This window comes from Bos javanicus, chromosome 10, assembly GCF_032452875.1.
Source record: "Bos javanicus breed banteng chromosome 10, ARS-OSU_banteng_1.0, whole genome shotgun sequence".
NCBI lineage: Eukaryota > Metazoa > Chordata > Mammalia > Artiodactyla > Bovidae > Bos > Bos javanicus.
In genome coordinates, this window is record NC_083877.1 from 43268432 (window position 1) to 43556789 (window position 288358).

Here is a 288358-nt window from a genome sequence, read left to right on the forward strand (position 1 = left end):
ACTTCCGCTTTAAAATGACGTCTGGCACTACTGTGGTCTTTTCCCGTCCTCCTGCCACTGACCTAATTGTGTCCACAAGGAATCCCCACCCACATCTTAACTAACTCCTCCCCTTCTAAGCCTGCTCTTCCTCTGGCGTGCCTGCCTACTCAAGAAGAGCCAGCCTCCACTCAGTCACCTAAGCTGGATGCCCCACGTCACACCTGCCCCTTCCACCCTCCGTCGTGGACCTGGCCCAACTCTGCAGTAGAGCTCAGCTTGGCCGCCCTCTCCGCCCATCTCCACCTTCTGCTTTCTCCTTCATATGACTACAACCGCCACCTCATTGCTAACCTAGACTGGCCTCACCCACCCTTCTTCCAGGGGCGCAGACAGATCCATCTAGAACCTAAGTCTAGTCCTCCGCATTGTGAAACTTCTGCTCATCTTGCTAGCAAGCTCCTGCAACCCTGTGTTCCGATGCCTCTTCATTTATTTTTTCCTTTGGCTGCCCCACTGGGCAGCATGTGGGATCTTATTTCCCGGTGGTCCAGCCCTCACCCCTTGCACTGGAAGTGCAGAGTCTTAACCACTGGACTGCCAGGGAAGTCCCGCCCCCTCAATTATTGAGCTACCAAGGTTACTGAGGTTTAGAGAGGGGCCTCTAGAGCCTCAGCTCAAATCCTTGCTCTCCCTGAGCCACACTTTCAGGTCTTTGAAAAACCCCTCTGCCCTCTGTGTCTCAGGGACCCCAGCTTTAAAGTTTAGCCGCAAGAGCACTTGCCCACAGGGGTGTGCGAACGAGGTGATATACATGTGGAATGTTCAGGGAAGGGCCACGGTGTACTGAAAAATTCAACAGCCTCTTTCTTATTTCATATTTCCTTCGTGAGGAATGGCCTTTCTCCTGTTCTCTGCTCTGCCAACTGGTCCTTTAACACTCACCTTGGGCATCTCCGTGTCCAGGAACCCTCCACCCCCCCAGACTGGGCGGGGCTAGGCCGTGGGCTCTAGGGCGCCCCCGCCTGCTCATCTCACCAAAACTCACCACTTGGCTGCGTCCTGCTGGAGAATGCCTAGACCTCCCTGAAAGGACTGTGGCTTCTTCCCTTCTAACCCAGGAACTGGTCAGAACCAGGCATAGGGTGGCTGTTGAGCAAGGATTTGGAGGCTGAATGGATTAAAGAGCGAATACAAATCAAAGAACAAAGTGTTCAAGAAGAGCCAGCTCTCTTCCACTCTCCTGACAATTTGCTTTTCAAAGTATCGCACAATAAACAGGTTTATCTTACTACTTTTCTGAGTGGTCCTGTCTGCGTCCAGCCCTTTCCTGGCCAATTCTTGGGCCTGATAGCATCGAGTTTCTGAAAAAGAAAGGGAAAAACAGTGTGTGTGTGTGGGTGTGCAGGAGGGGGCAGGAAGGAGGCCCTCAGCCTGCTCTCAGGAAATGGGTATCTAGGGACACCAGAGGCTTAACAAAGAGGACTTCAGCAGGAGGAGCAAGAACTAAAGTATATTTTTAAGAACAGAAGAGAAAACTGTGCTGTGTTGAGTCCTGCCTGAGGGCATGGCCAGCATGGCAATGGCCCTGACTGTAGTTAGAGCTGTTCTCATTCCTTTCTTTTCAAGCCCTACAAGAGAATTCATTTCTTGGGAAAAGATTAGACAATACAGAAGGGTATAAAGCAAAACAGCCTTACCCACCTACTCCCAGTCCTACTCTCCATAGGTAACCTCTGCTTCTGGGCAGATTTTAAAATATACACAGGGACACAGGCAGTCACATGTCTTTATGGCTGAAATCATGTTCAAAGAAGAAGAATCGCAGGTCTAGATTTGTTCAGAGAGAGACACTGGATGGAAATAGAGCAATAAACACATACCTTTCCCTGCTAATAGTGGAAGAAAGAAACTATTTGAAATAGAACACATACAAGGAACCCTTTTAATCTAAGAGGGCCTGTGGTGTGGGACCCGAGGGGAAAGCAGGCTTTGGAGGTCGAGTCCAGGTTTTGTTCTTCCTACTGGCTTCTCAGCAGGTGCGAAGTAGGTGGAACGCCCCACATTCAGAGTGGTGAGGAGGGCCTGGTATCTCAGGATGCTCAAAAAAGAGGCCGTCTCACCTGGGCCTGAGATCACTTGGTTGAGAAACACGTGGATTGGAGGTCCAAGAGGGGAGGATGGAAGGCTGGCCAGTGCAGGGCCCGCTGGGAGCAGGAATCTCAGTCCCTGCAACCTTCCCCACCCCCTCTCTTTAAAGCCACCATCACGCTTCCAACTTGGCCTAGCCAAACAAAGGCAACGGGAAACACAACAGCTGTTGGCTTGGGCTTTGGAAAGCTGAAGCAACAGCTGTGCGAGGGGGAAGCTGGGAGTGGGAGGGCAGCCCGGCTGAGCCTAAAATTAAAACCCGGCCTGACAGCCTGACAAAGGCCTCCTGTCGGGTACAGCTAGAGGGGCTGACCTGGTGGCTCCTTGCCAGGCTGTTCTGGGGCCACCGTGGGACAGAGCCCAGACTCCCACCCTCTCCTCCCTCTCCGCCTCCCCAGCACCCGCTTTGGAGGACCAGCCTGCCCTCAGTAAACACCCCTGCAATCTGCAACTTTGCTTCCAGGTATGTCTCACTGCCACCCCGTTCTGGGATGTGAAGATGGACTGGCTGTAGTACCTTTATTTACAACATCTTCCAGCAACGAAAGCGAACCAGGTACCGGTACTGGTCTGTGGTCTTCAGTTTTCAGACAGGCGGGGATGAGATGAACCGTCTTTGGCGAGGAAGAGGGTGTGCCACCGCATCCCCCTGTTTAAAAAGGAGCCCTCGTCACCGGCTTGCTCTGTGATGCTGTCAGCACCGGGCATGGTGGGCCCTCTACACAAGCGGGCCTCCTGACCTTCCACACCACCCAGAGCTTTCTTTCCTCGCCCTGGCACTGATACCGTGTTCAGCACCCTTCAACTTGGACTGGTCAGGAGGAAGTTTCTCAGCTTTAAAAGATCATCAAACTCCTAAATGGACACTAAAATGTTTGAGAAGGACATTAAGCACTCATGGGGAGCAGAGAATATACACCAGGAAGAGTAAATTTTTCTAATATTTAATTTTAAAGTTAAAAAAAAAAGTGTTTCTCTTTGGTTTAAATGATTTAAAACAGAGCTTGGCCAGCATCAATGTCTAGAGTCAAAACTTTCTGGTTCAGAAGTGTCACCATTGTTAAGCCTCCTCAGAAGCTCACTGCTGCCCCCACGTGTCTTATCTAAACATCACAACACAATTTTCTACTCTGCAAATAAATCGTGGAAACCCTCCACCAGTCTGTTTTGCTCCCATGAAATAAACAGTACAGAATTAACACTTGTGAGTGAGAGCTGTGCAACCCAGGTGAATTTTCAACAAGTCTTTAGTTTTGGAAGACTTCATTATATAGTGTTTCTCTCTCTCTCTTTCAATTCATTGTGCCTTTGATAAAGTGATAAATTTAATCCTTAGGGGGAATGGTTATGATTCTATGAATGATGTTAGTCCTACTAATGATACCCCTTCCAGAAAAACCACATGACTTATTCATTGATGTGCATTAGATTTATTTTACAGCCTTCAACAGAAATCTTATATTCAGCACGATTGAAGGTTTGCATCAAGTCTCTTATGTGAGATAACTTCTGATACAAGGCTCAAACAAAACACACAACAAAGTGTAACCTCCCTGGGCTTACCTGGTACCTTTATCTTCAGTGGGGAGATTGGATCCCCATTTTGATGTGGACTAGGCTGCTTTTGTGGGTGGGTATTAAGCACCAATTCTTCCTGTTTCTGGCTTATCTATGTTGTTTATCTGAATGGCTTCTTGCTCCATAGAAACTAGGGTCACAAAGAATATCACGTTGTCATGGGTGGAATTTGGAAAATGCCTTCCATCCTGAATAGATTAAGAGGCTGCTCCCTTATGCAGAAAGGTTGCAATAGTCTCCTCCTCAGTGTGCATGGAGGGGATGGCTATTTGCTCCCAATACTCCTTCCAGAGCCTTCCTATACTGCAGTGGTAGCCTTGTTGTCACTTCTCAAAGTCATCTGCTGAAGAAGCCTCCTGTGGTTCCTGAGTGCTTATTTTTGGATTGTATTGATTGTTCACTGTTCAGTCCAGAAATAACTCTGAGGGAAAGCGCTCAGGTTTTACTTCCTTCAAAACAATCAAACAAGTTTGGTCAAATTCAGTGCCCACATAGGACCCACTGGGGCAGATTCTCTTAGACCCAACCCCATGTCTACTCCCAAAGGAAAGTTGTGAGGGGTGTGGTCTGATGGGCAGCCAGGATTACTGAAAAAAAGAGCTCTTGATGGAATGTTCATCATGTTTTGTAATTCTGCCAGTCACTGATCCTGTGAACTAAGGTCAAGATCAGCTTTACCACCCCAGAGGGGAAGGCTGAAACTATGGGATACAAACTGAGATACAAGTTTGGTGTTTCTGAGCCTTTTAAATTACTCTGACCAAGTCTACCCTGTATGGCACATATGGAGATATTGAACTCTAAGAGCCACGGTGCCAAGCAATGTCTGTAAAGGCAGCTGAGAACCAGGCAGCAGGGGCTCCAGCATCTCTACAAGGAAGGAGCTCTGAGGTCATTATCTGACTGAATGTGGGTGCCGGAGGGAATGTCCGGAGGTTGCATGTGCACTTAAGCACACTGTTTCAACTGTGTCTTTATCAGAGGTGGCTCTGGGGGCTGTTGATGGAGCTGCCTACTGAACTGCATTGAAAAGAACCAGTTGGTCAGTCCTCCAATTTTTCAAAGAAAAGGCTCTTTCTACGTATAGAGACCTGGTGTGAAGTGTTTAATCAGTCTAGGTTGAAGTCTTCAACAGAGCAAGCGATCTGTTGATTGTTTGACAATTTTAGACATTTCAGGGTGGGGGGAGGGCAATGCCACCAAGACTTGAGACTTAGCAGCTCAGCCTGGAGGGGTCCATTTCCCTAAGTGCCCTCAGGAGGGAAGCAGAGGAGGATCTGGAGCTCAAACTGACCTTTAGCCTTGTGCCCTTTGACCTCTGTTGTGTCCACCCTCCCTGCCAGCTGGGAGCATGCTGCTTGTATTGCTGTATGTGTGACCATAGAGCAGCAGGGGTGGGTCAGGCTTAGCACAAGATTTTTTAAGCCACAGGATGAATACAGTAGTATCTCCTTGGATTATTGATTTTTATTTAGAGGTTGGGGAAATGTTATAGTTCTATAAGAGAAATAATGATACAGAGTCTGAATTAGTTAGGACTGAATTCAGCTGGAAGTAGCAGAAAAATCCAAAGTGTCAGTTGCTTAGAGAAAATGGATGTTTCTTTTTTTCTTACATTCAGAAGTTTGATACGTAGTCAGCTCAAAGCTGGTAAGACCTTCCGCAGGGCAGGGATGCGGGCTCTCTGTTGCTATTTGGCCTTGAGTAGCTTCCATCCTCAAAGGCATCTCATGGTCCAAATTAGCTGCTGGAGAAGGAGCCTTTGAATTTGTATTCCAGACAGCAGGAAAAGCAAGTCCTTTAGGGACACTTCCAGAAGTCACATCGATCACTCCCTTTATGTCACATAGCCACAACTATCTGCAAGGGAGATTTGGAGAAGTGATCTTTATTGGAGGCAGATGTGTACCGTCTGAAATTTGATAGTCCTTGATTGTATAAGACGGGAAATTGAGATTGGGGGTCATTTTAAGCAGACTCCCCGGTGATGCTGATGCTACTGGTCCACACGGACTGCATTTTGAGTAGCAAGGGACACAGACTGCATGAGCCGGCCCCTGCCGACCCTACCTTGCCTTCTTTCTCTCCCCATCACCCCCGTGCTTCCTTCTGGTTGGCAGTCTGCTCACAAGTCTTGTCATTAAGATCTCAGTTAAAATAGTTTCTCTGTGACCCAATTTCAATTTGATAGCACTTAATCTGAATTTTTATCATGTATTTATCTGTTTGTATGATTGGGATTTTTTTGTCTTCCCCCTCTAGAATGTCAGCATCATGGGAGAAGGGGAGATATTTGTCTTCTCAACACTGAGTCCCAGGCACTTTCAACAGCACTAAGAACATATCTAGAGAAATAGTACAGATGAACCTAGTTCCAGGGCAAGAATAGAGACACAGATGTGGAGAATGGATGCACAGACACAGGTCGGGGAAGGGCAGGGTGGGATGAATTGAGAGACTAGATTTGACATAAATACACTACCATGTATAAAACAGATACCTAATGGGGACCTGCGGTGTAGCACAGGGAGCTCAGCTCAGTGCTCTATAATGACCTAGATATATGGGATTGGGGGTGGGGTGGTAAGAATGAGGTCCAAAAGGGAGGGGATATACATATATACATATGGTTGACCCACTTTGTTGTACAGCAGAAACTAATACAACATTGTAAAGCGATTATACTCCAATTAAAAAAAAAAAGAACATATGCTCAAATGTCTGTGGAATAAATGAAGAATGATGCAGAGTCTCCCTAACTATAATGTTAGTTTTGAGATCATAGGCCTTATCTTATATTTACACTCTCCCCCACAGTACCTAGCAGGGTGTAATATGTACAGTTGGTATTTGATGAACGTTGAGTGGGGTCTCACAAGAGAAGGAATACCTGTCAATTCCTCAGATGGGTCAAAGGTAGAGTAGGGCATGATGACTACACAGAGCCAGGATTTTGGCTCTGGGTGGGGAAGGTGAGAACAAGCAGTGGACCCTGGAATGGCTTTCACAGTAGAGCGCTTCCAGCCCTGGATTCTTCCTTTCTATCATCATGCAGTTCAGAATTTTATACATGTGAATCAGAGGATGCCAGAGGGGGTTACAGAGAATGCATGAGATGAAAAGATTGTAATTGTGTGGTACTGGACTGATTGCAATACATATAGATTCAAGTTTTGCAATTATGTAATTACTCATTCATGTACTTACGAGCACCTGCTTTGTGCCAGGTGTTATGGTAGGTGTTGGGGATACATACAGCCTGTGTGCGTGCCATTTGGTTCCACACTGGACAAAGCAATGTCAAACCCGAGGATTCCTAATTCCTATGGCGCAAGACTATAAGGTTGCATGTTACACACTATAGCCTTTCTGCTTAAAAATTGTTCAGTGGGTCACCTCCCAGTACTACTGGCACTCATGACTGGATTAATGAACAGATGTTTGCTAAGTCATTTGTGATTACTGGGTTGGGTGGGCTCCTTTGTGAGTTCCTACCCTCTTTGATTCTCAGCAGGTTGGAGAGGGAAGAGTACCCCCACCCCCACCTTCTTATGTTCCTTTGTCTCACACACAGTAAGGAGGGGAGGGAATCCCCTGATGACATCAATTTTTAATTCCTTTCAGTAGAAGGACGTAGAAGAGAGTTTCGGCACAGCCTCCTCTGTGTGTATACTTGTTTATATACTAGCATTTATTAGTAATTAAATTTCAATGTTAGTCTGTAAGCCATAATGCTGATAATCATCTTTTTAAATTAATTAATTTGGATATGACTAGGAACCAGACAAAGATACTATCAAATACATTCATTAATAAATAAGATCAATATTGTGCATTTGTGGATTAAAAATTTTACCTTCAAAAGAAGAGTTCTTGTATCTATGACCTCATTTCACACTACATATGATTATTTTAAAACTCCTCTCTAGGGACGGGTTGTTCCACACACACACAGCCCCGGTGAGGATAATGAAGACCTGCCTCAGGCTACCCGACTGGACTCTGCACAAGTCAGCGAGCACTCCCGTCCGGGTCCCCTTGGGTCTCTCCCTGCTTGTTAAAAAACTAAAGGCAAAGATGAAAATATATACTAATATCAAGATGTGCTGAGAGCACACACTTGGGGCATGAACAGGGGAGCTAAGGAAATGAGGCTACTTTCAGGATTGTCTTTGGAGACAAATGGAGACACACACAAACTCAGGCACAGATGATGTCAAACTAATATTAGGCATCCAGAAAGTCCAGCATTGGAAACCTTTAGTCTCTTGGGACTGAAAAGTCAGTTCCTGTTTATTTTTTCTACAGCTGTGACTTATTTCCTGTCTTCGATAATTTCTCTATGCATGTGCCTTCATTTTCAAGAAGATGTTTTTACATATTCTTGCCTGATCAGTTAGCTTTTCCTGTAAGACTTCCTCTGGAGTCAAAGCCCCATGTCTCTGTTTTCCCTATGACTGGAATGTGGACCAGGAAAGCACTCTAACTCTGAACTTGTTTGAGGGGCATTTAAAGAATAACTCAAGTAGAAGGAAAAAAAAATCCTCGATGATGACTCTCTCCTCTCCTTCCAGTGTGTTTTGTCCTGAGATCAGCTGCAGTGTTTCCACTTCTCAAGAATTCAGCTGCATCATAGGGTAAAGATAGCTTCCGAATTTCCTACCTGGATATCTAATGAGACAACAGGACCCTGTAGGTGGTGGTAAATTCCTTCACCCTGACTGCTCACAAAGCAGTAATGACTAGTCTGTGATTAACTATTTTAATTCTTTTCTTTTCAAGGGTTAGTGGGAGGACCAGTAACCCAGCTTACAGCTTGGCCGTCACAGCCCTGCCCCTGGGGATGCTCTGACACAGCTTTAGTGCCCTACTAGGTCCAGGTGCCCTTGGACAATCAGCCTCCCCTTGCCCTACTCTTCTGAGGAAGTGTAGCACATGCTACGTGTTTGCACGCAGTGGGTGCTCAACACACACCGAACGAATGCAGCTTATCACCCATCATTTGGTGTCGCTGAGTCTCATTTCCTCCATGTAAAATGAGAATATCAGCAAATGATTACTTATATATCTTCCAGTCTGAACGTTCTAAGGGTCCCTTTGGACAGCCATATAGAATTATCTCCCATCTCCAAAGCCGTTTCTAAGCAACAGAATAATACTTCCCTGAACTCCTTGTTTGACCTCTTCAGCCGACAGAGATGTTTATCACTGAGCTTGCAGCACTACATTATCTGTAATACATATTTTTTATCTGGTGACACATCTCAGATTGGTATTGAGCTTTTCATCTGTGTAGATTCTGTCCTTGCCTTACATTAGAGTGTAAGCTTCCGAAGCCAGGCATTTTATAAAATGTGCTCTGTAAATGTTTGTCAAATAAATAGGTACCACATCAAGAAATCATCTTAATTTTATCCAGAGGAAATTCTGGGCTTAAGGGAAGCAGAATAATCAAGGGTGAATTCCAAGCTTGTAGTCTGGGAAACATGTGTGATGATGCTGTTCTTCAAGAGAGAGAATCTCACAAGAGGAACAGGTTTGGAGGAGGGTGTGGAGGAGGTAAGTTTAGTGACAAGCTGCCTTCTATACCTCCTTCTTAGAGATTTTCAAAGAACATTATCCAAATCATTATTTGAGATGAGATCTTGGCCAAAAGAATGTATTTTACTGTGTGTAGCCTAGAGTTCCCCAAATAACTGGACATGACTTTGGACACACTGATATAACATAAGAAGAGAAGCAGGGCTAGGAAAGAAGCCTGCAGAACAACTAACTTTTAAGGGAAGTCAGGAGGAATTTGAAAAGGAGCATCCAGAGAAATAGGAGGGGCTTTCCACCCCTGGCTTTTAATCCTGGCTCAGTCCTTTTACACATACAAGGAAAAGCTGAGTCCCATCTCTTGCCAAGGAACAGGAGAGCCCTTAGGCTTTGTCTTGGAAGGTGCAGAGTTCTTTGGGAGAAAGTAGGCACTCAAGTCCTCCCAGTCCAACTCTCATAACTCTATTCAAAGAACTTACCCCCTTTGTTAAAAGGAAGCCTGTACTAACACACTCAAATCCAAACCCATGAGAAGAGCCCAACACCCACTCTTGTAGCTGTAATGAATCATCTTAAATTAGATCTGATATAAGCAAAGACAGGGCTTCCCTGGTAGCTCCGTGGTAAAGACTCTGACTGCCAAGCAGGAGACACAGGTTCAGAAGAAATGGCAACTCCCCGCCCACCCCGCCCCAGTATTCTTGCCTGGAGAATCCCATGGACAGAGGAGCCTGGTGCGCTACATTCCGTGGGGTCACAAGAGTTGGACACAACTTAGTGGCTAAACCACTACCATCACCACAGGTAAAGACAATGCAAAACCTAAACAACATAGAAAAATAAATGATCTCAATTAGTTAGTTACCTGACTCACTTCCTGTCTTTTGGGACTATCCTCAAACTTCCCTTTAATGTTTCATTTTGATCTCAACAGTATGAGTTTTTGGTTTTTTTTTTAATACCCTGCTATCTATATATGGAATTGAGAAAGGGTGGAAAGGACGAGAATGGGAAAACGTAAGGCAGTTCTTTATATAGGGCCCTTGCTAGTGGGATCGTACAATGTAATCACTTTGGAAAATAATTTAGTAGTTCCTTAAAAAATTAAACATAAAATTACTATATGAGCCAGCAAGGAGTATGGGGGTTCTTCTTGGAGTGAATTAAAATATTTTAAAATTAGTGGTGATAAACGTACAACTCTGTAAATATACTAAAAGCACTGAATTGTACACTTTAAAAGGGTGAACTTTATGGTATGTGAATTATATCTCAATTAAGCTGTTATTTTAAAAAAAGAATGGGCGGAGGATCTGAACAGACATTTTTCCAAAGAAGACATGCATATGGCTAACAGATACATAAAAAGGTACTCAACATCACTAATCATCAGAAAAAAGCAAATCAAAACTACAATGAGATATCACCTCATAGCTGTTAGAATGGCTGTTACCAAAAAAACAAGAAATACGAAGTGTTAGTGAAAATGTGGAGAAAACGGAACCCTTATGCCCTGTTGGGAATGTAAATTGGTGTTGAAAATGAAACTACCATACGATCCAACGATTTCATTTATAGGTATTTATCTGAAGAAAATAAAAATATTAACTCAAAAAGATATGTGTCCAGTGTCCATTGTATCTTTACAGTAGTCAAGACATAGAAACAAACTGTGACCATCAATGGATGAATGGATAAAGAAAATGTGATATACATATATGTATATATACACAGTAGAATATTATTTAGTCATTAAAAGAAGGAAGCCTTGACATGTATGTGACAACGTTGATGGACATTGAGAGTATTATGCTAAGTGAAATAAGTCAGAGAAAGACAAAAGACAAAGGTCTCACTGACATGTGGAATCTAAAAATAAACAAAAGCTAAATTCATACATACAGAGAACAGACTGGTTGCTTCTGCCAGAGGTGGGAATGAGGATGGATGAATGGGTGAAGGGGTCAAAAGATACAAAACAATCTTCCAGTTATAAAATAAATAAATCCTGTGGATGTAATATACAGCTTAGTGGCTACAGTTAATCATACTGTATTGTATATTTTAAAATTGTTAAAAGAGTAGATCTTGAAAGGGTTCTCATCACAGGAAAAAAAATTATAACTGTAGCAATGGATGTTAATGAGATTTAATGTGGTGATCATTTCAAAATATATAAAAATACGGAATCATTATATTGTATACCTGAAACTGATTTAATGTTATATGTTAATTATATCTCAATAAAAGAAGAAGATGAGAAAGATGTGGGCTTGATCTCTGGGTTGGGAAGATTCCCTGGAGGAGGGCGTGGCAACCCATTCGTATTCTTGTCTGGAGAATCCCCATGGACAGAGGAGACTGGTGGGTTACAATCCATGGGGTCGCAAAGAGTTGGACATAACTGAGCGACTAAGCACAAGGCACAAAAAAGAAGAAAATTCAAAATGAATAAATACTTTCCTTCCAATAAAAAACATTCTCTAAGTAATGGAAAAATCAGTGATTTGTTGCTTGCTAGTCTTTGTTCCTCGAACGCTTTCTCATCAGTGGTCTACCGCCACAGCTGTATAGGACAGCTGTTTGGGACATTCTTTTCCTCTAGAATAATCTGAGGTGGTAAAATTAATCTATCTCTAAGTGGGATCTTCTTTCCTACTGGAAGCACAAATAAGGTCCAACTATCGGTTTCATACCCATGGCTTTGTCTTGCCATTTCTATGACATCAGAAAGGATGTGTTCACTTATGCAGTTTATCTGTGCATTTCTTAGGTCACTTTTCTACAAGTCAGGCTTTTTAAGGTATAATTTATATTTAGTCAAATTCCACCTTGGAAGGTTTCCAATTCAGTGAATTTTGGGGAACGTGTGCAGTCATGCAGTCACTATCACACTTGAAGTGAAGTGAAGTTCCAACTCTTTGTGACCCCGTGGACTGCAGCCTACCAGGCTCCTCCATCCATGGGATTCTCCAGGCAAGAATACTGGAGTGGGGTGCCATTTCCTTCTCCAATCACACTTGAGAGGTAGGCAATTACCAGCAGCCTAAAATGCTCCCTCGTGTCCCTTTGTCGTCAACCCCTTTCTCCATGTCCAGGCCCTGGCATGCCCCTTCTTACAACTTTATTGATTTCTGTCCTGAGGGCACTCTCAAATCCCTATTTTGTGCTATCATTTTATCTGTAGGTAAGTCTCTCCGCCGGACAGGATCCTGCTTTGTGTCCCTGTAACACCAAATGTGGTGCCTGGCACCTAACCTGTAAGCAGGAAATAGGTGCTTAATGAATAAATGAATCACTTGCTTTTTATATTTTGCCAAATCGTTGCAGAGACTCTGCTCTCTGACTTACAGGATATGTCTTTTGAAAAGGGACTATTAATGAAGTTTTATACCAGGACTTAAAAAAATTTTTTTTTAATTGGAGGTAAATTGCTATACAGTGTTGTTTTGGTTTCTGTTGTAGAAACAGGCAAATCAGCCATAATTTTACTATATATACATATATATGTGTATATATATATATATATCTCCTCCCTCTTGTATATATATATATCTCCTCCCCTCCCCACCATCCCACCTCTTTAGGTCATCACAGAGTGCCAGGCTGTTTTCTCTTAGGGTTTTAATTTATACAGTCTTTAAAAGAAAAAAAGGGCCATAGTGATTTCTAACTCCAGGCATTTCAAACATTTCCATAGACTTGGGGCTTACAACTTTGCTCAATCAGCACATAGGCCTCTGAACTTTCAACCTGAATAAACAGATGGACATTGAATCTGGGACCAAAAATGTCTGCTCTCTCTCCCTCCCCTTCTGCCCCCCATCTCTGATCCCTCCACCTCCACAAGGCATGCCCCAGGGGATCCTCCGGAGCTCCCCAGAATAAGACCTAGGAGATTCCAGACCCACTGATGAATGACTCCAGGTATGGAATCTGATGCTGGCATAACCTTTCTCACCACGCAGGGTGTGACCTACCTGCAGCTGGCTCATCAATCAGGCTTAGATTCCTTTAGTTCTTCCTGATCTGATTCGGCTTCTATCTCGATATGCAGCCCAAAGTTTATATTCCTAGAGCAATTCCAAGAAGCAGTGAAGAAAGCTCCTCCTCCTCTGACCACTTATCTGAAATTGCCCAGCCCTGCAAGGGCTTTTGGGGCTTTCCTCCAGTCTGGCCAGTTGCACTTTCTGTGGGTGAGCAGTCCCTGCTTGTGCCTTCTGCTCAACTGGCAAAGCCCCCAAAGCTCAGACACACTAGAGACCACATTTTCCCTGAGGAGGCTGCACCTTGCCTCCCAGATGTAGTCTTGGTGCTGACATCAAATTGCTTTCAAATGGAAACTCATTCCCTTTTTACCCCTTATCCTCACACTTTGCCAGGAGCTTCCTTGGAACAGCTTTAGGGGAGGACAGTTTCTGCTCCCAAGAGACAGTGCACTATGTAAGCATAAGCACATCCCCACCAAATCTTTCAAAGCCTCAACTTCTGATGCAAGAGGGGTGAGTCGGGGCGGTTTCTGCTACCTGCAGCTAGGTAAACAAAACACCCAGAAGGTGGTGAATTTGGACACATGGAGGAATTGTGTAGTTCATAACACTGCAGACAGATAAAGTAGTAGTCAATGGAAGGGAGCCAAAGGAATTCCTACTATAGTAAGGATGACAGGTGTGTGTGTGTGTGTGTGTGTGAGAGAGAGAGAGAGAGAGAGAGAGAGAGAGAAGGAGAGAGAGAGAGGGAGGAGATGGGGGTTGGGAAGGGAAGATTCCGGAAAAGGGGAACAACAGGGAGAAAGAAAAAAGGGGGGTTAAAGTGGAGGAAAGCGTATATTCTCCGGGAGGGTCTCCTAAAGCTGTGACTCTCAGACTTTTATTACTATCAGAGTAAGAAATGTATTTTACTCCACGCAGGGCGCGCACACACAGAGACGTATAGGATAAAATAGAAATGAATTCGCGCATGGCCTGCTGGAAGAGTAAGGCACTTGTTCCTATCACAAATCACTGCGTGTGGCCGAGGGTGCGCGAAGACAGCCCGGCTCGGCCGCGCCCGGCTCCGCGCTGAGTAGGACGCCCCGCAGCACCCGCCGCAGGGCCCCGGGTAGTCGCCGCCCTCGCGGGGGAGGAGGGAAGCCGGGGCACGGCTCCCGGCTCCCGGTTATCTGCGAGAGCTCCTGTGGTGGCGGATCAGGACGCGACGCGGGATGGAGCCGGACGAGCGGCACTCCGTGGCCGCATGGTGGCACATGGTCGTGCGGAACCTGCGGTGAGTGCGCGTGGCGCCCTGTATGCCCCGCTGCCCGGGATGGGCAGGGAAGGTACCACCCAGCGCGAACCGGGGGGCTGGAGGCCCGGCACTGACTCTCGGTGCTTCGGAGGCCCCCAGGGCTCTTGGACGGCTGTTTCCTCAGCCCCTACCAGGGCCAGTGAGACTCAAGCCTAAGATTTTTCAGGAACGTGTATCCCTTTGGTGCTTCTGAAATAGAGATTCCAGAGAGCTGGTTCAGGTTTCTATAAATCTATTAATTGCCTTGACATTTTACTAACAGCGGGATAATATTAGTGACAATAATAATCTGGGTTGTTGTCTTGGATGGCATTCTGTTGGATCAAGGGCCTATCTGTAGAGATGGGAAGGGTCAGAAAACCACCTCCCTGAGTGTGAACTCTGCCATGGAGTTAAGGAAGACCTCTCCACGATGCTAGAGATGCACAGTACATGGAAACCATAACTTGGCATTGCCCATGCCAAGTTCTTACATCCTTTAAATCTGAAATGTCTAGGTCAGCAGGTTTTAAGTTTTCTTCCTTCCATGAATCCTTGGCTTGAGCAGTAGTCTTAGACTACCTGAATCGACCAGCAAGCAATACACTGTCAGTCTTCTTGCGCTGAATCCAGGTATTGGTTGGAGAACCCAGACCCAAGAGACTGGGTATCTTATTTTGTTTTGTTGGTGTGGGAAGGTATTGGCTGTTTCGTTTACTTTTCTTCTTTGTATTCCTTTGCTTTGTTTTGCCTAACTTTTGTTGACTACAAAATATCCAAGAATCACATCCAGGCATAGGAGACCTCAATTTGGAACATCTGAGTGGCTAAGACAACCCTGATTCCCTGTCTTCTCTTCCTGCTGTGGCTGAGGGCAGGGGGCAGAGTGCAGCTCTCCCTGGCTCCGCAGCGCAGGCTAGAGCCCCCTTTTGTATTGGATCCGAACACCAGGTCCAATATCCTGACTGGCTACACTTTTCAAACTTCACAATCGTGGGCCTTACATGCCTGAAGCAGCTGTTTTGGGAAAGCTGGCATTTACCACCTTTTACTTTTGAGTTCTTTATAGAATGCGTGACTGGTTATTTAACACTTATTTGACAGAGAATCAAAGCTGCGTTGTGTTTTTAGAGAACAGCCCACTTTGTTGATAGAGGAGTGGAGATGGGGAGTTGGGGATCCTGTTACTTCTACACGTGTGCACACTCAGTTGCTCATTCATGTCTGACTCTTTGGACCCTGTGGGCTTTAGTGTGCCAGGCTCCTCTGTCCATGTGATTTTCCAGGCAAGAATATCGGAGCAGTTGCCATTTCCTCCTCTAGGGGATCTTCCCAACCCAGAGATCAAACTCTCCTCTCTTGTTTCTCCTGCATTCTTTATCACTGTGCCACTTGGGAAGTCCCTATTACTTCTAAATACTAATTACTAAAAATAAGTCTTGAGGTGTTTTCTGAAAGAATAAAATACTTGAGCATTTCTTTATCTGAGCAGAAAATTACTGATCTAATTTAGATCAGGCTGAGGCACAGACTGAAATCCAGCATCTTAAGTCCTTTTTGTTTCATGGAGCCTGGTTAGATCAGCAAACATTCCTGGAGGGCTCCTTGTGTGTCTGGGATGGCCTGTAGCCATGGATCTATTGTGATGTGTCATGAGATTCAAGGAGAACATTTAAACATGATATTTACAGTGATTATTTTTTAATGCCTTGGGGATGGATTTATTTATCTTACAAAAGTCTCATCAGATGTAGTCACTTCTTAACATGGATGGGCCCAGCAGAGTAAATCTCTTGCTGCTGGTACTTAGAAAATCCCTATGAGAAGGCTGATAAACTTTTCCATCCTCCCCAGTATATTGGTCATCTACTCCCTACCAGATACTTGCCTAGGGTCTGGGCACACCGCCATAAATAAAACAGGCAAAACCCCTGCTCTTGGGTAACTCACATTCCTACTCAGAAGAGAAGGAAGCCCTTCCCTGTCCCCCAAAGCTACCAATAAGCCTTGACTCCTTCTAGAAATATACTCTTTTCTGTTCTCAACCTGTCATTTTATGGATATTTATGACACTCAGCCCAGGGCTGGCCTGATGGTTCAGTGGTAAAGAATCTGCCTGGAATGCAGGAGGCACAGTTTCGATCCTTGGGTTGGGAAGATCCCCTGAAGAAGGAAATGGCAACCCACTCCAGTATTCTTGCCTGGAAAATCCCATGGACAGAGGAGCCTGGTGGACTACAGTCCATGTGGTCGCAAAAGAGTCAGACATGACTGAATGGCTAAACAACAAACAGCAACAGCCCTGTGCTAGGCAGAGTGGAAAGTAAAAGCAGCATTAGCTGGGACATGGTTCTTATCACTGGGGATACAGGGCTAATAGTGAGAAAAAAATCAGCAAAGAATTAAGGGTCAACCTCTGGGCCTGACTATAATTAGTGGGAGGGGTGAAAAGAGAGGCTAAGTCACCATGGGAAGATCTGTCTAGAGAAGATTTGAAAAACAAGGGACACTTGAGTGGACGTGAAGGAAAGAGGGGGTCTGGTTGGGAGGAAAGGAGGGAGGAGAAAAGAGGTAACTTGGTGTTTGGTGATCAGTATGTGTTGGTGGGATGAATGGGCACAGGATGCCTGTGCAGCATGTCTTAACATTTGGAATTGTTGTCTTGCCAACTGTGGTCAGAGTTGGGCTTCCCAAAGCTGGTACTTCTGAGCATTAAGCAAGAATGATTGGCCCTGTAGCAGCTCAGGTTCCAGCACCAGTCAGAATCATCCAGTTAGGTTCTGTGGCCCCTGTGGGATGCTGTGCAGTTACAGCCACAGCTGATCAAAGGGTAGGCAAAAGAACACCAAAGCATCAAGGTGGCTGTTTGATGTGCTGGCCGTGAGCGAGGATTGGACTGAAATCGCATCCTCTGCTCAAATAAGGTCTATTAGCCGCTGGTGACTTTTGATCCCCTATTGATCTAGGGGAAGTCAAACTGACAGCCCCCTAGTTAAAAGGAGATGCTGTGCATTATTGATGCTCAGAGGGATCTGGTCACTGTGTTCTCTTCCCACAGTGCTTCTCACAGAAGTGCCTTGAGCTATTTGAGAGAAGGGTCCTGTATGAATTATTCTTTAAAAACAGAAGCATATTTCCCTCTATTGCCTCTGCTTTTCAAGCACCCTGCTACCTTCAAAAGGCAACTTAGTGGGAGACTAACACGCAGGGTAGCGGGAGTTCAGAGAGTCAGGAGAAAGAAAACCGGATCCAGCCAACTGGAAGGAAGCCTAAGAATTCAGTTCTGCCTGTCTGTCTGGGCTTGATCTGTGGCTCAAAGTGGCTTCTTTGGGTTTTAGTTTCTTATCTCTAAAATTGGAACAACAGTGTCCTCTCCTTCCAGCCACCTTCACAGAGGCTATTTTAAAGTATGAAACAATCATTTTCATTTCTTTTTTGCTGATTTTATGGGTATGCAGTTGCCCACGGCTGATGTATTTGAAGAGCTGTCCATCACCCTTAGCCTGCTTATCTTTTCTGCTCCCCGCAGAATTGCTGGAAATTCATTAGAGATTCATTATCTTCTGCCTCCATGCCTTTTCCAAATATGTATAAGTGCCCTGATTTTTAAGTGATTACACTAGAGGGAGAGTTTTTTAGAGGTCTTTCTTTGATGCTTTTGGAATCTTCTGAGAATATGGGAACAGGATGGAAGAAGAGAGTGGGAGGAAGGAGGGACCCTGAGAGAGGGAAGGATGCAGAAGAGAAAAGGATCCTGATACAGCTTTTTGTAAGAACTGGACTTGGCTAGAGCCCAGCCTCATTCTTGGGGCTCATTTTTGCTTCAAGGATGACAAGGAGAACTCACCAGGACTGTGACAGCTCACTGGAGATCATCATGGAACTCTGGATTCACGTGGTTCTGCCATTCATTGGCTGTGTGACCTTGGGAAGGGTACTTAACTTTTCATTCTCTTCATTTGCAAAGTACAGGTATTAACCTGTACATGTAACGTCTTCTAAGATGCCTCTAGTCAGCAGAGAAATCAGGACATGGAAACAGTGCACCACACATGGTTTCCAGCCCCCACAACCTCATAATTTGATTACATCGATGGTCTTCCCATTGACCTTTCACAATAGGAAAAGGGATTCATTTAAGGAACGATGTGAACAGAAACTGGGAGTGGGAGGTGATGACACTGACTTCCTGTATCCCTCATTTCTAAAAGGTTCGGGAGACGCTCAGCTCTCATGGGAGTTGTGACCAGAGACAGAGGTGGCCTGAGTGAGCCTTCATGGAAAAATCCTAAGTTATCTGCTGGTGGCTCCCAGTTTGGATGGTTCATGCCACTGGGACAGTAGAATAAACAAGATGTGTGTGGCTCCCCCTGCACCACCCACCCCATGTCCCATCACCTGCCTAGGTCCTGCCCTGCACCCCACCCTGCTCCTCACAATCCCACTCACCTCAAAAGTGGGTTTTTTTTCTTGCATTGGCTCATTTTTTCCTGAGACTCAGCCATAAGGAGGGGGGAATCTGACGATTATTCATTCACTGCTTTAGGCTAATACTAATAATAGATAGCTAGCACATACAGCACTGAATTGTGATTAAAAACTGCAGCAGCTGTTAAACAGTCTGATGACTTTGGGGTCCAGCCTTGGCTTTCTGTGGGGTACACTGAGAAAGCAAGTCTGACTTGGGTGCATCCGTGTCCCCACCTCTCCTATCCCATCATACCGGGGCTTTCTGAGCAGCTGATTGGGGGCTTGATTGTCCTTTCCTCTCCTGGCTCTCCCATAGGGCCTGGTCTGGATCTGCCCTAATTACATACAGTTCTGTAAAGGATTTTGCTTAAATGCCAGCTTGCCTGTAATTCCCAGTGTCAGTCTGTGGAATTTGATTTGGACGTTAGAAGGAAAAACAAACCAAGACAAAATTTAGACTGATTTTGAATACCTTATTTGTTTCACAATATCTTACAGATCTTTCCCACACTCCTGTTCCACACTCGGAAGGAAAATTGCCTCTCTGTGTGACAGCTTTACAAGTAAATCATTAAAAGAACACATTTGCCCTCCTCTGATGCACATGCTGATTTTTGTAAACTTTTGTAAGTATGTACCTTTTGTGAATCTGCCTTTATATTTTTTTCCCAATTAAAGAACTCACTGCCCTTACAGTTATGACATAGTGAGAAAGATATGTCAGCATCTTTGTGGCTAGACTTAAATTGTCTGAAACCTAATTATATTGCCTTTGGGGTCTAAGATGAATCCTGGTGAACTGTTGGGATAGATAGAAAACCATGGCCTTGTGGGTGAGATTTCAATTCTGGAGCTCAGTCTTAAAATTAGCTGTTAATCTGGATACCTTAGTGCTTTCTGTATTCTGTGCCTTTTCACTTCCTCTTTTTGCTTGTATCCCTAGAGAGAGACAGGTTGATGTGATAAATCTATTTTCCTGTGTTTCTACTGAAGGCTGTGTTAGTGTGGCACATGGTTCTTCTGGTCACAGGTAGTGCTGTCCCCTGTGTGTCTCTGTTACATTGATCTTGGACATTTCATGGTTTATGGTTAGTGACTATGCTTTACTTAGTGCAAAAGCAATGCATGACTTCAGTAGCAGAACACTCATTACTGGGACTTCCCTGGTCGACTAGTGGCTAAGACTCCATGTTCCCAATGCAGGGGGCCTGGGTTCGATGCCTTATCAGGGAACCAGATCCCACAGGCCACAACTAAGAGTTCAAATGCTGCAACTATAGATCCCATATTCTGCAAGGAAGACTGAAGATTCTGAGAGCCACATCCAAGACCTGGCGCAGCCAAAGAAAAAACATCCAACCAAATAAAACAAACCTCTCTGCCCCAAAACTCATTACCTTCTTCTATACCCTCTTATTTTTTAGGTGAATGGTCTCCTTTGCTTTTCACTTGAAACAGGGATAAAATGGAATAAACTCTATTAGGGGCTACCACACTGGTGCTATTTTTAAGTCTAGCTTTAGAGTATTTGTGGGGGTCAATTCTTCTGCGGGCTAGTCCTAGTTTATAAAATAAAATACTTTGCTTGGAATTGAGTGTAGTGCTTGTAACTTAGAAACATGTCAAACATGAGGCTAATTACTTTTTTGGATGGTGATTGAAAGACATGGACTTTTGATTCTGGAAGTTGGTAATGAATTCTACTTTCTAGTCAAAGCACCATTTCTTGTGGATTTAAAGAAACCAGAGTTGAAGATTCCTCACACCGTGAACTTCTACATCAAAGTTGAGCCTGGGGTAATTCTGGGAATCTGGTGAGTGTGCTGATTGGACACTGGGGTGCTTAGTGGGCGGGGCTTTCATGTTACAGGACACAGGTGAGCGATGCTGTGCTACTTGCCTGTGGAGAGGTCAGTGTTCCTTGGAGGAAGCTGTTCCACACACCTTCCCTTTGTATTGACATTTGACCTGCTTGAATTTGCTTTTCGAGAATCTTACTTTTCAGGTGCCTAGGGTCGTTCTCTTCCTTGCCTTATTCCTTGTGTGATTATCTGATTAATGCGTGTCTTTTTTATGAGACAATAACTTCATAGGTGGGGACTTTGTTAGTGGGTTTTCATTGCCCAGCATGGTGCTTGGCAAAGGCACTCCATAAATATTTGTCCCACAAGGTCATGAGCGTCCTACTGTCTGTCTTGCTGTGCTAATCTCAACACTTTCTTCTGTTTGGGTCTACCTGCTTGTTCTTGGCTGCCAGTTTTCCATTGCCTTCTATATTTCACCTCCCTGAGTTTGAACATGTGATCATGAAATATTTAGGAACCAATATGGGTTCACATAACTTTTTTCTAATCCGTAGGATGCAGTTCCACTGATAGTGCTGGAATTTGAAAATATTTTTATTCTTTGCTCTTGCCCCATCTGCCCTTGGCTGAGTGAGTCAACTGTCATCATGACCACTTATCTAGCTGGCAACGATGCCTATCTTTTTGGTACGGAGGCTTTGGGGGTTTGATGTCAGAACTTTTGCCTCTAAGTGATTGGAGGATTGAAGATTCGTCATCATGTGGTCAGTTCTCCAAGTCCCTTGGCGATGTGTCATATGGTAGTATTTGTGTTATCAGAGTTCATTCATTAATTTGACAAGGCGGTGGGTGGGGCGGGGAACTAGAGCTCACTCAGGTGTTTAAAATCACAAGGTCACTCAGTTTCTTGTGAATAACTTAATTTCATGTTTAAGTTCTTTTCTCCTACCCAAAGTGGTTTCCCTTTAACTTTTTTCCAGCTTGTTTCTTCAGCCAAACCAATAGCAGGTGGCAAATATCTATTATCTTTTACTGGTTTCCACCCAAAAGATTGCATTTCAGTAAGCCACACCTAAGAACTGCAGTTTTGGAAGCATAATTGGTGTAGGAATCAGAAGAACTAAACTGTAAATGGTTAAAAGGGGTTATCCCTGGGCATGAGGGAGGTGGGCTAGGGCAGTAATAATTTTCATTATAAGATGTTCGTGATATTATATTTTAATTGGTACCATGTGCATATATGCCTGTGTGCGTGCTAAGTTGCTTCAGTCGTGTTTGACTCTTGGTGACCCTATGGACTGTAGCCCGCCAGGCTCCTCTGTCCATGGGATTCTCCAGACAAGAATACTGGAGTGGGTTACCATGCCCCCCCTGCAGGGGATCTTCCTGACCCAGGGACCAAACCTGCATCTCCTATGTCTCCTGCAGTGGCAGGTGGGCTGTTTACCAGTAGGGCCGCCTGGGAAGCCCATGCATATATGACTCAGATACATTTTTGTATATAAATAGATTAAATATTTACATATAAAACTATAACTTATTATATATTCTGATAATTACTATGGGCTTTCCCAGGTGGTTTTGTATATAATATGTTTTATATACATAAAGATGTATCTGATTGACATGAGGTTTTAGACTGTTGGCGAGGATAGAGAATTCTTCTCTGGGTCCATGTTGGCTAAAACCTTGCCTTACTTTTCAGGCACACGGTTCCCAGCTGCCGGGCGGAGGATGCTAAGGGGAAGGGCCGGAGCTGGTATGAAGCAGCCCTCTGTGATGGCAACCCAATTGCTGTTTATCTTCATGGCAGTGCTCAACACAGGTCAGTGCCTTTGCTTGGATTTTTTTTTCCCCTCAGACAGAGCAAAAGAGCATTTCATTCCTGTGGGGGAATGAAAGGCAGAGCTGTTTTTAACTCTGTAAGCATCCTTCCACACATTTGTTTCCATTTGTTGGAATTCGAGGGTGTTCTGGCAATAGGCTTCTCTTAAAAAAAATTATAACACTATATATTCCACATGTAGAATAATGTGGATCCTTAACTGGAAGGGAGACAAACTTCAAAATGTGGACACTGATTTCAAAGAAGGCAGTGTTGCTTTATTCTGTAAGAGTGTTGGAAATGATGAACTGAAGCCATGGATGACTTGATAGGAAATATGCATGAGGTATGGAGAATAAGGAAGAGTTTCCACATCAATGGTCTTCTCACAGAACCACATGGAGATTCCTTCATGTAGCAATGAATTCTAAAAATCAAGTGTATGATCTCCAGGAGAGATCCCCTAGAATTCTGATCCCGCTCTGGGGCCACCTGACTAATTCTAGCCTGGAGTGCTGATGCCTCAGCCCACTCCTGTCATCCCGGGCTTGCTTTGTAACAGAGTGCCTCCTGGAAGCCTGACTCTTCTTTGATGCACTGCCAGCCCCTCTGTGGGCCTGTGTCATTACAGTGGGTGATGAATATTGGCTCTGACTGCCGCTCTCAGTGTGGGGGAGGGGTGACATGCCTCAGAGACCCACAGACCTGGCCCAGTCTCTGGGCGGGGGACACTTCAAACTCAGTGACAAGCTCAGACTCTGCCCCTCAGCTCCCTCGCCTCTGTCTCTTTTACTCACTGTCTTTTGTGTCAGACAATGGCTTTCTCAAGCCTTGCCTTTGCTCAAGGTGCTTTCTTGAGGTTTATGCCTTAGAGTCACCTTTACAGAGATTTCTTGTGAAATCAATGTTTTTCAACATTGTTTAACATTATTCCAATTGTGCAAACTTGGGTACAGTGTTACAATGCACTTTTCTTTAATGTGTCCTGTGGATCACACAATCACGTCTGCCCTCTGAGTGAATCGGCTCTTGCCCCCAGTTTTCCTGGATTTTCTGGCTTGGGGCTAGCTACCTTCCTCTTTCCTGAAGTCTCAGCTTGCTTCCAGCAGTACTGAGCTGGCAGGAGGCCAAATGACAGGTCACAGGGAACCTAGATGAAAACACTGGTTCTAGACTTAGGATCCACAGAAGCCCCAGAGGGTCCGTGAACTCCCAACCTCGAATTGTACATGAAATTTGAAGAGTGGATACATTTTTCAGGGGAGTAGGTCCATAGCTTTAATCACAGCTTCCAAGGGTTTCATGACTCACTAATGTTTTAAGAAATGTGGCTCTAAAAATTCAAATGGTTTTTAAAGACTCCTCTGTCTTCTGAGTCATCTTTCTCTCCCTTTTGTGTGGTTCATAGAGAGCAGACTATGGTTATTTGGAAGAAAGTGTTTCTTGAACCTCCAGGGTTGTGAGTTTCTCTCCTCACTTCATCATGTCCTTCATGGCAGAGCAGACAGGATGTAGCGAGTTCTTACTTTAGTGAACTTGACTGTGTCATCCCTTTTCCTGAAAAGCCACTTTCTGGGACTTATGTTCCTTTGGCTTCTAGAAGTATTCTGAGAAATAGGATTTGCTGTGCAGCAGTGCAAGAAGATGGATCGTCAGCAGTTCATCAGATGCTTATGTTGTGAAGCGCTAGTGGTCTGGGCAGGCGGTGCTCACTGTGGGGAAGGCAGGGAGTGGGGAGCCGTGGGGAGTTCACCCTGATGCAGGCACGGGGGCTCCAACACCAAGAAGTAGTGCCCTCTCCCCTGGTTATTTGTCTTATCTGAAAAAGAAAGCAGTGAGATCAGATGCCAGCAGCATGACAGTGATTTTTGTTGAATGTGTCATCATAATTCCTAATTCCTGTTTTTTCTTTTAAACCTTCTCTACAGGGCAGCTTCTCATAGACTGGAGCTAGTAAAGGTATGTCTGAAGGGGCCTCAAGGTACCAATTTTACATCTTCATTTATTCTCTTCTGGGCTACAGCCCTAAGATCTTCCTTAGCCCACAGCCTGGTTATTTCCTGAGAGCTCCCTGGTGTGGGGGCAAAGGGGTGGGTGGTGGTGTCTGGGACCTAAAGTCCCTTGAATGCACTTCTTTTCCTAAATTGACCTTGGGGGATTGAAACAGATGTGAATATCTCTGAGTCTCAAACACTTTCACAGATTTGTTCCTTTCATCACCAGACGGAGTTGAAGACACATTTCTTTGCTTTTTCTGAGGGTTGGGTTGAGAAAATATATTAAGTGCTAAAGCCACCCCTTCCACCAGGAGCAACCTTTCTGTGGTATGGGGTAAAGACAGAATGTCTGCTCTTACATCATTCAGGCCCTTCTTCAGCCCCACAAAAAGTTCAGCAGAGGGAGGGTGGCCGGCCACAACTTGGGGTCCTCACCAGCCTGCTACAAGCTCTGGTTTGTTGGAGTGGCCCCGGCACTTCCCAGCACAAGGACGATGGCAGGCTCTTCCCCTCATCATGTCTGACTCAGAGCTGGCTGGTGAGCTGTTTAGCCTTCCCACGCTCCTGTGAGGTGGTTAGGAATCCCTTCCTCAGGTGATTTGGCTGCTTGTCTTGTTACTGATCCCAGGACCTGATCTCTCCTCCCACAAGCCAGCTCCCACCCCAGAGTCCTTTCCTGATTTAACAGCATGAATGGGGTCCAGAATCCTGTCAGGCTCAACACTGCAGCACCACCTTCATCCCCCTTCCCCTCTTCAGACAGGGGCACCCTCTCCTGTCCATTCCCCTCTCCATCATCCCCTGTGGTGGGTGGGCTGGATTACCATTTTGCCTGGGGTGATGATGCCTATTAATTTTTAGTTTTGCTTTCTACTCTGAACCCCACTCTTTGTCCTTTCCAAGTGGGAGGGTGTGATGCTGATGACCGTGAGAATATATATATTTTTCCCCTTCTACTCTTGGCAAAGCTCAATTGTATGTCTCCTATGTCATAGGTGTGGATGTGAAGAGTAGCCAGATCCTCCTGCTGGTGGGTGGGATGTGTAGGGATGCTATGATAAGACTTCTTCCTCTGGGCAGATTCTGGATTCCACACACCATAGTCATCATTTTCCAGCCTGACCGAACTTCCTTAGCTCTTCATTGTCTCCTTTGGATAGGCAATTTCTTTTAATAATTAAGTTCTTATTAAATTGTCTTCTTCTCTCTCCCCCTTTCTCATTCAATCATTCATTTATCACTTCAATCATACAGCACATCGTTCCCACCTAGTTTTTAATCTCTATAAAGTTTTTATGTTACTGATTGTTTCTATATATAATTTTATGTCATGCTTTTACTATTTTAAGAATATTCTTCGATGTTTTTCCACAGTCGTCGTAGTTACCAACTTAAAGGGTGCTCATTCTCCATTATTTATAGACAATATTTATTTACTTAAATATTCTACTCCTCTTTGATACAATTTTTTTTTCTAAATTCTTTTAGAATAGTATTGCTACAGAAAACTTTAAGCAGGTAGTTTATGCTTCTTTTGGAATTTTTTTCCTGGAGATAAATTCTTGGGAGTAGGATCTGTTGTTTAAGTTGATTGTCAAGTGAAGCTTATGGAACCACAAGCAACACATGGGTGTTCCAGTTTCCCTGGATGCTGAACTGCCCTGTGTCTTGGATAACTTGTTTGGAAAGAATGTAGTTTAAATGTTAAAAAGTTTCATTTACTTCTTCATTATTAGTTCAGTTGTATTTAAAGTTCAGTGTCTCACATCTGAAGGCTCCCTTGGTGGCTCATACAGTACAGAATCTGCCTGCAGTGTAGGAGACCTGAGGTCGATCCCTGGCTCGGGAAGATCCCCTGGAGAAGAAAATGGTAACCCACTCTAGTATTCTTGCCTGGAGAATTCCATAGACAGAGGAGCCTGGCGGGCTACAGTTCATGGCATCGCAAAGAGTCGGATGAGACTAACACTTTCACTTTTCTCTTTCTTCTCCCACATCTATGCCTGGTAGGGGAAGCACAGTGTTTGAACCCAGGCAGGCCCAAGTGTGATCTTGGTTCTGTTGCTGTGGTTCGAGTTCTGGCCATTTGGATGTGTGTGAACAAGTTACTTAAGTTCTCCAAGGCTCAGTTTATCTGTAAAATGCAGATAATACCTGTCTTGTAAGACTTTGTGAGAACTAAATAAAATTTTAAAAGTGCCTGCATAGTAAAGTTTTGTCCCCCTTTATCTCCCTTCTCATCATCTGTCATTTGTATTTTTTTCATTTAAAATTATGTTTTTATATTCTTTTCTCATTTTTCTATTCAGGACTTGAAAGTGGTTACATGTAATCAAGTGATTTACTTTTGATCAATATTAACTCTTTCTCTGTTCATACTTAATATGAATATCTTCCCATTATTGACTGCTTCTACTACAGCTCTATGTAGCATTCTTACCTTCAGGAAGTTCCTACAAAAGATATTCACTATGTGGCTCAGACAGTAAAGAACCTGCCTGTAATGCAGGAGACCTGGGTTCAATCCTTGGGTCAGAAGATCCCTTTGAGAAGAAAATGGCAACCCACTCCAGTATTCTTGTCTGGAGAATTCCATGGACAGAGGAACTTGGCAGGCTATAGTCCATGGGGTTGCAAAGAGTTGGAGATGACTGAGTGACTTAACACTTTCAAGGTACTTTAAATGTATTAATGTATATTTTTGGCTTTGTTGAGTCTTCCTGGCTGTGTGTGTGGGCTTTCTCTAGTTGCAACAAGCAGGGGTGCTACTCTTCATTGCAGCACACCAGCTTCTCATATTCGTGGCTTCTTTTGTTGCAGAGCGCGAGCTCCTAGTCGCATGGGTTTCAGTGGTTGTGGTGCACAGGCTTAGTTGCTCTGTGGCATGTGAAATCTTCCCGGACCAGGAATTGAACTAGTGTCCCCTGCATTGGCAGGCAGATTCTTAACCACTGGGCCACTGCGGAAGTCCCCAAGGTACTTTAATACATCATCTCACGCAATCTTCCAACCATCCTGAAAGTATTGTTTTTCATTTCTCAGAATAGATTCCATAGATGTTAAGTGGCTTGACCAAGGCTGGTAAGTGACAGAGCTAGGGTGTGACCCAGGCTGTGTGATCCTGCTCTGCTGTTCTTTCCTGTTAAGTCTGATCTTAAGTTTCATGTCAAACACCAGATTTCAGAAATGGATCTTTTCTCTACCTATTAACCATTACCGCCAGGATTATGGAAGTGTTGAGGAGGTGAGACCAGCTTTTTGTTTGCATCTCCTAATTAAAGTGATAACAGCTCCTTTGTCATCCAGGTGCTGAGTAATGGTGGCTTTCATGTCTTGTCTGTTGACTACAGAGGTATGTGTTAAGAACAGTGTACACTGTTTTAAAAAACCTGTTTTTTAAAAAAACTGTTTTTTGGTACAAAAAGTTTTCAGTAAGCAGGGGGCTTTTGATGGCCCTCATTTTGGAGGTAGTGATAGTATGTCTGCCTTTCCTCGCGGGCAGGGTTCGGGGACTCAACGGGTACACCCACGGAGGATGGACTGACTGCTGATGCAGTTTGTGTCTACGAGTGGACCAAGGCGAGAAGTGGTACCACCCCTGTGTGTCTCTGGGGCCACTCTCTGGGGACAGGGTAAGTGGGGTCTGAAGATGGGTCTTTAGGGGGATCCTTGGGGCGTTAGTGTCATGTCATAGGCAGCCGTGAGCAGCAGGAGGACCCCTGAGCTGGGAGACGGTTTCTCTCAGGTTCCACAAGTGGCGAGTGTCCTTACACCTCAGCGTGCTTGTTTGTAATTCAAGGGACCGTGTACTGGCTGTCTATGGCTATCTGGGACACTGAAGCCCATTCCAGAGCTCTCCTTGAGAGTTTTAAATGAAAGGATTCTTGTTTAGGGCCAGTGGAATCCCTTGAAATCCTGTGCAAGATTTTGTGTTTATGCGCATTTGAGAGTCAGGAGCTTTCATCAGATGCTCATATTGGAGGTTGCATTTTATTCTGCTTACTTGACTGTTAAGTCACTGCTTCACATGTGTACTAATTTTCATTTCTTTACAGAGTTGCAACAAATGCTGCAAAAGTTCTAGAAGAGAAGGGTATGATAAAATGCTTACATGGTATAATTTCTTGGCTTGAGATGGGAAAATAAAAACAGTGAAGAGACTATTGTGTACAATCTGAACACAGAGATACCTACAAGCACCCCAACTTTAGGCAGTTCTGGATACTGTAATGAATTTTCTTTTTTTGTGTTTAATACAAAACAGTAGCTGATTTTCAAAGGCATGAAATTAAAAGTAAATACTAAGGAAAGAGTTAAAAATTACCTTAAAAGAGCCATCCTGTGAAGTGATAAATAAGTATTGTTATGGAGTAATCTGCTATAGGAGGGGCAAATTATACTTTATGCAATAGTTGGCAAGACTTGCTTTCTGCAGCCCTCCTTATGTAATATTTATGTCATTGTTTCTCAAAGTGTTCTGAGAACTGCCTTTATCAGAATCTGCTGGGGGTGTTTGTTATAAACACAGGTATCTTGGATCCCGGCTGTCTTCATGAACTAGATACTCTATGAATAGGACCAGGTGATTTGATTCTGATATGCATTGAAAGCTTGTAATCACTTGCATTATATCTTAAACTTTACTGGCAGTACAGGTCAGGGTGAGTTATGTAAACATTTTAAAGCGTGTCACCTGCTATACACAATCTTAATTACTTATGTAAATAAAGCAAACATCATTTCATTGCTCCTTTAAGCTCTTATGACTCCTTTAGTGTTGACAATGCTGAATTACCAGAACTAAATTCCCACATAAATGAATACTTCACTTCCTGGATAATGTAATTATCTTAGAACATTTTAAATCCATTAAGTGCCCAACTTATGAACTTTTGCTACCATGTATTTTAATTTTCTCTATATCAATACTCCATAAAACATCATTATTCTTATGTTATAAAGTCAATATTTAGATTTACCTTCCTTTTTTTTTGCTCTCTATTATTTCTAACATGTCTATGCTTCCATCTGGGATTTTTCTTCTACCTGTCTGTTGGTGAGGAATTCTTTCAATTTTGGTCTGAAATGTTTTTATTTCATCTTCACTTTTAAAGGGTATTTTTACTGGGCATAGAGTTCTAGAGTGGCAGTAAAATAAATATTTAACTATTTTACCATTTGTTATTTTCAATAAGTTATTTTAAAGTCCATATATGGTAACTTCAGTATTTGATCTTTTGTTCTCAGAGTGTTGGCCAAAACAACCTAGTCAGCGTCTGCAGAACACTCTCCCTTCCTATAATTCTTTGCTTTCTTAAATTATCCAAATCATGAAAATCTGCTTGTTTTAAAAGGTAGTGATTTTCTTTACATGCGCACAGAAATGGAAGCTCTAGTGGTGCTGGTTAAAAATGCACATTCTCACATTTCCCACCCTCAAGATCCTGACTTCTCACTGAAGTCTGGTGTGGGCTCATTACTTTGCATTCACAAATGTAACAATTTATTATGATTCACAAATGATTTTGATGCAGGTAGTTCATGTACAAGATAAGGATCCATTATTTAGGAAAGACAGTATTTAAATATGATGGGGGAGTTCTTTCTTATGATTTTTCAAGGATTCCCAGCTGATGCAATTATCCTGGAAGCTCCATTTACCAACATATGGGTTGCAAGTATCAATTATCCCTTGTTAAAGGTGAGTCTCATACATCTTTACAAGATGTCAACGTGCAGGCTGTTTATTAACCATTTTCCCTTTCTTAATTAATCTTATGTATTTCTAAGTTATTCTAACTTGTGATAGGTTAGTAGCCAGTTACTATTAAAGGAGGGCACAATGGCTTTTTTATTTGTAGTTCTTTTATTTCCTTCTAATAGATTGAGTGGCTTGTGTATGTGCTGTGCTAAGGCACTTCAGTTGTGTCCAACTCTTTGAGACACTATGGACTATAGGCCACCAGGCTCCTCTGTCCATGGGTTTCTCCATGCCCTACTCCAGGGGATTTTCCCAACCTTGGAATTGAACCCGCATCTCTTATGTCTCCTGCATGGGCAGGCAGATTCTTTACCACCACCCGGGAAGCCCTTCAGTGGCTTATTAAGAGCCAAAGCTTTTTTTCACCGCCCTCCCTCCCCCAATTAACTAAATTACACCTCTTCTCTTTTATAATTTTTTCATAGATAGACTTGACTTAGGTTCACTTATTTATTGTCCCTTTTCAAAGTGAAAATAAACCTTTCATACGTCATTTTTAGCCCTATGAATGTCAACCACATATCTTTCATTATTTTATGATACGAAAGTCTCTAAAGAATTCAAGAAGCTGCCAAATGGGTTTACATGGCATCCCAGGTGGAGAAGACAATCTTTCCAAGAAGATAAATTACAAAAGATTGACTGACAAGATGTGGTTTTTAATCTGTTGTATCTGTTACTATTAGCTAATTTCATAATTTCATTCCATGTCTCATGCTCAATTGCTTACAGTTATACCTCTATATAAATGTTAGTAAATGAGAGAGGGAGAAAGAGGTGTGATTCTTAGAGGGGACATGTAGCCCAAATTTGCAAATTGTTGATTACTGTTGGAAGGCATCTTAAGGGTACTTAAATCCAACTGTCTACCCTTGGAATTTTTCATACAGTAAATCATCATAGAAGTTTCTGGAATTTGCTTAACTATTTCAGCTTATTACATCCTGGGACAGCTAGTTCACAGAACCACATAATCTTAAAATGCCTGTACACTCTAAGCTCAACTCATTACAGGAATCCCCTCTACAATCCAAAATATTGAATGCTGAGTAATTTAAGATTCAATAAATAAACCATTTTAATTGGCTCCAGACAATTAAATATTAATTTAAAGATAGATAATTGAACATCTGTTACTATTACTCTGAATAATTACTAATAAATTCACTAGCTTGTAGACATGTTACAGTTTAGAAACAAGTTTACCATTTACTTTTTTTTTGAAATTTTGTTAATTCTGAAATTGAACATGAGACAGACATCTATGATTTAATAGTTATAAACCGAACCTCCATGTAACCACCATTCAAATCAAGAAATTAGCAGCACTGGCACTCTGGAAGTCTCCTGTAATGTTACTTCTCAATGCAGTGAGCCTCACTTCAGATGTAATCCTTAGTCTGAAGCTTATGGTAATTATATTCTGCTCTCTTACTGTGTTTTCTATTTGTGTCATCTTGTCTGTGTTCTTTTGCCTCTACTTTCTGGCTTTCTTCTGACTTGGCAGTTGTCTCAAGGAGCAAAGTGGTGTTGAGTGTGAGGCTCACCTCTCTGGGCATCCCTTCTTTCTGGGGTCTGGACCACTCAAGACCTCACTGCCTTGGTAGATCTCTAAAACCTCCACAGAAAGGTTTTAATATATTTTCTTTAAGAACCATCGCTCTGGTGTCAGACTTTCTGGTTTTTTTTCCCCAGGGTGTCACTTAATAGCTATGTAACCTTGGGCTAATTGTTTTTAATGCTTCATTAAATCTATTCAAGATTATTGTGATAAATAAATTCACATATGAAAAGCATGTATAAGAGTGCTGACACTCAGTGGCCATTAGTTATTTTTATTAGCAGTGAAATGATGTTGATAAGGCACTGTTGAATAAGAAAGTTTAGGTGGTATGAGACATGGATACAGTAAAAGGCATAGGTCCTAACCCTTAAGAAGTTTTCTGCAATTGGGGAGATAGGGATATAAAGTAATGACATGGATTTCCATGTATCACTTTGGAATCAATTAGTTGGAATAGGAAGGCAGCATGGCATAGTGGAAAAAGACTCTGGGCTTCATAAAGCTAGACAGGTTTGGGTTTGGGTTCAGATTTTGTCTCTGCCACTAACCAATTATGACTTTGGTAAACTACTTCCCTTTGTTGTATTTTTCCTATTTTTATAATGAGGTTGATACTGCATAGGGATTTTGTGTATTTGTATTTTTGAATTAAGTAAAATAATCATGCAAAATATGGGCACTTAACAAACACCTGTTCCTTTTTCCCACTCAGGTACACAGTAGACTAAGCTTGTGTTGGGGGAGGGCCCAGAACAATAATTTCAGGGACAGGAGAATTCAGCAAAGAGAAGAGTCTTTTGCAAAGGTGTGATCAGTGAAGACTTACAAAGAGATAGGATGTAAGCTCATTTCTTAGTGAGGTGAGGGAGAGGGAGAGCAGTTAGGAAACACAGACAGGAGGGGAGAAGGTGAGCCAAGGCACATGGCCAGAGTGGGGCGATTCTGTCTTATAAGATACTCGAGAGGCACAGAGGACCTCTGTGTAAGAGCTTTTGCACTCATCCTCCTTTTCAATCCTCACAGCACCTGAGTCTGGCACCACTGCCTCCATGGAGAGCTGAGGGAGCTGGAGGCTCAGCGGCTTGCCCCGTTGCCACTCGCCCTGTAAAGAGGAGACAGGATTCAGTCCTACCTTTTCTAACTCCTGGCAGACAACTTTGGGGATGAAAGACTGTGGCCAGATGTGGATGGCCTTGCAGCCAAGATAGGAGCTGTTTGTTTTTCTAAATAGATAAGAGTTCCACTCCCCACAATCTGTAACAGCAGATTTAAAGGATATTTATCTGGTGCAATTCCAGAACCGAGAGGAGGCAGGGAGACCAACTAGGAGCCCCTGGAGGGGAGTTAGACCTGTAAGTCCCGAGGGGCACCCCTGGCTGGAGGGGAGTGGATAGACGGAGGCCCACTTTCTTCTCCCTCCTCTGGAACCTGAGGTGAACTGCCGAAGGACTTCTCTTACCGAGCTCTCATCAGAGGGGTCCTGATTCCAGGGATAGAAGAACCAAAGACAAAGGAAAGAGAAGACAAGAAATCTTGCCCTTAGCACTGATAAGGGCAAAGGAAGGGAGGGAAAGAGAAGCGGTGTTGTTAGGATCTCCAGACCGCACCTGAATGTGGGTCCTGTGCTTCATGACCATGCCAGAAACACAGGCCAGACAAACCCTGGGGAACCACGCAGGCTCCCGCAAGCAGCAGACCCACGTCCAAACTGTGAAGCAGACGTTTGTCTTTACTGGCCTCAACCTGCATATTTTGTACCCATTTCCCTACCAAGTGTGAAAATGTGAAAGTATTAGTTTCTCAGTTGTGTCTGAATCTTTGTGACGCCATGGACTATAGCCCACCAAGCTCCTCTGTCCATGGGATTCTCCAGGCAAGAATACTGGAGTGGGGTTGCCCATTTCCTTCTCCAGGGGATCTTCCCAACCCAAGGATCGAACCTGAGTCTCCTGCTTTGGCAGGCAGATTCTTTACCACTGAGCTACCTGGGAAGCCCCATGCACCGTCTGCTTTATCATGTGTGATTTCTTTTTTCTTCCTTCTTGTATTTTCCAAAGTGTGAAAGTGAAAGTAACATGAATTGTTTTTAAAATCATAAAAGTTACATTTTCCAAAAACGTTTAGTATATTTAGAAAGTCACTACACTCTGTACTACTACAGTTCATAGTGAGAACCTCTAACAAATGACATAGCTTTAGGCCATATTTTAATTTTTTTCCTTTTTGAAAAATAGATTTACCGGAAACTTCCAGGATTTTTAAGGTCAATTATGGATGCCCTGAGGAAAGACAAACTAGTCTTCCCCAGTGATGAAAAGTAAGTTAATCATGTAAAGATGTCCTTTATTAGATTCTGGGGGGTAATTATCATGTGACTTACTGAATAGGTAGAGGAGAATTCTTAGATGGGCAGTAGGATTTAGGGTAAAGTGTCTACAAATTTTTAGTATTTGGTATTATGTTTACGTCTAATTTAATAACTTGACCAATTCAGTACTTTTCTCTGAAGTTATGAAGGGATTTGTAGTTTATGGTGTTTTAGGACCTTTCAAAGGTCCTGTAGGGTTTAACGTAGCATTCCTTGGAGGAATCTGACTTCTAGGCCTTATTCCCCATGTAACCAAAATCCATACACCACCCAGCCGACTACCCAACAGCAAGTCCAGCGACTAGAATGTGGCAAGCTAGCGTCTCCCAGTTGGAGAAGGAGAATCTAGAGTGCTTGCAAACAGGTAGTCGTTATCAGTATGTTTTCCCATTTCAACACACTTGAAGAATCTGACATCCTGAGGAGTAGCAGTGAGTCACTGTGGCAGGGTTGGCTGGTATCAGAATTTGGGAGGGGCCAAGGAAGGGCTTTTGCCATTTTTCATGTCATGGCCTTTTTGAATTACCACATAGGAAGTTGATCAGGAAGCTAGTCGAACCTGTTAACATCTCATGTCCATCCTGTACGTTTATGGGGAAATGTAAATAAATTGCTACAAAGAGTTCTCTTTGGCCTTGTGGTAGTTCTTATTATTTTTTGGTTTTGTTAATTTTTTAAATTTTAATTAAAACATTCAACATGTTGTGAAATAAGGTAGAATAAGAAAAAAGTGAAGTTCTTTTAATTCTGTACAAATTCATTTTTTGTTATTTTCAAAAATCACATAAGAATAAATTAAACAACTAATTAAATTATATGAGTAAATAGAATCTTGGCTGGAAGAAAAATGTCATTATATGAAGCTTATTATATATAAAGTTGTTATTCCTGGGAGGGACAGAAAGTGTGTCTTTTATTTTGGGTGAACCTCATGTTTTACTAAAGCCTGAACTTAGAAGAGGAGAAATCTCAATGTATTTCTTGAACTGAATACTTTTCTTCCATTTGTTCCTAGTGTCAAATTCCTGTCTTCTCCCCTTCTCATCATACATGGTGAGGATGACAAAACGGTACCTTTGGAATTTGGAAAAAAGGTATACTAAGCTCAGTGGCTGATGGAAACACTAATGTCACCATTTTCTCAGCCAGCCAAACTTTGATTAGTGCCGAAAGAAAGGTCTCTGACATTATAAGGGATTCTGTGCACCCTGAGTTGCTGTGCTGCCTGGTGTATACAATAAGTATCAGCGTGATACAATAAGTATCATGCTGTTCAGCTCAAAGGAGTGTTTGTGGGGGATCCTGCTTCCTCATCTGGGGTCTGGATCAACAAATATAGAGAAGATCCCAGAAGGCTCTGGGAACTTCCAGGCAGTCTTTCCGGCAGTGGCTCTAAAAATAGGGATGCTGTTCCTTTTCTTTTAAACAAATAGTGGGGGTCCCCTGCAATCCCTTTTCCCCCTGCAGGGAGGCACTGGGAGGGGTACGATGAGGTCTTGTCACTGTTCTCTGTGCTGTGCAGCTTTCCTTCCTTGGTTGTAGAGGCAGCCACTCAGAGATATGGAGGGTGCCACATCGCCAATTGAATGGAACTCACTCCCTAAGACAGTTGTTTCTGTACCCTTTCAGGAAGATTAGACTAGAAAAACAAAACAACAGCTTCAAGGATCAGCCTTTGAGTCCTTGTCTTTCTGCCCCTTGCAGCTCTATGAAATTGCCCACAATGCCTACAGGAACAAAGAGAGGGTGAAGATGGTGATCTTTCCTCCTGGCTTCCGACACAACTCGCTTTGTAAAAGCCCTGCACTGTTACATACTGTGAGGTAAGAGTTGTTTTGCTAAATGCAGTGAGGGCTGCTCTGGCTTACTTAGACCATGTGGTGGGGAAGGCATGTAAGATCATCAAGGTCTTTTTCCTGCAGAGATTTCCTGAGCCAGCAGTGGGCGTGAAGTCTGAGAACAGCAGAGAGCGAAGACTTGGTCTGGACACCAGCTGTGATGTGAACTTTTTATGTAAAACTGTATTGGGCTGCTTGAGTGAGCTGAACTTACTGACATTTTTACAAGTCACCTGCCATTTTAGTAAGGGAAAGAAAGCATGGATGTTGGGCATTATGGAATGTTCTCGTTTATCTTATCATAGTCTATTTTGGGGAACAACAGAAACATCACCGTGGAGAGTGAGAATTTGGTAAAAATTTGATTCCATCTAAAAATGTACAGTTACCCACATTCTGAGGATATTTGTGGATAAGGTGGTCTTTGATTTGGACCTAGACAGCAGTATAAGAAAGATGCTCCAATAGTTAATTTGTATTTCAGTTTACTTAATTTAAAAGGCATTAAAAAGCTCCAAGCTGTTTTCTAGCCTTCCGAATAGCACTGGGAAAAGTCCTAGTCTGCTTCCCAATCTGCTTCAAAATAGAGAGATATGACACTCATATAGCCTTTGGAAAGTGACACTTTATTAGCCCTAGTAGAGTCATGCACTTTCCCTCTCAATTACCAGAGATACTTTACTAGATTATTATTTAACAAAATGAAACAAAATTAAAGAATGTTATAAAAATGTTCAAGTCCAGTAAAAAGCTATTTTTTCCTCAGGACATTTTACGACTTACTTTCCATTGGCTTTGTTTGCCCCACCGCTGGGGTCACTGGACAAGGAAATCTTTATGTCAGAAGGCTCCATGTTCCAGATGTCCCGGGCATACTCCTTAATCGTTCGGTCACTGGAGAATTTCCCCGAGGCGGCTATATTTTTGAGGACCATGATGTTCCAGGCCTTTGGATTCTGTAAATGACACATGCATCTAAGGCCCAGGGCCTGAGTGCACACCAAGCTGTGTGACAGACGCCAGGCCAGCACATCACACCAAGCTGTGTGACAGATGCCAGGCCAAGTACATCCAAGTATAATTCAGGGGAAATGACAGGAGTAAACTGTAATGAATCACAAGTACATTTGTTTCTCAGTTGGGAGCTGGATAGGCAGCCTGTGCTATTCTCCTATTTAAGAGTGTTGTGCTGTGCTAAGTTGCTTCAGTCGTGTCCAACTCTTTGCAACCCTATGGACCATAGCCTGCCAGGCTCCTTTATCCATGGGGCTCTCCGGGCAAGAATATTGGAGTGGGTTGCCATGCCCTCTAGGGTATTTAAGATCATATTTCTCTAAAATGAAAAAGAAAGTATTTTTCACTCTCAGAGAAGCCTTAATTGGTAATTTCTGCCATAGTTACAATGTTCTGGCATGTAAGCTATATTTCCCATCTTCATTTTGAATGAAGATATCTCAGCTTCCTTTAAACTACATGGGAAAGGAAGGGACTAACTTCCATTGTCTGCTAGATGCCATATAAGAAATTTACCCTGTGGCTCATGGTCAGAGCTCAAGAAACACTACTTTGGAATGTTAGCTGTCACACAGACAAACAATCCCATAGGAGACTTTATTCACTGACTTCTCTCTCCTCATTTTTTTCTGAAGGTAGATTCTCTAATAGGTTTACACTGAATCCCAGATACTCCACTGGGGTTTTAAAACAGGACCAATTAAGGTTTTATCTTAAATAAAAAATATATGACTATATATCTAAATAAAATACATCTCTCATAATTTTATGTAAAAAAATATAAGCTATTTATTTTATAGCCTCGTGATTTTGTAAAGGACTCTAAGAAGGAGTTCAATGGCAATGACTAGAATATTATTTGAAAAAGACAGCAATGCATTAAAAGCATTTAAAACAAAAACTAAAACTGTGAGTCTGAAATTATTCACACTTTGGAAACTTACTAAAATAAGAAGAGAATAAATGCTTCCTTTTTTCATGTTCTTTATTTAAGGGGATAATGACTAGACTTCCCAACCACAAAGGCCATGTTTTCTATACCTCAACAATGCAATTATTGTTAAGAGTAAACGCTGCAATTTGCACTAATGAAGAAGAAAGGTGGAGTGGAATGCTGGGCCTCTAGGTGGGCATCCCTTGGATCAGGGCCATCATTTTAACAGAAGGGACTACTGTGTAAAACCCACATTCACATTTGTGCTTGTGCTCACGTATAGTTTCCTTTCCTGCTCTGTTTCATTTCTACTTCTTTCCCTCAACATTCTTTCTACACATGAGCATGGGTTGAGGGCAAGAGGAATAAGCTGGAGGTGGCCATTCTCCTTCTCTGTCTGCGTTCCCAGAGGCCGTGTGTGGCTGCTTTTGCCAGTGTTCCAGGAGCCAGAAGTGAGCTCCTCCGCTTAACTCCAGCACTGCCTCTGCTTGGGCAGCGTGTAAAATTGGCTTCTATACACTTTAGGGGGACTGGGATATGCTGTAAAGCAGTATGGGCCTTGAATGATCCTATTTTAACACCCCAGTGGGATATCTGGGATGACTGTAGGAACCTCCTTGTCACCTGGCTTTGGAAAAGAAATAGAAATGTCAGTGAAGTAGGTTTCTGTTATAAGTAGTTACTGATATGTCCAAAGGGCAGGAGGTGGAGATTGTATGAATTTCCATGGTTCTGCTATATAATGGCTTTCTAGCTGGGGAGCAGAAGTGGGGACTGTGTGGGCAAGAAGCCAGCGCTGGAGTCTTGGCACAGGGCCAGCTTGCTCCTGTATCTATTCTTCTGTGGTTTCTGCAGTTCACTGAAAGTCTTTCCTATCAGAGATGATCATGGTTCCATATATTTACCAAATGTACCTAGAGGGTTGAGCTACTTGGTAAAGATGCATGATTTTGCATATGGAGGGTTCCTCACATGGTTCTAGCCTTTTTCTCTTTTCTTTCCCTCCCTCCCTCCATCTCTCTCTTCCTTAGTATAGTCTTTCTTGTTTCATTCCTTTTTTTAAAAAAAAATTCAAATATGACCCCCCCACTTTCTGTCCATTTATATTCTGTTCATATAGCACCACTCCATGGATAGTCCAGGAGAGGTACTTATTTTGCAACTTTCAGATACCCTCTAGTATTCTAAGGCTCAGTCTAAGAATCCCTTTAGCAGATTTTTCAAATGCTGATGGTGATTCTACCCACTACTGGGTCAGAATCCCTCAGAGGGCAGTGGGCATCTGTATTTTGAAAAAACTGCCTGGTGACTCTGATGTGCTTCTGCTTAAGAGCCCTGGCACCAAGAAGGCTCCTTGAGGGGCCATGGCTTTGTCCCTGCTGGGTCTCAGTGCTCAGCACGGTGCCTGCCTTGGAGGAGGCACTGGTGTCTCTCTGCTGAATAAATGAGTGGGTAAAGTGAGTATTTAACTTGGCTTTATACTCTTTAGTTTCTAGGACATGCTTGCTACATGGTGGGTGCTCAATAAATACTGAATAATTTGTGACTTCTTATTTGGATATTAAAAAAATTTAACAACTGCTACTGAAATGTCAAATCCCAACCTTTGCCTGAACTTGGGAACAGTCCAGTTTTTATCTGAAAAACCAACATTGCTGCTTCACTTCCCTTTTTTGATTGGTTAGTGGGGCCCTGTTATTTAGAAAAAGAAACTAAAATTTTAATGAACGGTAGTAAACTGGCATCGTTTGTAAGTCTCAGCCATGAACTCACCATGTACAGCTGGCTGACTTTTTCTTGACATTTGACGTAGGCTTCATAGTCTGCAAAAACTTTAAACCTGTTTTTGTGATTAAAAGGAAAAAACAAAGCATCAAAAAGCTTCATTAACAGATGTGTGTTCAGATTCCATTTAAAATTCTCTTTTGCTTAATGATAGGCATGGCTAGCTTACCAGTCTGATATTTCTATTCGTAAGGGTTTCAACCAGCCCTCAACCTTTCTATGGGTCTTTCCACAAGTAAGAATGTTATCACATGGATGCATTTGAAAGCTGGGTACACCAGAGGAAGGAGAAAAGGAATACCAGATTTGTGGATCTTATTCTTAAGTCTTCCTAGCATTGTTAGTGGAGAATACCTACTTTTTCTTTCTAAGCCTAAATTAGCTTATCAGATCGCAAATCTATGCTAATCTACGTGGTTATGTTATAGTTGATTTAAGATGTTCTCAACCTTTTTCCATGGCCCAAGTAGCACCATCTTCTTATGGGAACTCACCTGTCATGATAAAACAGCATGTTGACTAAGTCTTTGAAGAGGTCAGGCTGCTTGGGAGAAAAAAAGCCCTTGTCAATTTGATCAATGGCCAACTTCAGCTCTGGAAGTGCCTCATAATATTCTTTTGCCTCATACCTGTGGGGTAGCGGGTGGGGCAATAATAAGAAAAGATTCTGTTAGTGTTTGTGATTAACAGCACACTAGATGGTACATTAGTTGTGAAAAAGGCATTCAAAAATACTGGCATTTATAGTCATAGAGTTCAACAGGAGTATAAGTATAAATAATATTTAACTAGATCCTGATATTTTTCCCCCCACTAAATTTGATTAGTTCCTTGTAACCAAGACACTAAGGACAATAGATAAGAAAAATCCTAATCACACAGCAATAGTCTAATCTGGTAAATACAGTAAGATTCATTTCAAACAGACTTTATGACTCTAAACAAGCAGGTGCTTTTTGGACCCACAGATCCCCAGATATGTTGCCACTGGGCAAAAGTTTACTTCCAAGGGCTGGGAAGTATATTTGACCTCCTCCAAATTTTGTGATTCCCGTGGTTCCTTTGTGCAGCATTCTTTCTTTACTTCTCATTTGAATCCAGGTTAATAAACTTATCCAGATACTTAGTGGAACAAGTATTCTGGGTGCTTCTATACAACCAGGCCTATTCTCTACTGCCTTTTAGTCCATCTCTTAGAGACCTTAAAGGAACACTAGATGGTTAAATTATAGGCAAAACTTCAACTCCACACTGGTTCAATTTTTTGATCAAAGTAAAAATCACAAATGAGGGCAAAGTGAGTAGCTCACAAGGCCAGCCTTGCCACAGCTGGTAGCAAATAGTAAGGAGCCTGTATACCTGTGCCCAAGCTCCTTTAGCTTTCACATGCTGGGCAAAGACTTAATCTGCAGTCAGGAAGGTCCCCTGACTTATAGGAGATGTTCTGCCGCCATGTCCCATGTGACCCAACTTGATGGGACACCTGGGTGGGGGAGGCAGCCTCCTGGGGGGATACATGCTCAACAAGCAGGACTGCTCTCTCACCCTTTCTTGTCCAAAGCAGCCACGTCCTCTATTCTCATGCCAAAGATGAACAGGTTCTCTTCCCCGGCTTCCTCAGCCATTTCCACGTTGGCCCCATCCATGGTCCCAATGGTCAGGGCCCCATTCAGCATGAACTTCATGTTGCCTGTCCCTGAGGCTTCGGTGCCTGCAGTGGAAATCTGCTCCGACAGATCTGTGGCTGGAATGACTGCAAGCAAGGCGTTAGTAATAGAATGAGTGGTTCTGTCTCTCTGGATCTGCTTATACAGTATCTAAGCATTCATCTAGCTGGTTTGTTTTGATCATTAAAATAGAACATGCACATTAAGATAAATATTCAAATGGTGTAGGATGGATCTCATACTTCCCGTCAACTCTAGCAGCCACTCTTGCCCACTTCTGATGTGTTATCTTGGTGGTTATGGCCACAATGCTAAAAAGGTGTATGGTTATATTGTACTTCCAGTCCATGGGGTCACAGAGTCAGACACGAGTGACTAACACACTTTCACATTGTCTCTCTGCTACAAAAGTTGACACTACTGTGAAATAAAATTCTATTTTATGGCAAGACAAGAAAAATTTAAACAAGAAAAAATTTTTTCTGCCTTTTGGTCTCCTCTCTCCCCTCTACTGTGCATTGTGCATCTTGGATTATGCATGGACCAACCCTCTCCATCAGCAGAAATCTCCCCATAGAATGTAAATTGATACATCCACTATGGAAGACAGTATGGAGATTCCTTAAAAAAACTAGGACTAAAACCACCATATGATCCAGCAACCCCACTCCTAGGCATATACCCTGAGGAAACCAAAACTGAAAAAGATACACATACCCCAATGTTCATTGCAGCACTATTTACAATAGCTAGAACATGGAAGCAACCCAGATGTCCATTGAAAGATGAATAATAAAGTTGTGGTGCATATACACAATGGAGTATAACTCAGCCATAAAAAGGAACACATTTGAGTCAGTTCTAATGAGGTGGATGAACCTAGAACCTATTATACAGAGTGAAGTCGGAAAGAGAAAGATAGATATCACATACTAATGTATATATATAGTATCTAGAAAGATGGTTCTGATGAATTTATTTACAGGGCAGCAATGGAGAAACAGACATAGAGAATAGACTTATGGACATGGGGAGAGGGGAGGAGAGGGTGAGATGTATGGAGAGAGTAACATGGAAACTTACATTACCATATGTAAAATAGATAGCCAATGGGAATTTGCTGTACATCTCAAGGAACTCAAACACGGGCTCTGTGACAATCTAGAAGGGTGGGATGGGGAGGGAGAGGAGAGGGAGGTTCGGGAGGGAGGGGACATGGATGTACCTATGGCTGATTCTTGTTGATATACGGCAGAAAACCACAAAATTCTGTAAGGCAAACGCCCTTCAATTAAAAAATAAATAAATTAAAAAATAAAAAAAAATATCCCCATAAAGAGCAACATGCTCCTAGCACCAACAAGACAGCTCCTTAAAAGATAACATTCCTTCTTGATCTTGTTAGGACCCGATGACCTACTACTTTGTACTTGGCAGATCTGGATTGTGTAAACTGTCAGTTTACACATTTAGTGTAGAGCTCTGTCTCAAAAAAAATTTATAGAACTGCTTTGACTTCTAATGGGTGGAACAGTTCTCAGAGCTTTCTGATCTGCAGTTCCTGGGTTATAATCCTCAATTTGGCTTGAATAAAATTTTCCACTTCTTTCTTGGATTGATTGATTAATTTTTCATCAACCCTACACTTCTCTTCTCCCCCTTCTTCCATTCAGCTTCTGTTAAGGTTTTATTTCTTCTATTTGATAACTTTATGAAATGAATATTGAAACTTCTCTTTCTTGATCCTTAAAATTCAGAATCTCTCCTTTAGCATCTGAGGAAATTGGATTGTGTCCTGTTCTACATCTTACTTCCGCTTTGACTGCAGGGAAATAAACCACAGGCAACTGAGGCATACCTGTGGCTTGATGCACACAGAAATACTGCCTGCGGCATCCTCCCCACCCACCCAATACAAAGCATAGGGCTTTGTGAGCTTAGTTGTGGATTAGATATATCTTCATTTGCATCCATAAGAATCTGGCTCTTTGTTCTTTATGCAGACAGTTCTTAAATTGTAACATCAGAGGACCCAAAAACACCTCAAAAAGAGAAAGGTCCCTTTTGACTTTGGGAAAAGGGTAAACACACAGTTGGCACCTGCATGTGGATGATGCTTCATGATGCAAACAAGTAAAGGTCCCAGTGGAAGAGAAAGGGATGCTGGCTTCTTGCCAGTCGGGCTGTCCCCAGGTGGGGATGCCATGCTTGCTCTGAGTGCCTATCTGAGGCACATCTAAACTTAGGGCTTTGGCAGCCTGACATGTGTCTGCATTGCCTGCTGCCACCTGGACAAATGACAGCCCAAGAAGTTACCAGAACAATACCTGGGGACTGGGGAATTGGTGTTCTACTGCAAAACAGGGTTGGGAACTGAAGATCTCTTTTTTCTTTTGTAGAGCACAGTCTACTTTATCAAAACCTCAGGGCCACCTCCTCCAGCATCCAGCTTTGACCAGCAGGGAATAAAATATGCTTGCAAATGTAACCTCTGATGTGGACTCTGGGAATACTCACCTCAGTGTCAACTGGGCCACCTTAAACATTCTTAGCCTAGGGTCTTATTCTGCCTAAGAATGGCACCTTCTATTCTAAGTCGCTGGCTCCTGAGGCCAGTGGCTCCATTTTCCTGTAGTATGTAATCCATCCCTAGACCGTGGCCTGGCCCCCATGGTTTGTGAGGACCGCACTACCTTTTTCCGCAAGAGACACTCTGTAGTTTTCCAGGAAGATGAGTTTCAACTTGCTTCCAACCACAGGGTCATTGTTCACCACCTCTGCCACTGATGTGATCAGCTTTATGATAAGTTTGGCCATGTAGTATCCAGGGGCAGCCTTGGGGAAGAGTGTGGACATATGAGAAGGCAGGCATGAGGAAGTGGAGAAACAGCAAGAGAGGAGAGCCCCCATGTCCCCAGGGAAGAGAATCAAACTTACTTTGCCACCGATTATAACTGTTCTGGGCACGAATAGCTTCTTTGGGTCTTTCTTAATGCCTGAAAAAGATGGAGATAGGGGATGGAATCGATGACGGTGGACAGCAGGGGTGCTGAGACCTGCACCTCCGGGGGGCTGGCTGGGGGCCGCAAGGGCAACTCACGGTTGTACATGGTGACCACGTGCAGGCAGTTCAGGAGCTGTCGCTTGTACTCGTGGATCCGCTTCACCTGCACGTCGAACATGGAGGACGGGTTGATCTTCACTTTGTACTCCTTCTCCAGGAACTGAGAAAACTTCAGCTTGTTCTCCTGTTGAGATAGAGCATGGGGTCAGAGCCCTTGAGACTCAGAAGGAACCGGTGCAGGGGGTGGTGGTGGTGGTGGTGGTCTGCTTTTAAACACTGGAGCATAAACCCTCCAAGCCAGTGCCCAGGAAAGAATCTGTGTGGGGAAGCCTCACCTGCTTCACGTTGGAGATCTCGCGGAGGAAGATGTCGTCGCCCAGGAAGCTGTTCAGCTTCGTCAGCTGGCTCAAGTCCTTCACGTAGTCCTCCCCAATTTTCTTTCAGTTTAAAGCAAAAGGTGACTTTAATCAGAGAGGGCTGTCAAACCCACACGAGCAGTTTCTGTCCATCTGTGGTGGGTGCTCACATTCCTAAAACACATCTACACCCCACACACGGAGAAAGGCTTCACTCACAGAAGATGCTAGAGATGCTGTGTGGGAAGAACACTGGCTAGTCCCTCACGTGTGGTTTCAGTGCTTTTGTTGTTTAGTCACTCAGTTGCGTCTGCCTCTTTGTGGACCCCATGGATTGTAGTCTGCCAGGCTTCTCTGTCCATGAGATTTCCCAGGCAAGAAAACTGGAGTGGGTTGCTATTCCTCCTTCAGGGGATCTTCCTGACCCAGGGACGGAAACCATGTCTCCTGCATTAGCAGGTGGATTCTCTGCCACTGAGCCACCGGGAAAACCCATTAGTTTCAGTGGTACTAAGTGTTAAAAACAGAAAATCTACAAAAAAGGGTGACAAAAACTCAGGTTCTGCTAGTCATTTATATGATCTTTGTTATCCTCTTATTAAGTAGGGGTACCACCTGTGTGTCATATGAGTACTGTTAACCAGGGCTAGCTACATAATGTGTAGGGCTTCCTTATCTGAAATTAAGAATTTTAAGATGGCTACAGCGGAAAATGAAACCAAGCACAGGGCACGTGGGGCTGCACAAGTTGCTGGCTTGCGCCTGACGCCAGCCCTGCTACAGACTGGATTAGCAAATTGTAACTGTGCTCCCTGCCTCCCACATTCCAGTCATGCCCGGCTTCCCCTCAGCACTTCCCCCTTACCTCTGCTATTAACTCTGCCAGCCCCGGGTTGCAGAGTAAGAGCCAGCGCCTTGGAGTGATCCCATTGGTTTTATTCTGAAACTTGTCTGGTTCTAGCTCACTAAAGTCCTTGAATCTGGAGACAGAAGAGACACATCACTGAACTTGGCTGGAATGGCAGGTTCCTGCATGCAGGATGAGTTACATTTAAGAAGCAGATAAATTACATTTAATCTTAGAAAGATTAAACAAAAGTGTAGGGAGGGGCTGACAGCAGCTATGGCTGTCATTCTAAAAAGAAATCCATTTGCAATTCAAAATAATGACAAGAAAAAAATCTAAATCACCCCCATATGATTTCCTGGCACTGACATATATATCAGACTTTTGAGCAGAATAGTTTTTTTTTGCTCCTAAATCTAGAATTAGGATGGTTAAGAGAGGAAGGTCTTTTCCTTTTAGAGAACAGTTCTTTGTATAGGGAAAAAAAATACTTTTAAATATTTCATGGAGCCTTTCCTCATCTCCAGCGGTAGCCCTGCCTTTACTAGCGCTGTTCTGTTACTGAGCAATGTTAGACCCACTGCGATGGGGACGGAGGCTCACACTTGGGTCTTCACGATGTCCGAGTGGATTTTAGCCACGCCGTTCACAGCGTGGGAGCCCACAATGCAGAGATGGGCCATGTTGATCCTTTTGCCTCCTTCCTCTTCTATCAGAGACATCCTTCTCAGACGGTCGACATCTTTAGGAAACAAGGCAGCAATTTTCTAGGCAAAGGAAGAGAAAGGCCTTACTGATCACTCAGAATTCTGACAACCCTGGCATAATATCATTCACTTCCCAACCAAAACCTTCCATGGAGTAAATATAAAACTTCACTCCCACAGAGAGGCGCTGGGATGTTAGCCCTGGGGAGATGCCATCCCTCCACTTCACAATATTTTCAAAAAGGTGTTGTTAACAGAGCCCCACCCAGACTTGAATGATTTTGACGTATCAATGACCGAAAGATGTTTGGGCCTCAAGTAAGAGGGAAGACTGTAGCTACCCTTAACATCTCTAGACCTCCTTCTCCAAAGGGTTATGAATCTGTCAAAGTGACTTACATCTAAGTGCTTCTGATTTATCTCGTAAATGATTTGCAAATGTCGAGGAAGCAACTTCTCCACCAGCTCTACAGGCCAGCGCTCCAGGGCTTCTGGGAGCACCGTGTGGTTGGTGTAGGCGAAGGTCTTCTGGGTGATCTCCCATGCCTGGGGGACAGGGGATTGGGGTTAAGGGGGTAGGGTTGTGTGTGTCAGCTGCTTCCCTCTGCAGAGAGGCTGCCTGTAGGTGCACCCCAACCCTCAGGCCAAACATTTCCTCGACTCTGGCCTGTCTGCCACAGGACGATTCTATCTGCACATATACTATTAGGAGGTTCCTGAATGGTATAGGTAGTGGGAACATGTTTTCTTGGGGGTGGGAAAAAAAAAAGGCAGCAAAACTGTCCAATAAAACTTAAGACAGCATGCTGATAAATCTTCTCTATTATCCTAACTTGTCTTTTGTTTATTAAATAAACAAAATTTGAGGAATAAAGCTTACGTAATGTTTTGAGAAAGTACAAAGTATGATTAGATTCAATGGGGACACTTTCAATTAGCTCTAATCTGAAGCTAGAGAGTTTAATTTAAATCCTTTTAGACACAGAAATGGGAAACACAATATAAGCCTTGATATAGCTACCAAGCTGTGTCCCATTAGGAAGGTATTTATTTCTTAGTCTTACTCACTCCAAGAACTGAGAAATGTCAGCACCAGTGCAAAGTTCACCTTTCCTTGTTGTAATTTATCAAGAGTGACTTATTTTAAAAAAATGTAAAAATCAGCTTTTGGCAAAATCTCTCAATCACAGATATTCTGGTCACTCAGAAGAAAAAGAAGCCAAACTCTCCAGACCTTGGACCAGGGCAGTTTTTCAATATCCACAAAAATCCTCATCAGCTCAGGGATGGCAAGTGAAGGGTGGGTGTCATTCAGCTGGATGGCAACCTACATGGGAAAGGAGAGCATCGTGAGGGTGGCCAGCGGCCCATCTCTGGCTTCCCTGTCCTTGTCCATAGCTCACACACGCACCAAACAAGCACCTACCTTTCATGGAACGCTTTAAGTACACTGTAGCTATGCAACTTTTTAAAAAATTGAAGTCGATTTAAAATACTGTGTCAGTTTCAAGTGTACAGCATAGTGATTCAGTTATATATATATAAACACACACACACACATTTGTTTTATAGGTTCTTACAAGCTATTAAGTAATTTCCCCATGCTGTACAGTAAATCCTTGCAGCTTATCTATTTTATGTATAGTAGTGTGTATCTGTTAACCCCACAGTCCTGGTTTGTCTCCCCCAACCCACTTTGGTAACCACAAGTTTGTTTTCTACATCTGTGAGTCTGTTCTGTTTTGCATACAGATACTCAGATTTTTTAGCACTGAGACAGCTGATGAGTAAGTGTGATGGAAGTCCTGATCCTCTCAGTGGTTCCCACCTACATTCAGACTAAGTACTTGCCTGATCTGGGAAGGCATCGAACGCAGTTTTGGTGCTATTGCTGGAGTCAAACTTGGAGGCTTTGAAACGTCGGATGACATCTTGCAAGGTAGCAGCTACCACAAAATACTCCTGCTTCAATCTTAGCTCCTTCCCTTCAAAAAACTTCAAGCCAGAGAGATTGAGTGAGAGGGTTCACACTAGGAGTGGCCAAAACATGACTGGCGTCACCTGCCTAGGGGCCTGTAACATCTGTGGGATGTCTGGTGGAAGATGGCAGGTCGAAGGCCAAGCATTAGCCTCCTGGAGCTCCATGAAAATAACAGTAAAGGATTTTAGAAAGGCATACTGATAAAGGATGAAGGGAATGGAGAGAACACAACAGCAACAACTTTTTAGAAGTTGAAAAACAGATGGATAAATGGTTTCCTGCATCCCAGAAGATGTAGGAAAGCTGACTCTTGACCTAGTGGGGAAAAGCCAAAGGAACAGCCCAGTGTATACATCGAAGCTCCCCAAAGGCCCAGAAACTGTCCGCATTGTGTGCCTTTAGACATAGGGATGAAGAGGGGGTAAAAAGTTAGTTGAGAGTCTAAGAAGCAGTTGGCCTCACACCTCATCTCCAGTTCCCTCAAATGAACAGTCTCCTTTGCCAACTCAGGCAGAAGGTGCAGATCTAGTCCCTGGAGGTGGCTAAGCAGGTGCAGGTGGAGGCAGGGGCACCATCCCACACTAAAACGGGGGAAGAGGGTTCAGTGAAAGTGTGTGTACTGAACGCTGATACTTTCAGCCTTCTTCTCCCAACCAAATTTGAGAACACAGGCAGTTAGTGTTAATTCCACTGAGGAAAACAGCTGTAAGCATCTTCTCCAGGGAATCTGGCCTGCCCAGAAGAGAGAAACTGAAGACATGGACATGCAGAGCTCCACCAGGAAGTGGCCCCAACAGGTCACAGGATAGTGAAGCCAAATAGATAAATCCCACCCAGAAGTACAGAGCTCCCCAAAGCTTGTCAGTACCTCTCTCTTTTAGTGGGCACTTAAGGGCCATTAGCCATCTAAGAAAAACTTCTAAAAGATGTTGAAATATAAAAGTTAACTTAGAAGAAACAGAGATTAAAGAACGATTATAAGAATACTATCAATAATATCCTCAGATAGATTAGATATTGTATTCAAGAAATAAGAATAAGATGTTTTAAGAAAATATCTAAAGCAAAAAAAGACTACTCAAAAATTAAAACATGATAGCCAAAGTGAAACAGATTGAGAGAGCTGCGATCGCCCATAAGGTGAGTAAGAAGACAGAGATGATAAATAAAAGACAAGGGGTAAAGAACCAGTTGAGGATGTTTAATAATTCCAGACCATTTCTCAGAGAGCTGTAGTCCTGTGTTCCCATACTGAAAGGGGACCCAGGCATGAGGAGTGAAAACAGACTCACACCAAGCACCTCCCCCTCTAAAAAAACTTTCAGTACATTTTAGTACACTTGGAGATGGGGGTTTAGAGGGGGATAGAAGGAGAGGAAGAGGGAGACTAGAAGCTTTCAAAGGGGAAAAAAGCAGAATACAAACAACAGATCAAGAATTCAAATTGCACTGTGTTTTTCAGCAACACCAAAAACTACATAAAAAAAAAAAAATATTTGCATCCTTGATATCCAGGCAAACTACCAATGTGAGGGCAAAATAAAGACCTCTTTCAACATGAAAGGTCTCAAAAAAATTGGCCTCACATGCACCCTTTCCCAGGAAGCCCTAAGCATGTGTACTATCCAAACAAGGGATCAAACAAGCCAAAAGAAAATGCGGGATCCAAACAAATGACCTCAGAGAGCGTAAGAGCACAGAGGTCCTTAGAACGGTGGGAAAGTCGCTCCAAAGACGCCAGTGGAGCAGCCAACCAGGAGAGATCCAGAATGGACTTCAGAAAGACCGAGTCAACAGAATACCAAAGGTGTTTGAATATACTGAGAGGAAATTTCTACAACTGGGGTAGAGTATAGGATAGATTAGGGCAAAGTACTCGGAAAACCAAGCCAACAAAACAAGCATCAACTCCAGGTAAAACAAAAATTTTGTACAGAAAGGAAAAATAATGACATGATGATATGGATGGGCATAGATCAGCTGTCTTTAGTGTTGACAGGTCATAATAATGTAAAGACTAATTGAAGAGCTAGTGAAAATTACCATGTAATTATGTTGAGAGATTGTGTGCTGTGCTTAGTTGCTCAGTCATGTCCAACTCTTTGTGACCCCAGAGTCCACCAGGCTCCTCTGTTCATGAGAATTCTCCAGGCAAGAATACTGGAGTGGGTTGTCATGCCCTCCTTTAGATTCCTCTGAAATGTACTGAAGTTACATTGTTTCTCCCAAAGAAAAAATAACCTATACCATTAAGTTCCTGATAATGCTGCAGCAAATCCACTTACTCCTCCTTGGAGACAGGTTTAACAGCAAGTGGATATCTAGTCTTAGGACCATTTATGTCCTAGTCCCCAAGATCCTTATTTTGTGGCATCTTTGTGGAGCAGACTACTAATTTGGTTGCTTCTGAGATTATTACTTAAAAAAAAAATCATTATAGCTTCCAGAAAATTATTTTACTCATAGAGAAGTTAGAGCTAAATATATTTAAATCCATTAAGAATTGATAGTAGTCATTTGAGATTCAGTCCCAAGTGTTTTTTTTTTTTAAACTAAGTTGTTTTTGGTATAAATTTAGGAATGATCTGCAGTCCGTGTGCTGCAGTCCATGGGGTTGCAGAGTCAGACATGACAGGGTGACTGAACAACAGCAACAGGAATGATCGCCTTTAAGAAAAAGTTTAACAAGATAAATCAGTGGCATAAGAAACAAGTGTCTGCTCCTGGGTCTGTTCTGAGGTCCATGACCCCCACCGCTCCTGGGGGCAAAGGGGCAGAGGAGACCCATGAGTGAGGGGAAGAGGACAGGCAGGACCCCTCCAGGGACTTCTGATGCTGCGGATGAAACTCCTGTTTGGAAAGGAAGAAGTGCTTTATCTCAGCTGCATCTCATCTTTTATATCCAGGTTTTGCTTTGAAATACATGGACAGAGCCTCCCAAATAGGGATGGGTGAAACACCAGTTCTGATTTCATGAACCGTACAAATTTGTTTTGTATGGAGGGGAACTCAATATGCCAGCAAATTTGGAAAACTCAGCAGTGGCCACAGGACTGGAAAAGGTCAGTTTTCATTCCACTCCCAAAGAAAGGCAATGCCAAAGAATGCTTAAACTACCATACAATTGCACTCATCTCACACGCTAGTAAAGTAATGCTCAAAATTCTTCAAGCCAGGCTTCAGCAATATGTGAACTGTGAACTTCCTGATGTTCAAGCTGGTTTTAGAAAAGGCAGAGGAACCAGAGATCAAATTGCCAACATCCACTGGATCATGGAAAAAGCAAGAGAGTTCCAGAAAAACATCTACTTCTGCTTTATTGACTATGCCAAAGCTTTTGACTGTGTGGATCACAATCAACTGTGGAAAATTCTGAAACAGATGGGAATACCAGACCACCTGATCTGCCTCTTGAGAAATTTGTATGCAGGTCAGGAAGCAACAGTTCGAACTGGACATGGAACAACAGACTGGTTCCAAATAGGAAAAGGAGTTCGTCAAGGCTGTATATTGTCACCCTGTTTATTTAACTTATATGCAGAGTACATCATGAGAAACGATGGACTGCGAGAAACACAAGTTAGAATCAAGATTGCCGGGAGAAATATCAATAACCTCAGATATGCAGATGACACCACCCTTATGGCAGAAAGTGAAGAGGAACTCAAAAGCCTCCTGATGAAAGTGAAAGTGGAGAGTAAAAAAGTTGGCTTAAAGCTCAACATTCAGAAAACGAAGAACATGGCATCTGGTCCCACCACTTCATGGAAAATAGATGGGGAAACAGTGGAAACAGTTCAGACTTTATTTTGAGGGGCTCCAAAATCACTGCAGATGGTGACTGCAGCCATGAAATTAAAAGACGCTTACTCCTTGGAAGGAAAGTTATGACCAACCTAGATAGCATATTCAAAAGCAGAGACATTACTTGGCCAACAAAGGTTCGTCTAGTCAAGGCTATGGTTTTTCCTGTGGTCATGTATGGATGTGAGAATTGGACTGTGAAGAAGGCTGAGCGCCGAAGAATTGATGCTTTTGAACTGTGGTGTTGGAGAAGACTCTTGAGAGTCCCTTGGACTGCAAGGAGATCCAACCAGTCCATTCTGAAGGAGATCAGCCCTGGGATTTCTTTGGAAGGAATGATACTAAAGCTGAAACTCCAGTACTTTGGCCACCTCATGCGAAGAGTTGACTCATTGGAAAAGACTCTGATGCTGGGAGGGATTGGGGGCAGGAGGAGAAGGGGACGACAGAGGATGAGATGGCTGGATGGCATCACCGACTCGATGGACGTGAGTCTGAGTGAACTCTGGGAGTTGGTGATGGACAGGGAGGCCTGGTGTGCTGCGATTCATGGGGTCGCAAAGAGTCGGACACGACTGAGCGACTGATCTAATCTGATTTGATCTGATGGAGGGGAAGGGCAATCTAGACAATGCAGGATGAGATATGGAGATTATTCCTCATTGACGGGAAAAAAAAACAGTATTAAGTATGTGCTTTATGGCTACTGAATAGGCACTTGTGAAATAACCCACTTCTGTTTCCACTGAGAAAGCCAGCTTGACCACTCACATTATCATTGGGATAGAGGACCCGGGAGATGTTCTCGGCCAGATTCCGGTCCAGCACGGCCTGAATGTAGTCTCCAACGTTAACTGAAGGAAATGTTAGAAAAATCAATAAACAGACAGGCCAGCTGCTGTCTTCAGAACCCCCACGATCTCACCTGATGCTTGCTGAATACCCTGCTTGTTGAATACCCCTTTTTGGGGCCAGGGACTGATTTTGTGGAAGACAATTTCTCCATGGACTTAGAGTGAGGGGGATGGCTTGGGATGATTTAAGCACACTACATTTAGTGTGGATTTTATTTCTAATCTAATGCCACTACTAATCTGACAGAAGATACTGGTCCCTGGCCCAAAGGCTGGGGACCTTCTGCCATGTGGGGTTCCTAAAATTCCTAAAAATTCAAAAGGATTTCAGCAAAACTTCAAGCTCTGATTCACAGGAGAGTCTATGAAGGTCAGACTGGAGGACTGCTTTAACCGTGTTCTCCATACCTGCTCCATAAAATGCTTAGACACTAAAGAGTTCATATCAGAAACTCAGCTCACTTTGGTTCTAATTAGTAAAGAAAAAGATTAAAGACACACGGGCCCGCGCTGCACTCACAGTCTCTGAGGTTGAAGTCATTGGGCGCCCGAGCGGACCAGAGGCGCATCGTGTTGACCGTGTTGTTCAGGTACCCAGGCACCGGGGTGTCATACGGGAGGGCCAGGACCACCTGCGGGGCGAAACCAAGGCAGCGGCTCACTGGTGCCCATGGAGGAGGGTGGAGGGTGCACAGAGCTGGGAGACAGCAACGGGAATTTGTTTCCTGGCTCCATCACCAGCTCAGATCGTATGATCCCTAAATCAAGACGAGGCTCCCAGGGCTGGAGTGTCCTCCTCCCACTGGAACAATCTGAATGGCTGGAATGACCCAGACAGATGAACCCCTATATCAGTTTCACGCTGACTTCCCTTTGTGTCTTTTGCCCTGATCTGGATGCAAATCTTTCGCATTTCAGATCAAGCCATTGCTCTAAGAATAACAAAATATGATGTGCAAAGTAGCAAATGTGAATCTGTACCCATTAAGAATAGTAATCAGGATAAGTTTCATGTTGATTATTCGATGATCTGATTTCAAATATGATGAAAAATCAATGGAGTAGGAAATGTACGAAGATAAACATGACATACAATGTTTAAAATGCTATGCTAGATTTTTCACAGTTGCATGAAGAAGAGTTGTTTTAGTGATCTAACAAATCAGCTGATAATTAGCTGAGATGGATCTAAGAGGCGAGCTTTGGAAAATTTAGCTCAATATTTGTGATAGTCATGGAAATAGAGAACAGGAAGATGAACTGCATTTTACATGACTTTAAAATTTTTGTGAGGAAAGACACTTCTATTCCCTGCCTCATCAGAGTCAATCTCCAAGGAAGGGGAATGACAGAATGGTTGAATTGGTGGATGCTAGAGATCATTTAGTGCAACTTATTCATTTCAGATATGAAGGGAATGAGGCTGAGAAGTGACCTACCCAAGGTCACAGACAGTGGTAGTGTTGAAACCTAACCACAGATCTCTTTAATTTGGTCTGCTGAATTATAAACGAATGAAGGACTCTAGTCTATATCAATGACATACATTCAGTCATACTTTCATGAACATCATAATCATAAAGTAACAAATCACACTGACCTGAATATCTTTTACTAGGAAATTAAGGTCTCTGGAGATTCTTAAAGCAAATTGTGATCAATCAGGAAGTCATTTACAGAGTGGGACTGAGCCCGGATTCAAACATGACTCATCTTTCTGACCCTGGCAGCATAACTGAGGTAGCTGGGGAAGCGCATGGCTTGGAAGTCCCTTTAGAGAACTTCAGGGAGAAATCGCCACCTCGGTGCTGACATGAGGCTGTGCCTTCTCTGGGATGCTCTCATGGTGGTGGGAGCATGAGAGCTGGGACTCCCTCAGGAGCCTGCGCACTTGCTCAGAGCTGTGGTGCAGTGTGAGGCTCTTCCTGAGAACTCCTTCTTTCCCTCTCTCTTCACAGGTGTCACACCTGTGCAGTCTGAACGAATTCCCCCTTCCCCCTGTCCCCTTCCCCCTAATTTTTCATAGCATTTCTGCAATAGGTCACTTGCACTTCTAATTCTCCCTGCCATCTGCTTCCCTGAGGACCTGAACTGACACAATAATAACACAGACAGTTCAATTTGCTGGAAGCCCTCAAACAGGCACACACCAGGTCTGACTTCATGCTCTCTGACCTCACTATTACAAATCTGGAGGCTGATCAGGCAATAGCATCAATCCATAAAGTTCTGCACGAGGAGGGTGAGCTCACTCTTTATTACATCTGCCCCATAACCTTGCCTTTGTGGGCACAGAAAAATACATTCTCCCCAACTAGATTTCTAGATATATTATGAAACTGTCTAGAGGTACTTTGTAAATACATCATCAGGTCATCATAAGGTTATCAGTGGGACCTATGGAGTAAACAGAATGCTTCCAGGATTGAATGTGTAAAGTGCATACATTTAAATAGATCAGAAGCCTCTGGAAGTTTTAGACATCAAATACTTGCTAGTTTAACACTCAAAACATGTGAGAATTCTTTGGGCATATTAACAATTGATTTGTTGCAGTTTTCCTGATCCTATTTGTAAGCAACTATAACTCAGACTGTGGTCTATTGTTTGACCAAAATAGAAGTGGAGGAGATATAAGGGAATGTCTTGAAATCACCATATTAACTTATTCCTTATATCATTACATATAATGACCTATTTTAGCTTCTAATCCATTACTTCATATGCTGCAAAAAAAAAAAAGACTTTTTAAAAAAAGTTTTACTTTTCTGAACTGTGACTAGCTTTGCATGGATTAACAGAATAAAGCATTAGTTTAAAAGTCTGCTATAACATGGGTCTTGATTCTTCTAAGATAAAATGAAGCATTTATTTATGAAGATTAGTCCACAAACCAACTGAATGTAGCATTACAAGACTGAATTTTGCCCCTGATTCTTCTATATAACAAAGAACATTTCTCTGGTCTTTACCATTTTCTTTAAGCTTTTAAAGAATGGCCAATGAAACATCTTTTCTGGCCTAAGACTGTATTTATTAAACAAATATCTCAAGTGGAGCCTCCTGACTAGACAATGCAGTCCAACAGTGCTTAGGGGTTTTTTATCAGGAAGTATGAGGACAGCAAAGCACAGCTCCTCCACTGGAGGGGCTGAAAAATAAATTGTTCAGTAAAGAAGGCAATGGCACCCCACTCCAGTACTCTTGCCTAGAAAATCCCATGGATGGAGGAGCCTGGTGGGCTGCAGTCCATGGGGTCACTAAGAGTCGGACACGACTGAGAGACTTCACTTTCACTTTTCACTTTCACGCATTGGAGAAGGAAATGGGAACCCACTCCAGTGTTCTTGCCTGGGGAATCCCAGGGATGAGGGAACCTGGTGGGCTGCCGTCTCTGGGGTTGCATAGAGTCGGATACGACTGAAGTGACTTAGCAGCAGCAGCAGCAACAGGGTAACACTCTATTCTGCGTGTGTGCATGCTAAGTTGCTTCAGTTGTGTCTGACTTTCTGTGACTCTATGAACTATAGCCTGCCAGGCTCCTCTGTCCATGGGATTCTCCAGGCAAGAATACTGGAGTAGGTTGCCATTTCCTCCTCCAAGGGACCTTCTTGACCCAGGGATCAAACCGGAAACCTGAGCCTCTTATGTCTCCTGCAATTGGCATGCAGGGAATGCCGGAGCTGGGGCAGAATCTGCCCCTGCCTGCCCTCGGGCTAGGGGCAGGATAAATACATGTCCAGGAATTAAGTACACTTGGATGGACACCAGCATTATTTCTCTAGCAGTGATCTGGCACATAATAACAGCATGTATTTTGCAATATTTTGTGTTGTTTTTCTTGACTTTGTAATGAAAAATTTTGGTAATCCATTGAATAAATACTTCAATTTTAAAATATTTACCCCTTAGAATTTACAAGTCAATGTACATATGGCAGTGGTGTGAGAAATGACATTTAACTTTATTCACTCTTGGTTTCAACAACGGTACATAAAACTAGAGAGCTAAGCATGCTGGGATTATAGAATTGATTAATCTCTGATAAAGTAGATGACGAAATGACTCTGGTAAGTCACTTGACCTTAGGGAAGTCACTTCTCTCTTGACCTCAGCACCCTGGTCTCCAAAATGCATGGGTTTCACTAAGAGAAGTAACACATTTATTTATAAAAATACATTGTTATTCAACATACAATACACTATACTGAATACCATCTACACATCATGCTGTGTTGTCCTCTGTACAACGCTCAGCGTGAGGACTCTTGAAATACCTGGGTGTCGATCCATTTGGTCCCAGCCTCTGTGTGCTCTACTCTTCCATAGAAGTGAACAGGCAGCATGAACTCAGGGCGGGCCTTCTCCCAGGGGTTTCCATGCCTGAGCCAATCATCTGCTTCTTCTATCTGCAAAAAGGACATGGCTTATAATTTGTTTTTCAGGAGATATGGACCTAACCCTTCAATTATATCAAATCAAAAATATTTTTGACTGGATCAACTCAGTACTGCTTTGGCAAGAAAGATGTTGGTTCTGTCAACCTCAATTCATCTTTGTTATTATCATACAGCCTAAATCAACAATACTCGGTAATATTGCTCTAAATGTTTTATATATATATTATTGTGTTTAATTCTCATAGCAATCCTGTAGGAGGGAACTTACAGCTTCTCCCTTTTTTTTTATTTTTCAATTTTATTTAATTTTTAAACTTTACATAATTATATTAGTTTTGCCAAATATCAAAATGAATCTGCCACAGGTATACATGTGTTCCCCATCCTGAACCCTCCTCCCTCCTCCCTCCCCATACCATCCCTCTGGGTCATCCCAGTGCACTAGCCCCAAGCATCCAGTATTGTGCATCGAACCTGGACTGGCATCTCGTTTCATACATGGTATTTTACATATTTCAATGCCATTCTCCCAAATCTTCCCACCCTCTCCCTCCCCCATAGAGTCCACAATAACCCTGTGTACGAGACAGCAAAAGAGACACTGATGTATAGAACAGCTTCTCCCTTTTTAAAGGGAACTATAATTGCTCAAAGTTGCATGGACAGTGAATGATGCAGATAAGATTTGATGGTAGGTCTGTCAGTTCATCAACTGAAGAATTGATGCTTTTGAACTGTGGTGTTGGAGAAGACTCTTGAGAGTCCCTTGGAATTCAAGGAGATCAAACCAGTCAGTCCTAAAGGAAATTAATCCTGAATATTCCTTGGAAAGACTGATGCTGAAGCTGAAGCTCCAATACTTTGGCCACCGGATGCTGGCCTGACTCATTGGAAAAGACCCTGATGCTGGGAATGATTGAAGGCAGGAGGAGAAGGGGACGACAGAAGATGAGATGGTTGGATGACATCAGTGACTCGATGGACACGAGCCTGAACAAGCTCCAGGAGTTGGTGATGGACAGGGAAGCCTGTTGTGCTGCAGTCCATGGAGTCACAAAGAGTCGGACCCAACTGAGTGACAGAACTGAACTAAACTGTGGGTTCCAAAGCCTGTGCCTTAACATCTGGGAAGCCAACTGTCTAGCTTGAGGGAAAGAGAGGCCTCCCAGTGGTATTTACATGGTGTAGGACCTGATGGGTCCTACATCATGATTTTCTGTCAAGAGCTTTGTGCCTAGAAAGCATAGAATCAGTGGAGAAAAGCTACTCATAGAAAGCTCCCTTATTTCAGGATAGGTACAGAACACTATAACTTTTTTTTCCATTAAAAAAAAATTGAAGTATAGTTGATCTACAATACTGTGTTAGTTCCAGGTGTTCAGCATAGTGACAGTGCTTTTGCAGGTTATATTCCATTACAGGGTATTATAAGATAACAGGTATAACTTCTTGTGCTATACAGTGTATCCTTGTTGCTTATCTGTTTTACACATAGTTTGCTAATCCCATACCCCTAATTTGTCCCTCTCCTCTTCCTTCTCCCATTTGGTAACCACAAGTTCGTTTTCTGTATCTGTGAATCTATTCTGCATATGCATTCATTTGTATTATTTTTTAGATTCCACATATAAGTGATAACATATTGTATCTGTCTTTCTCTGTGTGACCTATTTCACTAGACATAATAAGCGTAATATTCTCCACATCCATCCATGATACTGCAAGTGGCAGCATTTCTTTTTTATGGCTGAGTAATATTTCATGGCATATATATATCATATCTTTATCCGTTCATCTGTTGATGGGCACTTGGGTTGCTTCCATATCTTGACAATTATAAATAGTGCTGCTATGAACATTGGGGTGCATGTATGTTTTTGAATTAGTGTTTTCATTTTTTCCAGATACATGCCCATGAATGGAATTGCTAGAACATATGGTAGTTCTGTTTTTAGTTTTTTAAGGATTGTCCATTGAGTCCCACAGTGGCTGCACCAATTTATATTCCCACCAACAGAACACCATTACATTTTGTAGTCTTTGTTTAATTTAATCCTCATGTAATTTTGATCTGATAATGAACTAATACAGTTCATTTTGAAAATAACATACTAACAAGGTAAGGAATTTATTTTATTGATAACTTCAATGTATCCCCACGCAGTTATGTCAGTTTATAACAAAATATTTCTTATACAATTTTTAAAATCAGAATTTGTATTTAGGGCATCCTGGACATCAAATAAATTTTGTTTTCTATAAAAAAAACATAAAAATACCATAACAATGACAAAACATATGGTGGGAGGGGGTTACATTTTTAAAGATATTATTAGTGAAAACTTTAAAATATTGTATATATATTAAAAGATGGAATTGTGTTCTGGAAAGGAGGGAGGGTTAAGGTTTTTTAATACAAAGTTCTCTTGTCAATGAAATTACCCCAAATATGGTTATTTTACCTATTTGCTGCCTCACCCTTCCCTCATAGAAAACTCAGCTTTAGTTTAAAGAGATATTAATTATGAATATCACACAATGCTGGATGCTTCATGATAACCTATATACGAGTTCAGTGTCTGCCCCAGGCAGTGTGGAGAGAGGTGAACAAACACAGCTAACTTTTGAGATATTAGATAAAACATTAATGTCAATAGCCAGACAAGCTAACACATATCCATTTATTCAAACACTGATCATGACTTTATATTGGGAATGCCAGTAAGCTGCCCATTAACAGGAACTACCAGCAACATGATGAATGAAGAGGGGACTCACAGAAACAACATCTTTAGATAGAAAGTCTGGAGTTAGAGAGCTGCTGCAGACAGGAGAATGCAGCAGATGCAGGAAGGGAAGGCTGGACCTAGATGTGAGCTAATCAGTAAAATGCATCCTGTTCAAATGCAGAGTCTCAGGCAGTATGGGGTGGGGGTCTCAAAATCTGCATTTAAAAGTCTGCCTTTTAACATGAAGACACTGGGTACATGGTGCAGCCTGGAGCTACATGGTAATACAAAGTCAGGAACTATAATTCAGATCTGAGACTTCTGCTATCCCCGTCATAAAGAGAACAAAAAAGACAATGAAAATTTAACAAGGAAAGGACTGAATTTTTATCAATTGATAAGAGATTGGTAAAGTTAGAGCCCACTAGCTCATATTAATAACTAGAAATTTGATGAAAAATAAATGAGAATGTCCACAAAGCATCAAACATCCTTAATTACAAAACACTTCGTGCTGCACTTAGGCAAGGGGGCAGGTTCTGGGTTTCAAATACTGATCAATGTGAACACTGCTTTCTATAACAGGATTGAACCTTAGGGCCTAGATGCCTCATTTCAGCACCCAGGACTGTTGTTAATATACATCTTCAGGTTGTACGTGAACCAGGAGGACAGTGAGGCAGAAACAGCTTTCCTCTCAAAAAATGTGCACAGGTTAAGGGGACAACATATTTTCTGCTGATAAATGCAGCAGATTCAGACTGCTCTCCCCTCAAGCAGAATGAAATGCCCATAGACGAGAAACTGAACTCCGGGCTTCCCACCACCAGCCCCTCCCAGCCTCCCGTGCAAGTCCGAGGTCGTATTTGCTCTTTTGAGGACACACTGTCAAGTGATAAGGGACTGACTAGTCAGCCAGTCACTTTCAACGCAATCCAGTGTTGGTCTGATTTTTCCCCACCAAATAATGGCTGATTTTAATTACACTGGGTTACTTAACACATTCTGTAGGAGAATAGAACTCCTAGCTTGCTATTCTTTATTGAGTCTCTTCTTGATTTTGGCAAGGAATCTGTCAATAATTCCCTCAATTATACAAAGCTTGTTTTTAAGGTAAATTGAAGCATAAATGTTTCATAAACACAAGCTGGTCTGAGCCGATCAGAAGAGAAAGAGAGAACTACCCCCACCCAATCCACCAAGGCTGTGGGGTGGTGATAAACCTCCTCTCTATCCTGCTTCCTTCCAGCAAATTAGTCTGTAAATTTAGATTTCCATGTAGCCAGTGATCCCTGAATGCCCCAGCTTGCGAAGCCACATGAAGAGCCGGGGCCAGATGGGAGGAGAGCTTTCATTTATATCCAAGTGGGCTGTTTGGATCTGAACATCCCAGATGAAAAGGAGCTGAGATAAAGCAAGCAGAAGACTTGGAGTGAGGAGCAAAGTGCCCCTCTGGGTAGGGGTGAGGAGTGTGTGGCAGCTGGATCTGGTATCTTCCTAGAGAAATTACTCAATGGAATCTGTTCCTGCCAGCATGGAAGCAGAGGTCAGCTCAGGGTCTCAGTCAGTGATTGAATACTAAGAATGCTTTTCCTCTCAATTGTGGGCTACACAGGACATGAAGAATCAGTGAGTAAAAATCAGGTGGTGTCAACAAACTTTGCTGTCTGATGGTATCAATCATTGATAAATGTTTCTGGGGAACACTGAGAACCCAACAGTGGTCACAGGAAGCTTGCTGGGTAATGTGAACTGTGCATGGCTAGTCAGAGCAGGCTGGGAACGGGCTCTAAGAGACAGAAGGTTCCAGCAGATGGCTCGATTCAACCCTGAGATTTCTACTGCCAGCATATTTTTCCACCCAGAACTTTAGCACGTGACTGTTAAACTTTAATGTGAGGCTGTCGCAATTGCCTTCCCCCTTTCCCTCCCAGTGTCCAGTCATTTTCAGAGAACTATTCCTGATAAGGTTTCTATGATCCCCAGTAGAGTTCAAGGTAGGTCAAGCATTTTAGCAATAAAATTATTTTCTTTGAGGGCAGGGTGGAGTTCACAAAGAACACTTTGTTACTCCAAATCTTCTTTGAAGAGAGCCTTCGAAAACTGAAAGTCTAGCACCCTTTAAAAATCTTCCTAGCCTGTGCAATTTTCATCAGCCTTTTCTATGGTAAGAGCAACCCTGTAGCTGATATGAGTTGGGGAGTGATCATGGGCTGAAAAAGCAGGTTGCTTTCCTGAAAGAGAGAGATATATATATATATATAAATGGAAACAGTTTCTTTTTTATGGTATGATGTATTTTATCTTTGCTCTTTAAAATCCCATCCCAGTGAGCAATGGCTATGGTAGATAAAATGAGGTGTCTTTCTGACTCAATTTCAAGTTATAACAAAAGAAGTGATGAAGGATAGTGAAGCTAGCTTTGAAGACTAGCCAAAGCCATTTGGTCTCTCTTTTTCCCTTAAAACACTGGGGATGTATACTTCTTGGATCTCACAGGAGAGAAGGGAAGGCTTCCTGGAATAAGGCCATTTAAAGGTAGCAAAGGTCAAAGGTGTGAATAACAGAGTGGTCTTTCATAAGACTTTGGGGAAAATGCACTTGAAAGAATTTTCTTGAGATTGAGCAGCTGAATTTAAAATGACATCTTTCACAGAAAAGTAAAAAATAAAATCCTTAAACATTGTGGGGTATAATGAGTATCACACAGGATACAAAGACTGAGAATGAATACCATGTATTGCTTGGTTACGGTGTGTTAAAATCTTGGTCCTGCTGGAAATGCCTGCCAAGCTAGGCTTCTTACCATGTAACCCTAGATTTCTTCATTGTAGAAGGCAGCCAATTATTTTTTCTAACTTTTTATGATTATAAAATACACATTTCTTATAGACTCTGACTCATGTAGAAGAATAAAAGGATAGTCAAAGTCACCCATAATCCTATCTCCCAGAGATAATTACTATTGAACCTTTGAGATATGTGTGTGTGTGTGTGTGTATATATATATACACATAAATATATACTTTTTTTCCCTAGCATTTTGTCTTTTTTGCTTCCTTTGGATAGGTCATACTATTCACATGATCCTATATCCCTTTTTTTTCAACTAACATAAACAATTTCCCATTTTACTATAATTAATCAAAAACATAGTATCAATGGCTATATTAATATATTATACAATGCCACAATTTGTGAAAGTATCCTCCTTTTATTAGGGAAAATTAACAATCTTGAGTACCTACTTGTGTGCCAGACATTTTACATATTTTTATCATAATTTTGGGAAGCTGGCATCTCTATTTTGCAGACAAGAAAACCCAGGTTCAGAGAAGTTAAGTAACCTAATAAAGGCAACATAACTCATAAGGGTAATGAGCTGCAATTAGGCCTCAAATTAGAAATGAGATCTCAAGTTAGAGCCCAAATGTTTTTTTCCTACCCAATACTGCCTCCTAATTGGTTTAGGAGTAGCTGAAGATACCGGTCCCATCATTTCATGGCAAATAGATGGGGAAACAGTGGAAACAGTGGCTGACTTTATTTTTTTTGGCTCCAAAATCACTGCAGATGGTGATTGCAGCCATGAAATTAAAAGATACTTACTCCTTGGAAAGAAAGTTATGACCAACCTAGACAGCATATTAAAAAGCAGAGACATTACTTTGTCAACAAAGGTCTGTTTAGTCAAGGCTATGGTTTTTCCAGTAGTCATGTATGGATGTGAGAGTTGGACCATAAAGAAAGCTGAGTGCCAAAGAATTGATGCTTTTGAACTGTGGTGTTGGAGAAGACTCTTGAGAGTCCCTTGGACTGCAAGGAGATCCACCCAGTCCATCCTAAAGGAGATCACTCCTGCGTGTTCATTGGAAGGACTGATACTGAAGCTGAAACTCCAATACTGTGGCCACCTGATGTGAAGAGCTGACTCATTTGAAAAGACCCTGATGCTGGGAAAGATTGAGGGCAGGAGGAGAAGGGGACGACAGAAGATAATATGGTTGGATGGCATCACTGACTCAATGGACATGGGTTTGGGTAGACTCTGGCAGTTGGTGATGGATAGGGAGGCCTGGCATGCTGCGGTTCATGGGGTCACAAAGAGTCTGACACGACTAAGCAACTGAACTGAACTGAATTGAAGATGCATTGGTGGTGGTGGTTTAGTCGCTAAGTTGTGTCAGACTCTTGCAACCCCACAGACTGTAGCCCACCAGGCTCCTCTGTCCATGGGATTTTCCAAGAAAGGAATATTGGAGTGGTTTGCCATTTTCTTCTCCAGGGATTGAACTCAGGTCTTCTGCATTGCAGGCAGTCTCTTGAATTGCAAGCAGATTCTTTACCAACTGAGCCACCAGGGAAGCCCCTGAAGATACACTGGTCCTTAACAAAATTTGGAAGTTTGTCTTTCAATAGGTTCCCAATATTCTCCTTCTGGGACTTTCCTCGATGCAACCTCTCATCAAATCAAATCTTTTAGTACCTACTTTCCTTGGCCCAGAAAGTGTCCAAATACTGAGGGAGGAGAAAGCAGATGGTGACGACACTCAGCTTCTCATCCTTCCCCTCTCTGGGGATTAGCTGCAGCCTAGGTCCCCCAACCCAATGCCTGAGTGCGCTGCCTTTGGACTGACTCTTAGAACTCTGACAAGGGCTTAGAGAGGTCAGGCTTTTTTGAAAATCCAGTATCTTTGGGGTATGGGTATGAGACAAGGATAGGGAGAAAGAGAAAGCCTAAATCACATTTAACATCAAGGAAAACTGTCCGTGCACGGACAGCTATATGACTGTAGCTCAAAGTATTACTAAAGATAAACAGAAACAAATACTTAAGAATCTGGTTTGGTTATATGAAAATAAAATGAGAGTCATTTATATAGATTAATTACTATTTGTGCAATTTTCTATGGGGCACTATAATTACACATATTAAATATGTGCCAGATTTATTTGATATAATAGTTAACAAGGCTGCCTACTGTTATCTTATATTAAAAAAAGCAGAAAACTGAGTTTATATATCTTATAAGATAGACATATTAAAATGTGAGTTTGAGCAACCTCCAGGAGATAGTGAAAGCCAGGAAAGCCTGGTATGCTGCAGTCCACGGTGTCACAAAAAGTTGGACACAACCGAGCGACTGAACAACAAAGGCATACTAAGGAGGGCAAGACTCTGAATGTGGATAAGAAAACTGATTGTGACTGGGAAATCTGGGGATGCAGATTTACCAAAAGTGTGATCTGAGGTGACTTCGCCTCTTAAGAGCCTCAGTTTCCTCACCTACAAAAATGGTGACATGCTTCCTACCTGCAAGGGCTACTGGCAAAGATCATGAGTCAAAAGACACGCTCCTCCATTTTGCATGCTGCAGAGATAGGACACTGCCCATTACAGGTTGTCTGCATTCAGGTACTCGGTGACAAGTATCTTCATGACTCTCTAGCCTCCTTATGAGTCTGGCACTGTAAAAGATGCTATAGATCTGGTGGTGAATGATACTGGTGACACTGGCAGGCTCTCGGCTCTTATGGAGCTTATATCGCAAAGTGGGAAGACTGACAGAATTCACAGATGTCAATCAAATGCTACAGACATTAGTAACGCCCTCTGTTAAATTCTGTAAATTATAAATCATCCAGAACATCAAGGCAAAATTTTACTGACAAAATTAAAAATGTGAGTCACATACCTGCCATCCATCTCGAATCTTCTGATTGAAGATTCCATATTCATATCGGATGCCATAGCCATAGGCTGCAAGCCCCAGAGTTGCCATGGAATCCAGGAAGCAGGCTAAATTAAACCGAGCACAAGCAAAAGACAGAATTATCAAGGTAAGTAAAAATTTGTCTTTCTCTAAAAAACAAGGCAGCCACAAAACATTTTTCTATGAGAAACCATATTTATATTTTAAAGCACAGAGACTGCTGCACAGTAAGTATTAATTTTTTAAAGTCACATTTTCCCCAATTATAATAAAATAAATACCATAGAAAAGTTAGAAAATACAAAAATGCATAAAGAAGAAAACAAACATCATTTATTATCTCACTATCTAGAAACTACTACTGCGTTCATGTTGGCATTCCATTTGAGAATAGCTAAGGAAAGCTAAGCTAAGCAAAGAGTCGGACACGACTGAGCGACTGAATTGAACTGAACTGAAGGAAACTGGTCTGTGTTAGCCATGTCTTTTATTGTGCCTGTCCCTAGCACTGCCCTTTCTAGGGAACCTGTCTCCATGCCCCCTTGCTTGAAAAGACATGTATAATTTTTACATGTGACCTGTCTGACCGACTGGGACATCTGTGGCAGACTCTCTTTCTGGCTGACGGAATTCCAGTGTTGTTCACATACCAGGTTATGCTTCAGGGAGGCTGGACCTGGAAGTGAATATTGCTTGACTAAACTTCTAGGCTAATCATGGTAATTCTATGTCCTTCACCAGTTTTGGTTTTGGCCTGAGCATACGATGAATCATTCTATCCAATGAGAGCTGCTAGGAGGTCTGCTGGGTACAGTTAAAGATTCTCCTTACTGCTGCTGTCTTTTTTCCATAAAAAGTCAAAAGAACCACAGAGATGCAGAGTCCTGACTGAACTGTGCTGCTGAATAAATAAACCTTGGAATGGCCAACCTCTAGAGTTGTTTTGTGATAATACACGGCCTTGTTGGCTGAATTTTTTTAAAATTTATTTTCGTTTTGGTTCTGTGTTGCTGCACTCAGGCTTTCTCTAGCTGTGGTAAGCAGGGGCTACTCTCTAGCTGTAGTGCACAAGGCTTCTCATTGCAGTGGCTTCTCTTGTGGCACAAGGGTCCTAGAGTGCAGGCTCAGTAGTTGTGCACAGGCTTGGCTGCCTCATGCTGCATAGGATCTTCCCGGACCAGGAATCAAACCTGTGTCCCTTGCATTGGCAGGCAAATTCCTAACCACTGGACCACCAGGGAAGTCCAGGATGCATATTTTTAATTTAATGGTATTGGTATTATATTTTTAATATTTTCCTCTATATTTGTTGAAAAATAATTTCTGGATTAAAAACTCAAACTGAATCCATACAAAAAAGGATATTCATTAATTAAATCGAACCAATACTATAACAAGTGTATCACTGCCTACTAGTCAATCAAAAAGCAAAATGTCCAATGCACAAAAGGATAACACAATGGCTAAACAATTTCAGTCCTACCACACAAGTATGTGAATTGAGCAGTTGGGAACAGTGAAGTGAAGGGCCCACTGTGGAAACCCTTCAGGGCACAGGAAGCATCTGGTTAGCTTTGGGGTTTGAAGCAATGTCTCTAAACTTTTTAAGCAATGTCTATTTTGTTCAAGTTCCTTTCTCTACTGTCTGTCTGTCTGTCTTGCTTGCTTGCTAAGTCGCTTCAGTCGTGTCTGACTTTGTGCGACCCCATAGATAGCAGCCCACCAGGCTCCCCCATCCCTGGGATTCTCCAGGCAAGAACACTGGAGTGGGTTGCCATTTCCTTCTCCAATGCATGAAAGTGAAAAATGAAAGTGAAGTTGCTCAGTCGTGTCTCTTAGCGACCTCACGGATTGCAGCCCACCAGGCTCCTCCGTCCATGGGATTTTCCAGGCAAGAGTACTGGAGTGGGGTGCCATCGCCTTCTCTGACTGTCTGTCTAGAACTGGTCGAACCACAGTGCAGAGCCAAAAACAAATACATCTACTACTAGGTCACACCTTGCACTTCTCCTATACAGTCTGCTGGTTCTATAGGAATAGTCGTGTTTGGCATCTGAGAAGGTGTCAATAGCCAGACAACACAGCACATTCACGATGTCGCTTACCAGCAAGCCTCCCAAGACCACCATTGCCAAGCCCAGCATCTTCTTCAATTTCTTCTAACTCCTCCATATCCAATCCAAGCTGGGGATGAAAGGAAAACAACACTGAACGTGGATACAAACAAGCCACTTCAGAGAGAGCAGTCATGTCCTAAAGCTCTGGGTTGGGCATCCAGGTTCATCTGTGAACTCAATCCTTCCAGGTCCCTCCATGCTAGAACTGACATCAGATAACCCCTGCAGATGCTGGTGACTGAAGATGCAGACTGTCTGTGAGGGCACAGCAGCAGGCTGCAGAAGAGTATGGGCTCTAAATATCCATTACGACTCTGTTATTTATTAGTTACATGACCATGGGCAAGGTACTAAATCTCACTATGACTTTTATCTCCTGCTTAAAAACGAGGACATGGGAGCAGTCCAGTGGTTAAGACTCCATGCTTCTATTGCCGGGGGCCCCGGTTCCATCTTTGGTGGGGGAACCAAGATCCTACAAACTGTTCCATACAACCAAAAGAAAAATAATAAAACTAAAAAAAAAGTTAAAATGAGGATAATAGTATCTATTGGAGAAGGAAATAGCAACCCACTCTAGTATTTTGGCCTGGGAAATTCCATGGACGGAGCCTGGCGGGCTGCAGTCCCCGGGGTCTCAAAGAGTTGGACACGACTTAGCAACTAAAATAAAACAATGACAATAGCATCTATTTCATTTAGGACTGTGAATTAAATGAGATTATACAAACAAAGCACTCAGAATGATTCCTGGGTAGATACTCCTCAATAAATATTGGCTATTACTGTTTCTTAAAGTTATTTTTTTGTTGTCAGGGTAAAAGCTCAGAGATAGTCTAGTACCAAGTCCACACTAACTGGACTAAATTTGAAAATTACAGAAAGATATGAGGTCAGATTCTCTGGGATGGACTAAAGTTCATCTTTTCATGACCACAACGTATTTACTCACTGAGGTCAAAGGTTGTTAACCCAAAACCAGTTAGTGAGTCACTGCCTGTAAGATCTGGGGCCAGACAGCAGTCAGGGAAACCTCAGTCCTGTGGTCCAGCTGGGATGGGCCTAAAATCCTCTACTTCTCTCTGGGGGTAGATAACAGACTGTAAGGGAACAGTCGCAGGGGAGATAAATTAGGAGTTTGGGATTAACATATGCACACTCTACTATATATAAAATAGGTAAACATCAAGGACCTGCTGTATAGCACAGGGAACTCTACTCAATATCTTGTAATAGCCTATAATGGAAAAGAATATAAAAAGGGGGAGACAGAGGATGAGATGATTAGATGGCATCATTGACTCAATGGACGTGAGTTTGAGCAAGCTCCGGGTGTTGGTGATGGCCAGGTAAGCCAGGTGTGCTGCAGTCCATGGGGTCGCAAAGAGTTGGACATGACTGAGCAACTGAACTGAATATCTGTCACTATGCTGTACACTTGAAACTAACACAATATTGTAAATTAACTATATGCAATTAAAAAAAGAAAGAACGAGAGAGACTGTGAGAGGCAGAGGAGCATCTATAAACTTCGGGATGGATGGAACTGGTTGACAGTCAGCTCTCTGTCCTCAAGTGTTAGAACCAACACAAGCCAGAGGCCACTAGCAGCAGTATGGACTCATATCAAAATTGTGTAGTCCTAGAGATCATTTTGGACTGCTCATCTTACCATGAGGAAACTGATGGTCAGATAAATTAAAATATTTGTCCTCTGCTGACTAGATAATAATCTAGCCCATGCCTGGCTAATGATGGTCCTTTGTGAAATGATTGCATTCTTATCTGAAAGTGATACAATCCATGAAATTAGATATTGTTTTACATGGAAACATACACATTTAAAAATGCATGCTTAAAGTGGATGTCCCAGTTGCCATGGGGCTGGTTACCAATTTGAATTCCTATCTTTATATCAAAAGTTGCTTTCTGGTACAAGTCTTGATAACTGTATCTTTTAAAGAGTTCAAAAATGGATCTGCCTCTGTTCATTGTTAAAAGGGCTTTCAAATTTGCTCCCGGTTCACTAGAGTACTGGGGTCCCTGTGACGCCAACTGCTAATACTAGTGCTTAGGATTTGTAACACTCTTAAACATTCGAGTCTAGAGTAGGCTATACTCCTTGAGCAAGGAGTCACTTCATCCCACCTGGTTCGATTCTGGTCCAAAGGAAGTATATTTTTTCAGCTGATATCAAGGGAAGCAAAGAAAACGGAAGCAGAGAGGAGCTGCAATTTTTCTTTGACACAGAATGCTCTGCTAAACCCACATGAAGGAAACCAGCCCTAGTGACAAGCAACTGTCCACACAGGGAACAACAACCCCATGCCAGGACAAAAGCAATTTAAACAGTCTCTCATCTAGAGTGCATCTTTGCAAATACACATTCCTCCCATCAACCACATCAGAAAGGTTAATGACTATTTTTGGTATGAATATACTTGAAGGTCAGGAGAGGACCAGTTAAATATGTTCATGCAAACAAATTAGCACATCAGGTTCAAGACCTCAAGCTTCTTGTTTAAAGAGGAAGTGTATTTTTACATCTCATGAAGCAATGGAGAAAGTATGACAACAGAATTTTAAAAGCTTATTAATTTCAGATAATGTCTTGATATACAAGTAACAGTCAAATTTTGATCATTTTTAAAAAGTAGATAGGAGTCCAAAGAAAAGCTTGTGATTCTGACAACAGGGACTCAAGTACTTTTTAAAGGCTGTTCAGATGCAAATTTCTAAAATGCAATTTGTTGTGGAATGCTGTCAAAAACTGATTGCAGAACAAAATTCTCATGGGGCAAACCAAGTTCTTTAACTGTGTTCCCTAACTGTGTTCCTCTTAAACCATAGATCAGTAGTACTATAGTGTACATTTCTAATAGTTTGAAACAGCCATGTCTACAGAAACAATTTTTCATCTTTTTTCTTTCTTTTTCTTAGGGGGGATGCTCTCTCCCCAAGGTTCCTGAGTTGCACTTGAAATTTAAAGGGAGAGAATGAGAGAAATACAGAGATAACGTACCTGGTAGATGGCCTCATCACAGGCATTCTGCAGGCCAAGGTTGATCATGGTGTTCTGTAATGTTCGGCCCATGTAAAATTCCAAAGAGAGGTAATAAACCCTCTGAAACAAAGAAAAATGATGTCATGTGAACAGCTAAGAGGCCAACCTTACTTGTCAACATAAAAACACAAGGTAAGCAATGAAAAACAAATAGGCAGGACTACTTTAACTCAGGTTCAAACGAGACGCCTATAGATGCATGAAAGGCTAAAGAAAAGCACTACTGATAAAATGGAAAACCCATCTTATATCCTGGTTTTGGTAACACCTAAGCTGAGCGCCGAAGAATCGATGCTTCTGAACTGTGGTGTTGGAGAAGACTCTTGAGAGACCATTGGACTGCAAGGAGATCCAACCAGTCCATTCTAAAGGAGATCAGCCCTGGGTGTTCTTTGGAAGGAATGATGCTAAAACTGAAACTCCAGTACTTTGGCCACCTCATGTGAAGAGCTGACTCATTGGAAAAGACTCTGATGCTGGGAGGGGTTGGGGGCAGGAGGAGAAGGGGATGACAGTGGATGAGATGGCTGGATGGCATCACCGACTCGATGGACGTGAGTCGGAGTGAACTCACTCAAATTGGTGATAGACAGGGAGGCCTGGCGTGCTGCGATTCATGGGGTCGCAAAGAGTCAGACACAACTGAGCGACTGAACTGAATTGAAATATCTTTTTACTCCCAGGGAGGGGGGTGAAAAAAAAAAGCAAACTCATCCAACCAAGCAGATTCAATGTTTTGTGAGTTTTTTCTTCTGATTCACAAGCCTCATGAAAAAGTGTATGTTTTGGGTAAACAGCGGTCAGAATGACATAGCTCATCATTCATCTGTAAAATGTTTCTAGGATGATGGTCAGGTGGGTTTGGCTGTGAGTACCTCAAGTCATCCAAGAAACACGAAGATTAACTCCTTTCAGACACACCCACTGGCTACAAAGTAGTCCTTAACTGTTAGTGCAAGTAATATTATAATTAAATATTTTAGGATTAAAATTACCCTAGAAAGTCTATGAATTGACAATAGTTTCTTCTGAATAACAAGTTTATTGGTGTTTATTCTTGGTGAAATGGGACACTTCTCTATCAGCTTAGAAACTATTTGCCTTTGACATGGTAAAAGCCAGGTAAATACGATCGGAGTTGAAAGTGAAAGGTGCAAAGCTCAGACATTACTAAAACCCTTTAAAATATAAGTGCTGCTGCTGCTGCTAAGTCGCTTCAGTTGTGTCTGACTCTGTGTGACCCCATGGACTGCAGCCCACCAGGCTTCTCCGTCCATGGGATTCTCCAGGCAAGAACACTGGAGTGGGTTGCCATTTCCTTCTCCAATGCATGAAAGTGAAAAGTGAAAGTGAAGTCACTCAGTCGTGTCCGACTCTTAGCGACCCCGTGGACTGCAGCCTACCAGGCTCCTCCATCCATGGGATTTTCCAGGCAAGAGTACTGGAGTGGGGTGCCATTGCCTTCTCCAAAATATAAGTACAGTTTACTAATTTAAAAAAGGATCATTAACTTTATCACCCTCTTAAAAAGGATTTGGTCAGCAGAAAATACTAAAAAAATATGAATACATTTCAATATAAGGAATGCTTATTATAATATTAAACTCATTAGTTACACATATATACTTAAAATGTTATAAGAAAATGTCAATTTAGAAATCTCAGTTTTCCTGTTTTCATTTTATGAAGCAATTGAATTCGAAGTCGCCCATGGAGAGTCAATATGTCATTTAATACTATTTTCCAGAGCACATCATTATTACTTTTATCCAAGTTGCTTGAATATCTATAATGCTATCATTAGGGCTCTTATTCATTTATTAGATACCTTTGTGAGTTAGGAAAAGCAGACAGATGCAGGCCAAAGAGGTGCAAGTTGCCACTCACCCCCATGACTGGTGTCCTGGTACCACTTAGAAAAAGGAAGAGTTTCTCAAGCCACAGACACCCATTTATGTAATCAGGGCAATTATTTTCATTCTTCTCTGTGTGCATTTTCATGATCTTTATAATAAAACCACTATGTATGGCGTTTTTACTTTTTGGTGATCTAGAAAAAGCTTGCTTATAAACACAGTATATATACATATCAAGCACTTGCAATTGTGAGGTCATAGCCCCAGGAATCGGAGAAGGCAATGGCACCCCACTCCAGTACTCTTGCCTGGAGAATCCCATGGGTGGAGGAGCCTGGTAGGCTGCAGTCCATGCGGTCGCTAAGAGTCGGGCACGACTGAGTGACTTCACTTTCACTTTTCACTTTCCTGCATTGGAGAAGGAAATGGCAACCCACTCCAGTGTTCTTGCCTGGAGAATCCTAGGGACAGAGGAGCCTGGTGGGCTGCCTTCTATGGGGTCGCACAGAGTCAGACACGACTGATGCGACTTAGCAGCAGCAGCCCCAGGAATAATGACTACATCTGTGTTAATTTTCTTTCTCTCCCTCTTAAGAATTCTAAATTAGCATCAATTTAAGAGTTTTTCAGATATTTCAAGCTCTTCCTAAAAAAAAAAAAAAAAGTTGCTGCTTAAAATAAAGTATTTTAAATAAAATAAATTGGAGAAACTTGTTGCATGACAGGTTTTCCAAAGACATGAATTAAAGGTGATTTCCTATTTTCCTATAAATAAATTTTTGGGGGTGGGATTGCACCTTATTTTGGGGATACAGAAGACCTTAAAAAAATTGATCTCCCTCATCCTCTTAGTTAGTGATCTCTAAACACTTAAAACATGCTTCTGGTAGTAAAATATTTGAGCATTGCCTATATATGGTATAGATTATATACATGCACTACTATTATTAATATCTTATGTATATTTTACAAAAAATAGAAATTTTCAAAAGGCTTATAAAGATAAAATAAGAGGACAAAACAGTATGTAATATTTTAAAAATAATTTAAAAATTTCCTAGCATTAATTAGAAGCCCTGGTAGTTCTGGGAAGGTGTAGAGAAAAGACAACAACACAATTGAGCCTTGCAGGGCAGGTGATAACTGGGCAGAGACACCTGGTGGGAATGCCATTCCGAGGGAGAGGTGCAGTGTTGGCAGAGACCTGGAAGTGGGGAGATCAGGGCATGGATGGGGATGGCAAATCGGGTTGGTGGGAGAACATGGTAAGTCCCAGAGGGTTATGGGAAATAACCTCCCCTGGGCTGTGATGGGCCTTCAGTGCTAGATTAAGAGGACTGTGCCAGGTGACCAGAGCCAGTGCTATAGATCTGAGCAGAGGGCAAGGGGTGTCACTTTAGGAGGTTTAATCAGATTATAATGCATAGAACGAGATGGGATTGTAAAGTCAAATGCCTTCAGGAGCCAGGCTGAGAAGATAAATGCATAAAGGCTGTCCCGAAAAACAATGAGGAGTAGTGGGCAGAGCTGGTTGGACATGTCCTGCCCAAAGGCATGGAAAATAAGATTGCTTAAAGATGTCTAACAGACCAAACAAAATACGTCTGCTAGCCATTTATTCAGCTGCATGCTGCCAAGTTTAACCACTTCTGGGAAGCAATCACTTGGAAATCTACTTCTTGGGAGAGCAGAGATCAGGGCCTCAATTAGGCAGAGAAGAGAGAATGGAGGAGAGTGGGTGATTTCAAGGCAAACTGCAGAAATCAACAGAATCTGGTGAATTGCTGAATGGGGAATACACGAGGAAGTCAAAGGTGAAAGTAGAGTTTTGTGTCTGGATGACCCGTCAGGATGACAATGCCATTAACATTAGAAACACAAGAGTGGGCGGGATTTGGAGGGATGATGATTCTGAGTTTTTAACACGCTGTGTTTGAGGGAATAAGGGGAGATCTAGTTATGGTCACCAAGCACTTATAAATGTAGGAATGGAGTCTGAAAAGGAATTGAGACTAGAGATCCAGACGTGATCCAGATGTGGGATTCATCTGCAGTTGCCAGGCAGAAAGGGAGGTGGGAGAGAAGCTTGGACACACCTATTGGCTCCACTCTGTGCTAAGGGCTGGGACCTTTGATTAACAAGTGTGGAACGGATCTTGTTCACTTGTAATACTATCAGAATACCTGGCTTAAATGCTTGTCCAGTGCAGAAACTTTCAAGAGGAGAAAACTATGAAGTACCAGTTAAGTCACTGGAGAAGAAACATACAAGGCGAGCGTGTGTTCTACGGCACTAAATGCTTTGGAAATGTATGTGTGTGTCAGGGGAGGCGGGAGTTCTAAAACACGGCTCATCATCTCACACTCCAGCTTAAAAACCTAAAGAACAATTTTTAATGTAAGGTGCAGTCTTTTCTATGCAAATTGACAATTCAGTAAACATATGCCTTTGCAAAGAGTCAGACACGACTGAGCGACTGAATTGAATTTAAATATACGCATACATAAAGTGTTTTCTAAGGATATATTTTGGGGCTTCCAAGGTGGCACTAACGGTATAGAATCTGCCTGCCAGTGCACCAGACCGCAGGAGTCGTGGGGTTCAATCCCCGGGTCAGGGAGATCTCGTGAGGAAGGAAATGGCAACCCACTCTAGTATTCTTGCAGGGAGAATCCCATAAACAGAGGAGCCTGGAAGGCTGCAGTCTGCCGGGTCTAAAAGAGTCTGACACCACTGACCGCAGTGCAGCAGCAAGAAAATATTTTACCAGTTGCTACCTTCCGGTAGAGGCCTAGGCGTCAGGGCTGAGGAAGTTACTTTCCATTTGAAAGTTTCATTAGAGCTGCAATTTCTCACTCAAGAATTTTTTGTTGAGCGGCTCTTTGAGCACTTGGAATATGGACTATTCTTTTTCATGCTTTCTGTGCTAAAACAATTTGTAATAAATGTTTGGGCCACTGTCTCCAGGATTTACCCATTTTTCACCCTTTCCAATACACTCCCTCACCCTTACTGGGCACAACACAATCCTCGCAGCCAAGTCCTCCTCCAGCCCCCGTGCGGTGGGTAGGAGTGGTTTGTGAACAGCGGTTCCTCAGCAGTCCGGGGGTGGCCTGGCCCTCGGCCCCCAGCCAGCAGGAACCAAGTCATTCCAGGAGCTCCACACCCCACTCCAGGTACTGGGGCGCGGGGGGGTGGTGGTGGCGGATGCAAAGCTCTGAGCGTGGGTGTCAGGACCTCTACCCCCGCCCCCTCCTACTCCCCCCATCCCTTCGTCACACTCGGGCTGTGCTTTCGACCAGCCCGGGTCTTGCACGCAACCCCCATCTCATCTCCTCCTCTAAAAAGATTCTGTGGGCTGTGATGCGCCTTCCTCCGACTCCTGCCCCACCTGCCCCGTTAAATCTAATCACTATTTGCCGACCTCGGCAGGTCTCGGCTCCCTAAACCTTCAGTTCCCCACTCCCCACCCCCACCCCCACCCCCGCACCCCCCAGGCAGGGTTTTTATCCCCCTTTGTTCTGGATCGACTGTTTGGGGCCTGGCATTCAGACTGGAGCCGCCAGCTATCTCTAGATTAGATGCTGAGAGTAGATGCTCCGCCAAAAGTTTGTGAAACCAGTGGACAGGCGAGGGAGGCTTGAGCTTCTGCTCCAGGAGATCCCCGGGGACGGGAAGCGCAGTGGTTAGGGTGGGGCTGGCGCTCGGATAACCGAGACTTAACTGGGGTGTTGGCGGAATGCCAGATCTGACCCCGGCTGCACACCCGCCGCCCACACACTCTCCCCCGGACTTCGCGGGGTGTGTGTGTGTAGGGGGAGGATCGGGGTTAGGAGAGGTCACCCCCAGGGCTCCACCCATCCAACCGGGGCCATAGCCCCGACGCTCGGTTGCCGCCCTCCCAGAAGGGCAGGACGCCGCGGAGGGCACCGGGGAGCGCCCGCCGGCCCCGCCGCGCGCGGGCAGTACCTTGGGGCACTTCTCGTAGTAATACTGCTGCGTGCGGATCCAGCGCCCCACTAGGTGGTCGCGCACCGTGTGCGCCAGCGCGAAGAAGTAGTCGCGGGGGGTGGCCACGTTGCGGTCCTTGACCAGAGTGAAGTGCAGGTGCCGATTGAAGCCCTTCTTCAGCTCGGCCACGTTCTCCACGCCCACGATGCCGCGGATGCTGATCTGCCGCCGCTTCTCCTGGTCGGTCAGGGGCTTGGCCATGGCGGCGGCAGGCAGCGCGGCGAGCGGGACGTGCGGCTCCGGACCGGCGGCGGGACAGGGGCGGAGCAGCTCTACGCCGCTCGCCGCTTTTGAGTCCGAAGAAAGTGTGGGGTCCGCCCCTGGGCGCGGCGGCGCCGCCCCGGGCCCCAGCCCGCCTGCCTGGGTAGCGGAGGGAGGGCCCGGCTCCCCCTCTCCCTACCTCGGGACTCTGGGCCGGCGGGGCGGGAGCGACGGTCGGTGCCGGCCGGTGGGGACCTCTGCGGGCGAGAGTCTGCGCACCCGCTGTGCCCGGATAGGGCGCCGTGGGCGCTGGCGGCTGGAGGGACCTCGGGTGAATCCTCTTGGCGGTTGAAATGGGATCTGTGGTAACTCATGGCCGCTCCCTTCAGGGTCTGTGGAAATGGGGAAGGGGGAGAGTGGGGAGAGGAGGGAATCTGACCTGCTTCCCCGCTCCGGAGTGTTGGGTATAAGAAGGATGTCTGGATGTGAAAGCGTTGTAAGCAGATGGAGTGGGAGTGGGTGGGTCCCTAGAGATCGAGAAGGGGTTTGTGTGTTTGGTGGGGGCGGGGGGGGGGGCTTTCTTGACCTAAGAGAAGGTATTTTTGGCCTAAGCCATTTTGTGATCTAAGCTTGGCCATAATATTTGTCCATGAACAGGTCACAGCAGTTAACGATCTTAAAGGAAGTAAGGGAAAGCAGGAACAAAGGGAAAGCAGTCAAGAAAAAATAGTTCGGTGATAAAGAGAGTCCTAGCTCCTCCTCAAGCGACACACATAACAATCTGATGCTCATCTTTGCGTTCTGCAGGAGCTAAGGCCCCCACTCAAGTGGAGGATGGAAGGATGGAGTGGACCCTTGTGACTTCAAGTAACTAAAGCTAGAGCTTTGCCAGGCGTTTGCTGATTTCTCAGCCCAAGCCCCTTTATGAATATACCTGTGCCTTTAGCTTAAAATTTCCCCAATTTTGCTATTCAGAGAGGCACTGGTTTGGGAAGGATCCTGTGTTCTCCTTAATTGCTGCAAATAATAAATCCTTCCTTCTCTGCAATTTTTGTCTTGGTTGTGTCTTTTGGCTCAACTCCCACCAAGAAGAGAACACAGTTTTCAGGTACCAGCATGTTGCTGGCAGGCTTTTGTTTTACAGAGGTTTATTTGTTATGTTACTATTATTGCTATCATTTCTCATCTGGAATGGGTTCTACTACAAGCTTCGGGAGAGTCAGCACTCTCACCTCGGTTGTCACACATCCCTGTTAGTTCTTGGCGTCTCTCCCATCTTGAGTCAGAAAAAGAATCCTAGGGCACCCCCTTTGCTGTCATTTAGTTTTTGAGGACCCAGGAATTCAGAGTTCCTGACTCTTAGACTCGTGCTTGCCTTGTCAAGAGGATGAGATGGTTGGACGGCATCACTGACTCAATGGGCATGAGTTTGAGTAAACTGTGGGAGTTGATGATGGCCAGGGAGGCCTGGCTTGCTGCAGTCCACAGGGTGTCAAAGAGTCAGACCCCACGACTAAGCGACTGAACTGAACTGCCTTGTCGAAGCACTCAACTGTTCATCTACAGAGACAGGTTAGTGAGAATCAAAGAAAGTCCTCAGCTGGACCTTCAGACTGATTAGGTGGCAGGCGTTTTTACTTTGGCCCCTTGTTTGAACTATGTTTCAAATGAAGGCAGGGTGGAGGGAGGGAAATGAGAAGGTGTGTCCTGTAATAGGAAGGGATAACTCACTGGGCTGGTTGCCTTGTGTACATGAAACAAAGCAGTCTGTGTTATTTGGCAGTACAGCCTGATCTTTGCACCATTCACCTTCCACCTTTGGAGGTATTTATTTGTGTGTGTGTGTATAAACCTTGGCAAAGGCAAACAAATGATATTTTAGGATGTCAGAATCTTTTTCAATAAGATATGGTATTAATTTATTTTAGAGACAGTCCATTCTAGAATTGAGTTCTATCCCTGCCCCCCCCCCCCCCCGCCCCACAAATCTTAGTACAATTTATTAATAGACTTCACTGTTAATAGTAGGCCAGAGCTGATTATTTTGAGTTGATGTGGTGGTGGGGGTGGGAGGCTAAATGCAGCTCTCACCATAAAAATAAAACTTTAGATTTCACAGCTCTGACAAAATATCCAGGTCCCTAGGCCTGGATCCCTTTAGATGCTAGGCCTTTGGGGGCAGAGCCAAGACTGAGTTACAGTATACAATACCTGTAATACTGATGACCTGGAATAGGAAAGCATTTTAGAATACACAAGGATGATGGTTTGGCCATCTGGATGAGGCCAGAAATGCCCTAAATTAAAAGTGAGAGCAACATCAAAATAGCTGATCTTACAGAGAGAATAAACTAGTGGTTACAAGAGGAGAGAAGGAAGGAGGGAGAGCTTACGATATATAAATGCTATGCATAAAATTAATAAGCAACAAGGATATATTGTAAAGCAGAGGGAATATAGCCATTATTTTGTAATAACTTTAAATGGAGTATAGGGCTTCCCTGGTGACTCAGATGGTAAAGAATCTACCTGCAATGTGGAAGACCCAAGTTCAATCCCTGGGTCAGGAAGATCCTCTGGAGAAAGGAATGGCTCCTCACTCTGATATTCTTGCCTGGGAAATCCCATGGACAGGAGAGCCTGGAGGGCTCCAGTCGGTGGGGTGACAGAGAGTCAGACACGATTGAGCAACCAATGCTTTCAGTTTCACACACTTTAAATGGAGTATAATCTACAAAAATATTGAATCATGTTGTATACTTGAAACTAATATTGTATGTCAATCATACTTTAAAAATAAATAAAATAAATGCAAAAAAAAAAAAAAAAAGAGTTGATCTTAAAATAACCAGGCCTCTGTGGTAAAGTTTGAGGGGAGGCTGAAAAGGCAGATCTCTTGACAAATTAGATTATAAAAAAATAAGTTTTTTAAATCAGTTTTGAAATGATCCAAAAGGATACACGTATCCCAATGTTCATTGCAGCACCGTTTACAATAGCCAAGACATGGAAGCAACCTTAATGTCCATCAACAGAGGAATGGATAAAGAAGATGTTGTATATATATATATATATATATACAAATATATATATGTATATATACAGTGAAATATTACTCAGCCATTAATAAGAATGAAATACTGACATTTGCAGGAACATGGATGGATAAAGAGATTGTCATACTGAGTGAAGTCAGTCAGAGAAAGAGAAGTATCATATGACATTCCTTAGGGCTGAATATAAAATGAAATGATACAAATGAACTTCTTTACAAAACAGGAACAGACTCACAGACTGAGAGAATGAATTTATGGTTGCAGGGTAGGGAGAAGAATAGGGACAAGGGATAGTTAGTAGTTAGGAAGTATGGGATTGACATGTTCAGACTGCTATATTTAAAATGGATAACCAACAAGGACCTACTGAATAGCACAGGGAACTCTGCGCAATGTTATGTGGCAGCCTGGATGGGAGGAAAGTTTGGGGGAGAATGGAGAATGTATCCATTCATGTATATGTGTGACTGAGCCCCCTTGCTGTCCACCTGAAACTATCACTACCTTGTTCATTGGCTATTCTCCAAATTAAATAAAAAGTAAAAAAAATAAAATTAGTTTTGAATACCTCTAGGATGGTCACAGTGTTAAGCCAGTTTTGGGTCATTCACAGGTTGGTGTGAAACAGCTCAACAGGAGATGGAAAGTAGAGTAGAGCAGTGAGATGAGGGAAAGCTAGGTCTGAGTAGATCTTCCTCCCAGGGAGGTCTGAGCAGCAAAAGGGAAAAGAATTGTCTGGTTACTTAGGCAGGGAATGAGGAATTAGGGTGTACAAAAGAAGAGATGGAAGACACTAAAGGCAAACTTTCTATTTCTTAGTTTTGTTTAAGACAATTTCTAATGGGTGGATCCTAGGCCCCCATCCACTTAGACGGACTAAATTCTTGTTGAAAACTCAGAATAATGATAAACTGATAAACACACTGTTACTTCTGTAGCTGGTCAGTAAACCTGCACCCCTGAGTTGCTCATCTCTCAAACTGGAAAAACTGTTACCAGTGGGATGTCCAAACTATAGTGTGGAGGGAGGGAACCTCCAAGCCTATGTGAAAGGAGTGACTTAGTGATTTAGGAGGAACCGTACATCCAGTTTTGAGTGACGATGGATCACGCTGTTGGGACTTCCCTGGCAGTCTAGTGGGTGAGACTCCTTGCTTCCACTGCAGGTGGTGTGGGTTAGATTCCTGTCCAGGGAATTAAGATCCTGCGTGCCCTGTGGCACAGCCAAACAAACAAAACCAGCGAGTCACATTGTCAGTCTTTTTCACTTCTCTTCCAGTCTTTCTAGAAAGTATTTGGTGTTAGCGTGTCTTTAACATTTGCTAATCTGCGCTTTTAACAGAAAGCAGCTCCTTTCTTCAGGTTTTAGCATCTAACTGGCATTTAATAATACTGTCTTCCATTTATGGTAAGTGATACTTTATCATTTAACTCTCACAGAAACTTTGCTTTTTAAATTTTAAGTTAAAGTGAATTTACTTAAAGAAAAATTATTAGTTGGGTGGCACATGGGTTGGCCAAAAAGTATACAAATATAACTGAAGTTTGGGAAACACAGAGCTTATGGTCTCCTGGGTCCCTTTGAAATCTAACATCTGCTCATTTTGTACTGGTCTAGAACACCAAGGCCCAGAGAGGTGAAGTTACTTGACCAAGAAAATTACTATCTTTGAAAACATTTCCTTCAGTGTCTCCTGACTAGAAACACCCAAAACTGTAGTTCCCTGAGAAAGTATGAGACTTAAGGTCCTCGTGTTTGTTCATACTTCTCTTGGCAACGTTGACCCCTGTTATTCCTGTTTCTTAGCTGCAGCTTCCCCACGGCTACTCTGATGAAATGGCCCTTGTGAATAGCTCAACAATCCATGCACACCTCATAAGACAAGTATAAGTTATACCCACTGTCAGAAAAGAACATGGGCAAGTGCGTCTGAATCTTCAGAGAAGCAGATGAAGACAGGATTCAACATGCAAGGATTTTGTTAGGGCAAATGCTCCTGGGGAAGAAAATGGGGAGGGAACCAAGTTAGCCTGAGAAAGAGTGTCAGGCTGTGATGCGAATCCGACTCCCAGTGAAGGAGAGAGGGAGAGATCCATGAGAGGGAGCATCCCAAACTGCCCTCAGTTCCAGGAAGATCCAGCAAGGCGACTGGCAATTCTGGAGCCAAAGTCAACTGTCGGGAGTCTCCATGCTCTCTTGTCAGGCGAGTTCCCCAGGGAGGTGTGGCACCTGCACAAGCCCAGCAAGGACATCTGCAGCCCTTGATCAGTTGTGCTCTCTGCAGTTGGAAGTCTGGGAGGCCCATTCTTGTGACTACCAGCAAGATATCAGATAACAAACATAGGTTAGCAGCCACTATATTCCAAAGTAGGGCTTACCGTGTTGGCATCCCACTTTCATCAAATATACAACTAGCATTTTCCAAAAGCTCTGGTTAGGCTCTTAATGCACATTCCTTCATTGAAACCTCTTACCAGCTCTGTGGGCAAGTTTTATTTTTCTTTTCATTTTATAGATGAAGAAACCGTGGCTCAGAGAAGTTAGGTAGTTTGCTCAAGATCACTTAACAGGTAAGAGGCTGAAGAGGTTTTCACATATTTGTGTTGTGTTTTCCTTCTTCCGAAACAGGTTTAGGATCAGTTGAGTAAACCTGAATTCTCACTGCACCTTAGCTGACCTAGTTATCCTGTCCCTTTAGGTTGTTATGTGCTGTTCTCTGGCCTTTGACCTACTTCTAATCAGTTCTGAAATCCAGGGAAATGCCAGAGGTCCAAGTGGCCCACAAAGGGGCATTGGCACAACAGAGATGCTCAGCGTAGAAGATGAGCTGAGCTTTGTACCCAGTGAGTGAATTTAAGTACATTTCACTCGGTATATTTAATGTGTGAATCTGTCAACCAAGATTACTTCTAGGCTCTGCTGTTTTAAATATTTAGCAAGACGATTGAGAGCCTGGGTTTATTATGCTACTGAGTGCCCTTTGGATCTGGGGACAGCACACTGAGCGCATTGCATCTCTGTAATTGGCTGTAACTGAGACCATTCACTTGTTACTTGAATATACTTGGCTTGTTTTGGAAGCAAGTGAGTGTTCATGGCACTTTCAGATCCTGTTATATCTGATTTGCTCATTAATACGGTAGTTTGGTTTGTTAGGCGTGGTCCGGTGGGAGTTTCTGAAAAGCAGGAAATATTTAACAACTCATTTCTCCCTGTGCCTCATTCAGTGAATGGTTTTAGTATGCCTGTTATGGAATATGCTGGAGAATTGCTTAGTGCCTCAATTTCAACTTCTACAAAGTGAGGTTAATGCTCTCTGTTCTCACTCCCCAAGGCAGCTAAACTCAAAAAAGGTCTGAGTGGAGAAGTGTTAGGAAATGTTAAAAGCAAAAGATAACAACTTTGGGGTTGGGATTATATTTTGAAATCTTAGCCAGCACTTCCCTTTTCTCCTGGTGCTTTACTTTTCCCCACCTCCCTTGAGGAGCCACGCTAGCTTGCGATTATTGCTGATGAAGGATGTAACCTCTCTGGTTTGTTACTGCTTGGATTGGCTCAGACGGTAAGGAATCTGCCTGCAATGCAGGAGACCTGGGTTCCATTCCCAGGTCAGGAAGATCCCCTGGAGAAGGGAATGGCTACCCACTCCAGTATTCTTGCCTGGAGAATTCCATGGACAGGGGACCCTGGCGGGATACAGTCCATGGGGTCTCAAAAAATCGGACATGACTGAGAGACTAACACTTTCATTTAGGTTAACATGTGCGAGACACATTGAATGAGAGCCAAGAGTCTGAGAAGACTCACAGGAGGGAGAAGATAGCACAGTGGGTGGGTGGGGGAGTAGAGATGTCACAGTCTTGGAGCAAGGAGCTGGGAGGGAGCCTGCTTCCTTGGGGAAGCAGAAATGCCAGGGAGCGGCCTGCAATGTTCTCTGCTTCTTTAGAAGATCCAGGGGAGGAAGCAGCTGCTTGAAGGCTTTCAGTAGTCAGGGCTTAGACATGGTCAAAGACTCCCCACCCACAGGGAGGCATGGAGCAGCCTGTGGGTGAAGACCGGATGAGAAGGCTGACTCAGAAAACACCCAGGGGAAGACTTGTCAAGGCTTGGGCTTCCTACCTCCCACCGCCACTGGTGCTTGGAGTGAATGGGCCAGTTAAAGTGAGGTCACAGTTTCCCTTTCCTGGAGAATGAGAGTTCAAATTAGACATTTAAATTATACGTAAAAAATAAAGCTGCATTTCGTACACACCTGAGTTTATTCACTGTTTGTATTTGCTTTTCCATCTAGTATTATTACTAATGCAACAAGACTCATGTTTCAGAAAAAGCTTTCACCTTGTTATAGGAATGAATGATAAGATGAGTTCTGGGAAAATTTTGCAAAGAGGTATGAACCAATCCTGACCGAGGAAGGGAAGTAAGAAGTGTGCTAAGCCTAGGGTTTCAGTAGATAATCAGTAGATAATCACGCAACATGCACTAGAGACAGCCTCTCTGCCACCTTGTCTCAGGGCCTTCATCATGCTGACCTGAGTGGGTCCACATTTTGACTTATATATGCATAATAGATTTATTGCAGGGATTAACTATAAAATGTATAGCTGCTATACAAATATTACTGTTTTTTTTTTTTTAAAAGACTTTTGTTTCCTTAAGGAGTAAACTGAAGGAATCACAAACACCAAGTTCTCAAATGCAAACACTTTAACTTCTCTGAGCTATTAATTAGCCACCTTTAAAACTCTAACCAATAGGATGCTTGGATGTTTATCAGCTTAAAACACATATTTTTTTCAAGGATGGAGCCCAGGAGTCTGGATGATGTATTAAAAGTTGATCCCATGCACAAGTTCTGGGCTTTTCTTTTTTGGATTTCTTGTTGTCTTAGATGTACTGAGTTCATTTGATGCAATTTTGCATAGCATACCCTATCTCTGTTTTTCAAATTCAATATTTTAATTTATTGATTTATTTTAAAAATATTTAAGCATTTACTATGTGTCTAGCCTTGTGCTGGACAGTTGGTAAAATCAGTGAACCAAACAGATGACAAAGTAGCTAGACACATTGTTTCCCCATTCCCTGGTTACCTGGGAGCTGACTCCTCTTCATCTGCCTCCCCTCTCCCATTTATACTTAAGTAGAAGGCAATGGCACCCCACTCCAGTACTCTTGCCTGGAAAATCCCATGGATGGAGGAGCCTGGTGCGCTGCAGTCCATGGGGTCGCAAACAGTCGGACACAACTGAGCGACTTCACTTTCACTTTTCACTTTCATGCATTGGAGAAGGAAATGGCAACCCACTCCAGTGTTCTTGCCTGGAGAATCCCAGGGACAGGGGAACCTCGTGGGCTGCCATCTATGGGGTTGCACAGAGTCGGACACGACTGAAGCGACTTAGCAGCAGCAGCAGAAGTCCATATACTTATTGTGGGCGTGGTTATTTTATAACAGTGACTATAGGACTCCCCTTTGGTCATGTTCTTGGTGAAAGAAGGAACCGGAAGTAAGGACCAACTTGGAAAGTCAACAAATCAAACATTTAATGAACACCTACTGTATACATCCACAGTATACTATGTTCACTGTTAATGGTCTAAAGAATACAGGCCATGGTCTCTGCCTTACCAAGAACTTTTAAACTATGTTAAGGCACCACACTCTCATGAAAATACAAGGCAGAGTATGGTAAAGGAAAAAATAAGCCTAACTTTAAGTGCTAAGTTTATAGGGAGGAAAGAGCATCTTGTATTTGTCTTGAAGCTACATGACAACAGCTGTTTTTCTTTCTTCTCGAAAGTGCTGTTTCCTCCTCTACCCCCTTGAATGATAGTATATTAGTCATTGAATCACAGTACATTTCCAGTTTAAGATGAAAACGTTAAACTTCACTCCACCCATAATTTTCATGACACATCATCTTTTATATTTTTGAGATTTAAATGTGAGAACTGCAGAGACGAGCTTATACCAGCAGGTGGAGGAATTTGCTATTTGAACTCAGGACATCAAGTGGTTCAGCAAAGGATGTGACTGCAATGTAAATTATTGCTTTATTTCTCTTTGTGTCAGATATTTATGCACCAAAACACTCTGAACAAATTACCTATATTCTAATGAAAGAGAATGTATGTATTTTTATAACAAATTACTATACTGTACAGCAGAAATTAACACAACATTGTAAATCAACTATACTTGAATAAAATAAAGGAAAAACATCAAACCCAAATTACTTGTACTCTGAAGAAGATGAATCAAAATTGGTTATTTTCATCACTCTATCCAGAGCATTAAGTAGATGGCACTTTCTCCTTTTCAAAGTCTTAGATGTAAATATATATTGACATCTAAAGAAATAATTTCGACTTCCCAGGTGGCTCAGTGGGTAAAGAATCTGCCTGCAATGCAGGAGATGCAGGTTCAATCCTTGGGTCAGAAAGATCCCCTGGAGGAGGGCATGGCAACCCAGTCCAGGATTCTTGCCTGGAGAATCCCATGGACAGAGGAGCCTGGTGGGCTACAGTCCATGGGGTTGCAAAGAGTTGGACACGATTGAATTGACAGCACACACACAAAAAGAAATAGTTTATTCTCATAGAGAACATTGGAGAACTCTTTTTAAACAAACATACGACCTTAACATTCTTATGCTAGATGTAGAACACACTCAGAGTAGGGTGTACTGTTGCCTTGGGCTCCCACGTGAGTCAAGCGTCTGAGTTTGCAGGTATCAGAGTAGAGGGATCTCTGTACTGGTTTATCTGAGGTCTATCGCAGGTTTTCAGGCCTGTCTGAGCACATCAGCGAACTGATGAGACAGGCCTGAGTAAAATCAATACACATAGGGGAGTTGGAATCATCAGGGGAAGAAGTCATGCCCTGCCTGTTGCTGGGGCAAGGGCATGTCCAGCAAGCTGCGGGAGTCTGGTGGAGGCTGAGAAGCTTCCTGGGCAAGAGTTCACCCTAAGGGTAGAAAGAATCTGCTGATTAGCTTGAGCCAGCAAGAAAAGCCCTAGTTGTCAGAGAGGAGCAGTAAGTCTAATGGGGATTGTACTAGTTTCTTGATAACCTGGTCTGAGTGTTTAGAAGCACGATTCCCATGAGTACATAGAAGGCTGTTGGTAAAAACGGAAATAATTTTCTCAGCTTTTAAAAAAATTCTCAGATTTAAGAAATACTATTTTACCTTCTCACCTGAACAGGTGAGTCAATTTCTTGTGCTTCACTCCTGCACAGCTTGCCTTCCCAGGTTGCTCAGCAGTAAAGAATCCACCTGCCAATGCAGGAGATGCAGGATATGTGGGTTCGATCCCTGGGTTGAGAAGATGCCCTGGAGTAGGAAATGACAGCCCACTCCAGTGTTCTTGCCTGGAAAATCCCATGGACAGAGGAGCCTGGCAAGCTACACTCCATGGAGTCGCAAAGAGTTGGACGGGACTGAGCAACTGAGCAGAGCAAAGCAGCTTGCCCAACTTGCCGGACCCAGTAGAGGAGGGTCTGGGGGAAGTGCTTTGTTCAGAGGGGAGAGGCATTGGCCTCAGGACTGCCAGCGCAGGGAGACACCTTCTGGAGACTCTCAGAAATACAGGACTTGGTGTGCGGGAGTGGAGGTTTGGTCCTGAAAATGGGAGCAGGAACCAGTGACATCTGTATTGCAGTTAATGAGATTCCTCTGACTCAAAGGCTCATAAGATCTGGAGAAATAGACATTACATATATACTGCTGGCCAGGTTCTTAGAGTTACTGAACATTTAATAAGACAACCATGATAACTATGTCTGTTTTTTGATGCATAAGCTCTTTGTAAAACCCTCCATTTGGGTTATATTTTTATAGCAGTTTAACAGACTTACAGACAGGTGTATAAATCTTAAGTATATACCACAGTGAATTTTTACAGTTTAATAACTTGTACAAATTCTGCTAAGACAGATGCAGAATATGAGAAGCAGCTCTGAAGCCTATCTTGTGCCCCTTCTTGTCTCCTTTTCTAAAAGCTACCCTGATTTCCAATATTGCAAATAACTTTTGCCTGTTTTAAACTTTGTATAAATGAAATTAATTAAACATTTATTTTGCCTACCTTTTTTTTTTTTTTACTCAACATTATGTCTATAAGTCTTATTTATGTTCTTACCAAACTGTGTAGGTTTTCTTTGTTGTATCGTGTTCCATTATATGAAAGTAGCACAATTTTATCCATTTTAAAATTTACTCATTTTAAAATTTATTCACTGTTGGTGGACATTTGAGTTGTATCCAGTTTTGATTATTATGAACAAAGCTGCCATAAAGATATCGGTACATGTTTTACTGCACACATGTCCTCCTCACTGTTTCTGTTGGGAATATAATTGCTAAATCTGATCTATAGATTTAATGACTTTTATTCTTCCCAATGTGGAAAATGTGGTTTAGTTATACATGTTCAGTTCTCTTGCTGTAAAGGGATTGAAGTGATGAAGAAAGTGAATTTGACTATGAAGCTATTAATATTACTAGAAAAAGTTGGCGTTACTTAGAGCAGCCAGGTACTGACAAATTGGGTACTTAATGTTGAATCCTTATTAGTTATCATAAGCTGTGATAAGTGGTAAGAGTGTACACTGTTGTATTGCTCATGTCAAATTGAAAAACATTTAGGATAGTTTTCCACTGCTACCTAGAATATGTTTTTTAAAAAATTTATTTACTTTAATTGGAGGCTAATTACTTTACAATACTGTTTAAGAGTCCTCCTCCTGGAAGCTAATTTTTAATATTAACCTTAGGAAGATATGCTTCGAAAGTAATTTTCAAAAATTGTTTCATCAGTAGAGGTGGCTAAAAGTTAATTGCAGTGCTATAGCTTGTAGCATTTGTTACTGGAAGCTGAGAAACATCAGTGGATTTTCAGATTTTTTATTTTTAGTTTATTAGTTGACAAATCTTGATTTAAGTGTTGACCATTGTGTTTCCTGAATTTATCTATGAAGACTGAATGGAAGGGAATAACACGAAGTTTAGGTCCCAAGAGAAAAATGCTTTGTGATGTGGGCCTCACCCAGAATCCTATGGCCAAAAATATCCCCAGGGTCAAAGTTATGCAGTGGATCTTGGCCCATCTCTGTAGATTCTATATCTAACCTATCAGATTTTCTGGAAACTAACATTTATTTCTACTTGGTTTTTAATTACAAAAAAAGGATGTGTTTATTCTAGAAAACTTGGAAAGCATATAAAAATATAGCAAAACTCTCATGTAATAGCAGTATCCTTTGTTAATACATTTCAGAATATTTTCTTTCTGGTTTTAAATTACCAGATTATTTTTTCACATAACTCATTTATTCAACACATGTTTTTGAGAGCTTCTTATGTGCTGATGGCAAGACTGTATACAACCAGAGATCCAGCAATCTCTTATAGGGTTTCCAAGACTTGAACTTACCCAACAGAGTCTGGAAGATCAGAGGTGGTGAGGGCCAGGGAGAGGGACCTCTGGGAGACAGTGCAGAAAGTTGTTGACATAGCAGCCCTGAGACACCTGTTGTTAGAAAGGTCTGCTTACAATATTGGCTTTTGTCTAGCATCTGGGAACTTGACTTTCAGGAGTTTTCCCACCATTCCCTAATGATAAGGATGGTTCACTGTGTCTAGACTGTGCAAATACCATGTTCATGCTGAAGACCTGCTTACCTTCTGGGAGTCTGGGATTTTGACATGTGAATGGCAGAGAGTTCCTACATCACCAGCCTCCACTAAAAACCTTGGATGGTGAGACCAGTGAGCTTCCCTGATAGACACTCTGCACGTAATGCCAGGTGTTATTGTTGGAAGAATTACGTACATCCTATGTGACTCCACGGGAGAGGACTCTGGAAAGCTTCTTCCTGGTTTCCTCCAGACTTTGCCCCATGAACCCTATTCCTTTTACTGATTTTGTTTTGTGTCCTTTCAATAAACTGTTCCTGTGAGTATAACTACTTCTCAGTCCCGAGAATCCTTCTAGCAAATTACTGAACATGAAGCTGTCTTGGGAGACACCTGGTATGGTGATCCCTCCTTGGGAGATTAAATTACCAGGTAAATCATGACCTCTACTTTTTTTTTTTTTTATTACTTCTACTTATAAGGGCTTCCCTGGTGGCTCAGTTGGTAAAGAATCTGCCTGCAGTGCAGGAGACCAGGGTTTGATCTCTGGGTTGGGAAGATCCTCTGGAGCAGGAAATAGCAACCTGCTCCTGTATTCTTGCCTGGAAATCCCATGAGCAGAGGAGCCTGGTGGGCTACAGTCCATGGGGTCACAAAGAGTTGGTCACAACTGAGCAACTAAACCATCACCTCTACTTTTATGCTGGCCTTTAGGGTGGAGCTGGGAATATAACTCCTCAAGGGAGTCTCCTCAAATGCGATGCTACAAGAACGGAGATGTGGTCAAGGGAAAGGGATTAATGTCCCAGGAGGGTTGAGGAGGCTGCTCCTGAGGAATAGCCACTTATTCAACCCACACTCTCCCCTGTCCCAAACAATTCTACTACAGGGAAACAGTCTCACTGGTGTGAAAAAAATTGCAACTGAAACCATTTAGTGTAATTTTCGGGGGCTCTGAAGAACTCCTATATCATAGTCCTTTAAGTATCAGTGCAGAGAAGAATTCATGGACAGCAAAGTGGTAGATGAGAAGTGACTTATTAGAATAGGACGCTTATGAGCCTTACAAGTGGGTGGGCGAGAGAAGCTGAGCCCTGAGAACTTACTTGGCTACAGTTTTATAATCAAAGGAAAAGTGGGGATGCCAGGAAGAACTTCTTTGTCTTTTTTGAGTAGATGTGTTTTATCATCTGCTCCTCCTCCCAGTTGGGCAGGGAAGTTTTCTTGTCCCTACATAGTCAAACTAGGTTCACAGATTATTGTGTCTATGTGTGAAGAGCGCACGTCCTGGGGATCATTAACTTACTGTGTTCACTGGGCAGCTTTTGGGTCTCATGCCACCTTTGTTTTATTGTTTTGGGGCACATCTCATGCTTCTGTTGTATGGTTTTGTTGCTAAGGAATCCTGCAATCCTTTTGTGGTTAAGCAAACCTACGTTTTTGAGTAATCATTAACGTACAGGGGTCTCCCATATTTTTTCTACTTATAATCTCCTAGTGGGATTAACTATTTAATCACCTACTTTTCCCCTTTACTCTGTCCCTGTGACAACTATCAATATACCCTCAACACGAATATAGCCAACGCTTAAGGAAAGCCAACAGCCTGACAGGTATGGATTCAATAGACAGAACTGACACACAATGGGTTCCTGTCAGTTGCTCAGTTGTGTCTGACTCTGTGACCCCATGGACTGCAGCACACTAGGCTTGCCTGTCCTTCACTATCTCCCAGAGCTTGCTCAAACTCATGTTCATTGAGTTGGTGATGCCATCTAAGCATCTCATCCTCTGTCATCCCCTTCTCCTCCTGCCTTCTATCTTTCCCAGCAGCAGGGTCTTTTTCCAATGAGTCAGCTCTTCTCATCAGGTGGCCAAAGTACTGGAGTTTCAGCTTCAGCATCAGTCCTTCCAGTGAATATTCAGGGTTGAATTCCTTTAGGATTGACTGGTTTGCAAAAGTAGGAAGTCAAGAGATACCCAGAGTAACATGTAAGTCTGGTCTTGCAGTACAAAATGAAGCAGGGCAAAGGCTAACAGTTTTGCCAAGCGAACGCACTGGTTATAGCAAACACCCTTTTCCAATGACACTCAATCAGAAGAGAGTTAATATAGGAAACAGAAGAAAACTTAAAATTAAGTATAAATATGTAATACAATTTAGAAAATTTCATTTATAGAGTTCTCCTTACTGAGTGCACTATATGCATTGGGAGAAACACTGCATGTGTTAATTGGGCATTGGCTTTATTCAGTCATCCCTGGGCATTTTAGTTTACTCTCCAATCTCCAGATCACTTCTCTCAAGCACTGAGGTACTTCTCACTTAAAGTTGGCACTGGTTTGTAGAAGTTAGGGAAGCTTCTCTAAAGACTTGGCAGGGAGGGTGGTAATAGAAGAGAATTAAACTCACAACACAGGAAATATCTTGAAATCAGATATTACACATCACTGAGGCCAGAGACCATTGGACAAACACTGTCAGAGGGAATAGAGGGAATTCCTTACTGACTCTTTCTTTCCTTAGGTCCTATTCTGCTTCTAAATTCCTGGAGGCCAACCTTTTCAATTAGAGTGGGTTCCACCCCGCCCCCCCCCCCGCGGTCCCCTCCCCCCACTCCCTGCCGCCATCTCCTCTTTCTTTTCTGACTCCCTCCGCCACAAGTTCAATCCCATGGCTGCCAGGAGGAAAAAGAAGTCCTTTAAAATGAAACAAACAACCCCCTATCCCCAAATCTTACCTGCACAAAGATGAAACCCTCACATTACTGCACAGAGCAATTTAGCTCCATACTCTCTCCGTCATCTTTGCTGGGCTGAGGCTTTCATTTCATATAATCAGAGGCCCCTTTAAAGCATTTTATCAAAAATGGGGGAGAAAGGAAGAAAAACAGCAGTTTTCGTCTAAAGGAGTTGTTTACAGTGTTAAACAAAACTTGAGACTTGAAAATTCTTTAAATCTATTTTAAATTAATTTTATTGGAGTATAGTTGCTTCACAATGTTGTGTTAGTTTTTGCTATACAGGAGAGTGAATCAGCTACGTGTTTATATATCCCCTCTTTTTTAGATTTGCTTCCCATTTAGGTCACCATAGAACATTGAGTAGAGTTTCTTTTGCAATACATTAGGTTCTCACTAGTTATCTATTTTATGTGTGTGTGTATGTTAGGTCGTGTCCAACTCTTCGGCAACTTTATGGACTATAGCCCACCAGGCTCCTTGTCCACGGAATTTTCCAGGCAAGAATACTGTGGCGGGTTGCCATTTCCTACTCCAGGGGATCTTCCCAACCCAGGGATCAAGCCTGCATCTGTTGCCTTAGTAGGTGAATTCTTTACCACTGGGCCACCTGGGAAGCCTTGTCTATTTAATACGTAATATCAATAGTGTATATATGTCAATCCCAATGTCCCAATTCATCCCACCCCACCCCTTTTCCCCTTTTCCCACCCTGCCCCTTTTCCCCTTTGGTATCAATGTTTGTTCTCCATGTCTGTGTCTGTATATCTGCTTTGCAAATAAGATCACCTGTACCATTTTTCTAGATCTTTAAGTCTTATTTTTGAGGATCCATGCAACACACATAACTTTGAAATGGAAGGTTTAATTTGTTACTCCAAATTCCAGTGGAACAACTTGCATGCAAGGAAGGAAGTTGAGCAGCCCCAGGGAGAAGGTAATGTGTAGATCAGTGCTTCTTTGTTAAGTAAAGCAGAATGGTTAGGAGTGAATGCCCCAGGGCTAACACATAGGGGTTCAACTCCCAGCTCTGTCACCACCAGCTGTGTGACCTTGGGCAAATTACACAAACTTTGTCAGGAAGATCCCCTGGAGAAGGGAATGGCAACCCACTCCAGTATTCTTGCCTGGAGAATCCCATGGACAGAGGAGCCTGGCAGGCTACAGTCCGTGGGGTTGCAGAGTCAGACACTGCTGAGCAACTAACACTTTGCATGCTTGTGTGTGCATGCTAAGTTGGTTCAGTCATGTCTGACTCTTTGCGATCTTATGGACTGTAGACTGCCAGGCTCCTCTGTCCATGGGCTTCTCCAGGCATGAATACAAGAGTGGGTTGCATGCCCTCCTCCAAGGGATCTTCCCGACCCAGGGATTGAACCTGCGTCTCCTGCATTGGTAGGTTCTTTACCACTAGTGTCATCTGGGACGTCCTTAAGTGAGGTGAAAGTTGCTCCGTCATGTCCAACACTGTGTGGACCCCATGGAATAGAACAGTCCACGGAATTCTCCAGACCAGAACACTGGAGTGGATAGCCCTTCCCCTTCTCCAGGGTATCTTCGCAACCCAGGGATCGAACCCAGGTCTCCCGCATTACAGGCAGATTCTTTACCAGCTGAGGCACCAGGGAAGCCCAGGTATACTGGAGTGGTTAGCCTATCCCTTCTCCACTGGATCTTCCTGACCCAGGAATTGAACCGGGGCCACCTGCATTGCCTTCTCCATAGCCTATCTGAGCTCATATCAAATAAGTAGTTGCTCTGGGTTGAGAAACTGGTTTTTGTGACTCTATAGCCCATGTTGTGGAGAAGGTAATGGCACCCCACTCCAGTAGTCTTGCCTGGAAAATCCCATGGATGGAGGAGCCTGGTAGGCTGCAGTCCATGGGGTCGCTAAGAGTCGGACACGACTGAGCGACTTCACTTTCACTTTTCACTTTCATGCCTTGGAGAAGGAAATGGCAACCCACTCCAGTGTTCTTGCCTGGAGAATCCCAGGGACGGTGGAGCCTGATGGGCTGCCCTCTATGGGGTCGCACAGAGTCGGACACGACTGAAGCGACTTAGCAGCAGTAGCAGCAGCAGCCCATGTTGAGACAGATTTTCAGATCAGCAAGGCCCAAAGAATAATTTAAAAAAAATCAACACTGTGGCTCTTTATGCCATGAGAAAAAAATTCCCAGCTCTGTTTTGAGTAGCTTAGAGGCAGCAATTTCTGTGTTCATTGCTTAGAAATTTTTATTAGGTAAAATTGGCTGTGGCCCCAGTTTCGACTGAGTTATGGAAGTTCTGTTGTTTTCTGAGCTAAATAAATTTGTGAGTGTTTAGTATCCTGAGCTATAAAGTCAATACTGAAGATAACATCCCCCTTCACTGTTTATTTTCTGCTGGGATTAGAAATGAGCTTCCTTGCTTTCTACCATTTCTTAAAGACTTGCTTTTATAAACACACAGACACACACCAAAACAACTACCTGCCCCCCACCACATCCCAGAAATTAAAGGCACAGACATAAGCAGCATTCATTCATTCAAAACACGACGTAAATATAACCTACCCTTTTGCTTTTGTTGTTGGCTGCACCCATCCTCACCTTTCTGCAAACAGCACTCAAATTGGATTTAGTGGTTGGGGTCCTAGTCATGGCATCAGTTAAGAGGCAGACACTGGAACAAAGTCAAATCAGACACTGTCTTTCTGGAATCAAATCTCAAGTAGAGACTAAAACATGAAATGTGGAAGGAGTGTTTGTGCAGTCCTGGGGCTTGGAGGCCATTGCTGATCAGGTCCTGCCCCAAAGCTTTTACCCCTGGCTCCTGGTACCCCCCTCCATGCTCTACTTGTTCAAACCTCACTTCCTCAGAGAGGTCAGTGGTGACTACCCCAAACCTTCTATCTCCAATAGCCTGTTCAATTTTTGGTATAGTCTTTACTGTTTAAAATTATCTTGAGCTTTATTTACTTATTATTTGCTTTTCTCTGTTAGAATATCAGGTCTAAGAAGGTTGAGACCTTGACTATTTTATTTGCTAGCATCTCTAGTTACTATAACAGTGTTTATAGCACTTAATAGGTGCTCATTAAATACTTATTGAATGTGTTGCATGGGGTACACCCTCTGTGCAGAAATCACAGTGGCCTATAACCAAATGGTTAAGAGCATGAGACTTGGAGTTAGACCATCTGGGTTCAAATCCTGGCCTGCTATATGGCCTTAGGCAAGTTACTTAACCCCTTTGTGCATCAGTGTCTCATTTCTAAAATGGTGAAAATAAAAATATGTAAGTAAAACGAAGATTAAGCAAGATGATTCACTTAAAGCCTTGGGGCATTGCATGGAAAATAATAAGATTCAGTACATAGCTACTATATTATTAGAGTATTTCTCAGTTGTAAGAAGCTTTTGTTGTAGATTGTAAAATTTACCACTGACTTAATATTAGTTCTTTTGGAGAAAACCAAAACCAAATACAACATTTAAAAAATCTAATTTATGACAGCACATATTTATATTCAGAAATACATGAATACTTTCTTCTTCAGAATGACAGTCACAGTTGGGGTCTAAAGTGGCTCTCACTCTCTCTCAAGTATGGCCCTTGGCCATATGTGTATGTGTAAGAGTCAGTCACTCCTGCTGATGATCTAGACCTTGTGTTCATCTTTGTGATGCTGCAGAATTATTTATCTGTTTTTAAATTATTTATTTCTGTATTGACTGTGCTGGGTCTTTGCTGCTGCTTGCAGGCTTTCCCTAACTGTGGCCAGCAGGAGCTGCTCTTGTTGTAGTGTGCAGGCTTCTCATTGCAGTGGCTTCTCTTATTGCAGAGCACAGGCTCTAAGGCAAGTGGGCTTCAGTAGTTGCAGCACTTGGGCTCAGTAGTTGTGGCTCATGGACTTAGCTGTTCCGAGGCATGAGGGATCTTCTGTGACTCCTACATTGGCAGGCAGACTCGTCCACTGAACACCAGCGAAGTCCTGCAGAATTATTTAAACACATATCAAAGAATACTGTGGATTCTGTGGGATTTTGTTTGTTTGCGTTTCCCTCTTGGTTATTTTGTTTGTATTGTCAGTAATTGAATTACACATGACTAGAGTTTTTTTAAAGAGTTTTGTACAGAAGAACTGTACAAAAAATATCTTCACGACCCAGATAATCATGATGGTGTGATCACTGACCTAGAGCCAGACATCCTGGAATGTGAAGTCAAGTGGGCCTTAGAAAGCATCACTACGAACAAAGCTAGTGGAGGTGATGGAATTCCAGTTGAGCTATTTCAAATCCTGAAAGATGATGCTGTGAAAGTGCTGCACTCCATATGCCAGCAAATTTGGAAAACTCAGCAGTGGCCACAGGACTGGAAAAGGTCAGTTTTCATTCCAATCCCAAAGAAAGACAATGCCAAAGAATGCTTAAACTACCGCACAATTGCACTCATCTCACATGCTAGTAAAGTAATGCTCAAAATTCTCCAAGCCAGGCTTCAGCAATATATGAACCATGAACTTCCTGATGTTCAAGCTGGTTTTAGAAAAGGCAGAGGAACCAGAGATCAAATTGCCAACATCCGCTGGATTATGGAAAAAGCAAGAGAGTTCCAGAAAAACATCTATTTCCGCTTTATTGACTATGCCAAAGCCTTTGACTGTGTGGATCACAATAAACTGTGGAAAATTCTGAAAGAGATGGGAATACCAGAACACCTGATCTGCCTCTTGAGAAATTTGTATGCAGGTCAGGAAGCAACAGTTAGAACTGGACATGGAACAAGAGACTGGTTCCAAATAGGAAAAGGAGTTCGTCAAGGCTGTATATTGTCACCCTGTTTATTTAACGTATATGCAGAGTACATCATGAGAAACGCTGGACTGGAAGAAACACAAGCTGGAATCAAGATTGCTGGGAGAAATATCAATAACCTCAGATATGCAGATGACACCACCCTTATGGCAGAAAGTGAAGAGGAACTCAAAAGCCTCTTGATGAAAGTGAAAGTGGAGAGTGAAAAAGTTGGCTTAAAGCTCAACATTCAGAAAACGAAGATCATGGCATCCGGTCCCACCACTTATGGGAAATAGACGGGGAAACAGTGGAAACAGTGTCATACTTTATTTTTCTGGGCTCCAAAATCACTACAGATGGTGACTGCAGCCATGAAATTAAAAGACACTTACTCCTTGGAAGGAAAGTTATGACCAACCTAGATAGCATATTCAAAAGCAGAGACATTACTTTGCCAACAAAGGTCCGTGTAGTGAAGGCTATGGTTTTTCCTGTGGTCATGTATGGATGTGAGAGTTGGACTGTGAAGAAGGGTGAGCGCTGAAGAATTGATGCTTTTAAACTGTGGTGTTGGAGAAGACTCTTGAGAGTCCCTTGGACTGCAAGGAGATCCAACCAGTCCATTCTGAAGGAGATCAGCCCTGGGATTTCTTTGGAGGGAATGATGCTAAAGCTGAAACTCCAGTACTTTGGCCACCTCATGTGAAGAGTTGACTCATTGGAAAAGACTCTGATGCTGGGAGGGATTGGGGGCAGGAGGAGAAGGGGACGACAGAGGATGAGATGGCTGGATGGCATCAATGACTCGATGGACGTGAGTGTGAGTGAACTCCGGGAGTTGGTGATGGACAGGGAGGCCTGGTGTACTGCGATTCATGGGGTCACAAAGAGTTGGACACGACTGAGCGACTGATCTGATCTGAAAGAGTTTTTGGAAAGTAGCTGGAAGCTTGTGACGTATTTGGACATCTGAATGATAGTTCTTAGCACATCAACTGGTCCTAACAATTGAAAATCTGTGAACTTTGGCAATTTTTATTGCTTTTAATCACAGTATCCAGTGTGCAGTTGTTATATATTTTCTTTTCTATGTTACCTTGTAGTGGAATCTTTTAAAAGATCTTTTAAGTGACAATTATGATGGAAATTTAAATCTATCAGTTATCAATGCAAATAACTCCACAGAAGTAACAAACTGATGAGCTGATGGACTCTCACCCACACATCTTATTAATTTTCCAAGTGAAAGTGAAAGTGAAAGTCGCTCAGTCATGTCCGACTCTTTGCGACCCCATAAACTACATTGTCCATGGAATTCTCCAGTCCGGAATACTGGAGTGGGTAGACTTTCCCTTCTCCAGGGGATCGTCCCAGCCCAGGAATTGAACCGGGATCTCCTACATTGCAGGCAGATTCTTTACCAATTGAACTATCAGGGAATATGTCCAGGCAATAAAAACTCTCTGAGTACATGCCACCCACTCTTTCCTTTCCTGCATTCTCAACTTGGCAGCATGTTAGAATCACATGGGGAACTTAAAAAAAGCCCACATTCTCAGGCTGCAGGCTTCCCAGGTGGTGGTAGTGGTAAAGAAACTACCTGCCAGTGCAGGAGATGGGAGAGAGGTGGATTTGATCCCTGGGTCAGGAAGATCCCCTGGAGGAGGGCATGCCAATCCACTCCAGTATTCTTGCCTGGAGAATCCCATGGACAGAGGAGTTGGCGGGCTATAGTCCATGGGGTTGCAAAGAGTCAGACATAACTGAAATGACTCAGCCTGAATGCACGCACTCAGGCTGCATCTCTAACCAGGTAAATTAGTAGCCTGTTATCAGTATTTTTAAAGTCCTCTGGATGATGTCAATGTGCGGTGAAGATTGAGAATCACCACTTTACCAGTGGCTAGTGAGTTTCTTTTGACACATGTAAGCTGTATCTTCACTGAAGAGATGTTAATGTGTGGGAAACAAAACAACCTTTGCATCTGAGAAATAAGAAAATAGAATATTATTATTATTGTTATTATTAGTCTTGCCCTGAGAAGATTCAGACCATGAAAAGTATCATAGTGAGTCAGACCCACTTGGAAGGTTCTATGTTCTTTTGTTATCCTTTATAGCATCTTTGAAAGTTCCTACTAGGAATGTGCCCCAGTGGTTGAATTTCCTTTAGTTACTGCCAAAGACTTGAGAAGGGGATTGAGGATGAAGCCTAACATCTGAGACATCTAAAGAAAAAGAAAAGCCCCTGTGAATTGCAGCTGACTCTCCTCGTCGCTGAGTGTGTCCTGTATCCTGTTCTCTCTTGTTCCCATTAGACCCCTGAGGTGGCATTCTGACTGCCCCTGAACTAGCCCTCACAGCTTCATCCGATCCACTGGGATTCTGTCTCCCCAAGCAATGAAGGGCAGATCCTCAGGTTCTCTTAACATCAAGGAAAAGTGTCCCCTCAGCTTGGATGAAGGACAATCAACTTACACACAGTGAACATAACTATGCTAGTGTTTTGATTCTTGGTCCTAGTTGAAATCTTGAAGACATGGAATTTAATAGTCTTGTGTGGAGTTTTGGCTGATCCTAAGAAATTTTTAAGATTAACCGATTTCCTTGTTTTAAAAAAGTCCCATTAAAAAAAACCTGAATTATCGTTGATTTACAACACTGTGCAAATTCCTCCTACATAGCAAAAGGACTCAGTTATACACACGTATACGTTCTTTTCCATTATGGCTTATCCCAGGAGACTGGATACAGTTTCCTGTTTTATACAGTAAGACCTGTTGTTTATCCGTTCTAAATGTAATAGTTTGCATCTACTAACCTCAAGCTCCCAGTCCACCTCTCCCCCTCCCCTTTTCCCTCTTGGCAGCCACGATTCTGTTCTTCATGTAAGACTGACTGATTTCTTTCTGATAGATACTTTTTTGTTTTTCCCTGCAGGCATAGCAGGTCTAAGTGCTTAGCAGATAGTTTCCCTATTCTGCAAAGCTCATGTATTGTTAACTATGAAACCAACCTCCTGAGAAGCTGCAATTAACCTTCACCTACTTATCATTTTAAGCTTGGCAAATGATAAGATTGGAGGCTTATTTCTTTACATCTGACAGTCACACTTCCCACAGGCAATTAGCAAAATATATTGAGTGGAGTGGTCTTCTCACAGAACACATGTAGAAATCAGCCTTTACAGAAAGAACATTTAGGATCCTCATTTACTTCAGATGATTTTCTCATTAGAAACAACTATTAGGTTGAAAATACAGTCCAGAGTCCAGAGTAGTTCATATTTAATACCTCAATTTTTCCTTAAAAGTAGTTTGTTAAATGGCAGCATAACAATAAATTAGTACATTCAATAACTCTATAGTACTAGAAGTGGGTTTAGACAGGATAAAAATGGGCCCAGTTAATTAAAGAAGAAAACAGATGGCTACAGTATATAGGCAGGGATAACACAGGAGGGTTTATAATGTAAAATACTGGTTGGAGAGGAGGTTTAGAAAATTGATAAACCTATTGCATAAACTTGCTTGCTCCTTGAAAGGAAAGCTATGACAAACCTAGACAGCTTATTAAAAAGTAAAGACGTCCAAAGTCCATATAGTCAAAGCAATGGTATTTCCAGTAGTCATGTATGGATGTGAAAGCTGGACCATAAAGAAGGTTGAGCACCGAAGAATTGATGCCTTCAAATTATGGTGCTGGGGAAGACTCTTGAGAGTCCCTTGGACTGAAAGAAAGTTAAACCAGTCAATCCTAAAGGAATCAACTCTGAATATTCATTGTAAGGACTGATGCTGAAGTTGAAACTCTAACACTTTGGTCACTTGATGCAAATAGCCGACTCATGGGAAAAGACCCTGATGCTGGTAAAGATTGAAGGCAAAAGCAGAAGAGGGCAGCAGAGGATGAGATGGTTAGATAGCATCACCAACTCAATGGACATGAATTTGAGCAAACTCCCGGAGATAGTGAAGGACAGGGAAGCCTTCCATGCTGCAGTCCATGGGGTCACAAAGAGTTGGACATGACTGAACAACAACAGCATTGCATAAACTAATTTACAGTGACTTAAGCCTCCCTGAGAAAGATCAAATGAATATTTGCTTTTTGTTCTGGTCTATTAAAGTTTTAACTATTTAATGTTTAACCCCTTAATATCTGAGCTGTGATATGATTTAAAATATAGTTTCCAAATGGCTAACCTATTTTCAAATAATATTTTCAACATTTTGGAGTAATTTTCACTTCCTCCTTTGTAATTCTTTATTCAGCATTCATTGAAGTCTGAGTTATCCTGTAGCTGCTTAAGTCAAACTATATACCATTTTGATTACTGTGGCTTTGAAATAGATTTTAATGGTGTCATATAAGTGAACTTTTTCTCAGAATTTCCTTGCTTATATTCTTCCATTCATTTTCTTTCACTTAATTTATTTTAATTGGAGGATAATTACTTTACAATATTGTGGTGGTTTTTGCCATACATCAACATGAATCAGCCATGGGTGCACATGTGCCCCCCATCCTGAACCCCACTCCATCCCTCTGGGTAGTCCCAGAGCACTGCCTTTGAGTGCCCTGCTTCATGCATTGAACTTGCACTGGTCATCTATTTTACATAACTTCCATTCATTTTTGCAGTAGAATTTGACAAAGACATTTTGTACACACTATCTTCCAAGAAGATGATGTTAAGAATCATTGTTGACGCTCAGAATCTTACAGAAGAGACAGAACTGACATCATCACAGAATATGTGACACTTGCATAGAAAAGTGTTCTTCGTAACATTTAACATGAAAAGATCTTCATAACACGCAACAGGGGACATGCATAGTTTGGAGTGTTTTACATTAAATTTTTGCTTTAACTCTCAAAACAATGTTTCTATTTCCACTTTAAAGACATGGAAACTGTGGGTGAGTTTTCAGTTTGCTCCAGGGCACGCGGCCGTCACACCTGGGAACCAGGACCAAGAGCCAGAATTCAGACAGTAACTGCCAGATGCTGTGCTTTCAGTCACTATGCCTGACCACTCTCAGGTGGTCTGACGGTGCAGAGGGTAGAAGTAACTTAATAATTATATTTAACATGTCTTTCATCTCTATTGCACATAGCACTTTTACATGGTTTGCCTCGTTTGTGCTCCTTTCTTTGTTCAGAACATACACAGACGCATAGTTGGACATGCTGTTTATTTATTTGGCTGTCCTTGGTCTTAGGTGTGGCAGGCAGGATCTTTAGTTGCAGCGTGTAAACTCTTAGCTGTGGCATGTGGGATCTAGTTCCCTGACCAGAGACCGAACCCGCCCCACTTACGGCATCTTAGCCACTGGACCACCAGGGAAGTCCCTGGACATATTGTTCTTACTGGAGAATTTAAGCCAGGGTGGAGAACAACTCACTAGTTTATATCTTCATGAAGTTTCTCTCATCACGGTGGTTTCTTTAGCTTTATGGTTTCCTTCATCATACACATTAAAAACTGTGGCCATATATCAAAAGGCAGTTTGTAAGTTGTTAAGAGGTAATTGAAGTTGAACATTATTCAACCATGCTTGCTAATGAAATTCTAATTTATCCTCATTACTTAGAGAATTTTATAAAAAATATTGGGGGGGGGAGGGCAAGAACACCAACCAAAACATTAATCCTTTTAGCTGCTGCTGCTAAGTCGCTTCAGTCGTGTCCGACTCTGTGTGACCCCATAGATGGCAGCCCACGAGGCTCCTTTCACCGTAAATGCTTATTTCTACCTGGAGGGAGAAGGACGAAAGAAATGTGGGCAAGATTTATACCCACTGCGGGTATGTGAGAGCTACTTTGAATTGTTTCCTTAGTGGCAGCCAGGTTTTCTACTCTCCGCAGCACTGTGGTCCTCAGGACGGGAGCTGGTTAAAGTCCACGGGAGGAGGTCCAAGGGCAACGGGTACAGGCACCCTTCACCACACAGCAAGGGGGAGCAAACCAAAGCCCTTCCCCTAAGGGAATATGGGGAGAGGAAGAGAAAGCCAGGCCAGGAGTTCGGCTTCTCAGTCCTTGATGACCCTCCGCTTCTGCCTTGGGCTTTATTTCAGAAGACAGGTTTGGGGAGATAGGAATCTAGGCTGTTAGGTAGTGAGGGAGGCTGTAAGGAGAGTCCTGGTCATGTCCAACATGGCCTCTCACCCCTCCAGAGTATACAACTCAGTGATTTTTAATATGTTTATAAGGCTATGCAACCATTAGCACTATCTAATTCTGTGGTATCTGATTCTGTACCTGTAGCTTTTCTTAGCACATCTGTAGCAGAACAGAGAGATTAGTTCAAAGGACCAGGCTGATGTTTCTGCATGTGTAATTAGGAACGTCCAGTGTTCACTCTGTTTTGATATGCCAAATTATGGGTATATCCAACAAGCTGGTTCCTTAGAAAGACACGATTTGCTGCTGCTGCTGCTGCTAAGTCGCTTCAGTCGTGTCCGACTCTGTGCGACCCCATAGACGGCAGCCAACCAGGCTCCCCTGTCCTGGGATTCTCCAGGCAAGAATACTGGAGTGGGTTGCCATTTCCTTCTCCAATATATGAAAGTGAAAAGTGAAAGTGAAGACGCTCAGTCGTGTCCGACTCTTAGTGACCCCATGGACTGCAGCCTTCCAGGCTCCTCCGTCCATGGGATTTTCCAGGCAAGAGTACTGGAGTGGGGTGCCATTGCCTTCTCCGCACCTCAATTATGTGTGATGTAGCATGTCAGACCCCAGGTTCCCTAACCACCAGTCTCAGCGGAAGTAGCTGGCTCATATATTTGAAGAATATATGAAGATATCTTCAGCATATTCATATAAATTATAAGGTAGTGTGATCCAAGCACTTCTTTAATTACTATAGTTTTTTTGATTCATAGTCAGAAATTCTGACTCAGTAGAAAGCCCTTCTTTCTCGTCAGTGAGTTAAGTAGATGGGCAAAAAGATAGGCGCACACAGTAGAGACAGAAAAAGAGGGTCTCATTTCCAGAAAATAGGGTGATTTCTTGCAAATCACTTAATTACTCCTATGAGGAAATAGGCAGGGGATCAGAAGTTCTATTAACCTTAGCACCAGGGAAAAATTAAAACATGGCTAAAGCATCCCAGTAGAGGAGAGAAAGGCAGAAAACCAGAAGATAGGGCCAATAGAGGAACAAGAACAAAGTAACAGAGTAGAGAGTGAGGAAAGAAGAGAGCAGAAATCTGGGTGGATACACAGCAGAAGTTCCAACAACTGTCAGAGGTTACATTCAGAGATTATAATCTGGACTGGATTGTTATGGAACCAGGTTCATCTTGCCTGAAGCACAGTGAACCAAAACGCTGAGGCTTTCAGCAAAGCAAGCAGGGAAACAAACCCGTCTCCCAACCGAAGGCAAGTGGCTTGGGATATTTAGGGGATAAGGAAGGAGGTTGGGCTGAGGCATAGGGCTTGAGGGGCACGGGGAGGGGCATGTGGAGGGTATGGGGCACATGGAGGGGTGTAGGGGGGAAAGGTGATTGCCAAAAGCTGTGATAACGGTCATTCTGCCCAGGTGTAACTAATTACAGCCCTCTGTTGTCAAAAGGTCACCAAGGGGACACCTGCCTGTATATGCCTAGTTGAGGGGTCGGTCGGTGGTCCCATCCAGTCTTAATAAACTCAGTTCCAACTCGAAACAGCTGATGCCAAGTTCCTGGAAAACAACTGCCACAAACATCTTGCAGTTTAGGCTGCTTACTGCTTGGAAGATTTGCAAGTCTTAGAACAACAATCTAGATTAATGAAGGCAGGTAAAATGGATTTAATCCATGCTTTCAGTATGTTTTTAGATGATGTTTTTCTTTTAACATAAACCCAAGACAGTTCATTTTAAAAGGCTAATAAACAAAGGAGATGAACAATGGTGTAATTATTTAAAAACAATCGTATCACTTAGCCGCTCTAAGAAATGGTGAAGGAACCAAGTTAAAAAAAGTCAGTGACATTCCATCTTGCAGGACAAGTTTGCGGCTCTTCTAGGAGCAAGTTTGTTAAAGTAAGTCCCCAGTGTTTGGAGGCATACCCTTAATGGCATCAACTATTAATATGTTATATGAAGTTAAGGCTGAGGAGGTCAGTACCACCAGGAGACAATGCCAGGCTCCTGAGGAGATGGGATGAAGTACATTTGCTTTCCCCAGTCCTGGGGGACCTTCCAATGACCCTTTGCTGAAGAAATATTGCTCTGACAAAAGTGAAGTGTCGTCCCAAATAGGCAAAAAAACTACGATATTCTAAAGAGACATAAAATGTTCTCTCATAAAAATCATTTATTGGTACACCAGAAATATCCATTTTTTTTCTAGTACAGGAGCTATATGCATCTATAATTGCAATTCTGTGTAAACTACGTGTTACCAGTCACTAGAAATCTAATTAGCAGGATGGATTTAATAAAGAATAAGAGTAACTATGAGTCTACAGCGGCCCAGCCATCAAGTCTCATTGGAGTAAATCAAATATCAAATTAGTGTTGGCCTGCAACAGAGTGGTTCTGTAGCCAAGAAAAACCAAGGTGGACACAAACAGGATAGCACCCATTCAATAAATTAGGTACACTTAATTAGAAAAACACCACAGCAGATAGAAATAATCTAAATAAAGCACAAAAGTAAACTATTAGCTATTTACATATATTACTTTTTGCCCAAAACTTTAATTTGCTAGCTTTCCCATCCTACTGCTTTCCTTTCGTTACTTTTTTCTTTTTTTCATGGTGAATTTCTTGACCCCCTGGCAAATATTTAGACAACTAACCAGAACTTCTTTCAAGGTCCAACATCTTCTAAAACTTCATGTCAAACTAAAGAATCTGAAAGGAAGCTTATATAGGTCTATCTCTACATGGAAGTAATACGTTTATTATTCTTCTATTTTGCTATTATCTCTGTTAAGAGCAGAGCAGTGACCTACAATTTCATTTTCCTTCCAAACATTATTTGAACTAGTCCAGAAAGGTGGGTTGTGAATGGCAGCTGAGTGGATGGAGAGTTCACCTGTGACAGGCACAGAAAGTAAGTCTAAACGGAGACAAGAGCGTGAATCCTGAGAATGGAATGCTGTGAGCTGCAGTTTAAGATCCCCCATTACAGAGAACGAGAGCGCCTCCTTCTGGTTGTTACTTTTTTTTTTCACATTAGGTTTTTAAGGCTTAGTATCACTGCAGCATTAACAAATACAAATGCTGACATTATTTCTACTAAAGAAGGGCTTTGTGATGAATGGCAGCAGGTACCATAATTAAAATAGCACAGTTGGAAAGGCATTGAGTTGGTATGTTTCTGGCGCTATGGCCAGAATGTATGGATTTCTAGCATCATTCTGGGGGATCTGAAAGATCTTGCCAATGAGCACCTCTGGCCCTTTTTATTTCCTTTCTAGTACTAGTAACAGTTTGCAATAATTTTATTTTTGGTTTGTTCTCCTAGGACAATATAAGCTCCAGGAGGGCAGAGACCACACCTGTGTATTCACTATTGTGTCTCCAGCATCTAGAACAGTGTCTGGTCCATAATAGGTTCTCAATTAAAAACTTGTGATAAATAAATGAACCAAATCATGACGTCCCCTGGCCTGCCTATGTTTAGAGACTTTCCAGTTTCAATCAGTGACCAGGGTTTCTGACCCCGCCTAATGACCCAGGTGTCCTTTGAGCCTCCACTGCTATGAACCTCTATGCAGTTGTGTAGCTATCATTTTTGTGCTTCAATGGATAGTAAAACTTTTCATTGCTGAAAAGACTAGCTATGCAGAGGTAACACTGCATGAGAGGTCACAGGGCAAGAACACTTAAGAACATTCTAAATGGCAAGCTCCAAGTTCAGCTCATTCTTCCCTACCTCTTCCTACCACCTACCTCTTTGACAGAGAGCTTAAGAAACAAGTTATTAGGAGAATTTTCTCTTGGCAGTGCCAGTTCATAACTCACCAATGACACGATCAGAAGAAAAACAAAAGATAACTCACCTACATAAAAATTAATGTAAATAAAAGCAAAATCTGGGTTTGGAAACAAAGTGATACGGTGGGCTGTCTAGGTCCTCTGTTGGTTAGAACTGCTGACTATGGAAGAGAAAGCAGGCTTTACAGCAGTAGAGAGGCTGGGGGGAAGGGTGTGCGTGGAGGCGCTGTGGGTATGAGGACCAGCGTTTCTCCTCCTCTCTCTCCCTCCAGGTCTGGCTGAGCTCCTTGCAGTCACTCTCAGGCGGGAGGTAAGAACAGGCAGCTGGCGCCTCCACGGCACATTCTTAGGCTATTGATGCTCTGCTGGAGTAGAAGTCGGGGACTTGGAGCCCCGTGTGAAGCGTGACCTAGGGGAAGAGACTGTGAGTCCTGGAGGCACTTTAGGAGCCCCCCACCACCCAACTCACTGCACCCTCTCCCCACTTAGGAATAAGTGGGCTTGTTCCTAACTCAGAAAGGGATCTGTTCACTTTTCTGTAACATCTGTTCTAGTAGACATCACAGAGATCTCCAGCAGAATTCAGCCTGTGCTAAGAACCTGGCCACCATGCTGGGCTCCCTGATCCTGGAGACACTTGATAATATGATTCGAATCCACCTGCCTCTTCAAAGAATTCTGGGGAGATTGTGTTCCTTATGACTGAAGAATGAGGCATTGATTTGCAGGTGGCAAACCCTTTTGGCCGCATTGCAATGGTCACTGCCATATCCATGGATAGAGAACAGATGAGCAGACAACCCTTCCCCTATTATTTGTCCCCTAGTTATTTCAATTAGGATAAGCCTTTCACTTTGGGATGGCCTAGATGATTGCCAAGAATGAGGAGACATGGGCACTTAAACTATTTCACTGATTTCTGTCTAACCTCAGACCTCAGTGGACGGCTGCACCAATCAGGCTAGAACCATTTCTTGCAGTGCTGTCTGTCATCTCTCTCCACCTTGTCCCTGTCTTCCCCAGTCTAAGAGTCTTTCTCTGAAGATACTCAGAACATCCCAGAAACCTCTAAAGATCATTGAGTACAATAGTCTTTGCAAGGGAAACAGCTAAAAAAGCGGAAAACTTTGAATGAGTGTTTTCCAAAACACACTTCTAGGGAAATCTATGGCTTTCTTTGGTCCAATGTAGAGCCAAACTCTTGATGGATTAGATTTCAGCCTTCCAGAAAAACCCATCAAGTTGCAGCAAGAGAGAAGGGCAGAGGTCACTGGGTTGCAATTACTTCTACTGCACACATACTTATAAACAACAATGGTTTTTTAAAATAGCTCCCAAGATGGTAGTTCTGTATACAACAAAAATCATGAGCACTGTGTTGATACTTAAGCCCTGTCTATTTTTCGGCAGCCATTTGCTGAGTGAAGTTCACAGCCAATGTCGAGTTCCAGCTCAAGATGGAAGTGAGCGCTCCCATCTCAGCAGTGGCTGGTAGGGCACCCTCTTTCATGCCCTCATCTGTTCTCCCACCGCCCCCCATCTGCCCCAGCTGTGGTTTCCTGGACCTTCTTTGCCCTGGCTGTTCCCTCTGCCTGGAAAGCCTTACCCAGCTCACTCCCTCACTTCCTTCAAGGCTCAGCTCACCTGTGACTGCAATAAGGCCCACCTATGCTGACCACCCTGCTTAAGACTGCCACTGCCCTCCCTACCCTGGCACTCTCGGTCCCCTACCCTTTCCTTGTCTTCTCTCCACTGCATATTGCCTTGCCGTTGTTGTTGTTTAGTCACTAAGTCGTGTCTGCCTTTTTGCGACCCCATGTACTGCAGCACGCCAGGCTTCCCTGTCCTTCACTAACTCCCTGAGTTTGCTCAAACTCATGTCTACTGAGTCAGTGATGCCATTCAACCATCTCATCCTCTGTTGCCCCCTTCCCTCTTGCCCTCAATCACTCCCAGCATCAGGATCTTTTCCAATACTGTCTTCTAATATACTATATAATTAACACAGCAATTGTGTGTATTATTTACTGTTTCTCTTGTAACTCGAATGCAAGCTCTAAGAGGGCAAGATTTTCATTTCTGTGTTGTCACTGATAAACAACAATACTTACAATACTTCAGTAGTGCCTGACATATCAAAGGTACTCAGTTGACATTTATTGGATGAACAAATAAGAAAACCCTGTTGTTTATATTTACAAAGAATCATTACTAACTAACTTGCAGGCAGGGACTATGTTTTCTCTCCCTAACAGAAGTGATAAGACTGCAGTGGAGAAGCTCCAGATTTCTAAGCATCCTGTTAGCACCTCAGGCTCACACTTTCACTTCTCAGGCACTCCTGGGGCTTTGCGGCAGTCATTTCATTTGCTTTCAGGCCAGCAGGTTCAAGAGTTTCCTTTCCACTAGAGAGGAATCTAGGGCTCAGGAGGACAGTCATTAGCCTGCCACAAGAGAATCCCAGTTTCCCCCGCTGCTGTTCGCCAAACTGTGTCTAAATATAATGAAGGGGCTTATGCTGGTCTGGAATTATCTCCCTTGTCACGTCCGACCCGTCCCGCAATCCCCTCTCCTCCGTGTCTTGGTCTGGGCCCTCCCAGGTTGGGGACTAAGCTCACCGCCCCGCGGGCAGCCTCACAAATGGAGCAGCCGCTCACCTGCACGTTCCTGTTTAGGCTGACTGCCGGGAAGAACAGGCCCTCCACGTTCTCAAACGCGATGGGACCCTGCTGTTCGTCGTTGATAAAAAACGTCAAGGTTTTTCTATTGAAGTCTAGGAGGACCCCAATCGTGGCCCCCTTTGTGATCCCTCCCTCAGTTCTGTGGAAAAAGAAAACATGGGAATTCATTTGCCCGTCCTCCTTCTAGAAGTTCCCTGTTTGTATGGTTAAACCAGTATTTCTTAATCTGTTTAAAATTATCATACCCTACCCTTGAAGCCTTTTAACACAGTTTTCCTCTTAGTGACCCCTCCTCACATACAATTTTAATGCCACAGATATATTGTTTATCTGCTTATGAGCTGTATGTATAGCTGTGTTGTGCAGTGCTCAGTCGCTTTAGTCATGTCTGACTCTTTGTGACCCTATGGATCATAGCCTTTCAGGCTCCTCAGTCCACGGGATTCTGTATTCTCCAGGCAAGAATAATGGAGTTGGTTGCCAGGCCCTCCTTCAGGGGATCTTCCCACCCAAGGATCAAACCCACGTCTCTTATGTCTCCTGCTTTATATAAAGTTTCCTGCATTGGCAGGTGGATTCTTTACCACTCACGCCACCTGGGAAGCCCATGTATATAAAAAAGTAAGATCTGCTTGCTCCCTGAACCAATTCTCATGCCCCTGTTGAGAATGCACAGGTTCATTGTGCTGCTCTGCTGTTGCTAAGAGTGAACCCCTTCACACACAGTCTCCACATGGAGACACAAGCATCAAAGGCCGGGAACAAAAAGTAGCCTTTAGGCTATCAGAACTTTGCCTAGAGCTGTGTCTCAAGTTGTGAATTAAGCATCATTCAATCCAAAATGATTTAATTTGAAAGTCAAAGTAAAGAGGCACTTAAGCTGAACCTAGAACACATGCATGAAAAATTAGATTTGGGGCCTCATGCTATCCATTAATCAGAAAAACTCATCCCAGAAAGATGGGAATTTGGGGCATACTGAAATTGAATTGAGAAGCTGGAGGCTCTCCATAAAATGGCATTGAAGAAGAGGAATCTCCTCTCCGTAAGGTGAAATGATTATACTCTAGGAGCTGGAGTGATTGTCATTGGAAACAAATTGTGTCTTATGCTTTAACTGATGGTTTCACAAAAGCCATTAAGCCTAGACAATCAGATCTGTCCTTTTCCTCCTCACTGAGATCCAGTAGTACTGAACTTCAGCCTCACAGACACGTGAGAGCGTTTTTCTTTTCCCCTTGGGATGCAGAACACAGACTGTGCACAGCCGTTAAAAACGCCGGGGTATCAATGGTGTCTTGGCAATTTCTCAGTTTCAGCAATGACGGCCCTGGTGCCATGCAGTTTACATGCAAGGCGACGTGTTCTGCTTTAAGAAACTGTTTCTCTGTATAGTATGGCAGTTGCGTTATTACCCCTTCATTCCAAAATAAAGAAGTTGAAAGGGAAAAGTAAGTGGGGTACATGGGTGATGGCATCAGAGCTGGCGACAGAGGGTCCCTCAAATGTGAATCCCTGAAGGTAACAGCTTCTCTACACATAGTAGGATTTGAGACCAGGCTGGAATGGCATGTGTGTGTTGCAAGTGAAAAGGGAAAAAATGAGGAGTGAGTCTTTTTCTTTCGTGTTCCTGAGAAGCAGGAAGATAAAGAGAACAGTGAGCAGGCCTGAGCAGGCCTGAACAATCCTAGCTTTTTTTTCACTTTAACTGCTCCTAACTCTGTAACTAAGTTTGCTTCTTTTGCCCCCTAACTCTGCAGGAACTACACTTCACACCTATTTTTCCTTTGACTCTATGCTATCTGGTGTTTACCCTTATAACACTCTTCCTGTTGTAGTTACACATCAGAAAGAAGGCCACAGAGCCATGGAACTGCCAGACTCAGGCACTGGGTTACTGACACCAGCCAGTATGACTGCCTTGGAAACAATGCAAGAAGAAGAAATCAAGATCCTAACACCTTTGTTCCCCATCTTATAGAAGCCCGTAGACTCCCCACGGTGGGGGAGGCATGAGCCTGCTGTGTTCCCCTTTCCACTGGCTGAGAATTTGGAGCCACCTTTCTATTTCTTCCAAACTCTGTCTCTGTATTTTTCATCCGGCTTTGGCGGGCAGAGAAGGCCATAATTTTGGCCAGCAACATGTGCTCACTTCAAGGGACAGTGAACGAAGCACGACTGAATGCAGACATAGAGAAACTACCCAAGGGAAGAAGTGGAGGCCCTAGGAGACCTACTTGCTAGAAGAGAGGCAGTGATGAGCACACAGAAGAAGCCGAGACAGTGGAGCCCACTGCCTACCACTGCACGACTCACTTTCCTTCTGACTGAATATAGCTGTAGTCCCCCACACCCCCATTCCAGACACTGATAAGAATGTAACTTGGGGATGTATTTGAGACATCCTAAAAGATGTCTTTAGGAACCTAAAAGGTTCCTAAAAGACACTTCTCCACCTAGAAAATTTGTGAAAAATACATTTGAGGAAGAAAACACAAACCAAATGAAAAAGGAAGTCTAGAGAAAATATTATAGGTACGAGTTAAATTATAATTGCCTAGATTTTGGTGGTAAAGGAAAACTGAAAACAATTCCTGCATTCTTTTTCCCCAGCAAACTGGGTGCTCTGAATCCATATAATAGTAAGAGGGTTCTTCAATCTTCAACTATAAAACTATCCAAACTGGCATCCATAAGATTTAAATATATCATAAATTTAAACAAACCCATAAGATTTAGTTTAAATTAAAGTGCTCAATACCACTTAACTGTGGCACTGATAATGATAAGAACAGTGGCTTCTATTTTCAGATGCTTCTGATGGGAGGCATTTTTGCATGTCTCATTTAATCATGGGAACATTTCTGCATGGAAAAATATGATTTTCCTAATTTGTGGATTTGGAAACTGATGTTCAGAAAAACTGAGTATCTTGTACACAAGTGCTTTTCTGGTAAGTTTTAAGACTGTGTTTTAGAATCCTGGAATGTTTTTCTATAATGGATATTCATGAGGATTCTTAGTTTGCAGCCCTAAGTGGACTACAGCAATGAGGGGTCTAAGAAAGTGCTCATGTCCCTATCATTATGCAAAAACCAAAACACCAGGATGGACTCGGCTAAGAGGAGTAGAAGGTCTACTTAATAAAGATGGCCTGCCCGACTTCCTTCATGTTGTCTATTTAATAGGTCTCTGAACTTGGGCTATTGTTCTGGACCAGAAGCCAACATGAAGAAGGCTTGCTTGCGCGGGGCTGCAGGGTACCTGTTGGTGTGCGAGTTGTTGTGCATGAACCAGCTCCGGTTATTGTCCACATACATTGCCCAAGCTTTGTCGTCCTTTCCTAACATCACATCCTTCATCACGTCGATGCGAGCCACACCGAAGGCAGGGTCGGGGTGGTTGTCGTAGCGATCCACTGTCAGCTCCCAGTAGTGGACGCCCTTGGAGAAACCGGTCTTCCCCAGCACCACGCGGTCATCATAGCTACTGCAGGTCACAGTCAGGTTGTCATTGGAGAAGATGATGTCAGAGTGTGCCGAGCCAGGGTCGAAAGCAAACCAGGCCACTGGGGACAACAGAGGGGAGGGTGGTTGGTTACTAAGACGGACCCAACGAGTTCACACCGTAATTTACTCCTGGGCAGGAGAGGAGTGTTTTGTCCCATTTTCATGCTTCCATGCGGGAAGGAAGTGTCCAGAGCCAGAAGGGGCCATGAGTGAGCAGACAGGGGGCACGTCCTGGGACCTGGGGCTATCTGCACCCAGAAACAGATGGATGACACACGACCGATTCAGCAGGGGTTACCTGGCTCAGACTGCACTCCCAACCAGGTGATCCGGGAGTGAAGTGGCATCAAGTCCCTTCACCCAGTGACTGGCAGAACAGTACACCAGAGACATAAGGGAAGAGGGATGCACTAAGATGCCTGTGTAACCCTGAGACGGGAAGGCTAGTAACTAGAGTCCTAGATGGAGGAGGGATAAAACACACTCAGTGAAATATGGAAATACTCCTTCAACAGAAGTGCTCAATTTAGTTGTTTTGAAAATTTCCTCAGTGTTAGTGAAAACTCAGAAGCTTTGGAGCTATCAGCAACAGAAACTAATTCTCACAAGTGACTGAGACTTGGATGTAAGACTGGTTGCTTCCTTCATCACAGATATGGTGTGAGTGTTATTCTTAAAACGTAAAAAGTATTGGCGATTAGGTGCAGATCGAATGATGTCTTTGTATACAGTGCTGTGCCCAGGTTCTAAATGCCACCTACGAAGAACCTCCTCCAGACAGGCGGAATCGCTGATTTATCAAACCTGTGAACCACCTCACATGCATTTTGGTCTTTGCTATTGGTAACAGAGTAAGGTTATTCCATACCTGCCAACAGCTTTTTAATGTCAACTGTTGTCATTCCAAGTGAAAAGCATGGGAGAGAGAAATAGGAGGCAAAATTGACACTGATAAGAATACATGTCTCTTTTGATAGACTAACACCAAAAAAGGGCTAAGTTTAAAACTGCATACACTACAGCCATTGGTCTGATTAGTACCTTTTGCCCACAAGTTTTCTGCTTATAATGAGTGCTTGCATTGTTGTACAAGAAATCTGGGGGAAAAGTAATCTTCTTTGAGGTACAACATTTAAAAATACAGGCATCTTTTTCATTTTTTCTAAGTATGAGAGAAATTGCTATAATGGGATTTGAATGACAATTCAACAATTTTATTGACATAGAATAAGCTGCTACCATTTATTTTGTGAAGGGAATGGAGCATACCAAGCACATAAGTAAAAGATAACAATTACAATAGGTATACTTGCCTAATTGAGAGTAAGATGCAGATTGTGTCTCAAAATTGCATCCTATAAAGAAATACTACACATCAAAGCTATGAAACAACAACCAATTCAATAAAGATTATTTGTATACACGTAAAAAGCACCAGCTGAGTAGTCACCAGAGGCCTGATTCATGAAAAACCAAAGCCCTTTTTATGTTAGTTTACTTGCTGGAGTAATAACTGCTTCTCTGCTCTTTCAAAATGAATAGTAGATTTTTCTTTTTTAATTTAATAAAGTCTCCTCCGATTGTTTCTAAACTGCAGAGCTTAAATTTTTTATCATCTTCTAAGTTTAACCTTTTCCAGTAAAGTTTTCATATTCAGAAGAAAACGAGAAAAATTCATCCAGTTGAAGTGGAGAAACCACTGGATCTTGATAAAGCTCCATTCTACATCACTATTCCATGTTCTTCTAACTCTGGTTGTGCCAAAAGGCCTTTACTGTGACTTGGGCCTGAGTCAAATGATAATTATAGAATTAAATATGTGGTGTAATCCATATGTTATTAAAGACATCTGGTAATTATTAATAATGACATGAAACAAATGTAGTAAAAACAAAAATGACCTCCTGTCTTTTTCAGATTGTTTTACTATCTCATCCTTTTCGCCTAAGGGAGGGGAGCCAGCATGAAGGCTGATGGGGGTGGAGTGACCTCAGAGATACATTAGAATCACCTGAGGAACTCTTGCACCCACCTTCCCCTTCCTTAATATTTGGATACTCTTACCTCTTCCATGAGAGGCTTCATCAGGGTGGATGAAGCATTCTAGTCTTAAAATGTTCAAAGGCATGTGAGCTACAATTTAAAGTGGTGTCAGTGACTGAAATGTGTTTTTGATGAGCACTAGGATATCTCCTAGAAAGGATCATTTAATTTTTTTTTCAACTCAGTCAGGCCTTTATGTGCTAAATGAAGGGTAATACACTGAATGAAAAGAATTTTAAAAGAATTAAGAAAGCACCTTAGAAGGGACTAATGATTGAATTAAAAGCACAATGTAAAGATTATGACCTTACTTTTGGTTACTTTATTTTTCTCTGAGATGGATTCATTTGCAAAAATGGCAGACAACTTGTTTAGTTTCTATCAATTATCATCTCAGTTCCTATTCACAGGTGAGAACTTAGTGAATATGGAACACATGGAGTTTTAAAACTGTATCTCATCCAGCTTTGGAAATAAATCTGCAGAATGTGAATAGGGCTTTTAAATTTTTTAAATGAATCATGCCTTGTGCAAATCTTTGTCAAAACAAGCTTTCTGAAATCTTTTTACACTACTTTAAATACACCATCGTACATTTAAGGTTCAACGATACAACAATGGTGTCAAATACAGCCATCAAATATCCCCAAACCCACATTTCATTTTATTCTTGAGACAATATACGTTACAAAGACTATAACAATATTTCCATACATTAGACACAAGTGGAGAGAGTTCCATAACAAAGCATGTTTAAAAGCCAATAGTGCACAGAGAAACAAGAAGAAACATAAAAGCACAAAGGAAAACAGTCATTTTAAAGAGAGCTTGAAGTCCCTGCATCCTTTTTGCACTGTCATGCTGTGGCCTTCTTCATTCCAGGATGTGGGATGAGCAAACAGAATAAAATAACAAACAAAAGAAGCCTCTGGAAATGTAAAATGTGCATCATGTGTAGCCCTGATTACAATATAGTCCTGAAGAGATCAAATAGGTCTGCGTCTTAGATATTTTAAGATTCTATTTTCTAGACAGAGTTCACAGAATAGTATCACCAGTCCAACTTGAAACCTGAAACCCTGTCACAACCCTCTCAGCTGTGGGAAACTTCCGGAGGCCTAACTTCTCAGAGACTCCCATCTTTGGGCCTTAGGCTAGTTAAGGCTTTCTGATTTAGCTGGTGATTGTCCCTTCTCTTTGCTTAGAAAAAAATCAGCCTTGAGTACACTGTCTGACCAGTGAGCAAGGCTTTTGCAGAAAATACTTTCTGCTCTCTGGTTTGCCTGCTTTGCATGATGCATTCTGCTGTTGGCAAGTTTTTTACTTTTTTCAGTAAAGATCTCTTGAGTCTATGTTTAATCAGACCACTCCAGGCTGGATGCACTGATCCAGTCTCCCAGACACAGCTGGTTTCCTGGATACAGCAGGGTTGCAAACCTCCAAACTAAGGCCACAGCCTCCCCTCAGCCAGCACCTGTGCGTGCTACGCCATGGCATGTGATGACAGAGCAGGGTTCCCACGGTGGTGGTACCAGCTTGTGCAAAAAGAACCACTTCACTCATCACTTTTCAACACCATTATATACACTGACCACAGCTCGATGTTAATCCTCACAGCACACAAACATGAATGCCACAAATCTCCCATCATCCAAATGCTCCTCAAACCGGAAGCAGGCCACAGACATAGAGATTAGCTCACTGCCCTCCGCACACACATGAACAGCAAGAACAAAACAGGTATTTCCGAGATGCCTTCAAGGCACAGAGATCAAGAGGAGAGGTCAGACGAGCTCGGCTCACCCGGTGCATTGAGAGACTGTAAAGAGGAATGCAAGCTCAGCTGGTGGGGTGAGGATCGGAAATCAAAGTAGGCTCTCCCGGGGAAGCTGGGTTGTAGATTAAGGGTGGAGGAGAAAGGACTCATTCTACGGAGCGGCAATCTTTCCGAAGGCACTGGAAAAGGGACTGTCTGTTCTTCTGAGTCTGTGTCTAAATGTAAGATCAATGCAAACTAGAGATCAGAAATCTGCCACCTGCCGGGCACGCTTCCCCAAGACCTGCCTCACGAATGCATTTTCACAAAGCCTCATCCACCCCATCGAGGCCAATGTGGTTTAGGGAATTCTTGGCAGGACAGAACTCAAACCAGAGGACACTTCAAACATCACAAACGATTGTCTTCATTTTCCCTTGATTTTTACGGGTACAGAAAGTATTGGAAGTTTCCTTTTAATTAAATATCTTTAGAGCTGAACTTAGAAACTTTAAATTAACCCATTGATGACCAAGAGATCAATACTTTACCCTCTTCACATCTGTTGGGTATTACTATTTGTACAACAATGGTCTCTGAAAAGGTTTCTATTTAGGAGGTGACGGTTTTTACTAACTCTGTGCTGTTCCATATGTTCCCTTTTCTCTCTTAATATATATATTTCTGTTTCTAAATGGACAAGATGGTTTTTCTATACCAGCATATCCAAGACTTGCTCTTTAAATCAGAGAAGGACAGTGGGCTGAACAAGTAACCAGGGAAGGAGCCTTACCTTTGTTTCTGAATTAAGATCAGCCCTTAGGGGTGCCCTTGAATATCTCTGGTTCTCTAAGAATAAACGACCACGGGCAGTGGTGAGGTACATTGGTCTTTATTGGCAAAAATGTCTTTATTTTCAGATAGTCAGGTCTGGAATGAAGATGGCTATTATACCATAGTAATGACATATCAATTGCTTCATCTACTTTTAGAATTTAAAGTAATTTAGAGGTAGTTTCTCACCTCTAAATTACTGAAATCATTCCTTTCTCATTTGTTAATAGGTGGTTGTAGGCTGTAGAGTGATCTAGTCAGAGACACATGTTTTACCAATTGGGGACATCTTAGAACTCAATTTGATAGTAACAATTCAGGAAATACAGAGAGCATGATGGTAGTATTCTAGTTCCAAAACCACAAAGGAAATTTCTTCTCATTGAAACAATAATTTTGTTTCGGTGGCTAAAGTGTTCCTGGGAATATGTTTCTGGTTTGAGTCTATTAGCATGTTCCTCTGTACCGAACATATCCTTATTGTATCAAAATGCTATTCCATGCATGCTCAGTGTAGCATATGTGTGCAGAGTGGGATCCTATTCGAGAAGCTCAGAGCAGGGCACTGGCAGGTTTCAGTTCAATACTGCCAACCCAGCCTCATGTTCATTTTTGAACTTAAAACATTAAAATTAGCTTTTCAGGCTACTTTTTCTTTAGTTTGGGGGAAGTTTTTTTTCTTTTCTTTAATAAGAAAAGTACAAACAAGGTTTTCAGAGAAAAGAAACCGCTATTTATGGAGCTGAGGCATTGTGTTCCCAATAATACATTCCAATTTTCTTCTACCTAAACTTCACATGGTTGGAGTAAATTGGCATGTGTGACTATTTCTTGTTAAGAAATGATTTATGATATAATTATCTCAAAGTAGAATTAGTCTTTTAGTTTAATAGAAAAAGTTGAAAGACAATTGCACAACACCACAAACTAATATGGGCATCTTTTAGGGGGAGGATTTACAACTGTATTTATCACAGTAAAATATTTTTAACAAGAATTTTCTTAGAAATGTATCTTTCACCAGGTGGTAACAGCTAATTCATTATATTTAAAATACTTGCTTCTCCAATAATTAAGGAAAAGGCCATATATAATAAAATGAATTCTGGAGTATACTGAACCCCCAAGTAATCATCTGAAAACCAGTGAAGAGACGTGTACTATATCCAGACTCAGGAAGCAAATCCAACCCCATCATACTCACCTCTTCTATTCTCAGCACCAGGAAGAAGCACCTAGAGTTGGTGATGGGACCACTCTGCAGGATGGGGGCTGAGGGCAGCTATGGTTATTCATGGGGTTAGTAACTGAACACTAGAATGGTTAGTTTTTCTATCCTTTTATGTGAACCATTATTGATGACCCAATTTTCCTTGAGTCCTCTTAGTCTTGAGCCATGTTCTCTATTCAGGCAAGCTTACTTAATATCCATGTTACCCAATCACTCCATCTCTGCTCTGAGTTTTTCTTACCTGTGGTCTCCCATACCCTACCAGCTGGGCTCTTACCTTGTACTCCTACCCCATTTTCTCTAAGAAGTTTTAAAAAAAAGTCCTACTGCTTCATGAAAACTGTCCAAATGAAGCACGAGAGAGAGAGAGAGAGCTAGAGAGAGAGAGCGAGAGCGAGCATTTGATCCCAGCAAGATGCTTTGTGCCTTTCTCCCTAGGCATAGGGTGCAAATGTCAGGTCAGTTGCCTATAGGTCATCTAAACCATTTGATAATACCTTAGGTTGCAGGAGTCTTAGAGGGAAGACACTTATCTTGATATCATCTGAGCAGCAATAATAAGCTTCCCCTTGAAATCCTCTAGGTTAGGGATCTCATGGCCTCTGGGCAGCCTCCTCCTGTTGTAGTTATTGCTTACATTGTTCTGGATATACCATTTTGGGAGCCCTACTTCTCAAGTGTAGCATTACTGAGGCCATATTCAAGAGCAGTCATGGTTCTCTTTAAAAATAATCACTTTTCTGGGATAAACAGAGTTGATTTCCAATCTTTCTTCTAAGGTATGGATCTCAAATCTTTACTCTCCTCATCATGCCCCTCTGGACATGTTCAAAGACGTGAACCAAAGACAATAAGACAATATTGGGAACAGTAATGCTACACTCATGTTTAGCCAAATCACACAACTCACACTGAGCATACACACAGCTATCTATGGTGTGTATTCTGTTTTATACCCTGGGATGCAGAAAGGATCTAAACTGACTTCCTTACTTTCCCTCAAAGCACAACTACTGAGATCTGGAGAAGGCTTTTCAGCCATTAATATTCTATTAGTCATGACAAAGAGGAATTGGGTTAGTGTTTTTTTTTCAGAATACATGATATGAGGCTATGTTTTAGGTCATAGCTAATATTCAGGATAATTATTATTAATTTTTAATACATTGGTCACTAGAGAAAGACAAATAGCTCCTTAAATATTTTAAATTTCTTATGTTTCATCACATGTAGTGATCCTGTCTGCTGAAGAGCTTTGGTAAGCAAAAGCAATTTAGCCAAAACAGCAAGGGAAAACAGAACACCAGCTGAATACTGGTGTAGCAATTTTGGGCATATCAGTAACTCTGGGAGAGGGACTGTGTTTATAATGGGAATGTGTCAGGACACACTTTCCCTCAACTTGGTCAATGAGCATCATTCTCCTCTGGTCTTTGCCTGGATTGTTTTCTCTTTCCATCTGGAACTGGCTGATTCTGGAGTTGGGGCCTCTGCTTGAAAGAAACAATCAAGAATTATCAAAGCAAAGATTGACTGGGGATCAAACATTATTTACTGAGTTTTGGGTTTGAGGCAAAAAAGGATATTTAAGTGGTGTATCTCTTTTTGACTTACTGAATATTTATTTTATTTTTTCATTAGCAGACACTGTATTAGAACTGAGTAACTAAATAGGAAACATTTAGAGAGAATCTGTCTTATACTATTGATTTTTACACTTTTGAAGACAGAATTTCTTGACTGATTTCAACATGTACAGTGCACTAGAGATTTCTATGGGTGTTGCAGACTCTTTGGAAATGTGTAGTCTTTGAGGTGTTAATTTTGGAATCCAAAGAGGAAAAGCAAATTGACAGGGGTTCCTTATGACAATGTACATTAACCCAGCTTCCTTTATGCTCTTGTAGAATTCTTGGTTATCGTCCTGTCTGGTATGAAAAGCTTCATAACTTAAGCAGCCTTTGGATACTAGTTCAACAAAATGGTTGTATTTCAGAGCTAAATAAGGCAAAATATGTCACTACGAGTTGCACAAGTAGCATTAAAGATGAGTTCCAGTTCAATTATAAACAAGCTGTAAAATAATTTGTTTTCTTGGGAGGAATTTAAAGAGACCAAGAAATGAATGAAGAAGGCGAAGTTTCCTTAAATGATCTAATAAGCACCCCAAGTCACAATTATATCCCACTGGTACATAATTTACAATGAAAGGTGGTATTTTAATCTTTCTTAAGTGTGGCATTAATTGCAGTTGAGAAGTGAGAAACAAATCTGTTTTGAAAAGCTCCTTTTAAAAGAAGAAATGAAACACCCTCTTTCCACCATGGGACAGTTGCACACTCTGTCACCAAGTCCTCCATTCCAATTTAGAACATCAGGTAATTATTTATAAGAAAACTATTAATACAAAAGGGTGGATGCAAAAGATTCCAAAGGACTAAACTGCTCCCCAGATGGTCAGATACAAAGTGCATTCCCCAGAAGCAAAAATAGGGTTTGGATCCAATTCAGTCCTATGAAAAATCAGGAAATTCCCTGGATGTCATACATGTTGTCAAAATTAAAAGGAACAAAATCTCTTTTTTCTCTGGGCTTTGAAAGCTATCATTATGCCTCTCACTTTGGATTTTGTAAAATCTACCCAAATTTGTTCAAGTATGATTTACCTACCTTGAAGAATTTGTCCTGGAAATGCATATTCTTCTAAGTAAACACAATTTTGGGGGGAGGTGGTGGGCTGATGCTCAGAGTGAGAAAGAGTAAAGCACAGGCAGACAGGAAATATCTCCAGTGGACCATATACTGTTCTTTATTTGATCCTTTATTAACTATTCCTATTAGTGTTGAATTTTCAGTATCACAGGCAGCCTCTAAGAACCACTATACCCCTGGAAGATACGGGAGGTGGCTACACTTGTTCATAGCATTTACTGAAATAATTAACAGCTTTCAGCAGTAATTTTGAAGAAAACCAGGGTGTATTAATTGTAAAGAATTTAGAGATCATCTGTTCTAAGTTTAAAGTGTTAGAGACAAACAACACCCTGCCCCCCAAACAAAAACAAAACCCTGAAGTCCAGAAAGATTAAGGAACTCATTTAAGTCACACTACCAGCTGTGATGTGATTGGATAAGGACACAGGCAGATCAATTCCTGGTGGATACAATTTTGGGGGTGGTAAGGTCATTGGTCTCTTTTGTGCCTTGGAAATGTATAAAATGTAAGGTTGATGCTATAGGCCATGGGGCATGTATTGGAGGTCTCAGGGGTGACCCAGCTTTGTGTAGATGATCTAATTATCATTCTCCAAACCCTGCATTATACTGAGGATGAATCTTTCTTATCTATATATAGAGTAGTTCTCGGGACTGTGGTGGATACAGATTGAAAGGCAAACACATTACCCTACCCTTTGGGATTCTGGCCACATGGGATGGGTGGACTGAGAGCAGGTAAGGTTCTTTTTCTCCCACAAGGTTACATCTTCTCTTGTGGGATGGGGGATGTCTTAGCGCAGCAAGGTTTAAGAGTACAGTACCTACCCCGGCCCCTGATTACTATAAAGTATCTGCAAAGAGGTTGTGAACAAAGGCATCTGGGGTCATGCTGGGCCTACATTCTGCCAACATTCTGCCTGCATCACTGACTATTCTCTGGGTTATTTCCTATGATGTGTGGGAGAAGGCGCTATCACACTTGAAAGGGAACTGTGATGCTGAGAATCTAACGGGGGAGAAAAGGGCATTTTAATCTTTATGAATAACCTCTTCTATGTCCCCTTTTTAGAAAGCAATTTCTAAGATATCATTTCAAGAATCCCAACCCTTTAGTTGTCATTAGATAAAACAATCCTGGAAAGTGTTGGGCAGGTGGCTCCTGTGGATGTTCAAGAAAGAGGATGCTTGAGAGCACATTTTCTCTGTGCTCTGAGCTCCTGTATGTGGGCAGCGCTGGAATTTACAGCCTTATCTACAGCCTAATTCTCTCCTGATCACTGATTATTCTTCCCACTTGGCCTCACAGTCGAGATCTGGAGGGCTGAGAGCTTCTGTGAATAAGTAGCTCTTTGGTTTCAACCTGAGCAGGGCTCCCAGTTCCAGATCTCACTTGGTGGGGTCCTTCCAGGACCTCAGAGATGCAGCTCTGACATCCTTTTCCTTCCCAGGCAGCAACTGGTCACTGCCAGCTGAAAAACGTCCACACTGGGGAGAAACTCAGCCTGGGCAGGTGTGTGTGTGTGTGTGTGTGTGTGTGTGTGTGTGTTAAGGAATGACAGCCATTCCCACATCTCTTTCTTAAAGCAGGAATATTACTCTTTAGAACGAAACTCTAATGTGACTCTTTGAAAGTGTTAGAAGTCCTATTTCTGCCTGGGGTTTCTGGATGAATACGTGAAGCAGCTACACAGTACTGCTTCCACAAGCTGTTTTCAGACGTTTAGCAAATAGACTTAGGATAGTTTTCTCTCTTTCCCTCCTATTGGTTGAGTGCAAATAGCACTGTTTTAACGTCAGCATCAAAATGTACTGTGCTGGGCACTGGAGCTGAAAGGCTCAGGCCTGACACGTCATTTATCCTCTCCTGGGCTCCATTTTGCCATATGTAGAGTGGGAATAACAAGAATAATATTTTTCTCCCAGAGTGTGGTAGGCAGAATAATGACCTGCCAAAAAAATGTCCATGTCATAATCCCCAGAATCTGTGACTATGTCACCTAATATGGCACAGGGAACTTTACAGATGTGAATAAATTAAGGATCTTGAGATGGGACATTATCCTGGACTACCAAGGTGGGCCCAAGGGATTTAATCACAAGGATCCCTTATAAGAGGAAAACAGGAGGATCAGAGTCAGAAAGAGATTGAAAGATGCTATGCTGCTGGCTTTGAAGATGGAGGAAGGGGGCATGAGTCAAGGAATATAGGTGGTTTCTAGGAGCTGGAAAAAGAAACAGAACAAATTCTTCCCTAGAACTGCTTCCAAGGAATACAGTCCTGCTGATGCTTCACTTCTAGCCCAGTGAAACCCATTTAAGATTCTGACATCTAGAATTGTAAGGTGAAAAATCTGTGTTGTTTTAAGCTACTAACCTTGTTGTAATTTGTTAAATCAGCAATGAGAAACTAAAACACAGGGTAAATCTGGGATGCTACAGCAAGAGGACAGAAGAGAGGTTTAGACACTAGTGATGGGTACAGAGGTACAAAGTCTATACAGTGGTCTTAGAATAAACAGAAAAGAATCCTTATGTTTTCCTTAGGCCCTTACAGAAAATGGATAGCTTTTATACAATTCCTCCACTGAATTTCAGTATCCTAAAAATATTTGCAGACTTTCACGTTGCTGTCATTTTTACAGAATCTTTTAAAGGATAATGAAGAAAGTTCTTAGAAGCTCTACACAAAATGAAATAGGGCTTATTATCATAGTATTTGGTGAGGGGAGGAGGAAGTACTTATATTCCATAAAGCCTTCTGAGATATACTTGAATACCCTGTTACCAAGAGTTCCAGAATACATACTGACTTTTAAATGTACAATGTGGAAATCATTCTAAAATACATTACATACTTTCTGGCTTTCTTAATCTGAGCATATGCCCCAAGAACATTCGCTTTTGATTTTTTGGATTTTTCAGTTTTTCCAGTTACTTTCTTTGGTCAAGGCTGCCAATAGCTTCAATTCACTTTTATACCAAATTCTTCTTCTCTCTGCTAATGTGATGCCTCCAATCTGTTGCACTCTTTGCAAATGAGTCAATGAACTCTATGGAATTGTGGGTAAACTAAGAGTAAGTGAGAGCCAAGTGACACCAAGGGCTCTGCTGTGAGAACATCACAAAAGCTTCTGTATCTTTTCTTTTTCTTTTTTTTGCCAATCATAGGTCATTGTTGCTTATATCTTGATTCTAAGATGACTACCCACGTTGTAGGGTGGATATCTTAGTTCTGGAGAGACGAGGGGGTACCATAGTTTTTTGCCACTCTGAGCCAGGTGCCATGAGATTCAGGGAGGAGGAAGAATAAAGCCCATAAGCTCTAGGGCAGGGCCATGCTATGTGCATCTCTGTGATCATGAAATCGACATGCTCAGTTAATGTTTTTGAGTGAATGAGGATTCCTTTGCAAAGTCAGCTCAAGGCATATTTTGAAGTCTTTGCCTTGCGTACAGTTATTCCTTCTGTTTAGATTTCTCTCTCTCTGAGAAGTCTTTCCTTCCCTTTATATCATATTCATTTTCCCTTCAGTATGTTGTATTTCATGTCACTATTAGATGCAAGACAATCATATTTTCTATGAAAATATGAATTAAAAACCTTCTCTTAGAAACGTTTTTACTTTTAGAAGCTGCTTGTTAGTTGAAATTAAATTCTAAATACTAGAATTAAGGTGATATTAAAAATGGAATAGCTCATACATTTCTTATGTAAAATCTGGAAGCAATTTGCAAACATAGATCAAGAGTCTTTAAAATGTCCATATTCTTTAGTAATTCTTAGAATGTGTCCAAGGAAAATGATCTTTTTATGCAAAGGGTTGTATTTTTTGCACAGAAGGTGCAACTCTCTGTGCTTTAATTTCTTGAAGAATTGGTGAGCTTCAGCTTCTTTTCTGCTGAGAAGGCTGCATGAAGTGACTCCCTGGCTCTGAGAGCTGAGGGGAGTCAGGGAAAGAGCTTTGACCAGCCAGATAATAGTATTAGTGAACTATTTGAGTGCTAGGAATATTATCTTTGGTCTACCTTATTTTTTTCTCCAGATTTTAAACAAAGGGGAAAAAAGTACAGTCTGTTTAGATAGGTAGGAGAAAAGTAGGGGGAAATAAACAAAAATTTTCTGTCCTATTCTCACCCATGTCTAAATATTTTTTGGCAGGAGAATAGACTTCAAGACACAGAATAAGCCTGAGGACTTTATTAATGGAGCCTTGTTATATAATATTTTAAACAAATACTCTTTGCAGATGGTTTCAGAGACTGTGACACAGCCATCATGGATATCAAATGAATCATTTAGAAATACATATATAACCAGGCTATGGGCCTTATTTTAAAATTTCATTAAAATTCTTAACTGCCTACAGTTAAGCTTATTCTTCAGTCAGGGCACTTTGGTTTGGATCTGCAGCTGGACTTATTCTCATGGCAGTTTTAAGTCCATGCCCAGGAGCTTTGCTTTCAGGGAACTAACTAAGCTTGAATTCAGGTAATAATGTGTTTTCCTTTCCTGATCTCTTTTGATAACACATTCTTTATACTTTCCATTGCATTAAATTACTTTCCATTGTTTTCCTGATCCCCTTACACAAATCATGTCTTCCTTACGGTCCCTTTCCTTTTCTCACAGTGTTCACCGTAATTTGTAAATATGCAATAGTTGTGTGTCTATTTCTTTAAGGCTTGCCTCTCTTCCTAGACTGTGAACTCCGTGACATCTGGGGTGACCTCTGCTCAACATTGTATACCCATATCATAGCATACAGCAGACACTTATCAAATAATGCCCAACAAATAGACAAATATATTTGCTTTGAAAAAAAAAAAGGTCAGAATTCACAACAAACAATGTGGACATTTGCTCTCCCCCACATAATGTTTTACCTTTAGGTCAGCAGAAGGTTTTGTGATAGTTCAAAGGGTTAAGTGACAAGTGATTTCAACCTTGGACTAAATGCATGAAAATACAAGTTAGACTTGCTATCACATATGAAATTGTACCCTTCTGTGATACAGACTTTTTATTTTGAACCTTGGAAAGGGGTTAACTCTTGCTAAAAAAGAACATAAAAGATTTTGTTAAAGTAGAGAGCAAACCAACCATCCCATCACCCACAATAGCAGCAAAGAAAAAAACCTCCAAAGTGAACCTTTTCAGGAATGGTAGGAAATGAGATTAATAAAGTATAAATTCAGCTAATGTATCGAAACTCTGTTAACAGCATTTTCTCATTGATTTCTAAAAAACAAAAATGAGGTATAATTCTTTAGGTCTATATTTTTCTCAATGGTTACAGACTGATCAAACCTCTCTTTTTTTAACAAGCTATTTGCTATGTTTTTTCTTGCTTTTTAAATCTTGTCTTACTGTTGTAATGAATTAGAATGAGGGAGAAACAAATAGAACAAACCAAAGTTATGGAGAAAGTATGTGTGTGAACTTTATTTCATCATGATAAAATCACTTCTGTGCAGTAACAGAGAATACTGACATCTACACGATGATAGGGTGTTCTTTGTATTTAGATACATACCTTATATTTGTACACAATATATAAAATTCATGGAGGAAATTAATTTCTACAGTACAGTTTCTTTGTTGGAAGAGGACTTGTTCCGTTAGTTTCTTTTAGAAAATGACCCCCAGTTCTGTGACTGTGGTACCAAGGATCGCAGTTCCAATCCTGTAATTTATTAGACACCATAATCTTATGAACATTAATCGAAACTTAGAAACTACATCCTCCTGCAGGATGAAAAGAGAGACGTAAGTGCTCAGGCTGCTATGCTATAACTGATTTTAGCAGAATAGTATGACTTCCATGATGCATTATGAATAGAAATAGTTTTCCCTTAGGTCTGGTGAACAGAGATTAATAACATTGCTACAAATTGTCTGCCTGCTCTGATGGCATGCACTTCACTCTTTAATCAAACTGCTGTATACACACATGGGAAACCAGGCCATCCCCCTTGAGGCCCTTTTGCATGGCACCTAGGAAGGCTCCTGGAGGGCTTTAGCACTTAGCTTTGGGAAGGCAATTGCTCTCAAGCTGGTAATTCTCTTCCCAGAGAGAAGCTGCCAAAATGAGGGTCCCAGAGGAGGCTTAGCTACCACATCCCTATAACCCAAGTCAGGGTAGGTCACGTGGGTTTGTCCCTTTCATTGAATTCTTCTCTTTGAGTAGCATCACTCAGACACACAAGTGCTCCCTAAGTGTGGTTTTCACAGCTAGGGGCCTTGCAACCTTGCTGTGGGATTTAAGTTGTGCTTGTTTTTAACCATGTGAACCATTTTAGAGGGTGACCGGCACATGCTGAGGTTTGTGGGAAGTGGGAGAAAACGCCACCACAGTTCTTTCAGCTAACATTTTGAATGTGAACAAAATCAACATAATTAGCTCTGCAGAGGGAAGTTATGGAGAATGCCATGGGACGGGGGTGGCTCCTGTGATTAAAATGACACCCAGAAGGTCTGAAAATGCTTTGGCACCGACCACAAATTCCTCACCATAGGTTTAATCTCATGTGTGACGATTGCTTTTAGAGTGAAAATGTGAAGTGGCTCAGAGGTTATACCTGGCCATCAAATCCAAGCCCCTCTCCTGAGATGGGTGGCTTGTTTCTGATGACCAAGATATTTACAGTATAGCCAAGAAGCAAAAGTTCTCTAGAGATGGACCTGTGCAGAGGGCCCAGGCAGGCTAACTAAGCCTAGAGGGACTGGCAGAGGTGAGAATGGCCAGGTAATGCCGAGGTGCTGGTCTCCTCCTGTCTGGTGCCCACAGGGAGCCTGGTCCTGGTGCATGAAGGTTAACCGGGAGTGGCCAACAGGCCCTCTTGGCATAGCCCTGGGCCCCACACCCCTTGGAAACACATTCAGTTGGATAAATCCACAGCGGAAAGGACCTTGGCCCCACCCTCAGATACGAGCAAGGGCTACAAAGCAATTTAGAATCCTCTGGGCAAAACTGGCCAGTGATGTGTGTCGTGGACAACGGGAGCCTGCTCTAGAGCCTAGGTAACATTCGCCTCACACACCGCGGCACATTCAGGCCTTCACTTGTCAGCTTCTTCCGCTGCAGCTTATTTAGAGTGTTATCAAAGGAAGCCGCCGGCCCAGGCCATTGGAACTGCTGCTGTGGACACTTTGGTCTGATCCCGTCCACACACCATGAGCTCTCTAAATGCAGGAGAGAAACAGCGGCTCTGTGCCAGAATGCAGGGCAAGTCATGGAAACACTTGCGAATGTGGGCAGTGGTGGGGTTACCTCCGGGCTTGCCAGCCATTCTAGATGCCTCGCAGTTCTCGCTCTGAGGGATACTGCTGAAGGGCCTTACCCTCGGACGTCTGCAGGACCAGCGTCTTGCTGTACTGGCTGACTCCCGTTTTGTTGAAGGCCTTGATGCGAGCATTGTATGTGCTGTTGAAGTGAAGACCATCCACGGTGCACATGGTCTCCTTTCCAACATATACTTCCTGAGGGTCAGAAAAGAACGGGCCACCATTTAACTCTAAACTTGGCTCAGACAGTAAAGAATCTGCCTGCAATGCAGGAGACCTGGGTTTGATCCTGGGTTGGGAAGATCCCCTGGAGAAGGAAATGGCAACCCACTTCAGTATTCTTGCCTGGAGAATTCTGTGGACAAAGGAGCCTAACAGGCCACAGTCCATGGGGTCACAAAGAGTCAGACATGACTTAGCGACTAATACAATACTTTGTTCTAAGTTATTCAGGAGGCAAGTGTTGCAGGATGGATAAGAGAAGGTGCTTTGGGGTCTGCCTGATCTGACTCATCCTGTGAAATACTGGGCTCTGAACTGACCTCTTTTAGCTTCAGTTTCCTTCTCTGTAAAACTGGGACAAAAAAACCTATCTTGTGAGGTTGGTGTGTAGATTATATAAGGTCATATGTGCAAACTGACTAGCATAGTGCCTTGTATTTAGCATGGGTCTGTCAGCTCACTGAATGCTAGTTATTAGCAAATAGGGCTTCAAAGATTAAAACTGGGTATTTGGGGTCACAGGAGTCAGACAAGACTGAGTGACTAAACCACCACCACCACAGATAGCATTATCCTTATTAAGCTGACATTTATTCAGTATATTATACCTACTGAGCTCTTTATTCACCAGTATGATTTATATTAAAAAACAGGTTTGGAAACATGAATGTGGTCTCTCTGGTATGTTTATAAACCACTGATAGCTTCAGGAATTGTCACAAAGATGACATGCAAAGCAAAAGAGTTTCGAAGTGCAGGAAGGGAAATTATGACTTTTCAGATTTTTCCTCATAGTACAGAGGGAAGAGGGAGGAAACAGGGAAGGGAGGAAGAGTGATATTTCAAAAGCTTAAAATAAATCCTAGCATAATGCATCATTAGCATAGGTTAGGTATTTATCTCCCTCTTTAGCTGTACATGTTGCAACATTACGCTGATGCAATGAGTAAAGATAATTTGAGTCCAAATTTGAGCACAGCCTCAAAATGACATCTCCTTAGGGGGATGCTAGGAAGACTGGTGGCTGGGGCTTCAGTATGCTAAGAATTTTATACGAATGATCCAAGTGGCTCTTAACAACAATGCATGAGGCACATGTTATCATTAAATGGCAATCCACTCCAGTACTATTGCCTGGAAGATCCCATGGACAGAGGAACCTGGTAGGCTACAGTCTATGGGGTCGCAAAGAGTCGGACACGACTGAGCGACTTCACTTTTACAAATGAGGATCTGAAGGCTCAAAGAGGTGAGAAACGGGCACATTCCCACAGCTTTAGGGGCGCGGTTGGGACTGGAAGGCAGGCAGCCTGATTTCAGAGCTTGCAGGACTGTAGGTACTTTCTCTTCAGAAGGGAGGGGCAATTGCTGTTCCGGGACTCCTTCATCCTTCTTTGATGGGACAAGGATGAAGGCCTCAGATGAAGGGTGTGCAGGCCCTGCTAGGTTGGGTCTGAGGTTCTGAGGTGGGTCCTCTGTGGTCGTCACCAGTTTGGTTAAGAAGAAGTAGGTTTGGCAACCCACTCCAGTATTCTTGCCTGGAAAATGCCATGGACAGAGGAGCCTAGTGGGCTGCAGTCCACGGGGTGGCAAAGAGTCCGACTTTGCGATTAAACCGTCAACCAGCAGGTTCTCCACTTACCCGGAACTGACCGCCATTGCCGTCATCCAGCTCCAGAATGTATCCTTCCGCGGGCACCGTGGACAGAGGCGGCTGTTTCCAAGACAGCGTGGCGCTGTTGTTGTGGGTGCAGCAGTCCTCCAGCTGCAGGATGGGAGTCGCTGGGACTGGAGAGGAAGCTAAACAGAAATTAGTGTAACCCTGACTTCTGTGGAGCTGTCAACACTTCAGCATCTAGGAATGCTCAACACCCACTTGTAAACAAGTGGCTGGACTAAGTTCCTAGCCTGGGGAGCGAGGGAACCTGAATAGGATCTGCCTCACAGAGCCTCCAGGCGTTCACAGCGGGCGTTTCCTACCTTAACCAGAGGGGAGACGACTGCTGTATTCTCATCCCCTTCAGCATGGAAGGCCTCAGCCCTCAGGGAAATGTTTGCCGTGTCGTCCGGATTTCCCATTTTGCCCACTAAAGCCTAGCTCATCCATAACATGGTTGATACATGTATCGTAAAGTTACTCTGAAACTTAAACTGCATTTAATAAAATGGGGACTGCCTATGCTGAGAAACAACTCTGAAACCACTACGTACATGTCTAAGTTTCTTTCATTTTTTATTAGTGATTCCACTTAAGATTTTGTGCACATAACTAGCTACAACTGTGGATTTGTGAAAATTTGGTACCAAGGGATACAAAAGTGATTTCTCAGTTTTGAAACTTCTGAGGAATTTGACAGCATTCGTTCCAGGTAGCTATGCCTTGAAACGGAGAAGGCAATGGCACCCCACTCCAGTACTCTTGCCTGGAAAATCCCATGGATGGAGGAGCCTGGTAGGCTGCAGTCCATGGGGTCGCTAAGAGTCGGACACGACTGAGCGACTTCCCTTTCACTTTTCACTTTCATGCACTGGAGAAGGAAATGGCAACCCACTCCAGTGTTCTTGCCTGGAGAATCCCAGGGACGGGGGAGCCTGGTGGCTGCCGTCTATGGGGTCACACAGAGTCGGACACGACTGAAGTGACTTAGCATAGCATATGCCTTGAAAATGGCACTAGCCCAAGTCTGTTTTTGTGTTGGTGTTTAGCAGTCAACTGTGAGCCGGAGAATACTATGGGAACAGATGGGGGCTAGCAGGGAGGGTCAGAGTGTCCTCCTGACCTTGTGAAAATCTGTCACAGTGTTACTAGTCTCAATACCCCCTCCCCCTTCTGTGCTGAGTCTTGTATGAAAACTGCAGATTAATAGAGCCTTCAATCATATAGACATACAAATATCAGGGAATGAATAATCCTAGTTCCTAAGGTATGAACTCAATTGATGAATCTGGGAGCAGTGTTTTCACTAACTGCTTAAAAATTGTTTTCAGCACTAAAACATGATTTTATTTTTGTAGCACTTTTAACATGGGAAAGAATGGTTTGGACCACGTCCAGGGACATTCAGATGAACAAATGTTAATTGTGGAATACTTGGTATGCTGTACCAAAACTGAACTCAGAGTGTCATGCCCTAAATTAAATCTGTTCCTTGCCAGTCACCCCAACTAAGAAGAAAGTTACTTTAACAGCGGCTTAGAAAAAGGTTTTATGGTGGATAACCTAGAAAACAAAAGCAGGGACTAGAATATAAGAGATGTAAAGGTGAAGCAGGTCTATTATGCTTAAGAAGGCTGATACATTACAAGAAAACCATGTCTAAGTTAACACATCAAACATAATTAAATCAAAATTATGACCAGTGAATTGGAGGTGATCAGTTTATGAAAGGAAATCCTGTTTTGAGTTTCAATGGCACAAGAATGGAATCTTATCAGAGAACAATGCCTTTGCAGCCTCAGAGGTCCCAGAACATCTAGATTTGGAGGAAATGCACTGCTTTGGGCTTCCCTGGTGGCTCAGACGGTAGAGAATCTGCCTGCAATGCAGGACACCCAGGTTCAATCCCTGAGTCGGGAAGATCCCCTGGAGAAGGGAATTGCTACCCGCTCCAGTATTCTTTTTTTTTTTCTTTTTCTTTTTTTTAAATTTTATTTTATTTTTAAACTTTACATAATTGTATTAGTTTTGCCAAATATCAAAATGAATCCGCCACAGGTATACATGTGTTCCCCATCCTGAACCCTCCTCCCTCCTCCCTCCCCATACCATCCCTCTGGGTCATCCCAGTGCACTAGCCCCAAGCATCCAGTATTGTGTATCAAACCTGGACTGGCAACTCGTTTCTTACATGATATTTTACATGTTTCAATGTCATTCTCCCAAATCTTCCCACCCTCTCCCTCTCCCACAGAGTCCATAAGACTGTTCTATACATCAGTGTCTCTTTTGCTGTCTCGTACATCAGGTTATTGTTACCATCTTTCTAAATTCCATATATATGCGTTAGTATACTGTATTTATGTTTTTCCTTCTGGCTTACTTCACTCTGTATAATAGGCTCCAGTTTCATCCACCTCATTAGAACTGATTCAAATGTATTCTTTTTAATGGCTGAGTAATACTCCATTGTGTATATGTACCATAGCTTTCTTATCCATTCATCTGCTGATGGACATCTAGGTTGCTTCCATGTCCTGGCTATTATAAACAGTGCTGCGATGAACACTGGGGTACACGTGTCTCTTTCCCTTCTGGTTTCCAAAGATCATACACCATGATCAAGTGGGCTTTATCCCAGGGATGCAAGGATTCTTCAATACCCGCAAATCAATCAATGTAATACACCACATTAACAAATTGAAAAATAAAAACCATATGATTATCTCAATAGATGCAGAGAAAGCCTTTGACAAAATTCAACATCCATTTATGATAAAAATTCTCCAGAAAGCAGGAATAGAAGGAATATACCTCAACATAATAAAAGCTATATATGACAAACCCACAGAAAACATTATCCTCAATGGTGAAAAATTGAAAGCATTTACTCTAAAGTCAGGAACAAGACAAGGGTGCCCACTTTCACCATTACTATTCAACATAGTTTTGGAAGTTTCGGCCACAGCAATCAGAGCAGAAAAAGAAATAAAAGGAATCCAAATTGGAAAAGAAGAAGTAAAACTCTCACTGTTTGCAGATGACATGATCCTCTACATAGAAAACCCTAAAGATTCCATCAGAAAATTACTAGAAATAATCAATGACTATAGTAAAGTTGCAGGATATAAAATCAACGCACAGAAATCCCTTGCATTCCTATACACTAATAATGAGAAAACAGAGAGAGAAATTAAGGAAACAATTCCATTCACCATTGCAACGGGAAGAATAAAATACTTAGGAATATATCTACCTAAAGAAACTAAAGACCTATATATAGAAAACTATAAAACACTGGTGAAAGAAATCAAAGAGGACACTAATAGATGGAGAAATACACCATGTTCATGGATTGGAAGCATCAATATAGTGAAAATGAGTATACTACCCAAAGCAATTTATAGATTCAACGCAATCCCTATCAAGCTACCAACAGTATTCTTCACAGAGCTAGAACAAATAATTTCACAATTTGTATGGAAAAACAAAAAACCTCGAATAGCCAAAGCGATCTTGAGAAAGAAGAATGGAACTGGAGGAATCAACCTACCTGACTTCAGGCTCTACTACAAAGCCACAGTTATCAAGACAGTATGGTACTGGCACAAAGACAGAAATATAGATCAATGGAATAAAATAGAAAGCTCAGAGATAAATCCATGCACATATGGACACCTTATCTTTGACAAAGGAGGCAAGAATATACAATGGATTAAAGACAATCTCTTTAACAAGTGGTGCTGGGAAATCTGGTCAACCACTTGTAAAAGAATGAAACTAGACCACTTTCTAACACCATACACAAAAATAAACTCAAAATGGATTAAAGATCTAAACGTAAGACCAGAAACTATAAAACTCCTAGAGGAGAACATAGGCAAAACACTCTCTGACATACATCACAGCAGGATCCTCTATGACCCACCTCCCAGAATATTGGAAATAAAAGCAAAAATAAACAAATGGGACCTAATTAACCTTAAAAGCTTCTGCACATCAAAGGAAACTATTAGCAAGGTGAAAAGACAGCCTTCAGAATGGGAAAAAATAATAGCAAATGAAGCAACTGACAAACAACTAATCTCAAAAATATACAAGCAACTCCTACAGCTCAACTCCAGAAAAATAAACGACCCAATCAAAAAATGGGCCAAAGAACTAAATAGACATTTCTCCAAAGAAGACATACAGATGGCTAACAATCACATGAAAAGATGCTCAACATCACTCATTATCAGAGAAATGCAAATCAAAACCACTATGAGGTACCATTTCACACCAGTCAGAATGGCTGCGATCCAAAAGTCTACAAATAATAAATGCTGGAGAGGGTGTGGAGAAAAGGGAACCCTCTTACACTGTTGGTGGGAATGCAAACTAGTACAGCCACTATGGAGAACAGTGTGGAGATTCCTTAAAAAACTGGAAATAGAACTGCCTTATGATCCGCTCCAGTATTCTTGCCTGAAGAATTCCATGGACAGAGGAGCCTGGTAGGCTACAGTTATGCGGTTGCAAAGACTGACTAACACGACTAACACTTTCACTTTCATTCACTAAATAGACTACAGGACTGGCTGGAAAGAAGAGGCAGAAGACAGAACTCCTTTGAATGATTCTAGTGACTTTCTATGCATAATAGATATCATCTAGGAACCTGTTCCCCTGGAGGAGGGCATGGCAACCTACTCTGGTATTCTTGCCTAGAGAATCCTCATGGACATGGAATCCTGGTGGGCTACAGGCCATGGGTCTCAAAGAGCTGGATATGACTGAGCGACTAAGCACATCACAGGAACCTGTTACTTAACTAGAGGTTAATTTAAGGTCACTATTTCAGTTAGAAACTTACTTTGTCATTTAAATTTTTTCTGTAGTAAAAGAATACCTCTTAACATATTAACAGTGGAGTAAAATCTGACCCTGAATACTCTTTGGAAGGACTGATGCTGAAGCTAAAGGTCCCATACTTTGGCCACCTGATGTGAAGAGCTGACTCAGTGGAAAAGACCTGATCCTGGGAAAAATTGAAGGCAGAAGAGGGTGAGAGAGGATGAGATGGTTAGATGGCATCACTGATTCAATGGACATGAACTTGGGCAAATGCCGGAAGATGGTGAGGGACAGGGAAGCCTGTTATGCTGCAGTCCATGGGGTCATGAAGAGTCAGACACGACTTTTTGACTGAACAGTAACAACAACAAAATCTGACAAATTTAAGCAAACTGTTCTTCAAAGGGTTTCTAGAGACAGGCAGTGAGTCTCCCTGGGAAATACTTGCTCTTAACTGTTGGTATTGGTTAGGGCCTTCCATAAAATAACAACTCCTCGGACTTTTTAAATTTCATTATCTGCCTTATTAGTCTTCATTTTCCCTTTTTTCATGTTTCAGGCAAGTCTACATTTCACCAGTTTTAAAATCAACAAATAAGATCCAGAAAATGGTTTCAACTTGAATCACACAAATGCTTTCAATGTCTCTGATAAGAAACTCAAATTTCCCACATAGTCATAGATATAATTAAAAGATGCATTGAAATATATAGTGTCATGTGTAATTAAAACATGTGAACTTCATTTGTAAGTACTCAGTGGGATACACGTTCAAAGGCCAAGGAGCTAGAAAAAAGTCTAACTAGTCTCTAATCTTCAGATCTTAACACTATCCCAAATTTAAACAAATGAACAACAACAAAAAAAAAGCAAATTAAGAGAGAGAGAGGAAGAGAGAGAGACGGAAGGAACCGGGGAACATCTGCATGTGTCTGAATCTATTTCTCAATGTGCTGAGAATTATTTTTTCCTTTTCCTTATTTACCCCAAAGTGACATTGCATATAAAAGGAAATGTGATAAAATTACAGTCTTGTTAAAAAAGACTAAGGCTGGCGTTTCAGAACAACAGATTTTATACTGGGTGTTGTATCTTTATTACCCCTCTTCAATTTATTAGGTATAAAATAAATGGCCTACAAGAATCCAGAGTATTTTCAGATTGATTTATCTCTTATGCTTTGGAAATGGATAGCATTATAGTTGTTGGGCTGAACTCCGAGAGAAAAGGTTTTGTTTTATTGAAATTCCTATAAGTGGAGCTACAATAACTATCTTAACACATTCATGATCATTCCTGGACATCTTTATTTTTCCTAAATAACTAGCTTCCCCTGACCTGATGAGAATTATAGTACTCAGTATCCTCTTAGCCTGTAAAATCAAGCTTCCGGCTAAAAGTTCTCTTAGACACAGAATGGTAGCTGTTCTTACTGACTTCCTTGGGGTCTGGTGGAGCCTCATCTCAAAATTAAATTCTGCCACTGTGGCCTGTTAATACCAAGGTTTTCAAAAGTCTTACCTTTTTAAGGTCATTCTAGTTCAAATTATCTCTCATGATTTTCATATTTACTTATTTTTCTCTCTAATCCTTCAGACTGACAGCCCTCACACCATCCAGAATTCCTCTGTGCGGGTTCACAAGAGTGTGGTGAGGACAAGGGAGAAAAGGGAGCTGTGAGAGAGCCACGAGAACACATGTGAGATGGAAACACTGCTGAGGCCCAGACTGTGGGGAGGGGCTTACATGTGTTCACTCAGTTAATTTTCAACACCAGCCCACAAGGTAGGTACTGTGATGATCTCTATTTGTAGACAAGGGAACTGAAACACAGGAGGGATTCAGGGTGAGGCAGTGGCAGAGCTGGGTTTTGACGCCCAGCAGGTTGGCTCCCTGGGCTGGATGTTTACATCACTGCCTCTCCAGTCAGGGGCTCAGTAATAGTGAATTAGAGGGAGAGTGCAGGCCTAATTCCAAGAGCAGTGTTTCTTCTTAGTTCCTAGAATGTGAACGATAAAGCTTCTCAAGAATTGCTGTTATAGATTATAATAGTTCACCTTAAGAGCTGTAGTGGCTGGGAGAGCAATTTTACTGTCATCATCTCTGAAGGTTCCTTTGTGGACTGTCATTCCTTTTTATGATGGTTGAACAATACAAATAGCATCTGAGGAAAGTTTAGACTTCAGCAGAAGAATGGGCTGTTTCTGGAAAGCTGGCATTAGTACTTTGCTGAGGATAAACTTGCACACAAGGCTTTGAGGACACGAATTCCAGGCCCCCAGAGCATGAACAGATTTCATGCAAGTTCCCACATGTGGGGGCTTCCCTGGTGGTTCAGTGGCAAAGAATCTGCTTGCAGTTCAGGAGATGCAGGTTCAATCCCTGAATTGGGAAGATCCCCTGGAGAAGGGAATGGCTACCCTTTCCAGCATTCCTGCCTGGGAAATCCCATGGACAGAGGAGCCTAGTAGGCCACAGTCCATGGAGTTGCAAGAGTTGGGCATGACTTAGCAATTAAACCACCACCACCACCCCATGTATGCTCATTCCCTTCTCTGCCAAACCTCTGGGTGTTTTTTTCCCATGATCTACAGGAGAATCTGTTTAGATCACATTGTCCTTGCCCATGACCTTGGTGCATATTCAGGGCTTTTTAACATTCAACATGAGTTAATGGAGATAAATGTGTCCCTAGGTGAGTAGAGGCACTCAAGAGATTAATATCTGTTGGTCTATGTGTTAAAAAGGCTTGATGGACTGTCAGGTCAATGTTTCACCCTGGGTCAGAATGAACACCCCGACATCTGGCGTTTTATTTCAGCACTAACTCATGAACCTTGGGATACTTTGTGTCCTTAAACAATTCTGGGGTAATAATATTTTTCTGGGAGATAGTACGTATCTGGAATCTATTCTGAGCCAAGCAACAGAGCCCCTGATAGACTGGCAAAAAAGATATTAAAATATCCTTCCCATGACCAGGTAAAAGTTGAAAATAGCAATTTGGGATTAAGGAAAAATGTTTCTATTACTCTATAATAAAAACAGAAAACAAAGTTTAATTGGTTGTTGTCTACAAAAGAAAAGTCTGAGAGATCAAACACCACTCCCAGTAGTCTGGAAAGAGGGTAAGATGATTTTCTAATCAAAATGCAACTGGAGAAATGCCCTTACATTTTGTGATGTTTGAACAGAGAGGGTACCAACATTCTTCACTCAGATCTCAATTGCTTGAGGGTGATATGGAATCCAAAAGAGCAGATCAGTTAAATCCTTAGCTAATAAGAGACTAATTTTAGACAATGCATTTTAGTTGAGTAGCAGATGCTGTGAGAATATTTTAAAATGAGCAAGAGACCTATCTTCTCTGATGTTAAGAAAAAAAGGTATCTGAGATAAAATTTCAAAACTGGAGAGACTCTCACATTTTGAGTCAGGAAGTAGACAGATATTTTAGTTTAAGTTTGAGTCAGACTTAAATGCCTATTTCAAGTAACTTTGAAAATATTTTAAACTTTCTACTAATCCACTTAGCACAATTAGAAATTATATATTGAAACCAACATATTGTTAGTCTTACAATGGGAGAGTCCCTTGGACTACAAGGAGATCCAACCCATCCATTCTGAAGGAGATCAGCCCTGGGATTTCTTTGGAAGGAATGATGCTAAAGCTGAAACTCCAGTACTTTGGCCACCTCATGCGAAGAGTTGACTTATTGGAAAAGACTCTGATGCTGGGAGGGATTGGGGGCAGGAGGAGAAGGGGACGACAGAGGATGAGATGGCTGGATGGCATCACTGACTCAATGGACATGAGTCTGAGTGAACTCCGGGAGTTGGTGATGGACAGGGAGGCCTGGCATGCTGCGATTCATGGGGTCGCAAAGAGTCGGACACGACTGAGCAACTGAACTGAACTGAACACCATTTCAAGTGCTACTTAAATTTAGCTATTACTACATGGACATGAGTGTGCAATTTCTTGAGGTATTTTTCCTGACTGTGAAGCTCAGTTTGCTAAACTGACTATGAATATCCTAAGAAAATAAAAAGACCAACAACACACTAGGCATGGTTGTGTATATGCTAACAGACATCAAAGCGGGGGCAAGCAAGACAAGTCTTAACTGCAGGTAACTGAGTTCTGGGTCATGGCCTTTCAGCTTTTTCTCTCCTTTAAAAGTGTGACAGATAAAAATTATTCAGATTTTAAGGAGGACTGGGCTCTTACTGAATTAATTAAATTTAGTGAACACAACACACACACACACACACACATAAACATATAAATTAATTCCCCAGAGGGATACTTATTAGAAGTAAATTAACATGAAGTATTAAAAAGAAAAGGAAAATGGAACAATCCAGTCTCATACCAAGTGGCCTACTGTATTAACTTTATAAATAACTGTTTTGGATAATTTTGTATTCTAGGTAAGTTTTTGCTATAAGAGTGTTCTGCACTTTGGCCTTTCACGTGCATGGCATTCTCTGCTGTGTGTACAGTCATGTCCACAGTTACGCTTGTGTGCAGCCCTAAGTGGCCAAGTGATAATACTTTAGGAGTGTGATCTGTGATGCACAACATGAGAACCTGTAATTGCTACTTCCAAGGAAGGGCCCGTTTACTGCAATACAATTGTCATCACTGTGTCAACTGGCTTGGACTCCACCATGGCAGATGGACATCTCTCAGAATGGATGGGGGAGGAGAGGGCTTTCAGCTGATTAAAGCATCTGAAAGCCCTGAGGCCTCTATGCTCTACCTGCCCCTCCTCCTGCCCCTTCACCAAGGCTAACTGGATTGACTCATTTTTTTTTTCTTCTCTCTTACACCAAAAGCCCTTACATTGCCCTTTTGTGACACATTTTCTCCTCTGAGCTACTTGTGACATAACCTTTCAATGATTCTACCTTGTTGAAGGAACTGGGGACAAAAAGAGGCTGATCAAGGGGGCTCTGCATATTATTGGGATGGTGACACAACACAGGCTACCATGTAGGTGTTAAAATTTTTTTTTTAAAGCCTGAAAGCATTGCTGCAACAAAAACAAATTTAATTTCTCAAGATTAAGAGAAGAATTCAGTTACTTCTTGAAGAAGTGGCTTAGTAAGGCACTAACTTTACAGCACAAACTGGAAGTTGTAGGTGTGAGTTCTGGAACCATGCTCCATGGGTTTGAATTCTGGCCCTGCCAGTCACTAGCTGGGTGAGCACAGGCAAGTAACTCAGTCTTCCTGCACCTCAATGTCCTCAGCTGCTTACTAGGATTGGGAGAATAAAATGAGTTAATCTATGGAAAGCATTTTGTAATCCATGGAAAGAGCATGTCTGATTTGGTAGGCAGCCAGTAAAAGCTAAATGTTTTTGTTACTACAACAAAGCATTTTTATTTACAATCTATACACTAGTTACTCTGAAAATTAATAAAAGCATTATCCCAAAGCAATACATATTAAACAAAGAGATGAGGAAACTGAAGATGAAAGAGGACAAAAACTCATTAAGAGGATGAGAGAAGTACTGTGCATTACCCAGGACAGGAATGTGTGTAACTGCACGTGTAGTATAAACCCCTAATACCCACGGGGTTATATGGTTCCAATAAAAGGATGTATGCGGATTTTTCTTAAGACACAAAAATTCTAAACCATTGGATTCTAAGTTATTTATTACATGGATGCTTAAGTTGGGAGAAGCAAAGAGCAAATCAATTACTTTAGTTTTAAAAAAGATCAGAAAATGACAAAGTTGTGGAGATGGAAGCCAGATCAGTGGGGATGGGGGACTAAGAGGGGCAGATGAGGGAAAGCATTGATGGAGTAGTTCTGTATCTGGACTGCAGAGGTGGATACACATGTGATGTGACGGCACAGAACTACACATACACACACACTGTACAGATGTCAGTTTCCTGGTTTTGATGTTATGTGACAGTTACGTCAGATGTAACCATGAATGGAAACTGGACGAAGGGTAGAGGGACCTCTCCTTACTATTGTTGCAACTTACTCTGAATGTATAAGTTATTTTGCCATAAAAAGGTTTTTAAAAATTCAGAAATATTTTTCAAATGGGATATTACTTACACTGCCATAAAAGTATTATTGCATGGTTGGCTTGAGTTTTTACCTTTTCTTCAAAGAGTTATATTCCTTAAGATAATTTTAAGTACATGTATGTCCCCTCAGCAGATACTACAAATCTCTAGATCTTGCCATACCCCTTAATTTCAGAGACCAAAAAATTTAAAATGTTAAAGTTTTTATTACATACTTTCATTTTCCTTCTGTACCCAGGCTCTCATTTTCCTGACCAGTATAGGCAAGCCAATTCTGATCCTCTCAAATTCCTGCTAATCCACAATCAACTGTCTGCCACTCTCTCTATCCCTGTAGAAGCAGTTTCAATGCTGAACTCCCTTGATTTATATCGATATATCAAGGTTACCGTCTGTAACAAGATGTTATTTATGTACAGCGATGTTCTCTCTCTTTCTTCCTCTAATGCTGAGCATGTGAAATCTCTTATGTCTCTCAAAAAGGCAAGCATTGTGTCCATCTGATTTATCTGACATTCCAGCTACAAGGATATAATTTCCATTACACAATAAGATGGGAGCTATTCCAGATTTTTGTAACACTAACCAGAGGTGTGTGTGTGTGTGGACTTTCTCACCTCTCAGCTGATTTATAAACCTGGTGGCTGCCTTTTGTTTGCTGTAATCTGCAAGCTGCCTTTACCCTGCCTCTAGCAGGGAGTTTCTCGGACTGGGTGGGGCACAGGCACGCACCTTTCATCTGCACGAAGTCGAGCTGGTGGATGGACTGCAGCAGAGGGCTGTTGTCCAGACTCAAGTCGAAGTCCGTGGTCATCCTGGGAGTGAGCGTGCCTTTCCCCCACTGATCCTCAGTCAGGTGCACTCTCCTTATGAGAGCATCAGAAATCTATTCAAACAAAGAGCATAGCCTAAGAAATACAACCCCACACTGGGCACCCAAACTGCTCTTTGGCTATCCAGTGTGCCCCACCAAGCGCCTTGGGACCCACATCCTTCCTGTCTCTATGCAGGCAGAGAGGAACTTCTGATGATGAGAGTAACCTGTGATTTATCATGAAAATCTGAGTACTTCTGGGACTCAGAGGGATCACTATATATAACTAGAAGCTGTTAGTTGCTCTATTATATCATCTGGATACATGATCATGCTATTTATGACTGATTAGCTAAAAGCCAACAACATTCAGTAGTGATAGGTTAGCAATTAGTGAAATCCACTAGCACCAACAATCATAGGTTTCTGATATGAGCTATGGGTATCATGTCAAGACCTAAGACCTAATGACTTTTATTAAGTGGTTCAGAGAGGTTGCATATGATCATCTATAAGATGAGATTTCCTAATCATCATCTTCATGCATGATCTGATTCTTTGGTAGAGGACTTTTTCATTTCTTATATTTAGGGCCCCCCCCCCCATCATTCTCGGCCAGTTTGGTAGAATGTTAGTTGAAAGGAAGCTACATGTTCCTTAATCAGAGGTCCATTAATCACTGGGATCAAAAGTTAAGTAAAATTTAGCTGACATCACAGCATGTCATTAAAACAACACTAAAGAAATAATGAGACATCCAAACAATGAAAAAATTTCACTCTGTTTGGGAAATCACTGACTTGCCAGAAGGAGGTGTAAAGAAGGTAGAAACATGTGTATACTTACATTTCTGACAAAATTGTCCAAGATATTAGTAAAGGGACCCAGTTCTTACGCAAGGTAAAAAGTTTGCTTTGGAGGAACTTAGAGGGAATTATGTTTTCATGATCAAACATAAACAAAAACAAGTTTTAAAAGCCTTTTCAGTCTTGTAGCCCATGATGGTAGGGTCTTCTGAGAAGCCAGTGAAGTTCCAAAGGCACCCACATCCATATGGCAACACAAAGTTGGGTTCCATTGTGGAATGTCCCATACCCAGCTAGGTCTGTTGGGAGTCTGGCCTTGGCATCATAGAGTCAGTCTCATGGAACACTGAGTATCTGAAGCAGAAACTAGTTGACACTTACCTGCAAAAAGCCACTAGGATCATTTTCCTTAATCACCTCCAGGCAGTACTCCATGAGACCCGTGGTCTGGCGCAATTTCACTGTGCAGTGAGAGATCTGATCTCGAACCACCTAGGATTGATAGGACGACAGAATGGTCCAAAGTGGCAGAGTGTAGAAAAGAAAGCAAACTAGGACTTTGGAAAACTTCTTCAAACCAGAATCCAAGAGCATCATGGAGTGGAACTCAATTTATGAGAATATTTTGTGGCAGTGTCTGCTGGGAACAATGGCTCTGGAAGACAGATTGGATAATGGCTCTTACTAGAGCCATCAGAAAGGCACACGGTTGTTAGACCTCTGGGAAGCTGGTTACCTTGGTGCCTCAAGGGACATCTTGGTTCCATCACAGGTCTCCATCACTCCTCTCTCTGGGAGCTGCTCTAAGTGAGAGGTCATGGGAGGGTCTGTTAAATGACTGAGTGGCTGGAGGTGCAGTTGCAGCGTCTGTTCTGTGACACAGCTACCCACCATCTTTGCTCACCCTCTACCTGTTCCTTCTAAAGAGCAGATATCACCATTTGAACCCAGATCCTCTCTTGTTCTGATTCTCTTTTCCCTGAGCGGGTGGTAGGGTAAACCTAGAAGTGGTTGCTGAAAGACAATGAGCTAATGACAGCAAGTATGCCAGACAAAGATGGATACAGAATCAAGTTATAATCGACTTAGCATCACTCATTGCCTCATTTGGGAAAGCAGTTTTAAAGGCTATTTGCTCAGCGATGAGTCTGCCTGACCTAGAGAGGTATCTCTTTGAACATGCAGGTTCTGCCGCTGGGAAGTTATCTTTGCCGTGTCAAGTGTATGACACTCCTTGAAAAATTTCTTTCTTTAGAAATGCTTGTCCTCTGCGTCCCTGCTCAGTGACCCAAATCCTGAAGCAGGTTTTGAAGCACAGAATTGAACAAGGGCTTTCTAGGAACCTGTTACTCACCTTCTGTATTTGTACTATTTTGCAGAAGCCTCAAACCTCCCCCTCCCAATCCCCCCAGCATTCTGGATTTTATGGGTAATAACTAAAATGGGTTTTAATAATAATTATTTAAAAACTTTCCCTTATTCCTTGTTCAGTTTTGATTATAAATTTATTTTCCATGAAAGATGATTACATCCTGTTTCAAAAACAACAGGAAAATAGGTTTAAGAAAAGCAAATAGTCTCACTACTCCAATGCAAATTTTTAAAGAATTTTGATGTTTCCTTTTAGTTTTTCTCCCTTGAGCTAGATTTAGTTATAGTTGCAATTATAGTATATGACAATTTCACCTCTTTCCCATTTAACACCATATCACGGGCATTTTCTGTGTTGCCATCATCAATAAATGTTACTGACTACAAAAATACTCTATTGAGTGGGTTCAATTTATTTAACCTATTTTTGATAAAGTTCTTTCTAATTTTTTGACAGTTAATTCATTCAATATTGTTGATCTTCTAATTATTTTATTGTAATAAATATATATAACATATAACTTAAACCATTTAAACTATATTTAATTGGAGAATTCTGTGGCATTAAATAAGTTCACATTGTTATACAACCATTACCACCAACCATCTCCAAAACTTTTTCTTCTTCCCAAACTGAAGCTCTGGACTTATTAAACAGTAACTCTGCATTCACCCCTGCTCCCAGCCTCTGGCAACCACCATTCTACTTTCTGTCTCTGTCAACCTGACTACTCTAGGTACCTCATACACGTGGAATCATCAGTATTTGTCCTTTTGTGACTAGTTTATTTCTTTTACATAATGTCTTCAAGGTTTATCCATGTTGTAGCTTGTGTCAACATTTTTGTCAAGACTGAATAATATTTCATTATATGTATATACTACATTTTGTTTATCCATTCATCTGCTGATGGACATCTATGTTTCTTCCGCCTTTTGGCTATTTTGAATAAATTTATGAACATAAGAATACAAATATCTGTGTGAGTGTCTGTTTCACTTTTTTTTTTTTTTTTAGGGAGGGGTGGTTCATATACCCTAAAGTGGAATTACTGACTTGTATGGTGACTCTATTTTAATTTTTTTTTTGAGAAATCACCATACTACTTTCCACAGTAGCTGCATTATTTACATTCTCACCAACAATGCACAAGGGTTCCAATTTCTTTACATTCTCACCAACACTTATCAGTCTGTTTTTTTTTTTTTCCCCAAATAGTAGCCATTCCCTCATGGCTCAGTTGGTAAAGAATCCACCTGCAAAGTAGGAGACCCCGGTTTGATTCCTGGGTCAGGAAGATCTGCTAGAGAAGGGATAGGTTACTCACTCCAGTATTCTTGGACTTCCCTTGTGGCTCAGCTGGTAAAGAATCTGCCTGCAATGTGGAAGACCTGGGTTCAATCTCTAGGTTGAGAAGATCCCCTGGAGATGGGAAAGGCTACCCACTCCAGTATTCTGGCCTAGAGAATTCCATGGGGTCGCAGAGACACAACTGAGTGACTTTTACTTTCTTTCCCATCCTAGTGGGTGTGAAGTGGTATTTCATTGTGGTTTTGATTAGCATTTCCTGAAGGAAAGTTATGACCAACCTAGATAGCATATTCAAAAGCAGAGACATTACTTTGCCAACAAAGGTCCGTCTAGTCAAGGCTATGGTTTTTCCAGTGGTCATGTATGGATGTGAGAGTTGGACTGTGAAGAAGGCTGAGCGCCAAAGAATTGATGCTTTTGAACTGTGGTGTTGGAGAAGACTCTTAAGAGTCCCTTGGACTACAAGGAGATCCAACCAGTCCATTCTGAAGGAAATCAGCCCTGGGATTTCTTTGGAGGGAATGATGCTGAAGCTGAAATTCCAGTACTTTGGTCACCTCATGCGAAGAGCTGACTCATTGGAAAAGACTCTGATGCTGGGAGGGATTGGGGGCAGGAGGAGAAGGGGACGACAGAGGATGAGATGGCTGGATGGCATCATTGACTCGATGGACCTGAGTCTGAGTGAACTCAAGGAGTTGGTGATGGACAGGGAGGCCTGGCGTGCTGCGATTCATGGGGTCACAAAGAGTCAGACACGACTGAGCAACTGAACTGAATGACTCATAGGGCTTACCTGGTGGCTCAGAAGGTAAAAAAGCTGCCTGCAATGTGGGAGAACTGGGTTTGATCCCTGGGTTGGGAAGATCCCCTGGAGAAGGCAGGGGAACCCATTCAATTATTCTTGCCTGGAGAATCTGCACGGACAGAGGAGCCTGGCAGTCTGCAGTCCATGGGGTTGCAAAGAGTCGGATATGACTGAGCAACTAAGCACAGCACAATGACTCATAATCTTGAGCATCTTTTCATGTACTTATTGTATATCTTCTTTGACAAAAAGTCTGTTCAAGTCATTTGCCCATTTTGAAATTGGGTTGTTTGTTTTTGACAATAAGAATTTGCAAATTTTCATGAAGTCCAATTTGCCTACTTTTTCTTTTGTTGCCTATGTCTTTGATGCCATATCCAAGAAATCATTGCCAAACCCAGTGTCATGAAGCATTTGCCCTATGTTTTCATCTAAGAGTTTTATAGTTCCAGTTCTTACTTTTCAGTCTTTGATTCACTTCAGGTTAATTTTTGTACATGGCTTTCGGTAACTGTCCAACTTCATTCTTTTGCATGAAGATAGTTTCCCACCATCATTTGTTACTAAACCCACCTTTTCCCCATTGCATAGTCTTGGAAGCTTTGTCAAAAATCACTTGACCATGTATGTGAGAATTCACTTCTGGGCTTTATTCGATTTCCAGTGGTCTTCTGTCTATCTTTATGCTAGTACAGTATTCTGTAGCTTTGTAGTGCATTTTGTAATCAGGAAGTGTGAGAACTCCAATTCTGCCCTTCTTTTTCAAGCTTGTTTTGGCTATTTGGAGTCTCCTAATATTTTGACAGATGATTTGTTGTTGCTTTTTAAAATAAAAAATAAAATGTAGGATTTAAAATCTCTTTATTGGATTTGGTGAAAGAAACCACCTTTGATGTGAAGATTGTTTTGTGATTTTGATTGGGGGAAAACATCACTTTTAAATTCACTGGTTGATTTATTTTCTCCTAACATCTAGTATGTTTCTGTCAAACTAACACCATTGTCTATTGGTCTGGGCTCAAGTGATGCAAATTATTATATTATATTTTCATTTTATTATTTTACTTTAATATCAGGAGGTAAAGAAAAGTTAAGTTTCTGCTTCTTGGGGAAAAAGAAAACATCCGTAAGTTAAGCACTTAAAAAAATGCAATGCAGGGGACCTACAGCTATTATACTACTCATCTCTGCTATATGACGCTTGACTAAATTGTTCCCAGAAAGTGTTTTTACATTTCAACAGCCAGTGCCTCAATGCTGCTAGGTAGCAGAAACCTCAGCAGTCACCTTTCACTGTCCCAGTGGCATTTGCCCTAGGACTATATAGAAGTGACTGGTACTAAAATTCCGAATAACAAGCACAGGCTGGATCTGAGCACTACAACCCAAAGTAAGCCTCCTTTTGAGGCAAAAAAGACTGAACTGTGTTTACTTGCCAGAACGTTCAGCTCAATGATAATTTTATGACCAAAATGTGCTGAAATAAATATATTACTCAGGCCTCATAAAATTCTATGTCTGCCTCTATAAATTTCCTTCTTAAGCAAGGTTTATTTGGTGCCAAAGGAGCTGTGGGAGTGTTGAGGGCTCTGATTACTCTTAAGAAGCTTCATTGTTGTGCTGCCAAAGAGTCTGTGAGTTTCAGGGGTGTTTGCTGTTGGCTGTTGTATTCCATGGTTCAAGCTTCTTGGAAGGACTCAATATCCTGCTTGGCTCGCAACTCCCACTGTTGCTACAGTGCATGCTGGTCCATTTTTAAAACATTTTAATCAAACATTTTGCTATGATCACAGTAACCTGTGATAAAATTCACTATTAAAAATGAATCGGTGTGTTCCCAGAAGTGGCATTTTTGGGTGTTTTATAATTAACTTTTAGTTTCTCAATTAATCTAGCAAGATTTACCATATTATGGAAATCAGCCAGATAATTGAATCTTTTAAGAGTATAAATTTTTTTTTTCTGTGAGTGTCTTCATTCAGCTTTCTTACTTGCTACCTTCTTCACTCTGTGTTATTTCTACTCCTTATTAGTACTATTTACTTCTACATTATATGTTTTTTAATGAAAAACAATTCATAGGAAGTCAGACCATGTCACTTTTTCTTTGAGTTCTATATTTTTTTGCAGTGGCTCTGATGCTCTGGAGAAACCCTTGGCACCGTGTTTTCAGCTGGCTGGATATAAGGAGTTTCTAAGGAAATGTACATGTTGCAGGAGTGACATGAATCAGTTCAGTTCAGTTCAGTCACTCAGTCTTGTCTGACTCTTTGCGACCCCATGAATCACAGTATGCCAGGCCTCCCTGTCCATCACCAACTCCCGGAGTTCACCCAAACTCATGTGCGTCGAGTCGGTGATGCCATCCAGCCATCTCATCCTCTGTCGTCCCCTTCTCCTCCTGCCCCCAATCCCTCCCAGCATCAGAGTCTTTTCCAATGAGTCAACTCTTCGCATGAGGTGGCCAAAGTACTGGAGTTTCAGCCTCAGAATCAGTCTTTCCAATGAACGTCCAGGACTGGTCTCCTTTAGGATGGACTGGGTGGATCTCCTTGTAGTCCAAGGGACTCTCAAGAGTCTTCTCCAACACCACACTTCAAAAGCATCAATTCTTCGGCGTTCAGCTTTCTTCATAGTCCAACTCTCACATCCACACATGACCACTGGAAAAACCATAACTTTGACTAGACGGACCTTTGTTGGCAAAGTAATGTCTCTGCTTTGAATATGCTGCCTAGGTTGGTCATAACTTTCCTTCCAAGAGGTAAGCATCTTTTAATTTCATGGCTGCAGTCACCATCTGCAGTGATTTTGGAGCCCAGAAAAATAAAGTCAGCCACTGTTTCCACTGTTTCCCCACCTATTTGCCATGAAGTGATGGGATCAGATGCCATGATCTTAGTTTTTTGAATGTTGAGCTTTAAGCCAACTTTTTCACTCTCTTTCACTTTCATCAAGAGGCTCTTTAGCTCTTCTTCACTTTCTGCCATAAGGGTGGTGTCATCTGCATATCTGAGGTTATTGATATTTCTCCCAGCAATCTTGATTCCAGCTTGTGCTTCTTCCAGCCCAGCGTTTCTCATGATGTATTCTGTATATAAGTTAAATAAGCAGGGTGACAATATACAGCCTTGACGTACTCCTTTTCCTATTTGGAACCAGGCTGTTTTTCCACGTCCAGTTCTAACTGTTGCTTCCTGACCTGCATATAGGTTTGTCAAGAGGCAGGTCAGGTGGTCTGGTATTCCCATCTCTTTCAGAATTTTCCACAATTTATTGTGATCCACACAGTCAAAAGCTTTGGCATAGTCAATAAAGCAGAAATAGCAACTAGGAAATAGTCCTCCAGTCTTCATGTGTATTAAGGCCTAAACCAGCTCTTAGAGGACAGTTAATTAATGTGTGGTCCATGGTTTCAGAGAGGGCCTTCAATATTTTATCAGCAGTCACCATCTGTTTTGGATGGCAATCCTATTGATCACTTGAAGAGTTTTATTTTGTTAAGTGGCAAATTTATGAAGGTCATTTTTGGGGGGTCAGGATATGATACTGTACCTATTTGGAAAAGGAGAATTTGAGAACAGACTGTATGTCTCTTTGAATGCTTAGACTTTATAGTAGCAGAGAGTAACCCATGACAGCTTATATAGTACAAATGTGATCTACAACTGTATTTTCCACTGCATCTTGAACAGGTCAGTCTCCCGTCATTCAGCTCAGGTGATACAAAGAGCAGCTAGAACTGGGATTAATTAAGGGGGATTTCATTATTTTATCCAAATTTCATCTGTCCATCTTACATGTGGCTCTTTAAAATTTTTTCTTCAAATCTTCTTTTTAATAAATACTTTTCTCATAGTATTTTCTCTTATCATGGGGTCTGGAGAGAGATCACTGATGAATTTTTAGTCTAAGTAAATACTAACATTCTCTTAATATTTCAGGACATTCTTTCTTAATATATATTCCCATCACTGTTTAAAACAATTTCCTCTAAGTATAATGCAATCCTCTTTTTGTTTTTCTAAGATATAAGTACTTTCAAGAAAAAAACTTGAATTTATTCTACACAGGTCCCTTTGGTCAGTGGGGATAGTTTTCTCTGTGTTCCACAAGGTCCTGTTGCAAGATGACTAACTGATACTTGCAATTGACTCACTGGTGATTTTTGGTGAAGTACTTTGATCAATAGACTCATCTAGTAAAATAAATAATTCTCTTGATTTTCCCCTAGAGTAAAATATTATCTCCTATATTATCATTACGTTCATTGAAACTTAGGGACACTTAAATTAATGAAGAGCATTTTAAATTTTTTACATGCCACCATTCTCCCACATGGCTTATGGAAATATGCAAAGGTTTCTTCCATTTTCTTGATAACCGTCTTCTGTAGTAGTATTATTAATTTAACCACCTCAGCGACTAGTCATTTCAAAGACAAATCTGATGCTTTGAGTTTTAATCCATAAAAGGATCATTAGGCCTATTAAGCAAATAAAACACATGCCTGTTTTTTGTAAGGCTTGAGATTTTAACAGTAAAACTGTGAACTTTCTGTCTCAGAAGTGTGAATAACAAGAACCTCATCAATAAGCATTGAGTGGAATATCCAAAGTATGCTCTTAGTGCATAGAATACTGTATCCTTGTACAGAGAAGTTAATGAAGGAAGAAATGCAAGCCATTTAGAGAGAGAAGCATCCTGATGTGGCCCCACCCACATAGGAGAACATTTATCATTTACCGCTTCCCATAATACAAGTGTTGCATCCAGTATGGTGGTGTTTTGTAGGATGTGAGAAACGGTGGATTAGCCCATCATCTGTGAAGTATGCTTTAAGTGCCTTCTGGAGCTAAGTGTGTCTTTCATATATGGACTCAGGCAAAGTACATTCCAGAAGTTCTGTGACTGCCCTTCACTGTCATTACCAGAGTGGGTCGAGGGTGTTCAAAGGCATGTCCCTGAACTGTGGTGAGCTCCAGGTGTATGCGGAGGCATCCTGGTGATTCCACGGGCAACTTGGGCACTCTGTTTCTTACAGGCCCTCTATGGCTTTTGCTTCTACATGTGGGAAGCAGAGGACCATGGAATTTGCCAAATGAATTCCCAACTAATGATAGGCTTATCATCAATAATAACTGTGGTTAAATTATTAGAGTTGGCCCCCAAAAAACTTCTGCTGAGGGCAGTCAAAAATTTTAAGTGTTCAAGTATGCCTGAATTTTTTCAAAGTCTTCACTGTAAAGAACTAATGGAACATCTTGCCAGTAGTTTTATTGTAATTGAGTGGACTTTTTAGTTTGTTGCTTTTCTTTCTAGTAATGACTATAACAGTTAAATCCTACCTAATTATTTTTAAATTCTTTGTGAGCTTGGGCAGATCTTTCCTTCCCTTCTACCCCTCTTCCTCCCGCCTCCCTCCCGTTTTCCTTTCCTTCCTTCTTCCTTCTCTCTTTCCCTCTAAACCTGATCAAAGGTTTATTTACCTATTATGAAGCATTGACAAAACGGCTAAAGTAAGCTGATAATGCTGCTAAATCGCTTCAGTCGTGTCCGACTCTGTGTGACCCCATAGACGGCAGCCCAGCAGGCTTCCTGTCCCTGGGATTCTCCAGGCAAGAACACCGGAGTGGGTTGCCATTTCCTTCTCCAATGCATGAAAGTGAAAAGTGAAAGTGAAGTCGCTCAGTCGTGTCTGACTCTTAGCGACCCCATGGACTGCAGCCTACTGGGCTCCTCCATCCATGGGATTTTCTAGGCAAAAGCTGATAATATCCCTAGTGTAAATCTGTACTCTTAATAATATGCCCATACGATTAATTCTTTTTTTTTTGCTAACATAATGGGAACAAACAGCCAATACATGGTAAATAATAACGAAGATAATAATGACAATCATGATAATGAGTCTAACAAAACCCAATTGGATTCAAAATCAAGCATTCTATAGACAATTACAATTGGGACATGAAGGCTCTCTATAAAAGTGGAAGCTCTAATAAGCAGTCAGTTTTATCATTTTTATCATTATCCCTCAGCATTCTCACTGAGTAATGTCACTGGTATGTTAATTTACCAACCACACATGGAAATTAAAGATTAGATTTTTTTCAGAATGTATTTGAATAACTATAACTATTTTTTTTTTCTTTAAGAGGATCTAGACTTGCAAGGGGACCAAGAAGACATCCATCACTTAGTACTATTCAACACACAAATTCATTCTAAAATATTGGAGAAAGAACACTTGTAAGATGATTGTGGAGTTATTTCAAATCTGAATGTTACATAAATAAAAATAATTCTCAGATATTTCTTTGGGCTTATCAAAAGAAAAATGACATTTGTAAAGTTCCTGAAAAGAGCACAGATCCCATTAATGGCACTTTTAAAATGTTGACACAAATTCCCTGTGAGGATCACAGACAATGAGGATATTTTAAAGCCTTATTTAGCCAAGGAAGACCTGGGAAGGATGTTGACACAACACACACACTTCAGACATGAAACCTAGGGGCCCAGCTGCCTCTGCTGATAGAGGGAATATTGTCCAAGGCATTAAATGTGATTTAGTAATAGTTTTTGAAAGCTCAAAAAGCATTTTTTCCCTCCAGTAGCTTTCTGACATTTGATTAGTTTATCATATCCTGAAAATTTAGGTATTTGGCTCCCAGTGTTTTTTCAAACCACAGAATAGTATTACTGTAATTTAGACAGTGTTCCTAATATAAGGTCACATCTGTATATGCCTCAAAGTCTTGTTTTTAGCTTTTAAAAATAGCTAACTTAGTGTACTATTTTGTGTGGTAATGAATTATACTCAAGTCACCATTCCTAGGTTCAGAGATAATTAATCACACTAGGTTAATTCTGCAATAGGAACTCTGGTATTATGGAAAATACCAGGAGCACTTACTTCCTCCGTGTTCTGAGTAAGACTATATTTCCAGTCTTCCAGTGACTGCTGTTCAGTTTCTAAGTCGTGTCCAACTCTTTGTGACCCCATGGACTGCAGCACATCAGGCTTCTCTGTCCTTTACTATCTCCCGGAATTTGTTCACACTTATGTCCACTGAGCCAATGATGCCATACAACCATCTCATCCTCCGTTGCCCCTTTCTCCTCCTGCCCTCAGTCTTTCCCATCATCGGGGTCTTTTCTGGGAAAGATATCCAGTGATAACAACAACAATAAAGCTCACATTCTGAGTACTGTGCTTTAAGGGCTTTACAATACCCTAGGTGGTGCTGACCACGTCTAGTCCTATTTTCCACACAGGTGGAAGAAATGGAGCTGTAGACGTGTCCATGGTTAGAGACCCAGCAAGTGATACAGTGTTCACATCCCGTTCTCTTATGACCCAGAATCTGGGCTCCTCACCACACGGCTCCATCTTGCCTCAGAACCAGAACTGCTCCATCTGCTCAAGCAATCGGTTCTTTCAGAGAGGAGCCTGAGTGGATTATAAAGACTGTCTTTATGCACATGGCTTTCCAGCTCCCCTAGCCTTTTGGATGGTTCAAGAAGAGAAAGTTGCCAGAAAAACACACACACAACTCTCCTCTTTGTCAGCAAAAAGCAGGCCCCCAGAGAACTCTGCCAAAGGGAAGCGGAAGACCATAAGATTATCCCCTCCGGACTGTGAGTGATGGGCTAGCCAACAAAGACAAAAAGAAGTACTGTGCCTGGCAAGTGATGTCTATAAAAGGCCAGTCTTTTCTCACAAATCTGAGTAGCAACTGAAGTGACAAGAAAGGAAAGAGGCAGGAGGAGAAAAGCAGAGGGAGGGAGATGTGGAGGCTGGCATCAGCAGTCACGGTGACGGCCGCACTGCCTGTTTTTAGAAGCAGTGACAGATACAATCAGCTGAAAACAGCAGAGAAACAAATCACAGAAGGCAGAAGACAGAACAGCTTTGCTGCTGTGGGAGACAACCAGCCACCTGTCTCTGGTTTCTGTCGCCCTTTGGGATCTAGGGCAGGGAACTCCACCCTAGGCAGGGTGGAATGAGGGCAGGCAGCTGCCTCTGCTCAGAGGTCCCTGACCATGCAGGCCACCAGCACTGATGGACCTACACTGGCCACGGGGTCCCCGCAATGCGTTACAGCTGTCCCTGAATCATCTCCACCTGCATCCATGGCACAGCCTAGGCTGGTGGCTTTCATGCCCCTCTGTACTTTTTGATTCGGATAAATGGTGTTTCCTCAGTCCTGGCTCCCCGCATCTATCTAGATCGTTGCCCTTACATCTCTCCTGTAGAGAAAACCAGGAGTCACCACTGTAGTCCCCCTGTGACTTAACACAAACTGTTAACCGTGTTCTGTTTAAAGATGTCAGGGAAGCATCTGCTGTGCTTCACAAAAGAGATGCCCTTTAACAAAAAAGTTAAAACTTTATGGCTACACATTAAAACGGCTGGTCCACTATCAGAGGGAAAATCCCAGCTGTCCGGCTCATTACCCGTAGACAGCTGTGAGTTTAGATACTGTCTGTGGTTCAAATGACATTTTAAGTTCCACTGTAACAATAAAGGTTCTGGGTTTCTGAAAGGTGCTAAAATGAAGGGCTGTAGTGATCATCTTTTTAGTAATGTCAGAGCAGGTGATGGAAACAGAAAACACCCATCGGTCCCTATGACTAACTGCATAGAGCAAGACTAGGGTGCACAGTGCTGACCACCCTCTTCTTCCCTCATAGCCTGGCCACTTCCCGCAGGCAAGAATGCACACCACCATCAACACATGTCTCCCAAAGTTTGGGCTCCTCCAATGCCTGCTTTTCCATGATGCTCTCTGTGACCCCTTCAGCTGGAAGTAACTTTGCCCTTCTCACAGCTCTAATGACATGGACAACCTTCTCCTGGAAACTTGCTCTCTATCTGTGCTGGAGTCATTTGTGGGTGTGACTGATCTCATCCACAGGACTGTTGCTGCTGCTGCTGCTAAGTCACTTCAGTTGTGTCTGACTCTGTGCGACCCCATGGACGGCAGCCCACCAGGCTCCCCCATCCCTGGGATTCTCCAGGCAAGAACACTGGAGTGGGTTGCCATTTCCTTCTCCAAAGCATGAAAGTGAAAAGTGGAAGTGAAGTCGCTCAGTCGTGTCTGACTTAGTGACCCCATGGACTGTAGCCCACCAGGCTCCTCTGTCCATGGGATTTTCCAGGCAAGAGTACTGGAGTGGGGCGCCATCGCCTTCTCCCATCCACAGGACTGGAAGCCCCTAATTCTGAGTCACCGTCGTGTCCTTCTTCCCCTGCCCCAGAGCCCAGCACTCGGCTCCTAGCAGGTGTGCATTAGGTAGGTGCTGGCTGACTGGGGACAGGATTAGGCATGTCCCCACATGCCTTCTCTCTGCACTGTACTACCCTACAGCTGTAGGGTGCCATGGTCCAGAATCTGGACTCTGAAGCCAGGTTAACAGGACAGGAATTCTGGATCCCAGGACCAGTTCTCAATAGCATGGTGCCATGGTTTCCTCATCTCTAGAATGTTAATAGCAGTAATAATGACCTCCCAGAGTGGTGAGGAACAGAGGAGTTGATCCCTATAACACAACTAGTATATTGCTGCTGCAAAGGAAGTATCCCCAAATGTTAGCTCTTACTGCTATGAAAGCCAGTGCTTGGTCACCAAACATGCTCATTCTGTGTTGCTACCTGGTTAACTACAGAATCACAGTCCACAGTACTTCTAGATTTTAATTCGGATAAAAAATGGTGACTTCAGAAGAATTTTTCATTCAAGCCTCATCTGACTATCTTAGATGAATAGGCTTATGGCTTTAAATCCATCTCCCAGGTTGTTAGAGCTAAATGTACAAGGTTAACATCCACATAGCACAGCCTTCAGGAAACGTTTTTTCCTGAAGTATCTTTAATACTGCCTTACTTATCTCTCTCACATTTTAGGAATGACTATGTATGTTACCATGAAACACATCCCATGGTCCTTTATAGAATTCAAAAGAAAATAACTTGATCATAGACACTAAGGGACAGGAGCCTGGAAATTGATAAGCTAGAGAAGATCATTCAAGTAAAACTTGGCCTCATTGAGTACTTTATGAGACAAGTACCACACAGGTCATTGGAAGGGACAGGGAGGCTCCTGAGGAAAGCCCAGTGCTCCCTCCATTATCTGAAGTTCAGCGTGAAGCCTTCATGGGGCTGGGGTTGGTGTGATAACCCTTGGGGGCTTGTGTTCATTCTAAGACAAACCTGAGAAGGTCTTCCAGTTAGATTCACCATCAGGAAACAGCGACTGCCTCCCTGGAAGGAGCAGTAAGATCCCTAGCTTTGGTTCACTGTTCAAGCCCACGAACTAAGGCTCTCTCAATGTTCACTCCCTGTGTACTTTTCTTTCCTAGCTTCTGGTTCAGATTCCAACTTCAAGACATGCAATTTTCCTTAACAAAGAATCTGCTGAACCTCTCCATGATGCAACCGCTCTGTTTTGTCACATCAGGAACGCTCAAAGGGACATAGCCCCGAAGAGGTCAGGCCGGCCAACATGGCCCCAATACAGCACAAACAAGGTCAAGCCGACCAATGATATAGTACCAACAAGGTCAGGCTGGCCAACATGTCCCTGTACAGCACCAGCGAGGTCAGGCTGGCCAAATTCACTGTAGGGCCCAGCTCTCATGAGTCCATTCTAGCTTGGACCCCATGGTCACAGCTCAGCCTCCTGTCTGCCTCCATGACACAGGTAAATTCAGAGTGCCAGGTAGGTAAGTCACAAAGGCAGTGGAGAAAGGTTTCTATTCCAGCCACATTGCCCTGGTTTTGGGGAAGGGAAGAAGCCTGTATGCGGATCCAAATGTGTATTGGGGAACTGCAGGTGAGAAGCAGCAGAGGAGGGAACCTAAAGAAGTAAACTAGTGTTGGGGTTTCCCTTGCCTTTGGATAGAACTGTTAAGCTTCCTTGGGGAAATGCTTCTCTTTTCATGCTGCCTGGCTCCCCATCTTCACAGTGGAGTTCTCTGGGTCCTGAGTCTTGGAGCATGGTGGGCACAGATTAAGGACTAGGGGACTCCACTGCTCAGGACTCAACATTGCCATTTGCTGCACGTCTTGCTGAGCTCTCATGCCCCAGATAGCAACTGGTTTCTTGCCTTATTTCTAGTAACCGTGAACTGGGCACTGGCTCGGTCACCAAGCTTTAGCCCCAAATCTTGTAATGTCTGTTCTCTTAGTTTTTCATTTTGAAACTCTCCCTTGGTTCTCCTACTGGAATCCCACACTTTTAGAATGGAACCTCCTCTTTTTCTCCAGGGACTAAAGCCTGCTCCAAGCCTGCTGGGGACATCTGCTACTTCCTGGGCTGCTCACCAGCCACCAGCTCCTCCAAGGCTGTGTCTACTCTAAGCTGTACAGTATTGAAGCTCCCTGACACTGGTTGCCTGACCCCAGCAGAGAACCTAAGGTCAGACCTCACTTCTGCCTCCACCCCAACCACAGACCAGCACGGCACACTACCCACCCTCCACCCACTGGCAGCCACCCTGAAGCTTGCTGGGCATGCATGTGCTCCTTCTGGATACTTCTTGCTTCCTTCTGCTGGATGCTGCCCATCTATGTCTATCCAGCCTACTCTTACATGTTGTTGCCCTGCTCCAAGGGGGCAATAGATGGGGAAGCAGATGTCTCCGGGAGGACCAGTCCTCCTGCCAATAGGACCCCAGACCTGTGATCAATTGATTCACTGTGTGATGACCAAAGTCTGTACAGCTGTTCAGTTACATAGTTTGCTTCACAAGTGAAGACAATCTTGTTTGTTTTCTGAAAAGTACAGATTCCATTTCCCAATTGAAAAAATTGCCTCTGCATCATCATTCTGGTCATTCTGTTTAAAATTTCAACCCCCATTTACTTACTTATCTTGCCTTCTGTTTATTCCTTCTAGTAGAATATAAGCCCCATGAAAGCAGGGATTTGGATTTGTTTATTATGTTTGTACCCAGGGCAATTTCTGGCCTATAAAAGCCACTCAATGAGTATCAGTGATGTAAAGAAAGGAGTGAGTGCCGAGTGAAGGGGCCTGCCTGCTCCTCATTGGCCACCCCAGGCTGTGGGCATTCACCCAGAAGCCTGGTGCCCCGCCCCCCACAGGGTGCAGCGCTCACCTTCAGCTTATGCTCGTGCTCCTTGTTGACGCGGGCAAGCAGCTGGGCTTTCCTCCTGTTGAGGGCGTCAATGAGGGCATCACACTGCGCCACCAGGCAGGCCTCGAACTCCACGCTGTTCTCCTGTGTGAGCGAGCACAGTGTTCAGCGGCGAAGTGACCGCTTGCCTCGGGCTGCCAGAGACAGCAGAGCCCCAGTCCACTTGTGGGGGGAAGGCCCCGCTGAAGGGAAGGAAGAGGAGCCCTGCCCACAGTGCACACATGCATTTTATAAATAACAAAATAAATTTTATTCTGCAGTGATAGTGTTTCACTTTAGATTCAAAGAGGTAAATGTTACTTAATACATGTGTTTTTAGCAAGAGGAAATCATCTCTGCAATTTGAATTATATCAAGTAAAATAAAGTTTTAGTTTGTAGAGTTGAACATGAATTGCTTTGAGGGCTGGCATATGGCCAGCTGTGCATGGTGGAAGGTGGCATTCAGAAAGTCTGGTTGCCGGAGGGAGTCGGGTATTGTTGAGGCATGAGAGCGAAAGAATCACTGAATTTAGAGGCAGAAAGAAGAAAGCAGATGGCAATGGTCTTCAATATTAAACAATAATACAATGACAACAGAAGTTTAGACGAATAGTCATGGGCAAAACACTTGCTCCTTTCATTAAAAAAAGCAAGTAATAAGTGCAGGTAGACAGTGAAGAATCACCGGTATATGTAACAGGCATCAGCCTGCTGTGAAAGTCAGCTTGTGGGAGAACAGTAACCATGCTCTAAATGGATCATAACTTTCCCACGATGTTTAAACTGAATGCTGGATCTAAATTTTTTTTACATGCGTGTGCAGTCGCTCAGTCGTGTCCAACAGAGTGACCCTTTGGACTGAAGCCTGCCAGACTCCTCTGTTCATAGGATTTTTCAGGCAAGAATACTGAAGTGGGTTTCCATTTTCCTCCTCCAGGGGATCTTCTGGACCAAGGTATTGAACCTGATCTCCTGTGTCTCCTGTACTGCAGGCAGGTTCTTTATCCACTGAGCCATGCTACAGACATTTTTAAAAGCAATTCTCTCATTAAATTATAAGCATTCATTAGAGGTAATCCTTTCAATAAGTTATATATGTAGCTTTGATTCTCCAACCATAATCTGGAAAACAATTGTAATTTACAGCCAATGAGAGCTAAATACTTGTTACATGTACAGTAATAGCATTGAAAAAATAGTACTCAACTGAGTAAGCTGTAAAATTTGGGGGATTAGAAATGAAGGAACAGCTTAGCCTATCAAATTTAAATTAATTCTCAGTCATCCAGAACTGTGTCTCCTAATGTAAGGATCAGTAGTTAGGTATTAGGTCACTGTTTCAAATGCAAGGTCTTCTTTGTATAAGGCATGCATTTACAACTGCTTGAGCAATCACTTCTACAAATATTAAGTTTTGGCTTTCATAGTAATTTGCTTTTGAGTTCTCACAGAAGACTCCTGGAAATCATCACTGCAGAGCTCTCTAACCAAGCAGGTTATTATTGGTAGGGAGGGGGAAGCTGTTTCAGTAAAGGCTCTGATAGAGTAAAAGAAAGCTCTGCTCTAATGAAGAGGTGACGTGCAGGGGTGAGCCTGGGGCTGCACACTTTATGCCAGGAGCAAAGAAGGGACCAACTGATAAACTTTGTTGTTTTGGAAAGCAGAAGGAAATATACAACTGTTAGGTTGTTAACAGGGGCTTGCATGTCAACAAAGGGCAAAAAAAATCAGTGTGAGGTGCTCTACAAGGCTGGCTTACATTTAAAAAGCCATTTCTGCCTTGACATAGGTTAGATATTAACTCAGAAAGTCAAGCTACTGGAGGCCAGCGCTCGGGTTATTTCTGTGAGGCAAACCTGAAAATGTAAGAACATTAAACAGTGCAGAAGGTCATTATTTTAGCATTTCATGCAATTTAATGGTTTTTCCCCTTCAGCTCCAGTAGGAGTTCACAGGCTCTCAAATGCCAAGTGATTTGTTGGTTACTGTGTCCACATAAAGCAATCTGAAATTATAGTTACCATGGAATCATGGTTGAAAAATATTTAAGTATCTAGGTAGAGGAGAAGCATTATTATGGGATAGGAAGGAAGGAAAGAAAGACATAAAAAAGAGAAAATGTGACCTGTTTGTTACTATTAGATAAGATATAATTTTTGCAAGGTGCTTTGGGAACATATAGATTCAGAAAACTCAACAATAATGACTGAATCCACAAAGAAATAGACATCTTTCTGAATGCATGGCAGCAAAGAATTAGGAGCTCAGCGTGGAAGATGGGAACCTCTTGGAAACTGGGGTTATGTCCTTGGCTTGTTAGGGAAATGTAACCGTCTTGAGAAGGGGTATATTTGAAGTTGGTCTGTATGTGTGGTTGCATATATTAGAACAGAAAGAGCAGAAAAAAAATATGTAGGAAATTTCCTAGGAAACATAAAAATAAAAGATAAGACAAGTAAACACCCTCCCCCTCCCCCCCACCCCCCGCCGCCACATCCCAGGTACACAGTTACATCTTAGCACATGGCTTTGCTTTCTGCCTTGGTTGCTGCCAATACCTGGATCTGCTGGACCATGTTGCGCAGCTGTACCAGGAACTCCTTGGCTTCTTTGGCCCTGTCTGACAGCCCATTCAGCGCCTGGGAGAGCTGGCTCTGCAGAGACAAAGAAGGAAACCATAGAGTTCTCATTGCAGGAGGCAGCCATACAGGGTGGTTTTCATCCAAGAGCCCTCGCCCTTTCAGATTCCTCTTGTCTCAGCTGGGCCACTGAGCCAACACCTGTAACCTGAAGATTCTGGAAATAGCAGCATCCCTACTCCTTCTAGAGGCCCCTGAGGACTGTTTCCTCTGAGGCAGTGAAAACTTCTGGCTGCTATAGTCAAAGGCCCTTACCAGCTGGTATCTTCCTAGAAGCCCCTCATCTTATTAATTACTTAATTAATTCAATAATGGTTTATTTAACTTTAAATAAAAAAAAATAGTGATTCAGGTGATCTGATACTTATCAACACTATTTAGCCCAAAGTGCTACTGGGATGAAAGCAGAAAAAATGAAGAGTTAACAGGATGAGGGAAGGAAGGGTGAGAGCACCTGTGATGCCCGGGGTCACTTATATGTAATGGTGAATTCAAAGGGCAGGATGAGGCTCCTTCTCATCAACCTTCTCCCAAGCACATCTTCCTTCTCCCAAGCACAGCCCACCCCAGCTCCTCTCCACACTAGCCTCCTAAAGCAAGGTATACTTTCTTCTTCCTTTCCACACCGCACAGGGGACCCACAGCTGCTTGATGAGATCTAAGTGGAAGCTGGCTGGAGGCTGGAGGGCTGAGAAAGCTTCTGCTTTTCTGCTAACATGGGACCAGTGAGGCTGGTGCAGCCTCTTCCCTTTTCCTCCCAACTTTATGGCAGATGCTTTGGAACTCTCAAAAGCGAAGATCAACATGGGAAGGGAGGATGGTGAAAGGAGACAGTGCCAGGTTCCATCGGCGTCTTTTAGCATCTGAACCAACACTTGAAGTGTCCTACCACAGGCCTCTTGTTATGTGGGGGACAAGTTACCTCCTACAGTTTAATCCTTATACAGGAGCTCACCATTACTTGCAGTCATTACCACTGTACTTGATACAAAATCCTTCCCCTAGCAGCTGGGGCAACATCCCTCCTGGAAATTGCAAACTCCTTTCCCCACATCACCTTCTTTGAAAACTAATGCCTTTTCTCCTCCTTGCTAACACGATGCGTTATCCACTCATCTTTTTAGTAAAAGGGTGGAATCTTAAAATTGTATTTCTTGGTCATGTCGTGGTTTTTTGCTTATATGTGCATGACTAAATAGGAAGTCAGTCATTGAATCTCTTTAAAAATGTGCATGCTGCATGCCACTGTGGGGTGGGAGAGCACAGGCTTCAGAAGGGTTCAGATACTGTCCTTCCCTAAGCATGACCTTGAGAAAGTGACCTCTGTCAGAGTTACTCCAATGGAAAAAGTGGGAAAAATAATGTTTAGTGGTTGGATTATCGTGAGGGCTGATTACATTCATCAATGTGACGGCTCCTGCTAACAAAGAATCATGGTAAGGGAAACCACTCCAAACTCATAAATGGTGCCAGTGACTGGCTGTTCATATCTCACACATAGCTCTACCTCATCCATAAATAAGAATACTATGGTTTTTGGTGCTGTGAGCATTGCATGAGGTACTGTATATAAGCCCAGAACCCTGCTGGGACATGGTGCATGCTTAATAAATGTTGGCTGTTATTAACCTTTATTCATTTGTTCCTTCCTGCCCATAACCCTCTGTGGACTGACTAGGGTGGGATTTGCAGGGCAGATTCCTGGAACAGGATCTGTTGGAGGATACCCTTCATTGCTTGTACTTTGATTGAGGTACTCAGACTCCAGGAGTCTAAACCAAGACAGCCTAGGAAGAAAAGGAACAAAGTGAGCTTACAGTTGCTGAAAGGGCTACTCAGTAATTGAATATTAGGTCCCAGCTGCACAATGTGCCGTGCTGTGCTTAGTCAGGTCTGACTCTTTGCAACCCCATGGACTGTAGCCCACCAGACTCCTCTGTCCATGGGGATTCTCCAAGCAAGAATACTGGACTGGGTTGCCATGCCCTCCTCCAGGGGATCTTGCCAACCCAGGGATTGAACCCAGATCTCCTGCACTGCAAGCTGATTCTTTTATCATCTGAGCCACAAAGGAAGCCCACGAATACTGGAGTGGTTATCCCTTCTCCAGGGGATTTTCCTGACCCAAGAATCGAACTGGGGTCTCCTGCACTGCAGATCAGAGAAGGCAATGGCAACCCACTCCAGTACTCTTGCCTGGAAAATCCCATGGATGGAGGGGCCTGGTGGGCTGCAGTCCATGGGGTTGCTAGGAGTCTGACACAACTGAGCGACTTCACTTTGACTTTTCACTTTCATGCATTAGAGAAGGAAATGGCAACCCACTCCAGTGTTCTTGCCTGGAGAATCCCAGGGACGGGGGAGCCTGGTGGGCTGCTGTCTATGGGGTCGCACAGAGTCAGACACGACTGAAGCGACTTAGCAGCAGCAGCAGCAGCACTGCAGATGGATTCTTTACCAGTAGAGCTACCAGGGAAGCCCCAGCTACACTATAACTTGGGGTAAAAATTTTCTTCTCAAGAACTTTTTCAGGAGCCCAAGGGACGAAGAGAGTCTCATTTGGAACAGAGGGCAATAGAATGACAATCATGTTCTAAAGGAGACATAATGTTATTGTGACTTTAGAATTCACTTTCCCTCTTTTCCTGAATGAGTCAGTTTGCTGGGCTACCACAGTTTTCTTTTCCCTTTATTGTAACCTATGCCTTAGTTATCACATTTGGAGGTTTGAGTAGAGAAGTCAAATTCATTCAACTACACAAAATTAGAGCCACCTGGTTTCTTATAGTCCAGCCTTGGAATTCAAGGCATCTGTATAATATAAGTTAGACCTGATGCCCAATAAGAATTGTTGATCAGGTGCTGGTACATATGTAGAAAAAAATTATACTATAGTAGACAAAGAGTGCTGGCCTCACCTACTCCCTGGGTTTTATAGCAAAGCAGTATGTAAACTGCAAAACTCAATTTATTTTCAGATTTCCTCCCTTTGTGTCTATATTCAGGCCTTCTTCCTGGCTAATGATTGTTCTGGTATTTGATCTGCATTATAAGATAAATATCTAGAAACTTTTCTCTTAAGCTTTGCCACCTTGTAGAAATGGAGCAGCAGACAATAAAAAATCCTGGAAACTATTTATCACTAGAAAATGCTCTTCTAAGGATTTATATGTGTATTGCTTTTATAGGACAGTCTTTTGATCATGTTTATAAGCCATATCTGATGTAAAAGAACATTATTATTTATTTATTTTGTTTCTCAGGAGCATTTAAATTCCTGCTCTATGCTAACAGAGATGTTCTATACTCAGGACCACAGAGCAGCCCTGTAAATTTATACCAGAACACAGAAGATGCAAATATTTAGTGTGTTTTCGGCTGTATATGTAGCCATCAGAAGCTATCTGTAATGCCTAAGCAATGTGTCTTGGATATTTGTTTTCTGATTTACTGAAAAGGTATCATGATCAGAAAGTGAATGGGAGTAGGAAAATGATGTAGCCAAAGAAGCACTGACAGATTTCCAGTCCAGAGCTCTGAGCATGCTTGGAATAACCAAGATCGCCCAGAAAGATGGCAAGTTGTTCTGAGCTTGGAGGAGAGAAACAAAGAACTCCACCCCTTCCCTCCTTCTCTCCTGCTTTCCCCTTCCAACTTCTCCTCTGACTGGCTAGCCTAGCCTCCCAAAGGAGTATATGTTAAAAGAGATTGGAGCTCAACCTGGGAGCCCCTGTGGAGCACGTCTCAGAACCACAATCACTTAGGCTCAGGAAACAGGTAATGAATTCAGTGCATGTGCCCAGCTGCCAAGCTTTCCCAGACAGAAAACCACGTCTTCTTTCCTTTTCCTGCCGTGAACATTATTCATGTCATTTCCCCCCTCAGTTTATTAATACTATGAATACTGGATGGAGACAAATTAGAACAAATGAAAGGAAACTTCCTAGCTGTCTAGGATCTGAAACTACAGGCACGAGATGGGTCACAAAGAGTCAATCAAGAATCATACAAAATAGGTGAGGTGGCAGACACACAAAGGCAGCTTGGTGGCCCCCAAAACAACCTTGCTCCTTCCCTGGGCAGCTCCGACACAGCGCACCCTGCTGCAGACTGTGGCCCAGCCTCCTGCTTCCTGGGTACCAAGGTCAACACAAAACACAAAAATGAGGATCAATGCAATGCTATTCTGAAGGAAAGTACTCCCTCCCAGAAAATAACAATTCTTCTTGAAGAATACTGATTTTTGAGTCTTACTACATTATTGATATTATATAATTAAAAAGTAAAAACAAGAAACTCAAATGTTGTCAACATATAGGTCATTTCTTAAATACCAGGGATCTTGATGAGTGCTTTTAACAGATGTCCTATTCAACTCCAATCACTCCCCTGCCAGTTTGCAGAGGCTCAGAGGTCTGGATACTCCTGAGTTAGGGTTTTGCCACTCACATATGGAAGAGCCAGAACCCCATGGTTGGAGACTGGCTGGGACCCTCTTGCCTTGATTTGAGAACAATCCCGAAAGGTCATCCCAGCTCCAGAACTCCCTGCAGGAATTGGCTGAGGCCCTGCAGGTCAACTCCTCCCTCTGCTCAGTTCTGGTCATCTCACTTCCTTGTAGATGGATCTATGGAGACCACTGAGCAACTAACTATCGCTATTCAGCTCTCCAAATCTGTGTCCAAGGCATCCCATCTGATAAACAATTTTCTAGCCTTCAGTTTCTTCATCTGCAATATGTGGTTAATAGCAGTATCTGTATCATAGGATGGGGGAGATTGGTGAGACTTATGTACTATATAAAGTTCTATACAACACATGGCATATTGTAAGCATTTAATAAGTAGTAAGTTTTTACAATGAGAATTATGTTAAAATACACATACATAAGTCATTAAAATATTTAGTCATGTCACATGTCCCAGTTTGGGGTTTGGTCAATTCCAGTTATCCAGACAGCGGGGAATATTGTAGCATCCACAGTTGTTTGTTCCCTGCCCATCCTTGCCCCAGGCCTTGGAGGACCTCCTGTAGATGGAGCATGTGTCCTGCATGTGTCCCTGCCATGTCACCCTTGGCCATGTGATTTACTTTAACCTGAAGAGGCCTTGTGAATTTCTGCCAGCTTTTTTCCTCTTCCTCTTTGTCACACAGACCCAGGGGTACACTGATGAACTGGCCCTCATAAAACAAAAACAAAAGAATTTTGATTGGTAGTGTCTGCCAATTCCCATGGTTCATATACCATGTGTTGATTTTAGGTCACCAACATGGCATCACTGAACATAGCTGGGGAGAGATGTGCATCATCAACTCTTTAGAGCTCGGGCTGTTATGAGCCAGGTCAGAATGCCACAGGGCACATCCCATATGGTGGCTGGGGGCCTTAGAAAGAAGATATGTAGAATGGAACTTGAGACTATTTCCCATGATATAATATGAGCCAGAAATCAATCTTTGGTTTATAAGCCACTGAGATTTGGGGACTTGTTTGTTATTGCAGCAAAACTAACTAATACAGATAGCAATGATAATTTTCCATTCATGATTTTAATTTAATCAACCTCCCATTTTACCATGGACCAGTCACAGTGATTCATGCCAGGAAAATGATGATAAAGGAGACAAAATCCCTCCTTCAAGGAACTGTCACTGCATTGCAAATACCACCATTCTGATCTTAATAATATCACATTTAAAGGTTCTCTCCCATAGGCTTTCTAATGAAGCAGAGGAAGACTAGAATATTCTAACGACTAACAACAGAAATGTAGCCTTTTCACTTATAAGGGAAAATGAAAAGCGTCTGCTTTCCTAGCAAGACTCAGCCAGTTCTGGCCGGAGTTTGAATTTCAGAGATAATCTACACGGCCTCTATCCACCAAACTTCAAATATTTCTCCATCTTAGACAGAAAACTCTCAAAATGGAGATGCAAATCAACATGGCAGGTTTTTTTCAGCAATGAAATAGAGGAGCCATTTCTTGCCTCAGAGCAGAGCAAAATAAACTGTTGCCTCACCCCAATGTTCATAGTTTCTTGGTGGAAATTGATTTGCCACATCTCTATGGTTTTTGCTTAGAGTGCTGGAAGCTGTGAAAGAATTCATGCAGCGACTGCTGTGACTGAAGGCTTGAAACTTTAATCAAGTGGCAGGCACACAGGCTGGAAGGTCAACACCACTCTGCTCATGGCTGAGTACGCCTTTCTGTGGATACTCTAGCCCGCCACAGGCGTGTTGTCAGGCAGTTACTAGGTATTTACACCCGAGGATCAAAAATACGCCTTCCTTGGGCTAAGTCTTTGTGCAAATATTGGATTTTACATCCTGGAGATGGATTATAGGACAGCTCTCCTTTGTGTGTGTGTTGCCTTTGCTCCTAGGTAAATTCTAGGGCCCCAAACAGCAGACTCTGAGCCCTTTTCTAGAAAGCTGTATGGATCCCCCAGCTGTCTTCACATTCATTCTGTTCTGCTGTGTTCTTCTAAGTGGTGTTACAGCATTCTGCTTTGTCTGATGCTACCAGGGAACAGCTGAAGCAAAACAGAATGAGATCTATAAGTTTTCAGTTCTTAATAGTATTTAAATGTTCCAGATAGAAACTCTCAGTTCTACAATAAGGACTTTTCACTAAACAGTTTAAAACATGGTCTTAGAAATATATATGAAAAGGTAAAAAAAAAATCACTAAACTATTTTTCATATAGAAATGCTTTGTGCTTTTCAGAGACTGAATTGTTAGGTGCTCAAAAGAGGAATGACTTATTCTTTCAAGTTTCTTGGCAAGAGTAAGACTTTTATTTAAGAAATAACTTTTCCCACCTTATTTTAAAGGCAGAACATGTTCATTTCACAAAAATAAGAAAAATCAGAAAATTAAGAGACTTAGAAGAAGAAAAGGAAAACTTCAGTCTCACCAGAGACACACTACTTATTAATAGCCTTGATAATGAACTCTTGATGTTTATCTTTTAAAATTTTATACTCTCATAATCAAATATGTATGTCTCCATACAGTGTATATCAACAAAATGGACATCAGGTCATATACTCAACTGATGTCTTGAAATCTGTCCTTTTCATTTAATATGATATAAATATTTTTCCATCTGACTAAGTACTCTATTGCATATCTGACTAATAGCTGCTGCTGACACTAATCGCTAAAAAACACAAAACACTTTGGTAACATTTACTACATGGCAGGTAAAGCTTTATACATCTTAACTCATCTTTTTTAACAAAACAGCCCAGCAAAGGTAGATACTATTATTATTCATATTTTTTATAGGTGAGAGAATGAAGGCAAGGGAGGTTAATTGTCCAATGTCATAAAGTTGCTAAGAAGCAGAGCAGGGATTCAAACTTAGGAAGCCTGCAGTCAGAATCTGTGCTATTCACTGATAAACTGTAGGATAAGCCAGGGTGTAGGTACATCACAATTTATTTAAAGAATCTCCTATTTTAGCATACTTAGTTTGTTTCCATCTTGTTGCAAAGGGCTAAATGAAATTCAAACAGGAAATATGTGAATACATTCTTGATTATCCCCATTTCCAAAAGTGAAACTGCTTGATCTGCAAACTTTCCTAGAGAGTTTTAAAAATCATGTTATCAAAATGTCCCTTTATATAATCATCTAACTTACATTCCTGCTGAAGGTGATATATAGGCAGATATTCTTGCCTATATATCTCACTCCAAATATATCATTTGTATTTACCTTTGTAATCTGGTAGGCAAATAATGGAATCTCATTTTTTTAATCTGCATTTTAAAATTACCAGGATGGATGGGTGAGTTTTTTTTTTTTTTCCCCTTAAAAAGCTTCTTACTGATATTTTCCTACTTAAGGTGTAAGTCCCCACCGGTATTATTTGTGAATCCTTTAGTAGAGGTCCTAACCTATGGGGTGCTACCTAAGTATGTATTACATAAACTAGTTTCTTTCCACTGCTGATGACTACACAAGGCTGGCCTCACTGCACATATTTGCTTACCCAGAAAGCCTTAGGGATCCAAAACTGGACAGTGATCTGGAAAATTCAGGTGGTCCATTGAATAGGAAGTGAAATCATAGATTGTTATTAATAACTTGAGTAGATTATGGTCAGAATGTCTGATTCATAAGATCTCTACTGTTTTACATGTATAATTATTATTTTGTGGACAGATACAAGTACATGATAGCTTCTGATAAACAGGCAATGAGCATAAGAGAAGAATATATTCTCTTTTTGTGGGAGAGAATATATATAATACAAAAATGATATGTATAATATAAACATTTGCAACATATTTGTAAACACAATTTAACTTGTTAATTGCATTATTCAGATATCCTAAATTTTTATTTGTCTACTTGACTTACAATATTCTAAAACATACAAGTAATCAAATTTCCCACAAAGATTGTCTTTGATCCCATTCTCCTTTAGTATTGCTTTCTGTATTTGTGGCTCTGTTGTTTGTTAAATAATATTTATACCTTTTAACATTAGAGCTTATCCTTCTATGTTTCACTTAGTTCTTTTGATCTTGCGTTCCATTTCATCTGATATTGCTATATTTATACCCTCCTCTCTCTCATACAACTTTGCTCTTCTTTTATTTCAAAACTTTATTTGTTTTTAACTCAATCTGATTTTTTTTTCACTGTCATTGGGGAATTTGAGCTATTTACATTTATTGTATTCATTGATATAGTTGGCTTTATTCCACCAACATTATTTATATTTCTGTTTGTTATAATCTATTTTTCCTTTTTAAAAAATTTGTGGCTTTATCACATTTATTTTAATATCTTTATCCCACTCACCAATTACTTTGGATGGTTTGCTGTGCTTTTCCATGTTACCTTCCCATCTTGTCATCACATGTCAACCTATATTTGTCCATTACTGAGTCAAAATTAACTAATAACTTTGATTCACCTTTCCTACTACAGTCCTCTAAATGCTTCACTTAACGTATCTCTCATAAATTAAGAAATGCCATTCTAAAACCCCTTGGATGAAACTGATAATTGAAACTGAATTTATAAATTATATAGATATTAAGGAGACATAGTTTATGAAAATATATTACATTTAAAAATATGATTATTTGGAAGAGGTAGGAAATCCTAATAATAGTCATTTTAACAAGGTTCCTACTAGAAATATTATTCTTAGATGGAACTTGGAAAACCAGCAACATTTTTTCCCTTCTCCCTATTCTGACCTCCTAGACCCAGAAAAGAATCTTTTCCATCTCTAATACACTTTCAAAGGTAAGTCACAGTGGTGGCTAGACCATAAAAGAAAGAAAAGGCTTTTTTTGCACGTAAGTGCTTATATAAGGATGGCTTGGGCAGCTGTTCTTATGTTCTGAACATTCAATTTCAGTGTCTTTTTTCGCTAGTATTACAAGTTGCATGGGAGGATACAGCAGTCTCTATCTCTTTTTAAAAGGTTTTTTTTTTTTTTTTGGTACAACATCAAAGAATAGCTAAGCTAAGCAAACCTATAAATGAGGTTGAAGTCACAAGTTTCCTTTAAACGTTACTGGTAAACAAATACATCTGGTGGCATTCCCATCTACTCCTCAGCCTTTGTGACCCTTTGGGAGGAATAAAAGCCACCCTGTGTCATCTATACCACTGAGCAGCATTGGGGAATGTTCACTCCAGGGGAGTACCTGTGCCTCGTAGTGTCGCTGAGAGCAGGGCTCAGCCACCAGATTCCAGGTGAGCTGGTTCAATCTGTGGATATCAATCCTATTTCTTGATGTTGTAGGCAGAATCATGGCTCCCTAAATGTCCACACCCAAATCCTTGAAACCTGGGTTATCTTATCTCAGGCAAAAGGAACTCGGCAGATGGGATTAAGGTTTCGGACCTTGATTCTAAGAGATCATTCTAGATTATCTTGCTGAACCAGCCTAATCACACAAGGCCTAAAAAGTAGAGGATCTTCTGGGCTACAGTCAATGAGAGAGTTGTGACTATAGAAGAATCAGGTGTACCTTTCTACTTCAACCCGTTACGATCATCAGTTTATAAGTACCCTGAAGTCTCAGCGCCCCTGAACTTTTACTTATCTTGGAAAATCTACATTCCCCAGTGGGGTCATTGGGAGGTTGGGAAATGTTAATCACAATATCTGAATTTTTATTCTGACCATAGGACCCCATGACAACATTGAGGCAGATATTAACATAGCTTCTTTAAAAAGCTTCTTTAGAAAAAAGGGGGCACAAGGAGAGACCACTGCACATCCACTGGAATGACAAAACTGGGTGCTGGTGAGGATGGGAGCCTCACACATGCTAGTGAGAGTTACAATGGCAAAACCACCTGGGAAAACCGATGCTTTCCAGGAAAGTTAAATATACAGCTACCCGACATGACAGCATATGTCCACAAAAAACTTCGATAAAAATGTTCATAGCAGCTTTATTTATAACAGCCTCAAGTTGGAAACTGCCCAAATGTCTATCAACAGTAACATGGATAAATAAATTCTGTATATTCATACAATAGAACACTGCTTAGCAATGAATATTCAAGCTAATGATATACATGAAACATAAATGAGTTTTAAAACATTATGTTGATTAAAAGAAGTGAGACAAAAAGATACATATTGTTATTTATGCAAAGTTCAAGAACAGAAAGAACTAATCTATGATGATGGAAGTCAGGAAAATGGTGACCTTGGTAGGTAGGAAGATTGGAAAAGTGTTTTGTGAAATTCTCTGAGGGAAGACTATGTTTTATATCTTGATCTGGGTGCTAGATATATATATACACACACATATATATATTAATTGCTGTAAAATTTATAAATATAAATAAATATAAAAAATTCATTGAGCTATAAATTTAAGGTTTGTATATTTTACTGGAGATATTTTATGCTTTTTATTTTAAAATGAATTTTTTCCCCAAGGATAAATACTTCTTGTATATAATTAATCCGTTTACTAAGACCCCATGATGTGGGATAACAATTTTTTTCCTAAAAAAAATTTAGTGTTTTTTCAGATGACCTTATTTGTTTTTCAACTGAATCTCTGAATTTAAATAGACAACTGTCAAATCCTCAAGAATCTTATAACTGACTACTAAAAATATTTCAGTCAATATTGGGAGCTGTTGCTGCCTGGATGAAGACTGTCATCTCTCAGCCTTGCCTCTGACCATGTTGTCACTTCTCTTCTGTTGCAGATACCCAGCAGCACCTGAAATCTAGGCACATGGCATCCACTAACTCTGGTGTGTATTCCACTCACAATGGTGCCACTTTAATTTAAAAGATGTATCTGGTTTGATAGTAATGTCCTACTGTATAGCACAGGGAACTAAATTTTGATAGTTCCTCTGATAAATCATAATGGAAAAGACTGTAAAAAGGAATATATATATATGTATAATTGAATCACTTTGCTGTACAGCACAAATTAACACAACTGTACTTCAGTAAAAAATAAAAAGTTCTGGTTGAAGGTCCTTTAAGAGGAAACGTGTGCCTAATCTGAAATGTGGTAATTTCTTAGAGGGAGCAGGAATGACGGGCTATGGAGCAAAAAATGGAACGGCTTACACCATCTCTGTTGGTATCTCCACCAACCCTCAGAAATGTTCTGTCCTTTTAGGAAGGCACAAATACCGTAAAGCTTGAAATACACATGCTCTTTATGGTCAACTTATGATGCCATAAGTTTGTAGGAATAAGAACTTGTGAACAGACATGCTTGGTTTGACTATGAGTTTGAGATGCACACAATCCTTTCATTTTGATGACAAATCCACATATTACTTCTCTGACAGTCTTAACATTTAACTTATAAAGCTTAAATATAAAGAAATTGAATTACCCTTAACATAACTACTATGGCTTCAGTTATTCTGGAACAAATAAAACACAGTCTTACTGGTCTAATAAATGATCCTCGTCATTGGCAAGAGAGAAACTCTTTGGGTTATCTTAAATAGCTTCTAAAACATACTTTGGTTGCTTCCCCCCAGTACGGAAAGTACTTTGTTAGGATCCAGTATAGGTCAATTTTCCATCCAAAGTAAAATCAATAATGATCATCGATACTGTTCAGAAAAATAGTTTTAAGCCATGTCTGATTTCTTTTCACCCTTTTCCTCGGCATCTTTGTCAATCCATCTCCAGGCAAGTGAATTGAAGCTCCAGCCTAGTGAAATGGGAATGGTTTCCATGACAACAGATTTTTGCTCTGCTAGTTAGAATCTAAGATTTGACTCCCATAGAAATAAATCTCACTATGGGAACTGGTTGATTTTATAAACAACTAAATAACTGTGCAATCATTTCCAAAGAAAAGCCTGTTAAAAGCAGTTAAAAGCTTGGGTGAGCAAGGGTGGGTTATGTGAGGTGACTGCTGAATCTGCCACTGGCATCACACAGACAGAGCAACGTGCACGGAAAAACCTATTCAGAGCTGCAGTTTGCTCCATTCTGTACCCGCCAAGTGTGGGCTGCACAGCCTGGCCCTCCTGTGAATTTCAATGATGTTTTCATCTGAGGTAGAGGGAACAGATTTGAGAGCACCTCACAGTAAATGACATGTGTTCACCCCCAAATGTCTTTCCTCTTTTTCCCAGAAACTATTAGTTCCTTGAAAAGAAGAGATTTCCAGAGCTGTTCTTAAGTATGATATGGATTTAATTGCTTATTATCTATTTCTCTGTTAAAAATCAGGTGCTGCTTTTGTCTAAGAATACGCTTTTCTCTTTTACTGTGATTTCCCCTTAGTAATATCATTTTATCAATTAAAAATAACTTAATATATTACTTATTATATATATTAGAAATATAAAGAAACATTCTCAGGTTTTTAATTTTCATTTCAATACTTAACATGACATTATGTGTTTCAAATAAGGTTTTATAAACATATTTCCTAATAACGTTTATACAAATCATAATGGTTAATTCTGATTTGTAAGTAAAATTATTATCAATCTCATTAGTCGCTCAGTCTTGTCTGATTCTTTGTGACCCTCAGACTCCTCTGTCCAAGGGATTTTTCAGCCAAGAATACTGGAGTGGGTTGCCATTTTCCTCCTCCAGGGGACTATCCTGACCTAGGGATCGAACTCATGTCTCCTGTTGCAGGAGGATTCTTTACCTGCTGAGCCATGGGGGAGGCACTATATAATTAACAAAGTGAATTTCATTCCTGAGCCCCCTAAGCCACATTTCCTTCTGAACAAAGGGACTTACTGCTGGAGCAGCAAGTTCTGTTGGAGTGAGGTGGTGTCCTCAGCATAGAACTGAAGAGGGAATGGGTATGTGGCTTTGAATAAGGATGCTGATTGTTCAAGACTGCAATGAGAACCCTCTGCAGAGTGAGAATTTGATAGCTTAATCAACCCCTCTCTCCCCAGCCTGTGATGCAGGCTGGTTTTCAAACGCCATTGAAAGTATCCTATAGCAACTCCTCAGTGCCCCACCTTGTCACTGTCCCTACCCAGCAGAAGACAGTGATGGCTAAATCTGGTAAAGTCTGCCTCAATGTGTTGTGTATCTTCTTTGTCCCCCTAGCCTACCCCCTGATGCCACAACTTCTCCTTTCTCCTCTGAAAGCCAGGAAGGATCAGACACCAGTCTGATCCTTAAGAGTGATCGGCCAAATACCCTATTATCCTTTCATTGAAATTCATTCACATTAAAATTTTATCTAAACTAAAGATTTTCATTTTAAATTTTTTATTTCTGGTTGTCAAATGAACTACTTTGTAGTTTAGGAAATTTTTGGTAATGTTGAGAAAAGTGGGAATAATTTTGGTGAGCAAAAGGGACCTTGACATTAGTTTTACAGATGTGCTTGGCCACAAAGGCAAACCTGAAATGATCTTTATAGGATAAAATTTCTCTCCTCCCACCCCTCCCATTGGACAACTTCCTCCTTAGGGTGAGTGCAGCTCTCTGAGGCCTTTGGAGGCCTGTTCCTATGGCAGGTACAGATGGAGAAACTGGTGTCCCTTCATCTTGAACCTTTCCCAGGAGCTGAGACTGCTCTGCTACAGTCCTGCCTGCTTCTTCCAGACCTGGCCTTAACCTTCTCAGGGTGAACACAGGGCTAGCCTCCTCCTCTGCCACTTAAGTTATGTAAATATCACACCTATATATTCCTGGCACAAAACATTTAGCTCATTGTTAATAAGGTTAATGGCTTAACTTGCTTATATGAGGTCCCAACATGCATGCATTATATCTCCTATAATGTTTCTATCTCTGAATTTCTAAGAATGTGATTACTTAAGATTTCCCAGGTGGCTCAAGCGGTAAAGAACCTACCTGCAAAACAGGAGACACAGGAGATACAGATTCAATCCCTGAGTTGGGAAGATCCCTTGGAGGAGGGCATGGAAACCCACTCCAGTATTCTTGCCTAGGAAATCCCATGGACAGAGGAGCTTGGTGGCCTGCAGTCCTTGGGGTCGCAAAGAGTTGGACACAACTTAGTGACTAAGCACACACACGCCTGAGACTGCACACCTCAGGTGGGACTTGAACCCATCCAGAACTCAGCTTGGGACTTGAACCCATGGGCTGGGACTCAAACCCACTGCCTTTTAATTGATATCACATACCTGGTCTCAGGACTTAATGAAGATAAGATTCTTTATGTCTCAGTAAAGAAAGAATTCAGATGTCATTACAGAATGTCCCATAAAAAATCAGTTTTATGGGAATTGTCCTCTTAATGTCTTCTATATAGAATATCATCTTCTGCCTATTTCCAGTTATATATTTAAAATGACAGAAATCCAGTATGCTGATGGCTAATAGATTTAAGTATGGAGAGAGGAGAGGTATTGGGGAAGAAAGAAATCAGAGGGAGTAGAAAATGTGGTCTCAAAAAAAAAAAAAAGAAAGAAAGAAAATGTGGTTTCATGGGCAGAGCACAGCAGAGACATCAAACTGATGGCAGGGGTATCCAAGAGGGGAAGGCAGAGAATGGTGGGGCCAATGGAGAGAAGAGAAAGGTAAAGCTTTGTGGAGAAAAGATAGAGAACAAGCTAGAATCAAAACACCAGACCATCTGGGGCCATGCTGAAACGCTTGTTAACTCATAAGCTCTCTTGGCCAATTCCATCTATAGCAGTTTTATGCGAAATTTGGGCAGGAAAGCAAATATTAAGATTTATACCTTTTATCTGTTTTTATTAGATGTGCATACAGAATTAATAGAACTCCAACTACTTCTATGACTGCTTTTCAGTTCTCTGCTTGTAGAATGAAACTGAGAAGAGGTGGTGGCTCTGAAATGTGTCAAGGAAGGTAGAATGACATTCTCTAGAATTCCCTTCCCTGGACGTCCAGTTAGAGTGGGCCACAGGGAGATCCTTGAGGGAGATTTGGAAGAGGGAGGGAACTGTCATTTCATAATATTAGCACAGTGAATATCTAGCTCTGCCAAGTTGGATTCCCCAGTCATTGCACATTAAGAGCTTTTCAGGGTTCAACTGGATGTCTGGCAGCTTACGGAAGGATCATCACATAGGCTGTCCCTGCCGTGTGAATGTCTGACTGCAGAGGTCAGGTTGGATACCACGCCTGTCCTGAGAATTCTCAGCTCACAGACTTTACAGACAGGGGTCATGTGCAGTGTGACAGCCCAGGAAGAGTCACTAGTGCTCTTCCCCAGTGAGAATCACAGCGGGGTGCTGAGTGTGTCTTCCCCCATATTTTTAAGCTATCTTCTCAACAGAGCACTGATAAGACAGTTCACACATTTGTCTGTCTGCCTGTCCATCCATCAAATCCTTCTATTCAGTGTGTCCTATGTCAAGGTCATTGGTTAGTTAGTAAGGACACAAACACCAACATGACCCCAGACTCTTCCCTGGAGAAGCTGGTGATCTAGGATAGTGGCAGTGAAGTGAAGTGAAAGTCACTCAGTTGTGTCCGAGTCTTTGCAACCCCATGGACTGACTATATAGTCCATGGAATTCTCCAGGCCAGAATACTGGAGTTGGTAGCCAGTCCCTTCTCCAGGGGATCTTCCCAACCCAGGGATCGAACCCAGGTCTCCCTCATTGCAGGTGGATTCTTTGCCAGCTGAGCCACCAGGGTAGCCCCTAGGACAGGGGGCAGGCATGCAAACTTACATGAATGCCAAAAAATGTTATGGTGCTGTGAGCGGTGTACCATGGACTTAACAGAATGCAGCGCTTGGTTCTCCTGTGGCAGGTGTGGGTTAAGAGAGCACCAGGAGGTAAAAGCTCAAGAGTGTAGCATTCCCAGCAAGCAGGGCTGTGGAGGGGTAAGACGGCCTGGTTTGATTGGGAACTGTGAGTTGCTCAGCATGGCTGTAGCACAGCAGTTAGGAGACGTGTTCCAGAGATGTCTTGATGTTTTTTCTCTGCTTTCTGTAGAAGCAGAGCTATCACTGCTCATGTTGTTGCTAAATTTCTTAAATGAGTAAGCATAGGCATTTCTTGATTTTATTCTGCTGGCTTTCAGAAAAGTTCTGAAGTCTCATCTCCCTAGCAGTACAATTTCTCTTGAACCCAGTAATATGTAAGGCAAGCTGTCCTTTAAAATGCATTATAAGATTTCCCTGGTGGTCCAGTGGTTGAGAATCTGCCTGCCAATTCAGGGGATACAGGGTCAACCCCTGGTCCATGAAAATCCCACATGCCATGAGGCAACCAGGCCCATGGGCAACAACTTCCGGGCCTGCGCACTGGGACTCGCCAGCCACAACTACCAAGCCTGCGCGCTACAACAACTGACGCTTACGCATGCGAGAGCCTGAGCTCTGCAACAAGAGGAGCCACTGCAGTAAGAAGCCCCTGCGCTGCAATGACAGTAGACCCGGCAGACCAGCATAGCCAAAAAAAAAAAAAAAAAAATTATTTTAAATCCATTACAGAATCCTATTTACCCTTAAGTTTTAACTGTTTGATATATCATCATTAAGGCAATGCTCCACTATTTCAGAAAGCCTCAAGGATTATTGATTTTGGCACCATCAACCAACAAAGGCAAAGAAGGGCTGGGCTGGACTCTTGAATTCACAAGTCACACCAAACTCTACCTAGTTTAGCTAAGTACTATGATAGGCTTTTCTTATTCTTTCATCAAGATTGAAAAGATTGATTATACTGGGTCTCATTGTGACTTAGCAGTTAGCAGGTATACATGTTATGGAGTCCTGCCCTTCCTAATTCTCCCAGACACGCTCATTACAGTGCTGCCAACACTGGTCAGAACAACTTGGGAATGGCCTTCAGGAAGAGGTAATATCCCTTGGTTTTTTTCATTCATGTGTGTGTTTTGCTCATTCAACACACATATACACAGAGTAGCACTTACTCTAGGGTAGACACTGTTCTGTCTATTGGAGACAGCTGGTGAACAAAATGAGTTACTGCCCTCATAGAATTCATATACTGCTGAGAGCAAAAGAACAAAGCTCTATATCTGTATCTAATATATGACATTATATATATGGTCCGTCTAGTCAAGGCTATGGTTTTTCTGGTGGTCATGTATGGATGTGAGAGTTGGACTGTAAAGAAAGTTGAGTGCTGAAGAAATGATGCTTTTGAACTGTGATGTTGGAGAAGACTCTTGAGAGTCCCTTGGACTGCAAGGAGATCCAACCAGTCCATTCTGAAGGAGATCAGTCCTGGGTGTTCATTGGAAGGACTGATGTTGGAGGTGAAACTTCAATACTTTGGCCACCTGATGTGAAGAGCTAACTCATTTGAAAAGACCCTGATGCTGGGAAAGATTGAGGGTGAGAGGAGAAGGGGAGGACAGAGGATGAGATGGCTGGATGGCATCACCAACTCAATGGAGATGAGTTTGGGTAAACTCCGGGAGTTGGTGATGGATAGGAAGGCCTGGCATGCTGCAGTCCATGGGGTCCCAAAGAGTCGGACACGACTGAGCAACTTAACTGAACTGAGTTGATGGTCTCCATCTCTTTCTACCCATCTATCCATCCACCCAGCTACCCATCTATCTCTCTACCCATGATGTCAGGTGGTGACAAGAGCCTTGAAGAAAAACAAAGTGAGGTAGCGAGGACAGAGAGAAAGTGAGTTTGTCCATGGGCAAGCAGTGAGGACTCACAGGGAGAGCCTTTCTCAGAAGGTGCCCTTTCAGTAGAAACCTGAATAAAACACGAAAGCAAATCAGGTGACTATCTCAGAGAAAACTGATCCATGCAGAGGGAATGTGCTTAGTAGGTTTGAGAAGTGGCAAAAAGGATGAGTGTGGGGGTCGGATAGGGGTTCACAGGGAAGGGCTTGGTCACATAAGGCTTTAAAAGTAAGGAATTCTTGAAAGTAACTGATGGAAAACCATTAGACAAATTGATATTACCTGATTTATCAATTACATAAAATAGTTATTATAACCACAGGAAATTCTCCCCACGGAAGACTGTATTTTCCAAAGATGGCCATATCTATATATTTGTCTTCCTAGATGTACTTCTAACAGCGTGACCCAACAAGGGAAGTGGTCTATGTTCACTCTTCTTAGGTTGGAGAGGGTCTTGGGATTGTCCTAATCACTGGAGTATGACAGAGGGAACTTATATACCTTCCAAGGCTAGGTCATAAAGAGGATAAAGCTTCCTTCTGTGTGGTTGCCAATCTCTCTCTCTCTCTCTCCCCTTTCCTCCCTTGCTCTCTCCATGGATAATCACCATAGGAACTCACCTGCCAGGCTGTGAGGAAGCCCAGACCACTTTGAGAAGCTGATGCTGAGAGGCTTCCTGCAAACAACCAGCCATATGAGTAAGCCTCCTGGGATAGCATTCTCCAAACCTGCACAAGCCTTCAGATGACTTTGACATCAGTTAACATGTGACTGCAACCTCACGAGAGACCCTGAGCCAGAATCACCAAGCCAAGCCACTCCTGATTCCTGACCCATAGAAACTGCAAGAGATGATGAATTGTTTTTAGTCACTAAGGGGTGTCACTAAGGGCTAGATCATGTAGGGCTTTGTAGGTCATCATAAAGAGCCTGGATTTAGTTCTAAGCCTGATGGAAAGTCATTGGAGAGTTTTTAGTAAGGAAATGATAGGCTCTGATTTACAAGTTTCAATAACTATTATCATAACCAGATAACTACAGGAAACCCTCTTTGTCTCTGAACATTATATCTATCTTTTCTCCTTCTTCCTGCCTCTTCACCTCATCTCTCTTACTCAGTTTCTCCTTAATGTCCCTCTCCCTTGCTGTTGCTCCTTTCCTTTCTCTCCATTACTCACATTCCTTCCCTCCGTGGCCTCCTCAGTGCCACTCAGAGGAGCTGCAATTTAGCCAAACCACTGCTCTGGAGCAAGTAGTGAAGAAGAATTTGGCGTGGGTGAGGTGAAGGCAGGCAGGGCTTACCTGGCAGGCCTCTGCTGCACATCGAGGTTGAGATTCTTACACAAAACACCCAGGAAAAGATGCAGTCACCTAACTTGCCAGTGTGGGTGTAATTAGCAGAGGAGTATAGTGCAAATAGCTAAATCATACTAAATTTGGACTTTAGTGAAGTGTAAATGTAGGATCGCTGAAGAAAAGATGGAGCAATCAAACAATCCATACTTATTATACAACAGGCACAATGATCCAGCTACTGAATTCTACTAATACCTTATCTGGCTTGTCATTAAATTAATTCTCTCAGCATATATTTCCTCCAAATCATTAGGTGGAAAAAAGACCTATAAATGTTGTAAAGCAAATTGCCAACTTTCTAACACTTGAGGAGACCCTTTGCAAATAACAAAAGGGCCAAGGTTTATAAGAAAGATTAAGAATTGCTTTTTAGTTAATAAAGACTCTTTAAAACCTTTTTTACACCCTGTTGTGTGTCTGCTGGAATTCCTCTTCTCAGGGGAATTAAATTTGATCAACAGCCCAGTCCCTTAGTGTTTTAGCTATCGTTGTTATTAGCAACATTTAATTTGTGTTTAATCCCTATGGGTTTGATTTTGAATGGGAAGGAGACAGTGATTCTGTTACCTGAAGCAGCACAATCTGACATCTCATCACTCTTAAATTGATATGAGTCCTTGTTTTCAAAGTAGAGTTTTGATGTAGGCACAGAGGTTGCGAAGATTCTCTAATTCAGTTTAGCTACTGTCACTATGCACTCAGAGTCTATTACTTAAGCAGATTCCTCTTCAACCCTCATTTTTGCTTCCAGATACAGACATCATTGGCTATAAATCTCTAAGTTTTGAGAGTTAGGGTTTGGCAGTCACATCACTTTATTATCTACCTGCAATGCAGGAGACCCCAGTTTGATTCCTGGGTCTGGAAGATCCACTGGAGAAGGGATAGGCTACCCGCTCCAGTATTCTTGGGGTTCCCTTGTAGCTCACCTGGTAAAGAATCCACCTGCAATGCAGGAGACCTGGGTTCGACCCCTGGGTTGGGAAGATCCCCTGGAGAAGGGAAAGGCTAATCACTCCAGTATTCTGGCCTGGAGAATTCCATGGACTGTTTAGTCCATAGGGTCACAAAGAGTTGGAGGTGACTGAGCGACTTTCACTTTCCCTGATGGCTCAGCCAGTAAAGAATCCGGCTGCATTGCAGGAGACGTAGGAGATGTAGGTTCAATCCCTTGGTCAGGAAGATCCCCCAGAGGAGGAAATGGCAACCCATTCCAGTATTCTTGCCTGAAAAATCCCATGGACAGAGGAGCCTGGTGGGCTACTGTCCAAAGGGTCGCAGAGAGTCAGTCACAACTGAGTGACTTAAACACACACATCACGTTATTAGTGCACAATATAAACGCCATGGGCTTCCCTGATGGGTCAGATGTAAAGAATCCACTGCCAAAGTAGGAGATGTGGATTTGATCACTGGGTTAAGAAGATCCCCTGGAGAAGGAAATGGGAATCCACTCCAGTATTCCTGCCTAGAGAGTCTCATGGACAGGGGAGTCTGGCAGTCTACAGTCCATGGCGTCACAAAAAGACTGACACGACTTAGCGATTAAACAACAGCAACAATAAACCCCTAACTTCTCCCTGACACTGATGGAGAGAACTTGTCATTTATCTGTAGACTAAACAAACCAACAAAAAACTCAGAATTGAAAAGAATCTTGAAAAATATTTTGCACAAAGCACTGTTATTGCATATGTATGAAATGTTTTATTAATGATATTAAGATGAACTTTATTTTAGGTATTCTCACAGTATTTATCGGGGAAGGCAATGGCACCCCACTCCAGTACTGTTGCCTGGAAAATCCCGTGGATGGAGGAGCCTGGTAGGCTGCAGTCCATGGGGTTGCTAACAGTCAGACATGACTGAGCGACTTCACTTTCACTTTTCACTTTTCACTTTCATGCATTGGAGAAGGAAATGGCAACCCACTCCAGTGTTCCTGCCTGGAGAATCCCAGGGTTGGGGGAGCCTGGTGGGCTGCCGTCTCTGGGTAGCACAGAGTTGGACATGACTGAAGCGACTTAGCAGCAGCAGCACAGTATTTATCAGACTCTTAAGGGCTCCAAGGTGAGTCAAGTTGTCAAGCCCATTTCTTCCCAAAGTCCTGAGGGGAATCCTCTGTTTCTGGTAATATCTTTTAAAGAGCTTAGTCTTTATGGAGGTGTGTGTGTGTGTGTGTGTGGTGGGGGGCTCTTATTGATGGGAAGCAATGCCCTGTGCACAATGACAATAGAGTATGAAGCTTCAGTGAAAATGCAGTAAAGTTCATTTGACATAATCTGTAGTTCGTAGTGTACACTCTTCGGGAGTGTTTCAGACAAACAAGCTCAACTGCAAAATTGATCAAAACAAGTATTCTTAGGGATGAGAGGGGTTATAGATTATCACCCAAAGATAAAGACTAATATTTATGGGCAAAGCTGAATCTACAAGGGTCTGTTGTTTTAAAATCTTTAATAAAGGAAGCTGTCAATTTAGTCAGCCATGATCTCTAAAGATAGATGAGTGGTCAACTTAAATTTTATTTCATTTTTTTTTCAAGGAGTTTTTAAATTTTTAATTTAATTAAAAAACTTCGTAGTTTGTATTGGGGTATAGCTGATTAACAATGTTGTGATAGTTTCAGGTGAACAGCAAAGACTCAGCCATACATGTATCCATTCTTCCCCCAAATCCCCTCCCATCCAGGCTGCCATGTAACATTGAGTAGGTCCTTGTTTGTTATCCATTTTAAATATAGCAGTGTACCATCATTTAAAAGTGGACATTTAATTTCCAAATATATGGGGTTTTATGGTATCTATTATATTATTAATATTTCTTATTTAGGTATTAATTTCTTATTTAAATGCTTTCTTCTGTACAATCATCTGTGTTTTTTCAGTCTTTTGACTTCATTGAGGCTTTCAATGACTAAGTCAAAGATCTCTCTTGGTAAATGTCACATTGTACTTGAATATGTAGGTTATTTCCAAATATCTTTTGATATTGATTTCTAATATAATTCTACAGTGATAAGAGAACAGACCCTGCATGATTTCAATACCTTTAGACTATGAAATTTCTGTACCTTGTTTTATGTCCCTGGATATGTTCCCCTGGATTTATAGTTTATGGGAACTTGAATAGAATTTGTATCCTGCTATTTTGTGAAAACTGTATAATTCTTCATTATGTTGAATTGGTCCACAGTGCTTTTAAGGTCTACTATATCCTTCTACTTTTCTGTCTGTTCATTCTATTAATCTATGAGAGTTTGATGTTGAAATGCCAACTAAAAATAATTTACTTAAAAAAATAATTGTAATATATAGTAAGGTCTGTATTTTCCAAGTCTCCTGTAAATGTGTTATCATACGTTCACAATTCAAAAAATAAAGAAGAAAAAATACAGATCAGTGTGTACAGGCAACCATAAGTTTGTTCTCTTAAGTCTGTGAGTTTCTCTCTGTTCTGTAAGTTTGTATCATTTCTTCTTAGATTACACATATAAGGGATGTCACATGATATTTCTCCTTCTGTCTTACTTCACTCAGTGTGACAATCTCTAGGTCCATCCATGTTGCTACAAATGGCAGTATTTCATTTTTTAAACAGCTGAGTAATATTCCATTGTGTATAGATACCACATCTTTATCCAGTCCTCTGTCAGTGGGTTTTTAGGTTGCTTCCATGTCTTGGCTATTGTAAACAATGCTGCAGTTAACACTGGGGGGCATGGATCCTTTTGGATCATGTTTATCTCTGGATTTACATGCCCAAGAGTGGGGTTGCAGGGTCATATGGTAGCTCTATTTCTAGTTTTTAAAAGAACCTCCATACTGTTCTCCATAGTGGCTGTACAAATTTACACTCTCACCAACAGTGTAGGAGGGGTCCCTTCTCTCCACACCCTCTTCAGTATTTATTGTTTATGGATTTTTTGATGATAGCCATTCTGGCTGGTGTGAGGTGATAGCTCATTTCAGTTTTGATTTGCATTTCTCTAATAATTCGTGATTCAACCTGAATTATAAAAATTCATTATCTTAAAATTTAGTAATTGAAGTTCAGGGAGCATCTCAGAGTTAGTTAATCTTTCTTTAGAAATAATTTTGACATCATTTTGAGAGTATGATCTACGACTCACACAGAAGAGACTGTATTCATTTGGCTTATTACTTTGAAGTTACCTTAAGTTATTCCATTAGGTTTAAATGTCATCAATCCTAGGAAGCACCGTCATTTTATGTTCCAAGAAGGAAGAAAAGCATTGCCAGTTAAACTATGCAGCAGTTTTGTTTTTTTTTAATGGCATTGATTATAAGTCATATCCTGATTGTGGAAATGGAAAAATGTGTGTGGTAGGCAGAATAATGGCCCCCAAGCATGTCTGCATCCTGATTCATATATGAATATGTTAGGTATTCATATAGATGAATACATGCAGATGGAATTAACGTTGTTAATCAGAAGATGGGGAGATTATTCTGGATTATAATCACAAAGGTCTTTGCAGTAAAAGACAGAGGCAGAAGAGTCAGAGGGAGATGTGACCTCAGAAGAATTGTCAGAGGGGAGCAAGGTTGTTTTGAGAAAGGAGAAAGGGACATTAAGTCAAGCAGTGTGGTGGCCTCTAGAGGTTAGAAAAGGCAAGAAAATAGATTCTCCTCTAGAGCCTCCATAGGGAATGCAACCCTGCTGACACCTTGGTTTTAGGTGGGAGAGATCTGTATTGGATTTCTAACCCACAGAATTGTAGCAGGCAATAAATCTGTGATGGTTCAATTCATAAACTTTGCATATTTTTTTATGGCAGGAATAGGCAGCTAATACAATGTACATCTTAGAATCCATGACTATAACTTGTACACATTTGAAGATTATAATATTTATATTTTACTAGATATATAAATTTATGAGACTTATTCAATTGTTATTAATAAAACAACTTTAGACAAGACTGAAAAATTTAATTATGCACTCCTCTGCCACAGGGGACAACCTTCATTAGGGTGTATAAATTCAGATAAATATGTCCAGAAACCAATTTCATTACTCTGCATTCCACTTTATGTCTCTGACGTTTTGCTCACTTCTATTTATTACAGACATGAAACAGGAAACTTTTACAATGGGACAAAATAATGCCTATGCATTCATAATCCCTGATCCAGCTGAAAAATTAGAATATTTCAGAGTATTAAACCTCTCTAATCAGATCAGAAATTAGTTTTTAGTCAGTGAATCTTTATTATATAATGGAATGAAAAACATTAATTGATATTTATTTGGTTTCAACATTTTAAAATAAAATTTTTTGTGTTAGCCCTTGGTCTATCACATAATACATTTATTCTATACAAATGCATAGTTTGCAATGGTACTACTAATCCAAAACTGAATTTCTAAAAACAAAACAAAATAAGCAAATATATCTTTGAATAATCCCCAGCACCAGATATACTACACTCCAGATCTCAGATCTCATAATCTCATGTAAAAGACTTGACATTAAACAAATGAGTCCAACATTTTCCTGGCAGTTTGAAAATGTCACCTCACATGGGCACAGTGAGCTAGCCTTCAGAGGGCACAATACCCTGAATACAAAATAGATTACCTGGAGAATCCCAGGGATGGGGGAGCCTGCCATCTATGGGGTCAGACAGAGTCGGACACGGCTGAAGCGACTTAGCAGCAGCAGCAGCAGGCATTGTTTTAGAGCAACAGCTCAGCAAACTACCAAAGAAAATTATTGCTTTGTATCCTTATGCCACTATCCTTCTTTCTAGTTTCATAATCCCAGGATCTTAATTGTATGTAGCTGGTCCAAGATCTTGTTTTTTCCTGGCCAATAGTGTTTTCTTTTTATTTCTTTGTTTCCTCTATCATGTTGTCTTGTCATACATTATGTAATCTGCCCAAGCCTTTCCCTGATCTCCTTCAAGTTGGAGGTCACTGTTTCCAGCTTCTGGGATCAAGAAGCAAATATTATTAAGGCGAAATAGAGATTTAAGGCAATATTTTCTACCTTAATATTCGCCTGACTTGGCTAAGCTTCTGCCCATCAGATTAACAAAAGGAATAAATGAGCCCGCCTCCCATTCATTAACAGAATTATTCTGGAGACTTTCACTTTTCAGAGCATTTATTGATAAGGCTCTTTGGGTAGCCAGCATAGTGCTTTAGACGTACTATATCTGCATGGCCACGGATGCTGTGCTCTAAGTCTTCCCATCCTTATTTAATCAACCTAAAATTCCCCACTCTTTGACAGAAATTGCTGCTCATACTTTGAATGGGAAGTAAATTGCTTGGGTGGTCTCAGCAGCAAATGACTGAACTAATGAATTGTTCTATTATTGTTATTAGCCTGATCATTAGAAGCACCGCTCATTTTACAGGATTAAGATGTTTCTGTTTTCTAAAAATAACACAAAGAAATTTACAAATATTCTTTTCATTGTCCTCAAGAAGGTTATGATGCAAATCATATAATTTCCTCTTGAAGATACAGAAATTTGTTTTCTGGAACTCATCAAAATTAATATTAAAACTTGAGTCACCTATCTAATAGTAATATTCTATCTGCTAAAATCAAATACATTAAATTTAACATAACTGCTTTGTCACATTTAACATTTTTTCTTAGATTTTATTTTTTAAATCTGCTTGCCAACTGTTCGTTTGTGACCCACTGAAAATATGACATACATGGGGAGAATAGCATTGTATAATATATCAGTATATTTCAGAAGATATGAAAATCAAGTTTTATTTTTGTTATAAAATAAAAATCATGGTCTTTTAATCTGAATTTATCTTTCTTCTAGTAATACAATCTGTTGACTAAAAAAATAAATTGCCAGGCTTATAAAATCCAGCAATTAAAAAAACTGCTTTTGAGACCAAAACATTTGTATACAGCTAAACCATCTCTCTCAGAGAAGGCAATGGCACCCCACTCCAGTACTCTTGCCTGGAAAATCCCATGGACGGAGGAGCCTGGTGGGCTGCCATCTATGGGGTTGCTGAGTGTCGGACACGACTGAAGCAACTTAGCAGCAGCAGCAGCAGCAAACCATCTCTCTGGAATTCAGTAAGAAAGAAGAGGTAGGTGGAAAAGATGTCTACAGAGTCAAGTTGATACACAGGATTATCCACTAAAAGATCAAGATAATTTGCTTAAAGGAGAGAAATTTGGGCCCTGATTCCAAGACAATTTGGTCTGATTTTAAACTGAATTCTAACAACTTCCATTATTTATTTTCAAAGTCGACAACTTATAAAGTAACATTTTTATAAACAGATTTCAGCAAGAGGCAACAGCTGATAACCTTTCAGTAAAGAGACTGAAAAGTGAAAATGGAGAAAAGTCCCACAGTAATCTAGGGGCCTGGGCCAGCACATCTCAACATCCTTCAGTAGGGCTGAGGGGTCCTTGCACTATAGCACAACACAGTCTTGCACTGGAACTCAGACCTGAAATTGACCTCTAGTCCAGACATAACCATTGATTATCTGAGTGTCCTGAGCTAGTTACTGAGGTGCTGTCAGCCTCAAATGCACAGAATGGGAAGACTTATTCCTGCCTTGACTACTCTATCAATGTACAGGATGGGAAGACTAAATGAGATCAGTAGGTATTAGTGGTAAAGAACCCACCTGCCAATGCAGAAGATATAATAGATGTGGGTTCAATCCCTGGGTTGCAAAGATTGCCTGGAAAAGGAAATGGCAACCCACTCCAGAATTCTTGCCTGGGAAATCCCATGGACAGGGGACCCTGGCAGATTACAGTCCATAGGATTGCAAAGAGTCGGTCACAACTGCAGCGACTTAGCATGCATTGCTTGTATTAGTTAGGTTATTGATTCAGCTGCATGCGGATTCTTTCCACCAGAATAAAGACTGTATTTCTCAGCCTCTCTTGCCGCTGTGTGTAGCCCTAGAACTAACTTCTGGCCATCGCAGTGGTGAGAATCCAGGTGTGATGGTGAGAATGCAGGTGCAGTGATGAGCAAGCCTGGGTCAAGAGGACAATGGCAATAAGACCAAAGGGGCCTGGTTCCTGATGATATGCTCAGATATACTCAGCTCAGACTTTTATGGAAAAGAAGCAAATTTCTATCATGTTTAAATGCCTTCAATTCAGCTGCATGTGGCGTGTCTCTATCACACTAAATCAGGATGACCTGTGAATTCTGGATGGGATTTGTTATTTTTGAAGAATAAGAAAAACATGGCTGTTTCTTAAACTTAAAATTTATAGTCTTATCCCTCCACATACAAGTAAAAATTCTCATGACGGTCTGTATTTTTCTTCAGAGGCTGTAGTAGGAAACAAGTATTTTGGAACCCATGGGCTGACTATATAGGTCTCCAAGTTTTCTAGGGCAGGTCAGAATATGTTTTTAAGGAAGTTATGAGATGGAAGTGTAGTTGGCCAGGCCTGGGACTAGCCCAATATTAGTGCAAAGCCCCCTCCTCCCCATAGTGGCTCTTGGGAAATCAGTTCTCTCCTCTAAGGATGGAAACAGTGGAGCACAGAAGATCAGAGAGAGGGAGAAGGCAGAGATTTTTTCATTTCCCCTAAATACCACTTCTGCAACTTCTTCTAATGTTACCATGGTTACCACATGACTTTTGAGTTAATTTCTACAGAAACAGCAATTGTGGACACTGATAAGCATAGCGTTTACCCACGAGCCTTCATTAAGAATAGGAAATACAGGCCAACTGCTAAAAATACACATGATGGGATAGTTTTGTATTTCAACATTTGCTTTTGATTGTTTACCACAAATTGGGGACCAGAATTGAGGACACAATGAAAAGAAAGGGGAAAATACAGCTATATGAGGGAATTTAATATTTCTCTCCTATGGCTGTGGACATCTAACCATCAGTATAGCTTCTTTAGAATACTGGTGACTAGCAAGGCCCTAAAATCAGTTCCAAATAATTCATTGAGTGGAAAATGTGGAATAAATTCTGTAAAAAGAAATGTTTTGTCCTAGTTTCAAGATTTTTATGGCTTTCATTAAAAAAAAATTCCACTAAACTGGAATACAGGGATGAATCACCTCCTGCCTGGGAAACTTCAGAATTTGTAATGGGTTTTCTAGCTTCCTGTTTCTTCCTTCTGTAAAAAAAAAAAAAAAAAAAAAAGCACTTGACTGGAGGGATAGTCTTCAGAAAGCATTTATATCATATTATTTATTTGACAAGAGTCTAAATATTATTATTTTGTTTGGTCAATTCTCACTCTCTAGATTACCTTTGAAGTCCTACATTGGCTAATCTTCCTGTTGCCACTCCGCCAACCCTTCATTACTTCTTAGGTCAACATCATAACATTCTTTACACATATCATACTTTTCCTATTTTTATAGAACTATACAGCTGCTTTTATTCAATGTCAAGTTTTTGAGATTCATTCATACTGTTACATTTTCATTCCTTTGTGTTGATGAGTAGTATTCCACTATGTGGATATTCCACAATTGTTTATCCATGCTCCTACTCACAGACATTTGGGCTGTTTACAGTTTTAAGTTATCATGAATATGACTACTATGAATATTATTGCACAAGTCTTTTGTAAACATATGCTTTTATTATTCTTGGGTAAATACCCAAGAGTGGTATTTTTGATTCATAGTTTAATAGTGATCAATTCATTATTTATCTGTGTTTAAATCTATGAGAAATTGTCAATTTTCCAGAAATCATTTATTCTCTCATCAGTGATGGATGAAATTTCTAGTTGCTTCACACCTTTGCTAGTATTTGATACTGTCAGTCTTTTTAATTATATAAATAATGTATACAATATAATGTAAAATAATTATAGTGTATAATATAAAGTGGGGCTTCCCTAGTGGTTCACAGCAGTAAAGAATCCACCTGAAATTCAGGAGACACAGGAGACATGGGTTCGATTCCTGGGTCAGGAAGATCCCCTGGAAGAGGGCATGGCAACCCACCCCAGTATTCTTGCCTGGAGAAGCCCATGGACAGAGGAGTCTGATGGTCTATAGTCCATATGGTCACAAAGAGTCGGACAGGACTGAGGCAACCAAGTACATAACATAAAATGATATATTATTGTGGTTTTAACTCATATTTATTTAATGATTAATGATTTTTGAGTACTTTTTCATGTGCTTAGTGACCATTCCTCTGCTTTCTTTGGTAAAGTGTCTGTTCAAGTATTTGTCATCTTAACATTGTATTGTTTGCTTTTTATTGCTGGAATATATATACCAGATTCAAGTTCTCTGATATATATCTTGATGCCTTTTGACTTATAAAAAAATCTTAAATTTTGATGAAATTAATTTCTATATATTTTTTCTTTTAAGGTTAACACTTTCTGTGTCCTCTTTAAGAAATTTTTGCTTTTTCAAAACTGAAAATATACTCTTCCATGTTGTCTTCTAGAAGCTTTATGGTTCCAACTTATACTTTTAGGTCTATGATCCAATTTAAATTACTGGGAATATCCCCAATTCTTTCTGGAACATTCTAGGAAATTTCTTTCTTCTTAAGTTTCTCATGGGGAAACTTAACTCTCACTCCTGAAATAGTGGTCTTCATACTTTGTCTTATTGTATGAGGAAAAAAAAAATGAAAGAGGATAAAGTAATTAGACTTCTATGACAAATCTTTTTGGTATGTCTGACCCCCATCCAGCCATCCAAGGAAAGTTTCCTAACCTCTGAAATAGTGAACTATTCTTTATAATTTTCTATATGCTTACCATAGAATCAGTTATGGATTAACAGATTTCACCCCTGTATCTAAATAAGGATTTAAAAAATAAGACAGCTCACCCAGCACATAGGAGGAATTCAAATTTTAGTGGACAAGGTTCTGAAAAAAAAAACAAAACTGCAGATATGGAACAAAGCTTTTCTATGTAGATAATACAAAGAAAAAAGAAGCCTTACCTCTGAAAACTTTAAAAAAATTCATATTTAATACAGAATCAGAATGACTTTTTTCAGGTTACTGAGGTTTCAACTCCTTTCTTTCTTACAGACTATTTGAATAGCTCTTACTCTCATTTAAGAAATAATTGTTCTCTTTTTAAAATGTATTTGCATTTGCATTAAGTGTTTTCTCTTAAAAAGTCCTTCACCCTAAATTGCTTCCTAATATTGCTAAGCGACAGTACGAAATTTGTACAAAATCTGATGACTTGACAGAGAGCAATGTACAGTGTAGAGAAAGCAGAGGTAGCAAATCTTTTCTAACTAGCACCTCTGGGCCCCAAGGAAAAGTAGCTTATTTCAGAATTCAGATTTTTTAGTATCTGTGAGTTAAAAAGGAAGAAGAAATACTTAAAAGACAAGTGAGTAATAAGAAGGCACATAACTCAAGTGATGAGTGGGCAAATTACTTAGCTGACTACACATAAAAGAGGATACTAAAATGACCAAAAACATATGAAAATGTTCTCAGTACCACTGGCTATCACAGCACTGATACCACTATACGTGTGCGCTTAGTTGCTCAGTCGTGTCGAATCTTTGTGACCCCATGGACTGTAGCCCATCACGCTTCTCTGTACATGGGATTCTCCAGGCAGGAATACTGGAATGGGTTGCCATGCCCTCCTCCAGGGGATCTTCCCAACCCAGGGATCAAACTCAGGTCTCCTGCATTGTAGGCAGATTCTTTACCATCTGAGCCATGAGGGAAGCCCAAGAATACTAGAGTAGTAGCCTTTCCCTTCTCCAGGAGATCTTCCCGACCCAGGAATCGAATTGGGGTCTTTTGCATTGCAGGCAGATTCTTTATCATACCTCTATATATCTACCAGCATAACTAAAGTGAAAACATAATTAATAGCAAGTGTGAGTGAGGATGAAGCACAAGCTGGAATCAAGATAGTTGGGAGAAATATCAGTAACCTCAGATATGCAGATGACACCACCCTTATGGCAGAAATCGAAGAAGAACTAAAGAATCTCTTGATGAAAGTGAAAGAGGAGAGTGAAAATGTTGGCTTAAAGTTCAACATTCAGAAAACTAAGATCATGGCATCCAGGCCCATCACTTCATGGCAAATAGATGGGAAAACAGTGACAGACTTTATTTTTGGGGGCTCCAAAATCACAGCAGATGGTGACTGCAGCCACGAAATTAAAAGACGCTTACTCCTTGGAAGAAAAGTTATGACCAACCCAGACAGCATATTAAAAAGCAGAGTTATTACTTTGCCAACAAAGGTCCGTATAGTCAAAGCTATAGTTTTTCCAGTAGTCATGTATGGATGTGAGAGTTGGACTATAAAGAAAGCTGAGTGCCAAAGAATTGATGCTTTTGAACTGTGGTGTTGGAGAAGACTCTTGAGAGTCCCTTGGACTGCAAGGAGATGCAACCAGTCCATTCTGAAGGAAATCAGTCCTGAATATTCATTGGAAGGATTGATGCTGAAGCTGAAACTCCAATACTTTGGCCACCTGATGTGAAGAACTGACTCATTTGAAAAGACCCTGATGCTGGGAAAGATTGAGGGCAGGAGGATAAGGGGATGACAGAGGATGAGATGGTTGGATGGCATCACTGACTCAGTGGACATGAGTTTGAGTAAACTCCAGGAGTTGGTGATGGATAGGGAGGCCTGTGTGCTGCAGTCCATGGGGTGGCAAAGAGTCAGACACGACTGAGTGACTGAACTGAACTGAACTGTGAGTGAGGATGGGGGGTATTGCTGGTGGGAAGGTACTATGGCACCACCACTTGGGAACACTGCTTGGCAGCATGTGCTAATGGTGAGCTTATGTGTACCTGACCCTGCAGCTCCCCTCTTACAGAGATAACCATGTAATTGCTCATGTGTGTGCATCCGAAGACATGTACAAAAGTGTTTATAGCTGCATTACTAGTAATAGCCAGTACCTGGAAACTGCCCAAATGTCGATCAATGATAGGATGGATAAATTGTGGAAGATTCCTAAAATGGAATACTATAAAACAATAAAAATGAATGATTTAAAACTACATGCAACAATATGAATGAATCCAACAAACATAACAATAAGCATAAAAGCCATGCTGGAGTGTGTGCTGTCTGATTATATTCATGTGAAATACAAATCAGGCACAATTAATATGCTATTAGAAGCCAGGATGCTTATTATCCTTGGCAGGGGCAGGTGGAGGTATTGACCGGAAGGGAGTACAAGGAGGCCTTCTGGTGGCTGATAATCTTGTTTCTTGATTTAGTGCTGATTATACAGGTGTGCTCAGTTTGTGAAAATTCATTGAGCTGTACATTCACGATTTCTACACTAAAAATTTCTGTAACATTTCTTTTTTTGCAGCTGCAGGCCTAAACAATTCTAGAAATAATTTTAGAGAACTTTCAATCTGGTACTTCCTCTGGGGTCTGACATAAGCAGAAGCATTAACAATGAGTGGTGATGTGCTGGAGCTGGCTTGTTCTGACTCTCTTCCCAACTCCAAGGCCAGTGCTTTCAACATTAGGGAAGCTTGGAGTCAGACATAGCAATGCTGCACACCAGTGCTTTACATTTTTCCCAGTGCACTACTGAGTCACAGCAATGACCACCACAAAAACCAAATACCTATTTCTTCTGCATAAATAATAACCACTTGAAATTGAAGAAATTTGGCATCCGAAATGAACATGATCCTTAGTGATTAGCATCAAACCGGCTCTTGCCCTGAGATAAGGAATCCACATCAAGGGTCAAAGTTAAAAATCCTCATGATGGAGAACTGAGAAGTCAAGCGCATATTCATCCATTGTTTTCACCTTTTATCTCTCTCAATCAAATCTGAACCCTCATTTTAGGAAGTAAATAAAGCATCTTTTTTATTCCTTTTAAACCACTCCTCTCCACCCTGTCCTTTTCTTTCTCTGCAAGGAGGCAACAATGAGTGTCATCTGTAGACAAAGGTCATTACAGACCCACCAGTGGGCTGTTCTACCCGGCACAGGGGGGCAGAGGTCAAAACTGGGTGGCATGTACTCCCCTCTCTCCACCTGGAAGCCTTTGCCCATTCCTCCATACACTGCCAGCCTCCCTCTCACAGGGCACTGGAGCCCCTGGGGCACTTTCAAGGCCAGGGTAATAGGAGGGGAACGGAAGATGCTGCAGCTATCCGATCCATCTTCTTTTGATCCCCAGATATTGAAGCCCCAACTGAGAAACTTGAAACAGTAGGAAAATTAAAGTGTCTCTTCACAAAGTCGCAAGCAGCAGGTAGCAGACAGTTTTATCCAAGAAACTCTTGTCACAAACACAGAGAGAGACATCAATAAATCTAGACCCCAATTAAACTTGACACTGACAGTGACTCTAGCTCTCATCTCATCTTACATCCTTATTCTATACATAGGAAGCTGGATGTCCAGAGAAGCCAAGTGGGTTGCCCAAGAGGTAGACACAAGGTCAGAACAGGGGCCTCTATCTCTGTGTCTCTTGCTTTTTCTAATATACTTGGTTGCCACTTTTCTCAATTCCCAGTGGACCCTCTCCCCCACTCTTACTCCATGTTATTATTTCTGAAATTGGATGTACCTTGTAATTCTCTTTAAAATTCTTTTTCTTGTTTATCACTTTTTTTCTAGAAAAAAATTGAAGCCTGTTATTAACGTTGGTGTCCTGGAATCTATGAAACATTTACATTTGAAAAATATATACCGAAGATTTCTTTGTAGGAAATGTCTCTTGCACATTTAAAATATGATTTTGTTTACACGAAGTTTGAAGGAACACATGCCCACTTGGGGCTGCATTTTGGAAGCACTCCTTAGCAGCTTTTTGCCTGTCAATCTTTTTTTCCAATTTTGCTGTCCTCCTTGAAGTCATGGCCCAAATTCTTCATTAACACCCAGAGATGAGTGGGAGTCAGGAAGCCTTGGAGCAGCCACTGGGGAACAACAGACAGCAGTGCGATGGCCCAGCTGCCCTTGCTCTCAAGCCTTTTTGGGGGTAGGGTCTCATCTATCTGAATTTCTCATTGCCCGCTCCTGACGAACCCAGTGTGATGGTGAATTTTGTGTGTCAGTGTGCCTGGATCACAGATACTTGGCTCCACATTATTTCTGGGTGAGAGATTAGCATTTGGATTGGTGGACTGAGAAAGCTGATTGCCTTCCCAGTGTGAGCAGGCATCATCCAGTCCACTGCAGACCTGAACGGAACAACAAGGTGGAAGAAGGGAGGGTTTACTCTGTGACTGACTGCCCCAGCTGGGACATTGTTCTTCCCCTGCCCTCAGGTTGGGGATTACACCATCTGCTCTCCTGGTCCTAAGGCTTTCAGACTCAGGGTGAACTGCACCACCAGCTTGGCCATGTCTCCAGCTTGCAGATGGCAGATCCTAGGACTTGTTAGCCTCTAACTGTGTGAGCCAATTCCTAAAAATAAGTCATATGTATAAATGACTTATTTCCGGTCCCATTTAACAGGAAACAATAGCTCACACTAATCATGTACTTATTCTGGTCAGGTTCTGTTCCAAGGGCTTTGTATCTATCATTCCTTTCATCTTCACAACTGTCCTTGGAGATCAATCTGATTATTATCTGCATTTTACAGATGAGAAAACCAAGGCACAGAGAGGCCAAGTAACTTCCCTAAGTTCACGCGGTTAAATGGTAGAAAATCTAGGGTTTAAACCCAGGTAGTCTGCCTCAAGGTCCAAGTTCTTAAACTCTCCATTGTGTTGCCTGAATAACGGCAGACCCAGGAACAGAACTCAGCTCTTCTGACTCTATACCAGCTCTTCTGGACCAGTACCACGCAGGCAGTTCCACCATAGCTTTTTCATGAAAAGGCCTCTCCAGCTGGGCTCTAGTCCTTTGGCTCCAACTCTCATTATAGTGCTTGCTATATAAGGGCTTAGGGATTCCCTGGTGGCTCAGATGGTAAAGAATCCTCCTGGAATATAGGTAGACCCGGGTTCAATACCTGAGTTGGGAAGATCTCCTGGAGAAAGGAATGGCAACCCACTCCAGTGTTCTTGCCTGGAGAATCCCATGGACAGAGGAACCTGGTGGGCTACAGTCCATGATGTTGCAAAGAGCTGGGCACAACTGAGCAACTAAGCACACACACACACACACACACACACACACACGGGCTTAACTAGAGACTAGTTTTTACATTCTGTTAAGCTCATTCTGTTTCCTGTTCCTCCTGACTATTTTATTGTCTGTTACCTGGATTCCCACTGTGCCTCTCAGATTCTTCTAGCTTATATATAGTGTTGAAATGCTTGTCATCATTTGTTCTCAGCCAACGAAGCATTGATGTGGCAACATCACAATGGCACATAGATCAACTGCTTTTAGGAGCAGGAAGGAAGGAGTCTCATGTTTCCTGTAGGTGATATGGTGGCCTCAATAGGGTGTTTTAAGGTTTGAAGTAAAATGATCATGAGCTGTCAGACTTTAGTCCTGGCCCCAAGTTTCAACTTCAATGTGCATGAAACCCTCTTAAGCCAATTTTAATGATGATCATTGTTAAATCAAAGAAACAGTTCCTTGTGGAAAAGACACTGATACGATATTACATCTCATAGCACAGTTCAAACAGCAAATCCTGTTCTAGCAACAACTGTTCCATGATGTTGGTTTTAATACATCACCCAGAACCAGTTCTTCTCAGAGGTGCTTGGGAGTTAAAATGGTCACATACCATTATCTGTATAAACATTACCCAGTCCTCTTTCTGGTGTATAAAAGTGCTTTGTTTACATGATCAAACTGGAAATATCCCTCACTGTATGAATTTTACAAGTTGAGTAGCCGAATACACCTGGAGCTAGGTGCTGACTAAACAGCCAGTGATCTCACGCTATAACATCAGTGCCCTAAACTTGATTCAACAACAGCAAGGTCCTTACTCAGCCCACACTGGGCCTTGAGGAAATTAACTGACGATGGCACTATGAAAACAGACCATTTAAATTCCTTAACATGGCTGGGAAGACTAAAGAACAGTAGGAACATAGGGGATGTAGCAGACCACTGATAAATATGGTTTAATCCCTGAAGAAAAATCATGTGATATGAACAAATATGAAATGAAATTAATTTTCAAATCTAATATTTATGCAAATTTTATACCAATTGCTTCAGATTGGATTTCTCTAAAATTACTGGGTTAATTTTTGATGGCTATATTTCAGAATAATAACCTCTTGTACATACAGTTTTAAAAAACTTAATAATCAACCATAACCCCAAACCATCATAACACTCAAATTAAATGATGTAAATGGTAAGTTGATGACTTTGTTTTCATAAAAGTAAATAGAAGACCTAAGGGAGTGAAACTATAACATAATTGAACTATTTGTCTCCACTCAGAGGAGAGGAATTGACCTGTCTTTGGCTAGTCTCCAAATTGGGTAATAATCTTCTCCCTACTAATTCATTCCTTCCCAGTTTTGCAGATGAAATTTATAAATTATGCTTTAATTCCTGCCTTCAATGTAAGCAGAGCTTCCAGGTTCTACTAAATATCTGCCATATTTCATTTCAGTGGTGGCTGTAAGTCAATGAATTCTGTGTTTATACTTAGTTAAATCATTTTATGGCATGTTTCAAAAGAAAAGTGTTATGTGAGTTCATTTTTCTACAGCCCAGATGTATATGTCATAGTCTTATTTTAACATTACAGGTGATCGGCCAAGTACATTACAGTAATCTATTGCTGGGATCGCTGCCAGCCCTGAAGCTGCTATCCATGAGGTATGAGCTGAGGAGCTGTCAGCACTGGGACCTTTACTGGGATGGAAGCCAGGACTGGGAAAGTCAGAGTCAGGTTGGAGGCAGAGGGTGCACAAGGCAGATGGGTTGGTAGAGAGACTCCCTGAAGTTACTGGTCAAGGTGCTGGATGAGCAGACTTGACACACACTGGTCAGAGCAAGGCATGGAGATAACCAGGAAGGAAGGCACAGTCATTGCAACCAAAGCTGGGCCCGCAGACAGGTAGGCAGGAAACCAGCAGATTCACAGGACAGCACAGCAGGAGGGGAGCGGAGGAGTAGAGAGGGCTGGTGGTCAGTAAGGTGCCAACAAGATGGCAAGCAGTGCACCAGAAGCGGGAGAAGAGCAACAGGAGACTCTTTTGCTGCATCTTATAAACTTCTTTTGTGCTTTTGGCCAGAGGAGGAACCAATCAGGGAACAGCCATGCTGCAATGCAGCAGTTCTCCCTTCGAGGGACAAAGGAAAGCCTGTTTCTACAGATTCTTCCTTTTCCAGCCTTTATGCTGAATTCCTACCATTAGATCCATCCTTTGAACAAAGGCACTGTCTACTGAAGGCCAAAGTTAAAAAAAAAAAAAAAGGACTACCTGGTGGAGGGAGCACACGATGGCGGAGAAGTAAGTGGACGTGGAGTACATCTCCAGCTGTACAAGCTGCAGATTAAATCCATGTGATCAACTAGGAAGACTCTGTGTCTATAGAATATCTAAGAGGTCATTGAGAGCTCCTACAAGAGAAAACACACTAGTTCTGAACACTGGAGGCAAGAACACACAGGAGTAGGACCAGGTTAGAATCTGAGCTGTCCCCAGAGCAGGTCCAGAGATCAGCACAGTGTTGGAGGACATCCTGGAGGTGAGGTGGACTGTGAGTCCCAGTGAGGGAAAGGACTCTGACAGCAGTGACTCAAGAAAAACATTTATTAGTCTTATGTTTTGACTTGTTCTGTAGATTCTTTTGGATTCTTTTTCTTTTTTTCCCCCTCTGTTGTAGTTGTTGATTTTATTGGCACTATGAAATCTAATTAAGCCTTTGAGCTTTTTTTTTTTTCTCAGTCACATTCTTTATAGTTGTTATAAACCTCTGCCTCTACATTGGACTTTTGCAGTTCTGTGGAGTTTTCCTTTTTTTTTTCTATTTTTTTTAAAATTTTAATTTATTATTATTATTTTTTCTACATTTATTCCTTTGCTTGTTTTTCCTACTGTTCTTTTCCCCTTGCAGTTAATCTTTAATGTATATAAATCTTCTTTATCTACCTCTATTTAACTTTGCATATCTATTCTTTCTTTCTTTACTTTTCTCTCAACATTTTTGTTAGTTTTATTTTCATTGCTTTATTCCTCAACTGGCACCTTGCTTTAGTTTTGTTTTCCAGTTTGTGCTTTAGTTAGTTTTGTTCTGGTAGATATAATTTTTGGTTTCCTTTGTTTGCCAGGTCAATTTGTTGTACTTTATTTTTGTTGGACTGACTGTTTTGATTTTGCTTAAGGATGTATACGTATATGTGTATATTCAGTCACACTTTTTATTGTTATTATAAACTTCTGCCTCTATGTTGGGCTTTTGCAGTTCTGTGGAGTTTTCCTTTTCTTTTTTCCTTTTTTCTTTCTTCTTTTGTTTTCTTTCCTATTTTTCATAATTTTAATTTTTTTAGCCTATTATATTTTTTCTACACTTATTCCTTGTTTGCCTTTCCTACTGTTCTTTTCCCCTCCAGTTAATCTTTAATGTATATAAATCCTATTCATTCACCTCTATTTAACTTTGCATATCTATTCTATCTTTCTTTTATTTCTTTCCTTTCCTCTCAATATTTTGTTAGTTTCATTTTCATTGCTTTATTCCTTAATTGGCACCTTGCTTTAGTTTTGTTTTCCAGTTTGTGCTTTAGTTAGTTCTGTTCTGGTAGATATAATTTTGGGTTTCCTTTGTTCACCAGGTCAATCTATTGTACTTTATTTTTGTTGGACTGTTTTGATTTTCCTCATGGATGTATATGTGTATATTCCATTATTTTAATTACTATTTGCCTGACTTTGTAACTGCCATTTGTCTTGGGTTCATCTTTGGTTTCTGGTTTTTGGATATTTGTTTTAATCTCAATACCATAACAAACCACTTGTGGAATCTTCATTCCTGACCAGAGATCAAGCCCTGAGCCTTTGGAGTGGGAGCACTGACTGACTTTAAGAGAACTAATCCTCGTCGTTGTGAAGTCACTCAGTTGTGTCTGACTCTTTGTGACCCCATGAGAGTATCAAATAGTGAAAACTCACACAAAGGAAACCATTTGAATACAAGACCTGGCCAACCAGGTTGGCCGACCAAGACATCACCCAACCACCAGTAGCACCCTGTGCAGGACTCCTCATCTAAAGTGAAGTGAAGTGAACTGAAGTCGCTCAGTCATGTCCAACTCTCTGTGACCCCATGGACTGTAGCCTACTAGGTTCCTTGGTCCATGGGATTTTCTCAGGCAAGAGTACTGGAGTGGGTTGCCATTTCCTTCTCCAGGGGATCTTCCTGACCCAGGGATTGGACCCGGGTCTCCCGCATTGTAGGCAGATGCTTTACTGTCTGAGCTACCAGGGAAGATCCATCTAAACAACAAACAAAACAAAAATACAAACCCAATCATCAGCAGTCAGGATTACCACCTCACTCAGCCTTGCCCATCAGAGGAAAAACAAACAAACAAACAAACAAAAACTCAGCACAAATCTCACCCTATATGAAGCTTACACAAACCACTGGACCAACCTTAGGAGGGCAGAAACCAAAAGGAAGAAAGAATTCAGCCTTGAAGCCTGGGAAAAGAGACCTCAAACACAATAAATTTAAAAAAAATAATGAAAAGTCAGAAAAATACTACATAAAGGAAGGAACATAAGTCCAAATAAATGAAGAGGAAATAGGCAAACTACCTGAAAAAGAATTTATAATAATGACAGTAAAGATGATCAAAAACCTTGAAGACAAAATGGAGAAAATGCAAGAATCAATTAACAAAGACCTAGAAGAATTAAAGAATAAACATACAGAGACAAGCAAAACAATTACTGAAATTAAAAATACTCTAGAAGGAATCAGGAGAAGGCAATGGCACCCCACTCCAGTACTTTTGCCTAGAAAATCCCATGGACAGAGGAGCCTGTAGGCTGCAATCCACAGGGTTGCTAGAGTCAGGCATGACTGAGCGACTTCACTTTCACTTTTCACTTTCATGCATTGGAGAAGGAAATGGCAACCCACTCCAGTGTTCTTGCCTGGAGAATCCCAGGGACGGGAAGCCTGGTGGGCTGCCGTCTATGGGGTCGCACAGAGTCGGACTCGACTAAAGCGACGCAGCAGCAGCAGCAGCAGCAGAAGGAATCAATAGCAGAATATCTGAAGCAGAAGAACGAATCAGTGAGCTGGAAGATAAAATGGTGGAAATAACTTTTGAAGAGCAGATAAAGTAAAAAGAACAAAAAGAACTGAGGATAGTCTCAGAGACCTCTGGGACAATATCAGATGCATCAACATTCGAATTATAGGGGTCCCAGAAGAAGAGAAAAAGAAAGCATATGAGAAAATTTTTGAAGAGATTATAGTTGAAAATTTCCCCAACATGGAAAAGGAAGTAGTCAATAAAGTCCAAGAGGCACAAGGAGTCCCATACAGGATAAACTCAAGGAGAAACACACCAAGACACATGCTAATTAAACTAACAAAGACTAAACACAAAGAAAGAACATTAAAAGCAGCAAGGGAGAAGCAACAAGTAACATACACAGGAAACCCCATACACTTAACAGCTGATCTTTCAGCATAAACTCTGCAGGCCAGAAGGAAATAGCAGGATATATTTAAATTACTGAAAGGGAAAAATCTACAACCAAGATTACTATACCCAGCAAGGATCTCATTCAAAATTGATGGAGAAATAAAAAGCTTTCCAGACAAGCAAAAGTTAAGAGAATTCAATAGCACCAAACCATCTTTACAACAAATGTTAAAGGGACTTATATAGTCAAGAAATACAAGAGAAGAAAAAAGATCTACAAAATCAACCCCAAACAATTAAGAAAATGGCAATAGGAACATATATATAAACGATTACTTTAAATGTAAATGGATTAAATGTTCCAACCAAAAGACATAGGTTGGCTGAATGGATATAAAACCAAAACCCACATATATGCTATCTAAAAGAAACCCACTTCTGACCTAAAGACACATATAGACTGAAAGTGAGAGGATGGAAAAATATATTCCATGCAAATGGGAAGCAAAAGAAAGCTGGAGTAGCAATCCTCATATCAGACAAAATATACCTTAAAATAAAGATTACAAGAGATAAGGAAGGATACTACATAATGATCGAGGGATCAATCCAAGAGGGAGACATAACAATTGTAAATATCTATGCACCCAACATAGGAGCACCTCAATACATAAGACAGACACTAACAGACATAAAAGGAGAAACTGACAGTAACACAATAATAGTAGGAGACTTTAACACCTCACTCATACCAATGGACAGATCATCAAAACAGAAAATTAATAAGGAAACACAAGTCTTAAGTGGTACATTAGATGAGATGGATCTCATTGATATCTTCAGGAAATTCCATCCAAATACAGAAGAATACACTTTCTTCCCAAGCACATGGAATATTCTCCAGGATAGACCACATCTTGGGTCACAAATCAAACCTCAGTAAATTTAAGAAAATTGAAACCGTATCAAGGATCTTCTCTGACCACAAGGCTATGAGACTAGATATTAATTACAAGAAGAAAAACTGTAAGAAACACAAACACATGGAGATTAAATAACACATTTCTAAATAACCAACAGGTTATTGAAGAAATCAAAAAATTTCTAGAAACAAACAACAATGAAAACACGACAACTCAAAACCTATGGGTTGCAGCAAAAGCGGTTCTAAGAGGGAAGTTTACAGCAATACAATCCCATCTCAAGAAACAAGAAAAACATCGAATAACCAACCTAATTTTACACCTAAAACAACTAGAAAAAGAAGAACAAAAAATCCCCAAAATTAGTAGAAGGAAAGAAATCATAAAGATCCAAGCAGAAATAAATAAAAAAGAAATGAAAGCAACAATAGTAAAGATTAATAAAACTAAAATCTGGTTCTTTGAGAAGATGAACAAAATGACAAACCTTTAGCCCAGACTCATCAAGAAAAAAAGAGAGAAGAATCAAATCCACAAAATTAGAAATGAAAAATGAGAGGTTACAAAAGACAATGCAGAAATACAAAGGATTATAAGAGACTATTGTGAACAATATGGCAATAAAATGGATAACCTGGAAGAAATGGACAGATTGTTTAAAAAGTTCAATCTTCTGAGACTGAACCAGCAAGAAAAAGAAATTATGAACAGCCCAGTCACAAGCACTGAAATTGAAGCTGTGATCAAAAATCTCCCCCAGAACAAAATCCCCCAAATCTCCCCCAAAACAGGACCGATTGGCTTCACAGGAGAATTTCATCAAACATTTAGAGAAGACCTAATGCCTATCCTTCTAAAACTCTTTCAAAAAATTGCAGAGGAAGGAATACTTTCAAACTCATTCTACGAGGCCACCATCACCCTGATACCAAAACCAGACAAAAACAACACACAAAAAGAAAACTACTGGCCAATCTCACTGATGAACATAGATGCAAGAATCCTCAACAAAATTTTAGCAAATAGAATTCAGCAACACATCAAAAAGCTCATACACCATGATCAAGTTAGGTTTATCCCATGAATGCAAGGATTCTTCAATACACGTAAATCAATCAATGTGATATACCATATTAACAAATTGAAAGATAAAAACCATATGATCATCTCAATAGATGCAGAAAAAGCCTTTGACAAAATTTAGCACCCATTTATGATTAAAACTCTCCAAAAAATGGGCATAGAAGGAACCTATCTCAACATAGAAAGGCCATATATGATAAGCCTACAGCAAACATTTTCAATGGCAAAAAACTGAAAGCATTCCCCCTAAGATCAGGAACACGACAAGGGTGTCCACTTTCACCACTATTATTCAACACAGTTCTGGAAGTCCTAACTACAGCAATCAGAGAAGAAAAAGAAACAAAAGGAGTCCAAATTGGAAAAGAAGAAGTAAAGCTCTTACTGTTTGCAGATGACATGATACTGTACGTAGAAAACCCTAAAGACAGTATTAGAAAATTACCAGAACTAATCAGTGAATTTAGCAAAGTTACAGGATACAAAATCAATACACAGAAATCACTTGCATTTCTATATACTAACAATGAAAAATCAGAAAGAGAAATTAAGGAATCCATCCCATTCGCCATTCCAACAACAAAAAAATTAAATATCTAGGAATAAACTTACCTAAGGAGACAAAAGAACAGTCTTATAGAAAACTATAAGACACTGATGAAAGAAATCAAAGACAACATAAATAGATGGAGAGATATTCCATGTTCCTGGGTAGGAAGAATCAATATTGTGAAAATGACTACACTACCAAATGCAATCTACAGATTCAATGTAATCCCTATCAAATTACCAATGGCATTTTTCACAGAACTAGAACAAAAAATTTCATAATTCATATGGAAACACAAAAGACCCCGAATAGCCAAAGCAGTCTTGAGAAAGAAGAATGGACTTGGAGGAATCAATCTTCCTGATTTCAGATTATACTACAAAGCTACAGTAATCAAGACAGTATGGTACTGGCAAAAAAAATAGAAATACAGACCAGTGGAACAAGATAGAAAGCCCAGAAATAAACCCATGCACCTATGGGTACCTTATTTTTGAAAAGGAGGCAAGAATATACAATGGGGCAAAGACAGCCTCTTCAATAAATGGTAGAACTGGACAGCTACATGTGAAAGAATGAAATTAGAACACTTCCTAATACCATACACAAAGATAAACTCAAAATGGATTAAAGACCTAAATGTAAGACCAGAACCTATAAAAGTCTTAGAGGATAACATAGGTAGAACACTCAATGATATAAATCAAAGCAAGATCTTCTGTGACCCATCTCCTAGAGTAATGGAAATAAATACAAAAGTAAACAAGTGGGACCTGATTAAACTTAAAAGCTTTTGCACAGCAAAGAAACTATAAACAAAGTGAAAAGACAACCCTCAGAATGGGAGAAAATAATAGCAAATGAAACAACCGATAAAGGATTAGTTTCCAAAATATACAAGCAGCTCATACAACTCAATGCCAGAAAAAACAAACAACCCAATCAAAAAGTGGGGAAAAGACCTAAACAGACATTTCTCCAAGGAAGACATACAGATGGCTGACAAACACATGAAAAGATGCTCAGCATCGCTCATTATTAGAGAAATGCAAATCAAAACTACAATGAGATACCACCTCACACTGGTCAGAATGGCCCTCATCAAAAACCCTACAAATAATAAATGCTGGAGAGGGTGTGGAGAAAAGGGAACGCTCTTGCACTGTTGGTGGGAATGTAATTGATACAGCTACTGTGGAAGACAGTATGGAGATTCCTTTAAAAACTAGGAATAAAACCACCATATGACCCAGCAATCTGACTCCTAGGCATATACCCTGAGGAAACCAAAAGTGAAAACGACACATATATCCCATTGTTCATTGCAGCATTAATTACAATAGCTAGAACATGGAAGCAACCTAGAAGTCCATCGACAGACGAATGGATAAAGAAGTTGTGGTACATATACACAATGGAATATTACCCAGCCATAAAAAGGAACGCATTTGAGTCAGTTCTGATGAGGTGGATGAACTGAGAACCTATTATACAGAGTGAAGTGAGTCAGAAAGAGAAAGATAAATATAGTATTCTAACACCTATATACGGAATCTAGAAAAATGGTCGTGAAGAATTTATTTGCAGAGCAGCAATGGAGAAACAGACATAGAGAATAGGTTTATGGACATGGGGAGAGGGGAGGAGAGGGTGCTGCTGCTGCTGCTAAGTCGCTTCAGTCATGTCCAACTCTGTGCGACCCCGTAGATGGCAGCCCACCAGGCTCCCCGTCCCTGGGATTCTCCAGGCAAGAACACTGGAATGGGTTGCCATTTCCTCCTCCAATGCATGAAAGTGAAAAGTGAAAGTGAAGTCACTCAGTCGTGTCCGACTTGTAGCAACCCCATGGACTGCAGCCCACCAGGCTCCTCTGTCCATGGGATTTTCCAGGCAAGAGTACTGGAGTGGGGTGCCATTGCCTTCTCCGAGAGGCTGAGATGTATGGAAAGTGTAACATGGAAACTTACATTACCATATGTAAAATAGATAGCCAACGGGAATTTGTTGTATGGCTCAAGAAACTCAAACAGGGGCTCTGTATCAATCTAGAGGGGTGGGATGGGGTGGGAGATGGGAGGGAGGTTCAAAAGGGAGGGGATATATGTATACCTATGGCTGATTCATGTTGAAGTTTAACAGAAAACAACAAAATTCTGTAAAGCAATTATCCTTCAATAAAAAAAATAAAAAGAATAAAAAAGGACTACCTTATTTATAATGGAGGAACATTATTCAATAGTATAGAAAGACTGATGCTGAAGCTGAAGCTCTAATACTTTGGCCACCTGATGCAAAGAGCTGACTCACTGGAAAAGACCCTGATAGTGGAAAGATTGAGGGCAAGAGGAGAAGGAGGCAACAGAGGATGAAATGGTTGGATGGCATCACTAACTCAATGGACATGAGTTTGAGCAAACTCATGGAGATAGTGAAGGACAGGGAAGCCTGGTGTGCTGCTTTGTGACCATGGGATCACAAAGAGTAGGACATGACTGAGTGACTGAACAACAACAACAACAGACACATAATTTCCCCTTAAAGAGAGAACGAAGATTCCCACGTGGCTCAGGTGATAGAGTCTCTGCCTGAAGTGTGGGAGACCCGGGTTCGATCCCTGAGTTGAGAAGATCCCTGGAGAAGGAAATGGCAAGCCACTCCAGTATTCTTGCCTGGAAAATCCCATGGATGGAAGAACCTGGCAGGCTATATAGTCCAAGGGGTCACAAAGAGTCGGACACAACTGAGACTTCAATTCAATTTAAAGAGAGAACAACAAGGTTCAGGTAAACTTTGACAGTTATAGTCATGGAATGTGGAAAAAACTGTGATTGTACTTGTCTGAGGGCATGAAAGAGCCTCTAAAAAAGAGGTGTTAGTTGCACAGTCGTGTCTGACTCTTTGTGACCCCATGGACTGTAGCCCGCCAGGCTTCTCTGTCCATGGGATTTCCCAGGTAAGAATACTGGAGTGGGTAGACCCAGGGATTGAACCTGGGTCTCCTGCATTTCAGGCAGATTCTTTACTGTCTGAGCCATCAGGGAAGCCCCAAAAGAGAAAAATGGTGTTTCCATACACAGCACACATAGAAGTAACTGAAAATAGGTCCTTGGATGTTCAGAATAACTAATATAGTTCTAAGAAATCAAAGATTTTTTTGGTAACAACTGTGTGATTCTGGTAATTTACTGAAGTGTTCGGGGATTTATTTTTCTGACTTTCGAGGGGGTTAGGCAAATAATCTCAAATACCCGGTATCCCAATTCTACCAATTTATAATTCTCAAATACAGGGGAAGGGCCCACCACTTTGACAGCCTAAGTGTCTTTTTTGAACACCACAATGGTAACCTGCAAGTAACAGAAGCACAGCACCACTGAAACTTAGTAATATTTAACTCTAGTACCAAAACTCTAGTACCAGTGAACTCTAGTACCGAAGCCAGGAAGAGTGGAACGTGAGGCAAAGAGGAGGCACAGCCACCATATTCAGGGACTTTGATAGTGAAAATATTTCCTCCTCCTGATTTTGGATTTTTCCACGTTTCCTATTTGTCATGAGCCAATCCTGGTAGAGCTTATCTGAGCTCTGCTTCAGACTTGGCTGATAGAGCTTACTGGGTGAGGGAGCAGTAGGAGTTCTGGAAGGTCAGTCTTGACCAGTTTTTTCTTCCTCTCATCTCCGTGTTGGCTTTTTATTTCCTGTGTCTCTGAAGAATGAGAGTCTCACGCTTCTATTCTTCTCATTCAAACAGTGAATAAATATCAGAATATAAAGAACTCTTACAACTCAACAATAAAAGAGAAGTTATCCAATTTAAAAATAGGCAAAATCTCTAAAAGTGATATGAAGCTAGCTAATAAACACATGGAGAGATGTTCAACATCACTAGTCATTAGGGAATTGCAAGACAAAACCACAATGAGATACCCTTTCAACATCAGCTTGGATGGCTCTAGTCAAAAAGCCAGATATTAACACGTGTTGAGGATATGGAGAAACTGGAACCCTCATCCATTGCTGGTAGGGATGTAAGATGATGCAACCTCTTTGGAAAACAAGAATCAAGGATACTCTCCATGCAGGAAGCATTAATTTTATCTTTGGCTTGATAATTTTTAAACTTACTATAAAATATTTATGTGGTTTGCCAACTAATACCAATATTTATTAGCATGTTTTTACCTACATAACAGGACCTTATATCAAGTCAAACCTTTCTACAAAGTTTCTATATGCAGTGACCAGAGCAATCATTCTTTGTTCAGGTGGAGAGGTACCATGTTTGAACGGTAAGGGGATGGTAGTTATGCTCTGTACACTTGCTTATCATGTTTGTTAAAGCTAGCTTGGAAATTTAGTATTCATACAAGTATATATATTCTATATTTTTTGTTCCTTAAATTATAATGTAGAGAAAATTTTATTAAATTCTGAATAGTGTTTTAGTTCCATCAATGGCAGATTTGCTTCCATAATGGCACAAGGTGGCCAGATAACAGGAGTTGAATGTAAACATGCAGCTTCTTCATACTGCATTGACTGTGTGCTAAAAGCTGTTTATCATATTTGCTTGCTGTCTTGGCCAGATGATTGATAGTCAATAAAATCAATAACAACTGCTTGTTAAAAGCACTATGGATTTATCTGTGCCATGTAAGATTTATTAGATTGAATGGAAATCCAATTCTACATTTGAGTTTTTGTGAATAATGCGCTTGGATAACATTTCATGGATGTGGAGGGGGTGGCATAGCATAAGTGATACCATTTTATCAAGTTCATGAACTGGTGCATCTGGGTGATGGCATAAATATCAGTAGCATAATGCAATGGACTACACACTTTTATAGTAAAGTCAGCTGTTGATTGTTTGCATCAAAAATAGTATGTTATAAAGTCATTTCCCTTCAGCTTTGAGTGAGTTATAATTACAGCTGAATCTGTGTATATTTGACCTTCTGAGCATTTGCTCCCTACCAAGTCAAAAAGCCTGTTATGAAGACCTTCCTGGGGTAGAAAAACTGTTTAATCCCCCATATTCACATTTACTTCTCTCTGCAACTGGTTTTGTTCAGAGACTAGATAATGTCTTAGACTGATGAACAGCACAGGTCAGAGCGGCATGGCCCTCTCACAGCTCTTCCTGGAGTGTGGCAGAGAGTGATAAGTATTTGGTGTCAAACAGTTGCTTCTTAAAATGCAAGCTGCAAGCAAAGTAAGAGAAAAGAGAGGATGAAGAAAAAGCTCAATAAAGCTGAATAGATGCTATCTGGCTGGAAAGTCAGCTTCAGTGAATAAATCAGTGGTAGCTGAGGATTAACCATCCACGTGTATGGGCTAAGACAGAACGTGTATTCCCACACCAAAGCACAATGTTCAGCATTCTGCTTCCAAAGCTAATTCTCCAAGGAACAGTTTCTTCTTTGATCACAGCTATTAGTATAAAATGTGCAGTGCTGGTTCTATGCAAGGCTTTTGAAAAACAATTTTATTTGGCTGGACTTTAAACCATTCTTAAACAATGGGCTTTCCCAGGTCATATATTCCTTTTAATATTTGTGGTAAAAGGCAGGTCAGGTCTTTTCCTGAATAGGAATAAACTTTCTTAAAAAATTTTTTTTTAATTGAAGGATAATCGCTTTACAGAATTTTGTGGTTTTCCGTCATATATCAACAAGAATCAGCCATAGGTACACCTGTGTCCCCTCCCTCCCGAGCCTCCCTCCCATCTCCCTTCCCATCCCACCCTTCTAGATTGTCACAGAGCCCCTGTTTGTGTTCCCTGAGTCACACAGCGAATTCACATTGGCCATCTACTTTACATATGATATTGTAAATTTCCATGTTACTCCCTCCATACATCTCCCTTTCTCCCTCCTTTCCTCCCCCCATGTCCATAGATCTGTTCTCTATGTCTGTTTCTCCACTGCTGCCCTGCAAATAAATTCATCAGTACCATCTTTCTATATTCCATATATATGTATCAGTATACGATGTTTATATTTCTCTTTCTGACTTACTTTACCCTTATAATAGGCACTAGATTCATCCACCTCATTAGAACTGACTCAAATGTGCTCCTTTTTATGGCTGTGTGGTATTCCATTATAATATGTACCACAGCTTATATGTCAATGGACATCCAGGTTGCTTCCATGTTCTAGCTATTGTAAATAGTGCTGCAGTGAATATTGAAGTACATGTGTCTTTTTCACTTTTGGTTTCCTCAGGGTTTATGCCTAGGAGTTGGATTGCTGGGTCATACGGTGCTTTTATTCCTAGCTTTTTAAGGAATTTCCATACCATCTTCCATAGTGGCTATATCAGTTTACATTCCCACCAGCAATGTAAGAGTGTTCCCTTTTCTCCACACCCTCTCCGGCATTTATGGTTTGTAGACTTTTTGATGATGGCCATTCCAACTGGTGTGAGGTGGTGAATACATTTATTTTTTTAAACCATCTCAACAAAAGGTACAGAAAGAGTGAGTTTAAATTGAAAGTCAACATGGAGTTACTGCGTACAGGTTTGAATGCATTTTTATGTTTCCCACGGGATACACTTATAAATGTTTTAGATTTATAGAAATATACTTAACATGCCAAAGAAATCTACTTCTTGTTTTATATCACTTTTGCCTATAAATTTTAAGATGATTGTTTTATTAGAAGAGGACAGTGAATCCCTGGCCGAGCTGATAGAACCTTACTGCCTATCTGTTGCTTGCTTGGTTCTGACAAGAAGACAGAGGTACCCAGCACACTTCCGAGGATCTGGTCTAAGGAATACTCAACATACATGTCTCTCCCTTCCCTCCACCCTGTATTTTCCTCATTAAATTTATTTTGTCACAGGAAAACTTAGGAGACAAATTACTTTTAATTTCTCACTAATTTTCATACATGAGAACGAAAAGATCTCAGTTATTTGTTATGTCCTTGAATTTATAAGACCGCAAATTGTGCTTTGCAGATCATATGTTTCCTGTGATTACCAGAAGGTAGGACAGCAGTTCCACACAGGAGCCTGGATTCAAACTCTGGCTTTGCCTTTTAAAATCGGAATGACTTTATAACCCTTTTGTGCAGGAAGATATGTGAATCCTGAAGATTAACTGAAAAAGTGGCTGGAAAGGGCATAGAACCGTAGCTGGCATGCGGTAGGTGCTCAGTATATTTTTAATAAAAGGTGTGAAATACAGGTTTTCAAATTTAATTCTTACTGTCAGGCTCATAGGAGAAACTTAAAATATTGGGATATATATATTGTGTGTGTTAGTCACTCATTCGTGTCTGACTCTTTGCAATCCCGTGGACTGTACCCACTGGGCTCCTCTGTCCACGGAATTCTCCAGGCAAGAATACTGGAATGGGTAGCCATTCCCTTCTCCAGGGGGATCTTCCTAGCCAGGGGATACAACCCAGGTCTCCTGCATTGCAGGCAGATTCTTTCCCATGTGAGCCACCAGGGAAGCCAATATATTTGCTAATCATTAATCTTCTGATTCTTTTTTTCCATCAAACAAACCTTCTAAAAACATCTTCTGAGCGTAGAAAATGGGGCAAGGCTGTGGAGGCAGGCTCCCAGGAGCTGGGCCTGCCAAGCTTAGTGGGGGTGAGGTGACGATCTAGTCTAAGAAAACGGTGGAGGGAGGCCTGGTGGACAGGGAGAGGGCTGGTGAGGAAGCTGGAAGGCCAGGAAGGTCAAAAAGGAAGAGGTAACTTAGGTAGGCAGACAGGACCATGGCTGGATCTGCAACATAAACCAGAAAAGTTCAAAAAATGGCGAAGTCAGAGTCAAACAGAAGTGAAATGAAATGACAACTTCGCTGGTGATGTCAAGTATATTCTGTGAATTTTGCTTGGGTTTTCTGGGTAACCTTACTCTGAGATAGTTCTTACTTTAAGACAGGGACCCAGTTTCAGGTTAGGATAAAACTGCTGTGAGAACACCTCAGTACAATGGTTTTTTTGCTTTGAGATGTCTTTTGGGATGAATTAGACATGCTGTTGACAAAACCTAGAGGGTCTCTGATAATCTGGGTTCACTGATGGTAGCCATTTTATACCAACTTCTCTTCCAAGATTAGAAATTGATCCTGAAGGTCAGTGTGGTAATATTAGAAAGCCTAGGATGTAACAGGCAATGTATTACTCTTTTGACACGTTGTTCTGCTCTGGTGTCACAAAAGTAGCATTAGTTTTGACCTTTTACTATTGTCCTTTTTTTTTTTTTTTTGCTTTGTAAAAGGACTCAAAACAATCTGTTTCTATTTATCACAATTTAATGAAAAACTCAATCAAGCCAGTCATTTGGCATCATGTATATAAAACCTAGCAGTAGTCAGAAGTAAATCAAAGCTGTAATTTTTAATTATATTACATTGGTATTACTCATGTTCAAAATCATCTTTCAGTTATTTATAATAGAAAGAGAAGAAACTTATAGTAAATATATGGACATAAATACTAAAAAATTTATATTAATTGCTTTACCTTTTTGTCTTTGACTTTAATATTTTAAAAATAAGATAAATGTAACTTTTAATATTTTATCAAAAGGTTTAACATAAGATTTAAGGATAGGCTGAGTAGGGACATTTATCCACAGGCTGGAGTTTTAGAGTAGTCTACTCTGCACACATAAGAAATGAAGAAAACCGACCTCCTTACTGACTTTTGGCTAGTCACTGCCTAGAATGGTGTTTCCCAAACTTGTGTTGAAGCAAAAAGAACTTCTACAACCTAAATGTCCATCAATAGATGAATGAATAAAGCAAATGAGATATATATGCATTTGTGTGTGTGTGTATATATATACACACATACACATATATGTCATCATCAACTCTGTTGCTCCGCGTTTAAAGCATCTCAAGCAATTAGTTCTGTAGTTAAAATGCAGAAGATCCAGGGAGAGCATACAATGGAATATTATTCAGTAACCTCAGATACAATTGTTTATATGTGATAAATCTCAGTTGCAAGTGGCAGAAAACCAATACAAATGAGCTAAAGCAGAAAGAAGGGGGAAGTTTGTTGATTGACAAAACTGGAAAGGCAGGAGTGGGTAGCTGGCCTTGGTTATGAAGGCCAGGGGTTCAAACAGTCTTTTCTGAATTCTCTGTTTCTTCCTGCTGTATCTCTGTGGGTTGCCTTACTTTCTTCTACTAATATAGGAGGAAGAGGAAGAGGCAGGGATACAGACAGCCCCTGTCTTTTCTTCTAGCTGCAACAAGTCAGAGGAAAGCAAGGCTTTTCTGTCCCTGATTCTATTATCTATATATGGTATCTATAAACCTCAGAAGAGGATTCTCACTGGATGGGCTCATGTCATATGCTCATTCTTTGAATCATCAATTGGCCAGAGGGGTAGGGTGTGACGGCTTGCCAGGCCCATGTGACACGCTGTCCCATGTGGCCGGGTAAGGCAGAGCTGTGGATTGGCAGCCTCACAGAGTCACAAGGACTAGGCTGAGGCAAGAACTGATGGTGAGGAGAAGCACTTAACTAAGAAGAACACTACTGTTATGAGACCAAAATATAAAAATCACAAAACACTAAATTTCATGGTTACCATAAGCTCTTCTTTTCTTCTAAACAGATGGAATTATTAAATGAAACTATACAGTTCCTTCGGGGAAGGCAATGGCACCCCACTCCAGTACTCTTGCCTGGAAAATCCCATGGATGGAGGAGCCTGGTGGGCTGCAGTCCATGCGGTCGCTGAGGGTCGGACATGACTGAGCGACTTCACTTTCACTTTTCACTTTCATGCATTGGAGAAGGAAATGGCAACCCACTCCAGTGTTCTTGCCTGGAGAATCCTAGGGACAGCAGAGCCTGGTGGGCTGCCATCTATGGGGTCGCACAGAGTCGGACATGACTGAAGTGACTTAGCAGCAGCAGCATACAGTTCCTTACACTCTCAACCCAACCACATACTTTAAAAGAGACACCTGAAGTGAATGCAAAATCATATTTTGGCACCTTTTACCATCCTCCTTCCACTCATGACCCCTCGGGGCCAGGACTAGGGTGAGGGGAGTGAGGCATTTTGCTCAGGTGTGGAATTGAAAGGGGTGCCAAAACCTCAGTAGTCAACATAAATAATATTTTAATGTGATATTTTTAAAAAATAAAAATGAATGCCAAAAAATCTATGATGAACAAAAGATCAAAATCTTAAAGACAGGATCAATACTACTGATTTTCCCTTTTGACTTAGGCTCCAATATGGCTCAGCACGGCACTGTCATTGATCAATGTTTTAAAATGTTGATATTCTGCTCATTGTGAATTTTTTTGCATTCATCTTTGTTTTTTAAGATACTGCCTTACAGGACTTTCCTGGTGGTCCAGTGGCTAAGGCTCTGTGCTCCCAATGCAGGGGGCCCAGATTCAATCCCTGGTCAGGGAACCAGATCACACATGTCGCAGAGAAGAGTTTGCAGGCTGCAACTAAAGATCCCCCATTCCACAACTAAGACCTGGTACAGCCAAGTAAATAATTGCTTTTTTTTTTTTATTTTAAAGAAACAAAGATATCACCTTATAATATTTTTATCCTGATTACTGAGTTTCTGGCACACCCTTATGTTTTTCACCCAAGGTGAGTGCCTTACTTGTCTCATTCACGTCTTCTGCACCCACCTCACCAAAGGGGTAGGCAGTCATCAGTAAACCCTTCACTCAAGCTGAGTCAATCACATTCTTTCTCTAAACTTGAAAATGTGGCCTAAGAGACACAAAGACACTGGTCTGATGAGAGTGGACACCTGAAGTGAAAATGATGCTGCATTGGAGCTGGAGGAGTCATGTTGGGCCTTGTGCAGGCCAAGGAAGCCCATTCAGGGACAGAAGCGGGCATGAGAGAATTAGGCATGTGCCATGTTGTATTATTTGTTCAAAATATTTTCTGCCATCTTCTACAAGGCCCTTCTCTGGCGCCTCCCTATTGGAAGAGTGTATTTCCTACAGCACGGATGTCGATCTTGGCCACATGGTTTGTTTTAGCCAATGGAATGTAAGCAGAAGTGACATGCCATGCCTGAATGGAAACTTTAAGCGTCATTGAATGGATCTGCTTTGCTCCCTTCTCTCTGCCATAAGGCTGGCATGTTCCAAACATATTTTTTCAGCCTAAGTTCAAGAAGTTGAACTCGAAGCTGTGCATCTGAAAAAAATGAGTCATATCACTTATCATTTTAGCTGTGTAACTGAAAAACAAAATACCTTTGTTTATACACAAATAAATCTTTGTCTAATGTTCTGCTCCTTGGGTTTAATTCAACTGACTATTCGATCAGGACCCATTAGGATCTGGCTCACTCTTTGAGATCATCTTTAAGAATAGTCTTTATACTGCTGCTGCTGCTGCTAAGTCACTTCAGTCATGTCCAACTCTGTGCAACCCCATAGATGGCAGCCCACCAGGCTCCCCCGTCCCTGGGATTCTCCAGGCAAGAACACTGGAGTGGGTTGCCATTTCCTTCTCCAATGCATGAAAGTGAAAAGTGAAAGTGAAGTTGCTCAGTCGTGTCTCTTAGCGACCTCACGGATTGCAGCCCACCAGGCTCCTCCGTCCATGGGATTTTCTAGGCAAGAGTACTGGAGTGGGGTGCCATTGCCTTCTCCATCTTTACACTGCACCCTGTACTCTTTAAGGAGCAAGCAATGTATCCCAAGTTGGAGGATAGGATTTCTATGCAGTAATAGCTCAGAGCTTCCCTGGTGGCTCAGATGGTAAGGAATATTCCTGCAATGAGGGAGACCTGGCTTCAGTCCCTGGGTCAGGGAAGATCCCTTGGAGAAGGGAATGGCTACCCACTCCAGTATTCTTGCCTGGAGAATTACATGGACAGAGGAGCCTGGCGGGCTGCAGTCCATGGCGTCGCAAAGAATGGGACACAACTTGGTGACTAACACATATACACATACACAACAACAGTTGACTAATGAGACAATAACTTCTGTTTTATGCAAAAACTTTCTATTTTGGCAAAATAAAATTACTAAGTTACAAACATTATAATTATTTTTTCAAAATACTGTCATAAATATAGTTTCAGTTGCTTTACATTCTGTGGGTGGGAAGCACAGAGAGGTTATAGATTTGCCTAAAGTTACCAGCAGGTAAGCGGAAAAATCAGCTCTGGAAGCCAGAACTTCATCTAGCTCTTTCTGTTTTTGCCTCAGTACAATGAGAAACAATTTATTCCTCTGTAACATTCTCCTTAATACTTGTAAGAATGTTTAAGTTGCTCACAGAATGTTCTCATTATACATGAAGTAAATTTTAAAAAATTTAAGAACATGGACGTATGTTACCCGTTGCATTTACCATAGGAACATCTAGGTTATTCTGTGTTTACTGCTGATGTATATATCTAACTGAATACCACTTTGCTGCTGCTGCTACTGCTGCTGCTAAGTCACTTCAGTCGTGTCTGACTCTGTGCGACCCCATAGACGGCGCCCACCAGGCTCCCCTGTCCCTGGGATTCTCCAGGCAAGAACACTGGAGTGGGTTGCCATTTCCTTTTCCAATGCATGAAAGTGAAAAGCGAAAGTGAAGTCGTTCAGTCGTGTCCAACTCTTAGCGACCCCGTGGACTGCAGCCCACCAGGATCCTCAGTCCATGGGATTTTCCAGGTAAGAGTACTGGAGTGGGGTGCCATTGCCTTTAGTTACATTAAATAACATATTTATCATGAAAATATTTGATGAGATGCCACCACACTACAAAGCAGGTATTTCTTTCCCAGAATGCCTTGAAGATGAATGCATAATAACTGATGGTTTATTTTAAAATGCTTAAATTACACATCTTTATTTAAGAAAAAGAAGCTAAGAGAGAAATAACATTTGAGACAAGACTGAGAATGAACAGTGATTAGGGTAGAAAGGAAAAGAAAATTCTTGCTCAACAGTAAAAACACGAAAGAATTTACAAATATATTACTGATTCATTGATTGATAAAATACATCAGAAATTCAAGAATAATGTTAGATTTAGAAATATGAATTGCTAAAATTACAAAGTAATAATAATGGTTCCAATTGCCTATATTAAAGTACCTACAAAATTTTGTTTTGTGTGCACAGCATTTCTTTATACCAAGCTAAGTTAGATAAGGAATAGAGTAAGTACTGACACTAAATAAAAAATGTCACCAGATATTTTTCCTACAAGGACACTTCCTTTATTATTATTTTTCATGGATTTTGAAGACCATAGATATCTGAAAAGTAAATCAATTTAGTCAATTGACAACTAATGAGTTTCAACCAGTTGTTTTTAAAAGTACTTAAAAGATAAACTTCAGCCATTTTGTCTTGTTTCCTGAGGGAAACACTTATTCACACAGTTTTATCACTGGAAATGACTAAATATTAATGAAAACTTTCAGATCTAGTGATAACCTGTGTTGATAACTAACTGTCCAACTTTGGGAGAACTACTTTGCTCTCCTATATTCTGAAGGACTTAGGAATTCTGGCTCATGAGTTTTTTGTGATGATGGAAGATAGACTATATGAGAAAATCGAATGTTAACACATTAACTATCTTATTAAGCAGACATGGTGAGGGAATAATGTTTGTTGTTCATCTAACAGTTGATAAATGAATGTTAAAATCTGTCATCCTCCTGCCTTATATTTCTTGGCAGTTTAATCACTGTGATATTGGCAGAAAAAAAACTGTATTTACTATTTTGAAGAAATATACAAAAGATCAGAGAAGAAAATATTTTTAAATGAACCAATATTCCCTTCCTAGTCTACTTATGTCATGTCTTAAGGGCTTTACATTATTCTTTTTTAGCAAACATCCAAATTTCAACTCTGTCTACACCACAGTGTCTACTCACAGCTTCCATTACTGATAAAACAAAGGATTTAACATTTCTCTTTTTTTTAATTTAAATCTATTTATTTTAATTGGAGGCTAATTACTTTACAATATTGTAGTGGTTTTGCCATACATTGACATAAATCTGCCACGGATGTACGTATGTTCCCCATCTTGAACCCCCCTCCCACCTCCCTCCCCATCCCATCCCTCTGGGTCATCCCAGTGCACCAGCCCTGAGCACCCTGTCTCGTGCATTGAACTTGGACTGGCGATCCATTTCACATATGATAATATACATGTTTCAATGCCATTCTCCCAAATCATCCCACCCTCACCCTCTCCCACAGAGTCCAAAAGACTGTTCTACACATCTGTGTCTCTTTTGCTGTCTTGCATATAGGGTATCGTTACTATCTTTCTAAATTTCATATATATGCGTTAGTAAATTGTATTGGTGTTTTTCTATCCAGCTTACTTCACTCTGTATAATAGGCTCCAGTTTCATCCACCTCATTAGAACTGATTCAAATGTATTCTTTTTAATGGCTGAGTAATACTCCATTGTGTATATGTACCACCGCTTTCTTATCCATTCGTCTGCTGATGGACATCTAGGTTGCTTCCATGTCCTGGCTATTATAAACAGTGCTGTGATGAACGTTGGGGTACATGTGTCTCTTTCAATTCTGGTTTTGATTTAACATTTCAAATCTACATGGGGCTTGATGGAGATTTAAAGGCTGCCTTTGGTCTTAATGGATAAAGTATAGGTTCTTCTTCACAGAAAAATAATGCTGTAGTTTGACCATCCTAATTAGTGTATGCCTGTAAGTCCTTTTTCCCAGACAGGGTGATTAATTTCTTAGCCCCAATGATATGGTAATTTGTAGGGCAATTCAACGTAGGCTATAGTTAGCAGTTTAGGAGTGAAATCATAATAGGAAGAAAAAATTGGCCATGAATTAAAGTTTTTAAAACTTTCAAAATTAAACATCATTTAAACAACTTAAATTGAAATGTTTAAAAAGTGGCGTGTGCCTGGAGTGGGGCGGAGCTCAAATTTGTGCTGAATTGTCTCCATCAGTACTAATACAGTTCAGTAGGCTATATGTGAGAACACAAATAACTGTAAATGTGGATCCCATTCAATCAATACTGAGTTGAGCTCCCTGACTGCTGAAAATGGTGATGCTTTATTTTTTCTTGCTTTAAATAAATTATCAATATTTCTCCCCTTAACCCGAGGGCCTTTCTCAAAGGCTAGCTTTTCTGGTCTCCAGGGAGTGCCAAGAAACCCTGAGTTGGGGGGCCGACAGCTGATGCCTGAAGACCATCTTTACTGCCCTGCCTCATTCTTGAGCTTGCAACTCAATGGTGTAAAGAAAACCTCCCTATAACAGTCCTGAACCTCTGCCTTGACCTTTGCACACCCGACTAAGTGGATTTTTTAAAAAAGTAAAAGTCAGATTCATATACATCTCAAGAGTGGTTCCCTTCTTCCTAATCAGTGTGGGCAACATTATAAAGATCTCTTTCCCCCTGAAGCTTATTTGTGTGTGTGTGTTGGGGGAGCAATAGATAAACACAAAAGTAGCATGTTAATTAAAATATATAGCATGCCAGTTAGTGGTAAGTACTACTGGGAAAAATAAAGCAGAGAGGAAACTAAAGGAATCAGAAAGGTCTCACTGCAACGGTGAGATCTGAGTAATGATCTGAAGGAGGCAAGAGAATGAACTATTAAGATACAGGGTATTTGGTCTGGAGCTGAAGGAATATCAGATGCATAGGCCCTGGGGTCAGGGGGGCCTGGTGTTTGTGGAGGAACAGCAAGAGGGACAGCTGGCTCAAGCAGAGGAAGTGGGAGGAAATAAGGTCGGTGAGGCCAAAGGAAACAGGTCATGTGAGGTCCTGGCGGACCTTCCTAAGGAATAAGAAACGTGGGGGCAACGGAAGGACTTTGAACAGCGGACTGGCATGACCTAACACGTGGTTAAAGGCCCTGTTCTTGAGTCTAGCTTTGGCAGCGGTACCACCAAAAGACATCAGAAAGATAAATTTGGTAACAGGTGTTTCAAAGTTTGCACAGACAACTACTGATAAAGGAAAACGGTTGCATTCTGGACAAACGGGTGCGTAGGTGGTCAGTAGGAGGGGTTACCCTGAGAAACTGCAAGATGCACCTGCCTAGTTTTCAGGCCGCGACCGCGCAGAAACCTCCAGTCCTGCTCCTCCAGCCCACGTCCTCTCCGCGAGGATCAGGGCCTCAGCCTCTGGCCGTGTTGCCATGGCGAGTACAGGATTTTATTTATTTTTTCTTACTTCTTCCACCCTACTCCCCACTCACACACCTCCTGAGCGCAAAGCACCCGGATCCGCATCCTTCCAGCGCGGACGTTGGGTTTGGGCCAGCGCCTACTAATCAGTATTCCGCTCCCGGCGTGTTCCCCGCCCCCGCCGCGACTCCAGGCGCCAGCCTATTCAGCAGCTCGGCACCCAGTGGTCCGCGCCACCCAACCGCCCCCACCTCCTCCCCGGGGATCACGGCCGTAGCCCCACACCGGCTCTGCCCTGGAGCGTCCCTGGCGGCCCTGAGAATAGCTGCGGGTCGGCCCAGTAACGCATCGCTTTCCCACTCTCTGGTGGCGGCCCAGAGTTGCACGTCTGCGGCGGGGAGGGGGCGCCCTGCGCCTGGCTCGCAGGCAGCGTGCTCCGGGAGACCCGCTCTACGCATCCCCGAAACAACTCTCTGGAGAGGTTCAACTCCCCTGTGAGCCGTTTAAGGTTCCCCTGCGCTTCCTGCAATGCACCAGACGGGGGAAGCAGATATCGGAGGCACCTGCATTGCGCCCCCGTTGGGATGCACTGTGCGCAAAAGAGGGGGGGGGGTGTCATCTGCTGCAAAACTGGAGGATCAGAGGCGCGGGGAGTTAGGGGTGGGTTTTCTTAGGACTTACCTTGTGCAGTTTCCACATGGCCCCAAGAGCCTTGACTTCGTGGCTGGAGTGTTTGCCCTCCTCCAAGCACTGGTAGCACACGGGCATCTTGCACTGCACGCAGTACATGCTGTGGTTCTCCAGCTCGTGGTCTGTGCAAGTGGAAACCTTTCGTGGGCTTAGCCGCCGGCTCACGCGGCCCTGCGCCGGGGGTACCAGGCGATGCTTGGCCAGAGGACCCCGGGGCGGGTGGCAGCGCAGGCGGCACGGGTCACAGTAGAAGACATCGCACTGTTCACACATGACGGTGGCTTCCTTGGGTGCCTTCTCGCAGAGCTGGCATTTAAGGGCAGCCGCTTTGCTCTGCTGGTAGCGGTCAATTACCCCTTCCAGGACGCGGTTCTTGGGGAAGCCGCGGAGCCCCCGGTCATCCAAGATGAGGCTGCGGTGGCACTGGGGGCAGGTGATACAGGAATTGCGGGGCACAGAGGCCAAGGCCGGTGACAGGTGGGTGGCCGGTGGCGGCATAGCCGGGGGGAACACACGGACGCCGTTGGGGGACTTCTGGCACGGTGTAGTAGGGGCGCTGGCGAACCCCCCGTAGGAGCCATAGCCGCTGTCCGCCTCGCTGTACAGGCTCATCTTGTCCAGATCCAGATAGTCATAATCAGAGACCCCGGAGCCCGAGGCCCGTCGGCTCTGGGGGGACTCTGACTCCGGGGTCTGTACCAGGATGTTGCGGGCGCACGCCTGACATATATTGTGAGAGCAGGGTAAGATGATCGGCTCGCGATAGAAGGAGCCGCACACTGGGCATTTTAACTCTTCTTCCATCTCTTCCATGGGGACCCGGCTGGGAGCGAAGCAGCTGCGGCTGCAACGGGCGCCTGAGCTGACGAGGTGGCCGGCTGGCCTGTCGTGTCCAGCACCTTGGCCAGCAGTGGCGGCGGTGGTTTTGGCAGTGGCGCCTTCCCGCGTCGCTTAGGCGCCGACTCCCTGCGAGGCGCTCTCTCTGTGAGCCACCGAACCTCGGAGCCCAGAGCCAGCCTGGGACCGCCCCCTCCTCGCCCCCTAGTCCCGCCCCAGCCTGTAAACAGCGGCCGATTGGACGGAGAGCGAGAGAGCGAAGCTCTCATTGGCCATATGCCCCATCCTTCTCCTCTTCTCTGCAGGTCACAGGGGGTTTGGTGGAGGATTCTGAGGATGAGGGGAGTCTTCATTCCCCGCTGCATGATATCGGGAGGCGGCCGGCATGCGGAGGCGAAGGGACCGGGAAGGAGGAATTGGGCGGGATGACTCATCCCTCGCCCCGCTTCCTTCCGACCTCCGGCTCAGTCTCCCGAGAACTGAGCGTGAGAAACCCCTCCTCGCAGCGAGGGGGCTGACAGAGGGGTTGATGCCTATCGCCGGCGTTTGCGTTTGGCTTTCAGCTATGGTCTCCGCGCAGACCTCCCCTCGGCGAGTGCTGCACCACAGAGGTGACGGCCCTTCTCCTTCCGCTGCTGGCGCCTCACCCAGACCTCGGTTTCTGTACCGCAGCGGGGACTTTCTCCCCAGCTCAGAAACCCGCGGAAGCCGGTCCCTGCACTCCAGCTTCCGGGGACCCGATGGTGCAGGCCGTGAGCCCTGGCAGGAGTCAACTCTTTGTCTTCTTTCTGTCCCAGTTCCTGCTGTCTAAAAGGGGACTGACTATCGATTTCCTAGTGTTACAGTGTGACTTAAACTAGGGACTCACGTAAAGCTCAGTATACTAGTTAAAATCTATGCCCCCTTCATTTCACACTTTCAGTACAAACTCGGCCCAGAGGCTTCTTACCGTGTGATGTGAAAGTGTCCCTATATCCCCACTTCAGTCCCCATTCCCTCAAAGCTGTCCTCTCACCAGGCTGTCAGCACCTGGCTGAGATTCCTCAAGAGCAGCAGAATCTTTGGTTCAGTTGAGGCAGGATTGGGTTGCTTAATTCTGAGTGCCCACAGTTCAGTAAATGGATCACTGTGTCAATGCAGAGTCTCAAGTGTGTGACACCAAATAGCGTCTACCACAGCTTCCAGGATGGTGGGTTCTTCCTGTTTCTTCTAATGAAGTGCATGAGATGATGGTGATAGGGGGTGGGGGCAGGGTAGTTCTAGTGTCAGTCCTTAAATATTAATCACTCTTCTCTCTCTCCCCAGTCATCGCTGGAGATAACTGGTCCTGTCCCTTGCTTGCAAAACTGCTGATTAGATGATGGAGGACAAAAAAATAAAAAATAAAAAAATCCAAAAACACCCCCAAATCCACCTTTAGGTTAAGTGACATGGTGATAATCTGAGGTAGTAACTTATTTTAAGTTGCACATGGCTGCCTTTTGCTGAATGATTCGTGAAGTAAATGACAAAATTTCTTTCCAAGTTTTAACAAATCTTCCAATTTTTCATCTTCCAAAAAGATCGCTTGATTGCAGCTCATTTAAACCACTCTACTGTGCCAGGGGTGGGGGTTGGGGGGGGGGGGGAAGAGGAGTTTTTATAATCCTGCTCATGGGGAAATAGTCCAATAAACTAGGTTATCTTTCCAACACCTTTCTTCAATTGCAGTAAAAACAGCACCTGATCATTGTTTTGGGGGAAAAACTTCTCATTGTTATTTAAAGTTATATTAACTACAAATGCTATGTGATTTTTTAATTGGAGTATAGTTGATTTCTATGTGATTTATTTTTAGCTTTTAATTAGTTGAGTCCAGAGCATCCAAAGGCCTACTTACTCTGTTTACAGAAATTGAAAGTTTTCATGTGAGTTTGGAACATCATCTATTTGCAGGATACATCTAATTCATAAGTTCCAAGAGAATTTGCTAATAACAAATAGTTCAGTTCAGTTCAGTTCAGTTGCTCAGTCGTGTCCGACTCTTTGCAACCCCATGAATCACAGCACACCAGGCCTCCCTGTCTATCACCAACTCCTGGAGTTCACTCAGACTCATGTTCATCGAGTCAGTGATGCCATCCAGCCATCTCATCCTCTGTCGTCCCCTTCTCCTCTTGCCCCCAATCCCTCCCAGCATCAGAGTCTTTTCTAATGAGTCAACTCTTTGCATGAGGTGGCCAAAGTACTGGAGTTCCAGCTTTAGCATCATTCCTTCCAAAGAAATCCCAGGGCTGATCTTCAGAATGGACTGGTTGGACATCCTTGCAGTCCAAGAGACTCTCAAGAGTCTTCTCCAACACCACAGTTCAAAAGCATCAATTCTTCGGTGCTCGGCCTTCTTCACAGTCCAACTCTCACATCCATACATGACCACAGGAAAAACCATAGCCTTCACTACACGGACCTTTGTTGGCAAAGTAATGTCTCTGCTTTTGAATATGCTATCTAGATTGGTCATAGCTTTCCTTCCAAGGAGTAAGTGTCTTTTAATTTCATGGCTGCAGTCACCATCTGCAGTGATTTTGGAGCCCCAAAAATAGTCTGACACTGTTTCCACAGTTTCCCCATCTATTTCCCGGGAAGTGATGAAACCAGATGCCATGATCTTCGTTTTCTGAATGTTGAGCTTTAAGCCAACTTTTTCACTCTCCACTTTCACTTTCATCAAGAGGCTTTTTAGTTCCTCTTCACTTTCTGCCATAAGGGTGGTGTCATCTGCATATCTGAGGTTATTGATATTTCTCCCAGAAATCTTGATTCCAGCTTGTGTTTCTTCCAGCCCAGCGTTTCTCATGATGTACTCTGCATATAAGTTAAATAAGCAGGGTGACGATATACAGGCTTGAGGTACCTGGCTTGACATACCTTTTCCTATTTCGAACCAGGCTGTTGTTCCATGTCCAGTCCTAACTGTTGCTTCCTGACCTGCATATAGATTTCTCAAGAGGCAGGTCAGGTGGTCTGGTATTCCCATCTCTTTCAGAATTTTCCACAGTTGATTGTGATCCACACAGTCAAAGGCTTTGGCATAGTCAATAAAGCAGAAATAGATGTTTTTCTGGAACTCTCTTTTTTGCTTTTTTGCTGATCCGCGGATGTTGGCAATTTGATCTCTGGTTCCTCTGCCTTTTCTAAAACCAGCTTGAACATCAGGAAGTTCATGGTTCATGTATTGCTGAAGACTGGCTTGGAGAATTTTGAGCATTACTTTACTAGCATGTGAGATGAGTGCAATTGTGTGGTAGTTTGAGCATTCTTTGGCATTGCCTTTCTTTGGGATTGGAATGAAATATCACAGTAATCCACATCTATGCCCCAACCAGTAATGCTAAAGAAGCTGAAGTTGAATGGTTCTATGAAGACCTACAAGACCTTTTAGAACTAACACCCAAAAAAGATGTCCTTTTCATTATAGGGGACTGGAATGCAAAAGTAGGAAATCAAGAAACACCTGGAGTAACAGGCAAATTTGGCCTTGGAATATGGAATGAAGCAGGGCAAAGACTAATAGAGTTTTGCCAAGAAAATGTACTGGTCATAGCAAATACCCTCTTCCAACAACACAAGAGAAGACTCTGCACATGGACATCACCAGATGGTCAACACCGAAATCAGATTGATTATATTCTTTGCAGCCAAAGATGGAGAAGCTCTATACAGTCAACAAAAACAAGACCAGGAACTGACTGTGGCTCAGATCATGAACTCCTTATTACCAAATTCAGACTTAAATTGAAGAAAGTAGGGAAAACCACTAGACCATTCAGGTATGACCTAAATCAAATCCTTTATGATTATACAGTGGAAGTGAGAAATAGATTTAAGAGCCTAGATCTGATAGATAGAGTGCATGATGAACTATGGAATGAGGTTCATGACATTGTACAGGAGACAGGGATCAAGACCATCCCCATGGAAAAGAAATGCAAAAAAGCAAAATGGCTGTCCGGGGAGGCCTTACAAATACTGTAAAAAGAAGAGAAGCAAAAAGCAAAGGAGAAAAGGCAAGATATAAGCATCTGAATGCAGAGTTCCAAAGAATAGCAAGAAGAGATAAGAAAGTCTTCCTTAGTGATCAATGCAAAGAAATAGAGGAAAACAACAGAATGGGAAAGACTAGAGATCTCTTCAAGAAAATTAGAGATACCAAGGGAACATTTCATGCAAAGATGGGCTCAATAAAGGACAGAAATGGTATGGACCTAACAGAAGCAGAAGATATTAAGTAGAGGTGGCAAGAATACACAGAAGAACTGTACAAAAAAGATCTTCATGACCCAGATAATCACAATGGTGTGATCACTCATCTAGAGCCAGACTTCCTGGAATGTGAAGTCAAGTGGGCTTTAGGAAGCATCACTATGAACAAAGCTACTGGAGGTGATGGAATTCCAGTTGAGCTATTTCAAATCCTGAAAGATGATGCTGTTAAAGTGCCGCACTCAATATGCCAGCAAATTTGGAAAACTCAGCAGTGGCCACAGGACTGGAAAAGGTCAGTTTTCATCCCAATCCCAAAGAAAGGCAAAAAGGAGTGTTAGTGCCACTTGTAATTAACAGCCCTTCAAATGACTTTTATATGGATTTGGTAAATTGTAGCAGCCTTAGCCCAGTGCTTCTGACATTTCAAGGTAAGCAGCTGTTACTCTTTTTATGAGTTTGAACTTTCTTATCACAGATCACCATTTGCTATGGATTGAATGTATCTCAGATGATGGTATCCAGGGGTGTGGCCCTTGGTAGAGCCTTCATGAATGGGATTGCTACTGCTGCTGCTGCTAAGTCGCTTCAGTCGTGTCTGACTCTGTGCGACCCCACAGACGGCAGCCCACTAGGCTTCTCTGTCCCTGGGATTCTCCAGGCAAGAATACTGGAGTGGGTTGCCACTTCCTTCTTCAATAGTGCTCTTAAAAAAGTAGCCCAAGAGAGCTCCCTTGCCCTCTCCCATCTGGTGAGGAAGCAGATCTTCACCAGTTACCAAATTTGCCAATACCTTGATCTTGTACTTCCCAGTCTTCAGACCTGTGAGAGATATACATGAAATATATCAAGATTTCATTGCTAGAAATATTGATTATGTATCAATGATTTGTTAGGTCTATTTGGTCAGGACTAGCTTAGTCAAACCCAGGAGATTTAAATGACTATCATTTTTTAAATTTTCATGCTGTTCCAGGCAGTGAGTTAATAACTGATGGCTTATTTTTAAATGTTTAAATTGGAAATCTTTGTTTAAGAAAAGGTAAGAGAGAAACAACATTTGAGACAAGATTCAGGATGAACAGTCAGTAATTTGAGTAGAAAGGAAAAGAAAATTCTTATTCAACAGCACAAACACAAAAGAATTTACAAATACATTACAAATATATACTACAAATATATTACTGACTCAGTGATTGATTAACTCACATCAGTGAGTTAATTTATTTACATATATTATCTACTTCGATCTCTGTGATGACAAGAAGAGATGGGTATAAATATCCCCATTTTAAAGATGAGTAAACTGATGATAAGCAAAGTACTGAAGGTCAAATATTGGTGAGGCTAGGATTTCTTTCTTTCTTTGTTCATTCATTCATTCAACAAATGCTGAGCTTCACTCTCTGTCAGGCCCTGTGTGTAGTAGATACCAAAAATGACCTTTTTAATAAAAAAAATTTCTATGCTTATTCTCCCTGGAGAAGCAAATGGCAACCCACTTTAGTATTCTTTCCTGGAAAATTCCATGGACAGAGGAAACTGGCGGACTACAGTTCACGGGGTTGAAAGAGTCAGACACAACTGAGCAATGAACACACATGCTTATTCTGCTTACCTTCCCTGATAATTTATCATTTTCTTGAATTTTTTTCTCTAAAATATTATATATATTTCCCCTCATGTTGCAGTATTTGGCCATAATGTACTTACAGCCCTCTGTTGAATTGTGTTTAAAGGAAATAAAGACCTGAATGTAGTTGATGCTATAGAAGTAGTATAGGGAATATCTTCTCTCTTCCAGCTGGTGATCAGCCCATGCCCTGAAGCACAAGGATTGATAGGGTTGACTATAGATGTTCTCATTTGTGTAAAATGCCTCTGAAACTTACTAAATTCTTCACCCAAATGATGTTCCTTAGCGATAAGTCAAGAAAATTAAGCTGAACTAGTGGCTTTTCCATTTTTTTAAAGACAAAGGTTTTTCAATGAAAAATTTAGGTGCTTTCCGGTTTACTTTTGACTACTGCTGCTGCTTCTGCTAAGTCTCTTCAGTCGTGTCTGGCTCTGTGCGACCCCAGAGATGGCAGGCTACCAGGCTCCCTTGTCCCTGGGATTCTCCAGGCAAGAACACTGGAGTGGGTTACCATTTCCTTCTCCAAAGGATGAAAGTGAAAAGTGAAAGTGATGTCTCTCAGTTGTGTTCGACTCTTAGCAACCCCACATGGACTGCAGCCCACCAGGCTCCTCCGTCCATGGGATTTTCCAGGCAAGAGTACTGGAGTGGCGTGCCATTGCCTTCTCTGACTTTTGACTACAGTGCTCGATTATTAACACAAAAGTCTCTGATTCTAAAGAATGAATAGTCAGAGGAGAAAGAATTCTCTCTTCTCCCACATTCTGTTCTAGAGTCATCAATCCTTAGTTACAGGGGCAAAATTCCCTCTTTTGGCCATATGAGAATAATCCTTCTTCGATAAATGCCTAAAAAGCAGGATTAACTATAGGATTCAACTATGGTCCGACCCCAGATAACAGACAGTGTAGGACTATAATTCCTGAGAGAAGGAAAACAAAGAGGTAAGCCCTACCTTCAATCAGGCTTTCTACCAGACTGTAAGTTCCAGACTGACATAAGGAGGAGGAATTCTAACAAAGCCCATCAATCTCCCTGAGTTGAGAAGACAAGAGATTCAATTTTTAAGAAGGTGAAGGAAGCTAGAATTTGGAGAGAGGAAAGAGCTAGACAAAGTTTCAAGGAGTCTGAATGGGGATTTGCTTGGTGTTTGGATACCCTATGTGCATGTACAGGGTGAATCTCTACCAGGTGGGCAATGACAACTTCTGAGGAAGAGCAATTACTGGAGTTGTAATGTAAACAATTCCCAGAGCACACACAGAACCAGGTATCATTCATATTCTCTTCAGCCAGAATGAAGAGAACTCATTGAATATACAAAAAATCAGTTGTATCTCTATATATTCAGTTCAGTTCAGTTCAGTCGCTCAGTCGTGTCCGACTCTTTGCGACCCCATGAATTGCAGCACGCCAGGCCTCCCTGTCCATCACCACTCCCGGAGTTCACCCAGACTCACGTCCATCGAGTCAGTGATGCCATCCAGCCATCTCATCCTCTGTCGTCCCCTTCTCCTCCTGCCCCTAATCCCTCCCAGCATTAGAGTCTTTTCCAATGAGTCAACTCTTCACATGAGGTGGCCAAAGTACTGGAGTTTCAGCTTTAGCATCATTCCTTCCAAAGAAATCCCAGGGCTGATCTCCTTCAGAATGGACTGGTTGGATCTCCTTGCAGTCCAAGGGACTCTCAAGAGTCTTCTCCAACACCACAGTTCAAAAGCATCAATTCTTCAGCGCTCAGCCTTCTTCACAGTCCAACTCTCACATCCATACATGACCACAGGAAAAACCATAGCCTTGACTAGACGGACCTTTGTTGGCAAAGTAATGTCTCTGCTTTTGAAAATGCTATCTAAGTTGGTCATAACTTTCCTTCCAAGGAGTAAGCGTCTTTTAATTTCATGGCTGCAGTCACCATCTGCAGTGATTTTGGAGCCCAGAAAAATAAAGTCTGACACTGTTTCCACAGTTTCCCCATCTATTTCCCAGGAAGTGATGGGACCAGATGCCATGATCTTCGTTTTCTGAATGTTGAGCTTTAAGCCAACTTTTTCACTCTCCACTTTCACTTTCATCAAGAGGCTTTTGAGTTCCTCTTCACTTTCTGCCATAAGGGTGGTGTCATCTGCATATCTGAGGTTATTGATATTTCTCCCGGTAATCTTGATTCCAGCTTGTGTTTCTTCCAGTCCAGCGTTTCTCATGATGTACTCTGCATATAAGTTAAATAAGCAGGGTGACAATATACAGCCTTGATGGACTCCTTTTCTCTATATATTAGCAGTGCACAATTAGTAATTGATATTAAAACTATACTATTTATAACAGCATCAAAAATCATGAATTTGAATTTTGAAATGCATAAGATCTATACACTGACAACTACAAAACATTTCAGAGAGAAATTAAAGGCAACTTTAATAAGTGGTGAGATACACCATGTTCATAGGTTGGCAGATTCAATATTGTTAAGATGGCAGTTTACCCCAAATTGATCTATAGAGTCAATGCAATTCCAATGAAAATTTTCAGAAGAACTTTTTTGGGGTAAGAGACTGACAAGCTGATTGTAAAATCTACTTGAAGATATAAAGAAGTTAGAACAGCCAAAAATATTTTGAAAAAGATACAACTTGAAGATTTATATTAACTGATTTTAAGACTTACTATGAAGCTACAGTAATTAACTGTTGTGTTAATGGCTTAAGGATATAAATATATATCAGTGAAACAGAATAGAGTTTAGAAATAGATTCATAGGTATGGTCAATTAATTTTAAATAAAGATTATAAATAAGCTTATGGAAACATCTATTGAAGTTAAAAACATCAATAAAGTTAAAAAGTTCGAAAAGTGAGGAAAGGAGAGATGCTAGCTTAGTCTTTATATACTGTTCTAGGTCATTTCACTTTTTATAACAAGCATGTGTTATAACTTGAAAAATATCTAAAAAATAATTCTTAGAAGAAGTTCAAAATAATTTCTGAAGGAATGTGAGCACTATTACTTGGAATTCCCTTTCTCCTATCTAGTCTTCATTGTTACATGCCAGAGTTAAAAAAAAATCTCATGTTTCTGATCTTAAGTTTTGGAGTTCTACTTTACATATGCTGTTACAGTGTTAGTCTGACTTTATATCATTTACTGTATCCTAATTAGAAATCAGAGCTATTAATACTTTCTCCTAAGTGCTTAATACAGCTCTAATGCCATTGTTCCCTGTGATGTTCTCTGGAGGTGTCTTCCTGGATAATTTCTCTACCTTCTATAAGTTTTCAAATATTTTACCCCTGTCTTTAAGAAGCAGATAGTTTGCTAGGAAAATTAACTTGTCCATAGAATTTTTCTTTAGGTGTTTGTAAACACTGCCCCAAGCTCTTCTCTTTTTAAGCCTCAAAGTCAGAAGTCATTCACAATTTCTTTTACATTTAGCTGTTACCACTTTTGGTAATGCTGGAGGATCAATATAGGAGAATATAGGGTATAGGAATTCTTCTGTTAGGATTTTGAATTTGGGAAACTGAAAGACTGAGTATGTTAATTGACGGTGCTAAACAGAAAGATCACGAAGTGCACTAGAGGCCAGATTAGCCAATACAGTTATATGGAAGCTAGTTTCAAGGAACTTGTCTGGGGGAGCAGATGTTACCAGTGCTTAGCAATACCTTCCTGGATATAGGGGAGAATATGAAACTTTTTGTTTTTAGGCAAGACTTTATTGGCCAAAGACATATGTGCAGAAGTGAAATGTGTGACTTCCAGACTGAGTTCATGAAAAGCTCCCACACAAAGTTATGGAAAATGTGTTGAGATATTATTGAACCATGGATCAGAGCTGCCTGGATCACTGAATCTGCATACAGAAAACAGCTGTCAGAATTGGTGATTCACTGCCTAAAGAATAACCAAGGAAAATTAGCTTTTGCTGTGTTAAGCCAGAGATGTGAGAGTTGTGTGTTACTGTCACACAGCACAGCCTAACCTGACTAATACAGCAGTGAAGAGAGATGAATGGAGGAGATAGGCAGAGACGAGTCATAAATATAAGCCTTAGAAAGAGACAGGACAGAAACCTGTGAGTTTTTGGGAGATTTTTTCTAGCCAAGGGAACATGCTCAGCTGAGACACAGGGGAAGGTTGGGGGATTAATGCCCCTGGAAGCAGCCCCAACAAGTGATGCTGGGTGGGTGAGGGGTTGGTGGATAAATATCTAGGTTCCTTACATCTCTTGGTTGAGATCATTTTGAGACTTGCTTCACACTGTCTCCAAGAGATCGCCAGTGGGATCAGTTTACCTGCCCAAGTGAAAGTGAAAGTCACTCAGTCATGTCTGACTCTTTGCGACCCCATAGACGATACAGTCCATGGAATTCTCCAGGCCACAACACTGAAGTGGGTAGCCTTTCCCTTCTCCAGGGGATCTTCCCAACCTAGGAATCGAAACGGTGTCTCCTGCATTGCAGGAGGATTCTTTACCAACTGAACTATCAAGGAAGCCCTACCTGCCCAAAGTGGCTTAAAAATTCACCCTTTAGTGGTTAGCTTCTTGTCTCCTTACTTCATTTCCTTAACAGTGTTTCTTAGTTTCATCCCCTAAATAAAATATTTGCACTTAAATTCATGTCACCAGATGTGCTTCCAAACCAAAATAACCATTTTGTATGCATAAGTAGGGAACGAAGGGAAGCCTCATCTCATGAAATTGTCACTTACTCCTTCATTTTTTTGTGAAGTTAGGCCCATTATTCCTTTTTTATTACCTAATTTCAAACTTCAGTTGGTTCTTCTTTAGTTTCTATCTTTGTTTATGCATCGTTTTGTACATACATCATTTTTCTGATTTCCTTTAATTGTTTATCTGAGTAGGAGCAGCGGCTGCACTTTGCTGGAGCAGCCATGAAGAGATACCCCATGCCCAAGGTAAGAGAAACCCAAGTAAGACGGTAGGTGTTGCAAGAGGGCAGATGCACTGATATCATACTCACAGGAAACTAGTCAATCTAATCACACAGACCACAGCCTTGTCTAACTCAATGAAACTAGCCATGCCCGTGAGGCAACCCAAGACAGGCGGGTCATGGTGGAGAGATCTGACAGAATGTGTTCCACTGGAGAAGGGAATGTCAAACCACTTCAGTATTCTTGCCTTGAGAACCCCATGAACAGTATGAAAATGCAAAATGATAGGATGCTGAAAGAGGAACTCCCCAGGTCCGTAGGTGCCCAATATGCTACCGGAGATCAGTGGAGAAATAACTCCAGAAAGAATGAAGGGATGGAGCCAAAGGAAAAAGAATACCCAGCTGTGGATGTGACTGGTGATAGAAGCAAGATCCGATGCTGTAAAGAGCAATATTGCATAGGAACCTGGAATGTTAGGTCCATGAATCAAGGCAAATTGGAAGTGGTCAAACAAGAGATGGCAAGAGTGAACATCGACATTCTAGGAATCAGCGAACTCAAATGGACTGGAATGGGTGAATTTAACTCAGATGACCATTATATCTACTACTGCGGGCAGGAATCCCTCAGAAGAAATGGAGTAGCCATCATGGTCAACAAAAGAGTCCGTAATGCAGTACTTGGATGCAATCTCAAAAATGACAGAATGATCTCTGTTCGTTTCCAAGACAAACCATTCAATATCAGTAATCCAAGTCTATGCCCCAACCAGTAACGCTGAAAAGCTGAAGTTGAATGGTTCTATGAAGACCTACAAGACCTTTTAGAACTAACACCCAAAAAAGATATCCTTTTCATTATAGGGGACTGGAATGCAAAAGTAGGAAGTCAAGAAACACCTGGAGTAACAGGCAAATTTGGCCTTGGAATATGGAATGAAGGAGGGCAAAGACTAGTAGAGTTTTGCCAAGAAAATGCACTGGTCATAGCAAACACCCTCTTCCAACAACACAAGAGGCACAAGAGAAGACTCTACACATGGACATCACCAGATGGTCAACACCGAAATCAGATTGATGATATTCTTTGCAGCCAAAGATGGAGAAGCTATATACAGTCAGCAAAAACAAGACCAGGAGCTGACTGTGGCTCAGATCATGAACTCCTTATTACCAAATTCAGACTTAAATTGAAGAAAGTAGGGAAAACCACTAGATCATTCAGGTATGACCTAAATAAAATCCCTTATGATTATACAGTAGAAGTGAGAAATAGATTTAAGAGCCTAGATCTGATAGATAGAGTACATGATGAACTATGGAATGAGGTTCATGACATTGTACAGGAGACAGGGATCAAGACCATCCCCGTGGAAAAGAAATGCAAAAAAGCAAAATGGCTGTCTGGGGAGGCCTTACAAATAGCTGTGAAAAGAAGAGAAGTGAAAAGCAAAGGAGAAAAGGAAAGATATAGCATCTGAATGCAGAGTTCCAAAGAATAGCAAGAAGAGATAAGAAAGCCTTCCTCAGTGATCAATGCAAAGAAATAGAGGAAAACAACAGAATGGGAAAGACTAGAGATCTCTTCAAGAAAATTAGAGATACCAAGGGAACATTTCATGCAAAGATGGGCTTGATAAAGGACAGAAATGGTATGAACCTAACAGAAGCAGAAGATATTAAGTAGAGGTGGCAAGAATACACATAAGAACTGTACAAAAAAGATCTTCATGACCCAGATAATCACAATGGTGTGATCACTGACCTAGAGCCAGATATCCTGGAATGTGAAGTCAAGTGAGCCTTAGAAAGCATCACTACGAACAAAGCTAGTGGAGGTGATGGAATTCCAGTTGAGCTATTTCAAATTCTGAAAGATGATGCTGTGAAAGTGCTGCACTCAATATGCCAGCAAATTTGGAACTCTGCAGGACTGGAAAAGGTCAGTTTTCATTCCAATCCCAAAAAAAGGCAATGCCAAAGAATGCTTGAACTACTACACAATTGCACTCATCTCACACGCTAGTAAAGTAATGCTCAAAATTCTCCAAGCCAGGCTTCAGCAATACATGAACCGTGAACTTCTTGATGTTCAAGCTGGTTTTAGAAAAGGCAGAGGAACCAGAGATCAAATTGCCAACATCTGCTGGATCAGCGAAAAAGCAAGAGAGTTCCAGAAAAACATCTATTTCTGCTTTATTGACTATGCCAAAGCCTTTGACCGTGTGGATCACAATAAACTGTGGAAAATTCTGAAAGAGACAGGAATACCAGACCACCTGACCTGCCTCTTGAGAAACCTATATGCAGGTCAGGAAACAACAGTTAGAACTGGACATGGAACAACAGACTGGTTCCAAATAGGAAAAGGAGTACGTCAAGGCTGTACATTGTCACCCTGCTTATTTAACTTCTATGCAGAGTACATCATGAGAAACGCTGGACTGGTAGAAACACAAGCTGGAATCAAGATTTCTGGGAGAAATACCAATACCCTCAGATATGCAGATGACACCACCCTTATGGCAGAAAGTGAAGAGGAACTAAAAAGCCTCTTGATGAAAGTGAAAGTGGAGAGTGAAAAAGTTGGTTTAAAGCTCAATATTCAGAAAACGAAGATCATGGCATCTGGTCCCATCACTTCCTGGGAAATAGATGGGGAAACAGTGGAAACAGTTCAGACTTTATTTTTCTGGGCTCCAAAATCACTGCAGATGGTGACTGCAGCCATGAAATTAAAAGATGCTTACTCCTTGGAAGGAAAGTTATGACCAACCTAGACAGCATATTCAAAAGCAGAGACATTACTTTGCCAACAAAGGTCCGTCTAGTTGAAGGCTATGGTTTTTCCTGTGGTCATGTATGGATGTTAGAGTTGGACTGTGAAGAAGGCTGAGCGCTGAAGAATTGATGCTTTTGAACTGTGGTGTTGGAGAAGACTCTTGAGAGTCCCTTGGACTGCAAGGAGATCCAACCAGTCCATTCTGAAGGAGATCAGCCCTGGGATTTCTTTGGAAGGAATGATGCTAAAGCTGAAACTCCAGTACCTTGGCCACCTCATGCGAAGAGCTGACTCATTGGAAAAGACTCTGATGCCTGGAGGGGTTGGGGGCAAGAGGAGAAGGGGACGACAGAGGATGAGATGGCTGGATGGCATCACCGAGTCGATGGACATGAGTCTGAGTGAACTCCGGGAGTTGGTAATGGACAGGGAGGCCTGGTGTGCTGCAATTCATGGGGTCGCAAAGAGTTGAACACGACTGAGCGACTGAACTGAACTGAACTGATGCACAGTGAACTAATTTTGAATTCTTTGTCAGGTAATTCATAGATGTCTGGTTTTTATTTTTTAGGGTTAATTTCTGGTGATTTATTTTGTTCTTTTGATCGAACCATATTTCTCTGTTTTTTTTTTTGTATGCCATGTAATCTTTTTTCCCTCTGAGATTTGGATATTTGAAAAAACAGCCACCTCTCCTAATCTCTATGGAACAGTTTTATACAAGGCAAGAACTTTCCAATCAGACTGACCAGAGAATCTGGGGACCTCTCAAACATTTCCCAGGAATTCATGTTCTGTGGGCTTATGCAGGTAATTTCCCAGTAATAGAGGTTTGCTGGCTTACTATAGGAGCTTGTAATCACTTGCTCAGGCTTCCCAGGTGGCTCAGTGCTAAAGAATCCGCCTGCAGCGCATGAGACACAGGTTGGATCCCTGGGTCAGGATGATCCCCTGGAGAAGGAAATTGCAACCTATGCCAGTATTCTTTGATTGGGAAATCCATGGAGAGAGAAATCTGGTGGGCTACAGTCCTTAGGGTTGCAAAAGAGTCGGACACGACTTAGTGACTAAAGAACAGCAAGAATCTCTTGCTCTGTTTGTGGTACTGCAGGTGTGGTGCTGCAACAAGTCCCAGAGTTCTCTTTTGTTCTCCATGAGTCCCAGGCATCAAAAATATCAGGAAGACAGAGCCAGTCCCTTGGGCAGCCTTAAGAACTCCGAATGTTGGATGTACATTCCATGCCTTTCTTTCCCTCCCAAGGAGAAGCCACGAGTTTGGAGTTTCCTCCCTACTGAGCTAAAGCTGTATCAGATAAAGTGAGGTGAGACTGCAGAAAGAATTCAATGGCTTTCCTTACCCATTTCAACATGGCTGTTCTTGGCTTCGCACTCACCCAGAGTACTGCAACTTCTTAACTGGTTTCTGGAGTTTTCATGAAGGCATTTGAGTCCATATATTGTTATTGAGTCAGAGTCTCTGTGTGGAAATGAGAACTGGAGCTTCCTATTCTGTTATCTTTCTGATGTCATTCTTATCTTACATTTTAAAAATAGAATTTAACTAGTTTATATTTCTACCCCATATAATTTTTGCTTTTAATCCTTAAAAACCTTTCAGGAGCTCACAGAATAATAAAAGTTCCGGTTCACTCAGAACTATATGATTTAACAGAAGATATTCACATTCATTATCTAAATTATTAAAATTCTCCAAAGTAATTCAGATAGGCATCTTAATTTTACAAAAACTGGGACTTAAAAAAGTCCTAGTGACTTGTCCAAAGTTGTGGAGCAGAGCCAGGACGTTAAGTCAGAACTTTTTGCATCTGGTTCAGTTCTCTTTCCCCTACTTTGAGCTAGCAGAAAAGCCAGAATTGTTGTTTGTGGTTTATATATTTTTTTCATGTTGGTAAGGGAAAGAACAAGGTAAGACAATTTGTAAAGATCTTGGACTTGAATATGAAGACCTAGACATACTGATTCTTTCAACTTGGTTGCTCCTTGAAGAATAAAGCAGATTACACTTCCAAAATTAGATTTCTCAGGATTGTATGAACTATATGATCTTGTCATGTCCTACACTGTGCGGGACCTAAATTCTCAAGTCTTAAGAATGCCTAGATGGCTCCTTGAAGCTCTATGGAACTCTGGCTTTAGTATCCACATTAAATTTCTGGGAAGAAGAAGGAAGGAAAAGAGAGGGGGATGAGGAAGTAGTATATTGAGGAGTGGTGAAGGGGGAGAGGAGGAGGAGGAGAGCAAGGAGGAGGAGGAGGGGGAGAAAGAGAGGAGGAGTGGGAGGGAGAGGGGGAGGAGGGGGAGGAGGAGGGGAGGAAGGGGAGGAGGAGCACATGCCCTGTAGTCTTCAAGGAAAAAATGTTTCAGATCATTTTCTCCTCAGGCTGAATGAGAACGAGAATAGGATTTGGGGGACACTTAATACTCCAAGCATCCTCTACAAGTTTGTGCAATAAGTGAAAAGTAAGAAGCGGACGACAGAGGATGAGATGGCTGGATGGCATCACGGACTCGATGGACGTGAGTCTGAGTGAACTCTGGGAGTTGGTGATGGACAGGGAGGCCTGGCGTGCTGCGATTCATGGGGTCGCAAAGAGTCAGACACGACTGAGCGACTGAACTGAACTGAACTGAAGAACCACTTGTTACATGATAACATCTAAATAAGATAAAATAGAGTTCAAACTTATTTGGTAGAAGAAAGTTGCTAAACTATGGCTGTAGTACTACTAGATATTTCATTATTAATTTCTGTTCTTTGATATGAAGTTTTACTCAAATGTCGAGAAGAAAATATTTATGCCTTAAAATAAAATACAAGTTTAATAACCATATTGATTTAGTATTTAAGCAGAGAATAAAACAGAATAATACATATGGTATGGTACCTATGTTGTTTACCAACACTGTATTGTCCACCTGCCAATGCAGGAGATGCGAGAGACCTGGGTTTGATCTCTAGGTTAGGAAGATCCCCTGGAGAAGGAAATGGCATCCCACTCCAGTATTCTTGCCTGGGAAATCTCATGGACAGAAGAGCCTGGCGGGCTAGCCCATGGGGTTGCAAAGAGTCAGACATGATTGAGCACAACCCTGGTAAGTGACTTTATAGACACAGAGATGCTTAAAGTTTAAGTGGTGTGCCCAAGTTCATGAAGATGGTTTTGGGGTATAGTTCAGTTCATATAAAGGAGTAGCCAAGCAAACTGGTAAGATAATATTTTGTTGTTCTAATTTCTAATAGCATTCTACTATGCAACGTTTTCTTAGCTTCAGTAACATTTATAGGGTCACATTGAGATGCCAGTTTTTATGAAGTGGTTCTTTGATGCTGCCAATGAATACTATGTTAGAAGACTTTTATGTAGATTCTGGGATAGTTCTACTTACTGCTGGGTTTTGAGCCCTGGATTTTCCAATTTTACTGATCTACTTCTGAGGAGAGCCTGAATGAGCAAGATCATTTTTCTTGCTCCAAATCCATGATTCTAATCTCTTTGAATTGCTTGAAATCACCTCTTAATTTATTGGCTGTTAAATTATTTTATAACACTTCACAAATTTGTATGTACGCTTGGTTCTTCACTGCGACCTCCAATTATCCTGGAATAATTATTTGTGCAGTGTAGATGACAAATAATTATCTATGGGTTGAATGAAAGCCCCCTTTTACATTCTTACAGATTCAATAACTGTAATACAGGCTTTTATTTGAGTGGCATGTTTCTTTGTGGTTTTGAAAATAGCTGATTCTCTGAAATGACAGTTAAAAAAAATCTGAGTGGAGATAATTATGGGCTTAATTTTTTAAAATAACACAATCAATTAAAATATTTATTGCTCATTTGCTGATTATGGGAGACAAAAGAAAGACATCCCTGCCCTCTCAGAGTGAATGTTTACTAGAGAATAAGACAAAAATCACTCAAGATCACGGTATGAGACTATGAGTGCTGTGAAAGGGTTCCATAGTGTCATGGGGGTCAAAGGAGGGAGCATGTGTGGCTGAGGTTATGAAGCCTTCATGGGTTGGATTTCAGAAGAAACAGCTAGGATGGGGAAGAACATCAAGCAGGGAACATAGTAAGCAGAGAAGTTGGAGTTTGGGGCTTTTGAAGATAAAATCTGTAGTGAAGGGGATCAACCCAGAGTCATTATCTCGGTATATAGGTCACAGAAACATACAAATGAAAGAAGGACAGGGACTTTTCTGAAAGGGCAGAAGCATGGCCATGAGTCTCAGCAACCTCTGAAAGACTCAGAATAATTCCTTGCTAGCTAACAAAAATCTGATTATCTCCAGAGTCTAGACAGGGAAAGCGGAATTTATTTTAAGTAAAAAATAATATAGGTTAATTGCTTAAAGGAATAAATAACTTAGAACCAAGAACTGAAGTACTCTTACTTTTGGGGTTCCCTTTCCCTTTTATTGTAGGGCCAAGGCAGGGTCACATAGCATTTATTCAAGTTATTCAAATATTGTAGTCTTTTCTATTTGAGTATCTCCACTCCACCTGCCATGTGTGGTGAAAAAAACCCATGAATATTGGGATCAGGTGGATACAGATTCAGACCTACTTACTAAAGAAAATGGGCATAAATTCCATGAGGACACTGTTTTTCTCATTGCTATATCTCCCCAGCATGAGAACAATGCTTGGGATATAATGTGTGCTTCATAAATATTTGTTAGATAAATTAATGATCTTTTTGAACCTCAGTTTCCTTATTAATATATTGGGAAACACAATACCTAACTCAAGGAATTGTATTAAGAAATTAAACAAGAAAACGTAGGAGAAATTCTCTAATACAGTATATATTTCATGTACCGGGTGTCTAAACATGACTTTCTCTTCATCTTCAGATCAAGAAGCACTAACTGTATCTTTCATTAATTAATTGCTTTTTGATTTTTATGACTGTATATCTGGTTTTTAAAAATATGTGGTTTTCAATGACATGACTGACAAATTTAGTTTTACAAAAATGAAAGCAGGCCAAAGATCTAGACTTTGTCCATTAATGCAGCTCAAGTTAGAAATAAGTCACTTAAAGGACTAGCTCCTTTTATTCAATATAGATAAGACTCTTATACTAATAATTCCATTGAATTTTACAAAAATTCAATCCTATAAAATGTGGGCCAAGAACTATGCTAGATGCTGGGATGCAAAGACAAATAAGAAACTTCATTCTGTTTTTAGATTCAGGATAAGATTGGCAAGTGACAAAGAAGAAATAGCGAGGCTTTGCCTGTGGGTCAAACGACCTTTGAGAATAGTTAAGATATGCCCACAAAAGTGGCTACAGTTAGGCCCATGACTGGATAGGCCTCTGAGTAGTGATAATTTGGCTCAAACTTAAAAATTAAAATCTCTATCACCATACCTTAGATGATCAGGTCAACCTCTGGCTCTAGAAAAAGGAGAAGTCCTTCTCCATGCTTATTGCAAGAACCACCTCCATTCGTATTCAAAGATGCTTGGCAGTGCACTGTTCTTTCCTGTCTCTAGAGACTGACAGGGAAGCAGCCATTCCCTTTAGGCATAAATAGGAAAAAAAAATTCTTCTCCTGCTATTAAGGACAAAGATAGACCCAATACGTTATTAAACCAAATACTGAACATCTCATTTGGAATCATGTGCATTCTAGTTAATGCTGACAAGGCGGTTTTCTACCAAACAAAGATGAGTATTTGCTTAGTTTGGAGAATTTCATGAAAAAAAATCTGTTCCATGGCTAAAGAAAAAAGAACTATCCCTCTTCAATGATACTTCCCTAGTTTAAGTCTTCATCACCTGCTGCGGAAACTGATTAAGCCGGGCATCATAAGTGTCTGTGGTTTGTCAGTGATTGCGCATCTGTGAAGGTGCAAACCAGAGTTACATTTTGGTATATCCCTTGTCTCATAGTCTGTTAATGAGTATCTACTAATTGCTTATGGGGAGCATTACATTATATTCATTGTTTTTAATTTCATGTTATTCCTTTAGTTATTATTCTAAGGGAATTCTGTGATTGAGCTAGTCATAATTATATTCTCTGGTGGGTTCTTTTGCCTGTATAATATAATAGATCTGATTGTGAGAGCATATGAAGATTTTATCAGGTCCTGCAAGAGACAGCGCAGGGCATTCATGGCAGCTGTCATATCTAGTTATATCAATCCAAATTCCTCTGTGAATCACTAAAAAATTCAGAGGATTACATCACTATCAGCTTTTGTCTTCTTTCATTAGTATAACCTAAAAGGATTTAAAAAATAAAAACACACTCAATGATTGATAAAATTGACTGATAAATTACAATGTGATGAAAAGAGAGCCAGTCAGTACAGAATAACACACAAAATCAGTGATGTAGGGAATCACTGAATCAAAGACTATGGGTGTGCACTTGCAAACCAAATTTACCCATGCATATGGCAACCCACTCCAGTACTCTTGCCTGGAAAATCCCACGGACAGAGGAGCCTGGTAGGCTGCAGTCCATGCGGTTGCTAAGAGTCCGATACGACTGAGCGACTTCACTTTCACTTTTCACTTTCACGCATTGGAGGAGGAAATGGCAACCCACTCCAGTGTTCTTGCCTGGAGAATCCCAGGGATGGCGGGGCCTGGTGGGCTGCCGTCTATGGGGTCACACAGAGTCCGACACGACTGAAGTGACTTAGTAGTAGCAGTAGCTGAGGTAATCTAGGGAGTGAGGTCACTCAAATGATCAGGGAAGCTTCTTAGAGACTGAAGGATGTAACACAAAGAAAATCAAGCATGGTCCTGTCTTCCACCCTCATGTTTCACTATAAGATTTAAACGTAGAGAGGTTGAGCTAAATGGACCTATTGATTCATCGTTACTTAAGAAAAGCAGAAAACAAATACACCTTTACTGACTTCAGCAATTGAGCGAAAATATATATGCAATAAGATTTCAGTTATAGCATTTATAAAAACTACAAGTCAATTTTTCTTCACTCTTCTGCTAGACAAGGGGGGAGATGTCAGGCTAACAGGAGCTTAGGGAACATGTCATTGTGGTAATTTCTGTTCCAATTGAAATGTTGAGAAATGGTTTTCTGTGAGGCTCATGTAAAGAATTATTTACAACAGAGAATGTCACTTGAATTCAAAGGAGGTTACTGGCTTAGCCTCTTCTTGAGGAGAAAATAGAAGTCTAGAATATAAAATCTTTCTCTATTTTTTTTTGTTAGGTTATTTCTTCCAGGATTTTAAGGTATATTCATTTTGGGTGCATTTTGTTACTATTATTATTTTGGCTGCTCTGAGTCTTGATTGCTGAACTCTGATTTTCTCTTGTTGCCGTGAGTGGGGGCTACTCTCTAGTTATGGCTTCTCACTGAGGTGGCTTCTCTTGTTGCGGGCTTTGGGTTGCGGTGTTCAGGCTTCATTGGCTTGCAGTATGTGGGATCTTCCTGGACCAGGGATTGAACCTGTGTCCCCTGCATTGGCAGGTGTATTCTGAACCAATGGACTGCTAGGCAAGCCCCATTTTGGGTGAATTTTAGATTTGGGGAGATGCTAAATTATCAGGCTAATGATACACTCAATAGCCAGGCTCCAGAGGCCTGATATTAAGAATGGGACCTGGTTCTCCCCTCCTTTCAGCCTCTCTACTCAGTATTTCTTGTGTCTGTTGCACAATGTGATCAGCTGTATTACACAGGGAAATAGATGAGAGACAGATAACTCATTGAGGAGGGGAGGTGTAGTGGGCCCGGTCCCTGGGTACCAGAGAACAGATGAGTGAGCCTTGCAAGAGGAACGAGGGGGGCAAAACAGAACCCAGAACTGCAGGACTGGTAGCATTATGGACTCAAGATTAATGAAAAGAGATATCTTGTGCCCGAGTTGGGGTAGAGAGACAAAAAAGGACAGATCTCTGCTGTTGAGAAGGAACGGCCAGCATAGACTGTGAACACTGGGAACAAGACTCAGAAGAAGGCTACCTCTGGTTTTATATTTTGGCATTATGTACCTGGTGTTTCAACATCAGCTTTATTTCCATTTATAGAGAAAAGCATAGGAAAAGCCTCGAAATATGCAGTAGGTGCTAATGTACTTAGATCTAAAATCTGAGAACGCGGAGGCCCAACACAGCTCTATTCCTGCTTCCCTCGGGGATGCCAGGCATCAGGACACATCATGGTGACCGTGTCGATTGCTTTGTGGAAAAATAGTTTTAAGTGAACTGTTTCATTACCTTTTTTTGAAAACTGTGGGGTCAGAGAATGGTATCAATTTTAATGTTGTCTTCCTTCCCTATGTAGGGAGTTTTGATTGCTAGATGAATCATATATACTAAAAATAACTTACATGTTAAAAGACAGAATGTTTATTTGAAATTTAATGTGCCTGACCTGAAACCAAAGTTATTAAATAACTTTCCTCCAAGTCAAGACATTTACCCAAGACCCTTCACTTAAGAGGTTTTCTCAGAAAATTAGGAACAAGCTACTTCCATATTAGTATAAATTGCTTAATAAACTAGTGGTTTTAGCATAATCACTCAGTTATTGAAGTTTAAATTGTATTTAACTTGTTGGTGCAGACTCTTATCTGTCTCTTTCATTGCAGGATGGATTTTCCTTATATTTTCCCATAATTCTTATCTATATTTTGGAGATTAAGACCACGCCTGTAGCTTCTGATGCCAACTGTATGGGAATTAAGGGCCCCTTAGGAGTGAGAAGCTGCCATTGCAGTGTGATCCAGTAACAGATACTTTTTGAGTATCTGTGTATAAAGACAAGTGATGTACAGAAGTACCCATTTTGTTCATCTATATTTAGTTAAAATTCTACTTCAATAATAGTAATAATTGTACTGATGAAGTGCTAAGTGCCAGGTACCATGTAGACACTGTGCTAGCCAATAATGTATATTGTCTCATTTAATCCTTATACCCAAATGTCCTTTGATAGAGGAACAGATAAAGCATCTGTGTTTACATACATACACTGGAATATTGGCTATAAAAAAAGAACAAAATAATGCCATTTGCAGCAACATGGATGGGCCTAGAGACTGTCATATTGAATGAAGTAATTTAGAGAAAGACAAATATCATGTTATCCCTTATATGTGGAATCTAAAAAAATGGTACAAATGAACTTATTTACACAACAGAAATAGAGTCACAGATGTAGAAAAACAAATGTTCAGCTACCAGGGGGAAAAAGGAGAGAAGAGGTAAATTGGAAAATTGGGATTGACATGTACATCTACTACTATGTATAAAATGGAGAGTTTCCCAGGTGGTGAAGTGGTAAAGAATCTGCCTGCAATGCAGGAGACCCAGGTTCGATCCCTGGGTCAGGAAGATCCCCTGGAGTAGGAAAGGGCAACCCACTCCAGAATTCTTGCCTGGAGAATTCCATAGACTGAGGAGCCTGGTGGGCTACAGTCCATGGGGTTGCAAAGAGCTGGACACTACTGAGCAAAAGAGCAAGCATCTATAAAATAGATAACCAATAAGATGTATGTATAGCACAGGGAACTCTATTCAGTGCTCTGTAATGGCCTATGATGGGAAAAGAATCTAAAAGAGAGTGGATATATGTATGTGTATAACCGATTGACTTTCCTGTACACCTGAAACATTGTAAATGACACTGTAAATCAACTATACTCCAATACTACTTGCATTGGTCTGCTCTGGCTGCCATAACAATACACCATACACTGGACGGCTTACACAACAGAAATTTATTTCCTCACAGTTCTGGAGGCTGGACATCAAAGATCAAAGTGTCAACAGAATTGGTTTCTTCTGAGGCTTCTCTCCTTGGCTTGTAGAAAGCTGTTTTCTCCTTGTATCTTCACAGTCTTCCCTCAGAACCTGTCTGTGTCCTAACCGCCTCTTCTTATCAGGACATCTGTCACGTTGATTAAGATCCATCCCAATGATATTATATAACTTTAATTACTTCTTTAGAGGCCCTATCTCAAAATACAGTCATATTCTGAGTTATTGGGGGTCAGGACTTCAACATATGAATTTGGGGGGAATACAATTCAGCTCATCTCTTTTTAAGTCATAAAGACTATGCATTGCCTATAAGAGGAAATATTAAGCCACTAATCATTGATACATATGAACTTGTTTTTCTACAACTAATTTCCTACAGAAAGATTTTGATGATGAAAATAATGGAGAAAGTTGGGGCACTGGATCCTTTTAAGAAAGAAGAAAAATGAGCAAGAAAGGGATATTAGAAAGCTGGCATCTCCTAATTTGTTATTTTTGGTAGGGCCAGATTTATGGAAATAAATTAAACACAAGTGTTACTTTCTGTTTTTATTTCTATATTTCATCTTTCTAGCTTCTTAACATTTATTTTTTCTGAAAGTGTCACTGCTATCCTTCCAAGCCAGCAGGCTCTTCAGCTCTTGGAAAGGCTTCTCAATAACCTCATTGTCACTTCTAAAATAGTGTACACACACACACCAGTTACAATCTGCCAGATTCTCTAACATTTAAAAGTAAATTATTAAAAAATTATAGTCCTCCATTGATTTAATTGCAATTCAGAAGTTGTTAGGACGTATTTGGAATAGTTAATATAAATTTAAAGGGAGCCAATCAGGAGGGATGAGTTTTTCCTGGTGAGTTCCCAGTTTCCATCAGAGCTGTTTCATGGAAAAGAATATATCAGAGAGTAAATCTTAGCACTGCTCACATCCTGCCTTCCAGAAGCCCTGATTTCTATCAGTGTAACCTCCTGGGAGCCAAGCCTAATGATAGTGGGCAGGGCCTTCCCCCTACCCTCATCTATCAAGAGCAGGTTCTCCCATGGCTCCCTCTTCTCCCACACTAGTGAGTTTGCCTATGGATGCATCCTGCTGAAACTGCCACTTTTCCAGAGGCAAAATTAACTACCAGTTTACTTTTGGACACCAAGTTCAGTGTTAATAACCCTGCCTGACAGCCTGTTAAGAGCTTCCTGAGTCAGGAAGGACTAATAGGTTTCAGTTTGCATACCAATTCCAGATGATTGATTGTTACTGACTGTCTAGGAGAGGATGGTGTTATATGAAGGTTGTGAGGCCATTTTTAAAAAGAAAGAAAGGCTTAATCAATTAGTGAGGTTTACTATTGGGAGAGAGACTCGTGGCACAAATATAAATTCATTTCCATCATTAATCAATTCAGAGCTGCAATTTACCGAGAGCTTACCCTGTGCCAGGCACCGGGCTCAGCCCAGTACATTCATCATCTCAGTGAATCTTCACAACTCTGCAGGATAGGTGACATATATCCTCTTTGTAAGGGTAAAGAAAGGTAGGCATGGTGAAATCAAGTAATGAGTCCAGGATCACTAGGCTAGGTAGAACCAAAGCAGGAATTAGCACCCTGGCAGTCATAACATAGACTCCCTAAAACAATACACCAAATGTGTGGATTTGGATTTGAGCTGAGGTTGCCACAAACAGAGGTGCTTCAATCATCACCAGACAATCAGCAGCAAGGGCCAGGGAGTGTCATTTCCTTACATATGTCCTCTATACAGCCTTCCTGGTTTGTAGATGGATATGGAGGTAAAGGTGGGGTTTGGGAGAGAAAGACTTGTCTTCCTTTAGTTAAGTCCACACATATTTGATTTGAGCACCTACTTGGTGGCAAGAATTTGGGGATACAGCAGTTTCCTTCCTTCAAGGAACTTATGCCCAAGTGGAGAGAGACAGCCAATAAACTTAAATAACTTCAGACCCTGATAACTGTGATGGAGATGCTTAAACAGGGTTACAGGGTGGGACTGAGTAGGGGATTACTTTAGCCAGGGATGAAGGCCTCTTGAGAAAGGGGAAGAAGACAGCTAACGGAAATGTAGGGACAAGCACCCCTAAACAGAAGAAACAGAAATTGCAAGGCCCTGACATGTAAGGAACTTGCCATGTTTGAAAGAAAAAGGCTCAGCTATTTGCTATTACCTCATTCAAGACTAAAGATATGGCCATGCTACCAGAATTGTCTGGAGTTCCCCTGCACAAAACCGCTTGATAGGGGAGACAGAGGCAAGTGATTTGCCTTCTCTTTTCTCCCTTTCACTCTCTAAATGTGTTGTGTTGATAACTTAGTGAGAGGTCACACATGCCAAAACCTTCAGCTTTGGGAGGGATTAAATTCATTTGCTGGGAGAAGAATATGAATTACTGTATGCCTTGCCTGTAGTTCCTAGTTCATTTTCACATACCTTCCTTTGTTTTACCCTTGCACTGGTCTTTTGAGATAGTTATTGGTGGTATCCCCATTTCACAGATGAGGAAACTGAGGCTGGGAGAGATCCAATACTCAAGACAACTAGTAAGGGGCAGAAGCAGAGTAGGTCGTAGTTAAGACCTTGGACTCGAGTCAGACCGATTGGGTTTTTATTTTTGGTTTCAACTCTTACTAGTTTTGTAAACTTGGGCAAGTTCCTTACCCCTTCTAAGCCTCAGTTTCCCCATCTGTAAGGATAACAACAGTGCCTTCCTCCCACAGGTTTTGTGTTAAATTAGAAATGTACTGAAGATGCTTAGCCCAGGGCTGGGACCACAGCATACACTGGGTGAACATAGCCTTTGCTATGAGGAGGCAGCGAGCTGGGACTGAATTCAGGCATTTCCAGCCCCTCAGTACAAGGTCCTTCGTGTGTGACTGTGAATGAGTTATTCAACTGCTCTGTGTTTCTGTTGCCTCATTTGTAAAGGAGGGATAATATAGTCGTTACTCACAGGCTGATGTGAAGACGCAGCAGCTTACTACACATCCAGTGCTTAGAACAGTGCGTGCACACAGTCATCTCCCTAAAGCAATGTACTCATACAGGCTGAAAGATGGAGGTGGGGTGAGTTTAGCTAGCAGGCTTTTTCCAAGCAGCACTTGTCACTTCCATCCTGATGGAACAAATACCGGCAGGAACCTACATACGTAGATCCTGCTCATCACACACCTCGCACTGTTGGGGGCGGCACTGAGGCTTGATTTGCAAACCTACCTCTGCCGCCTCTCCTGCACCTGTCAAAACTGTAGGGGCTGCTCAACAACACATGAAAAATCTAATTTGTTATAAAGTCATTTTTCCCCCCAAATACATCTGTCCATACTTGAAGGTGGCAAAAACACATTTGAGAATTTGCAATCCCACATAGAGGGTATGAACTTGTCAGATTGTTCTGTCAACAGGCTTGATGTCTCAGCCTTGTTGTCATCACAGAGTGGCTTGTTATCTGCCAAGCCTGATTGTTTCTCTCTCAAGGGGCAACTTGAAGGCTCTCTAATAGGAGGAAAAAGCTTTACCAAGCCCTAGAGATAATTAAAAGTCACAGCCCTTGACTTTGGAAAGTGGAAGGTTTGACCTCTGTGTTCTCAACTGGTTGAACTCTTAGGTCCTAAGGCTCTTGCCTGTTTCTCTCCTCTTGTCTCTGCACCTCTCCTTCTCTTTCTTCCCTTCCATGGCCTGCCTACTGGGGGTGGGAACTGGGTCAGCTTTGTTTGCCACTCTGTAAGTTTCAAATTAAGTTTCTATTTATTGTACATCTATCAGGTGCTTAATACATGACCTTGTTTAGTCCTCAAAAAATCCCTGAGGATTTGATTGGCCTACTTGATGTCAGAGCCAGGAATTTAAACCACAATGCTTCCTCTGAATCTATGCAAAGAGCTTGCCTCTCTTGCCTATTGAGTCAGGAAAGTTTTGGGTTTTGTTATTAGGGACTGTAGTTTAATACTATACCTATAGTTTGGACAACTGAGAAGGGTCAAATATAAGCAAGTAATAGTTTAAATAAAAAACGGGAGAAAATAATCCTAGATGCAGAAATTAAATTAGATGCATCTTGATGGCTTCTTGTAAGTGTCATTTAAGTGAAAGTAAAAGTATTAGTCTCTTAGTTATGTTGGACTCTTTGAGACCCCATGGACTGTATTTAGCCCACTAGGCTCCTCTGTCCATGGGGTTTCCTAGGCAAGAATACTGGAGTGGGTTGCCATTTCACTTAAATAGATTTTATTAAAATCCGACTGGATAATAAGAAAGAGGTAGACCTCTGGCCAGAGAAGGCAATGGCACCCCACTCCAGTACTCTTGCCTGGAAAATCCCATGGACGGAGGAGCCTGGTGGGCTGCCATCTATGGGGCTGCACAGAGTCGGACATGCCTGAAGCAACTTAGCAGCAGCAGCAGCAGCAGCAGACCTCTGGCTATGGGATCAGACCCAGGTGGGATCATATTTGAACTCCATGTGTTGTCTTGGCAAGTCATCTAAATAAGCTAATGTGTGTAAAGCATCTGACCCATGGGTACTCCTAAATTAGTTTATACTTCCCTCTGTTTGAATCATACTTCTCTTTAGTGGATATAAAAGGGGACTTTTTCAACAACTTAAAGAACCACAGCATGAATGTAATTTTATGATGAAAGAAACAATAATCTTTTGCCATGACCTGTCCAGATAGGTTAAAAAAAAAAACTACTTAAAAACTAAAACTAAGGAGACTAATGAGGCCTATATATATATAAAATCATAACATCCTGCCATTGAGTAACAGTTGGTTTTGGCTACCATTATAGCCTTTCAGTTAGTTTTTTTGGGAAACCATTGCTACATAGCAAAAAAGAGATTGAATTAAATGAATAGAATTTTCAGCTTCTTAGAGGAAGTTTCATTGGTGGTCAATGACCTCAGGAAATCCAGGCTGGACTTAGAGAAAGAGATGGAAACTCAGGTCCTTTTGCTTTGGGAGATTCTAGTTTCTTGTAATTGATGATACTCATGCCCAGGTCCAGTATCATGGAAAACAAATGATGCAGATATGGGCATCTTTTTGTTCCTTTGTTAGGTATAAAAAAAGGGCATGTGGACAAGTCTCTTTGGTAACCCAAGTGTCATAAAAAAGTTACTGGGGAATGTTACTTTTTCCAAAGACTGACTTAGGGAAGAGTTATTTTGAAAACCATTCTCTTCAAGCTGTTTCATTGTAAGTAAAAATAATAAGTGAAAATGTCAATTAATTTCATGGTGAAAAAAGAAACCTTAAAACAAAGATATGTTTAATGATGATTCAAGAAGTTTTTTTTTTTTTTCTTTAGAGTGACTGTTTATTTCTTCCTCTTGGCAACTTCTGCCATGTCAATTTTAGTAATAACATATGGATAAATATCATGTTCCATCCATTAGATAAATGTGATTTATCCTTTAGCTTTTTTAAACCACATGGTTGGTGGTTTTCACAAAAGGAGATGTTTTGCTCTTGCTAAATGACTAATGGTACACTTTGTTTTATATCACCAGAAGAGGAGAGTAATTGACTTAAATGCTTGTTTAGAAAGGATTTTTGAAGAAGCACTTCATCTTTCAAGAATGGGGCACCTGAAACCTGAATGAAGGTCCCAATCAATTCTCCTTTGTTTCAGAAAATTGAAGGCTGTTTTAAAAAAAAAGAACAAAATGCAAAGAAAAGACTAGGTTCTAGAAAAGGTATTGAGCAGAAAGAAAAGCTGACGGATTTAAAAGTTAGGGATTTAAAATGTTAACACTGGCATCTTCTTTAGTAGTATCTATTTTCTGTAGGCTTTTAAAAGTATAAAAGTGAGGACAGTGGGTTAAATCAATTTGTGTCACACAGCATTGGAAAAAATGTTTGACATTTTTTCAAGATCAAAATAGAGGCATGTTCATCCCAATCTGAAAGCTTCCTGCTTTTTTTTTTTTTTTTTTAATTCTCTTACCGTGGGTAATGATTGTGGCTACACCTCTTTCTCCTGAATTTGAAACTGGTTCTATGTCGACTAAGATCCTGTACCACTGTTGAAACTAGGGTAGATTGAGAGAAAACAAAACCCCCCAAATTAGTGACTGGATATAGAATAATCTGAGAAGTCTTCCTGAAGGAGGAGAATGTTATATTGTGGGGATAAATCATATTTAATATAGATAAAGTAACTTATGTAGGTTGTTCTCCGATTTCTCTGTTTCAATCAATGATGATCTATCTATGAATCTACGAATTGGTCTATCTTGTGTATTTATACACATACACCATGCAAATATAAGATGCAATGGTAGAGATGGAATTGCTAAGTCAAGTAGCTTTATAAATTTTTGTAGATATTGTCAAATTGTCATCTAAACAGTTCATAGAAATGTATATTCCTACGAACAGTATAACATCATAACATCATGAGAAATGCTGGGCTGGATGAAGCACAAGCTGGAATCAAGATTGCCAGGAGAAATATCAATAACCTCAGATATGCAGATTGACACCACCCTTATGGCAGAAAGTGAAGAACTAAAGAGCCTCTTGATGAAACTGAAAGAGGAGAGTGACAAAGTTGGCTTAAAGCTCAACATTCAGAAAACTAAGATCATGGCATCTGGTTTCATCACTTCATGGGAAATAGATGGGGAAACGGTGGGAACAGTGGCTGACTTTATCTTTCTAGGCTCCAAAATCACTGCAGATGGTGATTGCAGCCATGAAATTAAAAGACGCTTTCTCCTTGGAAGGAAAGTTATGACCAACTTTGCGACCCCATGGACTGTAGCTTACCAGGCTTCTCTGTCCATTGGATTCTCCAGGCAAGAATACTGGAGTGGGTTACCATTTCCTTCTCCAGGGGATCTTCTTGACCCAAGGATCGAAGCCGGGTCTCCTGCATTGGAGGCAGACGCTTTAACCTCTGAGTCACCAGCGAAGCCCACGACCAACCTAGACAGCATATTAAAAAGCAGAGACATTACTTTGTCAACAAAGGTCCATCTAGTCAAGGCTATGGTTTTTCCAGTAGTCATGTATGGATGTGAAAGTTGGACTATAAAGAAAGCTGAGCACCAAAGAATTGATGCTTTTGAACTGTGGTGTTGGAGAAGACTCTTGAGAGTCCCTTGGACTGCAAGGAGATCCAATCAGTCCATCATAAAGGAGATTGGTCCTGGGTGTTCATTGGAAGGACTGATGTTGAAGCTGAAACTCCAATACTTTGGCCACCTGATGCGAAGAGCTGACTCATTTGAAAAGACCCTGATGCTGGGAAAGATTGAGGGCAGGAGGAGAAGGGGACGACAGAAGATGAGATGGTTGGATGGCATCACCAACTCGATGGACATAGGTTTGGGTGGACTCCAGGGGTTGGTGATGGCCAGGGAGGCCTGGTGTGCTGCGATTCATGGGGTCGCAAAGAGTCAGACATGACTGAGCGACTGAACTGAACTGAACTAACAGTATATGAGATTGTTTTCCTCATGTTTATACTGGGTATTATAAAAGTTTTAAATCTTTGCTAATCTAATATGTGAAAGATAGTATCTTAGACTTTTATACTTTTTTTAGTTATAAAGAAGATTAAGTTATAATCTTTTCACACATACAGGCCATCTGTGTTTCTTTATAAATTCTCATTTCATCTCTTCACCCATATTTTTTTAAAAATATTAAGCCTAGCTTTTGTAATTCTTTGGCTTTTAACTTTCAATGTGGCTTCTTTCAACTTTTGACCTTTATTTACTTTTATAAGTAAATACTTATAAAAGTATTGTAAAATACTTGGTACTATTTTCATGTTAGTATTTTTCATCTTTACTCCAAAATAATCTCTTGTGTTCTTTTCTATGTATATTTATTTATTTTATTCCTTTTACTTTTTAATTCTCTTATTTTGTAATCAACCTTTTGGTTGTGTTCTCTCCTTAACCGCGGAACTTTCCTATTTAACTCAGGAAGACAAGGTAGACTGGAAGTCGCTTCTGCAGCTGCCCTGTTACCACTCTCATCCCATTCATGAACCTCTTACGCTTCCACTTCTACCTGGAAACCTTAAAAAATAGCTGCACTTGCCCAGGACAACTCTAGTTTTCTCTTGGACAGATGGTGCTCTTGTTTCCCTGCAACAGTGATAGTTTTGATTACTCACACTATCCACAAACCATCTCCAAAGATAACTTCTGAATAGTAGCAGGGGGTCTGTGAATGGGAAAGGAGACGAGAACCTGTCCTTTGTACTTATCCTTATCTGCACTGTTTGAGGTGTTTCCATAACCATGTAGTATTTTCACAAAATAAACAAAAACTAGGAAATCCTGTATTCTTCAACATTTATAGGCAATGGCCATGGGACAAAGCATGTCACTAGAGTCCTACTTATGGCATGAGAATTTTGGACCCTGCTCTGATGTTAGTAGAAATGTCTTGATAGATACTTCTGGAATGTGGCACTACTGAACATCTGTACACACGCAGTGGACAGACCCTAAATTGGGCCCCCTTGATCCCCGTCTTCTGGTATTCACGGCCTGTGTAAACCCCTTTTCTTGTGAGTGAGACCCAGGACCTGCTTCTAACTGACACGCTATGGCAAAGGCACGGACTGGCAGTCCCATGACTGTGTCCATTATTCCAGACCACACTCCTTGTTGTTGACTCTCACTTCTGCTTTTCTGCTGCCGTTATAGAAGCAAGGAAACTCTGCCACTCCTTCACCATCCTTCCTGCATCCTTGTCCCTGAACTCCTGTGGCTACAGTTTCAGGTCACTGCTCTGGCTTCCACTGACCTCCTTTCTGGCATCAGGGCGTGTCCCTATTTTGTGTATGTGTTAATTTGGATTTTCATTTATAAGAATTTTAATTGTATTTTACAAACCGTTTCTAGGAGTTGCAGTGGGAGGGTTTTCAGGTTCCTTAATCTGCCATATTGTTGAAACTGGGTGACTCAAAAGTAAATTTTTCTAAAGTTGTAAGTCATACTTCCTATCTCTGGAGACCTTAAAGTTTTGGTTGGTAACAATCACTTCAATACCTCAAAGTGTCAGCATCACCCTGAAATCTCCTTCCCTCAGCATCTCTACTGTCCACAAATCACAAGAATCTAGACACCACTTGGTAAAGTCCCACCTCTGCAAGCCTTCAAATGCAAGTCCATGTATGAACACATACACATATGCATGTCTTTACCCCTGTCAACAGAGTTTCTGAAAGTGTTAGTCACTCAGTTGTGTCTGACTCTTTGCGACTCCATGGACTGGAGCCTGCCAGGTTCCTCTGTCCATGGAATTCTCCAGGCAAGAATACTGAGGAGCCAATATTGGAGTGGGTTGCCATTCCCTTCTCCAGGGGATCTTCCTGACCCAGGGATTGAACCTGAGTCTCCTGCATTGCAGGCAGGTTCTTTACCCTCTGAGCCACCAAGGAAGTGGGGACACCAATGAACCAGAAGGTAGGCAGTGAGTTGTAGCATAACGAACTCTCCCTTGTTCCCTGAGAGTGCCTTGTTCTCTTGGGTGTTCTTTGAACTTACTATTCCCTACTTGGGCTATTCTCCTTCCTCCTACATGGCAAACTCCTGTTCATCATTCAAAACCCAGCTCAGTCATCCCTTCTGCAGAGCTTTTCCTGCCCCTTATTAACTTGCATATCCTTCTAATTATTGGATTCATTACACTACACTTTTGCATTTGCATGTCTATCTTCTTCACTAAGCTTTGAGGTCATTGTATCTTTAATGCCTAGCATGTTTCTGGCTCATAGCAGGCATTCAACAAATGTTTACTGACTTTAACTTACTAAGATATCAGTGTGACATCAGGAAATGTATTGAAAATAGGGATGGCAATCTTCCCCCATCACTTCAAAATTTGGGAAAGTGATGCAAAGGACATAAAGTACATAATGCCTTTATGGACTTTAAAGGCATTAAAAGGGGGAACTTGCTGAGGATGTAAAATGCTACAGCCACCAGGGGAACCAGTTTGATGGTTTCTCAAAAAGTTAAAGTTGGAATTAGCATATGATTTAGCAATTCTACTTCTAGTATATACCCCAAAGAACTGATACCAGAGACTCAAATAGGGACTTAACACCAATATTCATAATAGCATTATTCACAGTAGCCAAAGATAGGAACAACCCAAATGTCCATCAACAGTGGATCAGAAAAACAAAATATGTATACAATGTGTGTATGTTGAATATAAATACAGTGGAATATTATTAGGCCTTAAAAAGGAAGGAACTTCTGACACATGCAACAACATGGATGTACCTTGAAAACACTATATTAAGTGAAGGAAGTCAGACATAAAAGGACAAATATTATATGATTTCAGCTATATATAGGCAAATTATATATAGAATAGGCAAATTCATCAAGACAGAAAGTAGAATCGTGGTTGCCAGAAAGTGAAGGGAGGGAGTAGTGGGGAGTTACTGTTTAACGGGTACAGAGTTTCTGTTTGGGATCATGAAAAAGTTCTGGAACTGGATGGTGGTGGTGGTGGTGGTTACATAGCATTTTTTGTACACCTAATGTCACTCAATTGTACACTTAAAAGTGGTTAAAACAGTAAATTTTAAGTTGTGTATATGTTACCATAATAATAAAAAAGTAAGTTGGTCTCCCTAGGATGGGGGAAGGGTAAAATTCTTCTAGAGAAAGGACCCACATCTGAGGGTCTGGCATCCTGTCCCAGGGAAGAGTTGACATCAGCAATCAGAGCTTAATTTTGTTCTGCAAATTACTTGAGAATAAAGAGGGAAAGGAATAACCCTTTATTGCTTTTTCTGAAATGAATTTAGATTCAAAGACTATTTCCCTGTACCATCTGGATTAACTCTTAATATTTCCAAGTAATACTATAGAGGTTGAAACAGCTTTGCTACTTAATCAATCACTCTGTAGTTAGAAACAGGTAAATGTGACAGTATAACCAGAAATTTCAGCCAACCTGGTTAAGCCTAGGTCAGTGATTGGCTTGTGCTGCTTTTCCTGCACAAGAGGAAGAGGAAGGCTTAAGTCTTCTTTGTTGCAGGTTAACTTGAAGACCTGGGTCAGAGAATAATCACACTTGCCTCTCCAGAATTTCACCAGATAATCATAATGCAAACTGACAGAGGGGGTAGGAAAACACACTGTATTTGTCTTCATTTAGCCTGTGTTAAACACAGACAGCATGTGGTGCATTACAAACTCTTGAGACAGACCTGCTTCTGGAAACCTTTCCAGTCCTGTTGCTGCTGCCATGGCAACTGCTGGATCTTTCTGTGTTAGCCCTTCCTCCAGTACTTGACCGTGAAGCGTGACTTCTGGTTAGTGCTCTAGGAAAGTCCAATTTTGTAGATGGCTGCAGTCTCTGAATATCATAAGTGGAACTATGTCTTCTTGCTGCTCAGAGCAGACTTGCTATTTGGAGTCTGAGCCTCTCTCTGTGGATGCCACTCAGAGAATCTGGGTTGCTCCTTTCGGGTAGGTGCTTATGTAACCTGGAGATGTTATGGGGCCTGCTTCTCTCCCATTGTGTGACTCCCACAGTAGAAACATAACCACAGTCACGGTGGTGAGTAACTAGGGGAAAACACAAAGAACTGAATGATGTGCTTCTCTGGAGTTGCGTGACAGACAGTTTTGAGGGGGAGATTCTCAAGGGGTGATGTCATTATAGTGCTTCAGGGTAGAAGCAACAGCCAATATTGAAAAATATCAAGCAGCAGTTCCGAAAATGTTGATTTCAACCTCTAATTTCATTAACACGATTTTCTAGGTTAGTGGATTAAATAGAATGGACAATCTAATGAGTGGATTTAAAGCATCCTTTTAGACTTTGTCTTGATATACAGTATTTACAGGTCATTGTGGCATGTGACTCTGACAATTGTTGAGACTGGAAGACCATTGTTCACTAGCAGTTTTACATAAAGAGAAATGATTTTGTAAGAATTTAGAAATAAACCTTTGTATTTAAAATTACTCCTTCCAGTTCTCATTTATACATAATTAAAATTCAAAGAAGTGCATAAAAACACTTTTTTGGATCTAGGGATGGTCAGATCTTAATGTAGTAAGAAGAAATTAGTTTTCTGCATAATAAGGGCTTAGGAATTTGTAATTTATGGCCTTATCACTTTGCTGTGCCTTATATTTTTGCATTGCTTATCACTGTGTATTAACGAATATTCATTAAATCCCTGTGAGCAAGATCCCTTGAGTTAAAAGACTGATATCATCACTGTCTTACCTACTTTGTCAGAGGAGAGAAATGAAGATGGATTAAGCTTGTTCTTTCCTTTCTAGAGGAATTTGGCTAGAATAATGATTCACTTGCCTAAAACTGGCTGGAAACACGGGAGGGAGGTGGAAAGGGAAGAAGAAAGCCTCTATGTTTTAAAATTTGACTTATATTCAGACTCCCTGGAGATTTGAAGGAAGGCAAGGCTCTGGGCTTTATCTTGACTTTGGATCATGTTGCTTCTGCTGATGACTATGTAAATGAATTCATAGCACATAACACATGCCAACTCACGGGCCTCTTCTGTTTTCTTCTCACCACACTGCAGATCTGCTTGTTTGTATTCTCTTGGTCTCCCTGGGACATTTGCCTCAGATGCCCTAACACCAAGGAGTCCTTTGATCAGAATAGTGGAGAATGCAGCCCAGAAGCAGATATCTGGGCTCAGGGAGATGCTCAGCAGGGAGAATGCCAGAAAACCTGTTCCCAGTCCAGAGGTCACTTCACCTGCTACACCATGGACATCCATCACATGACCCCTGGGAGTGAGGGCCAATGCCCACAAAGCAGTTGCCATCATGTACCATGAACTTCTCAAACCCTCTGAAGTCACCATCGCTCTTCCTTATTGACCTTTCTCTTTGGGTTCAACTTTTTGTGGTTAGTTTTGTTTATTAAATCTTTACTTGATCACATTCTGTATTTGAGTAGAGTATCTCTGTTTTGAAATTGAAGTTCTATTTCATACTTTTCGTACAACATTTATTCCTACAAAACAGATAAGCAGGAAGAAAATTTGTTATTTTGAGGTTTCATGGAGAAATTAAGGAGATGCAGGAAAGAGACAGGAAAGGGTAGTCTCTTTAGAGAGTGGAGAGAAAGAAATCAGGCCTGTCAGAGATGGTAGGTGACTTTAACAACAATGAGGTCTGATTTATATATCTGTACAATTATATATATATATAATTCATATGGTTCAAAACTCAAAAATTGGGATCTCCTTCCCACCTCATCCTCAATTTATCTAGACCACCTCTTCCACTTCCCCTGCCCTAATAACAACTGTTATTTTCTTAAGAAAGTTTCCAGAGTTTCTTTGCATATATCCAAGTAAATATGAATAAATCTATTGATTTATTTGTTTATTTAACAAATTATCAAGTGTTCCAGGCAAAAAACAGAGAGATTCCTGTCCCCGCCAAAGATGACATTCTAGCTGGAATTTATAGATTAAATGTATTAATTTTATAGATCAAATCTTAGACTCAGGTTATGAAAACTGGTCAAGGTCACAAAGATTCTAAGGTCTAATTCTGAAGCCAAAGGTTCTGTAGTGGTTTCGGCTCACTACAGCCTTTGCTTTGCAAGGTAAATACCAGGCAGAAGAGTCACGAGCCTTCTGTCCTTCATGTTTAGAGTAGCTGGGCCATGACTTTGAGTAGCACAGGTAACTGTGTGTAACACACGGAATCTATCCTTCTGTGGTTGCTTACAGAATGTGTGATACTTGGCATTCAGCTTGGTATTTTTTCCCTTTTGCTATAAAATATCATACTGAATCCACCCCTGTGAGGCCATCAAATGTCCTCATTGGCTGTCAAATCTCTATGCTTACCTGCAGGTTGCTAAGGTGGTTTTAAAATGAATTGCAAGGTTCCCACATAAAACTCATGGTCATTGTTTTGTTATGATGATAAAATAATATAGTTGTCATTTAAAAGTTTTTAAGAACCAGAGATCAAGTTGCCAACATCCACTGGATCATGGAAAAAGCAAGAGAGTTCCAGAAAAACATCTATTTCTGCTTTATTGACTATGCCAAAGCCTTTGACTGTGTGGATCACAATAAACTGTGGAAAATTCTGAAAGAGATGGAAATACCAGACCACCTGACCTGCCTCTTGAGAAACCTGTATGCAGGTCAGGAAGCAACAGTTAGAACTGGACATGGAACAACAGCCTGGTTCCAAATAGGGAAAGGAGTACGTCAAGGCTGTATATTGTCACCCTGCTTATTTAACTTATATATGCAGGGTACATCATGAGAAATGCTGGGCTGGAAGAGGCACAAGCTGGAATCAAGATTGCTGGGAGAAATATCAATACCCTCAGATATGCAGATGACACCACCCTTATGGCAGAAAGTGAAGAAGAACTAAAAAGCCTCTTGATGAAAGTAAAAGTGGAGATTGAAAAAGTTGGCTTAAACCTTAACATTCAGAAAACTAAAATCATGGCATCTGATCCCATCACTTCATGAGAAATAGATGGGGAAACAGTGGAAACAGTGTCAGACTTTATTTTTGGGGGCTTCAAAATCACTGCAGATGGTGATTGCAGCCATGAAATTAAAAGATGCTTACTTCTTGGAAGGAAAGTTACGACCAACCTAGATAGCCTATTGAAAAGCAGAGACATTACTTTGCCAACAAAGGTCCGTCTAGTCAAGGCTATGGTTTTTCCAGTGGTCGTGTATGGATGTGAGGGTTGGACTGTGAAGAAAGCTGAGGGCCAAAGAATTGATGCTTTCAAACTGTGGTGTTGGAGAAGACTCTTGAGAGTCCCTTGGACTGCAAGGAGATCCAACCAGTCCATCCTAAAGGAGATCAGTCCTGAGTATTTATTGGAAGGACTGATGCTAAAGCTGAAACTCCAATACTTTGGCCACCTCATGAGAAGAGTTGACTCATTGGAAAAGACTGATGCTGGGAGGGATTGGGGGCAGGAGGAAAAGGGGACGACAGAGGATGAGATGGCTGGAAGGCATCACCGACTCGATGGACATGAGTTTGAGTGAACTCTGGGAGTTGGTGATGCACAGGGAGCCCTGGCATCCTGTGATTCATGGGGTCGCAAAGAGTTGGACACGACTGAGCAACTGAACTGAACTGAAAAACACATAATCTCACATAGCTTCCAGACCACTATTTGTCAGGTGACTAAATTCCTTGATTTGTTGCTGACTGAGTTTACAGGAGAGAGAACAAGTTTTCACTCAAGTAGATCTACTTTAGGAAAAAAATAGATCCTGCTTACCTGAATTGTAATGTACTGTTATTTACATTATAATTGTACCTCTGATGTTCCTATCTCTATCTGAATTCTATGAAATCATTAAATTCAAGAAACATAACATCTTTATGGGATAAAACCCACTTCTAGGCCAATGTCAGTTGCCTCATTTAAGTTACTGGAGCTGGACTGTCAATTCTATAATTAATGCAGCAATATGCAGTCCTTCAAAATGTGGTCATTTTTCTGTTCCTCTGTCTTTCTCTTTGATTCTTAGAAAGCAAGATCTAAAATAAACTTAGCTTGTAACCCTGATAAGGAATTGACCCCAATACTTCTCCCTGTCATTGAAAATGTATTGATACTTTAGTGAGGAAACAATCAGCCTTGGAAGTCCTCCATTTTGCAGAAATGAAATCTCTGAAAAACCACTCAGTTAAGATCTTTTTATATGTGACTAATTTAATAAGTGGGTTTCCCAGGTGGTGTAGTGGTAAAGAAACTGCCTGCCAAATGCAGGAGATGCAAGAGAACCAAATGGGGAAGATCCCCTGGAGTAGCAAATGGCAACCCACTCCAGTATTCTTGCCTGGAAAATTCCATGGAGAGAAGAGCCTGTTGGGCTACAGTCCAGAAGGTGGACTGTAGATATGACTGAATGAGTGAGCACACACACACTATTTATTAACCAAATGCATCTGTGATTCCAAAAACATAATTTTAAGAAATACATCTAATTATGGTTTCTCAATATGCCACATATTCACTTCATTTTTAGGTGCAGGCTCTTGGTCATCTTCACATAAAAAATGGCTTTGTTCATGCTCATTCATGCTAAGTCGCTTCAGTCATGTCCAACTCTGTGTGACCCTGTGGACCGTAGCCCACCAGAATCCTCAGTCCATACGATTCTCCAGGCAACCATGTGATACATAGGAATGATATACAAAGGACAGAGATAGAATAGAGTTTCTGACATTCTGTTGTGTTTTAAAAATTACTTAGAAGCAATACTCAGAAATATTCACTAAATAGTTGACAGCTTCAGCATCAACTATTTTGTAGTGAACTCCTTTCACTTTTCACTTTCATGCATTGGAGAAGGAAATGGCAACCCACTCCAGTGTTCTTGCCTGGAGAATCCCAGGGACGGGGGAGCCAGGTGGGCTGCCATCTACGGGGTCGCACAGAGTTGGACACGACTGAAGCCACTTAGCAGCCAGTTAGGTGACCAAAGATATCTCTTTACAGGAGGAAAACAAAAATCGTAAGTGTAGAACCACTTGGCACTTTCTAAAAATCCTTGTAAGCTGCCAAACAGTTCTATCCTGTAGTGTAGACATCAAAACAACTGAAATCAATCATATGGTTATAAAGGCAAAAATGTCATTGTTATTATGATCATTGATACTAAGTCTAGGAAAACTGCTTTCTATTGGCTTTAGGTGCAGGCTATTGGTCACCTGCACATAATAGATGGCTTTGCTCATGCTCATTTGTGCTAAGTCGCTTCAGCCGTGTCCGACTCTGTGTGACCATGGACCATAGCACACTAGGATCCTCTGTTCATAGGATTCTCCAGGCAAGAATATTGGAGTGGGTTGCCATGCTCTCCTCCAGGGGATCTTCCTGACCCATGGATCAAACCTGCATCTCTTTCATTTCCTGCACTGGCAGGCAGGTTCTTTTCCACTAGCACCACCTGGGAAGCCCAACAGATGGCTTGGTAACCTTTTTTTTTAATGAATGAATGAATGCGACGTGTACACTTATGATTGAAATGGGAAAAGAGTTGGAGGATCTTAAACATCAGAGTTGCTACACCAGTTAGCATTACAACCCCCATGCTAAAGAGAATCTTTCAGAATTATCTTTTCCCAAGTTATTTCTTGCATGAATCGTTCTAAAGTTCTTTCAGGCACAGTGGGACTCCCAAATGCCTATGATGTAAAGCCTTGGCAATGTGTGAATGTGTAGGAAGTGTTTGTAAGATTTTCTTTCCCAATCATCTTGCTTTTTGGCAGATGACACAATTGAGGTGCAATATGTAGGTGGACATTTTCTAAATTATAAAATATAGGAGGCTAGTGGGTGACTGCAGAGGCAATGACATTCACAAAGTAGAGAAGATCAGGTTTCTTATCTTCTCTTAGAAGAGTCTGAAAAGGCACTCATTCTTCCACAAATGTGATTTACAAAACAAAATTAGAGCATATAGGACCTTTTCAGTAAAAACTGTCTTCTTCGTGGAGGATTCTATATAGTGGTATTGAATGGTTCAGTCCCAAGTCACTGAGTTAGGGAGCTTGCCACTGAGAGCTTAGCAGCAGTAGAAGCTTGATTCTCAGCCTTGGAGGCTGAGACCTGACTTTGTTGTTACACCAAGAGTGGATTCATCTCCCTAGGGCTGAGTTACCAGAGATTGATGTGTAAAATCAAAATGCCAGCTTCTTACTGAGCCATGAAACAAAACTGTCACAAAGGCAGGAGTCCTTACATTGACATGTCCAACTCGTTTTCTTCCTAAAGTAAACCAACAAGGGAAGTCAGACTGGGACTAGGAGATTGTAGGCTGAGCATGGATTCAGTACACAGGAAGTAAGACCAGCTGAGTAGCTGAAGGTATTAAGCTAGGGGCAGCCAGTGCAGATGTGTCCAGGGGTCTGAGAGGTAAGTGAGCTGAGTGAAGATGCTGGTGGAGGCTGTGGATGGCGGGAGCTGTCTGCAGGGGACAACTCTTACACAGTTCTAGCTGATTGTTGCCACATGGCAATGTGGGATTTTTCTCAAAAAAAGTAATAAATGAAGAATTTTATATAAAATATTTACATTTTAAAAGTTTCCAATTAATTTGAATATTGGGCTCCCCAGGTAGTGCAGTGGTAAAGAATCCGCCTGCCAAATGCAGGAGACATGGGTTCGATCCCTGGGTGGGAAAGATACCCTGGAGTAGGAAATGGCAACCCACTCCAGTATTCTTGGCTGGAAAGTTCCATGGACAAAGGAGCCTGGCAGGGTAGAGTCCAGGGGGTTGCAAAGAGTCAGATAAGACTGGGCGACTGAGTACACACACATATAAACACACGTTAAAAAAGAACCTAACAGAACCAGACAAATCCAGCTGGGAGCAAGTTTAGGTGTCCACATTCAAGTCTGTGACCTCTGCCTTGAGTTTTCAAAGCCTGACGCATCTGGCTCATGTTAGGGGTGATCTTTCCATGAGACTCAAATAATTCAGAGCCATTGGTTACGATTGTCGTACCCAGAACAATGTGTAGACACACAGAGCCAACACTTGTTTGAGTGACACTCTTTCCTATATTTCTATGATGGATCAACATCACCTGCTCCCACACACTTTGGTGAACATACCCTTTAGGTATCATAATATATTCATTCTTTCACAGCCCAGGCTTGCTGACCTGACAGCTATCTGGTTTCTAAGCAGTTTTGTATTCTCAGCCCTTATCACACTATATTGATTGTAGAGTTTAACCCTTAAGTCATTCTTTATTGCCCTCATTTTCAAGTTCCAGGGAGATAAATCACTGTACATTCACGAACTGGCAACACTGTCTTATAAAAAGTACATCATTTTGTCAGAAAAATAATTTACTCTTAGTGCTGGGATAAATTATTTTCCCTACCTTTTAATAAAAACAATGGTCTCCCAGGTTGCTTATTTAAAAATAGAACCCATCAAATGGGCCATCTGTATGATATCTGTATTGCAGTTTTGAAAAGATAGAGTAACATCTGAGAATTGTTTAGGACAAAAGAAACTGCATAAATGATTATTAATGTTTTCCTGTCTAATCACAGCTGGCTCATTAGCAATGTTATTTTTAAAAATCAGCAGCATGGTCATAGAAACATTTTATTCTCAATTTGCCACACCAGTAGGCATATGCTGCTGATGTCAGCATGACAAAATCGAGACATCAAGGCCTTAAAAAACAACCCATATTATTATGTTTTACTTTTGGTGCTAACTTGAGATTGAGCAGCTGTTCAAAAATTGTGGGAGGCATTTCAGAGACAGATTTTTGGTCTGGACTCGAAATTCTGCAGAATGGAATGGAAGGTTCTGTCCTATACATTACCAATCTGGGCATCAACTCATGGGCAGGCCAGGTACTCAGTGGAGTCTGTGGTTCACAGTCCCTAGCTCTCCACAGAGAAGTGAAAGTGTATTTTATTTGGTCAGTCTGATCTTAAAGAAGCATTGGGACATTTGGTATGCAGGGACATTTTATCTGAAAAATGACACCTGGTCCTGAAGTCTTGGTTGACTTAAACAGTTAAGTTTTGGTCGACTTAAACAATTGTTCCATGGAGGGAGACTTTTCAGAGTGGTTCATTGAAGAGACAGCTGTCTGAATCATTTGCAAACAGGAACTTAGGGGTCCAGCTTTCTTTTGCTTATGAACTAGTCATCTAAATCATGTCAGTAATAGAAATTACTTTTTATGGAAAATTTCACACATGCACAGAAGTAGATGGGATAATATAATGACTCCCCTATGTATTCTGCAGCCAGTCTCACAAATTATCAACTTTGGCCACTTTGTTTCTTTTATACACCTACCTGCCATTTCTATTCTCAATGTATTATTTTGAAGTAAATCTCAGGCATTATGTAAAATATTTCAGTGTACATTTTTAAATAATAAGATCTAAAATTAACATCTTTAATTTGCATCTAAAATTAAAAGATAATACCTAAATATCATCAAAGATCTAGTCAATGTTCTAATTTCCTGATTATCTCATAAATAGCTGTTAATTGGTTTGTTCAAATTAGGATTCAAACAAGGTCCACAGATTGCAGTTGGTTGGTGTGTCTGCTAAAGTATCTTTCTCTCTTTCAAAACAATTTTATTAGACTATAAAAATAAAGATAGAAAACTACACAAAAATATACAACAATTTATTTTTTATAAAAGTGAACAACTTTGAAACTACAACCCCGGACAGAAAATAAAACTTTACCTTCTACTTTAGAAGCCCTGTCCATGAGACTCATTTCAATGATGAACACTTTCTTCTCAATTACTTTTATAGTAATTGTTACTTTGCAAATAACTTTATCACCCAATTGTGATAAAATGTCCCTGGATATTATAATTTAGTCCTATCTATTAAAAATGACTTAAATGAACTCATTTACAAAACAGAAACAAACTCACAGACGTAGAGAATGGACTTATAGCTGCCAGGTGGTTAGAATGGGGGAAGAAACAGGGAGTTTGGGATCGACATGTGCATGTGTGCGTGCTAAGTCACTTCAGTCGTGTCCAACTCTTTGCGACCCTATGGACTGTAGCCCACCAGGTGCCTCTGTCCATGGGATTCTTCAGGCAAGAATACTGGAGTGGGTTGCCTCCCCCAGGGGATCTTACCGACCTAGGGATCAAACTTGAGTCTATATGTCTCCCACAATGGCATGCTGGTTCTTTACCACTAGTGCCATGTGGGAAGCCCTGGGATTGACATACACACACTGCTATATTTAAAACAGATACAAACAAGTTCCTACTGTATAGTATAGGGAACTCTGTTCACTGTTACGTGGCAGGCTGGATGGGAGGGTAGTTTGGGGGAGAATGGGTACGTGTATATGGGTCCCTTTGCTGTCCACCTGAAACTATTAAATCATAACATTGTTAATTGGCTATACTCCAATATAAAATAAAAAGTTAAAAGTGTATTTTAAGTTTTAAATTAACAGTCCCTTTCATTTCCTTATATCTCATCTGCATCCTTTGACCAGCAGGGTTTCCCAGTCTGGATTCTGCTGATTGCACACTCGTGGTGTATTTCAACATATTCTCTGTCCTCTGTATTTCCTGCAAATTGGCAGCTGGATCACACTAATCCTGTTGTCAAGGCAACGAGGTGTTGGGTACTTCTGTAGGAAGCACATCTGGTTGTCTCCCCTGGGGTGATGTCAGCAGCCACTGATAATGCTTACTGCCTGTAGCTAGTCATTCATTTGGTTTGAAGAATGCAGATGTTCTAATTTTAATAATTTCTATTTCATCTGTTAGTTGAAATATTATTATAAAGAGATTCTCCTCCTAATCTATTATTTGGTTACTCAGTTCAGTTCAGCTGCTCAGTCATGTCTGACTCTTTGTGACCCCATGGACTGCAGCACACCAGGCCTCCCTGTCCATCACCAACTCCCGGAGTTTACCCAAACTCATGTCCATTGAATCGGTGATGCCATCAACCATCTCGTTCTCTGTCGTCCCCTTCTCCTCCCACCTTCAATCTTTCCCAGCATCAGGGTCCTTTCAAATGAGTCAGCTTTTTGCATCAGGTGGCCAAAGTTTTGGAGTTTCAGCTTCAACATCAGTCCTTCCAATGAATATTCAGGGTTGATTTCCTTTATGATAGACTGTTTGGATCTCCTTGCTGTCCAAGGGACTCTCAAGAGTCTTCTCCAACACCACAGTTCAAAAGCATCAATTATTTGGTGCTCAACTTTTTCATAGTCCAACTCTCACATCTATACATGACCACAGGAAAAACCAAAACCTTGACTAGAGTGATCTTTGTTGGCAAAGTAACATCTCTGCTTTTTAATATGCTGTCTAGGTTGGTCATAACTTTCCTTCCAAGGAGCAAGCATCTTTTAATTTCATGGCTGCAGTGACCATCTGCAGTGATTTTGGGGCCCAAGAAAATAAAGTCTGACACTGTTTCCCCATCTATTTGTCATAAAGTGATGGGACTGGATGCCATGATCTTCGTTTTCTGAATGTTGAGTTTTAAGTCAACTTTTTCACTCTCCTCTCTCACTTTCATCAAGAGGCTCTTTAGTTCTTCTTCGCTTTCTGCCCTAAAGGTTGTGTCATCTGCATATCTGAGGTTGTTGATATTTCTCCTGGCAATCTTGATTCCAGCTTGTGCTTCTTCCAGCCCAGCGTTTCTCATGATGTACTCTGCATAGAAGTTAAATAAGCAGGGTGACAATATACAGCCTTGATGTACTCCTTTCCCTATTTGGAACCAGTCTGTTGTTCCATGTCCAATTCTAATTGTTGCTTCCTGACCTGCATATAGGTTTCTCAAGAGGCAGGTCAGGTGGTCTGGTATTCCCATCTCTTTCAGAATTTTCCAGAGTTTATTGTGATCCACACAGTCAAAGGGTTTGGCATAGTCAATAAAGCAGAAGTAGATAGTGGTATAGTTCAAATAGGAAGGCAGGATAGATTGTTGTTGTTTAAACCAGATTTAAAGACAATACATTGATATCCTATCACATTCTGTGTGTGAAAATCACTCAGTCGTGTCTGACTCTTTGCGACCCCATGGACCATATGGTTCACGGAATTCTCCAGGCCAGAATACTGGAGTGGGTAGCCGTTCCCGTCTCTAGGGGATTTTCCCAATCCAGGGATTGAACCCAGGTCTCCCTCATTGCAGGTGGATTCTTTACCAGCTGAGCCACCAGGGAAACCAACACATTCTGAAGGTGATCAATTTTTTTTGAGCTTACAGATTTAAACATATTTGATTTGTTTTAACCCATCCAAATTATTATTATCATGATTGAAGCTCCAACTGTCCCATCTTTGCCCAGTGAAATCTTCAGGTGGACTGGGAGCCTTTTTGAGATGATCCTAACAGTCTTTGATAACTTCCTTGGTATTTGAGAGACAATATATTCTAGGCCCTTCTTGTTATTTTCTGCTACAGACTTGGAATCAGCCATTTATTCCCCAGAATCTCTGATTTCTTTTAGTGAGAAATAGCATTTCAGGACCACAGTTTGGGTCCTAGGAATGCTCACTGCTAATAGGACAGTCATTGTTTCTACTCAGTCTCTTTGTCTATTTCCATATATTTATATTTATATATGTATATAACTTTTATATGATACATAAAATGTAAATGTTTAAAAATATACTTTCCAAATCATTTAATAAGTTGAAAACAACATGATGTGTGCTAAGTTGCTTCAGTTATGTCGGACTCTTTGTGCCCCACTGGACTGCAGACCGCTAGGCTCCTCTGTACATGGGATTCTCCAGCTAAGAATAGTGGGGTGGGTTTGCCGTGCCCTCCTCCAGGGGACCTTCCCAACCCAGGGATTGAACCCACGTCTCTTATGTCTCCTGCATTGGCAGGCAGGTTCTTAACCACTAGTGCCACTTGGGAAGCTCAAACATCATGATATTTCACCCCAAATGACACTCTCAATGACTTTCCACTCCTATTATTGTCATTCATAAGAAATTTAACATTGCCTTAATGTCATCTAACATAGAGTCCATTTATCTTCAAAATAGCACATGCTGCTGCTAAGTCGCTTCAGTCGTGTCTGACTCTGTGCGACCCCATAGACGGCAGCCCACCAGGCTCCCCTGTCCCTGGGATTCTCCAGGCAAGAACACTGGAGTGGGTTGCCAGTTCCTTCTGCAATGCGTGAAAGTGAAAAGTGAAAGTGAAGTCGCTTAGTCATGTCCGACTCTTAGCGACCCCATGGACTGCAGCCTACCAGGCTCCTCCATCCATGGGATTTTCCAGGCAAGAGTACTGGAGTGGGGTGCCATTGCCTTCTCCCCAAAATAGCATATACATATTTTTAAAATCCAGATGTATGCATTATACTTGACATTATGCCTCTTTCATTCTCTTTAATATAGAACAGTATCTCTCCATCTTTTCTTTTTTCTTTCCTGACACTGACATTTTGAAGACTCTGAATTGTTTTATTGAAAATAGCATAGTTCTGGATTAGTCCTAATGATTAGATTCACGTTAAACATTTTGGCAAAACTACTGCATAAATGATATTGTGTATTTCCCCCTGTAGCTTGTGAGAAAGAGGTACAGAATATAAATTTATTCTGTTATTACTGAGAAACAATTTGATCACTTGGTTAAGGCATGTCTGCTAGATATCTTCACCATAAACATGTATCTTTTCCTTCTTAATTAAAAAAGAATCTGTGGGGTAAAGGACCTGTGGAGTGATAACTATCTTGTTCTCCAATGAACTTTCACCCAATGGTTTAAGCATCCTTTACTAATCCTTGGCTGAATCGGTTATTATCCAAGGGTTACAAAATGATGATTTCTAATGAAATGATTTTGTTTCTATACCTTATGTCCTTCTCTGTAAGTTACTCTCTATAAAGAAGATCTTTTCCTCTTTCTCTTGCGTATCACTTGGGGAATCATGGACTTTTAAAATGATATTATTTAGTACGGCCAATGGCAACACTTTAGAGCTGGCTCCTTCAAAGAAGGAGTACTTGGTCACTACCAAGTATACTTTCTGCTTTTATGAATTTGCCTACTTTGATAACTCATACCAATGGAATCACATAGTATTTGTCTTTTGGTTTTTTCCTAGCAACTCACATCCCATTTCTCATTTTAAAATGTGTTGTTACAAAACTGAAGAAACACAATGCAGATTAAAAGACTTGACAGCATCATCAAGTTTCTTACACAGTTTTCAACCTACCAGAAAGATAAATAGTGAACAACAGCAGGACAAGACATCTCTCCCCAGTTGCTATCAGTAGTAATAAAAACTATATCAAGTGAAAACAAAATAAAGATGGGGTGAAAAAAGTCCTCTAGGTAAATGGCTTTTCCAGCCATTTTTGATTTTTTTTTTCATGAATTGTCGCCTTATTTGATTATCTCTACATTTTAAAAAGATCCCCAGAGCTGCCCTTGAGGTTAAGCACATTGTTTACACCACTGGGCCAGTTGACAGGTGCCCTGTCTTAAGGGGAGGCGAGGATGGGGTTGGGAACAAGGAGAAAAAGCTATAAGCTGTAGCCTCTGACCCAAGGCAACATGGCTTTTCAACCCTGGGGAGACTCCCTCAGTGACTGATTAAGGGCTATGTTAGAAATGTTCAGAGAACAGAGGAAGAATTCAGTCCAGTTTAGTCTCTTCCCACTGAGCCAGAAGGGTCTCCAGTGCCTCTCCCTCCCACAAGCCAAGTCTCACCTTACATGCCCTGTTTCTTCTCATGTTAGATACAGCTTGCCTGCAGATGCCTGAAGAACCACCCTCAGTGGGCATTGCAGGACTCTCACCATGCCTCCTTCAGCTGGAACCACATCACAGCTTGGATGTTATGGGAAAAGCAACCCCATTCATTGATGTCCACCTCACAGCCCTCAGATGACAGAAGCAGCAGTTCCGAGGCACCACCTCCTGTTCACCAGGAGGCAACTCCAAGCCCAGCAACAACGTCCTGCAGGCAATTCTGCATACCTGCAGTGGCTGGAGTAATAGACAACCCGCTGTCCATGTGAGTGGCTTCTCCTGGTGGACTGCAGACCAGGTCCTGAGCCAGGTTATTCCCTTTGTAGGAGTCTGTGATGTGCTGGGGTTGAAATTTGCAGAGAATGGGGCAAATAGCCAGTGGGGGTATGCTGAGGTGGTGGTAGCCTCTGAAAACCCGGTCCACAAAATTATTGGAAACTTTTTCCAGAAAAGTACTTAATGGAGAAAAAGCGGACATGGGGTTAGCCACCTGGCAGACCTGTCATAATTTGAGGTAGAGGCTCAGAATGTGAATGCGTTTGAGTCTCAAGAGTGGAAATAGATATAAAGGACTAACACAGTATTCTAGTAATTCTGCTGATGGCCATACATTGAGAACCTTGTACTCACACCTGCCTAAAAGGATAAGCCCTGCCATGTGCTGCCTGACTTCAATCGCTTTCCTCCAGTCCTTCACCTGATGAGTCTGATCTCAGGCCCAATTCTATCCCTACCGCCTCTTTCCTCAACATTTGGAGTCTTCCTCTTCCTTCTGGCATCTCCCACAAGCATCTCCTGCCCCTCCATTACCTCCTTTTGTAGCTATACTTCTCCCTGGGCCATTCCACCTGCCCTTTACCTCAATCCAGCCTTATTTCCTTCACCAAATGCTACAGTAGGGCCTCCATCAGATATTTACATGAAGGCCTTCGACCCCTCTATCCACCTTGGCAGACAAGGTTTGGGCTTTCGACCCTCAATGGTGAATGAAGCTGAATTTGGAGAGATCATGAAGCAAACCAGAGCAATGCCAATTCCAAAGTGATTTCTGGAGCCAGCACAGGGGACTCCAGTGACTCGACTGAGATGCTGCACACAGCTATTGCTGTTATCAAACAGCCTCAGGTCACCAGTGATGAGTGTTGCTGTGTCCTCATCTCCCTTAAGTGGTTCATGGCACTGAAGCCAAGTCCTACAGTGTGGGTGCCAGCAGGAGCTCTTCCAGAAAAAGACATCTGTTCTGGGAGAAATCGTCTAGCTAGTCCCAAGAGAGCAGCAGGACAGCAGAAGGCATCGGGACCTGCTTCTTAATAAGGATCAGCATGATGGTTATTTCCAAGAAAGGAACCAGGAGCACGAGAGACACCAGAATAGAGAATGGGGCTGCACTTCTGAGAAAGGAGTCTGGTTGGAAGCATTTTTGTTTTTTTAATGGACTTGTATCTCTTCACCTTCATCAGGCGTGTTTTGTGGATGCACCTGAGAATTTCAAAGCCCTGGATTCCTCTAAGTGGGAAGAAATACTCCCCTCCATCTTCCTAGAGAAGAGAGGCTCCTCTTTGCCAACAGAGGACACAAGGCTTCACCTGAGGTAGATGGAAGATGATTCTTGTCCTTTTCAAGATTAACCCCACCTTGCATAATTGCCATCAGACTTTTTAATTGAAGCATAGTTGATTTACAATGTTGTGTTAGTTTCAGGTGTATGGCAAAGTGATTGAGTTACACATATACACATATTCTTTTACAGATTCTTTTTCATGATATATTATCATAAGATATTGAATATATTGATAGTTCCCTGCGCTATACAGTATGTCCTTATGGTTTGTCTATTTTATTTATACTGGTGTATATCTGTTAATCTCAATCTCTGACTTTATCCCTCCCCCAACTCCGTTTCCCTTTTGGTAACCATACATTTGTTTTCTATATCTGTGAATCTATTTCTGCTTTGTGAATAAATTCATTTGTATCATTTTTTTGGGTTCCACAAATAAGTGATATCATATGATAATTTGTCCTTCTCTGTCTGACTTACTTCACTTAGTATGATCATTTCTAGGTACATCTGTGGTGCTTCTTTTTTACGGCTGAGTAATATTCCATTACACACACACACACACACACACACACACACATACACACACCACATCTTCTTTATCAGTTTATCTGTTAATGAAAATTTAGGTTGTTTAGAGTTACCATCTGACCCAGCAAGCTCACTTCTTGACACATAACTGGAAAAGATAAATCTCTTTTTACAAAAGATACAAGACCCTAATATTCAGAGCAGCATTATTTACAATAGTCAAGACATGGATATCACCAGATTTTAATAATTTGGGTCAGGTCTCTGCATAGCCCAAGCAGTACTGTGGCAGCAACAGACAGCTTTCTTACTGGAAGAACTTCAGGATCTCACTAAAATGTACTGACAGGAACATGTGTGGGAGTGGATCTTGAGTGTGTTGGATGGAGGGAGGTAGAGTATGAAGGGGAGCATGGTATAGGGAGCATTTATCAACCCAGGACCACCGTCCCAGGGCTCAAGATCTCACTTCCTGGCAAGGACACTTAATAGGTTGCTGGCTGGGTTCTTTGTCGGTTGGACATAAAAATAGCTTACAACAAATGAGGCAGAGGTGCCACAGCTGCCTGGGTGAAGTGTGGAGAGAAGAGTCAGAGGGCTTGTTAGCGCTGGTTTATGACAGGACACTGAGACCCTAACCAGTGACTGTGTTCCCTAGGAAGAGGGTCCAGAAGACAGCCCCACGACTGAGGCAACAAGGAACACACTAGTGAGGGTGGCAGTGGCAGAGGCAGCAACGAAAAGTCAAGGCACTGTCCTCCGTAGGCCTAACTGAACCCCTGGCTCATCTGGCTCCAGCGCAGACCTCGGCAGGGGACCCTGGAGCTGGTCAGTGGACAGTCCCTCTGAGTGACATGTCTCACCTCAGGCACGTGCCTGGCCATCTCTCTGCTTTCTGCCTTGGGACTTTCTCCAAAGTCTGCTTGGTCCACATGGACGTGATGTAGAAGTGTGGGAGTGTTAACGCCTTAGGGGAGGAACTTTGGGGAATGAGGAACACGCAGTGAGTGAATGACCCCCGCCCCCCGCCACACTGTCCTTCAGCGGGACAATCCTGGGACACACTGGCCACAGTTCCTCTGAGGACCTGTGATGAGACAAGTCCTTGATGTCCACAGTGGTAAAAACTCTCCCTGTATTGACCTCAAATACAGGCTGCTCTAATGTCAAAAAGTCACCGTGTATTATTCTTTCTCATATTCTGTCTCCTTCTCTCAGCAGCCACACTCCAGCTCCTTGGGGCCACCTCCCAGTTCAACTCGACACCCCAGCCTGTGTCTCATGCTTTGTTTTCCGGGGAGCCCTATCTAAGGTTCTTCTTCTGTGCTTAAACTTGGGAATCAGTTAGCATATTATTATTATGTTAAAACATCCTCATTTGGAAAACATATCCCAGCTTAGCATTAACTGATTATTGGTGATACTGCCAATCTAAGAGCTACATTTCACTTTCTCCACTCCAAGTTCATTTAGGGGAGAAGCAGTGTTTTTCCCATACCCCTCACGCTGTCCTTGATGGCAAAGCCAGGTAAAGCTCACAATACATTATGTGTGAGCAAAGAGGCAGAACTACTGTATTTTATAAAGAGCAGTTATTATTAAAAGCAATAAGTGGGCCTAATTAGGTCCAGCACATCTGAAAGTAATTGCATTGCCTCCTGTAAGCATTTTAGTGTGTCCAAGTGCTTAGCCTTAATTCTCCACGCTAACTCTCACTGATTGTTTGCTCTGCCATTTGCTAAGACCTGCCTTTCCTAAGTTATCATCGCTGTTTATTCTGAATCTGTGTTTTCAATCTGTAAAACATTAGATGGCTCTGCTTCCACCTTTATCAGGAAAAAGAATCTTTCCTGATTTAGATCCCAGATCTTGAAATGTTCTCTCTCTGGCAGACCCCAAGCCTCACCACTGCAATTTGAAAAGCTTCCAGAATCCCATTTCCTTCACAGATCTCCCTCTGAGGAACACAATATTGCACTGGCTCCAGCCTCTGGAAACCTGGAATTACCCAGAACCTCTCTTTCCTGAACTCCCCGAGCGGCCCTCAGCACCTGGCAGGCACTGAGACCCAGATGGGTTGTTAGATGCTCCTTTGTCTTCAGTGTCATGGTTTTTAAACTAGAAATTCCTTGACATCAAGAATAACATTTTTGTAACTCAGTTCCTAGTACAAGTTCATGCACCGTGAAACACAATACAGTCTTTTTTTAATGAAGGTAGAGTCAAGGGTAAATTCAGGGAACACAAAAGAAAAAATTAATATCTAGCAAGTGAACAACATTTTGATCGGGTTAATATTAGAAGGCTCAGTGAGTTGGTTCACAGAGCTATAATATAGTTCTTAATACTTAGAAGCCTAAAGTAATTTAAAAACAGACAGAAATAAGTTGTATGTGCTGGAGAGAACGGCGTCACAGAGCCAACACATTCCTATATAATTCTGAGTGTTCTCTATGGTATAAAGACAATATAGTAACAGCCTGGATGCATCATTATCATTGTGTACGTTTGTGTCTTACAGCCCTAAAGGGTATAAGGAAAATTATAGAACCAGAGAGGAGCTAAGTCCACTAATCGAATATTTAAGAAATATTAAGTATGGATGGAAAGATGGGATTATCTCATTCAACTCCCTGATTTTATACGTTGGTATTGTCAGAAGGATACAGGCCCAGCAATGAGCCTTTGGTATCCTTCTAACATGAATGTGGGAAGAAAGCTTGTTGATTCTCCTCATCTGCAGGTTTATCAGGAAGCCAGGAAAGGCTTTTAGGGATCTATATAGAAAGGAAAAAAAAAAAAACACCAAACTGTAAACTAAAGCTTTATGAACACATACATTCATCATAGGCTGTTTAAAATAGCTGGGAAATTAGAAATTACCTGAATTCGAATAGTAAGGTAAGAGTGAAGTAAATCATAAGATAATGTACAATGGAATATTGTGTAGATATTAAAAGTGTTTCATAAAAAAATTAATACCATGGGAAAGAGCAGGATACTAAATTTATATACAGAGTATTATCTCACCTGTGTAGATATCAATGCCTGGATAGAAAAAAATACAGACAAAAGCATCCAAAATGGTAACTCTGGATAGCGTGTATCTTTGGATGCTGGGATGCTGGTGATTTTAATTTTTTAAAATAATGTTCTGTACTTTTCATAATGATTTTCTAACGGGAAAATTTTTTAAGCAGGAACACGTAAAATTATTTAAAATATATTAGTTAATATAAACTATAAATTTTTACATGAAAGATAGTTTTCAATATCTCTGCATCAATCTTTTAAAAAATTTCTTATTGGAGTATAGTTGCTTTACAATATTGTGGTAGTTTCTGCTGTAGCAAAGTGGATCAGCTGTATGTATATACATAACCCCTCTTTTTTAGATTTCCTTCCCATTTAGGTCACCACAGAGCACTGAGTAGAATTCCCTGTGCTATACACTAGGTCTTCATTAGTTATATATTCTGTATCAATCTTCCAATAAGAGAGGGTACATGTAGGGAGAAGCAAGACTTTTTCTCATAGTATCATGCTGCTGTGGGTAGTTCTGACATGCAAAATACAAAGAGAAGTAACATCACAAAATTTTACAGTGAATTTGTGACTCCGATAAGAAAATTATTAAAGTTCTAGATTTGGGTGTTTTGTTTTGTTACTCTAGGCACAGCTTCAGGTTTTCTTGATTTTGTTTTGGGTGATAGTGTAAAATCAAGGTCATTGTGAGTTCAAGTCCTCCAAGAAGTAGATGTCAAGATGGGGTAAGATGAGGTGCAAGAGAGGTGCAAGAGAGGGTAACAGCTGTAAAGCACAAATGGAGAGAGAGCAGGAGAAGGGAGAGAGAGCTTTCAGATGGAAGCAAAGTCTGACTCTCGTGGAAGGAGAATGGGTAGGAAGGTTGGGTGGTAAAAGTCTCAGACTGGGTGTGGCTCCCAAAGAGGTTCAGCCAAGCCAATGGGAAGTTCTTGAACTAAGTTAGCCATTGAAGTTGTCTTTGGATGAAGCACAAGCTGGACTCAAGATTGCCGGAAGAAATATTAATAAACTCAGATATGCAAAAGACACCACCCTTACGGCAGAAAGTGAAAAGGAACCAAAGAGCCTCTTGATGAAGGTGAAAGAAGAGAGTGAAAAAACTGGTTTAAAACTCAACATTCAAAAAACTAAGATCATGGCATCTGGTCCCATCACTTCATGGCAAATAGATGAGGAAAAAATGGAAACAGTGAAAGACATTATTTTCTTGGGCTCCAAAATCACTGTGGACAGTGATTACAGCCATAAAATTAAAAGATTCTTGCTCCTTGGAAGAAAAGCTATGACAAACATAGACAGCATATTAAAAAGCAGAGACATTACTTTGCTGACAAAGGTCCATAAAGTCAAAGCTTTGGTTTTGCCAGTAGTCATGTATGGATGTGAGAGTTGGACCAAAAATAAGGCTGACTGTTGAATAATTGATGCTTTTGAACTACGGCATTAAAGAAGACTCTTGAGAGTCCCTTGGACTGCAAGGAGATCAAACCAGTCAATCCTAAAGGAAATCAACCCTGAATATTCATTGGAAGGACTGATGCTGAAGCTAAAGCTCCGATACTTTGGCCAACTGATGCAAAGAGCCGACTCATTGGAAAAGTCCCTGATACTGGGAAAGATAGAAAGCAGAATAAGAAGTGGGCAACAGAGGACAAGATGGTTGAAAGGCATTACTTACTCAATGGACATGAATTTGGACAAGCTTTGGGAGATGGTGATGGACAGAGAAGCCTGGTGTGCTGTAGTCCGTGGGGTTACAAAGAGTTGGATATGACTGAGCGACTGAACAACAACGTGTTTCTTAGGAACAGAACACATTTGATCTTCATCATGTTCATTCAGTCACTAGAAGCAGCCTGTGGGAATTGTGGTGGTGGTGGTTTAGCCACTAAGTCATGTCCAACTCTTGCAACTCCATGGACTGTAGCCCAATAGGCTCCTCTGCCCATGGGATTTCCCAGGCAAAGAATACTGGAGTAGGTTGCCATTTCCTTCTCCAGTGGGAATTGTGACCTTGGCACAAATGCAGTGGTACATTCAGAGGGGCAGCTAGTAGGGCAATAGTCAACTATGCTCATCACAGCAGATATCTGAGCAGCACAAGTTCGGTGGCCACTGGCCACCACCAGTCATTAAGATGCACTTAGAAGATGCACAGTCATTAAGAAGGAATAGTTCCCTAAGTCTTTAAACACAGAATGAGTGACCTTGATGTTTTCTTTAAGTTCATCACTATAAACAGATGTGCCAAGAGGCATTTGTGGGCTTTTAATGACTATCACTTTCTAAGTGCCTCACAGATATAGAAAAACTGTGTTTATATTCAACTTCTCTAGATGAACTTTGGTTGGGTACAAGCAGCTCATCTATTCTGCTTTACCTGTGGCTTTGTTTTTGCTAATTCCCTATTTCAGGTAAATATAATAAAGATAATAATATATTGTAAATGAAACACCAATTCAGAACATTTCACAGCATTTCCTTTGGAAATATTGGCTCAACGGAGACTATAATTACTGGAAAGCAGAAATGCAATGCTGTCATACAAACTGAAGTGTTTCTACTATATCTCAGAGGCATTTAATCAATTCAGCCAAAGCAACCAACAAAACCAGTTGTTTATTGTTGGAATTCCAAATCACCTAATGACAAACTGGGTTTCTTCAGATTTAATTGACTAGATGTTGAACTGCTGTGACAACATAAATCAGCATGCCCAAATGGTCTTAAGGTGGCAAGATGGCAGAAAATGCACTATAGCTGATATTAATGAGTAAAACTCCTTCCAATTATTTTACACTTGAAACAAAACACTATTGCATTGTAAAATGGTCAAAGTAGCCAGGAAGTGTGAATGATGTAATAAGTGTTTATTAATTTTAAAAATCCCCTTGCTATGATAACTGAGAGGTAATTGTATATTAAATCTTTGTCTCTGGGATCTTCTTTACCAGCGTGCCTTTGCATTTCTGGGACAGAACAATTCCTATATGCCCTGCTCATGCTATGAGTTCAATGACAAGTTCAATGACTACTTTTTTGTTTGTTTTCTTTTATCGTGGTAAGAATATTTCATATGAGATATACCCTCTTAATAAAACATTCTCATTGACTATAGTTAAAGTGTCGATCTCTAGAGCTTATTCATCTTGTTTAACTACGATTTTATGCCCATTGATTAGTAAGTCTCTATTTCTCCTTCTTCCCAGTCCCTAGAAACCACCATTCTATTCTTTGATTACTTTTGATACCTCATACAAGCAGATTCATGCAATATTTATCTTCTATGACTGGCTTATTTTACTTAGCATAATGTCCTCCGTGTTGTCACATATTGCAGAATTTCCTTCTTTTTTAAGGCTGAATTCAATTATATGTATATACCATATTTTCTTTATCCTTTCATTTGTCAATGGATATTTAGGTTGTTTCCATATCTTGGCTATTGTGAATAGTGCTGCTCACCCATAAGTTCTAATAGCTCTTTGAGATTCTGATTTCAGTTCTTTTGGATAAACACACAGAAATGGGGCTTCTGGTTTATACAGTAGCTCTATTTTTAATTTTTTGAGTTATCTCCATGAAATGGGGGCTGCACCATTTTACATTCCTACCAACAGTGTACAAGGGTTAAAGTTTGTCTACATCCTTGTCAAAACATGTTGTCTTCATAATAGCCATTCTAAATATATGAAGTGGAATCTCCCTGTGGTTTTGATTTTCATTTCCCTGATGTGTAATGCCATCGAGCATTTTTTCATACACCTATTGGCCATTTACATGTCTTCTCTATGAGAAAGGTCTATTCAACTCCTTAGCTTATTTTTAAAATTGGTATATTAGGATTTTTTTCTATTGAATTGTAGGAGTTCCTTACATTTTTTGGAGAGTAACCACTTATCAGATATGTAGTTTGTAAATATTTTCTCCTATTCCATACATTGCCTTTCTGTTGGTGCTTTGGGGTGTACAGAAGATTTTCAGTTTGATGTAGTCCCACTTGTCTATTTTCATTTTTGTTGCCTGTGCTTTTGATGTCATATTTATGGAGCATTGCATAGACCAATGTCATGAAACTTTTCCTATATGTCTTTTCCTAGGAATTTTATAGTTTCAGATCTTACATTGGAGTGTGTATTCCATGTTGAGCTGATTTTTGTGTGGTATAAGAGTCCAATTTCATTCTTTTGTCTGTAGATATCCAGTTTTCCCAACACCAATTGTTGAAGAGACTAACCTTTCCCTATTCTGTATTTTTGGTGTTCTTGTTGAAGATCAGTTGGCCATATATGTGTGGATTTATTTCTGGGATCTCTATTCTGTTTCGTTAGTCCATAGGTCTGTCTTTATACTGGTACTACATTGTTTTGATTATGATAGTTTTGTAATATATTTTAAAACCAGGAAGTGTGATGGCATGAATTTTGTTCCATTTCAAGATTAATTTGATTCTTTATGGTCTTTTATGCACCCACATGAGTTTTAGAATTGCTTTTCTATCTCTGTAAAACATGTCAATGGAATTTTGATAGTGATTCCTTTGAATTTGTAGATTGCTCTGGATAACATGAGGATTTTAACATAATTACATCTTCTAATCCATGAACATAGAGTGACTTTCAATTTGTGTCTTCTTTCATTTATTTCATCAATATTTTGTAGTTTCACTATACAAATAATTTCCTTCATTAAATTTATTTCTAAATATTTGTTTTTGGTGCTGTTGTAAATGGAATTTTTTCTTAATTTCCTTTTCAGATTGATTATTATTAGTGTATGGAAACATAACTGAATTTTGTATGTTAATTTTACATCCTGCAACTTTACTGAATTAGTTTATTAATTCTAAGAGTCTTCTTGTGGAATCTTTAGGGTTTTCTACATATAAGGTCATGTCATCTGCAAATTGGGACAGTTAAACTTCTTCCTTCCTGATTTGCATGTGTTTTATTTCTTTCTCTTGTCTAATTGCTCTGGCTAAAACTTTTAGTACTATATTGAACAGAAGTGTCAAGAGTGTACATCCTTGCCTTATTCCTTATTTTAGAGGAAAACCTTTCAGTTTTTCACCATTAAGTATGATGTTTAAATGTGGCTTTTCATATTTGGTCTTTATTTCAGTGACTACTTCTTGATCTGATTTGTGTTACTCTAGGATTCTAAAGGAAATCAACCCTGAATATTCATTGGATGGACTGATCCTGAAGCTCAAGCTCCAGTACTTTGGCCACCTGATGCAAAGAGCCAACACATAGGAAAAGACTCTGATGCTGGGAACAATTGAAGGCAGGAGGAGAAGGGGATAACAGAGGACGAGATGATTGGATGACATCACCGACTCAATGGACAAGAGTTTGAGCAAGCTCCAGGAGTTTGTGAAGGATAGGGAAATCTGGCATGCATTTCATGGGGTCTCAGAGTCGGACATGACTAAGCAACTGAACAACAAAAACTCTATGAAAAGAAGGAAGGAACCAGACCATTTCTGTCTGTGATTCACTTTCAAAGTGTGGTTCCTGGACCCAGCAACATCAGCATGTGCCCAGGAACTCATCAAAATGCAAATCCTCAGGCCCACCCCAGACTTACTGAATCTGAAACTTTGACAGTGGGGCCAGTAATTTGTGTTCCAACAAGCCATCTGGGTGATTACAATGCATGCTTGGAGGATGTCTGACTAACACCATTTCCCATGGTGTAGTATTCAGATAAGTATCAAAGACATATTAACAAGTGTTATGCAACAGAAGATTCCTTATTTGAATAAGGTTGGGAAATCTGGGGCTAAAAAGGTTAAGTAGAGCCCATGGGCCGTGCCCCTCACAGAAGTCCCTACAGGTCACTCCTCCAGACCTGCCACTGTGTACATGTGCCTATTTATGCCCCACAAATAGCTCATCCCTTGTTCTTTTTCCAAGAGCCCAGTTCCCCATCTCTCTTAGCCACACACACACACACACACACACAGAGAGAGAGAGAGAGAGAGAGAGAGAGAGAGAGAGAATCCCTTTCCCTTGCTTCAAAGCCCAACTTTCTTTTTTCCACCCCAGTATGACAGACAGGAAGGAATCTCAGTGTGGACTGATGCCCCACTCCCTGCACTGCAAGGCACTCACAATAACAGTCAATATATTAACAAAAGTGTAGATTGTGGCGCCTGCGCGTAGTCGTGTCTAACTTTTGCAATCCTGTGAACTGTAGCCCGCAGGCTCCTCTGTCCATGGGATTTTTCAGGCAAGGATACTGGAGTGGGTTGCTATTTCCTCTTTCAGGGGATCTTCCCAACCCAGGGATCGAAACTGCATTGGCCTGCATCTCCTGCATTGCAGGTGGATTCTTTACCAGCTAAGCCATTGGGGAAGCCTAAAGTGTAGGTTGTTCAGTCCTAAATAACTATTCTCTGGGGACACACTCAGTGCAGTTCAAATATATATTTAGAAAAAAGACACTTTTTTACTGAAAGGACACAGTCTTGCTAAGGACATATCCAATTCCTATTTCTAAACTGAATGAAAATATTTCAGTCTGAGGCATTTATATTTGTATTATTTCAGTGGTTCAGGGCTTGCTTTTCCAAAATTAATCTGGGATTATTTGCTTTACATCTATCCACAATGCAAAATGCTTGCCTGCAGAATAGCTTCTGTTTCCATTTTAATATGCACAAATTAGTTATGAACCCCTAGATAGTTTTCAGTTTGGGCAACCTAAAATTCAAAATTTACCTCTAGCAACAGGAAGAAACTGCAGGCAACTTAAATTACTGGTTTTTCTCTGAAATTGTGGCTACTCAGTAGGACTAAAGGAGAGCATCCAAATTACTTTTTCATCTACTAAAAAAACTAAAATACCCCAAAGCTTTAAAATTTTACTTTGTTACATTGTTGGGTCATCATTGTAAGCCAAAGAACAGGAGAACAAGCATGCAGAAAAAGGGACTACTCCAGCCTCTAAAAAAAACAATATTGCATTTCTTGCCTGCTTTTGCATCAATCAAGAAATATCCCCACAGGATGCGCTAACTACAAATGTCTAGTGGTGATGTGTGGAAGAAATCTTCCAAAGCCTGGATCTTGAAGAAAGCGGATAAAATCTGGGCAACACAGAACTTGGAGATTAACTCAAGCGTGATTTGAGATTTAAAACCTCTGAAAGGAACATGCCAGATCATGCCAAGTTGCTCACGCCTGCTCATAATGAGACCAATTTGGTTCTGAAGGAGAAAAGGCGTTAATATAAGGGTTGCTGGCAGGGCAAACAATAGATGACGTCTCATCCCATTATATCCTATAATAAGTGTGTGTCATCCTAGCCTTTCCTCTAGTTCCTCTGACTCAAATTCATGCATTGTTAAAAACTTATTAAAATGCATTGAATCAGAGCTCGGTAGACAACAAAAATAGAGGGAGTTTTTGATGCCAAGCCAAATAATTTTGGCTTTTCTTCCCAATGTTCATGTAAACAAACTGCCAAACACCCATACATATGAATGGAAAATTATTCATGAAAGGGGATGTTGACTGAAATTCTCAGATGAGATACGACAGGGAACTAACTAACGCACTGACATGTTGTCTGTGGAGGGCTGTTCCTTCACTTAGTGTCATATCTCATGAGCAGATATTTCACTTCACACTGTCCACCATTAAACACAAAACTCATGTGTAAATTACACTTATTAAAATTCAAGTCTTTCTAAGTAAAAATATAAAGACTTTCCCAAGTCCTGATTCTTCTTTCTCTATGAGAGAAAAAAAGAGAAAGATGTGTGGAATAATTGTTCTGAAAGTTTGGAGGTCAGATCTTAGAAACTGATCACTGATAAACCAATCACATCTATTTCACATGGAGCAACAAAAACTCCCACGGGAGTTTGATGACCCGGAATCTAGCAAGATGACAGCAGTAAAAACATAACTAGATTTTGTGCTAAATAAATATATGCTAACGGTTGTGTTTTCATTGGATGAGGGGTTATAGATTCTAATTAACTTTTGAAGCAAGTCAGGAAATAAAATTTTAGTTGCTGAAGAGACTTCTAAATGCCTCCCATCGTCCACCCTCCCCATTTTCTACAGTCATAGAATTTGAAGCTGGGCACATGGTTTTCCCCTTGTGGCTCAGGTGATAAATATCCCCCTGCAGTGCGGGAGACCTGGGTTCCATCTCTGGGTTGGGAAGATCCCCTGGAGAAGGGAAAGGCTATCCACTCCAGTATTCTGGCCTGGAGAATTCCATGGACTGTATAGTCCTCGGGGTCGCAGAGTTAAACACAGCTGAGTGACTTTCACTTTCACAGGGTCTCCCAGTTTGTCTACATATCCCAGGATCCCTTATAAGCCAGGTGTGACCTATGGCAAATTTCTAATCAAAAAGCAGGGAGAAGTGATTTGTGCATCTTCAGAGCTGTGCCCTTAAAGAAAAGGGGCATGCTCTCCACTTCCTGTGCCCCCTCTCCACTGGCTGAAGTGTGGATGAGCATGTAGGTTCAGGTGAGGGCAACACCTTAGTCACCAGGACTAACAAGATAGAATCCTGGGTCCTCAAACTGTGGTGTTGCCCAAGCAGCCCCTGACTGCTCACATACAATTAGAGAAATAAAACTATCTTGTTTTGCGCTTTCCTGGTGGCTCAGACAGTAAAGAATCTTCCTCCAGTGTGGAGACCTGGGTTCGATCCCTGGGTCAGGAAGATCCCGTGGAGAAGGGAATGGTATTCATTTCAATAGTCTTGCCTGGAAAAATCCCATGGACAGAGGAGCCTGGTGGGCTGCAATCCATGGGGTCACAAAGAGTCAGACAACTCTGACTGAGTGACTAACACACAACACAACACATTTATATGATCTTTCACAGAAGTTAAATGTATATTCTAATAAACGCAAACTATGTTTGTTAATAATGAAGAATGTAGAACTTCCAATCCTCTACAAACAGGGTTAGTAAATTTCAGGCACAGGCCAAGTCTGGCCTGCTGCTTGTTTTGTAAACAAAGTTTTATTGAAACACAGCCAGGTTTATTCATTTGGGTATTGTCTCTGGCTGCTTCACACTCTAACATCAGAATTGAGGAGCTGTGACAGAGACCATATGGCCGACAGGGACTAAAGTATCTATTATCTGGTCCATAACAGAAAAATTATCCTTGATGTAGAGGGAAAGAAAAAGAAGACTTCATTCAGAATAAGTCAAGAAAGAGGGACAAACAAATCAAATAGAAAAACATGAAAAGAGAATTTATAAAGTCAAAAATATGACTAAATATACTGGTGGTTAAAATAAACGTGAGTGGGCTAAAGTCCTCCACTAAATATGTTAACATTTGTCAGGTAAGACAATGAGTCAAGCCTAGAATTGTTACAGAATTTGGGGCATTTAAATAAAGAGTGGGAGAATATCAAAAGAGCAACAACAGAAGAGATCTGGTGTGGGTAAAATCTTCCCTGGAAAGGGAGGACTTGACTTTCAAGAAATTGTACAAAATTCCAGGTAGCTGTTAGGAATCTGACTATGAGAATCAGAAATCAATTCAGCTAAGAAGGAAGAGTCCAAGAGAAGGCAGCCTTGGGCCAAAGAGCACATGATGAAACATCCTCAGAGCCACGTGGTTATAGGAGAGGTAGGGGTGACCTACAGGCTTCCCAGGTGGCGCTCGTGGTAAAGAACCTGACTGCCAGTGCAGGAGACATAAGAGACCTGGGTTTGATCCCTGGGTCCGGAAGATCCCCTGGAGAAAGGAATGGCAAACCACTCCCCAGGACATTGGGAATCCAGTGGACAGAGGACCGTGGCAGGCTATACAAGTCCATGGGGTCACAAAGAGTAGGACATGACTATAGCGACTTAGCAAACACAGGTGACCTAAAAGTAGAGTCCACCAATGCCAAATTCAACTGAATGGGTCCAAGTGCTTGTAAGTCATCTGATTAGTATATACTGTAGACTCTACCATTCCCTTACATTTAATACAAAACTGTATGCTTCAGTATCTTATGGATACTGAGAAGGATATTAGAGAATTATAGAGAAGGACCCATGATTCCAGTGATGAGTAAAGGAGAAACGTCCATTCTCTGGTTCTGTGAGGAAGCCCTCGGTCTTTGAGCTTCTCTGAGCTTGTTCCACTTTTGTGCTGCCGGAAGGAACATGCCAGCATTCTTGTCACTCACTCCCGTCCGCCATGCCTTCTTTCTGGGGCCGCTTGGCCGGACTTCCTTCTAATGCCAGCACCTGTTATGATGTCATCTCCCCGGCCTGAACCACTTCTACCAGAAAAGATTACACAAACTCCCCAATTATCCACAGAACTAAATAAGAGGATGCTGACATGAGCTGAGCAGCTGCTGAGGAAGGCATAGTGAGGGGGATGGGGATGCAGAGATGAGACTTCACCTCCTCTCTTATGTCCCTGTTAGACAGAGCAAAACTCTTCAAATCCAGTGCCAGGGTGAAATTTTTTCCGGGGTGTTAGAGGTTATACTTTGAGGAAATGGTCTTATTATCAGTTCATTCAATATGTCCTAAGTGTCACCTGTATGTAAGCTATTGTGTTTGGTACTGGGGATGGAAACATGGATAAAAAGTGTCCCCTGTCTTTGATGAATCTACATCTAATGGAGAGAAAAAAAAAACTTCAAGGGTAAAATGTATTTTGACTGTAATATGTTTTATTGCACTACCTTGGTAGCTTCACTGAGTCTTACTTTGAGGTTATAACCTTAGATTTTATCAAAGGTCAATATTATAAAATGGTTCTGGGGTGAATGATTTTGTATCTTTTCATAAATTACTGTTGAAAAAAGTTCATTCCTCTGTTTCTTACATAGAAGTATCTCTTTTAAGAATTTAGTATCAGAAAAATATCTTCTGACAAACTGGTATCTTTTTACAGGGGTCTCCTGCATTGCGGGCAGACGCTTTTACTGTCTGAGCCACCAGGGAAGCCCCTGATAACTATATAATGAATCATAATTTAAAAACTCATTTGACTTCGAGAAACTTGTAGTTCAATCAATGTTTAAGCATAGTCTATGATTGGGGCATGTTTATTTTTTCTTTTCTGTGGCCTCTATATTAATGGTCTTAGGATAAATGTCTTTTTTAAAATTATGGACCACATAATGTTTTCCTAGAAGCAAACAGAATATAAAATACGACTTTGATTAGAACATCTTATTCCTCCCAGAAGTATAAGTAATTTCCTAGAATCAGATGGAAGCAAATGACAACACAAAGCAGGGGTTATTATGATACTCTGGGACAGGAAATAGCCTTGGAGTAGATTATTTTGGTTGGGTGG

The 288358-nt window shown here is 41.5% G+C and overlaps 3 protein-coding genes, 1 long non-coding RNA gene and 1 pseudogene across 14 annotated transcripts; 3 read left to right on the forward strand and 2 right to left on the reverse strand.

Moving 5' to 3' along the window:
* The first annotated feature begins 13721 nt into the window (after positions 1-13721).
* ABHD12B (abhydrolase domain containing 12B) lies at positions 13722-36925 on the forward strand. 3 transcript variants are annotated; one of them, XM_061430969.1, is made up of 13 exons: positions 13880-14511; positions 19480-19607; positions 20693-20795; positions 22492-22611; positions 24540-24570; positions 27915-27960; positions 28111-28240; positions 28664-28701; positions 30230-30309; positions 34168-34250; positions 35317-35395; positions 36006-36124; positions 36224-36925. In XM_061430969.1, exons 1-13 carry the CDS (start codon positions 14450-14452, stop codon positions 36249-36251), a joined length of 1047 nt encoding a protein of 348 aa, XP_061286953.1. In that variant the 5' UTR covers positions 13880-14449; the 3' UTR covers positions 36252-36925. The 3 variants fall into 3 exon arrangements, with proteins under 3 accessions (XP_061286954.1, XP_061286955.1, XP_061286953.1); XM_061430970.1 differs by lacking the exon at positions 36224-36925 and having other exon boundaries at positions 13722-14511; positions 35931-36098; XM_061430971.1 differs by lacking the exons at positions 19480-19607; positions 20693-20795 and having other exon boundaries at positions 13877-14511.
* On the reverse strand, positions 22868-80050 carry PYGL (glycogen phosphorylase L). 3 transcript variants are annotated; one of them, XM_061430960.1, is made up of 21 exons: positions 77003-77328; positions 71135-71236; positions 68101-68179; positions 65978-66081; positions 57430-57561; positions 53673-53784; positions 53070-53152; positions 48365-48508; positions 47748-47840; positions 46913-47059; positions 46410-46573; positions 45825-45939; positions 44939-45040; positions 44640-44787; positions 44477-44535; positions 44233-44374; positions 41418-41625; positions 40367-40501; positions 39861-39927; positions 36923-37095; positions 22868-24430 (listed from the first exon to the last, which is right to left on the reverse strand). In XM_061430960.1, exons 1-21 carry the CDS (start codon positions 77243-77245, stop codon positions 24427-24429), a joined length of 2556 nt encoding a protein of 851 aa, XP_061286944.1. In that variant the 5' UTR covers positions 77246-77328; the 3' UTR covers positions 22868-24426. The 3 variants fall into 3 exon arrangements, with proteins under 3 accessions (XP_061286944.1, XP_061286945.1, XP_061286943.1); XM_061430961.1 differs by having other exon boundaries at positions 36919-37095; XM_061430959.1 differs by lacking the exon at positions 22868-24430 and adding an exon at positions 32189-33035 and having other exon boundaries at positions 77003-80050.
* Positions 80050-88085, forward strand: LOC133256150 (uncharacterized). The gene is made up of 2 exons (XR_009739110.1): positions 80050-82872; positions 87546-88085. It is a non-coding gene; the product is annotated as an uncharacterized LOC133256150 (long non-coding RNA).
* Positions 88086-105752: 17667 nt separating this feature from the next.
* TRIM9 (tripartite motif containing 9) lies at positions 105753-223444 on the reverse strand. Of its 7 annotated transcripts, none has more exons than XM_061430963.1 (13): positions 222461-223444; positions 162055-162150; positions 159477-159599; positions 144238-144348; positions 142969-143122; positions 131322-131467; positions 129514-129652; positions 117438-117626; positions 114905-114946; positions 114460-114483; positions 113347-113650; positions 110059-110221; positions 105753-107810 (listed from the first exon to the last, which is right to left on the reverse strand). In XM_061430963.1, the coding sequence occupies exons 1-13, from the start codon at positions 223280-223282 to the stop codon at positions 107748-107750; spliced, it is 2376 nt and encodes a 791-aa protein (XP_061286947.1). In that variant the 5' UTR covers positions 223283-223444; the 3' UTR covers positions 105753-107747. The 7 variants fall into 7 exon arrangements, with proteins under 7 accessions (XP_061286947.1, XP_061286948.1, XP_061286946.1 ...); XM_061430964.1 differs by having other exon boundaries at positions 113401-113650; positions 131322-131479; XM_061430962.1 differs by having other exon boundaries at positions 131322-131479.
* Positions 223445-271694: 48250 nt separating this feature from the next.
* On the forward strand, positions 271695-273611 carry LOC133255421 (cleavage and polyadenylation specificity factor subunit 7-like; annotated as a pseudogene).
* Positions 273612-288358: the final 14747 nt, after the last annotated feature.

What these genes read in the sequence shown, in the direction of transcription:
- TRIM9 (XM_061430962.1), bottom strand. Translation starts at nt 223,282, where the DNA reads ATGGAAGAGATGGAAGAAGAGTTAAAATGCCCAGTGTGCGGCTCCTTC. An exon ending in CATTAAAAAGCTGTTGGCAG is followed by an intron (nt 113,651 to 114,459) that starts GTATGGAATAAC and finishes TGTTGTCCCCAG; the next exon opens with TGGCCTGGTTTGCTTTCGAC. An exon ending in GCCTAAACAGGAACGTGCAG is followed by an intron (nt 107,811 to 110,058) that starts GTGAGCGGCTGC and finishes CTCTTCCCCTAG; the next exon opens with GTCACGCTTCACACGGGGCT.
- ABHD12B (XM_061430969.1), top strand. Translation starts at nt 14,450, where the DNA reads ATGGAGCCGGACGAGCGGCACTCCGTGGCCGCATGGTGGCACATGGTC. An exon ending in ATAGACTGGAGCTAGTAAAG is followed by an intron (nt 24,571 to 27,914) that starts GTATGTCTGAAG and finishes TTTGTCATCCAG; the next exon opens with GTGCTGAGTAATGGTGGCTT. An exon ending in GGCCACTCTCTGGGGACAGG is followed by an intron (nt 28,241 to 28,663) that starts GTAAGTGGGGTC and finishes ATTTCTTTACAG; the next exon opens with AGTTGCAACAAATGCTGCAA.
- PYGL (XM_061430959.1), bottom strand. Translation starts at nt 77,245, where the DNA reads ATGGCCAAGCCCCTGACCGACCAGGAGAAGCGGCGGCAGATCAGCATC. An exon ending in CCAAATGGATCGACACCCAG is followed by an intron (nt 53,785 to 57,429) that starts GTATTTCAAGAG and finishes TTCGCCCCGCAG; the next exon opens with GTGGTCCTGGCCCTCCCGTA. An exon ending in TCGATGCCTTCCCAGATCAG is followed by an intron (nt 47,841 to 48,364) that starts GCAAGTACTTAG and finishes TTTCCCATGTAG; the next exon opens with GTTGCCATCCAGCTGAATGA.